The following is a 274737-nucleotide window of genomic DNA, read 5'->3' as shown; positions in this document are numbered from 1 at the left end:
TTCCATGGGGGAAGGGACATTGCTAAGAAGGGGACGCCGGACTTCCCAGCATTATTTAAGAAAAGATCAGAAATTAAATGTAAAAAAAAGTTTTTCAACTGCAACATCAAAACTTTAAACGAACAGAAAATATTACATATATGATTGGGTTCACCCCCTAGTCAATACCTCACTCTTTAACCCAGAGATTTATTAGTACTTTCATAAGAGCTATTTATTCTAATTAACGGCTTTTGTGATTAAGAGGTCATTTTTAAAGAATTGGAACAAAATTTGAACTTTCGCTTAAAGAGCAAGGTATTGACTAGGAGGCGAACCCCCTAATATACATATTAAAAATATATGAACATAGAAGTTCGTTACGTAAGTTAATTCGTAAGTTACGTATATTTATTACTAATAAAAACGTTCGTAAATAAAATGAAACAAGTTTCGAGAAAGCCATTTAACCAAATAAAAGTAAATTAATATGATGCACTTTCCTTGCCGCGTCTAGTTGGTGCGCGATATTGTCCTGCCTTTTCTCCAAGCCAGAAATGAAGTTTTCAGCCGATACGATGCAGTTTCTAAGGAACTCTGCTTGTTGGTGAGCTGTGAAGCACTCTTTCGCATTCTTCCAGTTCCTGAATGGTTTGGTGACTAGATTCCCCAAGCGCTTGTGGCAGCCTTGCCAGCTGTCTCTGACGAGAACAGAACGCAAAATCTGCAAAAAGCAGCGTCCTCAGACGGAGAGTAGGACAACCAACTGAAACGAGCGAGCCAAGTTAACTGAAACTTCAGCTTCTGTTTTTCGGATACTAGAAAAATGTAGGAGGTATCTGGAGTCCAAGGGCTCTTCAGCAAACGAAGTTTAGAATTTGCATCGAGACTGGATGATTTGTTGAAAAAACGACCGATGTCATTTGCAAACAACGACAGAAACTGGGTTGGTGCAGGTGCGTGTTGGGTCGTGGTTGGTTCCAGGGTCTGTTATTCAGAAGCTTCAACGATGGCTCCAGTGTCCTTTAGATCCACAGGTGTAGATGAATGCTCCGCAGACGTCCCGCTAACGCCACTGTCAGAAACATCCCTGGTCTGCTTGGGCGCGAAAAACGATGTCACACATCCTTTTCATGTTGAAAATTGCTCTTCTCTTATCCAAGTCCGAAATTGAACTGAACTGAACTGACAATCTTGCACTCTTGTAACATTTACTTGGAGCCCCCATTAATCCTAATTTACTATGCAAGGTCTGACCTTGCATAATGAGGCGAACATGGGGTTACCTAATTGTGTAAGCTGATCATAACCGTTTACCCACAAAATTGCAATAGGATTTTTGTATGCCACAAAATGCAAAGGGATAATAGCGCATATTAACCCTAATTTACTATGCAAGGCCAGGTGAACATGGGGTTACCTAATTGCGTAAGCTGATAAGCACCGTTTACCCACAAAATGCAATAGGATTTAGTGTGGGAGTATTTTTTTTCTGGTAAGGTTTTGTCTTTAAAGGCATTTTTTAGACTAATTTCTAACTCGGTCAAAAATTTCGGGGGGGGGGGGGGTTCAAACCGGGTAACCCCCACCCCTAAATACGGCCTTGGTTAAAATTCCTACCATTTTTCGACCCTCAGTCAAATCATGCCAAGAAATCCCTTTTCATTCCCCTGGGAATTTTTTTGCCACAAAAAATACCCCCCCCCTCCCAAAAACATGTATTTTTCCCAATAAAAAATACTATGGCCTATATGAACTATGGGCAAACTACATGACTTACAGCCCTGGCTTCAGGTACTGTTGGGGTCAATATCATCACCAAGTGCATAGTTAAAAGAGCTTTCAACTATATTGACTCAAAAAGATATCTCAATATTTTGACTGGACGCCTTCCGGGAAAAGAGGGTTCTGTGAGGGGAACTAGTTTCCTTTCAATTTTCAATCTTTTTGGTCACTTAAAAAGGGTACTAAAGCTTTTCAATTCCGATTTTTGGGGTTAATTTTACATACGGGGGTACATACGGGGGTAAAAAAATTACCCCCGTAATTACCCCCATATGTACATACGGGGGTAAAAAATGTTACTATTTGGATTAGTACAAAATAAAACCCTACACATAAGCACAATTTTTGTAGGGAGAAGGTATATTTGGAGAGGGGTAAACTTCAATATAATTTCAAAAGGCAAAATATATTAATGAACAAAACAAGGAGAAATGGAAAAATCTGAAGATTTCACGAAAGGGTTTTAACCATATAAAAGATACCAAACAATGATAAATATTATTCACATGATCATGATAGGCTACAACGGAAACAAAAACAATAACAACTCAAAACTCAGTATTTCAAGTTCCTTTAAACCCCTAAGGGTGCTCACATAAGTTTTCTCTGGGGGAGGGGCAGGCAGTAAACAAACTTCGAGGGGCCCAAGTTTGGCCCCTCATAAATAACATAAATATTTTCATAATATTTATTCTTTTATGAGATTGTAAATATTCTCAAAAAAGAAATATAACATATTTTCGCTATCATTAAAAGGACGCACCTTACAGGTATCCTCTGTCTTACAAAGTAGGAGAAGGGCATTGGGATTTAAAAGATAAAACTACTGTAGTTCAGGGCTTTTATATTTATTTTGGAATCGTTCTTCGGAATATTTATTCTATTTTTCGGTTCTTAAATCCTTCAGAACAAGTCAAATTCATGCAAAACATCTGACTGAATGCTTTAATTGACTTTTAATTTCGGAAAAAATTGTAAGCGTTGAGGACATTTAAATTTACAAGAGTCAGAGTATTTACTCATCTAAGATAGTTCACTCTTTTTTTTCTATTTTTTACAAACAAAGAAACTCGTTAATTAAATTATAAGTTAACGTTTTGAAAAAACAATGCATTCAATGAAACTTAAGCGCATTCAGGGGTTGGGCCTGTCACCCCGTGTCCACCCTCTTTATATTTGAGACCGTTAGTTGCGCGTATGCGGTTGCAATGAACACAATTTTCCCTAAAATAGCAGACTTCCTTTTTGTTATTCCAGGGCTTGTAAACACCAAGTTTTTCCCCCTGCTGACGTCTATGCTCAAACTTCTTTAACTTCGAATAAGATCTGATTTTGAAAATGCCTCTGTAGCTCAAGTAATTTATTTACCTTGATACACCTAATTTTAAGTATTTCCAAGAAAACAAACTATTCTTTTAGAAAAGCCCACAAAATGAGGGGGGATGACGGGAAATGTCCATGCGAAGGGATCTTCTGGTTACGATTTGAACAGAGACTTTGTAGAAAAATAGTTAAAAGATCTGACTTACAACTTAACTGTTCTGAATGAGCATGTTCCTTTTAGCTGAATATCTGTATCCCTGTGCGAAGTCACTTTCTGACTAGCTCTCATCCATTGTTGTTTTTTTTTTATACGGAGAATGTCTTTGTTTATGGTTTTCCTTCAACATATATTTAGTTTTTGTGAAAATATATTGAAAAAAAGTATTGACTATTTAAATGTTGATTATTATTCGCTATTATGGGTTAATATATCTCTAGGTTTTAGTATTATAATCTCATGTAGCTTGGACCTCCTGTGCGTCCTTTGTAAGTGATAATTTGTAAGTGATAGAATTGTAGAAAACTGGAGCTTTGATAATGTAAAATACCCCGACTTCCCATCCCTTTCACAAATAAAATCGATGTGGTCATGTAATCAGGGGACATTCAAACCTTAGGGAACATCACTCTGTGTAGTCAATATAGACATAACTCACCATTTCTGTCGCTTTTTCTTTTCCTAGGTATGGCTTGTCCAGCCCGAGCAAAAGAAGAACAGGGTTGTGGAGGAACCTAAAAAAAAACGAGTTGAAAAAACAGTGAAATAGAAAAATATTGAAATTTAAAAAAATGGGGAAAAAATCACTGAATGTTTTTTGATCACTTAGAAACTAAGCCTTTGAGCAAGTACAAAGCCTCCAGTAGGCTAGGATACAATACCCAGTGATATTTTGGCCTCAGATATGGATTACTCTATCCTCAGGTGTAATCTAAGAGTCAAAAAAGTAGCCCACATTCTTCCACAAAAGCTCTCCACTCCCTTTCTTGTGAATAATTTTTTTGAGGGTGATACCCAAGAGCCCTCAGGGGAGCCTCAAACTACTGTTGAAAGGACTGCTCAGGTTTGTAAATAGCTTAATGAAGTGGCGAAGAAACAATAGTAGGGGGAGGGGACGAAAATTAGTATTTAGTTATGCATTTTGTACTGTATATTTTTGATCACCGTGTTGTATTGCCTTGTTTGGTTTCTAATAAATTTGTTATTACACTTATTATTATTTTTGTGTCCATACTGTTCAAGCCATTCGGAAATCTTCAAGCGCATGTCTTATTTTCCTATTCTTCCAAACTTTTTTTAACTGTGAAAAAACACCCTGAGCCTTAGCTATTCCACTTTTAACATTTTCACTGCTCCCACCGTCTTTATTATTAATACTACCAAGATAAGTGAAGCTGTCCACCTGAACAATTTTTTCGTTACCTAACATCACTTTTTAATCTTCACTTATTCCTAGCCGTAGCGACTTAGTCTTCTTAACATTAATTTTCAAACCTATCTGAGGACACTAAACCCGCAAAACCTCTTAAAGCTTATTCATTTTGCTTGAAATTTGATCTAGTAGGGTTAAATTATCTGCGTAATCTAAGTCCAGGTAAGTCATTCCTCCTCATTTGATTCCGTATTCTCCGATTGCCTTTCCTGTGCTCCTTAAGACAAACTTCATAAAAATGATCAATATAAAGGGGGACTTATCTTCTTATTCTCCCAAACTTTTTTTATCCGTGAAAAAACACCCTGAGCCTTAGCTATTCCACTTTTAACATCTTTACTGCTCCCACCGTCTTTATTATTAATACTACCAAGGTAAGTGAAGCTGTCCGCCTGAACAATCTTTCCGTTACCTAACATCGCTTTTTCATCTTCACTTATTCCTAGCCGTAGCGACTTAGTCTTCTTAACATTAATTTCCAAACCTATCTGAGCACCCTAAACTTGAAAAGAACCCTTAAAGCTTAGAAATCGGATCTGTTGTAATAATAAAAAATCTTTGAATAAACTGCAATTATGAAAAGACATTGAATTATGGAAAGAGCAAAAAACTAGTAATTGCAACAATATTTTTTATATTTTAACAAGTGATTACAACAATCCAAAAACCTTTAAAAATACAGCCAAAAGTTTGAAGATTAGTAGAAATCGTTGTTAGAAATGAGACATCTTGTAATAATCAAATATCTTTAAATAGATTGCAGCATGAAAAGAAATTTAATTGAGAAGAGAATAAAAACAACCGATACTTGCAAAAGTATTTGTACATATTTTAACAAGGGATTGCAACAATTCAAAAATCCTAAGAAAAACAACCAAAAGTTTGAAGCTTAGTAGAAATCGTTGTTAGAAATTGGACTTGCTTTGATAATCAAATATCTTTTAAAATACCTAAGTATGAAAAGACAACAAATTGTCTACGGTAGAAGACAAGCAACAGTGAGAATCCATATAATGAACTCGTTTATAGAAGCCTACCGCGTGCACACAGATAACAAATATCTTTGAACAGACAGCTATATGAAAAGAAATTTAATTGCGCAAAGAGCAGAAAAACTGGTAATTGCAAAAATATTTGTATATATTTTAACAAGGGATTACTACTATTCAAAAAGCTTAAAAAAACCAAAAGTTTGAAGCTTAGTAAAAAATCGTTGTTAGAAATCGGACATTCATAAAAATAATGTTTCTCATTAATTCTATATTCAAGGCCAGTGTAAACTTTGGAAATAGGTTTTCTTGCTTAAAACCAATAATTAAGATTCTAAATATATGTCGGAGATTCGTATGTGTAATTCTTCCCATGGTTACTTGTACCCGGAATGAACCCATTATCTAAAATGCTAACGTTGCAGATTGTCAACAATCCACAACCCCACTTCTTAGAAATTCTCCTTATCAGTTCTGTCAAGTGGCCAGATGTGTATCCGAATGTGGGTACCAATTTGGATTAGTTAAGTCAGTTCAAATTCTGTATCTGTCCTCGTCATATGTACCTTCACTGTATTATATGTATAAATAAACGTTTTATACTCTAAACACAGACTATGTGATGGTTAGAGGTTCTAGACATCCTCCACCGGTAGAACCCAGATAATAGGCCAACGCTACCATAAGGCCCTAAAGAATAGAAGTCTCACTGTACAGAGAAATAGATTATTCACATAGAGGTGAACAAAGAAAATTTACAAAGTGGTGCAGCGGTTTTTGCCGGAGAGGATTGCAGTTAACATTTTCTTTTGAGGCCCGTCACCTACAAGATTGCAGTAAACATTTTTTTTTGAGGCCCGTCACCCACAGTGTCGTCGTTCCAGCTTCATTTCTAGGTTCCAGGTTCCAGTACAATTCAAGGTTCCAGCTTCAGTTTCAGGTTCCGGTTCAGTTTCAGGTTCCAGTTCAGTTCCAGGTGCCCGCTCCAATTTAAGGGTCCCGCTCCAGATTTCAGTTTTTTAAAAAAAAGAGTGAAGAATGTCGAAGGACAATTTACGAAAGTAAGTCATGCATTTTAAGTTCGCACGCGAGTAGAAAATCTGTTAGGAGTGTTGAATAACGATTTTTCCTTGTTTTTAGGGCGTTGACTTAATTAATTTGTTTTACTAATTTTTTTTTCTCGTTTAAAATGAGCGCAATTCCAATTTTAGATCTTTCAGATCCTGAATTTGACAAAGATGTTGCTTCATCCTTTTTCAAAGGAATAAGAAGTAAAGGTTTAAATATCTATTTGAATTTTGATTCTTCAAGTTGGGATTATAATCCCACTTCAATTGTGAAATTTTTGACTACTCTAGATAATTTAATAGCCAAAGATAATGCTACTGTAAGAAGTAATATAAATACTGGGGACAATTCTGAGGATGATATAACAGATAAACCTATTGAGGATAAGAGCAACAAGAATTTGAATTAAAGAGTAATAGGGTCAGTAATGGATCCCCTGGGAAATACTCCAGTTCTTGAAAATGCAAAATTTATAAAACCTTTTTTTTAGCCAATTGAGAAGGGTAAAACCACTACTAGGCTGGTTAAACTCGCAGGTAATAGATGCAACACCGCTTAGAGTAACAGGGACATTACTTAATTTTTTTTGAGGATAGGGAGTCTTCCAATGTTATGAATTCAGAGGAACTTGAAAAGGAAATGACGCAGGCATATTTACCAGGAAAGACAGCTGGAAAGAAATTCAAAGATTTAGCTGAATTGAGGCAATCATCCAATGAAACAGTGTATCAGTTATATAAGAGGGTGGAGATTGCCACAAAATCATATCGATCTGGGTATGGCGGATTAGTAGGTTTTTCTGATAGTATAGGCCTGGATTGTTTTATTGAAGGTTCGAGATTAAATATTAAGAGATATTTATTAGAACACCAAGATGATTATAAGTCCCTCTCTGAAGCGTATAAGATAGCGCAGCGTTTTGAAGTTATTGAAAAAGAAATTGGTGAAGAAAAGCAGGATTTTTTTCAGCAACCGTAGATGCTGAATTTCGTTGGACAGGACAGAATGAAGAACTCCGTCAGAACTGGCCTGACGTAAAACGTGACCAGGGGGATAGGTAGATTTTTTTTTAGTGCAGGATATAGGGATCATATTAGGAATTTAAGTTTAAATTTTAGGAAAAAAAAATTTATGACTGAGAAACTGAGAATTTTTTTTATAAGGCATTGATCTAGAAAGGTATATTATCAAGAGAGACGAGAAATTTATTATTAGGAACCGACGTAATGAGGCGTTGTGTCGAGAGAGATAAGGCTGGTGAAGGGGCGAACTATGGTTGACCGAGGGACCAGATAAACTGAGAATTTATTAGGAACCAACGTAATGAGGCGTTGTGTCGAGAGAGATGAGGCTGGTGAAGGGGCGGACGACGGTCGACCGACAAACCAGCGGTTAACAGATACGGAGGATACTGACAAAGGAAGGTCTGAGCGGTGAATGGGTTCAGCGGATCATGGGACAGGAAGGTCTGAGCTCCCATGGGCAAAGTGAGAGGTAGGCAGTGGATTACTGAACCTCAAAAACCCTGCAGGTTTCGTACCATGGAAAATAGTCGACAGGGCGGAAAAGAGTTCCGTGCCAGAAAGGAAAATAGTCGACAGGGCGGAAAAGAGTTCCGTGCCAGGACTCGACAGGGCGGGAAAGAGTTCCGTGCTAGAGAGGAAAATAGTCGACAGGGCGGAAAAAGAGTTCCGTGCCAGGAGTCGACAGGGCGGAAAAGAGTTCCGTGCCAGGGGGAGTGACAGATAATAGTTTTGTGTCTTGGCTGTTGAAAATTTTTGACGGTCTGTTTCTGAAGGTGTTCTTTATTTTTATCCGCTAGGAGGCGTTGGCAAGGACAAAGGGATCCCTAGAACAGCTAAAATAGTCTTGCCAAGTGTCCTAGTAGATTCGGCAATAAAACTGGCTCATGATCACTTACTCATTGGTGGTCACATGTCAATGGAGAAGACATTAGATCGAGTGAGCTATATCTTTGTATTTGATAGAATGAGTGCAAAAGTTCGAGAGTATTCCGAGGACTGTAATTTGTGCCTACGTAGGAATGAAATGCATCGGAAAGTGAAACCTAAGTTAGAAAAAAATGAAGAACCAAAAGAACCAGTCTGTATGTATTTTCGATAGACTCTGCTGGTCCCATGGGGGGCGCGTTATTTTGGGCTACTGAAAACGGACATTTTCATATGCTACTTGAAGTTGACCATTTTTAAAAATGTTTTGTCCTGAAAGCTGTTTTAAGGATAACAGCAGAAGCTATGTGCAATTTTCTTTGCGAGTCAGTGATAGCAAACTTTGGTCTTTTTGAAATTTTGATCACTGATTCCCATCAGTCTTTCTGTTCAAATCTCATTTCACAGGTGTGGGAAAAATTAAACTTCATTTTTAGTCAAGCTATAATCTTCAATTGAATGGGTTGTGTGAGAATCGTTTGAAGGTAACTAAATCCGAATTAAAAGGTTATTGTCAGGATCATCCCAATTCTTGGGACACTTATTTGCCTTTCGTTCAGAATGTATTAAATTCTACTATTTCTTCCACAACTAAATATTCACCCCATCACGTAATTTTTGGTAGGCAGCTTCTTTTATTTTTGGATATTCAACTATCATTGCCTTCAATTGACTATTTTGACAATTATGAGAATTATATGGTTAATTTAGTTAAGAATTTATTCACGATTTGCAGGATTTGTGATGAACAAATAGGAAAACAGAGAAAATCTCAAAGATTACAATATAATAAAAATGCTTTAGTACTACCAGTTTTTCGAGAAGGGGACTTAGTTTATGTCCAAGATAAAGCCTAAAATCCAAGGGAAATCAAGGGTTTAAAGCTTAAGTTTCGTGGACCATATATAATTTTAAAAGTTTTAAAAGATTCCCTATTCTTGGTACAAGAACTTTCAGGGACTTCTGTAAGAAGAACAGTAAACGGTCGTCTGATAAAGCCTGTAAAGGATTCAGAAACTTTCTTACGTTTAAATCCTATTTTTCAGGAGAAAATTGATATGATTAAATTCTTTTCTAGCAAACAACATGAGGTTCAAATGGAGCCTAGTCTAGTTAGTGTAGAAGTAGATAAAGGGGAAATAGAGGTTAAGTCAGGCTCGAGTGGAGAATCATGTAGTCTTAGGAGAAGCAATAGGAAAACAGGAAATAAACCTCCAGGTTATTATAGAGAGCATTGAAACAATTATAGAGATAAGTAAAGTAAGATGATTGTAGAGATTAGTATGTTATTGCAGTAAAAACGGTGTTGGGAATTGATCTTAAGTCAAAATGAGGATGTAGCTGGTTTTTTTTATGCTGATTAACTGGACAGGAGAAATGCTTTCTTTGAAATAGGAAAAATAGAAAGATAAAAATGACAAGCGAAAGATGTTTGACCAACCCTTTTCAAATAATGTATTTACTTCCTTTTGATATCTTATGGATAGTAAAATAACCGAATAATTTGGAAAAAAAAGAATTAAAGCTTTGGAAAAAGGAAAGTAAAATAAAATCTCATTGTGTTTCTGTCAAAGATTATCGTTTTTTGTTCAAGTGTTCTGTTCAAATTTAAATTCTTTTAAAAGATATTCTGACGATGTGCAAATTTTTATATTAGGTGTAGCTATGCGAATTTTATGCGAACTTAGCATGACAATACAAAGTGATATGGAAGTGCCAATTGGGAAAATATTTTCTTGTGTCTTGTTGATTCAGTTTTAGTGTCAGTATTTATTTTATGCTCTTGTTAAGTGTACCTTTGTTTGTACCTTTGTTTGAGGATATAAAATCGTTTTTTTTTGGAAAAAAAAAGATTTTGAAAACCCCGGGGAAAATCTGTAAACTTTGGAAATAGGTTTTTCTTGCTTAAAACCAATAATTAAGATTCTAAATATATGTTGGAGATTCGTATGTGTAATTCTTCCCATGGTCACTTGAAACCGGAATGAACCCATTATCTAAAATGCAAATTGTCAACAATCCACAACCCCACTTCTTAGAAATTCTCTTTATCAGATGTTTACAGTTCTGTCAAATGGCCAGATATGTATTCGAATGTGGGTACCAATTTGGATTAGTTAAGTCAGTTCGAATTCTGTATCTGTCCTCGTCATATGTACCTTCACTGTATTATATGTATAAATAAACGTTTTATACTCTAAACACAGACTATGTGATGGTTAGAGGTTCTAGACATCCTCCACCGGTAGAACCCAGATAATAGGCCAACGCTACCATAAGGCCCTAAAGAGAAGAAGTCTCACTGTACAGAGAAATAGACAATTCACAGAGAAGTGAACAAAGAAAGTTTACACCAGACTGATCAAAAGATGATACGAGAGAAGTTCGTTCGGAAATATGCGGTCAATTTCCTAACAAGAAAGTAAGAGAAGAGCTAAATACCATAGAGAACTTAGCACTGCTTACAGACTTGGCTATTTTTGATGTTACATATAGAAAATAATATAATAAAGAAAACTTACACATGCCGATTTTAAGTAAAGCGTCTTCTTATAAAAGGACTCTAACCAGCTATTACGTCAAATAGCTTCCTTACTTGGTCATGGTTAACTGTTATGGGAGCGAGAACCAGTAATCTACTGGAAGTCTGTTCATCTTAGAAGAAGTGAAATGATAAATCAAACGGCAAAGCAAATGAAATCAAAAGTTAAAGGCCCTAACCATAACGGCAAAAAACAAATGGTCGTAACAATTTTAATGTACTAGAACTTACAATGCTTGAAATTTAAAAAGTACAAACATTTACAAATAGGTTATTCTATGAGAATAGTTTTAAAAATCAATTTACCTTACAAATTTATATAAGCAATGTTATATGAAATAGTTGGTGGAAACAAACTGTAAGCAAGGAGCGAAGCAGCACAATAGGAACCAAAACTCTAAAAAGGAAATTTTGATAACGAAAGCATAGCAAAAGAATTGTTTTATTATGTTGATTCCAAATATATACCTTTTTCAAGTAACAAAAATTTTGGGGTCAACCTTTCCTCCCCCTATTTCCTCTAAGTCGTCCGATAATTTTGTTTAGATAACCATTTTGTTCAACAGAGTAGAAAACTTCAGTAATTTTAGAGTAGAAATCATTACGATCAATTTTACGATTTAAAAATTTTCAGAATACGCTTATACAAAGCGATGAAATAAGTTTGGATAGTGAGGCCAAGCTCACAAATCTGAACGACCCACAATTTCCAAACCTAATCAAAGAACATCAAGCCATCGCAGATTCCTATGCCCAAACACAACGAGACAGCTCTAACACGATGCGATTGTTAGAAATAAGTCGAGACGTTGGATGAAAATTATTGCATGATGAAAGCATTGACTAAATTAATTGTCACTGCAGATGGGGCTATCTCCCGTTTGAGGAACACACACTACCCAATGATACTATGAGAAGAGGATCTCCTGGCCATTAAAAATAAGAAAATATGCTGGGTATGTAAGGGTGAATTTGAAGAGGGGACTAAGGGGAAAGGGAATAGGGTAAAAGGACTAAGGGGGTGGTGGGAAGGGAAAATTCCATGACCATGATCACTTATGACAGGAAATATCGCCAGGGGGTAGTAATTTTCGTGGTGTAGCACACCAATCGTGCAATGTGAATGTAAGCCAACAGTTTTTTATACCGGTTTTCATTCACAATTCAAGTTACGATTTGAAATTTATTTTACCGGCTTTGGCACGTATGCACAGGGAGAGAGGGGTGCAGATGGTCCATGGGTAAATAACTCATTTACCTATAATATTATTCCCAAAGCTGCTGAGAAGCTATTGCTTTTAGAGTCCAAGTGGCAGGTAGTGAATAATGCATATACGTGTTGAAATAAAATCTGTTTTTCAGACTCATATAGTTTTTTCCCCAAGGCTCTGAGTCAACTAATTCAAGTGTAGAAAAGTGACAATTTTGATAGTTTTCCACTGCTCAAACAGCGCTTCCCCGACATTGAAATGTATGACTTACTGATTTATAAAGGCATATATGCATATGACTATTACAGTTCTGGCGCAAGGTTCAGTGAGGAGAAACTCCCTTCCATTCAAGCATTCTATAATTCACTTACCTATAGTGAATGCACTGTCGAGGACTATGAATTTTCCAAAAGGGTATGGGTTAAGGGTGGCTGTAAAAATGGTTGGGATTATTGTAGAATGTACTTTGCCAGTGATGTACTGAATCTATTAGACATTGTCTGCAAAAACACAGACCAAATTTATTCAGAATTCGGGCTAGGCATTGGCTATTACACCTCGTCATTGACTTAATTCTAAAAATCAGTAGGGAGGAAATAGGTTTGATCACCGATGTAGATCAACAACTATTTTTAGAAAGATCTATGAGGGGGGGGAATGTTTTTCACGGGGATTGCGTCTTAAAAACGGATCCAACTGGGCAGAACTCTGCTGATGGTTTAAAGTCCAATGCTCTATTTCTTGACATGAACACACTGTACCCCTCGGCGATGTCTCACTATATTTTACCGCGTGGCATTTACAAATGGCTTGAAAATCCTTGTGACATCCCCGACATTCACACTGTTGTGGAAAATGGTCCCCAAGAATGGTTTTTTTAAATTGACGGACACAAACCATTGGAACTTCACGACACGGTAAAAGATTTTGTTTTTCCGTGCGTGAATACGCCGGTGACCCTTGCGTCTTTGAACCCATGCAATCAGTCTTTGATCGAGGATATGGGCATGCATTGGACCCCCTCCTAGAGAAACTAATTGAAGATTGGGATCCTAAACAGAATGTTGTTGTTCATCATATCCTATTGCGGTGGATAGTGACCAATGGTTTCAGTGTCACAAAGATACATAGGGCCCTGCAATTTGATCCGAAACCCTACTTGAAAACGTTTATTGACACTTTTGTCAGTAAACGCTCACAGGCAAAAAGTAAAGTTCAAAAAGAAATGTATAAACTTATTTTAAATTCAGCTTTTGGAAAAATGTGTGAAAGACTACGAAACGGATCACGTTGTGACGTCGAAATTTGCCCAGGAGACATGTGCACAAATTTTCGCCGATCCCAACTTTAAAACATTCACGAGCATAGACCCAAATATGGATCTGCTACACAGAAAAAAGAGAAATGTAGTTCTGAATAAGATTATTGTTGGGGGAAGTTCAGTACTTGGAATTTCCAAGAAACTCATGTTGTCGTTCTTTTACAATGTGTGCAAGGAACAATGGCCAAGGGAGGGGGAGGTTCAAGTTTACTATGGGGAAACAGATTCTCTGTTGTTAAAAGTTAAAACCTGGGATTTATTGGATGATTTGGAAAATGGTGTACACTTTGGCCCGCGGATGGATTTCACGAATTGCAATGAGAGCATCTACCCCAAGTTGGTGAACCGCCAGGCCCCCAATCAACTATTAATGTTAAAGTCAGAGACGGGGCCAAAGAAGGCTGAAATCAAAGGGTGAAGAGTACATGACCCTCTCCAAGAAAGTACATGGTGCTAGATTTTTCTAAGGACTGTTCTGGAAACTGTAAGGAGAGCTGTTTCGATAGAGTGGATAATTCAGCCAGGAAAGCAATGTTTGACTCTTATTGGTAAGCTGGTGACAAACTGGTGCAACAGCAGTTTTTGCCTGGACTGATTAGAAAAGGTTAACCAAAGCGAAAAAGAAAAAGAGAGTGGACGATAACAATAGGGTAAGAAGTGCTTCCTACCAGTACACGCTCAAGAATATCACTGGAGAATTAGAAACTGTCTGTAAAACCTGTTTTATTGGGACATTCGACATAACAGATAGAGAACTGAGAGGAATAGTTTCAAAGATAACTGAGTTTGGTGTAATCCAGACACCAAATTCAACCCCCGAAAGACAAGTGCACAACAAGGGTCGAGAAACTGATATGGAGTTTATCAAAAAACACATAAACTCTTTCCAGGCCTTTGAGTCGCATTATTCAAGAGCCCATACCTCCACAGAGTATCTATCCTTGAATTTAAATATTGCAAAAATGTTCGACCTTTACAAGGCAAAGTGTGAAGAAGAGGGTAGAAAGAATGTATCGATCAGTCACAATAAGAAAGTTTTCTATGAAAACTTCAATCTCGGATTCAAACCTCCAGTCAATGATTCCTGTGGCCTCTGTGAAAGCTTGAAAATGAAAATTCAGGCAGATCCTGATCCTGGAAACCCTGCAATCATTCAAAAAGAGCACCATGACAATACCTTCAAACTAGCTTATGACAGAAAAAAGGAAGTCAAAGAAAAAGCACTAAAATCAGGAAGAACTTTGGAACTTTGGACGTTTGACATACAACAATGCCTTCCAACCCCATATGTTAAGGCCAAGATAGTATTCTATAAGAGTCAGCTCTGGAAGTATAACTTAACAGTGTATGTTTCAGGAGAAGGAGAGAAATCCCACAATTTTTTGTGGCATGAGGGACAGTCAAAAAAGGGAGCTAGCGAGGTTGCCTCCGCTTTATTTTTGTTGCTTGGTAAAATTCAGCCCAATCTCAAGCACATCGTGTTTTTTCTCTGGCACATGCAGTGGTCAGAATAGAAATTATATTGTTACTGGGATGCTATCTTACTTTATTTCCAAAGTTGCTGTTGGAGAGCTGGAAGTAATTGACCAGAAGTTTCTCGAACCAGGCCACACATATCTTGAATGTGATTCTGATCATGCAAGGATAGAGAAGGACAAGAAAACGACCAACATTCAAGTCAATGTGCCTACAGACTGGGCAAATGTCATCAGGACTGCCAGAGGCAAGATATCTATGAGTGCTCATCAAATGAAAAAGGATAAAATCTTAGATTTTGCTGAATTCTTTAAGAAAGTTCTTGTCAGAAGAAACATCGACGTTGACAAAAAAGAGTTCAAATGGAATGAAATCCATTGGTTCTGGTACACAAAGGAGTTAATAATAGTGCAGCTCAAAACTTCCCAAAAGAATGACGAGCCATTCCGAACCACGAATTTACGAAAAAGGGGTAGAGTTGCTTCTATCCCAGTTCTTTCCCCGAAATTTCCCAGTGGCCACACAATCAGCAAAGCCAAGTACGATGACCTCATCTTTCTTCTTCATTTCTTCCCAGAGGATCTCCACCGCTTGTTCAGGAATCTTCTGTATGACAATGCGCTTCGTGACTACATTCCAGACAAAGCTGAGCCTCCAGAAGAAGATTAATCATTCTTAAAGTGATTTTGATTAATTTTTTGTATTTAATTGATGCATTGTAAGCGAAGAAATAAAACTCTGAAAGGACTTGTGCCCTTCTTGCAAATTCAAAAAATTCGAATTTTTAAAATTGTCATTTTGCAAAAAAGTCATAAGTCCATTATCTTCTAAATAAAAAACAATTCAGCAATTTGAGCATTTCCATCGAATTCCGATCCAGAAATTAACTAGGAATCAGTCTCAAAAGTTTCAAGTTTTTTAAATTTTGATTTGTGTTTGTCAGTCATGATTCATTCCCCGAACGAGTAACACCTTAGGCGCTCCGTGCCTGCGGTAGTTTTGGCTGAAGAGTGAAATAGCTTGTGAGATTAATGTTTTGAATTGATGAAAGAAAATTTTTTGGTGTGTGATTATTGCTTTGAACTGAAGAATTGCATGGAGTAAAAGAGCATTGGATTTGAGTCATTATAAACAGAGCCTTTGATTACCGACGTTGGAAAAGGTGTTTGCCGTGCCAAACGGCTAAAAGCACTGCACGCTAGCAACATCGTGGATAAACAATCGTTTCCGGCTGAGGTAAGACTATTTGTCCATTTTTTTTAATTGCTGCTTATTCATGGGGCGAAATAAAAGAAACCGTAAAGAAGTCTCATTCGAAGAGGATCAAAATGATTATTCGTCATCTTCACCTAAGGAGGGAGAAACTTTGTCAATTTCGACGCTGGCTCGGAGCTTTTATGAAATTCTAACTATAGTGAAAGACAATGGAAAAAAGCTTGACGGTATCACGGACCAGTTCAAATCTCTGGAAACCCGGGTCAAATCGCTTGAGGAAGCGCTATCTGGCCAATCGCAGCAATTTTCGACGATCCAGACCCATGTGGCGGCTACTGAGAATCAAATAATAAATGTAAAATCACAGATTAGTGTTGTTACAGCTGAGTCAGTGTTTCTCCGTGAAGAAAACAATCAGTTGAAAAATCGGTTAATGCATTGCGAGTATAGAATGAATGAGAAAAATATAGTGGTTTGGAATGTACCTTGCAATGATAAAGAGGAAGCTAAAGCGATTTTCAAAACTGTTTGTGAATATGTACTTGGTGTAAACGAGACCCCATATTTTGATGTAACATAATTAAAAAAATAGCGTATATATTTTAATGTTACTGTTCGGTATAAAGAAGAAAAAATAACGATTCTGAAACAGAGTAAAAAACTTAAAGGAAAGACTGTTTGCGGTCATAAAGATATTTATCTTAGTGATGATGCTCCGACGGCAGTGAGAGATATTAGAAAACGGCTGATTGAAAAAAGATCAAAGCTTGCTGATTGTGGTATTCAAGCATGGGTAACAAAATCGGTTCCACCTCTCCTTTGTTTTCATCGGCCAAATGGCCTGCGTGTTTCTTTCTCCGTGAATGACGTGATTCCTGAATTGTCAGTGTCGATAAATCCTCGAGGTGGGCCTATGCAATGCTAGGCGGGTTGTCATATTTATATTCATATTAATTATTTTAGTTTAATATGGTTTTGAGTTATTATTTTGTTGTGCTTTTACTTCTTTGTTTTTTTTGTGATAGTATATTGGTATGAAGTAATGTTGTCTCATGTTTTTTTATCTCCTTTTTTTTTTAAAAAAGATGTTGTGGATGGAATAATGTAAAAAAAAACAAAATGAGAAAAAGTATTAATGGTGTATAATGTATAGCGCGGTGCGGAGCGTACCGGGTTGTGATTGGAGTTCTTATGGATTGGTCTTGGCTTTCAGTGATACTAGGCCTGGAAACAGTAGTAGTGTTTTTTGGTTTTTATGAAGATATTTATGTTTCTAAATTAAAAGTTCCGCAGATTAGTCGTACTGAGGGAAAACGACTTGGAATGGAGATTACTTTTTTTTGGTTTTGTTTTTTTAATTGTTATTTTTTATTATGGTTTGCTGGTCTTTTGGGGCATGGTGTGGTTTCTCTTAACGTGGGGTTAATATTTGATAATGGATAGAGATAATCGTGAAATTCCATCATCAAGGTTAAAAGAATTTGAGCGGAATTCTCTTTCATTTCAGTCAATTTTTCAAACTATTGTAGCTGGTGATGATGAAGATACTTCTAGTAATTTTGATATCCCAAAAAATCAATATATATTTATGAATGAGCTGGTAAGAAAAAATGTAAATACAAGTAGGATGTCGTTTTGGAATTGCCGGGGTTGGAGGACTGCGCAGGATGTGATTGAAACTTTTTTGTCGGATTCAGATACAGATATATTAGGCCTATGTGAAACTTTTTTAGATGATTTTTCAATTGAAAATATACATGTAAAAGATTACCAATTTTTTCACATCGGTCGGAAAAGACAAAAACAAGGGGGTCTAGGTGTTTTGATTAAAAATTGCATACCAGCACGTATAAGGATTGATTTTTTGCCAATGAATATTGAAATGATTTTTGAATCTTGTGTAGTTGAATGCTCTTTTCCAAATAATCGGAAGCTTTTAATTGCAGTTATTTACCGTACTCCGTCATCCAGCCAGATAGAATTTAAAAATCATTTTGAAAGTATGTTGGATAAATTAGCTAGTCTTAAAACTCCTTATTTAGTTATGGGTGATTTTAATATTGATTTAATGAAACTCCTATCTGCAGATCAGAATAGAATAGATAGAAATATTTTGCAGTTTTTGGAGGACCCACTATCTTATGGACTAAACCCCGTATGTTTTGTGCCCTGTAGAATAGCTGATACATCATTTTCACTAATTGATAATATTTTTTCACCTTATAGTGCTGTTAATACATTTATTATTCCTGATGATTCATCTGACCACTGTATAATTATGTCTGATTTTCTTATAAATTTTCCGCATAAAAAAAAAAAAATCAAACCAAGCGTAGAGATTTTTCACATAAAAATGTGTTAAGGTTAAAAGAAGGGCTTGGTGATGTTGATTGGAGTCCTGTAATTGATGAGAAGGATCCGAACCAATCATTAGATAAATTTTATTATATTATGAATGAATAGCTTGATCTTTTTTGCCCATATAGAAGCCCGAGAGGAAAGAAACTTACCCCAAAAAAACCTTGGATAAATGAATCACTTTTGAGATCTATTAATGAGAAAAATCGTTTATATAAAATTAGAATAAAATATCCCACGGAAATAAATATCATGCGTTTTAAAAATTATAAGAATATGCTGGTAAGGATCCTTAGAGTAAGTGAAAGACTTTATTATGAAAATTCTTTTCGAAATTCAGATTCCCCTAGAAAAACTTGGAGTTTGATTAAAGATAAAATTGGAAGAAATAAAAAGTTGTTACACCCTGAAGTGTTATTTGATATTAATGGTAAAGAATTTAGAGGACCACAAGCTGTTGCTCAGAAGTTTAGTGAATATTTTGCTAGTATTGGATCATCTGTTGTTTCAGGAGAAGTTGACCTTTCTTCCCCAAGGTCGCATAAAAAATATCTACCGCCCACTGAAGATACGAGCATATTTATGACCCCGGTTACTTTTGCAGAATTTCAAAAGGTCATTAAGAATTTAAAAAATGGTAATTCATTGGGATATGATGAACTTTCAACTAATTTGCTAAAAAATATTGCAGGTGAAATTTTTGAACCATTGCTTCATATTTTAAATTTATGTATTTTCTCAGGTACATTTCCTAAAAGATGGAAAATTGCACGTGTAATACCATTGCATAAAAAAGGAGATAAATCTGATACAAATAATTATCGTCCTATTGCAATTTTATCACCATTGTCTAAAGTATTGGAAAAAATTTTAAAAGGAAGGATTACTAATTATCTAGATAAAATAAATTTTTTTACCAAACATCAGTTTGGATTTAGGGCAGGCCATTTGACGGAACAAGCAGTTGCAGCTCTTGTATGAGAAATAAATGACTGCTTAGATAGTAATTATCATGTATCTACTGTTTTTTATGATGTTAAAAAAGCATTTGACACTTTAAACCATGAAATTCTTTTTGATAAAATGGAAAATTCCGGTATAAGAGGGAAAGGACTAGATATAATAAGATCATACCTTTATGGACGTAAAATCGTGGTAGATGCTGATGGACATTTGTCTAGTTTAAATGATCTTGAAGATATTGGTGTCCCACAAGGATCGGTATTAGGTCCGCTTTTATTTTTGATGTATATTAATGATCTCCCACGATGTTTGCAGGGAAATAATGGTCTTGCAATTTTATTTGCAGATGACACAGCTGTTTCTGTTAAAGCGAAGGATTCATCTACATTGATTCAAAATCTGTTTAACACTGTTAGTTCAGTTAATCGATGGTTTGTTTCTAATTATTTAGTACCGAATTTTAAGAAGACTGAATTTATGGTTTTTGGTCATTCAAAACGTGCTACTAAAAAATTTCATGTCAGGAGCTTCAAGTTGGTGAGCATAAAATACGTAGAGTTCAATCATATCGTTATTTAGGAGTTTTTATTGATCCCCTCTTGTCATTTCAAACTCATATTGATCATTTAAGGGTGAAACTTTCGCAAAATATTGGGTCTATGTATTGTTTGCAACATGTTTTTCCATTTTCAATTTTAAAAATAATTTATCATTCTTTGATTGCTCCTCATCTAAATTATTGCACAATTATTTATTTAAATACTTTTTGGACGCATATAAACCCCTACAGATCCTTCAAAATAAAGCAGTGAGAATACTTGGAAATTTTTTACATCGTCCATCAAAACTTAGAGATGCATCGGAAACTGAAACATTATTTCTTTTCTTGAATTTATTAGATCTGAAACATATAAGAGAACTTAATATATCAATATGGCATTTTAAAATACAAGATCCTAGTAGTTATTTTTATGAAAATTCTCTGTTGATTCTGCCCCCTCCTTCGGCTCTTAGGTGTTCTGAAACATATCAAATTCCCTTTGTTAATTGTGAAAGATCTAGATTTTCAATTAGATACCAAATACCATTTATTTCAAATAAATATAAGCTGAAAGATAGAATTCAAATTGAGTCATTTCGGCAAATATCAGTTCTAAGGAAGAAAATATTAAAATTATGTATTGACCTGTGATGGTGGAATAGAAATTTTATTATTATTATTATTTTTTTTTTGTTTATATTTGTTACCCATGTTGGGATAGCCTTCCATGCCCCACTTGTCCAGCGTTTGTTTTCTTTATGTTTGTTATGTTTTTTGTTTTTTCCTTAACCAGGTTTTTTTTCTTTCTCTCTTTTGTTATGATGAGGAAATGTTTTTTTTTTTTTTTTTTTTTTTTTTTTTTTTTTTATATTATTAATACCCAATTTTACGAGCTTTGCTCTCTGTTGGGGGTATATGTTTTTTTGTTATGTTGATTTATTCAAATAAAATCTTCTTCTTCTTCTTCTTCTTCGAATTTTTAAAATTGTCATTTTGCAAAAAAGTCATAAGTCCCTTATCTTCTAAATAAAAAACAATTCAGCAATTTGAGCATTTCCATCGAATTCCGATCCAGAAATTAACTAGGAATCAGTCTCAAAAGTTTCAAGTTTTTTAAATTTTGATTTGTGTTTAAATTTCATTGTTTTTACTCTCCTGTAAAATCGCAAAAAGTGGACTTGCGACCATTTCGCTTAACGCCACAGCATTGTCTGATTCTTGCTTTATAGACGAACATCCATCGCATTCTTTTTTTGACTTAATGTAGTTGGACTCGTGTTAACAGGATTCAACTAAAAATTCAGGCAAGCAAGGAATTTTGAAGTTAATAAAGAAATTCTAAAAATGAAATCAATTATCTACTTTCTGTAATGCTTAGAAGACAGAAAATGTCCACATACAATACATTTGAGAGTGGGAAACATCGAATAACAATGGAGCATGTTTTTTGCGAATTCCAGGGTCTTTCTTATCAAAGACTGAGGATTGTTTGGGATTGTTATAATTGAACTTATAGCATTATAAATATTCATAGATACAGTAGTCAAACACTTCGTGGTAACGAACTGTAAGTAAGGAGCGACCCGGCTCAATGGTAAGTGAAACTCTAAAAAACGGAATTTTGATACCAATAGATACATCAAAAGAATCACATTTTAATTCTGATTTCCAAAATATGAGTTTCATGAAGTTTAATTTTACCCATCAAAAGTTACGCGCCTGACAAAATGTGGCTGATTTTCGAAAAAAGGGGGAAAGACCCCCTAAAAGTTATGGAACCTTAATGAAAATCACACCATCATATGCAGCGTATCAGAAAACCCTACTGTAGAGGTTTCAAGCTCCTATCTACAAAAATGAAACCTGAAAGTTATGAACTTTACCCAATGTTAACAACATATAGTATTGGTTATTGGGACCCGGCTCAATGGTAACTGAAACTCTATAAAACGGTATTTTGATAAAAATAGATACATCAAAAGAATCAAATTTCAATTCTGATTTCAAATATAGAAGTTTCATCAAGTTTAATCTTACCTATCAAAAGTTACGTGCCTGAGAAAATTTGGCAGAATTCTGAAAAAAAGGAGGAAAGACCCCATAAAAGTTATAGAACCTTAATGAAAATCACACCATCATATTCAGCGTATCAGAGAACCCTACTGTAGAGGTTTCAAGCTCCTATCTACAAAAATGTAGAATTTTCCATTTTTTGCCAGAAGAAAGATCACGGATGCGTGTTTGTTTGTTTTTTCGTTTTTTTTTTTTTTTTTTTCAATTCTGATTTCAAATATAGAAGTTTCTTCAAGTTTAATCTTACCTATCAAAAGTTAAGCGCCTGAGAAAATTTGGCTGATTTTCGAAAAAAGGGGGAAAGACCCCCTACAAGATATAGACCTTCATGAAAATCACACCATCATATTCAGCGTATCAGAGAACCCTGCTGTAGAGGTTTCAAGCTCCTATCTACAAAAATGTGGAATTTTCCATTTTTTGCCAGAAGAAAGATCACGGATGCGTGTTTGTTTGTTTTTTTCGTTTTTTTTGTTTTTTTTTCTTTTTCCCAGGAGTGATTGTATTGACTCAGGGGCCCGAGAATATTATGGGAGGGCTCATTTGAACGAAAATTAAAAGTTTTAGTGCTCTTTTCAATTGACCAAAAAAATGGAGAGCAACTAGACACCCTCTCACGCTTATTTGTTCTCGAATTTACCTGATCAAATTTTTGAGACGACCATTTTGTTCAACATGGTCAAAAATATTATAACTATGTCTTTTAGGATGACTTAATCCCTCGAAGCCCCCAGGAGGAGGCTTGAAAGTTATGAACTTTACCAAATGTTAACATATGAGCCCTAAATGGAAGGTTCTACTTGGAAATATTTTGCTAGATTTAAGGTGCTTTTGCTGGTAAATTTACAACGACTTACATTTATTGATGACGACTTGGCATGGATTTGGACATTTCTATTTGGTTGACGGTTCGGGTATACTGTTTGGTCCCAGGTAGTTGGATAGATGGGTAAGGTAAAAGCCTCGTTCAAGTGTACATTTGTCACAATTGCTGGATTAGGACGACAGTTTTTTTTTTTTTTTTTTGCCAAGTAATTACCTCTTAAACATAATATAGTATTGGGACCCGGCACAATGGTAACCGAAACTCTAGAAAACGGTATTTTGATACAAATACCAAAAGAATTGGATACATCAAAAGAATTGGATTTTAATGCTGATTTCAAATATATAAGTTTCATCAAGTTTAATACTACCCATCAAAAGTTACGCGCCTGAGAAAATTTGGCTGATTTTCGAAAAAAGGGGGAAAGACCCCATAAAAATTATTGAACCTTAATGAAAATCACACCATCATATCCTGCGTATCAGAGAACCCTACTGTAGAGGTTTCAAGCTCCTATCTACAAAAATGTGGAATTTTGCATTTTTTGCCAGAAGAAAGATCACGGGTGCGTGTTTTTTTTTTTCCCCAGGGGTGATCGTATCGACCCAGTAGTCCTAGAATAGCTTGAGAGGGTTTATTCGAATGTAAATTAAAAGTTCCAGTGCCCTTTTTAAGTGACCAAAAAAAATGGAGGGCAACCAGGCCCCCTCCCTCGCTCATTGTTTTCCCAAAGTCACCTGATCAAAATTTTGAGAAAGCCATTTTGTTCAGCATGTTCGAAAATATTATAAGTATGTATTTTAGGATCACTTAATCCCCCGAAGTTCCCGGGAGAAGGTCTGAAAGTTATGAACTTTACCCAATGTTAACATATAGTATTGGTTATTGGGAAGTATACAGTACAGACGTTTTCAGGGGAGATTTTTCCTGGTAGAGAGGGGGGGGGGTCGGGCAGGGACGTACGTAGGGAGGGGGGCCTCCGGGACTGGGTCCCCCCGAAATCTCATGGTTTTTTTCATTTTCCAATAATTTTCTTATTTTTCTCACAGAATAATGGGTTTGAAGGATTTGCCCCCCCCCCGAAACAAATTGCCCCCCTCCCGAAACAAATTCCTGCATATGTGCCTGGGGTCGGGGGTTAAGTAGCAAGATCTTTCCATGGAGGAAGTTTTCATGGGGGAAGGAACATTGCTAAGAAGGGGACGCCGGACTTCCCAGCATTATTTAAGAAAAGATCAGAAATTAAATGTAAAAAAACAAGTTTTTCAACTGCAACATCAAAACTTTAAACGAACAGAAAATATTACATATATGATTGGGTTCACCCCCTAGTCAATATCTCACTCTTTAACCCAGAGATTTATTAGTACTTTCATAAGAGCTATTTATTCTAATTAACGGCTTCTGTGATTAAAAGGTCATTTTTAAAGAATTGGAACAAAATTCGAACTTTCGCTTAAAGAGCAAGGTATTGACTAGGGGGCGGACCCCCTAATATACGCATTAAAAATATATGAATATAGAAGTTCGTTACGTAAGTTAATTCGTACGTTACGTATATTTATTACTAATAAAAATGTTCGTAAATAAAATGAAACAAGTTTCGGGAAAGCCATTTAACCAAATAAAAGTAAATTAATACGAAAATTTTGTTTTAATTATTCATGTAAGGTGAGCCAAGATAAAAACCTGCATTTATGCAAAAACATTCAAAAATTAAATAAAAAAAACAAGTTTTTTTTAACTGAAAGTAAGGAGCGACATTAAAACTTAAAACGCACAGAAATTATTCCGTATATGAAAGGGACTGTCCCCTCCTCAACGCCTTGCTCTTTACACTAAAGTTTGACTTTCTCACAACTCTATTTTTTTAAACAATAAAAAACTTTAGCGTAAAGAGCCAGGCGTTGAGGAGGGACAGTCCCTTTCATATACGGAATAATATCTGTTCGTTTTAAGTTTTAATGTCGCTCCTTACTTTCAGTTAAAAAAAACTTGTTTTTTTATTTAATAAAAGACTGAAACATGGGGGGTCATTCTAGACTAGCTAAGTGAGGGGTCTCTGCCTGGCTATCTCTCATTGAATTTCAACCCAGCGAGGGTCTCTAAGTCATCTGTAATTGAATTTTACTTAGACTAAGTTTATATTTAACTTGGATAATTAATATGGAATGAAAATATTAAAAAACAGATAAAATATTTAACAAGACATTGAGCTTTGTAGAAACAGAAAACTTTGCACTATTGTTACCTGGTTAAGCAATTTTGCCGCCTAGGGTTTTGGACACGAATTACTGTATTGGATTTTTTTTTTCATTTTTTTTATTTACATCATGGTGTGTATATTTTTTATGTACGTGGTTAAACGCCGGCCACCCATACAACCATCGCTAATACAATGCAGCATATACGCCTCAATTATATATCATCAACTAAAATGGAAGTTCCACTCATGTTTTCCATATTTAAGGTGCAATTGTCCTTGGAAATCAGCATATCGTTTAATAGTGAAAATTTTAAAGACTAAAAATTTTGAAATTAACAAATTAGTATTACTTATTCATTTTCAGGGTTCAACGGGACAATACTGACGGAAACGTGATACTACCTTATAAATTTCACAGGTTTTATTTGTTAAAATCGTGGTTTCCACGTATGAAAAGGTTTCCGGGGTATCCGTGGTTTCCAGGTAGGATTTTCGGGGCCTGTGGATGTAAAATATCTTTGTTTTTATGTCATTGGTACTTTGAAGCGAGATCTTCTCCTTTTCTTCACTAAGAACAAATGATTTTTCTTTTTTCAACGAATATTTTGGGACGCAAAGTGTTAAACCAATGTTTATTTCATCACCCACTTACTGTATTTATAATGCCAGTTCTTACTAGCAAAAGTAGTTTAAGGACAACCAGCCTTCATCCCGTATTCTTATGTGCCCACCCACTGTAGCCCACCCTTTCCCACTTTTTACACCCCTCACCCTTCATGATAACGGATAATCATTTTAATATAGCTATTTGAATCTTCTTAGGGGCCGAGATTAAATAACAGCAAAAAATACCCTTAAAAGCAGGCACAAATATTTAAAAATACTTAGGCGGATGGTATTTCGAGGAGATCTCTACTCTTACTAATTGATTTATTCTTGAAAAACAAACATGATCTAGAATCTAAAAAAATTCTAACAAATACAATTTTTTTTTTTAATACTATATTATGGGGATCCGTCTTCTTCCTCATATACAGGGGAATTTCCGCTTCTTTTAAGTTTTGAAGTAGGCCTACCTAATTATCCGTTTTCCTTATACAGTAAAAAAAAAAAAAAAATTACGAAAATGACACTTTTTTTTATCAGGGGTTATCGTATCGAACTATCGGTCCTAAAAGATTTGAAAATGGTTATTTGAACGGAAATTAAAAGTTCTAGTGCCCTTTTTAACTAACCAAAGTACTAGAAGACAACTAGCCGCCCTTTCAAGCCTTTTTACCAACAGCCATAAGATTCAGCACAGTTGAAAGGTCCAAGAAACTGTTCCTTTGGGGATAACATGATCTTCCCCAGTCCCTGCGGAGGAGGCTGTAAGCTATGCAATTTCTCATTGTTTATATTTAGTATTTGTTTTTGAGAAATACTCAGAAAAATTTAGGGGGAGTCTTCTACGTGGAGAATATATGCTATAGGAAGGAACATTTCTGTGGGAATTTTACGCGGGAACAGGGCTAGAAGTTGTGCAGTTTGCCCATTGTTTACATCTAGTATTCATTATTTGGAAAAATACGAAACTTTTTGGAGAGAAAGCTTTCCTAGGGAGGATTTTTCAGAAGAAAGCCCTTCATGGAGGGGTGGGTAGAATTCTTAAATGATTTGAAAAATAATCAGAAGTTAGATAAAAAATCAAATTAATATAAGGACAATTTTCAAGGGGGAATTGTCCGTGAAAATTTCCAGCGAGGGGGAACAGTCCAGGGTCTATTTTCGATGGAGAGATTTTATGCAGAGGATTTTTTTCGTGTGAGAGGGGTTTTGCAGGACAAATTTTCCCGGGAAGGGGAGAAGCAGGTTTCCCTGTATGATTTGAAAAACGACCAGGAATTAAATAAAAAAAAAAATCTTTTCAACTAAGGGTAAGGATAAAAATTAAAACTTAAATCAACAGAGATAAATTCCAAATATAGGGGTCACCCTTTCTAAACCTTTGCTCTTTCCGCTAAAGTTTGGCTTTTTGGCCTAATTATTTAAGAACGGCTCCTGAAACACAAGGGTCGTTTATTTGGAACATGAAACTTTATTAAAGCACTAAAAATTGTATCATAATGAGTGAGGGGATAAGGAAGAGAGCCCCTCCCCTCATATTCGAATCAGTTTCTGTTAGTTCTAAGTTTAATGTTGCTCTTTACTTTCAATTTAAAAAAATCTAAATTTTAACGCAGGACTCTGTCCTTATCCTTGAGCAAGTCTTTATAACTTCACTTTTTAATAACTTCGTGTGTAAACCTAAGACTTACCCAATGACAATTAACTGAATGGGTTACCGATCTTTTTCAAACTTACATAAAAGTCAAAGTGAGTTACGTAAATGTAACTTTAGGGGAATCATAGTCTTTCTGGCTTTCCGTGTATAGGGGAGGTGTATAGAGCTTCTAAAGTCTTTTCATCAAGTACCCTCTCAGATAAGACTATCGGATCTCAACTAAAACGGTAAAAGCCGGAATAGTGTCATTATTGTGTTTTAGGATATATGCCTAACAGGGCGGAGAGTATCCAGGATTTTTTTCGGGGAGGGGAGTTAAAAAAATTCCGGGGAGGGTTTACAAAAAAACTTAAAAAAAAAGCATCAACAGTTAATTTATACTAATGTTTGTAACGTTTTTCGCGTGTCGGACAAACATTTAGGGGGGGGGGGGCCGTACCCTTAAACCCCCTCCTTGATATGTCCTTGATGCCTAATAAACCTTTCTGGGAGTGGGCTCATGAATTTTATCATCGCAATACCTACTAGAAATGTTTTTTTCTTATATTGATACAAACGATGGGAAGCAAGAGTAATCGTTTTAGTTGTGCATTTCGGGGTTTATTTGTTACAGCTAGCCTCTAGGAAAGGTGGTATGGGTAAACTTGACTGGGGTAAGAGAAGAGTAAACTTAATTATTTTTTTTTTATTGCAACCTTTCACGATGTTTGTGTCTCAGAAACCTAAAATCTAATTTAGTAAATAATTGATCTATTCTTTACCTTAATGTCCGCTTCACAAGCATTCGAATCAGACTGATACATTATAAGAATCAGTAAAGAAAAGTTCTTTCATTCAAGCCAGTGTGGTACTCTGCTCGGATTTTCAAAGATGCATCTGCTACATTCTTCAAAATAACATCTTTTATTTGATTTGTCTTAATATTTTATAATCCTTTGATTTTACCAAGGACTTGCCTGTGAATTTGTAGGATTCGAAACAATATTAAATAATTTTTTTTTTCAAATCAGAGACAGTGCTGCAGGGGTGCCTAGGTGAAAAGCCTTCATTGCGTCACTTATTCAATTTTTCCCTGACCCATTCGTAAGGAAGAAATAAATTTGAAAATTTTGGAGGGGGCATGTTCGATTGGAAATTTGATTGTTTTAGTGCCCTTCCAAGGATTCAAAAGTAATTGGAGGGCAACCAGCTTCCATTAGTGCAAATTGCAAACGGCAGCGCATTAGTACTGCTTAAGTAAATAAAGATATGGTTTCAATGTTCTATATTTTGTTTTCTCTAGGTTACTTCATATTGAAAAAGTTGTCGTTGAAAATTTTGATATGGCTCATTTGATAAGAAATTTAAAGCTCAAATGTCCTGGAGTCAAAAGTCATTGGAGGGCAGTCATTTCCCCTCTGTGGTCTTTTTCTTAAAACCATTCCTTCGTAACCCTTGAAAAACTCGATTGAAATTTTTATTTAGCCATTTATTCAAAATAGGCAAAAAAAACCAAGCAAACATGCCTCCGGGAATAAAACAATCCTTAAAGTCCCCGGTGTAAAGGCTGCAAATAATGCAAACTGCCAATTACTTATGCAAAAGTTTTATCATAGCCAGTGTCATAGCGCTGCCAAAGAAAACAGTGATCTCGCTGCAGTGTGTGATTTTTTTTCACTAGGGCACTTCGTTGGGATTACTTATTATAAGAAATCCAGAGAGTGCTTATTTAATCGGACATTGAAACTATTGAATGTTCTAGTGTCCTTTTTAAGATTCAAAAGAGACTGGAAGGCAACTAGCCTCCCCCCCTTAGTGTTGTTTTTAGATGTCTCTTCCCATCAGCCCCCCCAAAGACATGCAATCACAATTATAAGGTAAATATTTTGTTCAAAATAACAGAAAGGTTCAATAAATATGCCATTAAAAATTAAATGACCCTACCCCCCTCGATTACAATTTTGGAAACTACAGTGATGACAGTGTTCAAATATGGCCCTGAACTGAAACATGGGCACTCCGAAAAGCGGATGAAGATTTGCTGGACGTTTCCCAGAGAAATTGCCTACGGATTGTTCTGGGTATCCGGCTGACTGACCGTATTTCAAACAGTATGCTGCACGGAAAGTTTGGTTCAATCCCACTTTTTAGGGCTATAATGCGAGACAGGTTGAGATGGCTAGGGAACGTTCTGCAGATGAAGGATGACAGATTGCCGAATATTGTCCTTTCAGCCAACCGTCTAGGGCTAAACGAAAATCAGGTCGTCCGTGGCTGGGGTAGGAGGATGCCATAAAGAAAGATTTACAGGGAATGGTAACTTTCTGGGAGGATGTGAAGAGGGAAGCTTTGAATAGATTGGGATGAAGGAAAAGCATGCGTTGCTGTGTTGGCTTCAGGCGGCTTGGTGCTGCGCTGAGTTGTTAGTAGTAGTAGTAGTATTGACGACAGTGGTAAAATATGGTTCTGAAGTATAGGCGCTCCGATAAGTGGATGAAAATTTTCTAGATGCTTTCCAGAGAAATAGCCTACAAATTGTTCTGGGTACCCGGCTTACTGAACGCATTTCAAACAGTAGGCTGTACGGAAAGTGTGGTTCAATCCTGCTTTCTAGGGCTATAATGAGAGAAAAGTTGAGATGGCTAGGGCACGTTCTGCGGATGAAGGATGATGGATTGCCAAAGATTAGGCCCGTTTTTTAGCCCTAAGATCTTACATCTAAGATCTTACATCTTTCTGCAAAGATTATCGTTTTTTAACTCATCTTTGTTCTAAGATCATACAACTCACTGATGTTAGCAAAAAGTGTGAAGACTGCCACTGTTCTGTCATATAGAACAATGATGAGAGAACTTTGATGATCTACTAATCATTGTTCTCAGACCGCTGATCAGAGCAGAATGATGAAAGACGTTTGCACAAAAACGACCAAAGATGTAAGATCTTTGTTCAAAGATTAAATAAAAAAAACAAGTTTTTTAAACTGAAAGTAAGGAGCGACATTAAAACTTAAAACGAACAGAAATTATTCCGTATTTGAAAGGGGCTGTCCCCTCCTTAACGCCTCGCTCTTTACGCTAAAGTTTTTTATTGTTTAAGAAAAATAGAGTTGTGAGAAAGTCAAACTTTAGCGTAAAGAGCGAGGCGTTGAGGAGGGGACAGCCCCTTTCATATACAGAATAATTTCTGTTCGTTTTAAGTTTTGATGTCGCTCCTTACTTTCAGTTTAAAAAACTTGTTTTTTTTATTTAATTTCTGATCGTTTTTTAGTTAATGCAGCTTTTATTTTGGCTCACCGTCATTGAATAAGTAAACAAAATTTGCATACAAATTTTACTTTTCTTTTGCTAAATGGCTGTCTCTAAATTTATGTCTCTAAATCTCTAAAACCCTAGACATATCTAGGGTTTCTTATTCCTTCCCTTCCCCATTGATAAATACTGCATGTAAAAATGAGCAAACTCTATAATTTACATTTTTTTTTTTACCCTGGAGGCTGTGGGGCATGGCATACCTGAGTGCATAATTGTTAAACCTTTGACTATCTCGAATTTTTTTTCAATATTTCTATTAGTGTTTGGGACGGATATAAAAGGGCAAGGGGGTCGGTTGCCCTCCGACTATTCTTTAATATCCTCCTCAACATGTTCAAACTGGATATTGTTTTTTAAGGGTATTGGGTCAGCCCCCTCCCCATTCTCCAAGATAATGAAATCTTGCTCTAAATTGTTTATACATTATGTGCATTTCCTACTTGATTTCTTCCAGGGGCACATCCCTTACCCTTGGAAAAAGTTCGCATGGACGTTTTGGGAGTCACTGCTAAGAACATATACAATCCCGTGTTGCTAGAATATTTTTGCATTAATCTTTCCCATGGCGTCAGACTGTCTTTCAAAAGTTTTTTCTTTTTATTATGTTGTTCCAAAGCGTTGCCAAGATACGCTGATCTATTGCAAAGTTTATTCTCAACAAACAAGTAAGCCGCTATGTGGAAGTGTGAGAAGTTAGGAAAAATAAATAAATCGCTAGATTTTTTTACCTTTGGAGATATTGATGGAAATGGGAATAATTCATGTATTTTATGCACTGGCAATAACGACAAAGCTTGCATATATGTATGTATATCAAATTTTAATTATATCAGACTTTTATAAACATATTGGGCTAAACAAAACAGCGTAAACTGTTAAAATATAGACTGGAATAATATTCAATGGGTGAGAATTAAAGTCTTACTTGCAAGGCCAACAAGTTCATGCGGAGGAATATGGTCACGTATCAGGACCGAGTTCTCTTGATCTAGTGGGAGGAGGTAATGTCCGACTCGTGAAAACATAACAAAAATTCATACAAATTTATGATGCGTTTAAAAAAAATATATATACCCCCTCCCCCCAAAAATACTGGATGCATTCTTGCCTACAGGAGTCAGTACTAGGGCACATATTTTTCCTAGCTGACATCAATTACTTGCCAAGATGCTTATTGTTGGGCCCCTGGTCCTAATCACAGGCAGCGCAATCACGCTGTATAAGTAAAGAACGATGTTGGCACAATTTATTATTTTTTTTCCCATACCAGGGCACTTCGTATCGAAGGAGTTGTCGTAGAATCTTTGAAAAGGGCTCATTCGATTGGAAATTGGAATGGCTAGTGCCCTTTTTAATCGTCGAAAGTGATTGGAAGGTAGTTGGTTTCCAGATAGAAATCTATGGTTTTGAGGAGGTCACTCCCTCACAACCCTCAGGCCAAGGGTTTTAAGTTATGCCATGGGGACATATAAAAACGATGTTGGCACAATGAAATATTTATTATATTTTCCCTTTAGACCAGGGCACTTCGTATCGACGAAGTTGTCGTAAAAACTTCGAAAAGGGCTCATTCAATTGGAAATTGGAGTGGCCGGTGCCCTTTTTATAGTCGAAAGCGGCTGGAAGCCAACTAACACCCCTTCCACGCCCACCATTTCCCGAAACATACCCAATCAAAATTTTAAGATAGCAATTTGGTTCATCGTAGTTGATTTCCAGATAGAAATTATGTTTTTGAGGAGGACACTCCCCCAAAGCCATCAGGGCAAGGGTTGTAAGTTATGCCCTTGGGGCATATTAGGTTTTTACAGAAAGTGTTGTCGCAGAAACTTCAAAAAGGGCTCATTCGATTGGAAATTCAAAGATTTAGTGCCCTTTTTAATAGTCGAAAGCGATTTGAGGGCAATTAACCACCCTCTCACGCCCACCTTTTCCCCAAACACATCGAATCAAAATTTTAAGATCGCCATTTTGTTCAACGTAGTTTAAAATTCGGGAAAATAGATCTTTGAGGATGAACGCCCCCCCCACAGCCCTCAAGGCAAGGGGTGTAAGTTATGCCCCTTGGGCATATAAGGTTTTTATAGAACGCGTTGTCGTAGAAACTTCAAAAAGGGTTCATTCGCTTAGAAATTGAAATGGCTAGTGCCCTTTTTAGTAGTCAAAAGTGATTGGAAGGCAACTAAAACCCCTTCCACGCCCACCATTTCCCCAAACAAATCCAATAAAAATTTTGAGATGGCCATTTTGTTCCACGTAGTTGAAATTTCAGGAAATTATATCTTTGTACACTCCCCCCACAGTCTTCAGGGCAAGGTTTATAAGTTATGCCCTGGGGGCATATAAGTTTTTATTGAAATCTTTGTCGTAGAAACTACAAAAAGGGCTCATTCAGTTGGAAATTCAAAGGGCTGGTGCCCTTTTTAATAGTCTCAAAAGTGATTTGAGGGTAACTAACCTCCCTCTCACGCCCACCTTTTCCCCAAACACATCCAATCAAAATTTTTAGATAGACATTTTATTCAAAGTAGTTGGAAGTTTTGGAAATTAGGTCTTTAAGGATGACACCCCCTCCCCCCACCCCCCTCAGGGCAAGGATTATAAGTTATGCCCTGGGGGCATATAAGGGTTTTATAGAAAGCGATGTTATAGAAACTTCAAAAAGGGCTCATTCAATTAGAAATTGAAAGGGCTAGTGCCCTTTTAATAGTCGAAAGTGACTGAAGGGCAACTAGCCCCCTCTTACGCCCACCATTTCCCCAAACACATCCGATCCAAAGTATCCATTTTGTTCAACGTAGTCAAAAGTTCCGGAAATTAGGTCTTTTAGGATCATAACCCCATCAGAACCCTTAGTGCAAGGGTTGTAAGGTATGCCCTGGGGGACATATAAGGTTTATATACCTTATATGTCCCCTTCTCACGCCCACCATTTCCCCAAACACATCCAATCAAAATTTTCAGATAGCCATTTTGTTCAACGTAGCAGAAAGTTCTGGAAATTGTTTCTTTGAGGATGACCCCCCCGAGCCCTCAGGGCAAGGGTTGTAAGTTATGCCCTGGTGGCATATAAGGTTTTTATTTAAAGCGTTGTCGTAGAAACTTCAAAACGGCTCATTTGATTGGAATTTGAAAGGGCTAGTGCCTTTTTTAATAGTTGAAAGTAATTGAAGAGCGACTAACATGAAGCCGTCCTGGCTAAGTGGACGTACGCTGGGTTGAGAATTCTTTGTCCAAGGGGTACAGGTTCGATCCCAAACGTGGTCAGTTATTTGGTTTGTGACGCGGGTCATGGGCGCGACTTTGTAAGCTCAGCCAGAGCCAATCCAGCTCTAAACGGATTTCTGAATAAATCTTAGGAAGGTAAGCAAGAAGGGCCTGCGAGAGCACGGAATGGCTGGCCCCCAGCCTCCCTTTAAATTTCCTTGCGTAAGGGTCATGAAACGGAGATCAGCACCGCCGGTTTGGACCTTAAGGGTCTAGTGCCGTCATACTTACTTACTTACTTACTTACTCTCACGCCCATCATTTTCGCAAACACATCCAATCAAAATTTTGAGATAGCCATTTTGTTTAATGTAGTTGAAAGTTATGGAAATTAGGTCTTAGAGGATGGCAACCACCCTCACAGCCCTTAGGGTAGAGAGTAGGAACCCCTTATTGATTACAAGGGGGAGTGACGTCACAGCAACAAGCCCTTTGTTCTAGGCCAATCAAAGAGCTAGAAATATTAAGCTAAGTGACATCAGACCAGACTTCTAGGAATTATTAGCTTGAATTTACGTAATAGCCCCAAGAGTTCATAGCAACCGCAACTAATATAAGGAAGAATTGTCACTATAGTTGATATTAGTCTGAGAAAAGAATTCAAGGAGAGAGAACAGTTTGACTTTACTCATTTATTTATTTGTCAAGATATATATTTGCAATAATGAGTGGTATGTTTACACTATTAGAAGTTGATAGTGGAGTTGGTAGCAGCATCAGAAGCAATGATACAAGAGCACCAAACATTGCGGTAGAGATCACAAGAGGATCTTGACTTTTTTCAAGTGGGAAGAAGTGTATGCAAGATACGTGATATCTTTGAGAAAATTTAAATTGGAGGACCAATTATGCTTCGCTGCAAAAGTCGATATAGTACATATACATAGATTTCAAAGTGCCTTAAATGCAGTAGTGAAGTATATTGAGGACAATAAGTTATATCGGTAATTGTATATGTGTAATATATTAATTGTTGCAATTATGCTCACACCAACAATAAAATTGTTTCGAAATCAAAAATGTTCCATTTCTTTTTGTTAGATTTTTTTAAAGTAGGTTATCGAATATTCTTGAAGTAGAAAGAATCGTGGTTAGTCTAGAGTCAGCAGTGAGAGTGTTATAATTGAAAAATGAATGAATTTGAGAAAGAGAAAATTATATCGAATTTTGTGATTATGGAAAAATGTTTGATTTTAGATGACGATTTTCTCGAGTTATCTCTTCAACGGAAAATATTTTTTCAGGGAACACTTGACAATATAATGAAAATGATTCTCCACCGTTGGAGAAAAAACATGAAGTATTTTACGAGTAGATTTAAGGTGTTCATTTTTATGATGATATTCATCTTGCAATTATTTCAATAAAAACATTTTATTGCATTGCTTGCTATTTTTGAAATCAAGCTATGCAATTTCTGTTTGTTATAGTTTCAACTGTATAAGTTGTTTGTGCTTAATCTTTAATATAACAACGGAGAATAGCTTTCGTTGTACAAAAGAAGAGATAGAAATTACTTTTAGGAATTACTTGGACAGGAAAAAGTTAGAATTTCTAGGATGTGGTCGCTATAATGGACAAGTTCCAATTTTCAATATAGAGTCTCCATTAAGAGTTATAAACGTGTAAGAAAACAGTAACCAGAACGTCTTTCAGACCTCATCTTTGAGAGTTAGACAAGCGAAATATTGAACATTCAATTCTGACATTTTCTTGCTTAACATTATCAAATATGACAATTTAGAATGTTATCGTTTTAAAAGTTCCCCATGGTCTAAATGTTTCCTGATTATGACTTTTGTATTTACTAACCTTAGGCATTTCCACTTCAACTGTTCATGCAAACATCCAGCAATAAAATCAATATTAAAAGGAAAATTATCACCATTTTAAAAAATTTTGCACGTCGAAACCTCTATTTCCAAACACATTTTTTGACCGACTAATGTAAACGGGTAGAAAATGCGATACTGATTGAATATGTTCGTTAAACGTTGAATTGTTCCTTATTCATAATGCGCGAACTAGACACATAAATTAAGTTTTAGATGGATCTATGCCCTTCTTTTTCAAAATTAGCTGGTTGAAATATTAAACAATGTAGGCGACTTATGAAAACTTAAATTTTTTTCAGGGAGGTGGGGGATGATCCAAGGCTCATTGGTTAAATTATAATGCCCTTCTTTTTCAAAATTAGCTGGTGGAAATATTAAACAATGTAGGCGACTTATGAAAAATTTAATATTTTGTTTTAGGGAGGCGGGGGATGATCCAAGAGCTCATGGGGTACATTCTTATGCCAATCTTTTTCAAAATTAGCTGGTGGAAATATTAAACAGTGTAGGTGACTTATGAAAACTTTATTATTTGTTTAGGGAGATTAGGGATGGTCCAAGGGCTCATTGGGCACATTCTTAAGCCATTCTTATTCAAAATTAGCTGTGGAAATATTACACAATATAGGTGACTTACGAAAACTTTAATATTTTCTAGGGAGGAGGGGGATGCTCCAAGGGCTCATTGGGTAGATTTTTTTGCCCTTCTTTTTCAGAATTAGCCGGTGGAAATATTAAACAATATAGGCAACTTATGAAAACTTTAATATTTTTGTAGGGAGGAGGAAGATGATCCAAGGGCTCATTGGGTACATTCTTATGCCATTCTCTTTCAAAATTAGCTTGTGGAAATATTAAACAATGCAGGCGACTTATGAAAACTTTAATATTTCTTAGGAAGAAGGGGAATGATCCAAGGGCTCATTGGGTGCATTTTTATGTCTTTCTTTTTCAAAATTAACTGGTGGAAATATTAAACAATGTAGGTGACTTATGAGAACTTTTCGATATTTTCTTAGGGCGGAGGGGGATGATCCGAGGGCTCACTTGGTACATTCCTATGCTCTTCTTCTTAAAAATTAGCTGGTGGAAATATTAAACAATGTAGGCAACTTGAGAAAACTTTAATTTTTTTAGGGAGGTTGGGGATGATCCAAGAGCTCATTGGGTACTTTCTTGTGCCCTTCTTTCTCAAAATTAGCTGGTGGAAATATTAAACAATGTAGGTGACTTATGAAAATTTTAATATTTTTTTAAGCAGGCGGGGGATGATCCAAGAGGTCATGGGGTACATTCTTATGCCATTATTTTTCAAAATTAGCTGGTGGAAATATTAAACAATGTAGGCGACTTATGAAAACTTTACTATTTTTCTTAGGGTGGTGGGGGATGGTCCAAGGGCTCATTTTACACAATATAGAAATTTCATTCAAGAAATTATGAAAAATTGTAAGCAAGTAACAAACTCTTTCTTGAATTCACCTCTTGGATACACAATACAGAAATTTCACTTAAGAAATTTTGACAAATTGTAAGTAAGTAACAAAATGTTTCTTGAATTTACCTCTTGGATACAAAATACAGAAATTTCATTCAATAAATTATGAAAAATTGTAATTAAGTAACAAACTCTTTCTTGAATCCGCCTCTTGGATACACAAAACAGAAATTTCATTCAAGAAATTATGAAACATTGTAAGTAAGTAGCAACCTCTTTCTTCAATTCCTCTCTTGGATAAACAATACAGAAATTTCATTCCAGGAATTATGAAAAATTGTAAGTAAGTAAGAAACTCTTTCTTGATATCACCTATTTTATAAACAATTCAGAAATTTCATTCAAGAAATTATGAAAAATTGTAAGTAAGTAACAAATTCTCTCTTGAATTAACCTCATGGTTACACAATACACAAATTTCATTCAAAAAATTATAAAAAATTGTAAGTAAAAATCAAACTCTTTCTTGAATTCGCCTCTTGGATATACAATACAGAAATTTCTTTCAAGAAATTATGAAAAAATTGTAAGTAAGTAACAAACTCTTTTTTTAATTCACCTCTTGGATACACAATACATACATTTCATTCAATAAGTTATGAAAAATTGTAAGTAAGTAACAAAATCATTATTCAATTCACCTCATGGTTACACAATACAGATATTTCATTCAAAAAATTATGAAAAAATTGTAAGTAAATATCAAACTCCTTCTTGAATTCGCGTCTTGGATAATTTATTATCCAAGAGGATAATAATTTATTAAATGAAATTTCCTAATTTATTTCATATTTTGTTTTCAAAATTTTTCATAATTTATTAAATGAAATTTCCATATTGTGTATCCAAGAGGTGAATTCAAGAAATAGTTTGTTACTTACTTACAATTTTTTCATAATTTCTTGAATGAAATTGATGTATTGTGTATCCAAGAGGTGAATTCAAAAAACAGAGTTTGTTACTTACTTACAATTTTTTCATAATTTCTTGAATGAAATTTCTGTGTTGTTTATCCAAAAGGTGAATTCAAGAAAGAGTTTGTTACTTACTTACAATTTTTCATAATTTCTTGAATGAAATTTCTATATTGTGTATACACGAGGTTAATTCAAGAAAGAGTTTGTTACTTACTTACAATTTTTCATAATTTCTTGAATGAAATTTCTGTATGGTGTATGCAAGAGGTGAATTCAAGAAAGAGTTTGTTACTTACTTACACTTTTTCATAATTTCTTGAATGAAATTTCTGTATCGTGTATCAAAGAGGCGAATTCAAGAAAGAGTATGTTACTTACTTATAATTTTTCATAATTTCTTGAATGAAATTTCTGTATTGTGTATCCAAGAGGTGAATTCAAGAAAGAGTTTATTATTTACTTACAATTTTTCATAATTTCTTGAATGAAATTTCCATATTGTGTATCCAAGAGGTGAATTCAAGAATGAGTTTGTTACTTACTTAAAATTTTTTCATAATTTGTTGAATGAAATTTCTTTATTGTGTATTTAGGAGGTGAATTCAAGAAAGAGTTTGTTGCTTACTTACAATTTTTAATAATTTCTTGAATTAAATTTCCATATTGTGTATCCAAGAGGTGAATTCAAGAAAGAGTTTCATACTTGCTTACAATTTTTTTTATTATTTCTCAAATGAAATTTCTGTATTGTATATCCAAGAGGTGAATTCAAGAAAGAGTTTGTTACTTACTTACAATTTTCCATAATTTCTTGAATGAAATTTCCATATTGTGAATCCAAGAGGTGGCTTCAAGAAGAGATTTGTTACTTACTTACAATTTTTTCATAACTCATTGAATAAAATTTCCATATTGTGTATCCAAGAGGTGAATTCAAGAAAGAGTTTGTTACTTACTTACAATTTTTTCGTAATTTCTTGAATGAAATTTTAATATTGTGTATCCAGGAGTTGAATTCAAGAAAGAGTTTGTTTCTTACTTACAATTTTTTCATAATTTCTTGAATAAAATTTCTGCATTGTGTATACAAGAGGTGAATTCAAGAATGAGTTTGTTACTTACTTATAATTTTTCATAATTTCTCGAATGAAATGTCTGTAGTGTGTATCCAAGAGGTGAATTGAAAAAACACTTTATTACTTACTTACAATTTCTCATAATCTCTTGAACGAAGGGTCCGTATTGTGTATCCAATAGGTGAATTAAAGAAAGATTTTATTACTCACTTACTATTTTTTCATTATTTCTTGAATGAAATTCCTCTATTGTGTATCCAAGAGGTGAATTCAAAAAAAGAGTTTGTTACTTACTTAAAATTTTTTCATAATCCCATGAGTGAAATTTCTGTATTGTGTATCCAAGAGGTGAATTCAAGAAAGAGTTTGTTACTTACTTACGATTTTTCATAATTTCTTGAATGAAATTTCTGTATTGTGTATCCAAGAGGTGAATTCAAGAAAGAGTTTGTTACTTACTTGCAATTTCTCATAATTTTTTGAATAAATTTCTGTATTGTGTATCCAAGAGGTGAATTCAAGAAAGAGTTTGTTACTTACTTACAATTTCTCATAATTTTTTGAATAAATTCATAATTTCTTGAATGAAATTTCCATATAGTGTATCCAAAAGGTGAATTCAACAAAATGTTTATTACTTACTTACATTTTTTCATAATTTATTGAATGAAATTTCCATATTGTGTATCCAAGAGGTGAATTCAAGGAAGAGTTTGTTACTTAATTACAATTTTTCCATAATTTCGTGAATGAAATTTCTGTATTGTTTATTCAGGAGGTGAATTCAAGAAAGAGTTTGTTGCTTACTTAAAATTTTTCATAATTTCTTTAATGAAATTTGCATATTGTGTATCCAAGAGGTGTATTCAAGAAAGAGTTTGTTACTTACTCACAATTTTTTCATAATTTCTTGAATGAAATTTCTGTATTGTGTATACAAGAGGTGAATTCATGAATGAGTTTGTTACTTACTTACAATTTTTAATAATTTCTTGAATTAAATTTCCATATTGTGTATCCAAGAGGTGAATTCAAGAAAGAGTTTGTTACTTGCTTACAATTTTTTTTATTATTTCTCGAATGAAATATCTGTATTGTGTACCCAAGAGGTGAACTCAAGAAAGAGTTTGTTACTTACTTACAATTTTTTCATAATTTCTTGAATGAAATGTCTTTATTGTGTGTCCAAGAGATAAATTCAAGAAAGAGGTGAATTGAGACTTTATTAAAAATCCAATATTATTAATAAAATCCGATGTATTTTCAACGTGGATGTTCCTGTTTCTGAAAACTGGAAACTCTCACTGCCTGTGCGTCTTTTTCGTACAAGTTCTTTTGACCTATCTCATTTTCTAATATATTCACTATGAGGCTGTTAGTAGTAGTATCAATATTTCTGAATATTTCTTTTCTTACATCTCCAGCTTTTTAATTAATATTCTAAACGTTTGACGTTCTAGCATACCCTAAAAATAATGGAAGTATGTCAAAATAATGCATAAAATATTTTTATTGAAATATTGACATGTAGAATATAAACATAAAAATATGTTGCATACATTATTATAAATAATTAATTTCATTGAACAACTTTGGATATTTTAAAGCTGTTTCATAAAATACTTCATCATGTTCTCTCTTGATGATGCAGCTATTGTCTTCTCTTAGTTCGTAATCAGTAGAATAATAATTATTCTATTTTGTGTCATACTCTATTTTTACTGGGGTGTCACATAAATGTGACAAACCCCTATGCCTTCCCAAGGCCAGAACATAATTTGCACTTTACTCAAAAAATACAAATGAATGTGCATTGTCGGTTTAATATACATATACTGATATTTAGTAATCAAAATGTTAATATTATTTGATTTATTAAAGTTATAAAAGTAAAAACATTTGTATTTTTTTTCAGTAAAGTGCAAAATATGTTCTGGCCTTGAGAGGGCAGCTTGAGCCCGACTTATGTTAATTTCTGCTTGTTTTGAGTTTGACTCAGTTATTTATTGTATTTTCTGTTGGTTTTGGGTTTCATTTGTTTATCGATGCTGATTTGTGGTAGTTTCACGATTGGTAGATTATTTGATTTTATTTTCGCTCATTTATTGTTTAATGGAGTTCTTTACTTTTCTTCGAAAAACTTATTTTGTGGAAAAATTTTTTTAATTAATCATCAAATAAAGGTCCTTTCTGTAATTTTTTTCTAGACTCATTGCTGGACCTCTTACCCTAATTATTAGTTAAATGTCCTTTTTGTCCTTATTAATTCACTCTAAGCTCCGTTTTTTCTTTTTCTATTTTTTGTTCCATTATAATCTTTTACGTCTCAAAGGAAAAAGCCATTTAAAGGGACAAGTATAAAATTTTTAGACAGTTCGTGGTAATGAACTGTAAGTAAGAAACGATGCAGCTCAATAGTAACTGAAACTCTAAGAAACAAAGTTGTGATAATAATAGATACATCAAAAGAATCAAATTTTCAAGTTTATTCCAAATATGTAAAATTCATAATATTTAGTGTTACCCATCAAAAGTTACGAGCCTGGGAAAATTTGCCCAGTTTCTGAAAAGGAGGGGAAACAACCCCAAAAATCAAGTGAACTTAATGAAAATGACATCGTCAAATTCAGCATACCAGAGAACTCTAATGTAGAGGTTTCAAGCTCCTATGTACAGAAATGTGGAATTTTGCATTTTTTGCCGGAAGAAAGATCACGGATGCGTGTTTGTTTTGTTATTAATTAAAAAAAAACTTTCCGAAAAATAAGTTTTTCAAAGAAAAGTAAAGGCCATTTTAAACTTAAGCTCAGAAGATACAAATACCTGTTAAAATTCAAACTCAAAACGACCAGAAATTAGTATTAAAGAATAAATAAAACCCAAAACGAACAGAAATTAAATAAACAATCATAGCAAAAAACATACAACAAGTAATAACATAGATCTATAAATAAAGCTTAAAGCGAGTAATGCTTAGATTGAATATGAAAACCAAGCTTAAAACAAAAAAAAATATTTTTATATTGAAGTATAAATGAAACTTAAAACAAACAGAAATTAAATAAACAATCAATGCGAATAAACATACAATATATATTAATGTAAATGAATAAATATATCTTAAAACGTGTAAAACTTAAATTGAATACACAAATCAAGTTTGAATCGAATAAAATAACTACAAACAAGAGTTTGGGTATCGCCTCACTGCAGAAGCCTAAAACCTACTGCGTCATTGCCGCTTTACTGAAAACAATTCTTTGAAATATTTTCACTTTTGTAGCTTTAAGACATCAAAATTAATTAATATTTTAGGGAATAAATATCAGCATATGTATATTAAATTGACAATGCACATTTTTTTTCAGTAAACTCATTTGAGTTTTTTTCAGTAAAGTACAAATTATATTTATATTATATTTATATTAAATTATATTTATATTTATAAATCATAATTATTCCGAACACAGCAGCAACAGGGTTGTGTGAAATTGAATAAAGGACTGTTGGCCAATTCTGTGAGAAAGATTATTTATTTCTACCCAAATTTTGCCTTAATTGCTTATATTTGTACCTAGGTGTTATTTTAAGTGGATTCCCTTGGTGTGTCACTTTGTTTACCTGGATTTTGAAGTTAGAATTTTTTTTTTTTATTCTAATTCCCAAGGGACCTACCCTTTGTCTCAATTCATCTAAACAGCTGATCGAACAGCTGTGGCTGTTTGTAAATAAAGCCAAGCTTCTTCTTCTTCTTAATTTGCAGTCAGGAACGGAGCACAGTTGCCAAACGATAATTATTAAAAACGCCACAGATTACGTTGGCCTTCCATTTTCTGCGTACTTTTGGTGATGATTTGTTCTCCGTACTTTTGGTGATAATTTGTGCAGAAGGGAGCAATATCAAACAAACAAGAGGCCGAGTTGGTACCAGCGGGATTTAATCCTTAAACTGCTGTGACTAGGTGATTTGAGTATTGCACTTCCCACATTTTGTCTACCTCAAGAACTTTCAGGGCAAAAAGAACTTCAAATTAGAAAATATATTGGCTGAGAAGTGTATTTAGAAAGCATATTGGCATATTATTCGCCAGGACCACAGAATACGAAGGTGTGTAACTTGTAGAAATTACATCCTTTGTGTTGACCTTGGCGTCCTTGAGAGTGGATCAAGTGAAATCTTAGAATAGTTTTTTGGAAAAATAAATAGGACATAGACTATTTTATATACTTGTTGATCAGTTTTGACTATTCTTTTCATCGAATCCTGTGTAATTATCGAACTTAAGCTCGCGATAAAAGTGCCTACGTGACCGCCCGCCCACGTGCCTTTTTAATTTTTAACCCGGGCGCCAAGTTTTGATCGCTTGGCGTTGTACTGTGGTTTTGTTCTCAGCCGAGTTCTCAGCGAAGAAATAGAAGAAAATGCCGCCGAAAGTGTCAACAAACAAGAGAACCCGGGTAAGCCCAAAGAAAAATGAAGATGAGTGTGGTAGCTGTAGACGCGAACTTTATGGACAGTCCCAAGCTTTGTCTTGTGATGGTTGTGATAAGTGGCTGTGCATAGATTGCGTTGGAATCTCAAAATCAGAATACCAACTATTTTGCAAAATGACTGACAGCCTCACCTGTGAGTGGTTCTGTCCTGTGTGTAAGGTTACTGGGAATAGCAGCCTTGGCTCAAATGCTACACAAAAGCTTATCGAAGCTACCGTTTCAAAAGCTGTGACCTCTTCTCTGGATCAGTTTCAGCAAGATCTTAAACAAGAACTGGGGAACATTAACAGCAAAATCTCTAACTTAGAAAGTGAGATCGCAGGCAAGTGCACCCTAGCAGAAGTTGAATCCAAATTAGAAGATATAGTTACTAGCAGGCTGAACCGGTGTCAGAGCGATACTACCAAGAACTTTGAAAGTGATGTTAGACGGATCATCCGTGAGGACAGAGAGAGACAGAAAAGGCAGCTCAACATCGTAGTTTACGGAGTTCCTGAATCATGTGAAGAGGCAGCTGATATTCTGATGTTTATTCAGGATCATCTTGCCCAGTCATACAATCTGCCCTCTGTCAAAATTTTGAAGCCGCAGCGGCTCGGGAACAATCCACCGAAACCAGGTGACCGACCTAGACCTGTCCTCTTCCTCACTGATAACTACAAGATAAAAAAGGAGATTGTGACTAAGTCGAGGGAGCTGAAGGGTGCAGTGCAGTTTCACTTTGACCGCACAAAGGCGGAAAGGGAGAAACGAAAACAAATCCAAACTTCAAAAAACAGGGCAGCGACGGAGCACTAAAGTGCCCACTGCCTGCTGAGGATAGCCCATATGTAAATAGTTTCCACAGTTGTAGTAGTGTCGATGATAGTGATTAATTTAAGAATGGCAATAATAGTTGTGCTTTCCATTCATGCTCGAGCCCTAGCTCATCAGACATTAGTTTCAAGAGTTTGCCAAAAGTGATTCATTATAGTAACCCTCCACAGACTAGTCAAAAGAAATTATTGAAGCTTTTTTACACGAACATTGATACAGTGACAAATAAGCTTCCTGAACTAAAACTTACAACTACTGCTGAAGAATACGATGTGTTGTGTATCTGCGAGCTGACCCCCAAGAACTCTACTACCCCACTGGAAGATGATCATATCATGATCCCCGGATATCGCCTGTTCTCGAATCTCTCAACTCACCCCAGAAGAGGCGTTGCTGTTTATGTGAAGGATGTATTACAGGTCAGAGATTTGACTTTGAATCATGATTATTCCCCATGGGGTGAGAGTGTTTTTGTTAATATTGTTATTGGGGGGAACCCACTTCTAATAGGATGCGTTTATAGAAGCCCAAGCAGCCCAGATGCTGCTGCCTCGTATGGGGCTCTTACTCAATTAGCTGATCATGCATCTAAGCATTGTAACCAAGATTTTATTTTAATTGGAGATCTAAATATGCCTGATATTTTGTGGGTGGATGGAGCAGGTTACCATCAAAGTTCAACTGCAACTAACCCGTTTGTGGAATATTTAGGCAACAATAATCTGTACCAATTAATTGATCAGCCAACCCGTTACAAAAATAACCAGATACCATCTCTACTAGACTTGACAATCACTAACAACCCAGGACTGCTAGTGAATACTGATTACCTGCCCCCCATTGGCGCTAGCGATCACCTCTGTATTTCCCATGACTTGCTAATAAGTCAACCACCAAACAACTGCACCAAACGAACGTATACCGACTACAGCAGGGTCAGGGAAATACTACAGGCGGTTGCATGGGATCAAGTGACTAACAGTGATGATATAGAGCAAGCCTGGCTAAATTTCAAGAACGCCGTCCTCCATGTTGAGCAGCTTTGTACTTCAACGTCTTTTGTCAAGGCACCTAGAACACTGCCTCACATAGATCGACCCATTAAAAGAGCCATGAACAGGAAGAAAAAGGCACTTTCGAAGTACAAGAAGTGTGTATGCACACGACACTGGGAGCATTATGCCAGAGCCAGGAATAAGTTGAGACATCTAACTAGGTATTTTATGGCAGAATATGAGGAGAAGATAGCCTTTAGTATAAAGGAAAACCCTAAACGATTTTGGAGGTATGTGTCCAAGAAAGATAAGAACAGGCGATCAATACCATTCTTATTCAACGCTGAAGGGAAAAGGTTGGAAGACCCAGAAGCTATAGCAAACTTGCTTAACACTACATTCGCTTCGAACTTCTCCTCAGACTCATCAGCTGAACCCTCATGTCCTGACCCCAGACATATCGAACATCTTATGCCGAAACTCATCATCACGACTGAAGAGGTTAAGAAAAGACTATCAAAGCTGGACCCTAACAAAGCCAAAGGACCAGACGGCATCCATCCCAGGCTGCTCAAAGAAATCTCTGATATAGTCACCGAACCGCTCTGCTCCTTGTATAATCTGTCTTTGAAGACAAAGAAACTACCACCTGATTGGCGTACAGCAACAATAACTCCAATATTTAAGAAAGGTTCCAGAAGCCAGCCAGAGAACTACCGGCCCATAAGCCTTACCTCAGTCGTTGCTAAGCTGATTGAAGGAATTGTCAATGATGCCGTTATAGCTCACATGACAAGGAATGGTCTCCTTTACAGCGGCCAACATGGCTTTAGAAAAGGAATGTCCATTGAAACGAACCTGATCCAAGCTTATGAATCAATCACTGAGGTTATCGAATCGGGATCCCCTGTAGACGTGTTCCTACTGGACCAGGCAAAAGCCTTCGATAAAATGTCCCACCGGTACCTGATGATTAAACTGTCAGCATATCACATTGATGTAGACGTAGCCCAGTGGATCCATAGCTTTCTGTCTGATAGAATCCAGATTGCTGCAGTCTACGACCACAACGGAAACCTCGTGTACTCGGCACCAGTAAATGTCAGAAGTGGTGTGCCACAGGGAACTAAGTTGGGCCCGACTTTATTCAACCTCTACATTAACGATGCTCCTGAGGTTGTCCAGAATCTGCTGGAATTATATGCAGACGATTCCAAACTCTTTGGACCTGCCGCTTCTGACGAAGACTGCAATGCCCTGCAACAAGACTTAACAAACCTCTGCCAATGGGCCTCAACTTGGACACTAGAGTTTAACCCAAGCAAATGTAAAGTTTTACATCTTGGACTGAACAACCCTTGCCATAGCTACCATATGTTGGACTCTACTGGTGCTATAACACCCATCCAAAGCGCAGAGGAAGAACATGATCTCGGGGTAATCATAGATAATAAGCTGAAGTTCCATAGTCACTGCCGAACTCAAGCCGCAAAGGCAAACAAGATCCTAGGCCTAATCAAGCGATCAGTGACTAGTCGTCACCCCAGGGTCATTAAGAAGCTTTACACAGCCCTTGTCCGCCCTCATCTTGAGTTTGGGATGGCAGTTGCAAACCCCCACTTCAAATGCGATGCAGAGTTGCTTGAAAAAGTCCAGAGAAGAGCTACTAGGCTCCCATTTGCCAACCAACAAATCCCATATGAGCAACGCCTAGAAAAGCTTGATTTGCAAACTCTGACCTACCGTAGAAAAAGGAGGGACGTAATTTTGGCATATAAGTTGATGAATAGCAGTGTTATCAAGCCCATTCTCGAACAGGACCAGTCTAGCAGAGCGCGAGGTAACCCCATAAAACTCCGCCAAAGATTCAGCAGAAAGCGTGAGAAATACAACTTCTTCACCAATCGCGTTGTTCCGTTGTGGAATTCACTGAGCGATTCAACTGTTTCCGCAGCTTCAGTTAACAGCTTCAAGACTGGCGTTGACCATGACTGGAGGAACAAGCCATGGAGGACGCAGTGGGATGAGCCTGCATCCACCACTAGGGTCTATTAGTGTGTGATATTCAACTGTCCTGTATACGTGTAGGATGTGATGATCCACTAATGAATTGTGCAACGAACTCCTGTCAATACTACCTGGCGACATCTACAGGTTCCTGCAACCTTAGTCGCTAGAAGATGCGATTTAAGGTAATTTAAGGTATATTCTGGCTTTTAGAAAGCATAGGGGTTTTGAACCCTACTCACATTAATTTATGCTCGTTTTGAGTTTGACTCTAATATTTATTTTAATTTTTTTTCGTTTTGGGTTTCATTTATTTATTGATACTGATTTGGGGTATTTGTATGCTTGGTAGATTATATGATAGTCCGGACGCCAGGTGTTGAAAATGTGAACCATACCACGACGGAATGGGGCTGCTACGAGAATTAGCCTTCCTCCACCCCCTAAATTGACCATGCTGATTCAAAAATACCAATGGCACTTGCTTGCGAGTGGTGGAAAACTCCGAAACTTGACATTTTATTATATTTTGATGTTTCATGCAAGAAAATGCAGGTTCCACAAAGTTTGAGGAGCAGTTTTCCGCTCAAATAGAAATGCCTAAAAGCTATAGAATGTTTTCATAACAAACTAACACGATTAGTTACAAAAAATGACAGAGTTAAAAAAATGGCAAAACAATATGAGTCTTGAACAATCTTGGAAAGTATAAACAAAATCAAATTGAATATTAGATATATAATGGTATTAATTGTTGAAAGATCCATCACTTCAAGATTTTTTTTCACTGTAATTTTTATTTTCATTTTCAATGCTGTAGCAGCTGGAAAATAATAAATTTGTAATATACGAGTAAATCGTTTTCAGGGAAGCACCAATGACGCAGAAGGCTTTAGGTTTTTCAAACAGTTCGTGGTAACGAACTGTTAGTGAGGAGCGACCCGGCTCAATGGTAACCAAAAACTGTAGAAAACGGAATTTTGATACCAATAGATTCATCAAAAGAATCAGATTTTAATGCTGATTTCAAATATACAAGTTTCATTAAGTTTAGTCCTATGTATCAAAAGTTACGCGCCTGAGAAAATTTGCCTGATTTTCGAAAAAAGGGGGAAATACCCCCTAAAAGTTATAGAACCTTAATGAAAATCACACCATCATATTCAACGTATCAGAGAACCCTACTGCGGAGATTTCAAGCTCCTATCTACAAAAATGTGGAATTTCACATTTTTTGCCAGAAGAAAGATCACGGATGCGTGTATTATTTGTTGTTTTTTTCCCAGGGGTGATCGTATAGACGCAGTAGTCCTAGAATATCGTGGGAGGGCTCATTCGAACGGAAATTGAAAGTTCCGTGCCCTTTTTAAGTGACCAAAAAATGAAGGGCAACTGGGCCCCCTCCCACGCTCATTTTTTCCCAAAGTCACCCGATCAAAATTTTGAGATAGCCATTTTGTTCAACATGTTCGAAAATATAATAACTATGTCTTTTAGGATGACTTAATCCCCCAAAGTCCCCGGGAGGAGGGCTGAAAGTTATGAACTTTACCCAACGTTAACATATAGTATTGGTTATTGGGAAGTATACAGACGTTTTCAGAGGGGATTTTTTCTCGTAGTGGGGGGGGAGTGGGTCGGGGGATATGTGGGAGGATCTTACCATGAAGAAAGTTTTCTTGGGAGAAGGGACATTGCTATGAAGAGGGCGCCGGATTTCCCAGCATTATTTAAATAAAGATCAGAAATTATATATACAATAAAACAAGTTTTTTAACTGAAAGTAAGGAGCAAGATCAAAACTTAAAACGACAGAAAACATTACTTATATGGTTGGGTTCATCCCCTAGTCAATACCTCGCTCTTTAAGCCAAAGATTATTTAGTACTTTCATAAGAGCTATTTATTCTAATTAACGGCATTTGTGATTAAGGGGCTATTTTTAAAGTATTGGAACAAAATTCGAACTTTAGCTTAAAGAGCAAGGTATTGACTAGGGGGCGAACCCTCTAATATATGTAATAAAAATATAAGAATATAGAGGTTCGTTACGTAAACTAATACGTAAGTAAATCATATCTATTACTAATAAAAAGACTAGTATACGAAACTAAACAGGTTTCGAGAAAGCTATTCAACCAAATAGATGCGAAGCTATTATTCAATTTTTTTTTAATTATTCATTAATATTAATACAAAATAAAAACTTGCATTAATTCAAAACCGTTCAAAAATTAAATAAAAAAACAAGTTTTTTTAACTGAAAGTAAGGAACGACGTAAATACTTAAAACGAACAGAAATCATTCCGTATATGAAAGGGGCTGTCCCCTCCTCAGCGCCTCGCTCTTTACGATAAGGTTTTACTTTCTCACAACTCTCACATTTTCTTAAACAATGAAAAAATTTAGTGTAAAGAGCGAGGCGCTGAGGAGGGGACAGCCCCTTTCATATACGGAATAATTTCTGTTCGTTTTAAGTTTTAACGTCGTTCTTTACTTTCAGTTAAAAAAACTTGTTTTTATTTTATTTAATACAGTTACAGAAGGGGGCAGCATCCAAATTTTGCTTGTAGTGAAACTATATTTGTCTTGACCAATCTTTAAAAGAACTAATAAATTAAACTGAATATTTGATGCATAATGATATTAATTGCTGAAAGCTCATCAGTTCAAAATTTTACTGTAATTTTAATATTTATTTTTAGTATTAAGTACAAAAAAAAACATCTGTAATATAATTCGTTTTCAGTAAAGCGCCAATGACGCAGTAAGTTTTAGGCTTCTGCAGTGAGGCGATGCCCAAGCTCTTGTTTGTAGTTATTTTTATTCGATCCAAACTTGATTTGCATATTCAATTTAAGTTTCACTCGTTTTAAGATTTATTTATTCATTTACATTAATATATATTGTATGTTTGTTCGCATTGATTGTATATTTAATTGCTGTTCGTTTTAAGTTTCATTTATACTTTAATTGCAAAATATTTGTTTTTCGTTTTAAGTTTGATTTTCATATTCCATCTAAGTATTACTCGCTTTAAGATCTATTTATTCATTTATATTATTACTTGTTGTATGTTTTTTGCTATGATTGTTTATTTAATTTCTGTTCGTTTTGGGTTTCATTTATTCTTTAATAGTAATTTCTGGTCGTTTTGAGTTTGAATTTTAACAGGTATTTGTATCTCCTGAGCTTAAGTTTAAAATGGCCTTTACTTTTCTTTGAAAAACTTATTTTTCGGAATTTGTTTTTAATTAATTTTTGTTCGTTTTTGATTGCAAAAAGTTTCAAGTTTTTATGGCATGGGGGGTTGCTTACTGTCCGATTATTCTTGAATTTAAAGAACGGATCTAGAACTTTCAATTTAAATCGAATGAGGCTTTTTTCAAAGTCTATACGATTGACTCTTTGATAAAAACCTTATATATGAACAATAGACAGCTTGCATAACTTGTGAACAGCGATTAACAACAATGAATGGATTGAAAAAATAGCTCCAATAAGGGGGGTTTAGACCGTTTTACTTGCTGATACAAAGGGATCACGACTGTTTGGAATTGACCTTAATAGGAATTTGTGTGCCAAAGCAATTTTGCATCTATCACAGAGTATGTATTTTAACCTTATAATCGGATAATTATAATATATTTCCTATGTGTTCTTCCCATATAAAACCCCTTCCCATAAGTTATAAGCCCCCCTTAATAAGTTAGGCCCCAGGGCATAACTTACAACGCCTACCCCTGGGCCCTGGTGGGCTATGTCGACACCGGAATTTTTTGTTATCAGAACTTTGAACTATTCTAACAAAATATCTATCTCAAAATTTTTATCTGATACATTTAGGGCGGGGAGAAGGGAGAGGGGCTAGTTCCCCTTCAATCTCTTTTGACTCTTAAAAAGTGGACAAGAAATTTCAACTTTCAATCAAATGAGCCCTCTCTAAAGTTTATACGAGCATCCCTTCCATAAGAAATAATATGAAGGATTCAGAGAATCCTTAAGTTACAACCCTTGCCCTGAGGGCTTTGGGGGAGTTGTAATCCTCAAAGACCTAATTTCCAGAACTTAAAACTACGTTTAATAAAATGGCTGTCTAAAAATTTTGATTGGATGTGTTTGGGGAAAAGCTGGGCGTGAGAGGGGGGTTAGTTGCCTTCAAATCACTTTCGAGTATTACAAAGGGCACTAGCTCTCGGAATTTCCAATCAAATGAGCCTTTTTTGAATTTTCTACGACACCGCCTTCTATAAAAACCTTATATGCCGCCAGGGCATAACTTAAAACCCTTGCCCTGGGGGCTGTGGGGGAGTGTCCTCCTCAAAAATATATTTTCTATCTGGAAATCAACTTCGCTTATAAAAATGGCTATCTCAAAATTTTGATTGGATGTTTTTGGGGGAATGATGGACGTGAGGGGGGGCTAGTTGCCCTCCAATCACTTTCGACTATTAAAAGGGGCACTAGCCCTTTGAATTTCCAATTGAATGTGCGTGTTTTGAAGGTTCTACGACAACACCTTCTATAAAAACCTTATATGCCCCCAGGGCAGAACTTAAAACTCTTGCCCTGAGGGTTGGGGGGGGGGGAGTGTCCTCCTCCAAAACATATTTTCTATCTAGAAATAAACTACAGTGAACAAAATGGCTATCTCAAAAGTTTGATTGGATGTGTTTGGGGAAATAATGGGCGTGGGGGGGGATAGTTGCCCTCCAATCACTTTCGACCATTAAAAAGGGCACTAGCCCTTTGAATTTCAAATCGAATGAGCCTGTTTTTAAGTTTCTACGACAACAACTTCTATAAAACCTTTTATACCCACAGTGTATAACTGAAAACCCTTGCGTTGAGGGTTGTGGGTGAGTGTCCTCCTTAAAAACATTTTTTCTATCTGGAAATCAACTACGCTGAACAAAAATGGCTATCTCAAAATTTTGATTGGATGTGTTTGGAGGAATGATGGGCGTAGGGGGGGGGGGCGCTAGTTGCCCTTCGATCACATTTGACTATTAAAAAGGGCACTAGCCCTTTGAATTTCCAATTGAATGACCCTTTTTTGAAGTTTCTATGACAACGCCTTCTATAAAAACATTATATGCCCCCAGGGCATAACTTAAAACCCTTGCCTTGAGGGTTGTGGAGGATTGTCCTCCTCAAAATCATGTTTTCTATCTGAAAATCAACTACGCTGAACAAAATGAGTATCTCTAAATTTTGATTGGATGTGTTTGGGGGAATGAAGGGAGTGGGGGGGGGGGTTAGTTGCCCTCCAATCCCTTTCGACTATTAAAAAGGGTACTATCCCTTTGAATTTCCAATCGAATGAGCCTTTTTTGAAGTTTCTACGAAAACCCCTTCTATAAAAACCTTATATGCCCCCAGGAAATATCTTAAGACTTTTGCCCTGAAGGTTCTGGGGGAGTGTCCTCCTCAAAACCATATTTTCTATTTGAAAATCAACTACGCAGAACAAAACGGCTATCTCAAAATTTTGATTGGATGTGTTTGGGGGAATGATGGGCGTGGGGGGGGCTAGTTACCCCAACCCCAAAGGCCCCCGCGTCCCAACGCCCCCCCAGGCCCCCAAGGGCCCCCCGAGTCCCCAAAGACCTCCCCGGTTCCCAAAACGCCCCCAAAGCGCCCCGAGTCCTCAAATGACCCCAGGCCCCCCGGGGCCCCAAAGGGCTCCAAAGAACCCCCTCCTCCCCATTTTTTTAATACTTTTTTGTGCACTTGAGACACAGAAGGGCCCCACCACATTTCAAAATGCTTTATTATATCTTTTCTGAACAAATTCCTTTCTTAATACCCCACCTAAACCCATTTTAAAAGTTGAAGTACCCATCCTTTTCACCCACAACTTTACTTTACAGCTTTTTGCACACCCCAACACCAAGCAATACTTTTCAAAAGACTTTTCAGAACAAGTTTTCTACGTAATGTCCCACCTAAACACATTTTACAAGTTGAAGTACTCATCCTTTTCACCCACAACTTTACTTTACAGGTTTTTTAAATACCACAACACCAAGCAATACTTTTCAAAAGGCATTTCAGAACAAGTTCTTTTCTTAATGTTCCTCCTAAACCCATTTTACAAGTTGAAGTACCCATCCTTTTCACCCACAACTTTACTTTACAGCTTTTTTGAATACCACAACACCAAGCAATACTTTTCAAAGGACATTTCAGAACAATTTCTTTTCTTAATGTTCCACCTAAACCCATTTTACAAGTTGAAGTACCCATTCTTTTCACCCACAGCTTTAATTTACAGCTTTTTGAATACCACAACACCAAGCAATACTTTTCAAAAGACATTTCAGAACAAGTTCTTTTCTTAATGTCCCACCTAAACCCATTTTACAAGTTGAAGTACCCATCCTTTTCACCACAACTTTACTTTACAGCTTTTTGAATACCACTGCACCAAGTAATACTTTTCAAAAGACATTTCAGAACAAGTTCTTTTCTTAATATCTCACCTAAACCCATTTTACAAGTTGAACTACCCATTCTTTTCACCCACAACTTTACTTTACAACTTTTTGAATACCACAACACCAAGCAATAATTATCAAAGACATTTCAGAACAAGTTCTTTTCATAGTGTCCCTCCTAAGCCCATTTGACAAGTTTGAGTACCTATCCTTTTCACCCACAACTTTACTTTACAGCTTTTTGAATACCCCAACACCAAGCAATACTTTTCAAAAGACATTTCAGAACAAGTTCTTTTCTTAATATCTCACCTAAACCCATTTTACAAGTTGAACTACCCATTCTTTTCACCCACAAATTTACTTTACAACTTTTTGAATACCACAACACCAAGCAATAATTATCAAAGACATTTCAGAACAAGTTCTTTTCATAGTGTCCCTCCTAAGCCCATTTGACAAGTTTGAGTACCTATCCTTTTCACCCACAACTTTACTTTACAGCTTTTTGAATACCCCAACACCAAGCAATACTTTTCAAAAGACATTTAAGAACAATTTCTTTTTCTTAATGTCCTTCGTAAACTCATTTTACATGTTGAAGTACCCATCCTTTTCACCACAGCTTTACTTTACAGCTTTTTGAATACACCAACACCAAGCAATACTTTTCAAAGACATTTCAGAACAAGTTCTTTTCTTAATGTCCCACCTAAACCCATTTTAAAAGTTGAAGTACCCATCCTTTTCACCCACAACTTTACTTTACAGCTTTTTGCACACCCCAACACCAAGCAATACTTTTCAAAAGACTTTTCAGAACAAGTTTTTTACGTAATGTTCCTCCTAAACCCATTTTACAAGTTGAAGTACCCATCCTTTTCACCCCCAACTTTACTTTACAGCTTTTTGAATATCGCGACACCAAGCAATACTTTTCAAAAGGCATTTCAGAACAAGTTCTTTTCTTAATGTACCACCTAAACCCATTTTACAAGTTGAAGTACCAATCCTTTTCACCCACACCTTTACTTTACAGCTTTTTACATACCCCAAGACCAAGCAATACTTTCCAAAGACATTTCAGAACAAGTTCTTTTCTTAATGTCCCTCCTAAACACATTTTACAAGTTGAAGTACCCATCCTTTTCACCCACAACTTTACTTTACAGTTTTTTTGAATACCCCAACACCAAGCAATACTTTTCAAAAGACATTTCAGAAAAAGTTCTTTTTCTTAATGTCTCTCCTAAACCCATTTTACAAGTTGAAGTACCCATCCATTTCACCCACAACTTTACTTTACAGCTTTTTGAATACCACAAAACCAAGCAATACTTTTCAAAAGACATTTCAGAACAAGTTCTTTTCTTAATGTCCTTCCTAAAAGGTTTTTAAATTTGAAACTTTTATTTGAGTTTTTTTTATAGTTTTGTTGAAAATTGCTAAGGAACGAGGAAAAGAGGAATTTACACATCAGAAGTGTCTTAAAGACTTAGAAAAAAAACACAAATCCATTTGTGTTAAAAAGGCTTCCATAGGAATTTTTGGAATTCTAGGCAGTTACGGGCGTAAATTTAAAAAAAAATGAAGAAGAAAAACGATTTAGGCAAACAATCAGAAATGTTTCCCCTGGACGGAATGCTGTTTTCCTGTATTTTCTCCCTGAACTGATACGTTTTTTGTTTTATTATCAATTTTTTTCCAGGAGTGATGGTATTTATTTAGTTGTCACTTTGAAAAGGATTAATTTCTTAAAGTTATGAATTTTAAAGGTGTCAAATATACTGGCTTTTGGCATTCAAATTTGCATTATAAATATTGAGCTAAAAAATTTTATTTGGTTTTCTTAATCTGAATTTTAATGTTTAGTTAGAAGAAACTACTTCGGTAATGCAATACTTTTTATAAACACTGAGTTTAAAGGCATTAAATATTTTGGTGTTATATAACCAAGTTCAAAAATGTCGATATTGTTAAAAAAATATCAGTCCAACGCTTCGGCATTGCTCAACAGAACTTAATGCTGGGAGTTTGTATCTTAGTTTTTGTAAGTAGGCTCTTTCTTTCTATATTTTTTTGTAACTACTTACTTTTTTTCATTTTAAAATACTTTTACTTTAATGGACGTCTATTGCTTTAGAAAATTGTTTGCCTCTAATCTTCATTATATAAAGAAAAGAAAAAAATTTTTTCAACTGAAAGTAAGGAGCAACATTAAAACTAGTTTTTTTCAGCTTAGCGCAAGACAAAGAAAAGTGACAGAATATATGGGGAATATGCAATTTGGGCTATATATTTGCATATAAGTGGAGGGGGGGGGGTAAAATAGTTGTATACTACTTTACTATGGGGGTTGGAGGAGGGGTTACGTGGGAGGATCTTTCCTTGGGGGAAGAGACATTTATATGAAGAGGGCGCCGGATTTCCCAGCATTATTTAAAAAAAATCAGAAATTAAATAAAAAAACAAGTTTTTTCAACTGAAAGTAAGGAGTAACATTAAAATTTAAAACGAACAGAAATGATTACGTATATCAGGGGGTTCGTCCCCTAGTCAAACGCTTCGGCATTTCTCAACAGAACTTAATGCTGGGAGTATCTTAGTTTTTGTAAGTAGGCTATTGCTTTCTGTATTTTTTGTAACTACTTACTTTTTTTCATTTTTAAATACTTTTACTTTAGTCGACATCTATTGCCTTTAGAAAATTTTTTGACTCTAATCTTCATGATATAAAGAAAACAAAAAAATTTTTTCAACTGATAGTAAGGAGCAACATTAAAACTAGTTTTTTCAGGTTAGCACGAGACAAGACAAAGAAAAGTGACAGAATATATGGGAAATATGTTATTTGGGCTATATATTTGCATATAAGGGTAAAGTAGTTGGATACTACTTTACCCGGGGGGGGGGGGTTGGAGGAGGAGGTTACGTGAGGTGATCTTTCCTTGGGGAAAGGGATATTTCTATGAAGGGGAAGCCGGATTTCCCAGTATTATTTAAAAACGATCAGAAATTTAAAAAAAAACTAGTTTTATTCAACTTAAAGTAAGCAATAACATTAAAACTTATAACGAACAGAAATTATTACGTATATGAGGAGGTTCGTCCCCTAGTAAGTACCTCACTTTTTACGCTAATTTTTTTATTAGTACTTTCAAAAGAGCTATCTAGTCTAATTAAGCAGGCTTTGTGATTCATGGATTTGTGATTCGAACAAAATTTGAACTTAAGCGTAATATTTGAACCCATAATACACAAGTAACAAAACTCCTTCCCTCTACACAAATAAAAAAAAAACACAAATAAACCACAAAACTTTGGAAAGCCTTCTTTTCCACGGGGGCGGGGGATTTTCCGGGGGGTACAGTATTTGGACAGTTGAAATCAGAAAACAATTCTTTCTAGGTATATAGCCACTGAAAAATTACAGAAGAATAGCGAGGTATCTGGAAATTTCTTTAACTAAAAAAAAAAAAAAAAAAAAAACAGTGTAAAGTAAATGCAACGTTTTATTTGAGTGTTTTTTTCCAAGTATTTGTTTTTTCAATGACCATTTTTCCAAGTACTAAATACGATTATGGGTCAAAATCTATTGGCAGGCAGCCAATAATGGGACAACAAAAATTTTTTCCATGGTTTTTCCCTATTCTGCTTTTTTTCCTTGTGAACTATACAAGGGTCCAGTTGATCCTTCCTGGACCCTTGTGAACTATACATCCAAAATCGTCATTGCAACTTTCGACAACATATCCACTAATTGTTGAAATATTAAGAAATTCTTCCCTGCAATTGACTGTTAACTCTTTGCATAGCTCAGACACCAAAAACTTAATGTAGATCACATTTCACCAACTACTACTACTAACAACTCACTGCAGCACCAAGCCGCCTGAGGCCAACACGGCTACGCAATCTCCTCCTCCACCCCGATCTATTCAAAGATTCCCTTTTTAGACTCGCCCACGAAGTCCCATTTCCTTTAAATCTTTCTTTATGACGTCCTCCCACCCCAAATGGGGACGTCCTGCTTTCCGGTTAGCCATAGACAGTTGACCGAAAAGAACAATCTTCGGCAATCTGTCATCCTTCATGCGCAAAACGGGCCCAAGTTACCCCAACCTTTCTTTCATTATAGCCCTAAAGGGCGGTATTGAACCAAATTTTTCGTATAGCCTATTATTTGAAATATGGCCAGTCAGCCGGGAACCCACAACAATCCTTAAGCAATTTGTCTGGAAAACATCTAGCAAATCTTCATCCGCTTTTCGGAGCGTCCATGCTTCAGAGCCATATTTGACCACTGTTATCACTAATCTTGGTTTGCAGACTTATCTTCCTATTCTTCCAGACTTTTTTTAACTGTGAAAAAACACCCTGAGCCTTGGCTATTCTACTTTTAACATCTTCACTGCTCCCACCATCTTTACTAATAATACTGCCAAGGTAAGTGAAGGTATCTTAAATTCAACATAAAATTTTCCCAGACATTCTTAACAAAGCTACTGGAACCAGAAACTAATAATGTAATGTATTCCAGCTTAGTAATACAATTAAAAATACCTTGTAGGAGCTTTGATCGGAAACGCCTCCCCTATATTGACCCCTTCTCGTCATTTGTGTGGATCGATGGCACGACATCACAAATTGCCGTTAAGAGCCGGAGGCAAACATTTGGAATATTCTCTTATCTAATTTCTGTTCGTTATAACTTTTAACGCTGCTCATTACTTTCGTCCCAAGAAAAAACTTACCTCCCGACTAGAATTAGGTATCCCAGTGTCTTCAAAAGCACTACTATTCGGGGAAAAAAAAATCTGGGTACACAGCCAAATCCTACTTGTTCTTTTCAAGAGTTGTATCCATCTCAACCTCATATTGTAAAAGAATTTTTTCACTGCCCCGAATGCACTTGCTTTGAAAGGCTCCCGTGGTGTTCATTTCTTAGAACTCTAAATACTTTTCCATTGCGCTTAGAAATTTCTTGCTTTTTTTCCACACGTAGTAAAATTCTGACCGAAACTCCATGTACGTAACCTTGCCTCTGGCTTTAGATCTGTTAATATTATCTTGTCAGGCTTCAGTTGAATATTCCCAAACTACCGAACCATTAAACAGAAATAAATCAAATGCGAACACTAACAGATTTTGAAGGTGAGTTGCTAAGCTATTGGTCACGTCCCTTTAAACCTGGTTGAATTCAAACAACTGTGTTGAAATCCAAAATTACTAAAAATAAGAATTAAACGATAAAATGAAACGGCTCTTTGCTATTTACATGTCAATTCGGTTTTCGGTATCTACGACTGAAGGTAAATAATGCTGAAATCAACCATTTCTCAACTGAGAAGTCTGAAAATCCCAAAGCCTTTTCATTAGAAGGGAAGTACAACGTGGACTGTCCCTGACTGAATTGAGCGCCCAAGAACTGGATTAGGTCAAAATAAACGACTTAAATGACTTCACAAAAAGTAGGGCTAGATGTGAACGATCAGACAGAAACAAATCATACGCGACCATAAGCAGGTTTTTAAAGCACGAGTTACTACCATGTTAATTTAAACAACTCTGTTTAAAAACAAATTAAAAGAATTAAAATTAAACAATACAATAAAACCAACCTATTCTTTTTAAATACAAATTCAATTTTTGGTATCTATGTCTGAAGCTAAATCAAAATCAGCCATTCCTCTATCGCGAAGTTTGAAAATGCAAAAGTCTTTCTAGTAGAAGGAAGTACAACTTATACTGTCTCAGAATTGAGCACCTGGGACCTCATTGAGGTCAAAACAAACTACTTATGTGACTTTTCAAAAGTTAGGAGGATGAGTCACCCCTCCCCCCCCTCGTCAAGCCACCCCTGTTTGAACTTACGGATGAACCAATCCCTGGTTTAAATTAAATTTAAAAAAAAAATCAACTGACAGTAAGGAGTAACATTAAAACTTAAAACGAACAGAAATTACAGCGTATATGAGGGGGTTACCCTTTCGTCAGTACCTCGCTCTTTACGCTAAAGTTTGATTTTTTGTTTTGGCTATTTAAGAATGACAGTAGGAATGACCTGATGACTCCGAACCCATACCACTGCTGCCACCTACAATTGAGTCTAACGCTGACAGGATATAATTTATTCAAGGATTATCAATCGAGTCTAATGGGGTCAAGGTCGATTGATTTGTTGTTGTTCATCTTGGTGTAATGACTCCAGAGCGAAGTTTGCACATGCGCATTAACAGGAACAATGTATTGATCTAGGACAAGAGGGGGAAGTGGATTTCCGAGAAATTGATTTACATAATCGGTGTGGGGAATGTAGTGATCGAAGCTATTGGAATTAGAAATGACATCACTTGTTTCCTAAGAATTATACGGGACTCTAAAGAGATAGAAATTATATTTTTAAATATGGCTTCTCTGATCTTTAGTGTCAGAGATAAATTGATCCCAAAGAACCCCCCTCCCCATTTTTTTAAAACTTTTTTGTGCACTTGAGACACAGAAGGGCCCCACCACATTTCAAAAGGCTTTATTATATCTTTTCTGAACAAAGTCCTTTCTTAATACCCCACCTAAACCCATTTTACAAGTTGAAGCACCCATCTATTTCACCCACAACTTTACTTTACAGCTTTTTGAATACCACAACACCAAGCAATACTTCTCAAAAGACATTTCAGAACAGGTTCTTTTCTTAATGTCCCACCTAAACCCATTTTACAAGTTAAAGTACCCATCCTTTTCACCCACAACTTTACTTTACAGCTTTTTTGACTGCCACAACACCAAGCAATACTTTTTAAAAGACATTTCAGAACAAATTCTTTTCTTAATGTCCCACCTAAACCCATTTTACAAGTCGAAGTACCCATCCTTTTCACCCACAACTTTACTTTACAGCTTTTTGAATACCACAACACCAAGCAATACTTTTCAAAAGACATTTCAGAACAAGTTCTTTTCTTAATGTCCCACCTAAACCCATTTTACATGTTGAAGTACCCATCCTTTCCACCACAACTTTACTTTACAGCTTTTTGAATACCAGAGCACCAAGCAATACTTTTCAAAAGACATTCAGAACAAGTTCTTTTCTTAATGTCCCACCTTAAACCATTTTGCAAGTTGAACTACCCATCCTTTTCACCCAAAACTTTACTTTACGACTTTTTGAATACCACAACAACAATCAATACTTTTCAAAGACATTTCAGAACAAGTTTTTTTCTTAATGTCCCTCCTAAACCCATTTTAAAAGTTGAAGTACCCATCCTTTTCACCCGCAACTTTACTTTACAGCTTTTTGAATACCCCAACACCAAGCAATACTTTCCAAAAGACATTTCAGAACAAGTTATTTTTCTTAATGTCCCTCCTAAACTCATTTTACAAGTTGAAGTACCCATCCTTTTCAACCAAAACTTTACTTTACAGCTTTTTTGAATACCGCGACACCAAGCAATACTTTTCAAAAGACATTTTAGAACAAGTTCTTTTCTTAATGTCCCACCTAAACCCATTTTACAAGTTGAAGTACCCATCCTTTTCACCCACAATTTTACTTTACAGCTTTTTCAATACCTCAACACCAAGCAATACTTTTCAAAAGACATTTCAGAACAAGTTCTTTTCTTAATATCCCACCTAAACCCATTTGACAAGTTGAAGTACCCATCCTTTTCACCCACAACTTTACTTTACAGCTTTTTGAATATCACAACACCAAGCAATACTTCTCAAAAGAAATTTCAGAACAAGTTCTTTTCTTAATGTCCCACCTAAACCGATTTTACAAGTTGAAGTACCCACCCTTTTCAACCACAACTTTACTTTACAGCTTTTTGAATACCACAACACCAAGCAATACTTTTCAAAAGACATTTCAGAACAAGTTCTTTTCCTAGTGTCCCACCTAGACCCATTTTACAAGTTGAAGTACCCATCCTTTTCACCCACAGCTTTACTTTACAACTTTTAAATACCACAACACCAATCAATACTTTTCAAAGACATTTCAGAACAAGTTCTTTTCTTAATGTGCCTCCTAAACCCATTTTACAAGTTGAAGCACCCATCCTTTTCACTCACAACTTTACTTTACAGCTTTTTGAATACCCCAACACCAAGCAATACTTTTCAAAAGACATTTCAGAAAAACTTCTTCTTCTTAATGTCCCTCCTAAACTCATTTTACATGTTGAAGTACCCATCCTTTTCACCACAACTTTACTTTACAGCTTTTTGAATACCACAACACCAAGCAATACTTTTCAAAAGACATTTCAGAACAAGCTCATTTCTTAATGTCCCTCCTAAACCCATTTTACAAGTTTAAGTCCCAATCCTTGTCAAGCACAACTTTACTTTACAGCTATTTTTGAATACCACGACACCAAGAAATACTTTTCAAAAGACATTTCAGAACAAGCTCTTTTCTTAATGTCCCACCTAAACCTATTTTACAAGTTGAACTACCAATCCTTTTCACCCACAACATTACTTTACAGCTTTTTGCACACCCCAATACCATGCAATACTAATCAAAAGACATTTCAGAACAAGTTCTTTTCTTAATGTCCCACATAAACCCATTTTACAAGTTGAAGTACCCATCCTTTTCACCCACACCTTTACTTTACAGCTTTTTGAATACCCCAACACCAAGCAATACTTTTCAAAAGACATTTCAGAACAAGTTCTTTTCTTAATATCCCACCTAAACCCATTTGAAAAGTTGAAGTACCCATCCTTTTCACCCACAACTTCACTTTACAGCTTTTTGAATATCGCAACACCAAGCAATACTTTTCAAAAGAAATTTCAGAACAAGTTCTTTTCTTAATGTCCCACCTAAACCCATTTTACAAGTTGAACTACCCATCCTTTTCAACCGCAACTTTACTTTACAGCTTTTTTGAATACCACAACACCAAGAAATACTTTTCAAAAGACATTTCAGAACAAGTTCTTTTCTTAATGTCCCACCTAAACCCATTTTACCAGTTGAAGTACCCATCCTTTTCACCCAAAACATTACTTTACAGCGTTTTGCACACCCCAACACCATGCAATACTTTTCAAAAGACATTTCAGAACAAGCTCTTCTTTTAATGTACCACCTAAACCCATTTTACAAGTTGAAGTACCCATCCTTTTCACCCACAACTTTACTTTACAGCTTTTTGAATATCACAACACCAAGCAATACTTTTCAAAAGAAATTTCAGAACAAATTCTTTTCTTAATGTCCCACCTAAACCCATTTTACAAGTTGAACTACCCATCCTTTTCATCCACAAATTTAATTTACAGGTTTTGAATACCACAACACCAAGCAATACTTTTCAAAAGACATTTCAGAACAAGTTCTTTTCTTAATGTCCTTCCTAACCCCCCCCCAGAAAATACCCCCCCCCCCTGAAAATATCCCTCCACAGAAAATACCCTCTGCGGAAAATACCTCCCCGGAAAACACCCCCATGGAAAATACTCCCCCCCCCCCAAAAAAAAATATTCCGCGTGGAAAATGAGGCTTTCCAAATTTTAGAATTTTATTTCAGTTTTATTCTTTTTAATTTCCGTAGGGGGAAGGAATTTCGGTACTTTTGTATTATGCGCCACTCATTCAAGTTTACGCTGTGTAAAATTCGAGAACACACCAGTTTTTTTGTTAGTTTTTTTGTTACTTTAAAAATAAATTTGCGCTATAGATTTGCACATTAGGGGGAGGGTAGGGTAAGCATAACGGGTCAGCATACAAAATGTGTTTGGTACAATTAGTAGTAGGAGGGACCCTATTGATACTGGGCTGACATAATTTATTCATGTTTGTTGGTCTATTTGTTGATGGTTGGTTTTCTGTTTTTTGATAATTTGATGTTGTTTTCATAGTTCTGTTTGTTGTTGCTTGATTTTTTTGATGGTTCTGTTTGTTGATGGTTGTTTGATGTTGTTTGTTGGTCAATATATATGATATTGTTTCTTTGATGTAGACAGAAGTTCAACAACAATTGCTGGATAATCGAGCCTAACGGGACAGGATCAGGTGTCTCTTTCTAGGCCAATCATAGGAGTCGGAAACACTAACGGAACATGATCGCAGTGAATATAGGGAAAAATTTTTGCTATAGTAGTTATTAGTGGGAAAATAAGCGGGACAGTGTTATTTATCCACAACGTCTACAGTTAGCAGTGTGATAACATGAATGAACAAATTGAGTTAAAAATATCCTTTTACTGCTACTGTTCTATATGTAAAGGACATTATCTTGATTTTGATGATTCTCATGATCCTACTGCATGTTTAGACAGTGTAGACGCAGGGATAGACTAGGAAAATCTGGAGGAAATGAGGAGAAAAATCATAGATGATATTGAGAGAAATTTTTATCGATTGCAAGTAGGCTTACATAAAGCAAGGTTTGCTATGACAAAAGAGGAAGATTGAAAGACGAGACAGAGAAAAAAGGGCTTTCTTTACAGAGATACCTCAAAATATACCATAAAAGACAGTGATGAAAAGCCAAAGAAAAATGTGCATAGTGCAAGATATCAAACTGAATATTATAATGAATATGATCTAAGAGAAGAGAAAAGGTGGTCATTTAAGACACAACATAAGTGGTTATTCTATGGAATTGATTTTAAACATTGAAAATCGGGCTGGAAGAGCTCTCATACATCATTTTACGATAAATTTGAATCTTAATATGCTCGACGAGTTTTATATCGTAATCAGAAATTAAATTTGCTTGCACTATATTAATTTTCTTATACTCGATATACATAGAGTAAGGATACCACCAGAGACTTCTGTACATGAATAGTTCAGATTAATTAGATCACCCCTTAGAGTGCTATCAGTCCACAGCCAAGTTTTCTCTCAAAGATAAAAAAATAAATCATTCTTCTAATCTTTATTCATTTGACAGATCAATATTTATAACAGCTTTTAAGTATACACTCTCAGATTCAACTCCTTGGATATCATCATCTTTTATTATCATTATATTGCTAAGTAGGGACATGTCATCATATAACCGCTCATCATCTTCGACACAGAGTCGACCCGAAGGCCCAATCCTCACCAAATCATCTGAAGTATATGATAGCCCATCCTCAGCATAATGAACTTCCATGATACAATCTGTAGAATCGGCGCTAGCATGACAAAGAAGAAGCTCATCGCTTCCGGTGAGTTCCCACTCGGCCCATGCATTATCTCCATCATGCGCACAATGATCAAAAAAGCTCACTGGAATGGTTTGATCTTCTTGAATATACTCAGGGGTGTCCTATAAATGTAATAAACAGGATTACTTAATATTTTTCATTATATCCATCATTTTCATGTCTAAAATTCAACAATTAGCTGGATATGGTTTTTTTATGCATACGGGACGAGATTTAATCTCCTTGATAAAAGCCCGTAATAGATTTAATGTCTTTGGTAAAAACTTCTATGAAATTCAATGTCCTTGGTAAAACCTGTATGCGTTTTAACGTCCTTGGTAAAAGCCCGTACGTGATTTAATGTCCAATTTCAGAAAAAAGGGGGAGGGGCCACCACCGGGGGAGTATCAAATCCACCGTACGATTTATCTCATCCCTGTCGCAACCCAGGACACACTTTTCAGCAAAAATATTAAAACGTGCAAAGGGAAAAATTCTTGTTCCCATCCACCCCGGGCGATGTGGGGGAGTTTGATCAGTACACAATATGGGATGTAGACGATATAAAATATGGTTTTTAGCAATGGAGTATCCTAAAAAGTTGAAATTAATAGAGCCATTGATGTCAAGATGACCTTGTGAGTTGACCTAGCCTTACTATCCAATTGGGTTTGGTATAATACACCAATACCAATCGAGCAGTGTCGTCATTATAAAATATGTTCTAACATGAGGTGATTATAGGGTTGAAGCATCAAGGATCGCAACCATCAATGACTCTAATCACAATGGACCTCAACCTCCAGGGACCACCTCCCCCCCAACCCCATTGCGTAGCTAATCAAGGAACATCTAACATCTTATTCTGATTTTTGGAGTTTTCACAAGAAACTAGATCATCTTAGTAGCAAACGAAGCCATTTTTTCGTTTTATATACTTAAATTCAATGGAATATAATGCTGTTAAACGGTCAATTCACTAAAAAGGTTAATGTAAATAATGAGCTTTCAAAGCTAAAATCTTAGGTGTATTAAAGGTTTAAAATCACTTACCGACCAAATGTATATATGGCCAACACATTGTATTTTACTATGTTTATTTTTAATACAAGTAACACAACTTATGACAGAAACTTTTCTGATAATAATTTTAGCTATTAACTCTCTATTAACGTTTTCTATATAATTTTTAAAAATTATTTTCAAAAATAATAATATTAATAACATGTTTTTTTCACTATTTTCACATAATGGCTTATACAACTATCACTACACCTTTAGAGAGTGGGTATCATGGGGGTGTTATATCCATGTATCATTATCGGACTCATCGTTGCTCATCCACTTCCCATTAACGGGATGGTTAACGTTAATGGGATGGTTAAACGTTAATAACGTTAATGAATATGTAAACAATGGACAAAGTTCATAACTACCAAGCCCTTCCCCCGGGAACTTTGGGGGATTAAGTCATCCTTAAAGGCATATTTATTAAATTTTCGACTATGCTGAACAAAATTGATATCTCAAAATTTTGATTGGGTGACTTTGGGAAAAAGATGAGCGTGGGAGGGGGCCAAGTTGCCCTCCAATTTGTTTTGTCACTTAAAAAGGGCACTAGAACTTTTAGTTTCTGTTCAAATGAGCCCTCTCACGATGTTTTAGGACAACTTGATCAACACGATCACCCCTGAAAAAAAAACAAAAAACAAATAAACACGCATCAGTAATCCTTCTTCTGGCAATAAAAACAGAGTTTCACATATTACCAGATAGGAGCTTGAAACGTCTACAGTATGGTTCTCTAATACGCTGAATCTGATGGTATGATTTTCATTAAAGTTCCATGACTTTTTGGGGATGTTTCCCACTTTTTCGAAAATAAAGCAAATTTTCTCGCGTAACTTTTGATGGGTAAAAATAAACTTAATAAAACTTATATATTTGAAATCAGCATTAAATTCTGATTCTATTGATGTATCTGTGGGTATCAAAATTCCGGTTTTAGAGTTTCGGTTACTATTGAGCCGGGTCGCTCCTTATTGTTCGTTACCACGAACTGTTTGATAGGGGTTTTGAGCCTTACTTTGGTTAATTTCTGCCCGTTTTGAGGTTGAAAAGGAAGGAGGGCTGATTGCTCTCAAATCCCTTTTGGCTCTTAAAAAGGGTACTAAAACTTTGAATTTTAATTGAAACTCCCTCTACGTCTAGAGGGAGTTTTTCAATTTAATGCGCTAGCATTATAATGCAAATATTGTCTTTTCGTTAGTTCAACATCCCCCACAACAAGCGTTCTAATTTTTAATTTCACACACGAAACTGTTCCTAAGATATTGCTGATACGCCATTTTGACAACCTGCATGTGGATGGCAGGTTGCCATCCGTACAACATAAATCTTCGGAAATATTCTCTGAAAATTTCACCCTCATACCCTTAAGCATAGTTGTAATAGTAGTCATAGCAGTAGTATAACAACTCAAATTAATACAATTACCTATCACTATGATGGGGTCGTTATGCTCTTTTGATAATATATATATTCACACAAATCTTTAAATGCTCTTAACCTTACAAGTAGTTGCGATAGAAGCAGTAATTGGAGTGATAGTAATAGTACTAGTAGAACTAGTAAATGTTGCAGTAGCAGTAGTATTAACAGTAGTGTGTACTACTACTAATACTAATACTACTATTTGCACTACTGATCAAACTGAATTGTTTTGATCAATTGATTATTCCTTTTATGTATTCTCTGAGAGTTCTAACTAAATACACAAGTCAATTCTTAAGATATGCTGTTTTGACATTCTAAATACACATAGTGTCTTTTGTTAGTTCGAATTTGGCATTAATATTCTCTTGAGTTTTACCTTCGTGGACTTAGCCTTTAAAGTACTATTATCGTAGTAGTTTCGGTGGTAGTAAAAGTAGTTGCAGCGTTAGTGTTGTATTAGAAGTAGTAGTAGCAGCAGTAGCAGCAGTATTAATAGTGGTTTTAGCATGTACATTGTGCCTTTTAGTCAGTTGAACATCCCTTTCATAATGCCCCGAGTGTTTCATCTTGACACCTTAAGCTATTCCAGCAATATTGTTGATGTGCGTTTTTGACACCTTTTGACGCCCTTTTCACCTTAACACTCTAAGCCTTACAAGTTATTGCAATTCAGGTAGTCGTTGGAGTAGTTTGGGAGCAGTAGTAGCATACGGGAAAGGAGGAGTGCTACTAGTGTTAGTAGTGACATGCATATATTACCTTTTTATCAATTGATCTTACCCTTAAAATATTCTCTGAAAGTTTTAACTTAATACCCAAATCAATTCTTGAGGTATGCCTTTTTGACAATCTGTATGCGTATAGTGTGTTTTGATTTAATTCAAATTACCCCTCAATATTCAATCAAATTTTCACCTTCATACGTGTAGCCTTGATTGTACTAGTATCATAGCAGTAGTGGTAGTAGTAGGAACAGTAGTAGCAGTAATAGTGAATAAGTATTAGTAGAAACAGTAATAGCAGCAGTATTAATAGCAGTAGTAACATGTATATTTTTTCTTTTGGTCAACTGAACATCTGACTCATGATGCCCCCGAAGTTTTCTCTTGATATAACAAGTCGTTCCAAAAATATTGCTGATACGCCCGTATCAGCAATCTCCATACACATAGTATGTTTAGATTTAGTTCAACTTTCCCCTTAACTCGTCCTAGTAGTTTTAGTGATAGTAGTGGTAGTAGTAATAGTACTTGTGGTAGCAGTAGAAGCAGCAGTAGTTGTAGTACCAGTAGAAGTGCAAATATTGCCTTTTTGGGCAATTGATCATCTCCCTTATTATCATTTCCTGAAATTTCCAAATTAATATACTCAGTCATTCCAAAATTACGCTCTTTTGACAACCCATATACCATAAAAAGTTATGATTTACTTCAACACTCCCCTCAACATTCCCTGAAAGACTCATTTTAATGCCCTTCGTATTTTGGGAAAGTAGAAACCAAACATGCATACCTTTTCTCAACAACATATACTATATGTAAACAATGAACAAATTTTATAACTTGCAGTCCTTGCCCCAAGACCTCGGGGGTGGGGGGAGGACTGACATCCACAAACAAATAATTACTGAACCTCTCAACAAAGCTTAAAAAAATTTATGTCTCAAAACTTTGTTTGGATATTTGTTATGGAAAATGATGGGCGTTGGGGGGGGGGGCCTGTCATATCACTTTGATACTTAGAAAGGTCACCATAACTTCCAATTTAAAATCAAATGAGACCCATCTGAATTTAATACGACCAGCCATTTCGTAAAAAAACCTTATATGCCCCCAGGGCATAACTTAAAGCCCTTGCCCAAGGGCCCTGGGGGTTGTGCCAACCCTAGAAGCATTGTTATAGGCTCTTTGGACTATTTTACACAAAATTACCATCGCACAATTTCAATCAGATACCTCCATCACTGACTACCATCACTATTGACTCTTAAAAGAGAACTAGAGCTTCTGATTACCAATCCAATGAGTCCCCTCCAAAGCATATACGACCACCCTTTCTGTAATAACGTAGTTACGCCCCGGGGCATAACTTACAAACCCTGCCATGAGAGCTGGAGGTCGTCTTCCTCACAGACATAAATTCCGGACCCTTCAACAACAATGAACAAAACTGTTGTCTTCAAGTTTTGATTGGAGGTGTTAAGGGAAATGATGAGGTGGAGGGGGGGGGTCTGGTTTCTCTCAAATCACTTTGACTCTTAAAAAGGGCGCAATAACTTTCAATTTTAAATCAAATAAGGTCCATATGAAATGTATACGACGGCTCGTGCCATAAAAACCTTATTTGCCCTCATGGCATAACTTATAACAGCATCCCCAGGGCGCTGGGGGTTGTCTCAAACCTAGAGGTATTATTAAATGTTCTTTGGACTATTTTGAAAATTCGTTATCTCATAATTTGAACCAGATGCGTTTGGTGAAAAACGGAGTTGTCAGGGGGGGGTCTAAATGCCCTTCATCACATTTGACGCTAAATAGCAACTAGAACTTCCAATTTTCAACCAAATGAGCCTCTTCTAAAGTTAAACAACCATCCCTTCCGTAAAAACCTCTGATGCACCGCGGCGTAACTTACAACCCTCGCCCTCTGGTGGTTTGTATCAACCCCAAAAGCCTTGTTATATGATCTTTCGACTATTTTGAATAAAATGACTGTCTCAAAATTTTTATTCAATGTATTTAGGGAAAACACGACGCGTTGGGTGAAGGGTAGCTCCCCACTGATCACTTTGTCTCTTAAAAATGGCACTAGAAATTCAGATTACCAATCCATCTACTCCGAAGTATATATGACCACCCTTTCTGTAAGAATCTTGTATGTCCGCGGGTCATACCTTATAGCCCTTGCCCTAAGAGCTGTGGCGGATTAAAAAATTATTTTAGTAGAAGTAAAATAATGTGAAGACCACTCTTTGGCTGCTAATTTTAGTAAAATGTAGAGTGAAGGTGGTATTTAGATTTTTGTAATGTTTAAAAGTAGTTTTTTTTTAATGTTAGTGCCACTGAGAGGAGAGGAGGTGGGATTAAAAAAAAAAGAAAAAAAGAGATGTGGTGGTGGGGGTGTCATCCTCAAAGACATAATTTCCGGACCCTTTAACTATGAACAAAATTGCTATCTCTAAACTTTGATAAGATGTCTTTGGGGAAATGATGAGCGGAAAGGGGGCTGGTTGCTCTCGAATCCCTTTTGACTCTTTAAAAGGACACTATAGCTTCCATTTTTAAATCAATTGAGCCCCATATGAAGTTTATACAAACACCATTCTATAAAAACCTTATATTTCCCCAGGGCATGACTTAAAACCCCATGCCCAGGGCATTGGGGGTTGTGTCAACCCTAGAAATATCGATATACGTTCTTTGAACCATTTTGAGCCAAATCGCTATCTCACAATTTTAATCAGATTCGTTTGGTGAAGAGGGGTAGTTGGGGGGGGGGGGGCTAGCTGGCCTCCATTACTTTTGCCTCTTAAAAGGAAACTAGAACTTCCAATTTGCAACCAAATAAACTTCCTCTAAAGCTTAAAGAACCATCCCTTCAATAACAACCTTAAATTCCCCTGGGACATAACTTACAACCCTTACCCCCCGGTTCTGGGGGTTTATTTTATCCCCAAAAGCCTTGTTATATAGTATTTAGGCTATTTTGAATAAAACGGTTATCTCAAAATTTCTATTAGATGTATTCCGGGACAATAAGAAGTGTATGTGTGGGGGGGGGGGAGTAGCTGCCCTCCGAACATTTTTAATCTTAAAAAGGGCACTAAAAGTTTTCATTATCAATCTAATTATTGCTTTCCAATTTTTATGTGATCGAGATTTCTATAAAAAATCTTTTTTGCCACCAGGGCGTACCTTACAACCCTTGCCCTAAGGGCTGGGGGGAGGATTTTTCATCCTCAAAGACCCAATTTCCGGACCTTTCAACTACGTTAAACAAAATGACTATCTCAAAATGTCGATTGGAAGTGTTTGGGGAAATAAGGGACGTCGGGGGGGGGGGTGCATTTGCCCTCTGATCACTTTCGACTAATTAAAAGTTCACTAGTCCTCTCAATTTCCGATCGAATGAGCCCTTTTTGAAGTTACTATGACAACACTTTCTATAAAATACCTTATATGCCCCAAGGGTATAACTTACGACCTTTGCCCTAAGGGCGGTGGGGGGGGGTTCATTTATAAAGACATAGTTTCCAGACCTTTCAACTAAGCTGAACAAAATGGCTGTCTTAAAAGGTTAGTTGGGTGTCTTTGGGGAAATAATGAGCGTAGGAGGGGGGCGAGTTGTCCTCCAATTACTTTCAAATATTAAAAAAAGCAATAGCCCTTTTCAATTTCCATCCAAATGAGTCCTTTTTGGAGTTTCTATGGCAACTCCTTCGATACAAAGTGCCCTGGTCTAAGACAAACAAACAAAAAATAAATAAATAAATAAATAATACAATTTGCCATATATATTTAACTGTCAATTCGAAACCATTTGTTGTTGTTTTTTTCAGTAGGCATGGTTGTGTTGGTGATTTTTTTTTACTTTTTTTGATGTTATGAAAAATAGAAACCCATCTCGGAATGTTTTCAGTTAAGTGCAAAATATGACATGATATTCCTAGTGGGGAATATAGTGCACCCCCGAGAAAATTATTATTATAGGTGGAATATACTAAGGCAAGTTTTTGCTGATGTATTGCTTCCAATCCCTCCCCTAGAACCAAAAATATAAAGTCACAAGATTTAAACTTAATTTTTTGCTAAAAAAAAATCCATCGTTGGTCTACCTTATATACATGAAGATTTTATAATGCGATCTAATTTATTTCCTGGCTTTCCTATGGTAGTCATATCACAAAGCTGTAATCAGATTTACTTCAAAAGAGCAGAGGATCGGGCGTCGAATCCGCAGCATTAGTGAGAATCATTTTCCTCACCTACTATGGGAAAGTGAGGTTTTAAAACGTCAAAAAAGCCCTTTTGTGTCACTACTACTACTACTGCTAACAACTCACCGCAGCACCAAGCCGCCTGAGGCCACCACATCTACCTACGCTCCTCCTCCATCCCAATCTATTTAAAGCCTCCCTTTTTACACCCTCCCAGGAAGTTCCCATTTCCTTTAAATCTTTCTTTTTGACGTCCTCCCACCCCAAACAAGGACGATCTGCTCTCCGTTTAGCCCTAGACGGTTGGCCGAAAAGGACAATCTTCGGCAATATGTCATCCCTCATCCGCACAACATGCCCTAGCCACCTCAACCATTCTTTCATTATAGCCCTAGAGAGCTGTATTGAACCACATTTTACGTACAGCGTGTTGTTTTAAATACGGTCAGTCGGCCGGGTACCCAGAACAATCCGCATGCAATTTCTCTAGCAAATCTTCATCCCCTTTTTGGAGCGCCCATGCTTCAGAGTCATATTTGACCACTGTCATCACTGTAGCTTCTAATACTCTAATCTTGGTTTGAAGACTTATCTTCCTATTCTTCCAAACTTTTTTAACTGTGAAAAAACACCCTGAGTCTTGGCTATTCTACCTTTAACATCTTAACTGCTCCCACCATCCTTACTAATAATACTACCAAGGTAAGTGACGCTGCCCACCTGATCAATCTTTTCGTTACCCAACGTCACCTTTTCATCTTCACTTATTCCTAGCCTTAGTGACTTAGTCTTCTTAATATTGATTTTCAAACTTATTCTAGCACCCTGAACTCGCAAAATCTCTAAAAGTTCATTCATTTTGCTCACACTTTCAAGTAGGATGCTTAAATCATCAGCATAATCTAAGTCCAGGAGACTTGTATCTCCCCATTTGAGTCCGTGGTCTCCCATTGTCTTTCCTGTGCTCCTTAAGACAAAGTCCATCAAAATAATCCATATAAAGGGGGATAAAACACAGCCCTGCTTAACTCCTAATTTAATACTAAACCAGCTGCTAATCTCATTTCCTACCTTAACCGCAGCAGTGTTATTCTCGTACATAGCACTAATCACTTTAATGTAATTATCTGGTATACCATACAAGGATAAAACTTTTACTAAAGCCCTTCTATCAACAGAATTGAACGCTTGCTCATAATCTATACAACTGAGGAATAAAGGTGTTTGACAACTCAGGCACTTCTCAATTATTAGCCTAAGAGTGAAAATTTTGACGACACATCCTCTACCTTTTCTAGAGCCGCACTATTCTTCTCTTAAAATTTTGTCTACGGTATCTCTCAGCCTAAAAAGTATCATATTGCTGAGTAATTTGCTACCTACAGGGACCAGACTAATGCCTCGATAACTACCACACTCACTTTTATCACCTTTCTTATTCAGTGGTTTAATTAAGGTTTTCCTAAAATCGTTAGATACTTCCCCTTTTTCAAAAATTATATTCATAATCTTCAGTAACTTATTTCTAACCTCAGAGCCACTATATTTAAGAAACTCATTTACCACCCTATCAGCACCTGGAGCCTTATTGTTTTTTAATCCTTTCAGTACTATCTCTAATTCTTCCTTACAAAGCAAATCTTCCTTTACATCCAAGGTATCACAAACTTTTTTATTTTCCTCTTTATCTTTTCCCGCAACTCTATCTCGGTTCAGCAAATTCTCAAAATGTTCTGCCCATTTCTCATTAATTCTTTCCTTGTCTCTAATTGTGGCCCCGTTCCTATCTTTAACCGGGCCAAGTCCGGATTGAGTACTCCCTCTCAATTTATTAACATGCCTTTACAATATTTTACTATTATCCGTCTATCCGTCTAGCTGCATCTTCCAAATCCTCGGTAATTTTATCCATGACCTCCATTTCACACCTCCTTAGTTCATATTTTAATGCTTTTTTTCTTTATATTTCTTTTGTTTTCATATGATCTATCACTCAGATAATTCTTGTACATGTCCTTTCTCCTTTCTATTAAACCTAAATCTTTTTCACTAATATTTTTTGCTGCAGTCCTAACTTTCTTCCTAAGACACCTTCAGCAACTTCACAAATTATTTTTAAAAAATTATTCCAACCATCTCCCACATTATCAAATTTTAAACTCTGAAGTTTAGTATTCAACTGTTCCTGGAAAGTTTCTCTCAAATTCTCATCCCGGAGTCTACCAACATCATAACTTCCCGGGAGGTAGTTACCCTTCCGGAATTTAAGCTTTAAATTAACCCTAGACACTAATAGATGGTGATCTTTACTTTAACATCAATAACAGCACTCCTATATGCCCCAAATAATTTCTTAGACCATACTGCTTTTCCATTTACGAAAACTTAAGCAGTAAAACCGGGTTTTAATTTTTATAAAGCAGTGAATAAATACAATAAAATAAACACTTAATTAAACAAACACACTCCGAATATTTCAGCCCCAGGTCCGGCAGCCTATCTCAACGGAAGAAAGGGAGAAAATGAAACAAAAATGTTCTTTTTAAAAACTTAACTTACATCAAAATAAAACATACTAAACACACGAAGAGAAAGAAAAAAAAAATATAAACAAGTAGGAATCAAAACTCACATATTAAATAACACTTCCATGCACTGGCGTATAAACAATATCGAATGTCTATAATGATACCTCGTCTCCTCGCAGTATGTAAATAGAAATATATTAAATAACACTTCCATGCACTGGCGTATAAACAAAATCCAATGTCTATAATGAGAAATTCGTCTCCTAAAAGTATATAAATATAAATATATTGAATAACACTTCCATGCTCTGGCGTATAAACAAAATCCAAAGTCTATAATGATACACTCGTCTCCTCACAGTATATAAATGGAAATATATTAAATAACACTTCCATGCACTGACGTATAAACAAAATAGAATGTCTATAGTGATATACTCGTCTCCTCGCAGTATTTAGATAGAAACATATTTAATAACACTTCCATGCACTGGCGTAAAAACAAAATAGAATTTTTATAATGATACACTTGTCTCCTGACAGTATGTAAGGGGAAATGTATTGAATAATACTTCCTTGCACTGTCGTATAAACAAAATCCAAATTCTATAATGATACATTCGTCTCCTCACAGTATATAAATGGAAATATATTAAATAACACTTCCATGCACTGGCGTATAAATAAAATCGAATGTCTTAGATAATTTCGGAGACCACACTGCCTTTCCATGACGATAAATAAAAGTTCAAATAGGGATAAAATCCTTTTAATAGACAGTGATGATAGAAATTCACAAAAATACCAGATATTTCGGTCACATATACAGTGACCGTCATCAGTAGTAAAACTAAAATAAAACAATTTAAAACAAAAGTTTATATACTAAATCAAATAACACTACATATTGTTTTAATCTCTAATTCTTTTCAAAGCAAAGGCGGAAGCTATTCTCTTTGACCTTATTTGATTAGGTTCATTAGAGTTCAATGATATAACATTTGGACAAAGGTAAACTACATTGGGTGAATTGAACTTTACTCTGTCAGATTTTAATAAATTATCATAGATAGAGTCCAGCCCATATTCACCTGTATCACGATTCAAAGCAATATTCTTGAATAAGATTTTCTTTATTTCAAGAATTTCACGAAACTTTTGCTTTAAACCCCGATCCCTAGAAATCAAAGAGACATTCTCGAACAAAATAAAATGGTCTGGAAAATTAAAAATATGTTCTGAAAGGGCTGAAGTGAAATCTTCAGACTTAGAAACTTGCTTTAAAGCCGAAGAAATAGAATCTTTGTGTTGTAATAATCTCATTTCCAAACTCTGGTTAGTACGTCCCACATATGAGCTTCCGCAAGCACATGGGATCTGATAAACCCAACTTTGTTCCCCAATAAAGGTAGATCCTTCCCAGAATTTAGATAACTGCTCAAAGTATTATTACTATTTGAAGCTACCCTTGGACCATTGCTTTGTAAAATTCTTTTAAGTTTTTCACTTAGCCCGGGTACCTATGGTAAGGATCAAAAAAACTCCTTCTCCCGAGTTGTCTCCAAGACTTCCTTAGAAATCTCTAGAAACCTTTTTCTTCTTTTTGAAAAAGTCTGGTTAATTAACCATTCTGGATACATGTTACTTATTAGTATTTTTCTTAGAAAAGACAACTCCTCCTCAACAAATTTTGGAGAGCAAATACTAAAGATCCGATGAGTTAAAGAAATGATCGAACCAATTTTTACTTGGCGAGCGTGACCGGAACTATAAGACAAAAATCTATTGTTATTTGTCGGTTTTCTGTAAATTTTAAAATCCAGACTATTTTGATTTTTCAAAAGAAGAACATCAAGGAAAGGAAGTTTCCCATTCTCTTCAAATTCAACGGTAAACTTTAAATCGCCCCCCAAACAATTAATATGTTCCAAAAATCCTTTGAATTCATCCTCCCCATAATCCCATACTGAAATAGTGTCATCCATTTAACAGCACCAGAAAATTTGTTTAAAAAAATATGAATCTAACGCAATTGTTTCATTATTCTCCACACAGATATTAGCTAATAAAGGGGATAAAGGGGCCCCCATAGGTAAAACATTTATTTGTTCGAAATACCCCCCTCTAAATTGAAAAAAATAAGAGAACTTATTGCACAACCTTACTAAATTCATAATTACAGAAACTTCCAAATCTGTTTTGCCACTAATCAAATCCAAATTTCTTAAGAGCTTTCCTTCTAGAAGAGTTTCGGCTGCTTCTACATCAATATTTGTGTACATTGATACAATGTCGAAGCTTGAAAGCAAAGAATTCGAATAAATTTCTACTTTTTTCAGTTTTTAAACCAAATTCGAAGAATTCTTAATATACGAAATTTATGTAGACAAAAGTGGTTTACAGATTGACACTAACCATTTGCTCAAAACACTTGTTGGTGACCTTGTACTTGACACAATTGGTCGTAATGGTAGGTTAGGCTTATGAATTTTGGGAAGTCTATATAATTTAGGGCACAAGGAACTGCGTGGCAGGCATTTGTAATAGAGTTGAGGTGTAATTTTTCCTTCATCCTTTAAGCACTTCAATTCTTTCTTAAATTTTTTTGTAAAAGAGTCTGTTGGATTATACGATAGCTTCTTGTATGTTTTTTCATCCTCTAGTAAACTTTTTAATTTTGATTCGTAGTCCTCAGTATTCATCACAACTAAAGTGTTACTCTTATCTGCTTTTGTAATGGTAATTGAACTATCCTTTTTCAAGTTTTTAAGAATTCTTATGTCTTTGATGGTCGTACTCGGACAATTCGGTTTCAATACAAAATTAGACAGGGTTTTTTACGGTAGAATCTCTTACTAAGCTAACATCTTTTATTATATTTGCGTTTTTATGCAAAGACGTTTCTATTGAAGAGATAATGTCTTCCACGGGGACTTTATCCGGTTTAAAACAAAATTTCTGACCCTTTTCAAGCACTGATTGTTCTTGTATCGTTAAAGTTCTTGATGAAAAATTAACCACACCTGGTCCTAGAATTGACGAAGGTTTTACCGCATTATTTGTTAATAATTTCGAAAACTTTTTTAGCAATCTTTCTATGGAAAGGTAAAAGTCATGATTGAAGTGATTTTTCCTGTTTATTGAATGAAACAGAAGTTACTTAAACCACCCTTTTTTTTATATAAGATTTTCCAATGAATGTTTTTCTTTTAACGATAAAGTTCTTTTTGAACTCTTATACTTAATAGTATGCTTAAAAGTCTTGAAATGAAAGCGTTTTTCAAGATTTCCAGACCTGAAAGTGCCCAAATGTAAATGCAATCTAAGTAAAGGTGGTACAATTCTCATCTTCTTACATCGTAGAAGAAAATCCTGTTGGTTGATAATATTTGCATGCTTTTTCTGAGTGTTTATATATTTACCCACAAATTTGGTCAAATCATCCCCATAAATATGACGTAGATAATTTCGGAGACCACACTGCCTTTCCATGACGATAAATGAAAGTTCAAATAGGGATAAAATCCTTTTAATAGACAGTGATGATAGAAATTCACAAAAATACCAGATATTTCGGTCACATATACAGTGACCGTCATCAGTAGTAAAACTAAAATAAAACAATTTAAAACAAAAGTTTATATACTAAATCAAATAACACTACATATTGTTTGAATCTCTAATTCTTTTCAAAGCAAAGGCGGAAGCTATTCTCTTTGACCTTCTTGGATTCGGTTCATTAGCGTTCAATGATATAACATTTGGACAAAGGTCAACTACATTGGGTGAATTGAACTTTACTCTCTCAGATTTTAATAAATTATCATAGATAGAGTCCAGCCCATATTCACCTGTATCACGATTCAAAGCAATATTCCTGAATAAGATTTTCTTTATTTCAAGAATTTCACGAAAATTTTGCTTTAAACCCCGATCCCTAGAAATCAAAGAGACATTCTCGAACAAAATAAAATGGTCTGGAAAATTAAAAATATGTTCAGAAAGGGCTGAAGTGAAATCTTCAGACTTAGAAACTTGCTTTAAAGCCGAAGAAATAGAATCTTTGTGTTGTAATAATCTCATTTCCAAACTCTGGTTAGTACGTCCCACATATGAGCTTCCACAAGTACATGGGATCTGATAAACCCCACTTTGTTGCCCCAATGAAGGTAGATCCTTCCCAGAATTTAGAAAACTACCCAAAGTATTATTACTCTTTAAAGCTACCCTTAGACCATTGCTTTGTAAAATTCTTTTAAGTTTTTCACTTAACCCGGGTACATATGTTAAGGAACTAAAAACATCCTTTTCCCAAGTTGTCTCAAAGACTTCCTTAGAAATCTCTAGAAACCTTTTTCTTCTTTTTGAAAAAGTCTGGTTAATTAACCATTCTGGATACATGTTACTTATTAGTATTTTTCTTAGAAAAGACAACTCCTCAACAAATTTTGGAGAGCAAATACTAAAGATCCGATCAGTTAAAGAAATGATCAAACCAATTTTTACTTGGCGAGCGTGACCGGAACTATAAGACAAAAATCTATTGTTATTTGTCGGTTTTCTGTAAATTTTAAAATCCAGACTATTTTGATTTTTCAAAAGAAGAACATCAAGGAAAGGAAGTTTCCCATCCTCTTCCAATTCAACGGTAAACTTTAAATCCCCTCCCAAACAATTAAGATGCTCCAAAAATCCTTTTAATTCCTCCTCCCCATAATCCCATACTAAAATAATGACATCCATATACCAGCCCCAGAAAACGTGTTTTTAAAAATATGAATCTAACGCAATTTTTACAATATTATAAACAAAAATATTACCTAAGAAAGTGGATAAAGAGGCCCCCATAGGTAAACCATTTATTTGTTCGAAATACTTACCTCTGAATTGAAAAAAATAAGAGAACTTATTGCACAACCTTAATAAATTCATAATTACAGAAACTTCCAAATCTGTTTTGCCACTAATCAAATCCAAATTTCTTAAGATCTTTCCTTCTAGAAGAGTTTCGGCTGCTTCTACATCAGTATTTGTGTACATTGATACAATGTCAAAGCTTGAAAGCAAAAAACTCGAAGAAATTTATACTTTTTTCAGTTTTTCAACCAAATTCGAAGAATTCTTGATATATGAAATTTGTCTAGACAAGTGGTTTACAGATTGACACTAACCATTTGCTCAAAACACTGGTTGGCGACCGTGTATTTTACACAACTGGTCGTAATGGTAGGTTAGGCTCATGAATTTTGGGAAGTCCATATAATTCAGGGCACAAGGAACTGCGTGGCAGGCATTTGTAATAGAGTTGAGGTGTAATTTTTCCTTCATCCTTTAAGCACTTCAATTCTTTCTTAAACTTATTTGTAAAAGAGTCTGTAGGATTATACAATAGCTTCTTGTATGTTTTTTCATATTCTAGTAAAATTCTTAATTTTGATTCGTAGTCCTCAGTATTCATCACAACTAAAGTGTTAATCTTATCTGCTTTTGTAATGGTAATTTAACTATCCTTTTTCAAGTTTTTAAGAATTTTTATGTCTTTGATGGGTGCACTAGGAAAATTCGGTGTCAATAACAAATTATACAGGGTTTTTACGGTAGAAGCTCTTACTAAGCATACATTTTTTATTATGTTTTCGTTTTTATGAAAAGATGTTTCTATTGAAGAGATATTGTCTTCCACGGGGACTTTATCTGGTTTAAAACAAAATTTCGGACCTTTTTCAAGCACTGATTGTTCTTGTATCGTTAAAGTTCTTGATGAAAAATTAACCACACCTGGTCCTAGAATTGACGAAGGTGTTACCGCATTATTTGTTGATAATTTCGAAAACTTTTTTAGCAATCTTTCTCTGGAGAGGCGAAAGTCATGATTGAAGTGATTTTTTCCTGTTTGTTGAATAAAACAAAAGTCACTTACACTAACCTTTTTTGATATAAGATTTTTCAGGGAAAGTTTATCTCTCACTATTAAAGCTCTTTTTCGACTTTTATCCTTAATAATGTGATTTAAAGCCTTGAAATGTAAGCTTCGTTCAAACTTTTCTTCCTTGAAAGTGCCCAAATGTAAATTGAATTTTAGTTAAGGTGGTACAATTCTCATCTTCTTAAATCGTAGAAGAAAATCCTGTTGGTTGATAACATTTGCATGTTTTTTCTGAGTGTTTATATATTTATCCACAATTTTGGTAAAATCATCCCCATAAATATGACGTAGATAATTTCGGAGACCACACTGCCTTTCCATGACGATAAATAAAAGTTCAAATAGGGATAAAATCCTTTTAATAGACAGTGATGATAGAAATTCACAAAAATACCAGATATTTCGGTCACATATACAGTGACCGTCATCAGTAGTAAAACTAAAATAAAACAATTTAAAACAAAAGTTTATATACTAAATCAAATAACACTACATATTGTTTGAATCTCTAATTCTTTTCAAAGCAAAGGCGGAAGCTATTCTCTTTGACCTTCTTGGATTCGGTTCATTAGCGTTCAATGATATAACATTTGGACAAAGGTCAACTACATTGGGTGAATTGAACTTTACTCTCTCAGATTTTAATAAATTATCATAGATAGAGTCCAGCCCATATTCACCTGTATCTCGATTCAAAGCAATATTCTTGAATAAGATTTTCTTTATTTCAAGAATTTCACGAAAATTTTGCTTTAAACCCCGATCCCTAGAAATCAAAGAGACATTCTCGAACAAAATAAAATGGTCTGGAAAATTAAAAATATGTTCAGAAAGGGCTGAAGTGAAATCTTCAGACTTAGAAACTTGCTTTAAAGCCGAAGAAATAGAATCTTTGTGTTGTAATAATCTCATTTCCAAACTCTGGTTAGTACGTCCCACATATGAGCTTCCACAAGTACATGGGATCTGATAAACCCCACTTTGTTGCCCCAATGAAGGTAGATCCTTCCCAGAATGTAGAAAACTACCCAAAGTATTATTACTCTTTAAAGCTACCCTTAGACCAGTGCTTTGTAAAATTCTTTTAAGTTTTTCACTTAGCCCGGGTACATATGGTAAGGAACAAAAAACATCCCTCTCCCGAGTTGTCTCCAAGACTTCCTTAGAAATCTCTAGAAACCTTTTTCTTCTTTTTGAAAAAGTCTGGTTAATTAACCATTCTGGATACATGTTACTTATTAGTATTTTTCTTAGAAAAGACAACTCCTCCTCAACAAATTTTGGAGAGCAAATACTAAAGATCCGATCAGTTAAAGAAATGGTCAAACCAATTTTTACTTGGCGAGCGTGACCGGAATTATAAGACAAAAATCTATTGTTATTTGTCGGTTTTCTGTAAATTTTAAAATCCAGACTATTTTGATTTTTCAAAAGAAGAACATCAAGGAAAGGAAGTTTCCCATCCTCTTCCAATTCAACGGTAAACTTTAAATCCCCTCCCAAACAATTGAGATGTTCCAAAAATTCTTTTAATTCCTCCTCCCCATAATCCCATACTGAAATAATGTCATCCTTATACCGGCCCCAAAAATTATGTTTTAAAAAATATGAATCTAACGCAATTGTTTCAATATTCTCCACAAAAATATTAGCTAAAAAAGGGGATAAAGGGGCCCCCATAGGTAAACCATTTATTTTTTCGAAATACCCCCCTCTAAATTGAAAAAAATAAGAGAACTTATTGCACAACCTTACTAAATTCATAATTACAGAAACTTCCAAATCTGTTTTGCCACTACTCAAATCCAAATTTCTTAAGAGCTTTCCTTCTAGAAGAGTTTCGGCTACTTCTACATCAGTATTTGTGTACATTGATACAATGTCGAAGCTTGAAAGCAAAAAATTTGAAGAAATGTCTACTTTTTTCAGTTTTTCAACCAAATTAGAAGAATTCTTAATATACAAAATTTATCTAGACAAGTGGTTTATAGATTGACACTAACCACTTGCTCAAAACACTTGTTGGCGACCTTGTATTTTACACAACTGGTCGTAATGGTAGGTTAGGTTCATGAATCTATGGAAGTCCATATAATTTAGGGCACAAAGAACTGCGTGGTAGGCATTTGTAATAGAGTTGAGGTGTAATTTTTCCTTCATCATTTAAGCACTTCAATTTGTTCTTAAACTTATTTGTAAAAGAGTCTGTTGGATTATACGATAGCTTCTTGTATTTTTTTTCATCCTCTAGTAAACTTCTTAATTTTGATTCGTAGTCCTCAGTATTCATCACAACTAAAGTGTTACTCTTATCTGCTTTTGTAATGGTAATTGAACTATCCTTTTTCAAGTTTTTAAGAATTCTTATGTCTTTGATGGTCGTACTCGGACAATTCGGTTTCAATACAAAATTAGAAAGGGTTTTCACGGTAGAAGCTCTTACTAAGCTAACATCTTTTATTAGACTTGCGTTTTTATGCAAAGAGGTTTCTATTGAAGAGATAATTTCTTCCACGGGGACTTTATCCGGTTTAAAACAAACTTTCGGACCTTTTTCAAGCACTGATTGTTCTTGAAACGTTAAAGTTCTTGATGGAAAATTAACCACACCTGGTCCTAGAATTGACGAAGGTTTTACCGCATTATTTGTTGATAATTTCGAAAACTTTTTTAGCAATCTTTCTCTGGAGAGGCGAAAGTCATGATTGAAGTGATTTTTTCCTGTTTGTTGAATAAAACAAAAGTCACTTACACTTCCAGACCATTTTATTTTGTTCGAGAATGTCTCTTTGATTTCTAGGGATCGGGGTTTAAAGCAAAATTTTCGTGAAATTCTTGAAATAAAGAAAATCTTATTCAAGAATATTGCTTTGAATCGTGATACAGGTGAATATGGGCTGAACTCTATCTATGATAATTTATTAAAATCTGACAGAGTAAGGTTCGATTCACCCAATGTAGTTGACCTTTGTCCAAATGTTATATCATTGAACGCTAATGAACCGAATCCAAGAAGGTCAAAGAGGCTAGCTTCCGCCTTTGCTTTGAAAAGAATTAGAGATTTAAACAATATGTAGTGTTATTTTATTTAGTATATAAACTTTTTTTTTAAATTTTTTTATTTTAGTTTTACTACTGATGACGGTCACTGTATATGTGACCGAAATATCTGGTATTTTTGTGAATTTCTATCATCACTGTCTATTAAAAGGATTTTATCCCTATTTGAACTTTTATTTATCGTAATCGAATGTCTATAATGATACACTCGTCTCCTCACAGTATATAAATAGAAATATATTGAATAGCACTTCCATGCTCTGGCGTATAAACAAAATCGAATGTCTATAATGAAACACTCGTCTCCTCGCACTATGTAAATAGAACCATATGAAATAACACTTCCATGCTCTGGCGTATAAACAAAATCCAATGTCTATAATGGTACACTCGTCTCCTAAAAGTATATAAATGGAAATAAATTAAATAACACTTCCATGCACTGGGTTATAAACAAAATGAAATGTCTATAATGATACACTCGTCTCCTCACAGTATATAAATAGAAAAATATTGAAAAACACTTCATGCTCTAGCGTATAAACAAAATCGAATGTCTATAATGATACACTCGTCTCCTCGGAGTATGTAAATAGAAATATATTAAATAACACTTCCATGCACTGGCGTTTAAATAAAATCGAATGTATACAATGATATAATCGTTTCCTCAAACTATATAGATAGAAATATATTAAATAACACTTCCATGCACTGGCGTATAAACAAAACCGAATGTATATAAAGGTACACTCGTCTTCTCAGAGCATATAAATAAAAATATATTGAATAATATTTCCATGCTCTGGCGTATAATCAAAATCAAATGTCTATAATGATAAACTCGTCTCCTCGCACTATGTAATTAGAAATATATTAAATAACACTTCCATGCACTGGCGTATGAACAAAATCGAATGTCTATAATGGTACAGTCGTCTCCTCACAGTATATAAATAAAAATATATTAAATAACATTTACGTGCACTGGCGTATAAACAAAATCGAATGTCTGTAATGATAAACACGTCTCCTCGGAGTATCTAATTAGAAATATATTAAATAACACTTCCATGCACTGGCGTATAAACAAAATCGAATTTCTATAATGATATACTCGTCTCCTCACAGTATATAAATAGAAATATATTGAATAACATTTCCATGCTCTGGCGTATAAACAAAATCTAATGTCTATAATGATACACTCGTCTCCTCACAGTATATAAATGGAATAAATTAAATAACACTTCCATGCACTTGCCTATAAACAAAATCGAATGTCTATAATGAATACACTCGTCTCCTCACAGTATATAAATAGAAATATATTGAATAAGATTTCCATGCTCTGGCGTATAAACAGAATCGAATTTCTATAACGATACAATCGTCTCCTCACAATATATAAGTGGAAATATATTAAATACAACTTCTATGCACTGGCGTATAAACAAAATCGAATGTTTTTAATGAAACACTCGTCTCCTCACAGTATATAAATAGAGATATATTGAATAACACTTCCATGCTCTGGCGTATAAACAAAATCGAATGTCTATAATGATACACTCGTCTCCTCACAGTATATAAATGGAAATAAATTAAATAACACTTCCATGCATTGACCTATAAACAAAATTGAATGTCTATAATGAATAAACTCGTCTCCTTACAGTATATAAATAGAAATATATTGAATAACATTTCCATGCACTGGCGTATAAACAAAATCGAATGTCTGTAATGATACACTCGTCTCCTCACAGTATGTAAATAGAAATATATTAAATAACACTTCCACACACTGTCGTTTAAACAAAATCGAATGTCTATAATGAAAAACTCGTCTCTTCACAGTGTATAAATAGAAATATATTAAATAACATTTCCATGCTCTGGCGTATAAACAAAATCTAATGTCTATAATGATACACTCGTCTCCTCACAGTATATAAATGGAAATATATTAAATAAAACTTCCATGCAGTGGCCTATAAACAAAATCAAATTTCTATTATGAATAAAATCGTCTCCTCAAAGTATATAAATAGAAATATATTGAATAACATTTCCATGCTCTGGTGTATAAACAAAATCGAATGTCTATAATGATACACTCGTCTCCTCACAATGTATAAGGGGAAATATATTAAATAACACTTCCATGCACTGGCGTATAAACAAAATCGAATTTCTATAAGGATATACTCGTCTCCTCACAATGTATAAGTGGAAATATATTAAATAAAACTTCCATGCACTGGATTATAAACAAAATCGAATTTCTATAATGATACACTCGTCTCCTCACAATGTATAAGTGGAAATATATTAAATAACACTTCCATGCACTAGCGTATAAACAACATCTAATTTATATAAATATAGACTCATCTCCTCACAATGTATAAGTGGAAATATATTAAATAACACTACCATGCACTGGCGTATAAACAGAATCGAATTTCTATAACGATACAATCGTCTCCTCACAATATATAAGTGGTAATATATTAAATACCACTTCCATGCACTGGCGTATAAACAAAATCGAATGTCTATAATGATATACACGTCTCCTCACAGTATATAAATAGAAATATATTAAATAACACTTCCATGCACTGGCGTTTAAACAAAATCGCATTTCTATAATAATACACTCGTCTCCTCACAATGTATAAGTGGAAATATATTAAATAACACTTCCATGCACTGGCCTAAAAACAAAATCGAATTTCTATAATGATAGACTTGTCTCCTGACAGTATATAAATGGAAATATATTAAATAACACTTCCATGAACTGGCGTATAAACAAAATCAAACGTCTATAATGATACACTCATCTCCTCGCAGTATGTAAATTGAAATATATTAAATACACTTCCATGCACTCGCGTTTAAACAAAATCGAATGTCTATAATGATATACTCGTTTCCTCACACTGTATAAATGGAAATAAATTAAATAACACTTCCATGCACTGGCCTATAAACAAAATCGAATGTCTATAATGATACACTCGTCTCCTCAGAGTATATAAATAGAAATTAAATTGAATAACACTTCCATGCTCTGGCGTAGAAACAAAATCAAATGTCTTTTATGATACACTCGTCTCCTCACAGTATATAAATAGAAATATATTGAATAACACTTCCATGCTCTGGCGTATAAACAAAATCGAATTTCTATAATGAAATACTCGTCTCCTCAGAGTATATAAATGGAAATAAATTAAATAAGGCTTCCATGCACTGGCCTATAAACAAAATCGAATGTCTATAATGATACACTCGTCTCCTCACAGTATATAAATAGAAACATATTGAATAACACTTCCATGCTCTGGCGTATAAACAAAATCGAATGTCTATAACGATACACTCGTCTCCTTGCAGTATTTAAATAGAAATATATTAAATAACACTTCCATGCACTGGCGCATAAACAGAATCGAAGGTCTATAATGATACACTCGTCTCTTCACAGCATATAAATGGAAATATATTGAACAAACCTTCAATGCTCATGCGTATAAGCAAAATCAAATGTCTGTAATGATACACTCATCTCCTCACAGTATACAAATGGAAACATGTTAAATATTACTTCCATGCCCTGGCGTATAAACAAAACCGAATTTCTATAGTGATATAATCGTCTCCTTACAGTATATAAATGGAAATATATTAAATAATACTTCCATGCACTGGGCTATAAAAAAAATTGAATGTCTATAATGATACACTCATCTCCTCACAGTATATAAATAGAAATATATTGAATAACACTTCCATGCTCTGGCGTATAAACAAAATCGAATGTCTATAATGATACACTCGTCTCCTCGCAGTATGTAAATAGAAATATATTAAATAACACTTCCATGCACTCGCGTATGTACAAAATTGAATGTCTATAATGATACACTCGTTTCCTTACAATATATAAGTGGAAATATATTAAATAACACTTCCATGCACTGGCGTATAAACAAAATCAAATTTCTACAATGATACACTCGTCTCCTCACAATGTATACGTGGAAATATATTAAATAACACTTCTATGCACCGGCGTATAAACAAAATCAAATTTCTATAATGATACACTCGTCTCCTCACAATGTATAAGTGAAAATATATTAAATAACACTTCCATGCACTGGCGTATAAACAAAATCGAATGTCTATAATGATACACTCGTCTCCTCGCAGTAGGTAAATAAAAAAATATTAAATAAAACTTCCATGCACTGGCTTTTAAACAAAATCGAATCTCTATAATAAGACACTCGTCTCTTCAAAATAGATAAGGGGAAATATATTAACTAACATTTCCATGCACTGGCGTATTAACAAAATCAAATGTCTATAATAATTCACTCGTCTCCTACAATTTTATAAGTGGCAATATATTTAATAAAATTTCAATGCACTGTCGTATAAACAAAATCAAATGTCTATAATGACACTCTCGTCTCCTCACAGTTTGTAAATATAAATATAATGAATAACACTTCCACGCATTGGCGAATTAACAAAATCGCATTTCTATAATAATACCCACTTATCCTCACAATTTGTAAGTGGAAATAAATTAAATAACAATTCCTATCACTTGCTTATAAACAAAATTGAATGTTTATAATGATATACTCGTCTCCTCACACTGTATAAGTGGAAATATAACACTTCCATGCACTGGCGTATAAAGAAAATCGAATTTCTATAATGATACACTCGTCTCCTCACAATGTATAAGTGGAAATATATTAAATAACACTTCCATTCACTGGTTATAAGCAAAATGGAATGTCTGTAATGATGCACTCGTCTCCTCGCAGTATGTAAGTAGAAATATATTAAATAACACTTCCATGCACTGGCGTATAAACAAAATCGAATGTCTATAATGATACACTCGTCTCCTCACAATGTATAAGTTGAAATATAGTAAATAACACTTCCATGCACTGGTGTATAAACAAAATCGAATTTCTATAATGATACACTCGTTTCATCACAGTAAGTAATTAGAAATATATTAAATAACACTTCCATGCACTGGAGTTCAAACAAAATCGAATTTCTATAATGATATACTCGTCTCCTCACAATGTATAAGTGGAAATATATTAAATAACACTTCCATGCACTGGCGTTTAAACAAAATCGAATTTCTATAATGACAGACTCATCTCCTCACAGTATATAAATAGAAATATATTTAATAACACTTCTATGCTCTGGCGTATAAACAAAATCCAATGTCTATAATAAAACAGTCGTCTCCTCACAGTATATAAATGCAACTATGTTAAATAATACTTCCATGCAGTGCATTATAAACAAAATCAAATGTCGATAATGATACACTCATCTCCTCACAATATATAAATATAAATAGATTAAATAACACTTCCATGCACTGGCGTATAAACAAAATTGAATGTCTATAATGATAGACTCGTCTCCTTACAGTATATAAATGGAAATAAATTAAATAACACTTCCATGCCCTGGCCTATAAAAAAATTGAATGTCTATAATGTTACACTCGTCTCCTCACATTATGCAAATATAAATATGATAAATAACACTTCCATTCCCTGGCGTTTAAGTAAGATCAAATGTCTATAGTAATGTAATTGTCTCCTCACAGTATATAGATTGAAATAAGTTAATTAGACCTTCCGTGCTCTGGTGTATAAACAAAACCGGATGTATATAAAGGAACACTCGTCTTCTCACAGCATATAAATAGAAATTAAATTGAATAACACTTCCATGCTCTGGCGTAGAAACAAAATCAAATGTCTTTTATGATACACTCGTCTCCTCACAGTATATAAATAGAAATATATTGAATAACACTTCCATGCTCTGGCGTATAAACAAAATCGAATTTCTATAATGAAATACTCTTCTCCTCAGAGTATATAAATGGAAATAAATTAAATAACACTTCCATGCACTGGCCTATAAACAAAATCGAATGTCTATAAAGATACACTCGTCTCCTCACAGTATATAAATAGAAATATATTGAATAACACTTCCATGCTCTGGCGTATAAACAAAATCAAATGTTTATAATGATAACCTCGTCTCCTCGCACTATGTAATTAGACATATATTCAATAACATTTCCATGCACTGCCATATAAACAAAATCGAATTTCTGTAATGATATACTCGTCTCCTCAGAGTATATAAATAGAAATATATTGAATAACAATTCCATGCTCTAGCGTATAAAAAAAATCGAATGTCTATAATGATACACTCGTCTCCTCACAGTATGTAAATAGAAATATATTAAATAACACTTCCTTGCACTGGCGTATAAACAAAATCGAATTTCTATAATGACAGACTCATCTCCTCACAGTATATGAATAGAAATATATTGAATAACAATTCCATGCTCTGGCGTATAAACAAAATCCAATGTCTATAATGATACACTTGTCTCCTCACAGTATATAAATGGAATAAATTAAATAACACTTCCATGCACTTGCCTATAAACAAAATCGAATGTCTATAATGAATACACTCGTCTCCTCACAGTATATAAATAGAAATATATTGAATAACATTTCCATGCTCTGGCGTATAAACAAAATCGAATGTCTATAATGATACACTCGTCTCCTCACAATGTATGAGTGGAAATATATTAAATAACACTTCCATGCACTGGCGTATAAACAAAATCGAATTTCTATAATTATAAACTCGTCGCCTCACATTTTATAAGTGGAAAAATATTTAATAACACTTCCATGCACTGGTTTATAAACAAAATCGAATTTCTATAATGATACACTCGTCTCCTCACAATGTATAAGTGGAAATATATTAAATAATACTTCCATGCACTGGCATATAAACAAAAGTGAATGTCTATAAAGATACACTCATCTCCTCACAATGTATAAGTGGAAATATATTAAATAACACTTCCATTCACTAGCGTATAAACATAATCGAATTTCTATAACGATACAATCGTCTCCTCACAATATATAAGTGGAAATATATTAAATACCACATCTATGCACTGGCGTATAAACAAAATCGAATGTCTATAATGATACACTCGTCTCCTCACAGTATATAAATAGAAATATATTGAATAACATTTCCATGCTCTGGCGTATAAACAAAATCGAATGTCTATTATGATAAACTCGTCTACTCACAGTATATAAATGGAAATAAATTAAATAACACTTCCATGCATTGGCCTATAAACAAAATTGAATGTCTATAATGAATAAACTCGTCTCCTCACAGTATATAAATAGAAATATATTGAATAACATTTCCATTCTCTGGCGTATAAACAAAATCGAATGTCTATAATGATACACTCGTCTCCTCGCAGTATGTAAATAGAAATATATTAAATAACACTTCCTTGCACTGGCCTTTAAACAAAATCGAATGTCTATAATGATACACTCGTCTCCTCACAGTATATAAATAGAAATATATTGAATAACAATTCCATGCTCTGGCGTATAAACAAAATCCAATTTCTATAATGATACACTCGTCTCCTCAAAGTATATAAATGGAAATATATTAAACAACACTTCCATGCATTGGCCTATAAACAAAATCAAATGTCTATAATGAATAAAATCGTCTCCTCAAAGTATATAAATAGAAATATATTAAATAACATTTCCATGCACTGGCGTATAAACAAAATCGAATTTCTATAATGATACACTCGTCTCCTCACAATGTATAAGGGGAAATATATTAAATAACACTTCCATGCACTGGCGTATAAACAAAATAGAATTTCTATAATAAGACACTCGTCTCCTCACAATGTATAAGTAGAAATATATTTAATAACACTTCCATGCACTGGTTTATAAACAAAATCTAATGTCTATAATGATACACTCATCTCCTCACAATGTATAAGTGGAAATATATTAACTAATACTTCCATGCACTAGCGTATAAACAAAATCGCATTTCTATAATAATACACTCTTCTCCTCACAATGTGTAAGTGGAAATATATTAAATAACACTTCCACGCACTGGCGTATAAACAAAATCGAATTTCTATAATGATATACTCGTCTCCTCAAAATGTATAAGTGGAAATATATTAAATAAAACTTCCATGCACTGGCGTATAAACAAAATCGAATGTCTATAATGATACACACGTCTCCTCACAATTTATAAGTGGAAATATATTAAATAGCACTACCATGCACTGGCGTATAAACAGAATCGAATTTCTATAATGATACAATCGGTTCCTCACAATATATAAGTGGGAATATATTAAATACCACTTCCATGCACTGGCGTATAAACAAAATCGAATGTCTATAATGATAGACACGTCTCCTGACAGTAAGTAAATGGAAATATATTAAATAACACTTCCTTGCACTGGCGTATAAACAAAATCAAACGTCTATAATGATACACTCATCTCCTCGCAGTATGTAAATTGAAATATATTAAATACACTTCCATGCACTCGCGTTTAAACAAAATCGAATGTCTATAATGATATACTCGTCTCCTCACATTGTATAAATGGAAATAAATTAAATAACACTTCCATGCACTGGCCTATAAGCAAAATCGAATGTCTATAATGATACACTCGTCTCCTCAGAGAATATAGATAGAAATTAAATTGAATAACACTTCCATGCTCTGGCGTAGAAACAAAATCAAATGTCTTTTATGATACACTCGTCTCCTCGCAGTATATAAATAGAAACATATTAAATAACACTTCCATGCTCTGGCGTATAAACAAAATCCAATGTCTATAATGGAATACCCTTCTCCTAAAATTATATAAATGGAAATATATGAAATAACACTTCCATGCTCTGGCCTAGAAAAAACATTAGATTTATATAATGATACACTCTTCTCCTCAGAGTATATAAATATATACATATTAAAAAACCTTTCCATGCTCTGGCGCACAAACAAAATTGAATGTATGTAATGATAAACTCGTCTTCTCGCAGTATGTAAATAGAAATATATTAAATAACACTTGCATGCACTCGCGTATAAACAGAATCGAATGTCTATAATGATACACTCGTCTCCTCACAGTATATAAAAAGAAATATATTAAATAACACTTCCATGCACTGGCGTATAAACAAAATCGAATGTCTATAATGATACACTCGTCTCCTCGCAGTATGTAAATAGAAATATATTGAATAACACTTCCATGCTCTGGCGTATAAACAAAATCGAATGTCTATAATGATATACTCGTCTCCTCAGAGTATCTAAATTCAAATAAATTAAATAACACTTCTATGCACTGGCCTATAAACAAAATCGAATGTATATAATGACACACTCGTCTCCTCAGAGTATATAAATAGAAATATATTGAATAACACTTCCATGCTCTGGCGTATAAACAAAATCGAATGTCTGTAATGATACACTCGTCTTCTCACAGTATGTAAATAGAAATATATTAAATAACACTTCCATGCACTGGCGTATGTACAAAATTGAATGTCTATAATGATACACTCGTCTCCTCACAATATATAAGTGGAAATAAATTAAATAACACTTCCATGCACTGGCGTATAAACAAAATCAAATTTCTATAATGATACACTCGTCTCCTCACAATGTATAAGTGGAAATATATTAAATAAAACTTCCATGCACCGGCGTATAAACAAAATCAAATTTCTATAATGATACAAACGTCTCCTCACAATGTATAAGTGGAAATATATTAAATAACACTTCCATGCACAGGCGTATAAACAAAATCGAATGTCTATAATGATACACTCGTCTCCTCGCAGTATGTAAATAAAAAAATATTAAATAAAACTTCCATGCACTGGCTTATAAACAAAATCGAATTTCTATAATGATACACTCGTCTCCTCACAATATATAAGTGGAAATATATTAAATAACACTTCCTTGCACTGGCGTATAAACAAAATCGAATTTCTATAATGAAACTCTCGTCTCCTCACAGTTTGTAAATGGAAATATAATGAATAACACTTCCACGCAAAGGCGAATAAACAAGATTGAATGTATAGAATGATAGACTCATCTCCTACAATGTGTAACTGGATATATATTAACTAACAATTCCATTCAGTTTCTTATAAACAAAATTGAATTTCTGTATTGATATACTCGTCTCCTCACACTGTATAAGTGGAAATATAACACTTCCATGCACTGGCGTATAAAGAAAATCGAATTTCTATAATGATACACTCGTCTCCTCACAATGTATAAGTGGAAATATATTAAATAACATTTCCATGCTCTGGTTATAAACAAAATGAAATGTCTATAATGTTACACTCGTCTCCTCGCAGTATGTAATTAGAAATATATTAAATAAAACTTCCATGCACTGGCGTATAAACAAAATCGAATGTCTATAATGATACACTCGTCTCCTCACAATGTATGAGTTGAAATATATTAAATAACACTTCCATGCACTGGCGTATAAACAAAATCGAATTTCTATAATGATACACTCGTTTCATCACAGTAAGTAATTAGAAATATATTAAATAACACTTCCATGCACTGGAGTTCAAACAAAATCAAATTTCTATAATGATAGACTCGTCTCCTAACAGTTTGTAAATGGAAATATATTAAGTATCACTTTCATGCACTGGCGTTTAAACAAAATCGAATTTCTATAATGATACACTCGTCTCCTCACAGTATATAAATAGAAATATATTTAATAACACTTCCATGCTCTGGCGTATAAACAAAATGCAATGTCTATAATAAAACACTCGTCTCCTCACAGTATATAAATGGAAATATATTAAATAACGCTTCCATGCAGTGGCATATAAACAAAATCGAATGTCTATAAAGATACAACTCGTCTCCTCGCAGTATATAAATAGAAATATATTAAATAATACTTCCATGCACTGGCGTTTAAACAAAATTGAATGTATATAATGATATACTCGTCTCCTTACAGTATATAAATGGAAATAAATTAAATAACACTTCCATGCACTGGGCTATAAAAAAAATGAATGTATATAATGGTACACTCTTCTCCTCACAGTATATAATTAGAAATACATTGAATAAAAATTACATGCTCTGGCGTATAAACAAAATCGAATTTCTATAATGATACCCTCGTCTCCTCACAGTATATAAATAGACATATATTAAATAACACTTCCATACTTTGGCGTATAAACAAAATCGAATGTCTATAATGATACACTCGTCTCCTCAAAGTATATAAATAGAAATATATTGAATAACACTTCCATGCTCTGGCGTATAAACAAAATCGAATGTTTATAATGATACACTCGTCTCCTCACAGTATGTAAATAGAAATATATTAAATAACACTTCCTTGCACTGGGCTAGAAACAAAATCGAATGTATATAATTGCACATTCGTCTCCTCAGATTATATAAATATAAATATATCGAACAGCAATTACATGCACAGTCGTACAAACAAAATCCAATTTCTGTAATGATACCCTCTTCTCCTCGAAATATGTACATGGACATATGTTAAACAACACTTCCTTGCTCTGCCCTTTAAACCATATCAAATGTCTGTAATGTTACAATCGTCTCCTCACAGTACGTAAATAGAAACATATTAAATAAAACTTCCATGCACTGGCGTTTGAACAAAATTGAATTTCTATAATAATACACTCGTCCTCTCACAATGTATAAGTGGAAATAAATTAAATAACACTTCCTTGCACTGGCCTATAAAAAAATTGAATGTCTATAATGATAAACTCGTCTCCTCACAGTATATAAATAGAAATATATTAAATAACACTTCCTTGCACTGGCCTATAAACAAAATCGAATGTCTATAATGATACACTCGTCTCCTCACAGTATATAAATAGAAATATATTAAATAATACTTCCATGCTCTGGCGTAAAAACAAAATCGAATTTCTAAAATGATACACTCGTCTCCTCAAAGTATATACATTGAAATATATTGAACAACACTTCCATGCTCAGGCGTATAAACAAAATCGAATGTCTATAATGTTACACTCGTCTCCTCAGAGTATGCAAATAGAAATATATTAAATAACATTATATAACAGTATATAAATAGAAATATATCAAATAACACTTCCATGCTGTGGTGTATAAACAAAATCAAATGTCTATAATGATACACTCGTCTCCCCACAGTATATAAATAGAAATATATTGAATAACACTTCCATGCTCTGGCGTATAAACAAAATCGAATGTCTATAATGATACACTCGTCTCCTCACAGTATATAAATAGAAATATATTAAATAACACTTCCATGCACTGGCGTATAAACAAAATCGAATGTCTATAGTGATACACTCGTCTCCTCACAGTATATAAACGGAAATAAATTGAATAACACTTCCATGCTCTGGCCTATAAACAAAACTGAATGTATATAATGATACACTCGTCTCCTCAGAGTATATAAATAGAAATATATTGAATAGCACTTGTATGCTATGGTGTATAAACAAAATCCAATGTCGATAATAAAAAACTCTTCTTCTCACATAATGTAAATATAAATATATTAAATAACACTTCCATTGCACTGGCGTATAAACAAAATCGAATGTCTATAATGATACACTCGTCTCCTCACGGTATATAAAGAAAATATATTGAATAACACTTCCATGTTCTGGCGTATAAACAAAATCGAATGTCTATAATGATACACTCGTCTCCTTACAGTATATAAATGGAAATATATTAAATAACACTTCCATGCACTGGCGTATAAACAAAATCGAATTTCTATAATGATACACTCGTCTCCTCACAATAGATAAGTGGAAATACATTAAATAACACTTCCATGCACTGGGGCATAAAAAAATCAAATGTCTTTAATGATACACCCGTGTCTGCACAGTATATAAATGAAAATAAATTAAATAACACTTCCATGCACTGGCCTATAAACAAAACCGAATATCTATAATTACACACTCATCTCCTCACAGTATATAAATAGAAATATATTTAATAACACTTCCGTGCTCTGGGGTATAAATAAAATCGAATGTCTATAATGATACACTCGTCTCCTCGCAGTATGTAAACAGAAATATATTAAATAACACTTCCATGCACTGGCATATAAACAAAATCGAATTTCTATAATGACACTCTCGTCTCCTCACAATGTATAATTGGAAATATATTTACTAACACTTCCATGCACTGGCGTTTAAACAAAATCGAATGTGTATAATGATTCACTCGTCTCCTCACAATGTATAAATGTAAATATAATAAATAACACTTCCATGCACTGGCGTATCAACAAAATCGAATGTCTATAATGATGCACACGCTTCCTTACAGTATATAAATAGAAATATATTAAATAACACTTCCAAGCACTGGCGTATAAAGAAAATCGAATGTCTATAATGATACACTCGTCTCCTCACAATATATAAGTGGAAATATATTAAATAACACTTCCATGCACTGGCACATAAACAAAATCAAATTTCTATAATGATACACTCGTCTCCTCACAATGTATAAGTGAAAATATATTAAATAACACTTCCATGCACTGGCTTATAAACAAAATCGAATGTCTATAATGATACACTCGTCTCCTCGCATTATGTAAATAGAAATAAATTAAATAACACTTCCATGCTCTGACGTATAAACAAAATCTAATGTCTATAATGATACACTCGTCTCCTCACAGTATATAAATAGAAATATATTGAATAACACTTCCATACGTTGGCGTATAAAAAAAGTCGAATGTCTATAATGATACACTCGTCTCCTCACAGTATATAAATAGAAATATATTGAATAACACTTCCATGCTCTGGCGTATAAACAAAACCGAATGTCTATAATGATACACTCGTCTCCTCACAGTATATCATTAAGGTGCTGATTTCTACTGGGAGCAAGCAGAAGAGGGGAAGGAACTCCCCGCAAGCGCCGTACTGTACCCGCCTGTATATTCAGTTACTCAACAATTGCGGGGAAAAGGTGAGGGGGTACTTACACTTCCCTTGTTCCTGGGTGATTTCAGTAGGCGATCATTCAGCGCTCGACGTGTGAAGGTGTATTGTGTGCGAAAGAAAATAAAACGTTCAAGATTCTGGACTACTTTCAGCTCTCGAGCAGTGAAGTTCGTTGGTATGACACAAGAGACTATTTACGAATATATATACGCGCCTGTCCTGAATTTCGCTCAGACAAGTTTGCGATATGCCGATATTTCCCGTGATGCGGTGGTTGCTACGGGAAGTAAATTTTACGGAAAAGACATTCTGTACGCTGCGCATTGCAAACTGAACGATATTTTGCGGCAACTTGGAGATGAATATGTAATGAAGGACCGCCGAGCTGGTTTGCAGAGTGATGTTTTCATGGGTGATTTATACGATGCTATCAAGAATGCAGAAAACTCAGCCAATTTCACCTATAGATTTACTATCTGGAAAATTGGCGAAGTGCCTAGAATACCGCAAGATGTGCTGACTTCTCTTTCAATTAGAGTTAACGAGTGCACAGAGAAAATAGAGGGACTAATCGATCAGTGTAAGATCTACCTTCCGTCAGGCCCTACTGTCTGGCCCCCGCTACCGAAACCAGAAAGACTTGAGAATCCTGTAGTGATAGCGAATGTGCCGGCGGAAAGCCTTGAATCATGTGCCAAACAGAAGGAATTTATCGAAAAGAACGGTGGGAAAGGACATATTCGCCAGATCACTCAACGAAAAGGTGGGTTAGTTGCCTTTCTCGATACGGCGGATTCAGCTCAAATCCTCGCAGACATGTTGAAAGAAAATGTCCGTGATGTCAAGGTTTCTTACCGGAAACCAAAGTTTTTAGCGGTGGCAAGATTCGTTCCTCCGGCAACCACAGAGGAAGAAATTATTGCTGCGAACCCCGAAGTTACGGAAGTCCACCGGTTCGGCACCTCTGGCACAGTGAAACTTGTATTTAAAGACTCGTTCGCGCGAGATCAGACAATTAAACGCGGAATATTTGTAGACTACACCCACTTCCGGGTTGAGGCCTATAAAGAGCTCCCCAAGAGATGTTTTAACTGTCAATCTTTCGAGCACCTCTCTAGTGCCTGCAGCAACGCTCCGAAGTGCTCTAAGTGCGCCGGTGCCCACGTCGCATCACGGACGTCCCCATGCACGTCCACCACAGTTAAATGTGCTCTATGCCCAGAAGGCCACAACACCCACCCCTCATACAGCATGAGATGCCCACTAGTTAGAAATGCTATGAAAAAGCCTACTACAACGAAATGACTTCTCTCTCCATCGTCTGCCGAAATATCTATGGGCACAATTCAGTCAAACTAGACTACGTTAAAGAACTATGCCGTCAATTTAATGTTGTGTGCTTACAAGAACATTTACTCACCTCCGAAAATTTTGGTCTTTTCAAACAGTTGAATCAAAAAACTGTGTTCATGCATGAAGCAAAAAGGTCCTCAGTCCGTGGTCGACCTAGTGGGGGCACTGCTATCATAACGGACAGTTCGCTTGAATGTCAAAAGCTGGAATCGTGTGAGTTCTTCCTCGCTGTAGATTTTCCTGGCCCCGGAGGTTTTGTTCTGATCACGGTTTATCTACCAACAAACCTAAACACCCTCTCTTCCGAAAAACGGTTCTCCGAAGCTTGTGGCCGCCTCTCGCGCTTACTTATTAGGCTGGGCAATCGAAGAGTGCTAGTCTGCGGTGACTTTCAGTGCGACTTAACGAACCCATCAAATAAGCTCTCCGAAATCTTCTTCTCAGTAATCCCAGCTGGGTATGATCTCTGTGAAAAGACTGACGCATATACGTACATCCATAATTCCGGTTCAACGACAAACATTGACCATGTGCTATGTAACTTCTCTCTAGGTGCTCCAGTCACCGTGGACTCTGAGCACACAGTAAGTGATCACCTTGGCTTGTGCTTTAAGGATAACTTCTTCTCGTGTAGGCCGAATAAGCCCCAAATTTATGCTACCAAGACTGAGTGGAATAAAATAAACGCCGACCAGTATAAACAGACATGTGATGAGATTCTCGGAAAGATAAAAGTTCCCTTTCAGCTCTTGATGCATGGCTCGAGTGATTTGGTAGCACGAGACATTTATTGTACTGAGATTATACATGCAATGAAAACGGCTGAGCAGGCTTCTGTACCCACTCGCCGTTTTAAACCTTGAATCAGCAAGCCTGGCTGGAGTCGCTCTCCTAAAGTAAGGCAACCCAAAGCACGTGCAAAGTTTTGGCTGAGATTATGGCGCGATTGCGAGAGGCCTAGGTCAGGTGTAGTGTTTGAGCAGTTCCGCAACACGAAAAAAACTTATAATAAGTCTGTAAGTGATCTTAAAGCTGCCGAAGCCGAACTTGCTTCCCAAGAAGCAGCAAATAATCCTGTATATATGTGGAAGTCTTTTAGACAGTCTAAACCAGTGACAAACCCTGCTAGTAACATACCTGAGGAGCAGTGGGTAAAACATTATAGTGAAGTTTTTGGGATTAAACATGCCCAACTAACAACCGAAAGTGATAGTGAGCTCTCACGAGCTTTTGCGTCCCTCTTGAGCCAACGGAACTATTTTACCGTCTCAATAGGCGAAGTGCTCCAGGTTATTAAGCAGCTGAGAAAGGGCAAGGCTCCCGGGCACGACGGAATTGTGACTGAACACCTCCGCTGTGGCTCACCTCTGCTCATTGAGCACTTGACGCTGCTATATCAAATGTGCCTTGATTCTGGTGCAGTCCCTAGGTCGTTTGCCCTAGGGATTGTGTCTAACGTCTTGAAGAAGGGAAAAAATCGTAACCTCTGCTCTAGCTATAGGCCTATAAAAGTTTCTAGTACATTAAGCAAAGTGTTAGAGATACTTCTGTTACCTGAGCTGTTACGAAAGTGTAAAATTGACAATCGACAATTCGGGTTCCGTCGCCACCTCGGTTGTGCATTTGCACATCGCCTTCTTACGCGTATAGTATCGAAAGCTCAGAATCAATCACGGACTCTTTTAATTTGTGCAGTAGATGTGTCCGCGGCGTTCGATTCGGTAATTCATTCAAAGTTAATTTTGAACCTGCTGCACCAAGGTGTGAACCCACATGTAGCGGCCGTCCTATGGCACTGGTATTCGAGTAGCCTTATCCGTGTTAAGTTGAGTAGTGAACTCCTGTCGAAACCGATTAAGCTTCACCGGGGACTGCGTCAAGGGTCGGTTTTAAGCCCTGTACTCTTCAATTCACTAACCTCGTCGGTAACAAAAAAGATTAACGGTGGTTTTAACACTGAATGTATGGATGTGAGCCTACTGTGCTACGCAGACGACATATTACTGGTGAGCACATCGCTTTGTAACCTTCAAGCTAATATCGATCTCCTAAGTCGAGGTTATACTAATATTGGTCTGGTTATTAACCCTGCTAAAACAGAATTTCTTGTATTTGAACCCCCGCGTGCGCCGTCTGAAGTTGCCCGTCGCGAGGCTACCCGTGTTACCGTTGCAGGGCAAGTAGTACTTCCAAGCCGCAAGTTGAAGTACCTAGGTATCACTTATGGAAGCGACCTCAGAAGCTCGCGTGCTCTTTTTGTTGACCAGGTTCTGTCGGGTTTTCGGTCGGGGTATGCTAAACTTGCAGCCCTGAAGTTTAAATTTAATAAGCATATCCTTGCTAGGTTGTATCGTGCCGTCGCTCTTCCCTTTGCTCACTATATCTCACCCGTTTGGCATTGGCTATCGAATTCGGATATGTTGCGAATCCGTTCAGGCTTTTGCAAATATTTAAAGTTTCTGCTTGGTCTGCCACTTTACCTCCGTAACACTGGTCTGCTAGAAAAGTATCATATACCTGATCCTGTTGAGTTCATGCCGAATTTTGAAAAACAAGCTCTCGTGAAACACAGGGCACTATTATTTGATTTCCCAGCGACTTTCTTGCTTGATAGTTGAAGTGTGATTTGTTTGTATTTAGTAGATTATTATGTTCGGTTGATTTGTTTTCGTCTTTATTTTCTCTTTTCTTTTGTTTTGCTCCGCTTCTTCATGCTTCTTTTTTATAGCGGGTTTGTAATAAATTATTATTATTATTATAACACTTCCATGCTCTGGCGTATAAAAAAAATCGAATGTCTATAATGATAAACTCGTCTCCTCACAGTATATAAATAGAAATATATCAAATAACACTTCCATGCTCTGGCGTATAAACAAAATCCAATGTCTACAATGATACACTCGTCTCCTCACAGTATATAAATAGAAATATATTAAATAACACTTCCATGCTCTGGCGTATAAAAAAAATCGAATGTCTATAATGATACACTCGTCTCCTCACAGTATATAAATAGAAATATATCAAATATCACTTCCATGCTCTGGCGCATAAACAAAATCGAATGTCTATAATGATAAACTCGTCTCCTCACAGTATATAAATATAAAAATATTAAATACCACTTCTATGCACTGGCGTATAAACAAAATCGAATGTCTATAATGATACACTCGTCTCCTCACAGTATATAAATAGAAATATATCAAATATCACTTCCATGCTCTGGCGCATAAACAAAATCGAATGTCTATAATGATAAACTCGTCTCCTCACAGTATATAAATATAAAAATATTAAATACCACTTCTATGCACTGGCGTATAAACAAAATCGAATGTCTATAATGATACACTCGTCTCCTCGCAGTATATAAACGGAAATAAATTAAATAACACTTCCATGCTCTGACGTATAAACAAAATCGAATTTCTATAATGATAAACTCGTCTCCTCACAGTATATGAATAGAAATATATTGAATAGCACTTCTATGCTCTGGCGTATAAACAAAATCCAATGTCTATAATAAAACAGTCGTCTCCTCACAGTATATAAATGCAAATATATTAAATAATACTTCCATGCAGTGCCTTATAAACAAAATTGAATATCGATAATTACACACTCATCTCCTCACAGTATGTAAATAGAAATATATCAAATAACACTTCCATGCACTAGCGTTTAAACAAAATTGAATGTCTATAATGATATACTCGTCTCCTTACAGTATATAAATGGAAATAAATGAAATAACACTTCAATGCACTGGGCTATAAAAAAATTGAATGTATAAAATGAATCACTCTTCTCCTCACAGTATATAAATAGAGATACATTAAATAAAACTTACATGCTCTGCCGTGTAAAAAAAATCGAATGTCTATAATGATACACTCGTCTCCTCTCAGTATATAAATAGAAATATATTAAATAACACTTCCATGCTTTGGCGTATAAACAAAATCGAATGTCTATAATGATACACTCGTCTCCTCAAAGTATATAAATAGAAATATATTGAATAACACTTCCATGTTCTGGCGTATAAACAAAATCGAATGTTTTTAATGAAACACTCGTCTCCTCACAGTATATAAATGGAAATATATTGAATAATACTTCCATGCTCTGGCGTATAAACAAAATCGAATGTCTATAATTACACACTCATCTCCTCACAGTATATAAATAGAAATATATTGAATAACACTTCCATGCTCTGGGGTATAAATAAAATCGAATGTCTATAATGATACACTCGTCTCCTCACAGTATATAAATAGAAATATATTGAATAACACTTCCATTCTCTGGCGTATAAACAAAATCGAATGTCTGTAATGTTCCACTGGTCTTTTCGCAGTATGTAAATAGAAATATATTAAATAACACTTCCATGCACTGGCGTATAAACAAAATCGAATGTCTATAATGATACACTTGTCTCCTCACAATGTATAAGTGGAAATAAATTAAATAACATTTCCATGCACTGGCGTATAAACAAAATTGAATTTCTATAATGATACACTCGTCTCCTCACAGTATATAAATAGAAATATATTGAAAAACACTTCCATGCTCTGGCGTATAAACAAAATCGAATGTCTATAATGATACACTCGTCTCCTCACAGTATGTAAATAGAAATATATTAAATATCACTTGCATGCACTGGCCTATAAACAAAATTCAATGTCTATAATTATACATTCGTCTCCTCACAGTATTTAAATGGAAATATATTAAACAACACTTCCGTGCACAGGCTTACAAACAAAATCCAATGTCTATAATGATACCCTCGTCTCCTCGCAGTAGGTAAATATACATATATTAAATAACATTATATAACAGTATATAAATAGAAATATATCAAATAACACTTCCATGCTGTGGTGTATAAACAAAATCAAATGTCTATAATGATACACTCGTCTCCCCACAGTATATAAATAGAAATATATTGAATAACACTTCCATGCTCTGGTGTATAAACAAAATCGAATGTCTATAATGATACACTCGTCTCCTCACAGTATATAAATAGAAATATATTAAATAACACTTCCATGCACTGGCGTATAAACAAAATCGAATGTCTATAGTGATACACTCGTCTCATCGCAGTATATAAATGGAAATAAATTAAATAACACTTCCATGCACTGACGTATAAAAAAAACTGAATGTCTATAATGATACACTCGTCTCCTCAGAGTATATAACTAGAAATATATTCAATAACAATTCCATGCTCTGGCCTATAAAAAAAATCCAATTTCTATAATAATACACTCGTCTCCTCGAAGAATGTAAATAGAAATATATTAAATACCACTTCCATTGCACTGGCGTATAAACAAAATCGAATGTCTATAATGATACACTCGTCTCTTCACAGTATATAAAGGGAAATATATTAAATAACACTTCTATGCACTGGCGTATAAACAAAATCCAATGTCTATAATGATACACTCGTCTCCTTAGAATATATAAGTGGAAATATATTAAATAAAACTTCCATGCACTGGCGTATAAACAAAATCAAATGTCTATAATGAAACACTCGTCTTCTCGCAGTATGTAAACAGAAATATATTAAATAACACTTCCTTGCACTGTCGTATAAACAAAATTAAATTTCTATAATGATACACTCATCTCCTCACAATTTATAAGTGGAAATATATTAAATAACACTTCCTTGCACTGGCGTATAAACAAAATCGAATTTATATAATGATATACTCGTCTCCTCAAAATGTATAAGTGGAAATATATTAAATAACACTTCCATGCACTGGCTTATGAACAAAATCGAATTTCTATAATGATATACTCGCCTCTTCGCAGTATATAAATGGAAATATATTAAATAAAACTTCCAAGCACTGGCGTATGAAGAAAATCGAAAGTCTATAATGATACACTCGTCTCCTCATAATTGATAAGTGGAAATACATTAAATAACACTTCCATGCACTGGCGCATAAAAAAATCAAATTTCTATAATGATACACTCTTCTCCTCACAATGTTTTAGTGGAAATATATTAAATAACACTTCCATGCAATGGCTTATAAACAAAATCGAATGTCTATAATGATACACTCATCTCCTCGCATTATGTAAATAGAAATATATTAAATAACACTTCCATGATCTGACGTATAAACAAAATCGAATGTCTATAATGATACACTCGTCTCCTCACAGTATATAAATAGAAATATATTGAATAAAACTTCCATTCTCTGGCGTATAAACAAAATCCAATGTCTATAATGATATACTTGTCTCCTTACAGTATATAAATGGAAATATATTGAACAATACTTCCATGCACTGGATTATAAACAAAATCAAATTTCTATAATGTAACTCTCGTCTCCTCACAGTATGTAAATGTAAATATGTTAAATAACACTTCCATGCACTGGCGTATTAACAGAATCAAATTTTTATAATGATATAATCGTCTCCTCACAGTATATAGATGGAAATAAATTAAATAACACTTCCGTGCACTGGCCTATAAAAAAAACTGAATATATATAAATGCACACTCATTTCCTCAGAGTATATAAATAAAAATATATTAAATAACACTTCCATGCTCTGGGGTACAAATAAAATCGAATATCTATAATGATACACTCGTCTTCTCGCAGTATATAAACAGAAATATATTAAATAACACTTCCGTGCACTGGCGTATAAACAAAATCGAATGTCTATAATGATACACTCGTCTCCTCACAATGTATAAGTGGAAATATATTAAATAAACACTTCAATGCACTGGCGTATAAACAAAATCGAATTTCTATAATGATAAACTCGTCTCCTCACAATGTATAAGTGGAAATATATTAAATAACACTTCCTTGCACTGGCGTATAAACAAAATCGAATGTCTATAATGATACACTCGTCTCCTCGCTTTATGTAAATAGAAATATATTAAATAACACTTCCATGCACTGGCGTAAAAACAAAATCCAATGTCTATAATGATACACTCGTCTTCTAACAGTATATAAATGGAAATATATTAAATAAAACTTCCATGCACTGGCGTATAAACAAAATCAAATGTCTATAATGATACACTCGTCTCCTCACATTATGTAAACAGAAATATATTAAATAACACTTCCATGCACTGGCATATAAGCAAAATCGAATGTCTATAATAATATACTCGTCTCCTTACAGTATATAAATGGAAATAAATTAAATAACCCTTCCATGCTCTGGCGTATAAACAAAATCGAATGTCTGTAATGTTCCACTCGTCTCCTCGCAGTATGTAAATAGAAATATATTAAATAAAACTTCCATGCACTGGCGTATAAACAAAATCGAATGTCTATAATGATACACTCGTCTTCTCACAATGTTTAAGTGGAAATATATTAATAAACACTTCCATGCACTGGCGTATAAACAAAATCGAATTTCTATACTTATACACTCGTCTCCTCACAATGTATAAGTGGAAATATTTTAAATAACACTTCCATTCACTGGTGTATCAACAAAATCGAATGTCTATAATGATACACTCGTCTCCTAGCAGTATGTAAATAGAAATATATTAAATAAATCTTCCATGCACTGGCGTATAAACAAAATCGAATGTCTATAATGATACACTCGTCTCCTCACAATATATAATTGGAAATACATTAAATAACACTTCCATGCACTGGCGCATAAACAAAATAGAATTTCTATAATGATACACTCGTCTCCTCACAATATATAAGTGAAAATATATTAAATAACACTTCCATGCACTGGCGTATAAACGGAATCGAATGTCTATAATGATACACTCATCTTCTCGCAGTATGTAAATAGAAATATATTAAATAACACTTCTTTGCACTGGCGTTTAAACAAAATTGAATTTCTATAATGATACACTCGTCTCCTCACTATTTATAAGTGGAAATATATTAAATAACACTTCCATGCACTGGCGTATAAACCAAATCGAATTTCTATAATAATAAACTCGTCTCCTCACAATAGGTAAGTGTAAATATATTCAATAACACTTCCATGCACTGGCGCTTGAACAAAATAAAATGTCTATAATAATACACTCGTCTCCTCACATTTTATAAGTGGAAATATATTAAATAACACTTCCATGCACTGGCGTATAAACAAAATCGAATGTCTATAATGATACACTCGTCTCCTCGCATTATGTAAATAGAAATATATTGAATAACACTTCCATGATCTGACGTATAAACAAAATCGAATGTCTATAATGATAAACTCGTCTCCTCACAGTATATAAATAGAAATATATTGAATAACACTTCCATACGTTGGCGTATAAAAAAAGTCGAATGTCTATAATGATATACTCGTCTCCTCACAGTATATAGATGGAAATAAATTAAATAACACTTCCTTGCACTGGGCTATAAACAAAACCGAATGTCTATAATAATACACTCGTCTCCTCACAGTATATAAATAGAAATATATTGAATAACAATTCCATGCTCTGGCGTATAAATAAAATCGAATGTCTATAATGATACACTCGTCTCCTCGCAGAATATAAATAGAAATATATTAAATACCACTTCCATGCACTGGCGTATAAACAAAATCGAATGTCTATAATGATACACTCGTCTCCTCACAGTATATAAAGGGAAATGTGATGAATAACACTTCCATTCTCTGGCTTATAAACAAAATCCAATGTCTATAATGATACACTCGTCTCCTTAAAGTATATAAGTGTAAATATACTAAATAACCCTTCCTTGCACAGCCGTATAAACAAAATCAAATGTCGATAATGATGCAACTCATCTCCTTACATTATTTAAATAGAAATATATTAAATAAAACTTCCATGCACTGGCGTATTAGCAAGATCGAATGTCTATAATTATGTACTCGTCTCCTCACAGTATATAAATGGAAATAAATTAATTAACCCTTCCTTGCATTGGCCTATAAAAAGAATCGAATGTCTATAATGATACACTCGTCTCCTCGCAGTATATAAATAGAAATATATTGAATAACACTTCCATGCTCTGGCGTATAAACAAAATCGAATTTCTATAATGATACACTCGTCTCCTCACAATGTATAAGTGGAAATATATTAAATAAACACTTCCTTACACTGGCGTATAAACAAAATCGAATTTCTATAATGATAAACTCGTCTTCTCGCTGTATATAAACAGAAATATATTAAATAACATTTCCATGCACTGGCATACGAACAAAATTATATTTATATAATGATACACTCTTCTTATCAAAGTGTGTGAGGGTAAAAAAGTTTACTAACACTTCATTTCACTGGCGTTTACACAAGATCGAATGTCTATAATAATAAAATCATCTCCTCAAAATTTTTAAATGGAAAAATATTGAGTAGAACTTCCTTCCTCTGGCGTTAGAAAAATACTCAATTTTTATAATGATACACACGCTTACTTAAATTCTATAAATAAAAAGATAGTAAATAGAACTTCCAAGCTCTAGCGCAAAAACAAAATCGACTTTCGACACTGGTACAGTGGTATCTTCAAAGCATGTACATGCAAAAATGCTAAATAATCCTTCAATGATCAACAGTATAAGTAAAATCGAATTTCGACAATGTTACAACTCGTCTCCTCACATTATGCAAATATAAATATGTTAAATAACACTTCCATGCCCTCGCGTATAAGCAAAATCAAATTTCTATAATAATATAATCGCTTCCTTAGAGTGTGTAGATGGAAATATATTAATTAGCACTTCCGTGCACTGGCGTATAATAAAAACCGGATGTATATAAAGGTACACTCGTCTCCTCAGAGCATATAAATAGATATATATTGAATAACCCTTCCTTGCTCTGGCGAATAAACAAAATCGAATGTCTATAATGATACACTCGTCTTCTCGCAGTATGTAAATAGAAATATATTAAATAAAACTTCCATGCACTGGCGTATAAACAAAATCGAATGTCTATAATGATACACTCGTCTCCTCACAATTTATAAGTTGAAATATATTTAATAAACACTTCCATGCACTGGCGTATAAACAAAATAGAATATCTATAATGATATACTCATCTCCTTTCAGTGTTTGAATGGAAATATATTGAATAACACTTCATTGCTCTCGCTTCTAGATAAAACTAAATTTAAGAAGTGAAACAAATGCTTCACTAAATTATGTAAACGAAATGAAATTAAATAAATCTTACATGCACTGCTGTTTAAATCAAATCAAATTTATATAAGAATACATTTGTCTCATCACATTGGACAAGTGTAAATAAATTAAATAACACTTCCTTGCCGTTGGGCATAAACAAACTCAAATGTCTATATTAAGTCACTTGTCTACTCACAATGTATAAGTGGAAATATATTGAATAACATTTCAATCAACTGGCGTATAAACAAAACCGAACTTATATAATGATAGACTCGTCTTCTCGCAATGTATAAGTGGAAATATATTAAATAAACACTTCCATGCACTGGCGTATAAACAAAATCGAATGTCTATATTGATAAACTCATCTCCTTAAAATTTATAATTGGAAATATATTGAATAAAACTTCCATGCACTGACGTATAAACAAAATCAAATGTATATAATGATACACTTATCTCCTCACAGTATGTAAATAGAAATATATTAAATAACACTTCCATGCTCTGGCGCTTAAACAAGATCGAATTTCTATAATGATATACCCGTCTCCTAACACTGTATAAATGGAAATATGTTAAATAACACTTCCATGCACTGGCCTATAAACAAAATCAGATGTATATAAAGATACACTCGTTTTCTCAGAGTATATAAATAAATATATATTAAATAACATTTCCATGCTCTGGCGTACAAACAAAATTGAATATCTATATTTAAAAACTCGTCTCATCGCTGTATGTAAATAGAAATATATTCAATAAAACTTCCGTGCACTAGCATATAATCAAAATCAAATTTCTATAAGAATACTTTTGTCCCCTCGCAATTTATAATTGGAAATAAAATAAATAAACACTACAATGCACTGGCGTATAAACAAAATTAAATGTATATAATGATACACTCGTCTCCTCACAATGTATAAGTGGAAATATATTAAATAACACTTCCTTGCACTGGCGTATAAACAAAATCAAATGTCTATAATAATAAACTCGTCTCCTCACAATCTATAAGTGGAAATATATTAAATAAACACTTCCATGCACTGGCGTATAAACAAAATCGCATCTCTATAATAATACACTCGTATCCTCACATTGTATAAGTGGAAATATATGAAATAACAATTCCTTGCACTGGCGTTAGAACAAAATCTAATTTCTTTAATGATGCACACGCCTCCTAACATTATGTAAATGAAAAGATATTAAATAACACTTCCAAGCACTGGCGTTTAAACAAAATCGAATTTCTATAATTATACACTCGTCTCCTCATAATATATAAGTGGAAATATATTAAATAATACTTCCATGCACTGGCGCATAAACAAAATCGAATTTCTATATTGATACACTCGTCTCCTCACAATTTATAAGTGAAAATATATTAAATAACACTTTCATGCACTGGCGTATAAACAAAATCGAATGTCTATAATGATACACTCGTCTCCTCACAGTACGTAAATAGAAATATATTAAATAAAACTTCTTTGCACTGCCGATTAAACAAAATCGAATTTCTATAATGATACACTCGTCTCTTCACTATTTATAAGTGAAAATATATTAACTAACACTTCCTTGCACTGGTGTATAAACAAAATGGAATGTCAATAATGATAGACTCGTCTCCTTACAGTACGTAAATAGAAATAAATTAAATAACACTTCCATGCACTGGCGTATAAACAAAATTGAATTTCTATAATGATACACTCGTCTCTTACAATGTATAAGTGGAAATATATTAAATAACACTTCCATGCACTGGCGTATAAACAAAATCGAATTTCTATAATGATATACTCATCTCCTCACAATGTGTAAGTGGAAATATATTCAATAACACTTCGATGCACTGACGTATAAACAAAATAGAATTTCTATAATGATACAGTCGTCTCCTCACAGTATGTAAATAGAAATATATTAAATAACACTTTCATGCACTGGCGTTTAAACAAAATCGAATTTCTATAATAATACACTCTTCTCCTCACATTTTGCAAGTTGCAATATATTAACTAACACTTCCATTCACTGGCGTATAAACAAAATCGAATTTCTATAATGAGACACTCATCTCTTCACAATATATAAGGGGAAATATATTAAATAACACTTCCTTGCACTGGCGTATTAACAAAATCGAATTTCTATAATGATACACTCGTCTCCTCACATTTTATAAGTGAAAATATATTAAATAACACTTCCATGCACTGGCGTATAAAAAAATCGAATGTCTATAATGTTACACTCGTCTCCTCGCAGTATGTAAAGAGAAATATATTAAATAACACTTCTTTGCACTGGCTTTTAAACAAAATTGAATTTGTATAATGATACACTCGTCTCCTCACAATGTATAATGGGAAATATATTAAATAACACTTCCATGCACTGGCGTATGAACAAAATCGAATGTCTATAATGATACACTCGTCTCCTCGCAGTATTTAAATAGAATTAAATTAAATAACATTTCCATGCCCTGGTGTATAAACAAAATCGAATTTATATAATGATACACTCGTCTCCTCAAAATGTACAAGTTGATATACATCAAATAACACTTCCATGCACTGGCGTATAAACAAAATCGAATGTCTATAATGATACACTCGTCTCCTCACAGTTTATAAATGGAAATATATTAAATAACACTTCCATACAATGGCGTATAAACAAAATCGAATGTCTATAATGAAACAGTCGTCTCCTCACAATATGTAAATAGAAATATATTAAATAACACTTTCACGCACAGGCGTTTAAACAAAATCGAATTTCTATAATGATACACTCGTCTCTTCACAGTATGTAAATGGAAATATATTAAATAACACTTCCATGCGCTTGCGTATAAACAAAATCGAATTTCTATAATGATATAATCGTCTCTTCACAATGTATAAGTGGAAATAAAACAATTCCATGCACTGGCGTATAAACAAAATCGAATTTCTATAATGATATACTCGTCTCCTCACACTTTATAAGTGTAAATATATTAAACAACACTTCCATGCACAGTAGAATAAAAAAAATCGAATGTCTATAATGATGGAATCGTCTCCTCGCATTTTGTAAGTGGAAATATGTTAAATAGCACTTCCATGCACTTGCGTTCAAACCAAATCTAATGTCTATAATGATATACTCGTCTCCTCACAATGTACGCTGTTAAATATATTGAATAAAGCTTCAATCCACTGACGTATGAACAAAACCGAATTTATATAATGATATACACGTTTACCTACATTTCGTAAATGGAAATATAATAAATAAATCTTCCACGCATTGCCGAATAAACAAAATCAAATTTCTATAATGATACCCTCGTCTCCTCACAATTTATAAGTTAAAATATATTAACTAACACTTCCTAGCACTGGCGTATAAACAAAATCGAATTTCTATAATGATACACTCATCTCCTCACAATGTATAAGTGGAAATATATGAAATAAAACTTCCGTGCACTGGCGTATAAACAAAATAGAATGTCTATAATGATAAACTCGTCTCCTCGCAGTATGTAAATAGAAATATATTAAATAACACTTCCATGCACTGGCGTTTAAACACAATCGAATGTCTATAATGATATACTCGTCTCCTTACAGTATATAAATGGAAATAAATTAAATAACACTTCCATGCACTGGCCTATAAACAAAATAGAACGTCTATAATGATACACTCGTCTCCTCACAGTATACAAATATAAATATATTAAATAACACTTCCATGCACTGGCTTATAAACAAAATCGAATGTCTGTAATGATACACTCGTCTCCTCGCAGTATGTAAATAGAAATATATTAAATAAAACTTCCATGCACTGGCGTATTAACAAAATCAAATTTCTATAATGATACACACGTCTCCTCGCATTATGTAAATGGAAATATATTAAAAAACTTTTCCACGCTCCGGCGTATTAACAAAATTAAATGTCTATAATAATTACCTCGCCTCTTCAAAATGTGTAAGTTGAAATATTTTAAATAACACTTCCTTTCACTGGCGTATAAACAAAATCGAATGTCTATAATGATACACTCGTCTCCTTGCAGTACTTAGATAGAAATATATTAAATAACAATTCCATGCACTGGTGTATAAACAAAATCGAATGTCTATAATGATATACTCGCCTCCTAACACTGTGTAAATAGAAATATATTAAATAATACTTCCATGCACAGGGGTATAAACAAAACCGAATGTCTATAATGGTACACTCGTGTCCTCAGAGCATATAAATAGAAATATATTGAATAACAATTCCGTGCTCTGGCGTACAAACAAAATCGAATTTCTATAATGTTACACTCGTCTCCTCGCAGTATGTAAATAGAAATATATTCAATAACACTTCCATGCACTGGTGTATAAACAAAATTACATTTCTATAATAATACTCTCGTCTTCTCGCAATTTACAAGTATAAATATATTAAATAAACACTACAATGAACTGTCTTTTAAACAAAATCAAATTTCTATAATGATACACTCGTCTCCTCACAATATATAAGTGGAAATATATTAAATAACACTTCCATGCACTGGCGTATAAACAAAATCAAATTTCTATAAGAATAGACTCGTCTCCTCCCAATGTATAAGTTGAAATATATTAAATAACACTTCCTCTCTTTGGCGTTTACACACAATTATATTTATAGTATAATACATTCATCTATTTACAATGTACAAGGGGCAATAATTTCAATAAAGCTTCATTGCACTGGCTTAAAGACAGAATCGAATGTCATTAATGATGCATATGTCTCCTCACAGTATATAAATGGAAAGATATTAAATAAAACTTCCATGCACTGGCGTATAAACAAAATCGAATGTCTATAATGATACATTCGTCTCCTCACAATGTATAAGTGGAAATATATTAAATAACACTTCCATGCACTGGCGTATAAACAAAATCAAATTTCTATAATGATACACTCGTCTCTTCACAATGTATAAGTGGAAATATATTAAATAATACTTTCATGCACTGTCGTATAAACAAAATCGAATGTCTATAATGATAAACTCGTCTCCTCGCAGTATGTAAATAGAAATATAATAAATAACACTTCTTTGCACTGGCGATTAAACAAAATTGAATTTCTATAATGATACACTCGTCTCTTCACAATGTATAAGTGAAAATATATTAACTAAAACTTCCTTGCACTGGCTTATGAACAAAATCGAATGTCTATAATGATCCACTCGTTTCCTTGCATTACGTAAATAGAAATATATTAAATAAAACTTCCATGCACTGGTGTATAAACAAAATTGAATGTCTATAATGATACACTCGTCTCCTCACAATGTACAAGTGGAAATATATTAAATAACATTTCCATGCACTGGCGTATAAACAAAATCGAATTTCTATAATGATACATTCGTTTCCTCACAATGTATAAGTGGAAATATATTCAATAACACTTCGATACACTGGCGTATAAACAAAATCGAATGTCTATAATGAAACAGTCGTCTCCTCAAAGTATGTAAATAGAAATATATTAAATAACACTTTCACGCACTGACGTTTAAACAAAATCGCATTTATATAATGATAAACTCTTCTCCTCACAATGTATAAGTCGAAATATATTAACTAACACTTCCTTTCACTGGCATATAAACAAGATCGAATTTCTATACTGAGACACTCATCTCTTAAAAATGTATTAGGAGAAATATATTAAATAACACTTCCATGCACTGGCGCATAAACAAAATCGAATTTCTATATTGATACACTCGTCTCCTCACAATGTATAAGTGAAAATATATTAAATAACACTTCCATGCACTGGCGTATAAAAAAATCGAATGTCTATAATGATACACTCGTCTCCTCGCAGTATGTAAAGAGAAATATATTAAATAACACTTCTTTGCACTGGCTTTTAAACAAAATTGAATTTGTATAATGATATACTCGTCTCCTCACATTGTATAAGGGGAAATATATTAAATAAAACTGCCATGCTCTCGTTTCTAAGCAAAATTAAATGTCAGTAGTGATCTACTCGTCTCCCCACATTATGTAAATAGAATGAAATTAAATAGAACTTCCATGCACAGCTATTTAAACAAAATCGAAGTTCTATAATTATACACTTGTCTCCTCACAATTTACAAGTGGAAATATATCAAATAACACTTCCATGCACTGGCGTATAAACAAAATCGAATTTCTATAATGATACAATAGTCTCCTCACAATGTATAAGTGGAAATATATTAAATAACACTTCGATGCACTGGCGTATAAACAAAATCGAATGTCTATAATGAAACAGTCGTCTCCTCAAAGTATGTAAATAGAAATATATTAAATAACACTTCCATGCACTTGAGTTTAAACAAAATCGAATTTCTATAATGATACATTCGTCTCCTCACAATGTATAAGTGTAAATATATTAAATAACACTTCCATGCGCTGGCGTATAAACAAAATCGAATTTCTGTAATTATACACTCGTCTCTTCACAATGTATAAGTGGAAATAAAACAATTCCATGCACTGGCTTATAATCAAAATCGAATTTCTATAATGATATACTCATCTACTCACAATATATAAGTTGAAATAAATTGAATAACACTTCAATGCACTGAAGTATAAACAAAATCGAATTTCTATAATGATAGACTCGTCTACTCACAGTACTTAAATAGAAATATATTAAATAACATTTCCTCGCACTGGCGTTTAAACAAAATTGAATGTATGTAATAATTTACTCGTCTCTTCACACTTTGTAATGTGAAATAAATTAAATAACGCTTCAATGCTATGACGTATGAACAAAACTGAATTTCTGTAAAGATGTACACGTTTAGTTACAGTTCATAGATGGAAAAAAAAAAAATAAATATTCAACGCTTCGCCGTATAAACAAAATCGAATTTCTATAATGAATCACTCGTCTCCTCACAATGTATAAGTGGAAATATATTAAGTAACACTTCCATGCACTGGCGTATAAACAAAATCGAATTTCTATAATGATAGACTCATCTCCTCACAATGTATAAGTGGAAATATATTAAATAACACTTCCATGCACTGGCGTTTAAACAAAATCGAATTTCTATAATGATAAACTCGTCTCCTCGCAGTATATAAATAGAAATATATTGAATAATACTTCCATGCACTGGCGTTTAAACACAATCGAATGTCTATAATGATATACTCGTCTCCTTACAGTATATAAATGGAAATAAATTAAACAACACTTCCATGCACTGGCCTATAAACAAAATAGAACGTCTATAATGATACACTCGTCTCCTCACAGTATATAAATAGAAATATATTGAATAACACTTCCATGCTCTGGCGTATAAACAAAATCGAATGTCTGTAATGATACACTCGTCTCCTCGCAGTATGTAAATAGAAATATATTAAATAACACTTCCATGCACTGGCGTTTAAACAAAATCAAATGTCTATAATGACACAATCATCTCCTCACAGTATATGAATGGAAATATATTGAATAGCAAGTCCATGCTCTAGCGTATAAATAAAATGCAAATTCGACAATGATACAGTCGTCTCCTCAAAGTATATACATGCATATATGTTAAACAATCCTTCCATGCACAGCCTTATAAGAAAAATCGAATATCGATAATGATGCACTCATCTCCTCGCAGTATGTAAATAGAAATATATTAAATAAAACTTGAATGCACTGGCGTTTAAACAAGATCGAATGAATATAATGATACACTCGTCTCCTCAAAGTATATAAATGGAAATAAATTAAATAACACTTCCATGCACTGGCCTATAAACAAAATTGAATGTCTATAATGACTCACTCATCTCCTCACAGTATATAAATAGAAATATATTGAATAACACTTCCATGCTCTGCCGTGTAAACAAAATCAAATGTCTATAATGATACACTCGTATTCTCGCAGTATGTAAATAGAAATATATTAAATAACACTTCGATACACTGGTTTATAAACAAAATAGGATGTCTATAATGATACACTCATCTCCTCACAATGTATAAGTGGAAATATATTAAATAAACACTTCCATGCACTAGGGTATAATCAAAATTAAATATCTATAATGATACACTCGTCTCCTCACAATATATAAGTGGAAATATATTAAATAACACTTCCATGCACTGGCGTATAAACAAAATCGAATTTCTATAATAATACACTCGTCTCCTCACAATGTATAAGTGGAAATAAATTAAATAACATTGCCATGCACTGGCGTATAAGCAAAATCTAATGTCTATAATGATACACTCGTCTCCTCTCATTATTTAAATAGAAATATATTAAATAACACTTCCATGCACTGGCGTATAAACAAAATCGAATGTCTATAATGATACACTCGTCTCCTCACAGTATATAAAGGGAAATGTATTGAATAGCACTTCCATGCTCTGGCGTATAAACAAAATCCAATGTCTATAATGATACAGTCGTCTCCTCACAGTATATAAATGGAAATATATTAAATAATACTTCCATTCTCTGGCGTATAAACAAAATCCAATGTCTATAATGATACACTCGTCTCCTCACAATATATAAGTGGAAATATATTAAATAACACTTCCATGCACTGCCGCATAAACAAAATCGAATTTCTATAATGATACACTCGTCTCCTCACAATGTATAAGTGGAAATATATTAAATAAAACTTCCATGCACTGGCGTATAAACAAAATCGAATGTCTATAATGATACACTCGTCTCCTCGCAGTATGTAAATAGAAATATATTAAATAACTCTTCCATGCATTGGCGTTTAAACAAAATCGAATTTCTATAATGATTCACTCGTCTCCTCACAATGTATAAGTGGAAATATATTAAATAGTACTTCCATGCACTGGTGTATAAACAAAATGGAATTTCTATAATGATAGACTCGTCTCCTACCAATGTATAAGTAGAAATATATTAAATAACAATTTCTTGCTCTGCGCTATAAATAAAATCCAATTTCTATAATGAAACAATCGCCTCCTCGGACTGTGTAAATTGAGCTATATTGAATAGCACTTGTATGCTCAGGTGTCTAAACAAAACCGAATTTAGGTAATAAAACACTCGTCTCCTAGCAGTATGTAAATGGAACTATATTTAAAAACACTTCCATGCACTGGCGTATAAACAAAATCGAATGTCTGTAATGATACACTCGTCTCTTTGGAGTATGTAAATAGAAATATATTAAATAACACTTCCATGCACTGGCGTTTAAACAATATCGAATGTCTATAATGATATACTCGCCTCCTCAGAGTGTGTAAATTGAAATAAATTAAATAATACTTCCGTGCACTGGCCTATAAACAAAATCGAATGTCTATAATGGTACACTCGTCTCCTCACAGTATATAAATTTCCATTTATATACTGTGAGGAGACGAGTGTATCATTATAGACATTCAATTTTGTTTATACGCCAGTGCATGGAAGTATTATTTAATATTTTTCCATTTATAAATTGTGAGGAGACGAGTGTATCATTATAGATATTCGATTTTTTTTTATACGCCAGTGCATGGAAGTGTTATTTAATATATTTCCACTTATACATTTTGAGGAGACGAGTGCATCATTATAGAAATTCAATTTTTTTAAACGCCACTGCATGGAAAGGCTATTTAATATATTTCCACTTATACATTGTGAGGAGACGAGTCTATCATTATAGAAATTCGATTTTTTTATACACCAGTGCATGGAAGTGTTATTTAATATATTTCCACTTATACATTTTGAGGAAACGAGTGTATCATTATAGACATTCGATTTTGTTTAAACACCAGTGCATGGAAGTGTTATTTAATATGTGAGTTTTGATTCCTACTTGTTTATATTTCTTTTTCTTTGTTTTTACTTTCTCTTCGTGTGTTTAGTATGTTTTATTTTGATATTTAAAAGAACATTTAAAAGAATATTTTTAAAAAGAACATTTTTTGTTTTATTCTCTCACTTTTTTCCGTTGAGAAAGGCTCCTGGACGTGGGGCCCAAATATTTAGAGTGTGTTTTGTTTAATTAAGTGTTTATTTTATTTTGTTTATTAACTGCTTTATAAAAATTAAAACCCGTTTTTCTTGCTTAATTTTTCCTATATACCCTAGTATCTTGTATTGATTAACTAAAAAAACAAGTTTTTTTTAACTGAAAGTAAGGAGCAACATTAATTCTTAAAACGAATAGAAATAATTCCGTATATGAAAGGTGTTGTCCCCTCCTCAATGCCTCGCTCTTTACACTAAAGTTTTTTATTGTTTAAAAAAATAAAATTGTAAGACAGAGTCAAACTTTAGCGTAAAGAGTGAGGTGTTGAGGAGGGGACAACCCCTTTCATATACGGAATTATTTCTGTTCGTTTTAAGTTTTAATGTCGCTCCTTACTTTTCAGTTAAAAAAAACTTGTTTTTTTTAGTTAATTTCTGAGCGTTTTTGAATTAATGCAGCTTTGATTTTGGCTCACCGTACATTATAATCAAAACGAAATACGCATATTAATTTTCCTTTTTTTGCTAATTGGCTTTCTCGAAATTTTTGTTCTGACGTAACTTGCGAATTAATTTACGTAACGAATTTCTATATTCTTATTTTTTTTATTACGTATATTAGGGAGTTAGCTCCCTAGTCAATACCTCGCTCTTTATGCTAAAAATCGAATTTTGTTCAAATCACAAACCCCTGAATCACATAGGCCGGTTAATTAGAATAGATGGTTCTTTTGAATAACTAGAAAAACTTTAGCGTAAAGAGCGAGGTATTGACTAGGGGGCGACCCCCTCATATACGTAATAATTTCTGTTCGTTTTAAGTTTTAATATTACTTCTTACTTTCAGTTGAAAAAAAAACTTGTTTTTCTATTTAATTTCTGATCGCTTTTTCAATAATGCTGGTAAATCTGGCACCCCCTTCATAGAAATTTCCCTTCCCCCAAGGAAATATCCTCCATGGGAAGATCCTCCCCCTTAACCCCTACTCTGACCCCGACCCCCCACGAGAAAAAAATCCTCCTGAAAACGCCAGTATACTTCCCAATAACCAAAACTATATGTAAACAATGGGCAAAGTTTGTAACTTGCAGCCCTTCCCCCGGGAACAGTGAGGAATTAAGTCATCCTCAAAGACATATTAATCATATTTTTGAGTATGCTGAACAAAATGGCTGTCTCAAAATTTTAATTGGGTGACTTCGGGAAAAAAATGAGCGTGGGAGGAATCAAGTTGCCCTTCAATTTTTTTGGTCACTTAAAAAGGGCACTAGAACTTTTAATTTCAGTTTGAATGAGCCCTCTCACGATATTCTAGGACTACTGAATCGATACGATCACCCCTGGAGAAAAAATAAATAAATAAACACGCATCCGTGATCTTTCTTCTGGCAAAAAATGCAAAATTCCACGTTTTTGACAATATGAGCCTGAAACTTCTACTTTGAAATTTTTTGGTACGTAGAATCTGATGGTGTAATTTTCATTAAAATTCTATGACTTTTAGGAGTTGTTTCCATCTATTTCGAAAATAAGTCAAGTTTTCTCAGGCTCGTAACTTTTGATGTGTAAAATTAAACTTGATGAAACTTATATATTTGAAATCAGCATAAAAATTTGATTCTTCTGATGTATCTACTGGCATCAAAATTCCGTTTTTTAGAGTTTCGGTTACTATTGAGCCGAATCACGTCTTACTTACAGTTCGTTACCACGAACTGTTTGATCCTGCCAGTCTACGGTTTACTATAACATAATCAATAAGGTTTGCTGTCTTACCATCACATGAATACCATCTTAACTTATGAACCATTTTATGGCCAAATACCGTATTGGTTAAAACTGGATTGTTATACCTACAAAATTGCAAAAGTCTGTATCTATTACTGTTTTCTTCTCCTACACCAAATTTACCTAGGCTAGGATACCATCTATACATACCATCTCTATCATACCATCTCTAGGATACCATCCCTATTTCTACCAACCTGGGCGTTAAAATCTCGTAGTAAAAACATCATATTTCTACATGGGTCCCTCTCTATTTGCTCCGGTAACTGTAAGTATACTTTATACGAGTCACTAGTATCTCCGTCAGTCGGTTCTACAGGGGCATATTTTACTTTTTTGTGGTCGCTAATAAGGAAAAGTCAAAATAGTCTTATTTCCTTCCAGGTTGTCAATAAAGATGCAGCTATTTCCGCAAAGATACCTGGAACACCATCTGGCCTTGTGTGTTTTTCTGCTGGAGTTTCAAGATCTACCTTTGCCCCTTGTAAGTCCTTTATTCGTTAGTCTCATTGTCAAACGGTTCGTGGTATCAAACTGTAAGTAAGGAGAGACCCCGCTCAATAGTAACCGAATCTCTAAAAACGGAATTTCGATACCAATAGATGCATCAAAAGAATAAAATTTTTATGTTGATTTCAAATATATCAATTTCATCAAGTTTAGTCTTACCCATTAAAAGCTACGCGCCTGAGAAAGTTTGCTCTCTTTTCGAAAAAAGGGGGGAACAACCCCTAAAAGTCATAGAACTCTAACGAAAATCAAACCATCAGATTCAGCATTTCAGAGAACCCTTCAATAGAAATTTCAAGCTCCTATCTGCAAAAATGTGGAATTTTGTATTTTTGCCAGAAGAAAGATCATGGATGCGTGCTTATTTGTTGTTGTTTTTTCTTCCAAGGGGTGATCGTATCGACCCGATGGTCCTAGAATATCACGAGAGGGCCAATTCCGACGGAAATTAAAAGTTCTAAAGCTCTTTTTAAGTGACCAAAAATGGAGGTTAATTAGGCCCCCTCCCACACTCATTTTTTTCCCAAAGTCACCCGATCAAAATTTTGAGATAACCATTTTGTTCAACATAAACGAAAAATTTAAAAACAATGTCTTTGAAGATGACTTAATCCCCCGCAGTTCCCGCGGGAAGGGCTGCAACTTGTGAACTTTGCCCATTGTTTACAAATAGTATTGGTTATTGGAAGTATACATACGTTTTTAGAGGGATTTCTTCTGGTGGGGTGGGGAGGGGGGGAGTTCGGGGGGAGAAGGTTGCCGGGGAGTATCTTTCCATGGAGGAATTTTTCATGAGGGAAGGGAATTTTCCATGAAGGGGGCGTCATATTTCCCAGCATTATTTAAAAAACGATCAGAATCAGAAATTAAATAAAAAAACAAGCTTTTTCAACTGAAAGTAAGGAGCAACATTAAAACTTAAAACGAACAGAAATTATTCCGTATGTGAGAGGGGCTGTGCCCTCCTCAACGCCCCACTCTTTACGCTAAAGTTTGACTCTTTCTCACAACTCTACTTTTTAAAACAATCAAAAAATTTAGCGCAAAAAGTGGGGCGCTGAGGAGGGGACAGCCCTTTACATATACGGAATAATTTCTGTTTGTTTTAAATTTTAATGTTGCTCCTTACTTTCAGTTGAAAAAACTTATTTTTTTATATTTAATTTTACAAAAAGATCTGATCGTGAAATAAGCCTACTACCGTTCAACAGGCTGCTTGTGTAGTAATACATCAAAGTCATTGCTAGAAAAGACTGTTAGGCCTGTCGATAGCCTATCGAATATCTATTAATAGATAATAATTCAATTACAAATCATATAAAAGGGTCAAGATGGATTTCCTTGATCTACTAGATACTCTGCATAGTTCCTCTAAGGCTACTTCATATAGCTCCAGGGCTATGTAAAGCCCCGTTTCAATTAGTATTGGGCTGTGATTCCCAATGTGGGATGCAGGCCTCACTATTGGGACATGGCAATATTTTGGTGAGTCTTGGGCAGGCCGTGCACCCTTTGGCAGACTATAGTTTAGAGCCTTAATTAAAGAAAAAAAAAACACATTTTTCACGTGACTGATATCGCACTTATATACTTTTAAATAGCAAAAAAGATACATGATAGTATGACAATAATATCATGCATTTTATAAAAAGTGTTTTGCACAGACAATATTTTTCATTAGTGTAGAACATGTCCAGAGGACGCTCTCAAAAAAGATACCAAGTTAATGGCCTTTTAGTCTTCCTTCTGGTGAATACACGTACAATTTTGAATATAAAAATTTAAATATCAAGAGGGGGGGGGGTGTCATCAGCTTTTAGAAATGCCTCAGTCTGAAATCGGTTGGGAGCTACTGGTATAGTAGCATGTCTCAAAAGGCAAACAAAGAGTAATAAACGAAAAGTGGTATTAGTGCTAGATTAGAACAGTGTTCTAATTTTTATAATGTATTCTAGTATTGAAGAAGTCTGAATTGCTATTGGTTTAAATCAAACAGTTCGTGGTAACGAACTTCAAGTAAGGATCGATGCGGCTCGATAGTAACCGTAACTCTGAAAAAAGGAATTTTTATATCAATAGATATATCAAAAGAATTGACTTATTAGGCTAATTCAAAATTTATAAGACTCATTAAGTTTAGATTTACCCATCTAAGCCTACAAGCCTGAGAAATTTGCCTGATTTTCAAAAAAGGAGGAAACACCCAGTAAAAGTAAAGAAACATTAATGAAAATAACCCCATCAGATTCAGAGTATACAAGAACCCTATTGTAGAATTTTCAATCTCCAATCTGCAAAATGTGGAATTTTCTATTTTTTGCCTGAGGAAAGATCCTGGTTACGTGTTTATCTGTTTGTTTGTTTGTTTTCCCCAAGTGTGATCGCATCGAACCAATCGTCTTAAAATATCGCAAAAGGGCTCACTCGAACCTAAATTATGAAAGTTCTAGTGCTATTTTAAATGATCAAAAAGATTGGAAGGCAAATAGCCCCCTCCCACTTCCTTTTTTCCCTTAAAGTTGTCCGATCAAAATTTTCAGATAGTCGTTTTGTTCAGCATATTTGAAGAGTCCAGTAACTATGCCTTTAGGATAACATGACCCTTCACAGTCCTTAGGGTAAGATATGTAAGTCATGAAGCTTTCCCATTGTTTAAATATAGCATTTGTTATTGGGAAGTAAACAGACATTTTCGGTTGGTGAAGTCGCGGAGGTGAATTTGCTTCTGGGGGAGTTTCCACAGGGAAAATTTACGTGGAGAGAGAAGTTTCCGAAGGGTAAACTTTCCAGGGGAAATTTTACACTGTAGGTATTTGTCAGAATTCCTATATGAAATTTTTTTTATTTGTCTTAGTTTCTCTTTGCCGACTTAATCTTACATGCAGAGATGTTAAGGGAAGCTGTCTGGGTGGATTCTTACCGGACTGGAATTATCTAGTCTATCTTTCCGTAGGGGGGATGGAATTTTCTACGGGAAAATTCTTTACGGATGAGTTTCCTACGGGATGAATTCTCCAAAGGGAATTTTCAGCTAGAATGAAATTGCCTAGGGGAATTTTCCTGGTGGAGCAGGGCGTGTTTTACGTTGGAAGAAATTTCCATGGGTGGATCATTCGTGGAGGGAAGGAATATTGCATTGAGGAGGAGCCGGATTTCCCGGCATTATTTAAAAAGGATCAGAAATTTAAAAAAACAAGTTTTTTTTCAAATACAAGTTAGGAACAACATCAAGACTTAAACCAAACAGAACTTTATGCATATGTGATGGGGGCTTCTCCCCTTCTCAATTCCTCGTTCTTTAGGCTAAAATTTGACTTTTGGTTCAAATTATTTAAGAATGACTCCTGAAACACAAGGACCCTTTGATTGGAACAATAAACTTTTTTAAAAGTTCTAAAGAACTTGAATTTTTTGGATTCATTCCTGCGTGGATGTGGGGATTCCTTTAACTTGTACTTACTCCATTGCCAGCGTCGGGCAACTGGATCCAATGACTTTGGGACCAAATAAACTCAAACATTTTATAGAAGAAGTGTCCTTCCGCCTTTTAAGTTTAACCACCACAGTAATGAAAATTAATAGAAATATATATAATCATTTTTTTTTAAATATAAATCATTCTAGGCATAGTAGCAGTTGCTTGCAAAGATGTGTTATACTTGTACAAATTAATGAAGCCGTTCTTCAAATTTAAAATACCTGCCATTGAAATTCCTGAACACGAAGAAGAAATTCTAACGAAGGTAAGTGGAGCAATGTTAAAAGAAAGCTCCTTTTTAATTATTGTCTCAAAGACAAACTTCTTATACAAGGTGTTGAAATTCAGTTTAGAAATCAATTTACATGTTAATATAGTTGTAAGTTCCGTGGAAGTAGGCAAAGGTCCTCTTGCATCAATTTTGTTTGATGAAAATGGGTTAGTGGCAGATTTGAGCTTGTGCTAAACTTTTAGAATCCAGATGCGGCAAGGGGTTAATTATAAGTTAAAGGAGTCCCTAAATCCATGCACGAATGAATCCCAAAAATTCAAGAATCCATGCCCAGTGGAACCCCTGTACAAACTAAACAAATATATTTGATATTTGTTTAAGTAAGTACCTACTACTACTGCTACTACTACTACTACTACTACTATAACTACTACTACATACCTACGCACGCTCCTCCTCCATCCAAATCTATTCGAAACCTCCCTCTTTATACCCTCCCAAGAAACTCCTATTTTCCTTAAATATTTTCTTACGATATCCTCCCGCCCCAACCGGGGCGGGATATAGTTTTCTATTTTTCCTAGACGGTTGGACAACAAGGTTAGTCTTTGATAATACGTCATCCTTTGCCCGAAGAACATGTTCTAGACATCTCATCCTCGCTCTCATCATAGCCCTAGAAAACGGGGTTGAACCCCATTTTTCTTACAGCTTACTATTTGAGATACGTTCAGTCAGTGGGGTACCCAAAACAATCCGTCATCAATTTCTCAAAAAAAAAAACCTATATCAACTCCTCCTCCGTCAAGTACCCTGGACATCAAAAAAGAACATTTTCGCCCCCTGGAACCATCTATGTCTATTCATGCCTGAATACTAATATTTCTAAGTTACTTATTTTAGTTGTTTAAAAATTATCTAGTTTGAAGAACATCACTTAATTTTCGGCAGCGCTGCCACGTTGAATCGTAAGAATTAATAATAAAAACTAATTTATTGAATTTGACAACGCTTTGTGTCCGTAAAACTCAAACATTAAATAACTGTTGATTGCCAAAGATGCAATCCTTGCAAAGATACAAACTTTAAAAAGAAAGCTACACTTCCTTAGCTGTTTGGTGTCATACATTTTTGGTTTATATACTTTTTGCAGATTTTCACCTATGTTTCTTCTTTTTAAATTTTAAACCTGCTGCAGTTAAAACTGTAGTATTGCAAATGAAGGTTTTTTTTCATAAAATTGAATTCCCAGTTTTTCCTAGTTGTTAAATACAAGTAGGGCTGTGAAAATTTACTCTTGAACTATTTAAAAAATCAGACTTTGTTTTCAGGTTCCTCCTCGTTTTTAATACACACAAAAAAAAAACAACAAAAGAAATTTGTTGAGGGCATTCGTCCAATATCTCTGACTTCTATCTTTTCAAAATTATATGAAAGCTTTCTTGCTGACTGGCTCAGGGACCAAGTCCATCCCCTCGTTGATCCTAGGCAGTTTGGAAATCTTAAATGTACATCAACCTCACATTTCCTTATCCACCTCGCTGACTCCACGGGGAGACTACTTGAAAGACCGAACTTCTGGCTAAAGCTAATTTATGTTGACCTACAAAATGCTTTCGTTCAGGTTACCATAATATCGTTTTAGAGAAACTTATCGAAGAATTCAAAGTCGAAACACTTTTTAGTCAGGATCGTTGCCTCATTTCTTTCAAACAGATCACAGGCAGTCAAATATCAAAATTGGTATTCCAGCCACCCTCGCATTCACAATGGTATTCCCCAAGGTACTATTCTTGGCCCTCTCCTGTTTTCCGTCATGATCAACGGCCGTTCAATGAATTACCCTGACAGATGAAAATTTTTCAACGACCTAACAGTTGTAGAGACGTGTTATACAAATGTTTTACAGTAATCCAATGGGTATCCTCCATGACACTGCAGACGAGGCTTCTTCTCTTGATATGACGGCTAATTCTTGTAAATCCACCAGAGTATCTGTCATTTTCCTCAAGTCCCCTCCTCTTTTCCATCATCATGTTCCTCCTGGGATTTCGGCTACTTGCTTTAAACTCCTAGGTGTTACCATATCTTCTGATTTGAAGTGAGACACCCATGTAAATAACATCCTCCGTCAAGCAAACTTGTTACTTTCTCTTCTGAAACTTCTGAATAAACTTAGAATGAGTTATATATTTCTTCTATACGTCCTTTGTTCGAGTATTTTTGTACTGTCTGGCATGCAGGTCTCTCAATTGAAGCAACCAAAAAATTTGGAAATATTCAAAAAAGAGCCCTGAGGATTATGTATAAAGAAGGCAAGGCCCCATTTTCCTACCTCCTTAAAACTTCAAAACTTGATACCCTCGAGTCCAGAAGAAAAAATTTGTGCCTCCGTTTTGGAAAGTCAGCACAGATAAACACCCGTACTGAAAACCTCGTTCCTAGCCGCCACTCACCCATAAGAAATCGCCACCCCCATATAGTATGCCAACCCATCCCCATCCTTTCTCCCATACCCTTTTCTACCTTACGTTCTAAAAAACACTTTTATTCCTTTTATACAAATAAAATCAACCAAAATCATGTCACGTAAGTTTGCCAAAAAGTTAAATTATTTTGCAAGTATTATTTTTTAGTTTTTTAAAAGTTCATTATTTTACTTGTTCTTTTTTATCTTTTTATATTATGACCTATAAAATATTTTATATTTATGACCTATATTTATGATTTTTTGTATTTTGTATTTTCTGACTGTTACCTGTTGTGTTTTGTTGCAGTGGTAACTATATGTTTTTATTGTATTTTTTTTACTAAGAAATGTGAATTCGGCCCAGTAGGGTTTGTGATAGTCTTTTTTCCAATAAATATATATCTTATCTTCTTATCTATCTTAAATATTTCTGAAGAACATATAAAAACTTATAAATGTGTTTTGGATTTTTGACTGACATTAAAGTTTTTTGCATTTTTTTTCGGAGCATCAGAGATCCGACAAAAACGGTTTGATACAAAAGTTTTTCTGTTTATTTTTAAAAGTGAGACAGTTCAAATCTACTTTTCAAGAAATAATCAAGCATCTTGATAGTGAAATAAATAGAGTAAAATTTATCGAAACGATCGATAGAAAATTATGTTCTCAAAAACATAGGCTAAACACCCCACTTGACGAAATAAGTAATATAATGCCTTTTGAAATACCAATTCTCTTGTGATTATAGGCAAGGCAATCGAAGTCTAATGAAAAGGTTGAAGAGATGAGTAGACTTCTGCTAGATGGCATAAGTTTATCTCTTTTCGTTCAGTCCTTGAGTTTAGCAAACGAGGGTGATAGATACGCAATGATAACATCATATAAGTCTGCACCACAAGTAAGTATCCCTACTACATTTTAGCGATTAAATATGACGAAGGGCGAGAACATCGGTGTGATGAGCTGAAATCGAGACCGCTATTCGATATAATATCAATATCCGATAATTAATTTAGTATAAGCCTGTACTTTCATTTCATGTTATGCTAACTTCCCACTAACTGTGTAGGTATCTGCATTCTGGTGATTATACTTGGGGTTATGCATGTTTATAACAAGCCTTGTAAGTGTGTGTTTGTGAATTCAAATTTTTATTTTGTTTCATTTAAATTTAAGGGATATAATTTCAACGGCTTAAGACAAATGTTATCAGTTAGTTGTATACAGGCCTGGATTAATCAATGCCTGTTTAACTGAAATTGATTAGTCTGCGAATGGAACAATGTGTCATAATGCTGCGACGAGTTTCCAAACGGACGAAATACGAATGCAACCTCGGAATTTCCAGTTTAACCATGATAGCACCAAGCCACATGAGACCAACCCAGCAGTGTATGCTCCTCCTCCGCTTCAATTTATTCAAGGATCCACTCTTTACTTCCTCTCAAATATTTCCAATTTCCTTTAAAGCCTTCCTTATGAACTCTTCCCCACCCATTCAGGGACAACCTGCTTTTCGTTTGGCACTAGATGGATAGCCGAAAAAAATGATCTTTGGCAACCTGTTACCCTTCATCCACAAAACAATCCCTAGCCAGGTCATCCTTTCTCTCATTATAGCCCTAAAAAGTGGAATAGAACCACATGTTTCGCAAAGCCTGCTGTTTGATATACGATGTGTCAAACAGGTACCCAAAACTATTCATAGTTAATTACTCTAGAATACATCTATTAAGTCCTCCTCCGTTTTCTGAAGCGCCCACATTTTGGAACCATACTTAGCCCCTATCATCATCATAGCTTCTAATATTTTAGCCTTGGTTCGCAGAATCATCTTTCTATTCTTCAAAAGTTTTTTCAACTGTGAAAAGACACCCTGAGCCTTGGCGATTCTACTTTTATTAACTAAAAAAAAAACAAGTTTTTTTTAACTGAAAGTAACGAGCCACATTAAAAATTAAAACGAAAAGAAATTATTCCGTATATGAAAGGGGCTTTCCCCTCCTCAACGCCTCGCTCTTTGCGCTAAAGTTTGACTCTGTCTCACAACTTTATTTTTTAAAACAATGAAAATTTTAGCGTAAAGAGCGAGGTGTTGAAGAGGGGAAAGCCCCTTTCATATACGGAATAATTTCTGTTCGTTTTAAGTTTTAATGTCGCTCCTTACTTTCAGTTAAAAAAAAACTTGTTTTTTTTTAGTTGATTTCTGAACGTTTTTGAATTAATGCAGCTTTGATTTTGGCTCACCGTACATGGAATAATTAAAACGAAATTCGCATATTAATTTTCCCTTTTTTAGCTAATTGGCGTTCTCGAAATTTTTGTCTGACGTAACTTACGAATTAACTTACGTAACGAATTTCTATATTTGTATGTTTTTATTACGTATATTAGGAAGTTCACTCCCTAGTCAATACCTCGCTCTTTACACTAAAGTTCGAATTTTGTCCGAATCACAAGCCCCTGAATCACAAAGGCCGATTAATTAGAATAGATAGCTCTTTTGAAAATACTGAAAAAAACTGTAGCGTAAAGAGCGAGGTATTGACTAGAGGGCGAACCCCCTCATATACACAATAATTTCTGTTCGTTTTAAGTTTTAATGTTGCTTCTTACTTTCAGTTGAAAAAACCTTGTTTTTTATTTAATATCTGATCGTTTTTTCAATAATGCTAGGAAAACTGGCGCCCCCTTCATAGAAATGTCCCTTGCCCCAAGGAAATATCCTCCATGAAAAGATCCTCCCACGTAACCCCTACTCTAACCCCGACCCACCACTAGAAAAAAAATCCGCCTGAAAATGCCTGTATACTTGCCAATAACCAATGCTATATGTAAACAATGGGCAAAGTTTATAACTTGCAGCCCTTTCCTTGGGGACAGTGGGGGATTAAGTCATCCTCAAAGACATATTAATTAGATTTTCGACTATGCTGAACAAAATGGCTGTCTCAAAATTTTGATTGGGTGACTTCGGGAAAAAAATGAACATGGGAGGCGGTCAAGTTGCCCTCCAGTTTTTTTGGTCACTTAAAAAGGTCACTAGAACTTTTAATTTCCGTTCGAATGAGCCCTCTCACGATATTCTAGGACCGCAGGGTCAATACGATTACCCCTGGGAAAAATAAAAAAAAATAAACACGCATCCGTGATCTTTCTTCTGGCCAAAAATGGAAAATTCCACATTTTTGTAGATATGAGCTTGAACCCTCTGCAGTAGGGTTCTCTGATACGCTGAATATGATGGTGTGATTTTCATTAAGGTTCTATAATTTTTAGGGGGTCTAATCCCCTTTTTTCCAAAATAAGCCAAATTTTCTTAGGCGCGTAACCTTTAATAGGTAAGATTAAACTTGATGAAACTTATATATTTGAAATCAGAATTAAAATTTGATTCTTTTGATGTATCTATTGATATCAAAATTCCGTTTTTTAGAGTTTTAGTTACTATTGAGCTGGGTCGCTCCTTACTTACAGTTTGTTACCACAAACTGTTTGATATCTTCACTCCATCAAGCATTTTCAATAATAAAGCTACCCAGGTAAGTAGAGCTATGTGAAGTATGATACTGTCACCTAAGAAATTTAGCATTCCTTTTTGTTTTTGCATTCCCATCTTTTCTAGGATGTTTAGGCTCTTTTCAACATGAATATACCTTCTAAATAATGCTAGTTTTTAGTTCAAAAATTTTTGAGCTCTGATGTGTCCCTTTCGTTAATCTTATACTCGTTTTCAAAGTATTTTTGTCTACTGGCTATGGTTATCTCAAGGGTCCTCACTCCTCAAAGGATAATCACGCAGATTTGGCCCACGGTCCACAAAGATTCCAGGGAATTAGCTTGGGGGACTACCAGAAACTCGAAATGGTGTACTCTAGTACAAATTTGTATTTGGATTAAGAAAACTCTGTTTCTAGAAAAACATAAAGAAAGACTAATGGTAGTTTTTAGTATAAAAATTCTATGCTTTGCTACGTCAATTTTTTGTATACCAAGGGATATTTTTTCTAAAAGGCTATTCTTTCGTCACAGAGATTTGACCCTTAGTCCTCAAAGTTTCCATACGAACAGCGTGGGAAACTCTTAAAAATTGGAAATAACTTAAGCAGTGAGAAATGTCTACTACAGATAGAAAATTTATATTTTTCTAAATGTTTTGTTTTGTTTTCAAAAAAGAAATCGTAATAAAATGGACCAATGATGTCCGCGAAGCGCAAGTTCTTATCTCCTGATACTCTGCCTTTGGTCGGGAGTACTATGCATAGTTAAAGGCAAATCATCCAACGCTTCCCGTGTTCCCCCTATACTGCTCTTAGTATACTTTATACTGAGTATAAGTTGGGTATACTTTTGGCTTGTCTTGGAGGGAAAAACCCCGACCCACATCTTCAACCAAACAATAGCAACCAGTGGGACTTGAACCAGGAGCCCATTACTTGTGAATTGTGTGTACTAACCATCCGACCAGTACAGAAATTTCCCTATTAATGTAAACATAATTTCAGAATGATGCTAGTTTTAAGTTTTATAGATTATAAGCTAAGCTGTGTTCTTTTTTTCGTGTCCATATCTTAATATTTCAAATTTCTTGGCTGTATCTGCCCCAACGGTTGTTATTCCTCAAGAATTAAGGCTTTTGTGAGGCTGGTTTGACCCGGAGGCCCCAGAATTTTCAGATATGGCTGGGAAAAGAAACTTAAAACAACTTATTCTAATTGACATATCTATTAGAGTAAGAAAAGTTATTTCAAAATATTTAGTTTCTTTTCAACATCTCTGTCGTAAGTTCTCTCTGTCGCTTTTTAATTTAATATTTGTACTTTCATGTCTTGGCTATTTTAACGCCAACGGTCGCCATACTTCAAGAGATAAAGCATTGTGATGACTGTTTCAAACTACACTGTCGTGAGTTACAAGACACCACTGAAAATTGAACTGTAATCGGTTTACTCTAATAGAAATATCTTCTAGAGTAAGAAAAACTTATGTTTCTAAACAATCCAGTTTCTTTTATCATATATATAATTTGAAACTAATACTTGTTTTCAGTCTATGGAACTCAATGCTTCACTTTGTATTTTTTTTAATGCTCCTGTTTTAATATTTTAATTTTTTGGCTATACCAACAAGTGCCACTCCTCAAGGGATAAGAGACTGTGACAGGCTCGCTTAGGCCACAGTCCCCAAGTTTCCAGGAACGGCTGGAAACAGACACGGGAAATAGCTAATTCTAATAGATATACATGTTAGAACAAGGAACTTAAGTTTTTAAACTGTTTAGTTTCTTTTCAAAATAAGCATAATTTTGCATCAATACTAAATTTTCGGTCTCAAAGATTCAAAGTTGTGCTCTGTTGCTTTTTATGCTCATATTTTGAAGTTAATATGTCTTTTTAGGACACTATTACCACCTTAAGCACCTTGGCGAAAAACCGTCATCAGTCTAGCCTGGTGTTGACGACGCTAAGCCGACGAGTGATAATTGTTGACTGCGAAACTTTTAGCGTACTCTGTCAAGTAAGTCACTTTAAAGTCCTCAGAGTAAGCTAGTCCTTTGGCGGGGAGGAGGGTCTTATTTTTACGAACGATGCATTTGCCTTTGATATGATTGCTCTCTTGTACCTGGGAGTTTGCCAAACTTCTTGAGGATCTGTAAAATGTTTATTTTTGACTTTTAAGTTGTTTATTCTTTATGTTTACTTTTAGCAGACACTTTGAGCATTTTGAGTTATGTTTAAGTTGTATAATTAAGAAAATTTATAATAACTCTCTAGTTTCAGACAAGACGATGTATTTTTAGCATTAATCTTTATCCAACTCATTAATCAACTCCTAGCTGTGTTCCCTCGAAATGCTTAGGCCTTCTTTAAGGTGTAATGTACTGAAAATTTTGTTTTTACTCTTTTAATTTTGGTAGGACAATGTATTTCTTATATTAATATTTCTCCAATGAGTAAATTTCTTCCGCAAAAAGCTGAGGCCATTCTTAAGAAGGTAAATTATGGAAATACATGGGACAAGATATTATGCTCGCATTAATCTTTTTCGTAAGGTTAAATTTTATCCTAAATTTTTTCACTCGCAAAGCTATGGCCAAATTTAAACTGGATAATTATAAAAAGTGTCAAATACTCTGTTTTTTTAGATATGACAACGTGATTTTCATTTAAATCTTTTTGATAGCCCTTGTACTAATTTTTTCTCCCAAAAAGCTTCCGCCCTATTGAAGCTGTAGTACTATGAAAAACGTAAATATGCCCTTTCGTTTAAGGGCAAGAAGATGCATATTTCATGTTAATCTAATCCTAAATTTCTTCTGTGGAAAGCTGAGGGTGTTTTTAAGAAGAAAAATTCTGAAAATTATGAGCCAAGATATTATATCTTTCATACTAATGCCTTTCCAATGGTTAAATTATATTCTAAATTTCTACCCTTGTAAAGCTATGGCCATAATTAACCTTAAAATTATGAAAATGTACATGTGCTGTTTTCTAGGGGAAGAATTTTCCGTATTAATTTTTATTCAGTAGTTTAATTCGATCGTACATTTTATTTATTTTGCACTTACAATTGAAATAGAACATAAATATGGAATAACAGTCAAAGTTTCAATGATGATTTATTTGCCGATATCTTAATTCCATTTTATTTTAATTCCAAATGGAAATGTTTAGAAGAGTAAAAAATAGTCTATTTTACATCTGGTTTTCAGTTTGCTGTTCCCGTGGTTGTAAAGCACCTAGTTTGTCGTGGAGTGTATGAGAGTGACTATAAAATTGCTTTTTCTGGCAAACGAGGTCAGGTTTACACAACCCAGAATGAAGACATATATAATTCCGTTGCATACGTTCATGAAGAAATTAAAACTCTGGCTTATGTGGACAAGGTTTTAGTTGTTTCTTCAGGATTAGAAGTATCTGGATTTACAAGCAAGGTATTACTATTCAATTTGTAGAAATATAAAATATAAACATTTAATAGTTTTTTTTCACTTTAAAATATTTAACAAATAATGTATAGGCAGCCACCATGTCAAACTGCTGGTAAATTTAACTTTTGAGAAATTATTGTTTTTTTTGTTGAAATAAGTGGACAATCCGTGGTTTTTTTCCACGCTGAGGGTCTAAGGAAACTAATGCAACTTAAAAATGATTCCACCACTTTTTCCAAGTTACTTTTTCATCACCAAAAAAGTTTTTCAGGGAGTATAAAGTTGTGAAATCTTTTCAACGATAATTTCGACAGGACCTGTACCTGTCATCATCAGGTTAAAATTCAAGTCTCTATAGAGAGTTGAATCAAGACCTGACATTCATAGCTTAGGTAAGCTTATTACCATCTACCATTATCATGTATAAGAGTCACGTTGGCCTCAGAGAATATATCTCCAGTGGCTTCTCAGTATTTGACCTCATCTTGGTATTAATTTAAAAACAGAAGAAATTTTCTAAAGAAAATTAAAAAAGCAAATTAATTGAAGACGACAAAAAGTATTGCCAAATAATAATTCAAGCTTAAAACGAGCGAAAATCACTGTCAATAAATAATTGAATCCCAAAACAAACTGAAATTACGATTAATATTCAAGTTCAACTAAAAAAGAACAGAAATTACTACAAACAGGAGTATGGCTAACACCCCCTAAGCCTTCTAAGGGCCAGGCCATCATTTGTACTTTACTGAAAACAGTTTTTATTCCGAGCCATGTGTTTGTTTGTCATAACGTCAACAAAAAAAAAGAAGAAACCAACTATAATAACCAGCACTATTAAAAAGAACTAATTGTTGTGGATTGACAGTTTAAATTGTCATGATATTCATTCCTGAAAGTTTAAGCAATTTTGAATTTTTTGGCGTTGTTAAATAGGAAACTTTGTTAATTTTGAGCAGTGTGTTGGTTTGTCATAACTTCAGCCAAAATAAAACACTATAATAACAAGCACTACTAAAAAGAACTAGTTATTGTGGACAGACAGTTTAAATTATCATGATATTCATTCCTGAAAGTCTAAGCAATTTTGGATTTATTAGCATTGTTAAAGAGAAAACTTCGTTAATTTTGAGCCGTGTGTTTGTTTGTCATAACGACCGAAAAAAAAACACTATAATATCCAGCACGACTAAAAAGAACTTGTTGTGGACTGACTTATTGTGTACTGACAGTTTAAATTATCATGTTAATCATTCCTGAAAGTCTAAGCAATTCTGAATTTATTAGCGTTGTTAAAGACAAAACTTCGTTAATTTTGAGCCGTGGGCTTGTTTTCATAACGTCAGAAAAAAACCCACAAAAAAACACTATAATAACAAGAACTACTAAAAAGAACTAATTACTGTGAACTGACAGTTTAAATTATCATGATATTTATTCCTAAAAGTCTATGAAATTTTTGATTTATTAGCGTTGTTAAAGACAAAACTTCGTTAATTTTGAGCCGTGTGTTTTTTTCTCATAAAGTCAGCAAAAAAAAACACAATAATAACCAACACTACTAAAAAGAACTAATCACTGTGGACTGATAGTTTAAATTAAAATGATACTCATTCCTGAAAGTCTAAGCAATTTTGGATTTATTAGCGTTGTTAAAGAGAAAACCTCGTTAATTTTTAGCCGTGTGTTTTTTCATCATAATGTCAGCAAAAAAAACACCATAGGAACCAACACTACTAAAAAGAACTATTTATTGTAGACTGACAGTTTAAATTATCTTTATATTCATTCCTGAAAGTCTGAGAAATTTTGGATTTATTAGCGTTGCTAAAGAGAAAACTTTGTTAATTTTGAACCGTGCGTTTGTGTGTCATACCGTCAGCAAAAAAACAAAAAAAAAAACACTATAATAACCAGCACTACTAAAAAGAAAAAATTATTGTGGACTGACAATTTAAATTATCATGATATTGATTCCTGAATGTCTAAGCAATTTTGGATTTATTATCGTGGTTAAAGAGAAAACTTTATTAGTTTTGAGCCGTAGGTTTGTTTCTCATAACGTCAGCAAAAAAAAACACTATAATAACCAACACTGCTAAAAAGAACTAATTATTGTGGACTGACAGTTTAAATTATCATGATATTCATTCTTGAAAGTGAAAGCAACTTTGTATTTATTAGCGTTGTTAAAGAGAAAACTTCGTTAATTTTGAGCCGTATATTTTTTTGTCATAATGTCAGCAAAAAAACTACTATAATAACCAACACTACTAAAAATAACTAATTATTGTGGACTGACAGTTGAAATTATCATGATAATCATTCCTGAAAGTCAAAGCAATTTTGGATTTATTAGTGTTTTTAAAGAGAAAACTTCATTAATTTTGAGCCGTGTGTTTCTTTGACATAACGTTAGCAAATATAAGCTATAACAACCAACGCAACTAAAAAGAACTGTTTATTGTAGACTGACAGTTTAAATTTCTTTGATATTCATTCCTGAAAGTCTAAGCAATTTTGTATTTATTAGCGTTGTTAAAGATAAAACTTTGTTAATTTTGAGCCGTGTGTTTGTTTTTCATACCGTCAGAAAAAAAAAACAACTATAATCCATCTGTAAGAGGCTCTGGCCTACATTTTTGAATTATATTATTATTATTATTATTATAACCAAACACTACTAAAAAGAACTATTTATTGTAGACTGACAGTTTAAATTATCTTCATATTCATTCCTGAAAGTCTGAGAAATTTTGGATTTATTAGCGTTGCTAAAGAGAAAACTTTGTTAATTTTGAGCCGTGCGTTTGTGTGTCATACCGTCAGCAAAAAAACAAAAAAACAAAAAAAAACACTATAATAACCAGCACTACTAAAAAGAAAAAATTATTGTGGACTGACAATTTAAATTATCATGATATTGATTCCTGAATGTCTAAGCAATTTTGGATTTATTATCGTGGTTAAAGAGAAAACTTTATTAGTTTTGAGCCGTAGGTTTGTTTCTCATAACGTCAGCAAAAAAAACACTATAATAACCAACACTGCTAAAAAGAACTAATTATTGTGGACTGACAGTTTAAATTATCATGATATTCATTCTTGAAAGTGAAAGCAACTTTGTATTTATTAGCGTTGTTAAAGAGAAAACTTCGTTAATTTTGAGCCGTATATTTTTTTGTCATAATGTCAGCAAAAAAACTACTATAATAACCAACACTACTAAAAATAACTAATTATTGTGGACTGACAGTTGAAATTATCATGATAATCATTCCTGAAAGTCAAAGCAATTTTGGATTTATTAGTGTTTTTAAAGAGAAAACTTCATTAATTTTGAGCCGTGTGTTTCTTTGACATAACGTTAGCAAATATAAGCTATAACAACCAACGCAACTAAAAAGAACTGTTTATTGTAGACTGACAGTTTAAATTTCTTTGATATTCATTCCTGAAAGTCTAAGCAATTTTGGATTTATTAGCGTTTTTAAAGAGAAAACTTTGTTAATTTTGAGCCGTGTTTTTGTTTTTCATACCGTCAGCAAAAAAAAACAACTATAATCCATCTGTAAGAGGCTCTGGCCTACATTTTTGAATTATATTATTATTATTATTATTATAACCAACACTACTAAAAAAAACTAATTATTGTGGACTGACAGTTTAAATTTTAATGATATTCATTCCTGAAAGTCTAAGCAAGTTTTGGATTTATTAGCGTTGTTAAAGAGAAAACTTTGTTAATTTTGAGCCGTGTGTTTGTTTGTCAAAACGTCAGCGAAAAAAAAACACAATAATAACCAACACTACTAAAAAAAACTTATTATTTTGGACTGACAGTTTAAATTACAATGATATTCATTCCTAAAAGTCTAAGAAATTTTGTATTTATTAGCTTTGTTAAACTTCAGCAAAAAAAAAAAAATAAATAAAAACCAACACTACTGAAAAGAACTTATTATTGTGGACAGATAGTTTAAATTATCATGGTATTCATTCCTGAAAGTCTAAGCAGTTTTGGATTTATTAGCGTTGTTAAAGAGAAAACTTCGTTAATTTTGAGCCGTTTGTTTGTTTGTCATAACGTCAGCAAAAAAAACACTATAATAAACATCACTACTAAAAAGAACTGATTATTGTGGACTGACAGTTAAAATTATCATGATATTCGATCCTGAAAGCCTAAACAATTTTGGATTTATTACCGTTGTTAAAGAAAAAACTTCGTTAATTTTGAGCCGTTTGTTTGTTTATCATAACGTCAGCAAAAAAAAACACTATAATAACCAACACTACTAAAAAGAACTTATTATTGTGGACAGATAGTTTAAATTATCATGGTATTCATTCCTGAAAGTCTAAGCAGTTTTGGATTTATTAGCGTTGTTAAAGAGAAAACTTCGTTAATTTTGAGCCGTTTGTTTGTTTGTCATAAAGTCAGCAAAAAAAAAAACAATAATAAACATCACTACTAAAAAGAACTGATTATTGTGGACTGACAGTTTAAATTATCATGATATTCTATCCTGAAAGCCTAAGCAATTTTGGATTTATTACCGTTGTCAAAGAAATAACTTCGTTAATTTTGAGCCGTGTGTTTGTTTATCATAACGTCAGCAAAAAAAAAACTATAATAACCATCACTACTAAAAAGAACTGATTATTGTGGAATGACAGTTTAAATTATCATGATATTCGATCCTGAAAGCCTAAGCAATTTTGGATTTATTACCGTTGTCAAAGAAAAAACTTCGTTAATTTTGAGCCGTGTGTTTGTTTATCATAACGTCAGTGAAAAAAAACACTATAATAACCAACACTACTAAAAAGAACTAATTATTGTGGACTGAGAGTTTAAATTACCATGATATTAATTCCTGAAATTCTAAGCAATTTTGGATGTATTAGCGTTGTTAAAGAGAAAACTTCGTTAATTTTGAGCAGTGTGTTTGTTTCTCATAAGGTCAGCAAAAAAACACAATAATAACCAACACTACTAAAATGAACTAATCATTGTGGATTGATAGTTTAAATTAAAATGATACTCATTCCTGAAAGTCTAAGCAATTTTGTATTTTTTTTTTTTTTTTTTTTTTTAATTTTTCCCACCACCTCTCCTCTCGGTGACTTTCAAATTTTCTTGAAAAATATCTCAAAATTTATTTAATTTCACCTACTCCAATTTTTGATTTATTAGCGTTGTTAAAGAGGAAACTTCGTTAATTTTGAGCCGTGTGTTTTATTGTCATAATGTCAGCCAAAAAAATACCATATGAACCAACACTACTATAAAGAAAATTTTGAGCCGCATAATAACCGTATAATAGCCGTATAAAAACACTTTTCTAACCAACACTACTAAAAAGAACTATTTATTGTAGACTGACAGTTTAAATTATCTTGATATTCATTCCTGAAAGTATGATCAATTTTGGATTTATTAGCGTTGTTAAAGAGAAAACTTCGTTAATTTTGAGCCGTGTGTTTGTTTGTCATAGCGTTGTAAAAAAAAAAACACTATAATAACCAACACTACTAAAAAGAAGTAATTATTTTGGGGCTGACAGTTTAAATTATCATGGTATTCATTCCTGAAAGTCTAAGCAATTTCGGATTTATTAGCATTGTTAAAGAGAAAACTTCGTTAATTTTGAGCCGTGTGTTTTTTAGTCATAGCGTTATAAAAAAACACTACAATAACTAACACTACTAAAAAGAAGTAATTATTGTGGACTAACAGTTTAAATTATCATGATATTCATTCCTGAAAGTCTAGGTAATTTTGGATTTATTAGCGTTATTAAAGAGAAAACTTCGTTAATTTTGAGTCGTGTGTATTTCTGTCATAACGTCAGTGGAAAAAAAAAATACAATAAAAACCAACACTACTAAAAAAAAACTAATTATTGTGGACTGACAGTTTAAACTACCATGATGTTCATTCCTGAAAGTCTAAGCAATTTTGGATTTATTAGCCTTGTTAAAGAGAAAACTTCGTTAATTTTGAGCCGTGTGTTTGTATGTCATAGCGTTGTAAAAAAAAAAACACTATAATAACCAACACTACTAAAAAGAAGTAATTATTTTGGGGCTGACAGTTTAAATTATCATGGTATTCATTCCTGAAAGTCTAAGCAATTTCGGATTTATTAGCATTGTTAAAGAGAAAACTTCGTTAATTTTGAGCCGTGTGTTTTTTAGTCATAGCGTTATAAAAAAACACTATAATAACTAACACTACTAAAAAGAAGTAATTATTGTGGACTAACAGTTTAAATTATCATGATATTCATTCCTGAAAGTCTATGTAATTTTGGATTTATTAGCGTTATTAAAGAGAAAACTTCGTTAATTTTGAGTCGTGTGTATTTCTGTCATAACGTCAGTGGAAAAAAAAAATACAAAAACAACCAACACTACTAAAAAAAAACTAATTATTGTGGACTGACAGTTTAAACTACCATGATGTTCATTCCTGAAAGTCTAAGCAATTTTGGATTTATTAGCGTTGTTAAAGAGAAAACTTCGTTAATTTTGAGCCGTGTGTTTGTTTGTCAAAACGTCAGCTAAAAAAAAAAACAATAATAACCAACACTACTAAAAAAAACTAATTATTGTAGACTGACAGTTTAAATTGCCATGATTTTCATTCCTGAAAGTCTAAGCAATTTTGGATGTATTAGCCTTGTTAAAGAGAAAACTTCGTTAATTTTGAGCCGTGTGTTTGTATGTCATAACGTCAGCGAAAAAAAATACTATAATAACCAACACTACTAAAAAAAAAAATTATAGTGGACTGAAAGTTTAAATTATCATGACATTCAGTCCTGAAAGTCTGAGCAATTTTGGATATATTAGCGTTGTTAAAGGTCAGCAAAAAAAAAACAACACTGTAATAACCAACACTACTAAAAAAAACTTATTATTGTGGACAGATAGTTTAAATTATCATGGTATTCATTCCTGAAAGTCTAGGTAATTTCGGATTTATTAGCGTTGTTAAAGAGAAAACTTCGTTAATTGGAGTCGTGTGTATTTCTTTCATAACCTAATTGAAAAAAAAAACACAATAACAACCAACACTACTAAAAAAAAAACTAATTATTGTGGACTGACAGTTTAAACTACCATGATGTTCATTCCTTAAAGTCTAAGCAATTTTGTATTTATTAGCCTTTTTAAATATAAAACTTCGTTAATTTTGAGCCGTGTGTTTGTATGTCATAACGTCAGCTAAAAAAAACAACAATAATAACCAACACTACTAAAAAAAACTAATTATTGTAGACTGACAGTTTAAATTGCCATGATATTCATTCCTGAAAGTCTAAGCAATTTTGGATGTATTAGCGTTGTTAAAGGTCAGCAAAAAAAAAACACTATAATAACAAACACTACTAAAAAGAGCTAATTATTGTGGACTGACAGTTTAAATTATTTTGATATTCATTCCTGAAAGTCTAAGCAATTTTGGATTTATTAGCGTTGTTAAAGAGTAAAATTCGTTAATTTTGAAACGTATGTTTGTTTGGCATAACGTAAGAAAAAAAAACAAAAAAAAGACTATAATAACGAACAATAATAAAAAGAACTAATTATTGTGGACTGACAGTTTAAATTATCATTATATTCATTCATGAAAGTCTAAGCAAGTTTGGATTTATTAGGGTTGTTAAAGAAACAACTTCGTTAATTTTGAGCCGTGTGTTTGTTTGTCATAACGTCAGCAAAAAAAACACTATAATAACCAACACTACTAAAAAAAAAATTATAGTGGACTGACAGTTTAAATTATCATGACATTCATTCCTGAAAGTCTAAGCAATTTTGGATTTATTAGAGTTGTTAAAGAGACAACTTCGTTAATTTTGAGCAGTGTATTTGTTTTTCATAACGTCAGAAAAAAAAAAACACTATAATAACTAACACTACTAAAAAAAAAATTATAGTGGACTGACAGTTTAAATTTTCATGACTTTCATTCCTGAAAGTCTAAGCAATTTTTGATTTATTAGAGTTGTTAAAGAGAAAACTTCGTTAATTTTGAGTCGTGTGTTTGTTTGTCATAGCGTTGTAAAAAAAAAACACTATAATAATCAACACTACTAAAAAGAAGTAATTATTTTGGACTGACAGTTTAAATTATCATGATATTCATTCCTGAAAGTCTAAGAAATTTCGGATTTATTAGAGTTGTTAAAGAGAAAACTTCGTTAATTTTGAGCCGTGTGTTTGTTTGTCATAACGTCAGCAAAAAAAAACACTATAATAACCAACACTACTAAAAAAAAATAATTATAGTGGACTGACAGTTTAAATTATCATGACAATTATTCCTGAAAGTCTAAGTGATTTTGGATTTATTAGAGTTGTTAAAGAGACAACTTCGTTAATTTTGAGCAGTGTATTTGTTTGTCATAACGTCAGCAAAAAAAAAACACTATAATAACCAACACTATCGAAAAAAAATAATTATTTTGGACTGACAGTTTAAATTATCATGATATTTATTCCTGAAAGTCTAAGCAATTTTGGATTTATTAGCGTTGTTAAAGAGAAAACTTCGTTAATTTTGAGCCGTGTGTTTGTTTATCATAACGTCAGCCAAAAAAAACTATAATAACCAGCACTACTAAAATAACAAATTATTGTGGACTGACAATTTAAATTATCATGACATTCATTCCTGAAAGTCTAAGCAATTTTGGATTTATTAGCGTTGTTAAAGAGAAAACTTCGTTAATTTTGAGCCGTGTGTTTTTCTGTCATAACGTCAACGAAAAAAAAAAATACAATAACAACCAATACTACTAAAAAAAAACTAATTATTGTGGACTGAAAGTTTATACTACCATGATATTCATTCCTGAAAGTCTAAGCAATTTTGGATTTATTAGCGTTGTTAAAGAGAAAGCTTCGTTAATTTTGAGCCGTGTGTTTGTTTGTTATAACGTCAGCAAAAAAAAAACACCATATGAACCAACGCTACTAAAAAGAACTTTTTATTGTAGACTGACAGTTTAAATTATCTTCATATTCATTCCTGAAAGTCTGAGCAATTTTGGAATTATTAGCGTTGCTAAAGAGAAAATTTCGTTAATTTTGAGCCGTGTGTTTGTTTGTCATACCGTCAGCAAAAAAAAAAAAAAAAAAAAAAAAACACTATAATAACCAGCACTATTAAAAAGAACTAATTATTGTGGACTGACAGTTTACTTTATCATTTTATTAATTCCTGAAAGTCTAAGCAATTTTGGATTTATTAGCATCGTCAAAGAGAAAACTTCGTTAATTTTGAGCCTCGTGTTGTTTGTCATAACGTCAGCAAAAAAAAACACTATAATAACCAACACTACTAAAAAGAACTATTTATTGTAGATTGACAGTTTAAATTAGCTGTATATTCATTCCTGAAAGTCTAAGGAATATTTGGATTTATTAGCGTTGTTAAAGAGGAAAAGTTTAAAATATATTTTATTTTCTGTAAAATGCCCATAGCACCCCTTGTACATACGGGTGCAGCAGAATAATGCAGAACAAAAGAAATAATGTAAATCCACCTGCAAAAATCCCTTCCATCGAAAAGTTCCCTTATACCTCCCAATAACAAATACTGTGTGTAGACAATGGGCAAATCACAAATGGGTATGAAAGCTTCTCGGAAACTATGGAAGGGTCATGTCATTTCCAGAGGGATAGCTATTGAACCGTTCAACTATGCCTTACCAAATGGTTAGCTCAAAATTTAATCGGATGTACTTTAGGATAAAAAGGGCTTTGGAAGGGGAGCTAGTTCCCCTCTAATTTTTTTTTGTCTTCTAGGAAGGACACTAGAAATTTTTATTTCCGTTCGAAAGAGCCCTCTCCCGATTTTCTAGGACCGTTGGTTCAATGAAACCAACGCCGGGGACAAAAAAAAATAGAACCGAAAAAACAAACAAATAAACACCCATCTACGATGTTTGTTCTAGCAAAAATACAAAAATTCCACGCTTTTGCATATGGAAGCTTGAAAATTCTATGGTAGAGTTCTCTGATATGCTAAATCCGACGGTGCGATTTTCATTGAGATTCTTTTTAGTAGTTTTTCCTCCTTTCGAAAGCTCGTAGCTTTTATGCATAACATTCAACTTAATAAATTTAATATATTCGGAATCAGCATATGACGTCAATTGTTATGATATATTAATTGGGGTCAAAATTCCTTTTTTTAGAGTTTTGGTTACTTTTGAGCTTATTCGCTCCTTAATTACAGCTCGTTACCACAAACCGTTTGATTTTCAAGAGGGAAAAAAGAATTTTTTTGGTCTATCCAGGTAAACTTTTAATAACGTCTCCAAGTCATATAACATGAAAGAAACGAACAACAGGTCACAAGAACCTACACGCAAGCATTTGGAATATTCTTATTTTAAAATATAATTTTTAGAAAAAAAACTCATAATAGTACCTTTATAGACCAAGATGTTAATTATGTGCATTTTCCTATCTCCTGTTAATGCTGTTGCCATTACCAGTCTTCTCCATCTGGGAAATTCATTTGCGCATCGATGAGAAAAGAGTATGGAGATTTATAGATTAACAGATTCTACAGCTTCTGCTGGAAAGCTATTCCACACTAAAGAGCTAAAAAGATTCCAACACTAAAGCACTTTTCCAACACTGAAAAGATTTAAAGATTCTGCAGCTTCTTCTAGAAAGCTATTCCAACACTAAATAATCCTGTAAGGAAATCAGTGTTGGCAAGGTTATTGCAGAACGTATGAAATATTTTCACTTTATATTGTGATTTTATAGGGGAAAAGGCTCTGGACAGTGCCTTTATGGACGAAGATGTTAAGTATGTGCCCGTTCTACCCTCCGTCCTCTCTCTCCCCTGTTGTTGCTGTAGCCATTTTCAACAGTATACTCTTTTATCGGGATGGTGTACTTGTTGAAACCTTGCTATTGAGTGAAAAATCGAAATTACTTACCTCTACGAGACTTAATAATGGAGACTCTGCGTTAGCCATTGTTTCGTGTGGTAAGTCATGTTATATATCAGTAGGGAAACTGGTGGATGCTTGTTTGAAATTTTTGGGCCAACTACGTTCTGTTTTGAAATAGCGCATACCTTGTTGTTGAATTTTTGCACCAGCTTCCTCGACGCTGCTTAAAAGTTATTATCACACAAATTTGAATGCATCCAGGCAATATTTAGTAATTTATAAGGTTGCTACCGATGCTAAACCAGTATACTTTTCAAAAAAGTTCTGATCTTGGCAAGCACTTCTAAAAAAAGGCCATGATGGTAGATAACCTTAATTTTTATGTGTTTTTACAAGAGACTTAAAAATTCCAAGGACATCAAACTATAAACTTTTTTGCCCCCAGGACGCTAAGGTTATTCTTTTGCTTGTTTAAAAATTGTCTAATTTTTCGGGCAAAACTGCACTTTCGTCAGTAATACTACGTTCATCTCTGAAAATACATAAGAAAAAAAAATTAATTAAATATGTTAGTACTTTTTGTCCGTTAATTTTCTAACATTAGTAATGTGTTGATTTCCAAAGACAACTGCGCATTCAATAGAAAGCTACAACTTATTAAGCTGTTTAGGGCCACATGATTTTAGCTTAGTTTATTTTCCCCCAATTTTGCTTTTTTTTTCTCCATTTGTCATGCCCGCTACTACCAAAGACTACATAACTGCACATGGAGGTGCAGTCTTATGGAGACACATGGAGACACAGTCTTATTCGACTATTTCTTATGAAAAACTGAATTTCTAATTTTACCTCTGAGAAGTACATTGTTGTTTAAGTTTCCATTTAACCAATTCAAAGAATCCATGTTCATTTTCACTGTCTATGGCCTTGATTCCCAATGTGGGGTGCAGACCCCACCGGTGGGACATGGCAATATTTTGGTGGGTTACGGGTTGGATGTGCACCCTTTGGCTGACTATACTTTAAGGCTTTAATTTAAAAAAAAAAAAAAAAAAAAAAAAAAAAAAAAATCATGTGAATGGCCTCAGATTCATAGGTATTTAAAAAGCAAAAAAGATATATGACAGCACTGCAATAGCCCAATACTTTGTTTAAAAGGTGTATACGGACACTATTTTTCACTAGCATAAAATATGCCTAGAGAGCAATCCAAAAAGACCCCCAAGCTAATGGTGTTTTAAGCTTCCTTCAGATGAATGCATGTAAAATTTTGAATAAGAAAATTTAAATGTCACAAGGGGGGGGAATCTGGATTTTAGAAACGCCTAGATGGGGCAAGGCCCAAAATCGGTTGAGAACCACTGATTTATGGCATTTTAAGAGATGATATTCGTGAAAAATATTTATGTGCTATAAATACTGAAGAAACGAAGATAGCCGAACGCCATCTGGCTTTTATTTAAAAATCTTATTGATATATAGAATAAACACCACTATATCTCCGGTTTCAAAATTAATGTTTACTCGAGAACCACGTTTGTTTTGTCAATAGGGAAAAGCAAGGCGAAATTTAAAATGGTGCAACACCCTTGTGTTCCATCATCCATTCTCTTTTGTAGTACTAGCTTTGCATTAACAGTTTGAAATAATCTACTGAAAACTGGAAGTACTTTTATCATGATTAAATGCCCTGCAGAAAGTATTGTTTAAATTATTATTACTTCCTCATTATTTACCCCTTACTTATCTGTATTTATGTTTTAGAAAACAGAAGGGTCATATTCAATGTCAGGAAAGTTTGCGTTTTGTTTTATAATATTATTTGCACTATTGGTACTGGTGCATAATAACGACACTTCTATATACTAATGAGAGACGAAACCCGCCAGACGGGTTATTTTCAAGAAACTGCTATAGAGAAATGGAATGCAAAGCGTAGTTTTCATTGTGTTTACGATAATAACAGTTATTTTTGGGGTCTAGGGGGGGGGGGAAGGTACCAAGGTTAGGTATTTAATATATGCTATGATTTACCCAACACCTCCCCCCCAAATTCGTTTCTAAACTATTATATATATATATACATCCTATTTTATTTTATTTCATTGGCATTAACCAAAGTTGACTTCTTTAGAAGTGTCGTTATGATGCATGAGTGCCGCACTATTTGAACATTTCCAAAATGTTAACCCCCGCCCCCACTTGAGTTTAGCATAGACCTATCCCAGATGACACCAAAATAAAGAAAATTGGACGAACTTTAATGGAAGACCTAATTTTACCAGTTTGCAGTATCACACTATTAACGCCATCTATATCCTTATTATCCTTTAAGAATGAGAATCCTTCAAGAATATTGTTTCTTCAGTACTGCTTCAGTGCACTATTATAGTTCAAAACTGACAATTAAAAATAAGATAAAATAATGAGTAAATTTGTGAAGACAGTGAATACAACCTAAGCGAATATTTAGGCTGTAGAATCAACAGCCATCATCAGCACAATGTAATATCCAACAAAGAAAAACAATGTAACTTAGTCAAAAAGACACCGGTGGGAAATTTTGAAGCTAAAATCACATTAAAAATGAATTTTGAAGGATCTTAGTGGCCTTACCTTAGACAGTTTCAGTTAAAATTCTTAGCTCAAGTCAAAGTCTATCGATTGTGTAGTTGAAATATTCGGTTAAATTGTATTCACTTTGTTGTTCACTGTCGCCACAAATTTCATCGTTATCTTTTCTTATTTTGTGTGACTTGTGATAAATTGTTTTTTTATTTTATTCTTTTTTCTTTGTTTTATATTATACTATGCTGATGATAGCTTTTGATTGTACAGATGGAATATTCACTTAGGCTGTATTCACTGCATTATTCACTATCTTCACAAATTTCCTCGTTATCATCTTTTATATTGTGTAGCTTGTGATGAGATTCTCTTTGAAATTCTTTGTTTTATTCTTTTTTCTTCGTTTTTTCCTTTGTTCTTTTATTTTGTTTTTCTTTATTCTTACATTATTTATAGATATTTCCTATGATTTGTGTTATAATGCGCTGATGACGGCTGTGATGTTGATGACGGCTCAAATATTTTAAAAGAAGTACTAGAAAAGGTTATAGGCCGATACGATCGACAATCATCGAGATCTTTTTTCCCTTTTTTGGGTATAGGCGTAATCTGGCCCATACAAAAACTGCTGAGGGACAATACAAGAAGAAATAGACATTTGAAGAAGTAATGAAAGATGCTACAGCAAAAGACTACTACAATGCTCAAAGTGTTTATCTACCTGACATATCAGCTTAGGCTTCATTCACCTATGTAATTTACTGTCTTCGAAAATTCTAGATTTATCTTCTCTTATTTTGTATGATGGAAAGATAATATATTCTTCGTAATTGTAAACATAAAAGTAATTTATAAATTCTTAAAATTGAAAAAATAACTTCGTCTAGTTTCTTCATATTCGCTAAGTAAAAAGGACGTACGAAAGAAACAGGATGGCATTGGATTCAGGTTTCCTTTTTCTGTATATATATATATATATATATATATATATATATATATATATATATATATATATATATATATATATATATATATATATATATATATATATATATATATATATATATATATATATATATATATATATATATATATACGTTTTGTACTGAGCTTGTTTTCTGTAATCCTAAAAGCATAGGGAAACATAATTAGTTGGCTTATTTATACTATTTATATTAATATATATTAAATAGGCTGGGAAGTAATAATTTTTGTCCGTTTTAAGTTTCAACTTCGCTCTTGACTTCCCTCGGAAAAACTTAGTTTTTTTAAATTAATTACTCTCAAAGTAGAACTAAAGAAATACTGAATAGCTTCTCTTTTTCTATTCGAAGGCTATATGGAAAGAAAAAAAGAAAAGGAAAAAAATCTTGGGTTCCATCTGTTTTATCCCATATTATTTTATCTCTAAAAGCTTAGAAGTTTTTCGTGATTCATAAATGCATTATTTCCTCGTTTTCAAATTGCAAAAGTGTTTGAAAATTTTTTTTATTGAAGTTTAAAGTTTTATTGAGGTTTCGTTATTGAAATTGTTTGTTGAAATGTTTTGTTTTCTTACCATCATCAACTTAAGAAAAAGAACCTCCTTTCACGAACGACTTCTTCTTAATTTAAGCCAATTTAATCATATCAGTTCTACAAAAAACAAATATTTGTTTTGTAGATTGCAATATAAACAAAAATATTCCGTTTATAGATGGCAATATAAGTATCCAGATTCCGAGTAGAAATGTGACGTTCAGCTCCAAAGTAAATGATCTGTACGAAAGATTGGACAAAATAAATTCAGATGTGACAAAACAAATGGGAAACAATTACACAAATGTGACAAAACAGCCTACTCCTAAGAAAACAGATTCTTTTATTGATGCTGAAGCAAAGGTAAGAGGCTTGAAGTTAAAGACAAACAGTTTAAAGTGCTCCATTTGTAACTCCACACTTCCAGGTATATTATGCCTCAGGCCTGATTTTTCACGTATGTCCTTCCTTGCTGAAATTTTCTTTATAATATTTTACTCGTATGGGCTATTTTTGGTTTCCATTCTTTTTGAATATTCAAAATTTACTAGCATTGTTTGTTCATACAGCCAAAAAGGGGAGGGGTTGTAGGTTTTTTCCAATTGTTTTTGAGCTTGAAGGCATTATATGACATTTATTGTAAAATCTAATTTTATGCTGCATCTCCTCATGCACTGTAAGCTTTGTCGATTAATTTGTCTTTTTTCTCCTATCTTGTTTTTTTTTAGATGTTTAGAAGTTCCTTTTTTAAATTTGTTTTAAATTTATTAGTTTTGAAGTTTTTGTCACTTATGGAAGTGGTAGAAAACTGATTCTCCTGGATTGTATCGAATTATCTTTTTTTTCTTTTTTTTTTTACCTTGGATCTATGAAAAATTAAAAAAATCGAAAAACTTTTTATGTCGTTCTGCTCTCCTATAGAAATGGTTTTGTATAACAAAACGCTTTTTAAATTACGACGGCCGAGTGGTTTATGCTTAAATTTTATATAAAGGAGGTTTCAGCTTCTAGTTACTGGTGACAGATATCTTACATGACAGACATGAGACCCTTTGTATGCCCTTTGATCGAGACTCTAATTAATTGCAAGACCCAGAAACTCTTTTTGCCTCTTCATAGTCTCATCAAGGGTCCAAAAAGAGAAAGGTAAGAAGGTCCCTGAAATCATTCTAATTTACTACAAATGGAAAGGAATAAAGTGTTTCACACTGTTTTTTGTTTCCAGTGTTAATGTTCGACTCATCTCAAATTTTTTTTACTCTTTTAACTTCATTTACTCTCTTAATCTTAAAAGCTTTTGTGCATTTTGATAGGGATTTCGTTGATATTTTTTGTAATTCTAATATTTTTGAACCCCAATCCTTTTTATGCGTAATTAAGTATTTCATATAGTTAGTAGCCTAATTATTTTATTTGAATTTGATTTCATTAGTTGCATTGATGTTTGCCATCTATTTGTTTGTAAATAATAGACCGTGTCGCCTGCTTTTTTGCTACGGATCTTCTCAAGACTTCATCCTCATATCTTTGCTGATAAAGTGGTGAAATTCAACTTCAGCTGAAAATTTTAGACTAGAAGCTAGTATTGGGTGATATTCACGGTTTATTAATAATTCTAATCTGATGTTACAATGTTTCCAATATGATGAACCAGCATCTCTGAGCTATTTTTCTTCGAAAACTCAACCGTAAATATTGTTATTTGAAATATGGATAGGTTTAAAAAATAGATTATTATCTTGATGATTATTCGATTTGTTTTTTTTATGTTTAACTTTAGTTTCGTTTATTTATTCTGCTTGACTTTATTTTGTAAGCGTTTGTTTTGTTGAACTTTAATTTTGTCCAATATATTTGAGCATGCTACCTTCTTTTACGATTGATAGATAGCGTAATTTTTTGTGCCTCTCCCATACATATAACGCCTCTATGTCTGTGTGGATTATACTGGTCAAATTCAGCTTCATTTTCGAAGTTTAAAAACTGACGTCGGGTGATATTACATAATGTATCGATGTTTCTAATTCGATGCTTTGATGCTTTTAGTATTGTTAATTGATATATATGCACATATATTCTTCGCAAACCAGACCGAAACTATCGAAATTTTAATTATTGATATATCCCAAATATGTGATTGCTTCGATGGGCCCATTGAATATTCCCCACTACGAGGAGTGACACTAATAACTTAACAATCCTAGGATTCACTTACAAGAAATCCAAAACTTTGAAAACAATAATACCAAGATATTGAATGAATTGTACATACTTTTTGAGGGCCATGTTTGATGTACGTTTTATCCTCAAGACCCGAAGCTCTAAACTGAAATCGAAGATATTTGGGAATTCCCTTGAGTGGTATCCCTGCTCTATACTTCTAATATCCGATAGACCAAATGGAATCTAGTTTTCGGAATAATTGACAAAAGAGGGTAGAAAATTTTAAAGGGAAATTAAAAAGTTTGAAATCTGATGTCGAGCCTCTTAGGGTGTTATTTTGTGTTATGGCACACTCATTTCTTAATTTGTACTGGACCACCCTCTAGGACAACCTAGATTAAGGTTCTTGGACAGTCCAGAAGAGCATTTAAAATAGACAGTTTTTATTATGTGTGTTGCAAATATTTTGTTTGTTTTACTCATCGTCAAATAAAAAAAAAAGAAATAATAATAAAAAGAAGATCATTATAAAATTAGCCTAGAGATCCACTAAAAAGAGAAATCTGTTAAGAGCTAAACCTGCTAAGAGGATAAACCTTTATTTTGGCTATGAGATCATGTCACCCAATAATTGTCGTTCAACCCTGTAACCGTAGCTAATACTTTCTTCATGCTCTTTCAACTACTTTTGATTGACCACCTGAGTGTGAAACATTATCTCTTACTATACCACTTTGGATTCCAATCACACCTTGATCTTACCAACACCTTTTCTGTTACTAGAACCGACTGTATCCACTCTGATTGTTGAAATGGAACTTTCGTGGTTGCTGGTCATGATGTGCGTAACTCTTGATGCCTTTATGTGGTACAGCTCTCTCAGACGTGTATTCTCGTTTTAAGGTTCGACTAGTACTCTGTTCACCGTCTTTTTCTGACAGCCCTCAAGTGTACCACTTATCTACTATCCATGCAGCATCTCTTGATATTCCTTTTGGAATTTAGGAATGTACCCGTCAAGGTGCTGCTTCTTCTTCTTCACTGTATAACATTAGACTTCTTGATGCGCAATCTGCTGCTCTCTCAAACTCGAACCCATGATCCTTTCTTTGATTTTGTTTGTAACTGTAAAGTAGCATTATTTAGAGCTCAATTTTAAGCGCTACGATAGCTATCTACGTAAATAATTTCTTAGACCACACTGCTTTTCCATTAAAAACAAAAAAAATTTTTTAAACACGAAAAACGGGTTTTAATTTTCTAAAAAGCATTGAACTAAAAAAAAATTAATTATTAAAAAAAGATCCTAATTTTTCGGCCCAAAATCGGGTATCCTTTATAAACGGAAAAAAAAAAAAAATAAATAAAGAAAAAAAAAAAAAAATTAAATTACATTACAATAAAAAATAATAAAAACAAAAATAGAAAAAACAGCAAAAACGAAAGAAAAATATAAATAAATAAGAACAAAACTCACATATTAATTAAACACTTCCATGCACTGAATGTCTTTCAACTGGCCTCCTCTCATTATATAAATGGAAATATATTAAATAAACACTTCCATGTACTGAATGTCTATATTGATTCTACTCGCCTCCTCCCAGTATATAAATTGAAATCTATCAAAAATGAAGAATATATTTATACTTAGACCAAAATAATAAAAGGTCAACTAACCCCCCGGTCCATAACCCTTAATTAAATTTCACAAGTTCATCAACCATTTTATGAATTATAAATTGAATAGATTCGTTTTGTTGCAAGCTTAGCTGCAATTCGTTTACTTTTCTCATCATTTAACCCATTCTGACCTTTGTTCGCAAGGTCATCTTTCGTTTCAGAAATATTATTAAAATCAGTATTGGTTGAATATCTTGCCTGCATTTTAATTAAACTATTATAAATTGAATTGATCCCAAATTCCCCTTTATCTCTATTGATGCTAGTACCCCCATACATTATCTTTTTTATTTCTATAATTTCCCTGAAGCTTTGTAAAAGTCCTACAGACATATCTACTAATTTTGTTTGATCAAATAAAATACTGTGATGAGGAAAATTATAAAGATGTTCTGAAACCGCTGACTCAAACGTTTCTGGTGTTTTGTTTTGTTTTAGAGCGTAATCTATTGCATTCTTGTGTTGTTCTAGTCTATTTTCTACAGTTTGTCGCGTTCTACCCACATAAAATTTTCAACAAGAACATGGAATTTTGTATACTCACTTGTGCAAATTTCTCGTTATCTTGTCTTTTCCTTTATTTAACAACGAGATTATATTATGTCCTGATTTAAATGCTGTATTTATATTATGTTTTTTTAATTCTCTTCTTAATTTTTGTGATAAAATTGGTACAAAAGGCAAAGTTATGTAATTTGTTTCTTGATTTGACACATCTTCTTCTAATATTTTTGGCTCCGTCAACTTTTTTTTCATCTTTTCAATTATTTGAGAAATCATTTTTTCCGGATAGCCATTACCTATTAGAATATCCTTAATAAAGATTAGTTAATTTCTTATGTATCATGGTGATGCTAATTTTAATACACTATCCAATAAATAAATAACCACACCCATTTTTAATTTGATCTTGTGATTTGATTTGAAATACAAATAACTGTTGTTACTAGTCGGTTTACGGTAAATTGAAAATGCTAGTTCATTATTATTTATATGGATCAAAATATCTAGAAACGGTAACTTATTCTCTGTTTCCTTTTCAATTGTAAAAATTAACTCTCCTCCCAAATTATTTAAATGTTCCAAGAAACATTCAATTTCTGATTCACAGTAATTACAAATAATTAAAATATCATCCATATATCTGCCCCAAAATTTAGTTTTTAAAAAATATGTTTCTATAGCTAAATTTTCAACATACTCTACATAAATTGATTTATGTATATTTCTCTACATATTTTTGCTTTATTTATTTATTTTTTTTTTCCGTTGAGAAAGGCTCCCGGCTGTGGGGCCGAAATATTCGGAGCTTTTGTGCATAATTAATTGTTTTGTAGTTCACTGTTTGTTAGAAAATTAAAACCCGTTTTTAGTGTTTAAAATATTTTTTTTTGTGCTATCTACGTAAATATAAACGAATCCTCTGGTACTAAATTGTCACTAGTCTATAATTTAGACCTGACTTACTTGACTTAACGATCTTGCTAAGCAGGATCGGCAGCGTAGAGAGAATTAGTTGACAGTACCATTAGTGTTCTCCAAGGGGTCCCATCCCGGGCTAGTGATGGGGCCTCGTTTGGGTTGATATTGCGGCTGAAGAGTCGTAAGTTTATTATGTCAGCACACCTGGTGCGTGGTCTCCCTCTAGGACGTCGCCAGTCATTTTTCGAGGGGTTGAAATTCGTGATGATCCTTGCAAAGGTGCTTGGCGGGAGGTGGAGTAGGTGGCCGTACCACATCAGGGAATGGGCTTCTGCTCGATTAGAGAAATATGAGTTCCTCATTAGAGTCCATATGGGAGGTTTTTGCATCATTTCAATTCGAGTATTCGAGCTTGGACTAGAAATTGTTGCTGAAAACTTCGAAGCTGTATTCTTCAACAAGAAATAAACTCACTAGAAGAAATTCCTCTTGGGCTCGGCAGGATTACATCAGCTGATTATATAATTTACCATTGTCTCCTGCTGAGGTCCTTAACAAAGCAAGCATGACAATTCTTATTAGCTCATAATAAAAATCAGGTCAGTCTTTTTTATGTAACCTGTGCCAAAAACTGTCTACTTCAAGTCACCTTCTTCTTCTCAAAACTTCGCAACTTCACAACCATGACCATTCCGCAACCACAAACACCTTGCAGCCACATTATTAATATATAGCACCGTTTTGAAAGATTCGTACATCTTCGGATAAATAAAAGCTGTGATCAATCTTCTGCCGCTTCTCCAAATTTTTTGTTTTTCCCTTTGGACTTGCAATTCCTTTCTCATTGGAGAATTTCCCATTTCCAACTCCATTAATTCTATGTAAAAGCAAGTTAATGCATAATATTCGTTTAAAGTACTTTAATCATCCTTGATCCTCAATAGCCTACTGATTCAACAATTAGCCTATGCATTTGTTGTGTTTTTTATCGTGTTAAAAGTTTGATTAAATCCTGAATTCGATTCAATCCTGTGTCTTAGCAAAGTATTTGTTATGTTTTTAGCTGCTTTCTTTGAATTTAGTATATCTTATTTTGCCTTTTCCTCTTGTTTTACTCCCTCATATTCATTTTCTTATGACGAGTGTTTGAGTAAAAAATAATAATACTGTTTATTAATCGGAGGACTGTTTGTGTTGGAAAACCACTAATGAGTAGAATTGAAAGCTTTAGAACTGATAGTTTCAGATCAACTAACGTGTAGGCACGGCTAATATAATATTTAATTATTTAATAATTGTTTTAATTCAGTGGTACTTCCGCAGAATTTTCTTTTGGAGGAGAGAGTACAGCTTAAAAAAAAAGATCAGAAACAGGTAAGATGGAGAATAAAAAAAATGATGTCATAAGCATACTAAAGTCTCAGTAGGACCTGGATTTAAAGCACCTCCTCCTATATTTATGCTGTGGGCTATAGAATAAGAAAATTTTGCTTTAGCTTGTTGTACCCCCAAAAACAAAAAAATTTTCAAAAAAAAACATCGAATTATATTTTTTTTCAGAGGTCCATTTCAAATCAAGTTTTTCTTTAGTTCAAAAGTTTAAAAACTCATTTAAAATATTTGTTAAGTTTTAAGATGTTTGGTTGGGAGTATTCTGGTTGTCGGTTGGTCAACATTGTCCTGGAAAATGGAGTCATAATTCTACAGAGATAAATTGTAATGTTTTCTTAGGTATATCGGACAGAAGAGGGAAGCGTCGTTTCGATTCGTTTGTTTAACACTTCGTCAAATTCCACTATAGTTCAGGTATCCATCTTTCCAGACAATGATGTTAATGTTCACAACCTGATAAAAAAGGTAAGTAGACTTCTGGTGCCTCATTCACTCACTTTAAATAAACCCTTGTTTAGGAAAGCTCGAATTCCTTGTTTTTTTTTGTAGAATCTATAATGTAAGATAATACATTGATTGCTAGATTTAATACCAAGTTGAACTAGACAACCAGTCATCTATCTCCGCTTGGTAGAGTAAGCAGCTTGTGCCTTCGACCCTCACCTGGTACAATCATGACGTCATATCAAGCTGAGTTTTTTTTTAGTGAATTTGTTGTTGAATTCATATAGTTAACAATTATTCTAATGATTCCAAGACTGTTCTCGGAAATAATCCTGTTCATAGCCTGAAAGTGCCAAGGACCTCAAAATAAAAAACACTGTTTGCTCTCTGGACCTATCTTAGGTCTATCAATACCCAAAAACCGTAATTTTTCAATATCTATTTCGGTTTTAGGGTAGAATTCTATTTTTGTTAGTGCTGCTACGTTGAACCGCGAAAGTCCTTCATCAAAACCAATTAGCTTAATTTGACAACACTTTTCGTTCGCAAAGATTAAACATAAACAATCTGTTGATTACACATCAAAGAAAGCTGCACCTTCTTATGCTGTTTGGTATGTATTACTATTAAGACTATGTATGGACTATTAAGCTTTTTTTGATGATTTCGTATCTTACTTGACTTAAGGCTCCTGCCGAGAGTTCGGCGTAGAGAACGATGAGACCAGGTGCCTTCAGGGTGACCTATTGCTTGCGAGCCTCGCACTGTCTTCCACCGGGATGTGAGCTTGGGCGAGGAATTCATCAACTTTGTCTTTCCACCTAGTAGGGGGGCGTCATCTGGGTCGCTTCCATCCGTGTAGGTGGGGTCGAAGTCGGATGTGACTCGTGATGGGGCGAAGCGTGACATGTGAAGGAGGTGGCGGTACCACCGAACAGTACGCTGGGCGAGCTGCGTCATGTCATCCGTGTTTTTTTTTTTTTTTTTTTTTTTTTTTTTTTTTTTTTTGTGCTTGCTACTACCAGAAACCATATACTTACATATTAAGGTCTTTTTACTTCAAAATCAAATTTTTAATTTTTTCTTTTTTTTAAAAACATATGATTGTTTAAGTTTCCACTTAACCAATTTCGAAACCAGACTATTTTTACTGTGCATGGCACTCGAACAGCATAGCTGCTTTTTTAGTTAAGAAAGACACATGCTTGGTTTCGAATGTATTTTTGTGTGGTTTCAAAATGTGTAAAATTAAAAGTGTTAAACCCTGATAGGATCTGAATGCATGATATTATCACGCTATAACCATTCCTTGGCTGTTGTTTTTAAGATGTTTCTGCTTGATAATTGTTTACTTGTTTAATGATACTCTGTATCCGTGAGAACAGCTCTATAAACTGAAAAGACACTAGAATGTTTAATTAGAATAAAGAGTCGAATCATAAAAGCAGGATCTTGGATAAGAGGAAGATACTAAGGGAAAAGTTGCATAAATAGGATTTTTCTAGTCAAGCGGAGGGGGGGCATTTCTCTTGATGAAAATGACTTAAAGAGGTGCTTTATTGAAAAGAAAAGTTTATGGGGTTTAATTGAGAACTTGAATGGAGGGGGGAGCATCAATGGGAAATATCCAACTTAGGATTTTAAAATATTCCGAGGAACAAATTATCTCAAGGTCCCCCAACTATAAATTAAAGGCGTGATCTCAAACCTTTCCATGTGTTTTTTTTTGGGGGGGGGGGGAGGGAGGGGTAGACAGAGCTGATAAAGTTACCAAACTTAGAATTAAATGGGGTGATATTCTGTTTCCTCAGTTATGTTCCCTCCTAACAGAAAATTCAAATAACGTTCCTGAATCTTCGCCTCTTTCGATTTTTGCAACAATCAAATATGGTCTTCAATGGAAAAATATGGCAAGACAATTGGCGATAAAATCCTTACCAGTAGATTTAGATTAACCTTCCGTTTTAGTACTTTGACTTTTATTTTCCTTCAGATATTCAGTGGGGTGGGTTTGGAGCTGGGTGATATTTACAAAGTATCGGGTATTGAGTTTTCAAAGGTAAGGATATCTGAACGTTGTCTATGAAACCTGAACGTTGTCTAGGATACCTGAAGGTCTATGTTGAAGTGTCTTTGTTGTGAATTTTTTAGTTTAATGATTGACTGATTGATTGAACGTTTTGGGGCAAGTTGAAGTAGAAATTGTAACCAATAAATATTAAATGCTTCCACAACTGAATGCAAATAGAAGTTTTCTAAGGTTCTCGGGTCTTTAAAGCACTTTATGGCACTTAGCCGTGTTTTAAGGGCACTTAGAACATAAGCAAATGTCAGTTTTCTGTTCATATACACGTAAAACTAAAAAAACATTACGCGTAAAAAACGTTACCAGAAAGCATTGATGCAATTATTTATTGCCCAACTCTAGGAGTATACTAATCATCTTTCAATAACGACTCCCAGCGCACTGCGAATCTCAAACTTGCATCGTAAATGCCCCTTCTTGGCTGAAATGCCAGGACCACATCCCTTGATGTTGCTTGAATGGTTGTATCTCTACAGAAGAAATATTAAAGTGATGCTCCCGATTAATTAGTATTCACAATGTGTAGGGCGAGCTCCGGACCCATCTGAAAGAACGTAAGCTTGCTCGCCACAACTTCTACTTCTACTTGCTCGCCACAACTTGCTCGCCTTGCGACAACAATTGTGGGTATCCGATTAGAAGATAAGGTTTAAGGTTAATTAAATCTTGCCAATAATTAGCATATTTTCTGTTGTCTGGCGTTCTGACTTTTTTCCTTATATCCAGTCTATTATATTAGCCTAAATTTTATTATACGGTAGTAATAAAGCTAAGAAAAAGACAAAAAATAGATCTGGATGATTTTAAATAAACACGAAAGTTACTTTTTATGAAATAATGATCAAAATTACCAGTATGAAAGAGCAGAAACTACCCCATCTGACGAATAAATACCACCGCTATCACTCCCAGCTTTCAGGGTGTAATTAGCCTATGTTTGAAACCCAACAAGTCTTTATACTTAAAACAATTATGTCGCTTGCAAATGAGGAAAACGAATAAAAAAAAGAACAGAAAAAAAAACAGTAAATGACGCATATAACTCCTCTCGACTTAAATTAAATTAAAAATACAAGTTTTTTCAACTGGAAAGTAAAGAGCAAAATTAAAACTTAAAACGAACAGAAACTATAACGTATATGAAGGGGGTCACCCCCTCGGCAATACCTCGCTCTTTACGCTAAAACTCAAATTTTGTCCCAATTTCTTAAGAATGACTCCTAAATCACAAAGGCCGTTTAATTAGAATAACTAGCTTTTTTAAAAGTACTAAAAAAACTTTAGCGTAATGAGCGAGGTATTGACGAGGGGGCGACCCCCCTCATACACGCAATATTTCTGTTTGCTTCAAGTTTTAATGTTGCTCCTTACTTTCAGTTGAAAAAACTTGTTTTTTATTTAATTTCTGATCGTGTTTTAAATAATACTAGAACATCCGGCTCCCTCTCCATGGAAAATTTTCTTCCCCCGTGAAAAATTCTTCTATTGAAAGATCCTACAACGTAACCCTCCTACCGCCCCCCACCAGAAAAATCCCCCTTGAAAACGTCTGTATACTTCCCAATAACCAATATTATTTGTAAACAATGGGCAAAGTCCATAACTTGCAACCCTTCCCCCGGGGACTGCAGTGCGTTAAGTCATCCTCAGAGATATAGTTATTAGATTTTTCGACTATGTTACAAAATGTCTATCTGAAAATTTTGATCGGATGACTTCAGGGAAATGTTTGTGTGGGAGGGAGGCTAGCTGCTCTCCAATATTTTTGTTCATTTAAAAAGGATACCAGAGCTTTTGATTTCCGATCAAATGGGCCCTCTTCCGATCTTCTACGATCACTGGTTGGATATGATCACCCCTGGGGAAAAAGCACCCCCTGGTCTACCCCGTGGGGAGATGGCATTAAATTTGATGAATTTTGCATATTTTGAATAAGCATCAAAACTCGATTGTTTTGATGCATCTATTGTTATCAAGACTCTGTTTCTTGGATTTTTGGTTACTATTGAGCCGCAACGCTCCTTACTTACAGTTCGTTACCACGAACTGTTTGATATAAAATTATAATACTCTTTGCTTTGAAGGCACGAAATGCAAAATATTTGTGTCTATGACATAATGTTTTTCCTATTTTTCAAGTCTGTATTTTAATGAATTGGACTAGGAACGCCCCCTCATTAAACAAACATTATTTTTCTTTTATTTTATTTTTTTGCAGGAAGTGATGGTACCGTCTGGGAAGATCAAGTTGTTAACCTTTGAGTTTAAGGAAATTAACCCCCCTGAAAAACAGGCAGTCATAGCAGTTTTTACTACCGATAATAATGATTTTTCGCTTCATTTGCATAAGATGATATCAACCAAATTAATGCCGTTTTGAGTGTGGTAGCCTTGCAAAATAAATTGATGATTTCTGCAAACCTTGAGTTTGGTACATTTATACTAAGGTTGCAAGCAAAAAGAGGGAAGATCCGGAGGCCGGGTGTAGTTGCTTGAGATGTGGGGAAAATGATTATGGGTTGGGCCATTTCCTCCTTTGGTGTAAGTAGCTATCTCATTTAAGGGGATCAATTATCCAGGATGTGAAAGATAGGCTTCTTCGTCTGTTAATGAGGTCTAGGACTCCCCGTTATATTGTGGCAGTAGGAAATTTTGTATTGATGGGAAGGATGTCAAATGAAGTGTAATTTTTCTTTAGTATGTTTTTTTGCATATGGCTTTAGTTGGCTTTTAAATACAGATTATTATTATTATTATATTATAAGGTTCAGATGAGGTTCCATGCATGTGGGCAGGCGTTTATTCCCAAAGGGGGGAATGGTCGAAATTTGAATAGGCCCTGATGATAAAAACAGGTAAAGCGTATAAAAAGCTTGGAATTATAGGGGGAAATCGTATAGATTTGGGGAGAGGGAGGCGAAATACCAAAATGGTTTCTGAGTTTAAAAATCTTGAGTTTCAAATAAAACTAATTGATCAAATTTCAACTTAAAGTTGGTTTATATAATTCTCTTCTTCTTTTCTTTACCATCGTTACTTTTGCACGATTTATATAATTATTAATAACCGATTGTATGTTTTCTTTTTTTTATGAAATCGATCTCTCTTAAATATAATTTTTCTTTTCAATATCTACCATAAAACGTAAAATCAAAGAAATAAGATAGGTTATACTATTTCTATGTTAAAAAGTTTACTTAAATTTCGTTTTTTTTGTGACGTATTTTGTATTAGTCAATCACATTAATTTCGGTTAAAATGTTGGGTTACTATAAGTCTCTTCTTCTTTTTTACCATCGTTGCTTCTACACGATTTATATAATTATTAATAACCGATTTTATATTTTCTTTTTTTATGAAATCGATCTCTCTTAAATATAATTTTTCTTTTTAATATCTACCATAAAATGAAAATTCAAAGAAAAAAGATAGGTTATATTATTTCTATTATAAAAAGTTTACTTAAACTTCGTTGTTTTTTTGTGACGTATTTTGTATTAGTCAATCACATTAATTTCGGTTAAAATGTTGGGTTACTATAAGTCTCTTCTTCTTTTCTTTACCATCGTTGCTTCTATACGATTTATATAATTATTAATAACGATTGTATGTTTTGTTTTTTTTATGAAATCGATCTCTCATAAATATAATTTTTCTTTTCAATATCTACCATAAAATGAAAAATCAAAGAAAAAAGATAGGTTATATTATTTCTATTATAAAAAGTTTACTTAAACTTCGTTGTTTTTTTGTGACGTATTTTGTATTAGTCAATCACATTAATTTCGGTTAAAATGTTGGGTTACTATAAGTCTCGTCTTCTTTTCTTTACCATCGTTGCTTCTACACGATTTATATAAATATTAATAACCGATTGTATGTTTTCTTTGTTTTATGAAATCGATCTCTCTTAAATATAATTTTTCTTTTCAATATCTACCATAAAATGAAAAATCAAAGAAAAAAGATAGGTTATATTATTTCTATTATAAAATGTTTACTTAAATGTCGTTGTTTTATGTGACGTACTTTGTATTAGTCAATCACATTAATTTGGGTTAAAATGTTGGGTTACTATAAGTTTCTTCTTCTTTTCTTAACCATCGTTGCTAACTAAACGGTTTATATAATTATTAATAACCGATAGTATGTTTTTTTTTTTTAAGAAATCGATCTCTCTTAAATATAATGTTTCTTTTCAATATCTACCATAAAATGTAAAATCAAAGAAAAAAGATAGGTTATATTATTTCGGTACTTGGGCTTTATATGGGCATTTATAAAAAGTCAAGTTTAGTTAATGCTAATGAAATAAAATAAAATAGGATGAATATACATTAGTTTATAAACAAATTTGGGCTATATATTTGCACATTAGGGGTGGGGTGGGGGAAGTTGGTGTAAAGCATTGCATATATTAAATACCTAACCTAACCTAGGTACCTCCCTCCCTAAACCCCCAAAACCAACAGTTTAAATATCAATAATATTTACATCAATAATGTTTTTCTTTGTACTTTTATTATCCAAAACATGACTGATGCGGCGAAACGTATATGAACCATTACATTTGTTCCAAGTGAATCTCTGTTGCTCAGTGATAAAACTTAAAGTGGTAAAGTTTCAACGATAAACTGATAAAATATCTTGTAATTATTGACTATGGGGACTAAAGGGAGAGATGGGCTGCAAAAACTAGTCTGCTGGTTAAAGGACTCCCTCCAACTGTTCCTTGAGTTTTGAGAGTAAAAAAAGTCAGATGAGGCCAATTCTGGAATACAACGTGGATAAACTACTGAAAGTACTGCTACTATTACTAACATCTCACCACAGCACTCACAGCTGCCTGAGGCCAAGACAGTTACGCAAGCTCCTCCTCCATCCCAACCTATTCAAAGCCTCCCTCTTTACAATTCCCAGGCTTCCGACTTCAACCACGGGTTACCTGCTTTCCGTTTAGCACTAGACGGTTGGCCGAAAAGGACAATCTTAGGCAATTTGTCATCCTTCATCCGCAAAACGTGCCCTAGCCATCTCAATCTTTCTCTCACCAGAGTTCAACCTGTTAACACCTATTTGGTTTATGCCTTTCTGCATTAAACTCAGTTAATTCAGTGACATAATTGATTAACTGTAACCTTACTTCCGGATTTTGCCACCAGCCATCAGGTGAATTGAACTTTTTAACCCTTTACATTAACCAAATAAAGGACAACCAATTCAGTGACAAAGTTGACTAACTGTGACCTAACTTCCGGATTTTGTCACCAGCCATCAGGTGAATTGAATTTTTTAACCCTTTATATTAATCAACCAAATGACTAAAGGACAACCAAAGGACTTTAAGAGAGTGTGTCCTGAGTGTAGATTAAGGGCAACAATCAATTGCCTGGTATGTAGTACTTGCAACTCTTCCATTCATGAGCAATGTGCAGGGATAGAACTTTCCCAGTGGAATAAGAACTGGTTATGTTTGGATTATTCCTCGAAACAAAACATCACCAAAAACCAAGAATATACCACCCCTAATTCTTCGAAAGCTAATGATACCCCACAACTCTGATTGTCAGGAATAAATTCTTCAAAAGCTAGCGGTACCCCACGACGGCGATTGTCAGATATAAATTCTTCCTTAAAAGAAATTTTAGATGATATCAGGTCGTCCCCCCTTGCCCCGACTTGCCAAAGGGATGGTAAAGCTTTCATTGCAGCCCAAAGCGAGTGTCAGACTACTCTCCTACCAGTATTAACCAGTGTTGCCAGTTGCCAGACTGATTTTCTGCTAGAAACTAAAGATGCCAGTACCCAGACGGATTTTGAATATAATTGTGAGTCTTCTAATGATGCCTCCTGCCAGACTGAAAATTTTCCTTGTGGCAATTGTGATTCCAGCCTTCTATGTGACCCTTCCCTCCCCTCCCTTTTAGTGCTAAAAAAAAAATCGAGTTCGTTACCAACGAAATTTCTACTTTCATTGATCTTAGGGGGAATATAATTAATAACACAATTAAGTGTTTGAATACGAATAAAAAAAAAAAACGCCAATTTGAAACCAACTGCAATTCAATCCACAAGCAACAACTCCCAACACATGAATATTAATGAAGCAATTGTCAACGTAAATATGAATTTAATCGTTCACCTAGTTCCAGAGGTCAGTGACAGCTTAAATGAGAACCCAATCAATATTCCAGATCCAGAGGTCAGTAACAATTTAAGTGTGAATTCAGCCAGTATTCCAGTTCCAGGGGTCAGTGACAACTTGAGTATTATTAGTAAATCGGTTCCTGAGGGCAAATCAGGGAAGAATTCTATTGCCTGCCGTTTTCACTTGGCCCAACAAGTGTATAAAAAAGAATGATTGTACCTTTGTTCACCCCTCTATGTCTTTTTTAACTACTGGTCACTGTAACGACAATTATTGGTCCCTTTCCCATTCCAAACCCTGCCATAAATTTCAAAGTGGCCTTTGTTTCGAGACTAAGTGCATGTTATTACATTTGAAAAACAAGGATTATCGTGCTATAGCCAGGCACAGTAAAATTTTTAATAGTAAAATAGTTATAAGTTCTCAATCAACCCAAAAGCGGAGCCCCCTTCATTCAATTAATAAAATTAGCTCACCAGCGCATACTCTTCCTCTTTTATCCCAAATCCACCCTGCTCACTCAAAAAACTTCCACCTTTACTAGCCAGAAAAAAAACTCCATGGTCCCAGCAAAATCACTTCCCTTTTAACCCTCCAGTTAACCCCTCCCAAGTTGAACCCCCTGAAAATACCACCGTCTTCTTCCCCTCCCATATTTTCCCGCCGCCGACCCATGCGTTTAATCCCTCATACTCACCCTACCAGGGTGAATCATATCTGAAACCTTTTGCGTTTAATAATTGTCTTGTAGTAAATCCTAATCGTTCGCACTTCCCGACAACTGAAAACATGTTGCACCTTCCTCATCTTGCTTCGGCTGTATCCTCGCCCTTCCCTCCACCTCCAAATCCCCAAGGTAAATCCTTCTCTTACCCTACTTCTCCGCAGCATCATAATATCAAATTGAAACTCCGCCCAGGAAATTCTCAAAAACACAAAATATCCCTGTCGAAATTCCCCAATTGGTTTGTTTTTCCCAAACTGTCAGTTACTAATGCCGAAAGCCTTAATTTTGAAAAGCTTACTGAACTCGAGGTGCTTTCAGAATCAAATCTAATCGATATTATAGCTATTACGGAAGTACAGTCCCACGACCCAGGGTCTCTGGGCCTGACAAATTATTCAGAGTTTATTAAACTCCGTCCTTTAGACCACCCACTTGGAAAAAAAGGTGGCGGTGTTTTGTTCTTTACTAAAAGTAACCTTTACCCAAAGGTTATTTGAGTCCCTAGTTTATCCGAGTACGATGAAATCCTCTGGCTAAGTATTAGACCAAAAGTTCTCCCTTGTCCATTTAATATTATTGCAATAGCTGTTTTCTATTACTCCCCAAATAAAAATATCGAGTCAAAACGTAAATTCATACAGCAGTTGCAGACATGTGTTGTTTTTGTTATTTCTAAATACCCGACTGCTGGTCTTTTTTTAGTGGGCTATGAAAACGACCTTAAATTGGTTTCTTTTTGCTCCTCACTTAAAGTTACGCAGATTGTTAAAATACCAACGACTCGGGGAAATACCTCTCTTGATGTTATTTTAACTAATATGTATAATTTTTACAACCCTCCCTCAGCTCTGCTTCCACTAGGTGGGAGTTATCATCTTTCGATTCTTTTATCCCCCTCCTCAAATTTTATTCATTCTTTCTCAATAACTTATGGCAGTTATCACCCTTTTCAAAATTCTGGTCTTCTTTCTTTTGGTATGTGGCTGAATACTGAAGATTGGTACGATGTTTATAGTTGAAAAAATATTGATGAGAAAATGGCTTTGTTCCACAAAAAGCTAATTGACAAATATCAAATTTGCTTCCCGAAAAAAAAAATTAAAAATTCCTCCAGTGACAAACCCTTTATTAACCAAACTATAAAAACACTAATTGGAACCAAATTGAAGCTTTTCAAAAATGGTAAACCAGATGAAGCCAATAAACTAAGAAAATCAATTAAAAGAAAAATTTGCAAATTGGCACGATCGTACTACAAAAATAAGGTCGAAGTATTGTTTACTAATAAACCAAAAAACTGGTATTCTGAGGTTAAAAAGCTGTGTGGCAGGAGGCTTGAACAGCGTAACTTCAATCTACCCGAGTCCTCTGATATTACTGCCAAAAAACTCAATAAATTCCTCGCTTCCATTGTCCAGAGTCTTCCACCACTGTCTGACAAATTACCATCAGTAGCCCTTTCCCCTTCTTTTCACACTGTTTCCCCGTCTGAGATAGAAATAAGAATTCGAAAACTAAGAAAGACAAGTATGTGTCCTTTGGATATCCCCTTTTCTCTTATTAGCGCCTTCGGTGATCTCCTTTCTAAACCCTTGTCTTTCCTGTTAAACGAGATTACCGAGTCTGGGCAAATTCCTACAACTTGGAAACAGGGTTTCATAACCACTTTTGAAAAAGACAAACGGAAAGCCTGGTTTTGAAGGCGTCCGGCCTATTACTCTTACTCCTATTTTCTCGAAACTTTATGAAGGATTACTTGCAGATTGGCCAAAGGAAAAAATCCTACCTCTTACTGACTTGAAACAATTTGGGAACCTAAAATCCACCTCTGCTTCCCATTACCTCGTTTCTCTTATTGGTCACATCGGGAAAATCCTTGAAAAGCCTAATTCCTGGATAAATTTAATTTCCATCGACCTTCAGAAAGAATTCGACCTTGTTAACCACAATATTTTAATTGAGAAACTTGTCAACGAGTTGAATATTGATCCCTTACTGGTGAAATTCGTTGCCTCCTTCTTAACAAATAGATCGCAAGTTGTCAAATACCAAAATCATTATTCAAATCCTCTCCCTGTCCACAATGGCATACCCCAAGGTACTCTCCTAGGTCCCCTCCTTTTTTCAGTAATGATCAACAGCCTCGCAAAGGAATTTCCTGACCGATGGAAATTTGTTGATGACCTAACGGTTGTTGAAACTTGCTTCAGAAATTTAATAAGTGACCCTATTAGTGTCCTCAATGAAAGTGGAGATTATGCCTCAGACCTAGGAATAGCAGTAAACCTTTCTAAGTCCATGATAATGCCGATTTGTTTTCTCTAATCCTTACCCTATTTTCTTAATCCTATCCCTCCGGAAATTTCTGTATCCTCCTTTAGACTACTTGGCGTCAGAATTTTTTCAAATTTAAAGTGGGATATCCACTTTAAAGACATCGTCCATAGAGCTAATGTGTCTATCACCCTTCTTAAGCTCCTAAATACATTTAGCGTCCCCCTTTCCCAATCCTTACGGGCTCAAGGGTCTTTTGTCTACTCTTACTTCGAATATATCTGTACCGCTGGGCCCCATGCTATCTCTCGCTAAGAATTGGAAAAGAATGACTCACTTCAAAAAAGGGCTGTTGGACTACTTTTCAAAGAAGGAAAGGTGCATTATTTCCTGCTTCTAAAAAAAGCTAGTCTGAAAGCCTTGGAGAAAAGGAGAGTTTTTTTGTGCCTCCGTTTTACAAAAAAATGCCATAACAAACCATCAGACGGCAAATATTTTCCCCAAACGTCACTCCCCATACAGAATACAGCTGCCTCAAGCTGTTTCAGAGCCCATCCCTGCTTTTCCCCCCATTCGCCGCATTATTTCCAGATACGAAGAAACTTTTATCCCCTTCATTACAGAGAAAATGAATAAAATGTCTCAATAGTTTCTTTTTTTCCCTCTGTTTTGTTTATTAGCTGATGGTACTGCCCAGGTTCTTGCGCTGTGTTTCTTGCCCCCCCTTTCTTGACCCGTTTTTATTGTTTTTAACTCTTTTATTGATTTACTGTAGTTTCATTGCTGACACTTTCTTAGTATCCCTTTTAATTTAAATGCATTTATGTCTCGCTCTAAGTTTAGTTTGACCAGTTTTTATTGCATTTATGTCTCGGTCTAAGTTTAGTTTGACCAATTTTTTTTTTTTAATTTTTTAATTGATTTTTTACAGTTTTAATTATTGACTTTTAAATGATGTTCATTATGGTTTTCTCTATTTCGTTGTTTTTCTTTTCATTTTTAGTGTAGCCATTTATTTGTTGTCGACTCCAAAGTCCAAATTCGGCCCTTTGTGGGCTTGTGATAGCGATTTTTTTGAAATAAATATCTTATCTCTTATCTCTTATCTCATTATAGCCCTAGAAAGCGGAAGTGGACCACAGTTTTCGTACAGCCTATCTTTTGAAATACCGTCAATCAGTCAGGTACCCAGGACCATCCATAGGCAATTTCTCTGGAAAACACCTAGATAATCTTCCTCCGTTTTTTGGAGCGCACATGCTTCAGAGCCATTTGACCACTGTCATCACTGTAGCTTCCAATATTCTAATCTTGGTTTTCATACTTCTCACACTACTACTTACACTACTGATCCCCCCCCCCAAAAAAAAAAATTGTCTGTAAGTTTATCGTCTTAAAACTATTCCGAAATCCTAGTTTGGCAAGAGAAAATAAATTGAACTAAGTGAGCAACTCTGCTTAGTAGCCCAGTAAAAATAGCTAAAAAAAAGGCCCAACCTCAAACAAATTGCAACAAAATGATTTTTACACCAAAAAATGCAGAATAATCAGAGAATAACATACTAAAAGCCCACCAAAATCCACCCATGGGAAAATCCGTGGCAGGGGAAAAAGGGGGGAACCAGGGGAAATTTCGCAAAAATCCAGAAGTGTTCGGATTGATCTAAGTCAAGATAATGTCCGATGTAGTTTTTAAAGTAGAAGCAAAACCTTGCATCAGAATCAAGATTGCTCTATCCTCTGAACATTTATGAGTGCGGCCAGGGGGGAAGAAGGGGAGATAATGGTTTTTCAGGTCAGTTCGATTGTAAAATACGACAGTACTGTTAACCGGATCTAAACCTGGAATCAACAAGTTAGCCTTCGGCATGACATCTAGTGACGAGTTCTCTGGACTGACATCTAGTGTCTCTTCAGTGACTGAATTATCCAAAATGTAACGCGCTGAATACTCAAAATAGGTAAGTTTTCTTGTGAATATTTGGTAATTTTTCTTCTGAATCTTCAGGAACGTTAGTTATCTCTTGTTTACCTTGTACCATTGAAAATTCTTTCGCTTTAAGAGACTACTATACTCAGTTTCGTGACATTTTATCTCTATTTTTACCAACGCCATCTTGCGGCTTCTGGAACCGAATCTTAATGATTGAAATGATCAATCCGTGGAAACTGTGTTAGTTACCTCACTGACAACAGTTAACCATGTTCGTTCAATTTGTGCTTCAATTTCAGTTTTCTACAAGAAGAGGACAAATCTCGTGAATTTCTTTGCTCCGTATCTCCCTGATTATCCAACTAAAAAGTTTCACAAACAGGGAGTGCTGACAACATCTTATCAGTCGTGTAAAGTGTTCAGTTTTGTGCTTGCGTCGGGGATTGGTTCGTTTAATTGGTTTTACCGTTTCTTGTCATATTTACACTAGTTGATATGATTATCTACTGTATATCTTTTTTTATTCACTGATGATTATTTGGGTTACTTTTTTTTACAAGTTGCGGCTTGATGCAATGATGTTCATATTATTTATGTTTGTTCAGTATTTAGGAGCCAAAAAAAAGAAACATGTCGCGTACCTACTGAGCAGTGTATAATTGTGTTTTTCTTTCTCGTTTTGTGCAATTTCCTCTAGGAGCTGATTTAGATCTTAGCTTCAGCGTTCGTCACTACAAACCACATGTATAACTGCTAAGTTTATGTGTATTGCTTTTTTTTGCTTACTGCTCCGTCTTTTCCTTTTTTGTATGACGGGTTTTCCAATAAATAATAATAATAATAATAATAAAGGAGATTCGCGGCTTCAGTCGTCTTCCAACATCAAGTTCTCTGTTATTGAATTAAGCTCTCTGTTATTCTAATATTATTCTAATATTCTAATTAAGTTATATTCTAATATTATATTCTAATATTCTATTATTATATTCCAATTATATTAATATTCTAATTATATAAATATTCTAATTATAATAATTATATAATATTCTAATATTATATTCTAATTATATTCTAATATTCTAATATAAATATTAATATTCTAATTAAGTTATTCATCAAGTTCTCTGTCTTCAGAGTGAAGGAGATGATAACAGTCTCTCTACGCTTGGAAGCAAAGGTGCCGTCACAATTCATACTGCCAGTAAAGAAAGAGGTGATTCTGTCAAAGTTAACCCCGGTGACAAGGTTCATTCTCACTACCGAAGAGACTTCACTAACCAGAGAAGAATTTCTAGTCTTAAACGTTGCGATGAAAGTGATTCAGCAAGTAATCAAGAAATTAACAGTAGATCCTTACGTTCTGCAAGTTCTTTATTCGCATTTGACAAAGACTGTCTGTTTTGTGCGACCCCTGTCATTGCTGATCCACGTCATCCAGGCTATTCCCCATCCCAGACTGTTAGAACAGAAACATTTCAAGCCAGTGTTAGACTTCTGTGCTCACAAAGACAAGAAGAATGGTCGACCAGCATTTTGGGAAGGTTAAATGCAGCTACTGCTGATCTCCACGCAGCTGATGCTATCTATCACACAGTTTGATCAGTGAACTTCCGGACTGGAAAAAACTTGCCTCAGCGCTATTCGAAATTAAGTGGTGAACCTGAATTAAAGAAGTGTAAAAATAGCAGACCTTCCGACAAGGTTCGAAATGAAGCGTTTTACAAAGCTGCGAACTTTTTTGTCGGTCTGGACGATGTACAGGTTACACTGACCGATATTTCGAAAAAAATGGAGGAGTTTTTAGCCGAAACGGATCTGAATCTATACAGCAACGTTTACCTGAAAAAAGTGCTAGTTGATTACTTCGGCGAGAAAGTGATCTTTTCTGATGTTCCTGGGAAGCAAAATATAGTGACACTTAGGGAGACGGCTACAAGCATTCTCCGGGATTATTAGCAATTGCCAAAAGACGTAAATCTGGAGAAAGAAAAAGTCGAGATTGCGAAAGCTTTTGCAAGAATAGTGGAGAGCGAAATAAAGACTGTGATATCTTCCAAAGAAGAATCTGACCAAATACGCACCTTAGTTTCGGCAGAGGACAATCTCGATTTCCTTGTTCCATCCCTGAGGCTAAGACAGTTACGAACGCTCCTCCTCCATCCCAACCTATTCAAAGCCTCCCTCTACGGCTTTTCCTGTCGATTTTGATCAAACACAACAACGCCAAACTTGTAGTCAGTGCAATAGGGCAGGCAATAATGCAAAACACCAGACCTCGAAGCATTATTGCACCAATGCAACTGGGGTTGGGTGAGTCTATGCATCTTCGGTTCGGTTCACGCGACGTTGTCGACACACTAAGTAGCCTAGGCTTTTGTGTTGGCTATGCATAAACCCTCCGATTTGAAGGATATGCGGCAAGGGCTGAAATCCACGACCAAGAACTCAACATACCAACAGGCATTCTTGTCCAGTACATTGCAGACAATTACGGTCATAACGCTAATACTCTGGAAGCGCGCGGTACTTCACATGGTATTGCTATTCTTGAGGTTAAGTCACCAGGCGGCAAAGAAGAGTAACGCGTGTTTCCCAGAAAAGATTTTGACTTGAAAGAAACTATACAAAAAGCTGCTATACCGATCTACCCTTACGTGAAGCATACTGCCTTTACAAATCAGCTCACTTACGTAGAGTTGGTACTTCCAGTTTTCAGAGACAATGGCAGACATCTTGACATCATGTGGGTAAATTCTCAGCTAGCTCTGCGAGGTTTTTCATTCGGCTGGTCAGGTGCAATGCAGTCAGCTCATGCTGGATAAACCCAGAAGCGTTCATCGATAGTTTTCCAGCCTATGATTGATTTAAACCCAACCGATCTCACGTCCATCAACACAACGTTGATGTTTATTGCAGAGAAGGCAAAGAAACTGAACCAGATTCCTGTCGTAACCTTCGACTAACCACTGTATTGGAAAGCGAGAATGATGGTTGAATCGTCGCCTTTCAGTAGCCCCTTGAAAGAGATTGTAGCAATGCTTGGGTCCTATCATGGAAGAATGAGTTTTCTTGGGTATGTGGGCCATTTTATGGAAGAAGCAGGCTTGGTTGAAGTCCTTGAACAGATCTACGCACCGAACACTGTAAAACACATCATCTCTGGCAAAGCAGTTTCTAGAGCAATGAGGGCACATTCTCTTCATGACTTAGCTCTGCATATCTTAATTTTTGCCTGTGCTTTCGAAGATACTGCCGACGGTATACGAAGTGAACCCGCACCCCAAATGGTGAGCGCAGCCAGTATCTATACAGAGTTGACATCCGAAAATATTTCTACTGAAGACCTTTCTACGTCTCCAGCGGTGGTTTCACTTTTAGAAGAAATTGAGCAGGCAAAGAAGGAGCTAGTTAGCGAATCTAGGACTGCGAAACTGTGGCTTGAACAGTATTCTGAAATGAATAAAATTCTTTGGATGTCAGTTCGCGCTGAACGGACTGGAGATTTCGACCTGTATCTTCAGAGCTGATTTAGCATGCTTCCTTATTTCGCGGCATGTGGTCGAACTGCATATGCTAAATCAGCCCGTCTTCATTTACAAACCCTGGTCGGTTTGAAAGAATCGCAGCCAGAATTATATGAGAATTTCCAAACTGGTCACTTTTTCTGTTAACAGAACCGAACATTCGTGGTCAGGACTGGCAGCAGACCTTGTTATAGCACAAGTCTTCATGAAAACTCTGAAGACCGCTGGCGGTCTCACTAGAGGGAGAGGTATGAATGAAGCGCAGCGGTCGATCTGGACACTATCTATGCCAGTGCAAGGTCAAATGAATGCAATCATGCAAGACCTAACCGGATCTGTTAACCACACAAGCGACCAACACGTTGAGACATCGGGGTCCAGGATATTGAGAGACAGCGAAGATTTGCAAAAGTTGCTCAAGTTCCTTGAGCCTTTGCAGCCGTTCAACAGGGGGTCAGGAGCTTATGAATATTGTTACCGGAGTGAATGCTTCACCAGAGGTCAACGTCGACGAAGCAAAAGACGTTGGGTTGCACATACTGCAAGTGATGGTTGGAAAGCCAGTAGAGACTTTTGTACTCAAAAGGAAAGATAAAGTCGTAACTATGGCTGAAAATTCGGCTCCGAAGCTTGATGGTGAGCCGGTCGAGATTGACCAAACTTTATTGTTCCAGCGACTAGTGGCTGTAGCCACTGCCGACGGTCAGGATTTGTCGGATACTCTTGGTTATGAACTTTGCTCTTTTCCTCCTGCGCTTTTCGGGTCATACCAACTACTACGCACAGCTGACAAGGGTTCCCTCTCAAATGCCCTCTGGAAAATGATCGAAGGCTCTTCTGCGAATCTGTCAACGAGCTGTAATATGTTGTAGATGGAGGATGGCTCCTACATAAATTGCCTTGGACAACCGGCGCTACTTTTGGACAAATATGTCTGGCTTACGGTAACTATGTCAAAGCTCATTTTGGAAAAGCTACGGTTGTGTTCGACGGATACGAAGATTCACCGTCAACAAAACACCAGACTCACTTGAAAAGATCGAAAGGCATAAGATCTCCTGATATCGACTTTACTGGGACAAAAACGGTAACCCTCAAAAAAAACTTTTTCCTGAACAACCTGAAGAACAAGGGAAAATTCATCCTCCTGCTTGGTGGCGTGCTAAGCTCGTCAGGATGTCGCGTGGTGTATGCTTCAGGTGATTCAGATTTCACGATTGCGACAGCCGCAGTGACAAGTTGTTCTGAGGTAGAAACCTGTCTTGTTGGCAATGACACAGACCTGCTCGTCTTGCTTCTTCACCATTGCTAGCCAGGAAGTTACCCACTTTTCTTTCGAGCGGAGACCAAGCCGGGAACATCCAAACTCTACAACATAAGAGAACTAAAAAGCAAGCTTGGGAAAGTCGCAGAGGTCATGCTGCCCATCCATGCTTTCCTGGGATGCGATACGACCTCTAGCTTCTACGGCGTAGGAAAGCCAGTGTCACTTTTATTGGCTAAGATTAACGAAGAATTCCAAAAAAATGCGGCGGGTTTTTTGCCGGAAGAACTGAGAAAAGCATCAGATCATCAGTGCAGGCGAAAAGCTCACACTGCTTGTTTATTGGGCTAAAGCTGATACCAACCATCAGGATTTGCGTCAAACCATGTTTGTCACGAAACTGGCTTTTTCGACCTCGTTCGCCCGCCCAGAAAGATTGTCTCCGACATTGTCAGCTGCGAAGTTTCACTTCTTCAGAGTTTTCGTACAGGTCATGGAATGGATGGGTTGCTCAGCTGATCTGGACCCATGTAACTGGGGTTGGCAGCTAGACAGAACCAAATACGTACCTGTAACGATGGACTCGAAGCCAGCACCCGAAGCACTACTGAGAATGGTACGATGTGCTTGCAAGTCAGGTTGTGAAACAAAGCGTTGCAGTTGCAAAAGAAACGGACTTCACTGCACAAAAGCATGTGCCGAGTGTCATGGTACCGACTGCCAAAATTCAGAAAGCATTAACCTTGATGATGATTTTAACAACTAAGTTCCTGTTTTAAGTTTTTATTATTTGATTTGTTTTAAGTCTGTGATTTGCCGAAGTACAATCAATCTGTACCAATTTTATACACCGTAAGGATTCTTAACATGCTGTGATCGAATCCTTGTTGAAATGGGCTCTGCAGCCAAAACAAAAAAGAAAGAGAATTTAATTTCCCTACTTTTCACCCTCTGCCAATTTTATCCGATGAGGGAAAACTAGTATTCTGAAGGAAGATTTGGATTCTGCGTCTCAAATAATATCAGAAATAGTCTTTAAACCGATAAAATCGAGCGAATCTGAGCGTTACTCATTTTCCCCTGTTTCCCCCGCTAGCCCTATCAGATACCCCCGGTGGTATGATATAATAATTCTGGTGCAGAATTCAAGTTCTTCGACTTGAATTACGCAGGACTCGGTATTTACAGTGCTAAAATCAGAGGTCCTGGCATTTTTTCAGAATTTTCCCTCTTTCCCCTCTTTTTTCCCCTGTCAAACTTTTTCCCATCGGTGGATTTTGGTGGGCTTTTAGTATGTTATTCTCCTGATTTTTTTGCATTTTTTGGTGCAAAAATCATTTTTGTTGCAATTTGTTTGACCTCAAACGCTATTTTTACTGGGCTATAGCTTGGAGTTTGAGTTGCGAATTTAAAAATCTGTATAAGCTGTTAGCTCAAGTAAAAGGCTAGTTCCATAAAGCCCTTATTAATCGATGTATAAGTCATGAATAAGTCATGTAGAACTGAATAAGTCAAGTCGTTCTTTCTCCTTTTCTAAAGTAATCTCTTTTTTTCTGTTTTGTTATTGTAATCAGCGTATTCGTTTTTCCTTTATTTTTGTTGAAACATTGCATTGAAACAGTATTATAAGTAATTTTTACTGTGGGTCTTTGTTACATTTATCTCGACGTTATCGTAGCAGGAAAATCTTTGTCTTTTCCCAACTTTTGGCAATGGAGTTATTTATATTATTATTTTGTTTGACGAATAAGCTGTCCTAAGTATTTTTTTTAACCTCAGGTCCTTACAACAGTATTATCGGGCTAATCGCATTGTCATTATCTTTGTTTTAGGGATTTTCTTTTTCCTTAGTTTTCTTTTTGCCACTTTTTGCCGCTGGTCACTTTTTGCCACTTTTTGCAATTTTGTTTGCTAGTATTTTTGCTTCTTTTATTTCCTTTAAGTTTTTTTTTTATTACTATTTATCACAATTCATATAGTGGGTTAAAAAATAAGATATTATTATTAGTGTTGCTATTTTTTACTTCTGCTTAACATTAAGCCAAAGATAAAATTACTACTTGTCAAAATGACACAAAAGGTACATTGGGTTTTTGCCTTAATTTTCGAGTTTGCTTAATAACCTAGCCCTAACTATTTAGAATCAATAAAAATAGTTTAAAAACAGAATAATATACTTGCTTTGAAAAGCTATAAGGTTGGATTGAAATAAGCTTCGACTTTTCGTTGATGTCCAAAACTGTATAAATTAAAAGAGGTTACAAACAACAAAAACAAGAAGAACACTAGGGAATTCTTTTCATAAGACAGTGAAGATAATTTGAATGACCTGTACAAAATATTTCGACCCTATATCCGAGGGCCGTATTCAGCAAGACAAAAATATATAAAAGAAAAAAGACTCACAGCGACATGCGACCAATAAAACTAAAAAGCAAAGTTTTTCAACACAATCCCAGCATCCTTACTTCAGCGAAGTTCAAAATTTGGTACAGGCCATTCCAATTATCTTCACTGTCTTATGAAAAGAATTCCTTATTGTTCTTCTTGTTTTTATTGTTTGTGATGGAAAGGCAGTGTGGTCTTCGTCGCCATTTTAAGAGAGGTTCCTTCTTCTAAGTTTTATAATAACGGGTAACGCAACTTTGACCGAGGTGCTGGATAAGATAGAAAAGGAAACTTTATTTGACGCTTATATGCAAATCATTTTGCAGTAGGCTACATGCTATAAAAGCCACAAATGGCTTGTTGGCAGGGGACAGTCTTCTCGATTCGGTAGTAACAAAGAGCATGGGTAACTTGTAAGAGTGGGAACTGGTATTAGTGTCGACCCAAAAAAAAAAAAAAAAAAAAAAAAAAAAAAAAAAAAAAAAATCAACGCGATCTAGCGGTTGGTGACACATCATTTTTTGTCTGTAACAATAAAAAATATTAATTTAACTAAAGTAATTGGTAAGACTCGGGTGTTGATAAGTGTCTGATCTGAGCTCCTCACAGAAACACGATTACAAAGCTGGAAAAATGCCAAGTGCCGACAAACGCTAGATGGCATTGATGTTTTTTCGTCAATACTACAGCCAGTTCCCATTTTTATAAATTACACATATTCTTTGCCTAGCAGTAATAATAGCGCTAGTAGTGGAGCTGGTAGTCTTTAACTCCTACTAAATTCATGTTAAAGGACTAAAAGTGTCCTCACTTTTCAATATCCCATACTCTGCGACATTTTGTTCATCGATTATACCAATCTGCCATGTGACCAATCATACAAATATAATTAATATTCATCTTTCTTAAATAGTAAAAATCATTGTCGGGTTAGTTATCTGAAAATGCATTCTTTTAAAGCTCGTCACATAGTCATTGCTTGGTTTGTTTTGATTTTCTTTGTTTGCTCGGTTTATTTTTGTCTTTCATTTTTACTCTGCGATTTTTTTTCTACAGTTTTGATATAAAAAAGATAAAGATCCTGCAGAACCTTTAATGGTGTATAGGGTGGTGGCAATTATCGATGTTTCAGTTTTCGGGTCTTTTATCCAGGGACAGGCAGCAAGCCTTTTGCCCAGCCTTGTGGCTGCTGTAATCCAGCCTTGGGTCCCGTATTGCCAAGTGGAGACCAATCCACTATGCTGTCATAGACTCAATGCACTATAATGGGTAAAAATAAATCGTTATCATTACAATTTATTCAGGGAAGTAATTGCAATTCGATAGTACTTTATAATCACTGACTATTGTACTCACACTGACTATTGTGAGTAGTGTAATAATTGAGACGTTTCAGAAACAGTATATGTTTAAACCAGACTTTATTAGTGTAAGTTTGGATTGCATGTTGGAAATTAATGTTTTCAAAATTGTCTGTTTAGCCATTAAAAAAAAAAAAAGATATAACGAATGGAAAACAATTGGTTGTTACTTATGAAAAATAAGGTACCTTAGCGTGAGCTTTAACAATTAAGTGTTAGCTGAAGAGTCGTATATTTGCCTCACTTGAGGTTGTTTTGTAGAAAAGCATTACAGAATGCTTAATTTCAAGTTTTTTTTTCTTTTTGTTTTACGGCTCCATGTTTTATGGCTATTCAAAAATAATCATTTAAGATCTATTGCTACATACGGCTAACATAGTAAGCTGTTTGTGATACTAAGCGACCACGTCTTCCTCTCCTTAGAAATAATAACAACAATATTATAAGCTGTGATTGGGTGATCAGGGTGTAGCGGCTTATTAAATCAAATACAAAAAGTGTAAATTAAAGTTAAAAAAATATTTGATTAATGTTAGTTGTTACGATTGATTGAAGAGTTGTCATAAGAAATCAATCAGCGAGAAAATTTCTGCGAACACGAGAAGAGGATGAAACATTGATTCTAAGATAAGTACAATATTTACTATAGTCTAAACTGTAGACCTAAATAGATGATGACAGCTTCCCTCTTATAAAGGATATTTCAAGTTCTTTTTAAGTTTTAGCGTAACTCTTCACTTGTTTTCAGTTCCAGTTTGATTTTGAAATAATGTTCTAGGCAATCACAGATCTTTGGGGGCTTTTGCCGCTTTCAACCTTCGTTCTTTGCACATATAAAAGGGCTTCGAAACTAGTTTCACCCATGACGAACTGCACCCCAAACTTGTATCTCCCTACGTCTGAGTTGCCAAAAAGATTTTACAGGACAGGACATTCGTATGTTAACGGATATATATATATATATATATATATATATATATATATATATATATATATATATATATATATATATATATATATATATATATATATATATATATATATATATTTTTTATATATATATATATATATATATATATATATATATATATATATATATATATATATATATATATATATATATATATATATATATATATATATATATATATATATATATATATATATATATATATATATATATATATACATATATACATATCCAGCCTTAACTAATACAAAATAAGAACCTTAGATATCACGTGTATTTTGTAAATCCAATGTCAAGGTTTTTTTGGCCTTTCAACACCCGGTTAAAAAAGTTAATTGCATAATAATATATTTTGGCGTCATATTGGGTGGCTTTTTATGTATTCAGCATAGATGAGTGTGATTCACAAAGATTAGAACTGATCATTATAAATAGCTCACGTATTTCATATCCTTTACGATGTGTGAATGCCTCAATTAAGGCTATTAAGTAATTACTCGTTATTTACTCACAGTTACTGCTAATTATATTTAAATTATGTTATTTATGGTAATGCAAACACAAATTTTACTGGCCAACACAAAATACAATCTTTGAATTATGCGAGAGAAATTATAGTAAGTTGTACATCCTTTTCAAATCAATTTATGTTATATAATTTCTATATTCTTTCCAAAGGTTTAAAAAAGATAAAAGATGTTAAAAAAAGTAATCTACCATCAACGAATGCCCTTTTTTTTAGTGCGAGAGAGAGGGAGGGAGAGAGAGAGAGAGAGAAAGAGAGAAAAGAGACAGAGAGAAAGAAAGAGAGAGATTGATTTCTTTAAAAAACGCATAATAAACAAAAAATCATTGTTACCTCCCCTAAAAAGCAAAACTTGTCCAAGGGAGAGGTAAAGAAAACAAATCATTAAAATTAAAAGTACACATGGCCACTGACACCAGTAGTATGGGGTCAATCTATTCAACAAGACCCATACAAGATTTCCATAGGATTTCTTCGTGACCCCTTGGTTTCTATTGGACCCCTGTGTTCCCATGACACCAGGTGCTATTAATTTTCTAAAAAACGCAGGTGTTACATCAATGTTTACATTTGGAAGACACGCCTCCGGAATACAACCAGTCCCTGTTGCAGATGCTACTTAACTCATTGGGGGTTACCAAGAGACCTAGGTACTAAGGAATGTTTACATTCGGTTGCTATGTAATAGAGGATGGCGCAACCTTGTGTGAGTCAACGGGCGTTACATCATAGGGAATTTTAACCTGCGTAATTGGAGTTTGGACTCATGCGTGACTTAGTGGATTTATCGGTAATAATTTAATGACAGCGCACATATGGGTCCTACATAATGGCAGCGCACATATTACATAATGACAGTGCGCACGAGGGTCTTACGTAATGAAAGTGCCAAGCAGAGGAATTTTATTAAAACATTTTAAGATTTTTTCAAGACATTTTTCTTTAAGAGGATTCAAAATTTTTTTTCAAGGCGTTTTTTTTTTCTTTATTTTTTTCGTAATGAGGAATGTTTATGGATGATACTTTACCGCGCGAACCGTTTCTTCAGAGTACATGAGGGAATCCCCCGCTTTTAATTGAGGAGATATATGTATGGTGTTACATAATAATCTTGAGACTTTACTTCTCTTTCAGTGCATTTTTCCTGAAAACATCATTATATTCTAATGATTTTTGTCTTCATTAGGGCTCGAAAGACCAGTTTCCATCCAATAGAGCTGTGCCTTAATCGACTCGTCCGTAAAGCCTTTTCTAGTATTCTGTTCTGGCTAATACGCTTTAGAAATGGCTAATTGTATGCGACGAGAATTCCCCTTTTTCGTACAAGCTAGAATGATGATAGAATGTTTCCTACGGGCACAATAATTGACTCGCAGAGGTGGAAAACCGATTACTAGAAATGAGTTATCACCTGGTCATTTATAAATAAATACGAGAGGGCACTACAAGATGCATAAATTGCGTAAACGACTAGTTATTGAAGATTTGTCCTAAACAGTAAATCTAAAAAACACAGACCTTTGTAAGTAAAATTTCTATTAATTAAAAAATATTTAAAACATTATTAAAAAACAGAAAAAGTTATTAAAAATACGACAAACAAAAAACAAAACGTGAAAAAAGCTTATAAAGAATAAAAGATAAGCAAAAAGAACCATGTATTAAAGAAAAATACATCCTAACAATAATTTCCAGAGAGACAGTATGGAAATTAGAGGCAAATTTAGGCTATATTGAGGTATTTCTGAATATATTAATGAAAATACCGCATTTTCCTTGAGCTAAGCCTATGGATATTCACCCACAATGACAATATGCGCATTCGAATAATATTTTCTCATCACCCCCAAGACATTTTCAGATATTTTTTGTTAAAAATTAAACATTAAGTCCATTGCTTCAAGTTTTCACAAGCCAGGCCAATCACGATGCTCCACAAAACACATCTCGCCACCACGGCATTATGCGCCTGCCCCTCTGTCATCCACATGGCACCACCATTCTCATCACCCTCTAAGACATTTTGATCCTTTTCACTCCGAAAATTAGCTTATGAATCTAAATTAAACACTGTTTCTTTATTTGAACAGCGGGACTCCGCACTTCATTGCTAGAATGTGATATTCCAAGTGATTCACACCACAGTGCCACACTACTACTGCTTTGCGACAACCTCTGACATCGCCTCATCAGCCCAAGAAATTTTTAGACATTTCTTGTTAAAAATAACACATTCAATCCAGTGTTTCAAGTTCTTGGAAGCAGAGCCTATCACGATGCTCCACAAAACACATCATACCACCATGAAATTACGACCCCCAAGACTTTTTCAGAAATTTCTTGTTAAAAAATATGCATTCAATCCGGTGACTGAAGTTTTCACAAACATAGCCTATCACGATGCTCCTCAAAACACATCACATCACCAGGGTATTACGCACCTGACCCTCTGTCATCCACGTGACCCTCCCCCCCTCATAACTCCCGAGGACATTTCAAACCTTTCCCTCCGAAAATAAACCCGTGAATCATAGGCAGCGCAATAGCGCTGCCTAAGTAAAGAACGATGTTGGCACAATGTATTTTTTATTTTTTTTCTTGGTCTTAGACTAGGGTACTTCGTATCGAAGGAGTTGTCGCAGCAACTTCGAAAAGGGCTCATTCGATTGGAAATTTGAGTGGCGAGTGCCCTTTTTAATAGTCTAAAGTGATTGGAAAGCAATAAACATCCCTTCCACGCCCACCATTTCGTTCCCATTTTGTTACGCAAAGTTGATTTCCAGATAGAGATTATGTTTTTGAGGAGGACTTTCCCCCACAGCTCTCAGGGCAAGGGTTGTAAGTTGTGCCCTGGGGGCAAATAAGATTTTATTGAAAGCGTTGTCGTAGAAACTCCAAAAAAAGCTCATTCAATTGGAAATTTTTAATAGTCGAAAGTGATTGGACGGTAACTAACCCCCCTCTCACGCCCACATTTTCCAAACACATCCAATCAAAATTTTGAGATAGCCATCTTCTTTAACATAGTTGAAAATTCTGGAAATTAGGTCTTTGAGGATGACATAACCCTCCCCCCCACAGCCCTCAGGGCAAAGGTTATTAATTATGCCATCCGGGCATATAAGGTTTTCATAGAAAGGCAACACGTTGTCTTAGAAACTTCAAAAGGGGTTTATTCGATTGGAAATTGATATGGCTACTGCCCTTTTTAATAGTCGAAAGTAATTGGAAGGCAACTAACGCCCACCATTTCTTCAAACACATACAATCAAAATTTTGAGATAGCAATTTTTTTGAACGTAGTTGAAAGTTCGAGAAATCAGGTCTTTGAGGATGATAAACCCCTTAGAGCCCTGCGGGCAAGGGTTATAAGTTATCCTCTGGGGGCATATAAGATTTTTATTGAAAGTTTTGTCGCAGAAACTTGAAAAAGGGCGCATTCAATTGGAAGTTCAAAGAGCTAATGCCCTTTTTAATAGTCTAAAATCATTGGAGGGCAAATAACCCCCCTCTCACGCCCACCTTTTCCCTAAAAACGTATCATCAAAATTTTTAGATAACCATTTTGTTCAACGTAGTTGAAAGTTTTGGAAATTCGGTTTTCTAAGGATGACCCCCCCCCACAGCCTTCAGGGCATAGGTTGTACGTTATGCCCTGGGGGCATATAAGGTTTTTATAGAAAGCGTTGTCGTAGATACTTGAAAAGGGCTCATTCCATTGTAAATTGAAATGGCTAGTGGCATTTTGAATAGTCAAAAGTAATTGGAGGGCAACTAACCCCCCTCTCAAGCCCATCATTTTCCCAAACAAATACAATCAAAATTTTGAGATAGCCATTTTTTTCAATGTTGTTGAAAGTTCTGGAAATTATGTCTTTAAGGATGACAACCCTTCACAGCCCTCAGGACAAGGGCTGCAAGCTATGCCCTGGGGGCATGTGAGGTTTTATAGAAAACGTTGTCGCAAAACTTCAAAAAGGGCTCACTCGATTGTAAATTCGAAGGTATATTGCCCTTTTTAATAGTTGAAAGAAATTGGAGGGCAACTGACCCCCCTCTCAATCCCACCATTTCCCCAAACACATCCAATCAAAATTTTGAGATATTCATTTTGTTCAACGTAGTTAAAAGCTCTGTAAATTACGTCTTTTAAGATGACAACCTTTCAGGGTCCTCAGGGCAAGGGTTGTAAGTTATATCCTGGGGGCATATAAGGCTTTTATACAAAATGTTGTCGTAGGAACTTCAAAAGGGCTCATTTGATTGGAAATTGAAAAGGCTAGTGCCCTTTTTAATAGTGGAAAGTGAATGGAGATCAACAAACCCCCCTCTCACGCCCACCAATTCCCAAAACACATTCTTTTAAAATTTTCAGATAGCCAGTTTATTCAACTTAGTTGAAAGTTCTGGAAATTATGATTTTGAGGATGACAAACCCCCCAAACGCCTTAGGGCAAGTTCTGTGAGTTAGGCCCAGGGGGTATATAAGGTTTTTATAGAAAGCGTTTTCGTATAGTCTTCAAAAAGGGCTCATTCGATTGGGAATTGAAAGGACTAGAGCGCTTTTTAATACTCGAAAGTGATTGGAGGGCAACTAGCCCCCCTCGCAAGCTCACCATTTCCCCAAAAACATCCGATCAAAATTTTGAGATAGCCATTTTGTTGCAACATAGATGAAACTTCTTTGAATTAGGTCTTTGAGGATGACACTCCCCTCAGAGCCCTTAGGGCTAAGGTTGTAAGTTATACCCTGGGGGTATATAAGGTTTTTCTTATAGAAAATGTTGTCGCAGAAACTTCAAAAAAAGGCTCACTCCATTGGAACTTGAAAGGGCTAGTGCCGTTTTTAAAAGGCTAGTCGAAATTGATTGGACGGCAACCGACCTCCCTCTTACGGCAGCCATTTCCCCAAACACATCCAAACAAAATTTTGACAACGCAATTTTTTTCAACGTAGTTTAAAGTTCTGGATATTATGCCTTTGAGGATGATCAACCCCCCCTCCCCCTCACACCCCTCAGGGCCAGGGTTTTAAGTTGTGCCGTGGGGCAATAGCAGGTTTTTATAGAGCGTTGTAATAGAAAATTCTAAGGGCTAGTGCCCTTTTTAATAGTCAAAAGTGATTGGAGGAAAACTAACACCCCTCCCACGCCCACCATTTCCCCAAAAACATCCAATACAAATTTTGAGATGACCATTTTGTTCAACGTAGTTGAAAAGTCCGGAAAGTATGTCTTTTAGGATGACACTCCCCCACAGCCCTCAGCGCAAAGGGTTGTGAGTTATTCCATAGGGGCATATAAGGTTCTATAGAAAGCATTGTCATAGAAACTTCAAAAAGACTCATTCCACAGGAAATTAAAAGCACTAGTGCCCTATTTAATAGTCAAAACTGATTGGAGGGCACCTAACGCCCCTCTCAAGCTTACCATTTCCCTAAACACATGCAATAAAAATTTTGAGATAGAATTTTTGTTCAACGTAGTTGAAAGCTGGAAATTAGGTCGCGAGAGCCCCCCCTGCCCATCATTTCCCCAAAGATATAGCAATTTTTTTGAAAGTGGTTAAAGGGTCCAGAAATTATATTTTTGAGTAGATTATTGTTTTTTGCGTTATTTTTTTATTAAATCTCGCCATATTGCCACGCTATTACTACTCCGTGGCACCCTTTAAAATCGCTTCATCACCCCCAAAGACACTCTCAGACATTTTTTGTTGAAAATGGCGCAATCGATCCGTTGACTCAAGTTTTCGCAAGCCAAGTCTATTACCATGCTCCTCAAAACACACCCCACCACCATGCTATTACGTGCCTGCCCCTCTTTCATCCACGTGGCACCCCCACCCGTTCATCACCCACTGGGACATTTTCAACCTTTTCACTCCGAAAATAAGCTTGTGAATCTAAAAATTATTCATTCGATCCAGTGACTCAAGTTTTTGCAAGCCAAGCCCATTACAATGCTCCTCAAAACACATCCCACCACCAAAGTATCACGCACCTGCCCCTCTGTCATCCATGGTCTCCACTCATCATCTCTTAGGACATTTTCAACATCTCAATTTGAAAATAACCTTGTGAATCTAAATTAAATACTGTTTTTTTATTTGAACAGTGGTATTCGGCATTTCATTCCTAGAGCGTGATACTTCATGCAATTCAAGCCACAGTGCCTGACTATTACACACTCTGACTTCGCTTCATCAAACCCCAAGACATTTTCAGACATTTCTTGTTAAAAATTACGCATTCAATCCGGTGACTTAAGTTTTTGCAGGCTAAGCCTATTATGATGCTCCTCAAAACACATCCCACCACTACGGGATTACGCGCCTACTCCTCTGTTATCCACGTGTCCCCTTCATCACCCCCTAGGACATTTTTAAAATTTACTTCGAAAATAACCTTGTGAATCTATATTAAACACAGGTTTTTTTAATTTGTGCAGCGGGATTTGACATTTCATTGCTAGAGCGTGATACTCCATAAGATTCACGCCACAGTGCCACACTATCACTGCTCTCAGGCACCATCGGATATCGCCTCATCAGCCGCCAAGAAAGTTTTAGACATTTCTTGTTAAAAGTTACACATTCAATCCGGTGACTCAAGTTTTAGCAAGCCAAGCCTATCACGATGCTCCTCAAAACATATTACACCACCAACAGATTACTTGCCTGTCCCCTCTATCATCTATTTTCCCCATGAACACACTGCCTTTTCTATGACGAAATCAATAAGAATTCCAAATAGGGATAGGTCCTTTTATTAGACAGTGAAAAGAAAAATATAAAACAAAGACTCTAAATATTTCGATAACACAGTCGGTCATCATCATCAGTAGAGTTACTAACATGTGAAAATTAAAACAAACTACTTTTATACTAAACAAAATAATCACATCCGGGTCAAAGCAAGTTACTGGTCCATTGACTTAAAAAGTTCACTAACTGTTCTTGAATTTTGTATACTGCGTTGAGTAAAGGCGGTACAATTTTCTTTGAAATTGCAGGTCAAAGCAGGTTACTGGTCCATTGACTTAGAAAGTTCACGAACTGTTCTTGAATCTTGTAATACTGCGTTGAATATTCTTCTAATTAGAAATGAAATAATGTTGAATTCACAGGTGCTAAATTTATCCTTTTATTCTTCTAATAGCAAATGAAATGTTGCTGGTTCTGAAGTTGGTCTGTCATCCCCATATATACGACGTTACTATTTTCTCAATGATCACACTGCCTTTTCTATGACGAAATCAATAAGAATTTCAAATAGGGATATTTTGAGGCTTTGCTTTATATTTTAGTTTCACTGTCTAACAAAAGGACCTATCCCTATTTGGAATTCTTTAATTTTCATATGTTAGTAACTCTACTGATGATGGTGACCGACTGTGTCATCGAAATATTTAGAGTCTTTCTTTTATATTTTCCTTTCACTGTCTAATAAAAGGACCTATCCCTATTTGGAATTCTTATTGATTTCCCTCTATCATCATCGTAGCATCCCCCCTCATCGCTCCCTGGGACATTTTAAACCTTATCACCCCGAAAATAATCTTTTGAACCTATATTAAACACAGTTTCTGTTTACTTGAACAGCGGAAACTTGCCATTTTATGGCACTCAATGGTTATATTGTGGAACCCTCTGGTGTGCATTATCACGCCTATAGCATTTTCAACCATTTTTCTAGTAAAATATCCATTTACACTAGACTCGATCATTTAAACTTAATGAAAAAATGTCAACAACGTCTCTTTTAATGACCCCTGCCATTTGAGACCAGAGTGGCAAGTACTATCACTAAGATCCCCTCACGTGCACATCCTAAGATATCATAAATTATTATTACGAAATACAAAATTATCTATCAAAATACAAAATACTTCTTAAAAAGCAAAAATTAATTCACATAAAACAAAAGCACATCCTAAGAAATCAAAATTGCTCTTAAAAAATACAAAACATTTCATACAAAACAAAAATAATTCCTAAAAAAACGAAATACATCCTACACAACCACAAACGGTTCTTACAAAATTCAAGACACATCCTAGAAATCAGAGATTGTTCTTACTAAATTCAAGACACTTCTTACGAAACAAAAAATACTTCTTACAAAACAAAAATACATCCTAAGAAACGACGAAGTCTTCTTCCGAATCCAAAATAATTCTTACAAAGTGAAAATACATCGTAAGGAATCATAAATTCTTCTTACAACATAGAAAATACTTCTCACCAAACAAAAAAAAACTTACAAAACAAAAATAAATCCTAAAAAATCACAAACAGTTCTTAAAAAATACAAAATACATCCTAAGAAATGAGAGATTGTCCTTACAAATTATTCACACAAAGCAAAAATACAGCCTAAGAAACCTCAAACTTTTCTGAAATAATACAAAATATGTCTTAAGAAAAAAATTCTTACAAAACAAAAATACAGCTCAAAAGAAATAAAAAAATAATAAATTCGTCTGAAGAAGCAAAACTAATTCTTACAAAACGAAAATACATCCTAAACAATCGCAAGCGGTTCTTAAAAAAATGCAAAATACATCTTAAATATCAGAGATTGTTCTTACGAAATAAAAAATAATTGTTGCAAAACGAAACGTACTTCCTACAAAGCAAAAAATAATTCTTACAAAACAAAAATACTTTCTAAAAATAAGAGATTTTTCTGAAAAAATAAAAAAAACTTGTTGTAAAGCAAAACATACTTCTTAAAAACAAAAAATAATTCTTACAAAACAAAGTACATCCTAAGAAATCGCAAACTCTTCTTACAAAATAAGAAATATTTCTTACAAAATAAAAAATATTTCTTACAAAGAAAATCACAAATGGTTCTTACAAAATAAAAAATACTTCTTACAAAACGAAAAAATAATTTTCAATTAAAACTGCATCCCAAGATATCACAAATTCTTCTCACGTAACAAAATAATTCCTACAAAACGAAAATACATCCTAAAAAATTACAAATGGTTCTTAAAAAAATACAAAATACATCCTAAGAAATCAGAGAATGTTCTTACAAAACACAAAGTACTTGTTACAAAACAAAAATACTTCTTACAAGGAAAAAAATAATTCTTACAAAACAAAAATACATCATACGAAATAACAAATTTTTCTTACATCATACAAAATACTTCTTACGAAACAAAAATACCCCTTGCAAAACAAAAAGTACATCGTAAAAAATCAAAGATTCGTCTTACAAAATACTTGCTACAAAAAAAAAATACTTCTTACAAAGTAAAAAATATAATTCTTACAAAAAAATTAAAAAATCCAAAATACTTCTTATAAAACATAAAAATAATTCTTACAAAACAAAATACAGCCTGAGAAATCAAAAATTCTTTTTAGATCATACAAATTCTTTTTACACTATACAAAGTACTTCTTACGAAACAAAAAACTCCTACAAAACAGAAAATAATCCCAAAAGATCAAAAATTCTTCTTATAAAATACGAAAAACTTCTTAAAAAACGAAAAATAATTCATACAAAACGAAAATAGATCCTAAGAAATAACAAATTCTTCTTACGGAGTAAAAATACTTCTTACAACATACAAAAAAAAGAGAAATCACAAATTCCTCTTACATCATGTAAAATACTTTTTACGAAACAAAAACTTCCTAATAAAATACATCTCAAAAGATCACAAATCCTTCTTACAAAATACAAAATACTTATTACAAAACAAAAAATAATTCTGACAAAACAAAAATACATCCTAAGAAATCATAAATTCCTCTTACGAAGCAAAATAATTCTTACAAAAAGAAAATACTTCCTAAACAATGACAAACGCTTATTATCAAATACAAAATACATCCTAAGAAATCAGAGATTGTTCTTACAAAACACAAAGTACTTGTTACAAAACAAAAATACTTCTTACAAAGCAAAAAATAATTCTTACAAAACAAAAATACATCATACGAAATAACAAATTTTTCTTACATCATACAAAATACTTCTTACGAAAAAAATACCTCTTACAAAACAAAAAATACAGCCTAAGAAATAAGAGATTCCTCTTACAAAATATAAAATACTTACAAAAAAAAAAAATTCTTACAAAGCAAAAAAATTATTCTTTCGGAACGCGAATACATCATAGGAAACTACAAATTCTAATCACAAAATACAAAACACATGTTATAAAACAAAAAATATATCTTAATGGCAAAATATAATTCTTACAAAACAAAAATATATCCTAGACAATCACAAACTCTTATCACAAAATACAAAATGCTTGTTATAAAACAAAAAATATTTCTTACAAAAAAGAACGATTCTCATAAAAAATTTTCAAGGCCAGACACCCATGATTGTGAATTAAAATTCAACTGTTGCCATCCATTCCAGAATCGTTATAAATGGCAGCATAACTGGATAGGTTAATTAACATTAAGTTAGCTACTTTTAAGCTAGGTTTGGTTAGGTTAGCGTGGCCAAGCTAACCTAACCTCAACGAACCTAACCTACAAGTAGCTGACTTATTTTCAACCTTTCCCTCCGAAATGAATCTAAATCAAACATATTTTTTTAAATTTGAACAGCAGGACTTGGGATTTGATTTCTAGAGCGTGATACTCCATACAATTCAAGCCACAGTGCACAGTATTACTGCTCTGCGGCGTCCCCTGACATCGCTTCATCAACCCCCAAGACATTTTCAGAAAAGGCTTGTGATTTAATCCAGTGACTCAAGTTTTCACAAGCCAAGCCGATCACGATGCCCCTCAAAACACATCAGTACACCATGGCATTACTCACCTGCCCCCTCTGTCATCCACAGGCACCCCACCCCCTTATCACTCCCTGGGACATTTTCAACCTTTTCACTCCGAAAATAAGCTTTTTAATCTAAATAAAATACGTTTTTTGTATTTGAATAGCAGGACTCGTCACTTCACTGCTAGAAAGTGATTCTCCGAGCAATCCACGCCCCAGTGCTACACTATTTATGCTCTGCGGTACCCTCTGACATCGCCTTATCACCCCCAAGACGTTTTTAGACATTTCATTTTAAACATTACGCATTCAATCCAGTGATTCAAGTTTTCAAAAGCCAGGCCTATTACGATGCTCCACAAAACACATCGCTTCACCATGGCATTAAGCGCCTGCTCCCTGCCATTCACTCATTACCCCCTAGAACATTTTAATCCTTTTCCCTCCGAAAATTACCTTGTGAATCTAAATTAAGCACTGTTTTTTTATTTGAACAGTGGAACTCGGCATTTCATTGCTAGAGCGTGATACTTCATGCAATTCACGCCACAATGCCACGCTATTACACACTGACTTCGCTTCGTCAACCCCCAAGATGTTTTAAGATATTTTTTGTTAAAATTAAAGAATTTAATCCGGTGACTCAAGTTTTGCAAGCCAAGTTTATTACGAAGATAATTTCTTAAACCACATTGGCCTGACATCACATAAAGAAAGAAAAACGAGCAAAAATGGAAACGTTTTTTCAGTATCTTCATTTGGCCTATAAAAACCCCATTTTTGCTCGTTTTTCTTTCTTTAAGTTTATTACGATGCTCCTCAAAATACACCCCACCACCACGGTCATATGTGCCTGCCCCTCTGTCATCCACGTTCTCCCCCTCTTCACCCCTAGGGCATTTTCAACATTTCCCTCGGAAAATAACCCTGTGAATCTAAATTAAACAGAGTTTTTTTTTATTTGAACAGCGGGACATGGCATTTCATTGCTAGAGCGTGATACTCCATGTAATTCAAGCCACAGTGCCACACTATTACTGCTCTGAGGCATCCTCTGACATCGCCTCATCAACCCCAAAGCACTTTTAGATATTTCTTGTTAAAAATTACAAATTCTATCCGATGACTCAAGTTTTTGCAAGCGAAGCCTATCACGATGCTCCTCAAAATATAAGAGACCACCACGGAATTACGTGCCTGCCCCCTCTGTCATCCAAGTGGAATCCCCCTCATCGCTCCCTGGGACATTTTCAATCTTTTTACTCTAAAAATAACCTTGTGAATCTAAATTAAACACAGTTTTTTTTACTTGAACAGAGGAAACTTGTCATTTTATGGTTAGATTGCAACGTTCCTTGCAATCTAATTACTAGAATCGTTCCTAGAATCAATTACTTGTCTGTGGCACTTAATGGCTACCCTATGGCACCCTCTGGTGTAAACTATTATACCTAAAATATTTTCAACCATTTTCCTACTAAAATATCCATTTACACTACAATTGATCGTTTAAACTTAATACAAAACTCTCAACAACATCTTTTCTGATGACTCTTGTCAATTGAGACCAGCGTGGGACAATGTACTATTCCTAAGACCCCCTCCGGTGCAAATTCTAAGAAATCACAAATTCTTATCACAAAATACAAAATATTTCTTACAAAGCAAAAAATAAATTGTCACAAAACAAAAATACATCGTAAGAAGTCAAAAATTGTTCTTAGAAAATACAAAATACTTCATACAAAACAAAAATAATTGCTTAAAAAACGGAAATACATCCTAAACAATCTCAAACGGTTCTTACAAAATACAAAATAAAATCCTACATACCAGAGATTGTTCTTACAAAATACAAAATAATTCTAAAAAAAACAAAAAATTATTCATACAAAACAAAAATACATCCTAAGAAATGACAAAATCTTCTTACAAAGAAAAAATAATTCTTATAAAGTGAAAAATCCTAAGAAATCACAAATCCTTCTTACATCATAAAAAATACTTCTTACCAAACAAAAAAATCTAAAAAAACAAAAATACATCCTAAACAATGTAAAATGGTTCTTAAAAAACACAAAATAAAGCCTAAAAAATGAGAGATTGTTCTTATTAAATACAAATACTTAATACAAAACAAAAAACAATTCTTACAAAGCAAAAAATAATTCCTAAAAAGCAAAAATACCTCCTTAGAAAGTACATATTCTTCTTACATCATAGAAAATACTTCTTACCAGACAAAGAAGAACTTAGAAAACGAAAATTAATCCTAAAAAGTCAAAAACGGTTCTTGAAAAATACAAAATACATCCTAAAAAATGAGAGATTGTTCAAAAAATACAAATATGTTGTTATTAAAATACAAATAATTAATACAAAACCATAAATGCTTCTTACAAAGAAAAAATAAATAAATACAAAACAAAAATACATTCTAAGAAATCACAAATTCTTCTTAAATCATACAAAATACTTCTTACAAAACAAAAAGTTTTTACAAAACAAAAATACTTCCCAAAAGACATAATAAATCGTAAATTCGTCTTACGAACAAAAAACAATTCTTACAAAGAGATAGTACATCTTAAACAACCGCAAGCGGTTCTTACAAAATATATCTTAAAAATCAGGTATTGTTACTACAAAATACAAAATACTTGCTTCTTACAAAGCAAAAAATAATTCTTACAACACTAAAAACACATCCTAAGAATCAGAGAATGTTCGAAAAAAAAACACTTGTTACAAAACAAAACGTACTTCTTACGAAACAAAAATTATTCTTACAAAACAAAAATATATTCTAAGAGATCACAAATTCGTCTTACATCATACAAAATACTTCTTACGAAACAAAAGATATCATAAAAAGCTATTATTCAGCCCAAAGATCACAAATTTTTCTTTTCAAAGAATACAAAATACTTTTTACAAAACGAAAAATAACAAAATAAAAATACACCCTAAGAAATAAAAATTCTTCTCACGAAACAAAATAATTCCTACAAAATGAGAATACATCCTAAAGAATCACAAACAGATCTTACAAAATACAAAATTCATTTTAAGAAATCAGAGATTGTTCTTGCAAAATACAAAATACTTGTTACAAAACAAAAAATACGTCTTACATAGCAAAAAATTATTCTTAAAAAACAAAATATGTTCTAAAAAATCACAAATTCTTCTTACGAAGTGAAAATACTTCTTACAATACGAAAATACATCCTAAACAATGACAAACGCTTCTTACAAAGTACAAAAAACTAAGAAATCAGATATTCTTCTTACGTAATGCAAAATACTTTTTACGAAACAAAAAATTCGTACAAAACCAAAAATACATCCTAAAAGATCCCAATTTTTTCCTACAAAATACAAAATACTTCTTACGGAAAAAATAATCATTACAAAATAAAAAGTGTGATTTCCTAAGAAATCACAAATTCATCTTACCAAAGCAAATAATTCCTACAAAACAAAAAACGTCCTTAACAATAACAAATGGTTTTTTCAAGATGCAAAATAAATCCTAGAAAATCGGAGACGGTTCTTGCGAATACAAAATACTTGTTAAAAAACAGAAAATACTTCATATAAAGCAAAAAATAATTCTTACGAAACAAAATACATCCTAAGAAATCACACATTCTTCTTACATCTTTCAAAATACTTCTTACGAAATAAAAACAACTACAAAACAAAATATACATCCCAAAAGACCACAAATTCTTCTTACAAAATATAAAATATTTTTTACAAAACAAAAATAATTCTCACAAAACAAAGGAAAACCTCCTAAGAATCATAATTTCCTCTTACAAAGCAAAATAATTCTTACAACATAAAAATACATCCTACAAAATGACAAAACCTTCTGACAAAATATATTATAAGAAATCAGAGAAGGTTCTTACAAGACAAAAATACATCATAAGACATTAGAAATTCTTATTACTAAATATAAAACACTTCTTACGAAAAAAAAGATAATTCTTACAAAACTAAAATGCACCCTAACAATCACAGACTTTTCTTACAAAATACAAAATAATTGTTAAAAAACAAAAATACTTCTTACAAAACAAAATAAATTCTTACAACCTACAACCCAACTACAACCCAACTGTTGCCGTTCATCACAGTATAGTTGTAGATGGCAGCATAACTGGATAGGTTAGGTTAAATTAAGTAAACTAATTTTAAGCTAGATTCATTTAGGTTAGGTTAGCGTGGCCATGCTAACCTAACCTGAACGAACCTGACTTACAAGTAGTTAACTTAATGTAACATAATCCATCCAGTTACCTGCCATATTTAACTATAGTGGAATGGATGGCAACAGTTGGGTTGTAATTCACGCTCATTTGTCTCTGTTCTTGAAAAAGTTTTGTAAGAATTGATTTTTTTTGTAAGAAGTATTTTATGTTTTGTAACCAGTATTTTGTATTTTGTAAGAAGTGTTTGTGATTGTGTAGAATTTATTTTCGTTTTTTAAGAATTAACTTTTCTTTCGTAAGAAGTATTTTGTATTTAGTAATAAGACTTTTTCATTTCTTATGATGTATTTTGTTTTGTAAGAATTATTTTTTGATTTTTTTTGTGTTTTGTATGAAGTATTTTGTATTTTGTAAGAAGAATCTCTTATTTTTAGGATGTGTTTTTGTTTTACTGTAAGAATTTTTTTTTGTTTCGTCAGAAGTATTTTGAAGGATGTAATAAGAATTTGTGATTTCTTAGGATATATTTTTGTTTTTGTAGAAATTATTTTATGCCTTTAAGAAGTATTTCTTTGTTTTATAGCATATATTTTGCATTTTGTAATAAGAATTTGTCATTTCTTAGGATGTATTTTTGTTTTGTGAGAATAAAATTTTTTGCTCTCTAAGAAGTATTTTTTTGTGGCAAGTATTTTTTATTTTGTAAGAAAAATCTCTGATTTCCTAGGATAGACTTTCTGTTTTATAAGAGTTAATTTTTGTTTCGTAAGAAGCATTTTGAAAGATGTAAGAAAAATTTGTGATTTTGTATGATGTATTTTGGTTCTATAAGAATCATTTTTTGCTTTGTAAGAAGTATTTTTTGTTTTGCAGCAAGTACTTTGTATTTTTAAGAACATTCTCTGATTTTTAAGGATTTATTTTGTATTTTGTTAGAAGCGTTTGTCATTGTTAAGGATTTATTTTCGTTTCGTAAGAAATATTTTGCTTCGTAAGAACAATTAATGATTTCTTAGAATGTATTTTTGTTTTGTAAGAATTATTTTTGTTTTATAAGACGTATTTTGTAACAAGAACTTGCGATATTTTGGGATGTATTTTTTGTTTTGTAGGATTTTTTTGTTTCGTAAGAGTATTTTGTATGACGTAAGAAGAATTTGCATTTCTTAGGATGTATTTTGTTCTGTAAGAATTATTTTGCTTTTAAAGAAGTATTTTTTGTTTTGTAACAAGCATTTTGTGTTTGCAAGAACAGTTTCTGGTTTTCTAGGATGTATTTTGTATCTCGTAAGAACCGTTTGTTGTTGTTTAGGATGTGTTTCTGTTTTATAGGAATTATTTTGTTTCGTAAGAAGAATTCTTGATCTCTTAGGATATATTCTTTTTTGTAAGAATTAGTATTCTGTTGTGAAAGAAGTATTTTGTATTTTGTAAGAAGAATTTCGGATCTTTTGAGATGTATGTTTTTGTTCTGTAGGATGTTTTTGCTCCGTAAGAAGTATTTGTAGGATGTAAGAAGAATTTGTGATTTTCGTTTTGTAATAATTATTTTTGCTTCGTAAGAAGAATTTGCGATTTCCTATGATATATTTTTTTTTTATGGATTATGTTTTTGTTTTGTAAGAAGTATTTTGTGTTTTGTAAGAAGAATTTATGATGTTTTGGGATGTATTCCCGTTTTTGTAGGAATTTAGGAGTTTTTTGTTTCGTTAGAAGTATTTCGTATGATGTAAGAAGAATTTGTATGATATAAGAAAAATTTGTGACTTCTTAGGATGTATTTTGTTTTGTAAGATTTATTTTTTCTTTGTAATAAGTATTTTTTCTTTTGTAACAAATAATTTGTATTTTGCCAGAACAATCTCTGATTTTCTAGAAGTTAATTTGTTTTTTTAAGAACCATTTGTGATTGTTTAGGATATATTTTCGTTTTGTAGGACTTACTTCGTTGTCTGAGCAGAATTTGTGATTTCTTAGGATGTACTTTTGTTTTGTAAGAATTATGTTTTGTTTTGTAAGAGGTATTTTGTAATTTGTAAAAAATTGAGAGTATTTTGTAAGAATTTGAAAAATTTGTGATCTTTTGGGATGAATTTTTTGTTTTTTTAAGTTTTTTTAGTAAGAAGTATTTTGTATGGTTTAAGACGAACTTATGACTCCTTAGAATGTATTTTGTTTTGTAATAATTATGTTTTGCTTTGTAAGAAGTGTTTTTGCTTTCTAAGAAGTTTTGTTTTGTAACAAGTAATTTATATTTTGCAAGAAAAATTTCCTATTTTTAGGATGTATTTTGCATTTTATAAGAACCGTATGTGATCTTTTAGGATATATTTTTGTTTTATAGGAATCATTTTTGTTTTTTAAGAAGTATTTTGTATGATGTAAGAAGAATTTGCAATTTCTTAGGATGTATTTTTCGTTTGTAACAATTATGTTTGCTTTGTAAGAAGTACGTTATTTTTGTGACAAGTATTTTTTATTTTTCAAAACAATCTCTGATTGTAAGTTTGGTTTTGTAACAAATATTTTATATTTCGCAAGAGCAATCTCTAATTTCTAGGATGTATTTTGAATTTTGCAAGAACCACTTAAGATTGTTTAGGATGTATTTTCGTTTTGAAAGAATTATTTTTTGCTTGGTAAGACGAATTTATGATTCCTTAGGATGTATTTTTTTGTAAGAAATGTTTTTTGTTTTGTAAGAAATATTTTTGTATTTTGTGTTTATTTTTGTTTTGTAAATTTTTTTTTGTGTTTCTTAAGACGTATTTACTATCATGTAAGAATAATTTTTCACTTCTTATGAATTAATTTTTGGTTTGTAAAATTTATTTTTTGTTTTGTAACAAGCATTCTGTATTTCGTTAGAACAATTTCTCATTTTTTCGAATGTATTCTGTATTTTCTAAGAACTGTTTGTGATTTTTTAGGATGTATTTTCGTTTTGTAAGATTCTTTGTTTGGTAAGAATTATTTTGTAGATGCAAGAAGAATTTGTGATCTCTTAGTATATATTTTCACTTTGTAAGAAATATTTTTGTTTCGTAAGAAAATTTTGTTATTTATTAGGAAGTATTTTTGTTTTGTAAGAGTTATTTTTTGTTTTGTAAGAAGTACTTTGTATTTTTTTAGATCAATCTCTAATTTCTAGGATGTATTTTGTAAGAATTGTTTTTGTTTTGTAAGAAGTATTTTGTATTTTTTAAGAAGAATTTGTGATTTCTTAGGATGTATTTTTGTTTTGTAATAATTATTTTTTGCTTTGTTAGAAGTACGTTGTTTTGTAACAAATATTTTGTAAGAACAATCTCTGATTTCTTAGGATGTATTTTATTTTGTAATAATTAATTTTTGCTTTGTAAGAAGTACGTTTTGTTTTGTAACAAATATTTTGTAAGAACAATCTCTGATTTCTTAGGATGTATTTTGTAATTTGTAAGAACCGCATATGATTTTTTAGGATGTATTTTCGTTTAGTAAGAAATATGTTATGCTTCGCAAGACGAATTTATGATTTCTTAGGATGTATTTTTTTAAGAACTATTTTTGTTTTGTAAGAAATAATTTGTATTTTGTAAGAAGAAATTGTGATCTTTTGGGGTTTATTTTTGTTTCGTAAGAATTTTTTGTTTCGTAAGGCGTATTTTGTATGATGTAAGAAGAATTTGTGATTTCTTAGGATCTAGTTTTGTTTTGTATGAACCAATTTTTGCTTTTTAAGAAGTATTTTTTCTTTGTAACAAGTATTTCGTATTTTTTTAGAACAATTTCTATTTTTTAGGATTTATTTTGTGTTTTTTAAGAACTGTTTGTGATTGGTTAGGATGTATTTTCGTTTTGTAAGATTTTTTTTTGTTTGGTGAGAAGTATTTTGTAGATGTAAGAAGAGTTTATGATTTCATAGGATGTATTTTCGCTTTTTAAGAATTATCTTTGCTTCGTAAGAAAACTTTCATTTCTTAGGATGTGTTTTTGTTTTGTAAGAATAATTTTTGTTTTTTAAGAAGTATTTTGTATTTTGTTAGAACAATCTCTGATTTCTAGGTTGTATTTTGTAAGAGCCATTTGTGATTCTGTAGGATGTATTTCTCTTTTTTTTACCAATTATTATTGTTTTGTATGAAGTATTTTGTATTTTGTAAGAACCGTTTTTTATTTCTTAGGATGTATTTTTGTTTTCGTGAGAGTTATTTTTTGCTTTGTAGAAAGTTTTTGGTATTTTGTTAGATGATTTTGTATTTTGTAATAATAATTTTTGATTTCTTAGGATGCGCACTGGAGGGGGTTATAGGGGTGGTACATTGTACCACGTTGGTCTCAATGGGCATGAGTCATCAGAAGGGACGTTCTTGAGTTTTTTCATTAAGTTTAAACGATTGATTCTAGTGTAAATGGATATTTTAGCAGGAAAATAGTTGAAAATACCTTAGTTGTGTCATAATGCACACCAGAGGTGTCACATGTTAGCCGTTGAGTGTCACAGATCTGTAATTGGTACGGACTGTTGCAATCTAACAATAAAATGACAAGTTTCCGCAGTTGAAGTAAAAAAACTGTGTTTAATTTAGATTCACAAGCCTATTCTAGGATTAAATATCCTAACATATACATCTCAAAGGGTGTTGATGGGGGAGGGGTTTTGGTGCCACGTGGATGACAGAGGGGCAGACTCGTATGCTGTGGTGGTGTGATGTGTTTTGAGGAGCATCGCGATAGCCTTGGCTTGCAAAAACTTTAGTCACCGGATTTAATGCGTAATTTGTTACAAGAAATATCTGAAAATGTCTTGGGGGTTGATGCGGCGTTGTCAGAGGGTGCCTAAGAGCAGTAATATTGAGGCACTGCGGCGTGATTTGCATGGAGTATCACGCCCTAGCAATGAAATGCCGAGTCCCCCTGTTCAAATAAAAAACAATGTTTAATTTAGATTCACAAGCTTATTTTCAGAGGGAAAATGTTGAAAATGTCTTAGGGGGTGATGAGGGTGGGGTGCTACGTGGATGGCAGGGGGTAATGCGCGGAATGCCATGGTGGTGGGATGAGTTTTGTGGTGTATCTTGATAGGCTTGGCTTGCGAAAACTTGAATCACTGGATTCAGTATATAATTTTAACAAGAAGGGTCTGAAAATGTCTTGGGGCTGATGGGAAAATATTATGCAAAAGCGCATATTGTCATGATGGGTGAATATTCATAGGCTTAGCTTAAAGAAAAAGTGATATTTTCGTAAATAGCTCTCAGAAACACCTCAATATGACCTAATTTTGTCTCTAATATCAACCCTGGCCCCTGGAAATGATTCCTAGGATGTATTTTTCTTTATAATACATGGTACTTTTTGCTTATATTTTATTCTTTATAAGCTTTTTTTGCGTTTTTTTTTGTCTGTGTTTTTAACTGCTTTTCTGTTTTTTAATAATGTTGTAAATTTGTTTAGATCGTTAGAATTTTTATCGTTTACACAATTTAAGTATCTTGTAGTCCCATTTCGCCTTTATTACTAAATATCCAGGTGATAACTCAATTCTATTATTCGATTTTCCACCTCTGTGTGTCAATTATTGTACCCGTAGGAAAAAGGCTATCCTCATTCTAGCATACACGAAAAAGTAGAATTCTCCTCGCATCCAATATGCTATTTCTAGAATATATTTGCAAGAACAAAATATTCCATGGACGAGTTGGCTAAGGCACAGTTCTATTGGATTAAAATTCGTCTTTCGAGTCCTAATGAAGACAAAAATCACTAGAATATAATGATCCTTTGAGAAAAATGCACTGATAGAAAAATAAATTTTTTCAAGTATTATGTAACAACCTACGTATGTGTCCTCCTCAATTAAAAGTGGGGTATTCCCTCATAAACTCTGATGATACAGTTCCCGTGGGAATGCATCATCCATAAACATTCCTCATTACGTAAAAACTAAAGAAAAAAAGCCGTGAAAAAAACGTCTTGAAACCTCTTAAAGATAAACATCTTAATAAACGTCTTGAAATGTCTTAATAAAATTCCTCTGCTTGGTACTGTCATCACGTAAGACCCATGTTTGCGATGTCATTATTTAACATGTGCGCTGCCATAACGTAACACCCATGTGTGCGTTGCCATTAAGTTATTTCTGATAAATCCACTAAGTCACGCATGAGTTCCAACTCCAATTATATAGGTTAAAATTCCCTTGACTAACACAAAGTTGCGTCATTCTCAATTACATAGAAACCGAATGTAAACATTCCCTAACACCTACATCTTTTAGTTTCCCCCTCTGCGTTAACTAACACCTGGAACAGGGACCGGTTGTATTCGGGAGGCGTGTCTTCCCAATGGAAACATTGATGTAACACCTGCGTCTCTTACAAAACTAATAATACCTGGGTGTCATGGTCTCGTTGAATAGATCGACCACTACCGCTAATACTATCACACTAAACAATATATACATAAAAAAAACATCATTACTTTACTTTTCCTATATCATATACATATCATACGTATCATCATAATTCCCACAATAAATTAATCAAAACTCATGTTCCACAAAAAGCAGTTCCTTAATCGTTCTTCTAGTTATATGGGGGTTTGAAACTAGAATGATTAGATGAAACTAATAAATGAAAATATTCATAAATACATCTAAGTTCTATTTCAATTTTGTCTGACGAAAAAATCATAGATTTATACCAGCTTTGAACCTTAGAAGGAGTGGCGGTGGTAAAGGAGGCTGGTTCAAACGTGATGTAGTGTCGTCTAGGGCATATGTAGCAGTAATACAGCGATCTCTATTCTCTTTCACATCCAATTTCTTATTTGATTTTCTTTCCGGCAAAAAGTATCACGGTTATTTGGACATTTTTAAATTGAACCAGGGATCGTAAACAAATGCATTTCAAAATATTGCATAATTTCCAAAACATTGCATAATTTCCATCAGAATCTCGCCCCTTTTTGGGGAGTTTCATTCCCATAAAATATGCAAAACTTCATAGGCTAATAGATTTTAATTAGTAACTTTAAAATTAACACATTTTACATATTAAAAATCAACGTAAGTAATAGATTTCATTGTTTCATATATTATAATCAAGACTTCGGGGGTGTTTCCTCCTTTATTTTGTATATGACCAATTTTTTTTATGACCATATATATATATATATATATATATATATATATATATATATATATATATATATATATATATATATATATATATATATATATATATATATATATATATATATATATATATATATATATATATATATATATATGTTTATATTTATAGCTATTTTGTTCATATCTTTATATATGCCACAATACGACCGCTGACGATGACCATCAGCTTTAACTTCATTCCATCAGAGTGAAAATGGTGGCGGATGATCAATATCAAGTAGTATACATAATAGCAGAAATTAATGATGATCATGATTCAATACACAGTAGTTATTTTACTTTAAGATGTATGTAAATTCGGCTATGAATTGAATACTGGAATGACTTGGTGCAATTGAGCAAATGAAAAATGATTCAAAGATATTCGAATGAACAAAATAGAACGATTAGTATTCTTGAAGTCACTTTCGAAGCTAATGTTGGGAATAATGGTACACTTTTGGGTAACATACAATTTCAGAAAGTTATAATTCTAATGAAGACTAATTTATAAATTATTCAAATGATAAACTGTTAGACTGTGCGTGCTATTTTTATTTTTTCATTATCTATATTATTTACTGATATTATTTATCTATTTTAATATTAATTTTAAATACTTATTAGACTGTCTGTGCAATAGTTTAAATTAGCAGGGGTGGGAGGGGTAGGTTGTCTTATGGTTTTCTAGATATTGCTTGAAGACATTTAATAGGCGCTGCTGAAAAAGAAATTCAGTGCTTCTATATCCAAAAGTACCAAAAGTAAAGGGATTTTTATTTCTTCTTCCGTCCAGAAAAATATGTGTTTAGACTAAAGCTGAAAGCAGGGGTTAGACATGGCATTATCTTAGGTTCTATTATCACAATATAATTTTCTTTGAAAAGCTTCCGTTTTGGAAGGCCCTTTTTTGTTTAATTTCTTATAAAAATGGCTTTATGTGACATAATTTGAATATCCGCACTTCTGTCATTCTAAAATGCTGAATTAAAAAAAAATTAACTGCACCTAACGAAACCGAAAAAAGACTGTTTCTGATGAAATGTCAGAAGAGGGTAGGCGTCATAACATCTAACCGTCAGGAGCACTAATGTTAGGAGCACTACGAGATCCGTCATAATATCGACAAAAAAAAACGTCAGAACCACTCACTAACTGCTATGCCTTACCCTCATCCCCCTGATGTGCAAATATATAGCCGAAATTTGTTTCTAAATTATTATATACTTATTACTATTATATAAACTTGTAAATTTTTTTAGATGCTATGACGGTTAGTGGTTCTGACGGATTTTCCTTTAAGATGTTATGACGTTTAGTGCCTGTGGCGGTAAGTCGAAATGGTAGCACTCTGTCAGAAGATTGGACTCACACCTTCTCTTTCTATGCCTAATCCCTCTACGCACCCATAAACACGCACAAACACCCACACGTATCCACACGGCGGATCCAAAAGCATAACCATTCAATTGGTCATAAATTCACTTAGTTGTTCTTTGACATCCTCGGACAAACTTGGAATGTTTTTCTAGCAAAACAAAAATAGTTTTGTTTTGTCTTTAAAAAAAACCTTAGGTGGATATTATTTGGCGGTCTCTAAAAATCATTCTTTATTACGGAAATCCTTGAGGGTTTTAGGAATCATCTCCTCACCCACACCGTTAATTTTCTATAATATATGCTACACAATGCTGTGTACTACTTTGTATTGCTGTATAAGACAACCGTTGACATGTCAATTTCTAGTTTCGTAGGATCCGCCTTATACATGTTTCCAGCACTGAAAGAACATGCTGATTTCAAGTTTTCAATAATATTTTGAAATTTCCTGAAGCAAAGTAAAAAGCTGTCTGATGAGAAAATAAACAGACACAAATCCAAGGTCTGTCGGATATTGTCCTTTTATCCGATATTATAGAATATATACCACCAAATCAGTCAAAGCTGTTTGATCTGTTAACGGTCCTATTGTATTCAATGGATAAAAAATAAAATAAATAGAATTGATCAAATTATGATCAGTTTTCAAAATCCATAGAGACGCGAAATACAAACGGTGTTACGCAGGCAAAACAGTAATAGAATTGCTTTGTCATTTTATATTGATTTTTCCATTTTTTTTCTTGAGATTCACTTGCTATGACACAATATCCTTTTTTCAAGAATTTACATTTTTTTTTCCGTGCGCTCGATAACTTATCCCTTGGAGATTAAACTATGTAGCCAAAAAAAAAAAAAAAAAAAAAATAATATCCTGTGTCTGATTGATGCGAACAAACAAATTTTAATATGGTATTAATAAGGAAAAACACCCAAAATTGGCTCACTTATTGAGTATTGCTCTTTATTTTGTTGTTCAAATTTGAATGAAAAATTAATTAAGATGCCTCAACATGTTCTAATAAGATAACGTCACTACGAAAAGGCGCTCCATGAAACCATGCAAGTAGCCGGGTGAGCCCACTCCAGAATTCTAGATTTTCCTGAATTTCTTGGCAGAGCTTATTCAAATTGTCAAATAGAATATTTTTCTGCTATCGAGCCCCCCCCCCAAAAAAAATATATTTATATAAGCCTGTACAAGACGACTTAATGCATGAGTAGAAGAGACATTATCGTAAGAGGTGTCAATGTTTTGATAATATAGTTCTCTATGTTAAAAGGTCCTAATTGTTTTGTGGAACTGATACAGTCGTGTGGGTATTTTGGAAATTAAAAACCACACTGATTTGTCTTGAAAGGTTACTACATAAGTAGAGATGCCTTATTGAGCCCCATGTGGCACCCCTGCTGCCACCTACAACTTTTTTTAACACCATATATTGGCACGAGAACCACGTGGTTTATGGTTTTTGTCAATGAGAATTTGAAAAACAGGAATTTTGTCACATTTATGTATGTTTTCTTGGATGGTTATGTGTGTTGGTCGATTTATTTGATGTTTTTCATGGATGTTTAATGGTTTTTGTCAGTAAGAATTTGAAAAACAGGAACTTTGTCACATTTATGGATGTCAACAGCAATTCATGTCTGTTTTATGGTTTTCTCACTTGTTGTTCGATTTATTTGATGTTTTTCATGTCTATTTTATGGATGATACAGAAATAGTATTTGTTGTTGTTGCCTAAGCCAAATGTTATGACATTCCAGGAAACAGTAAGATCATATGTGTCTTTCTCAGACAATCATCGTGTTGGGTACATCCCCCTTCTCAACCAATCAGAGATGTGCTTACATATAATTTCCCCGTTACATAACAATTCACCATTGAGATTTCGTATATAACGGACATGCAATGTGATTAAATTATCAGAAAGTATTTTGACACCGTGTAAGCAACTAAAATGTATATTATTTATGAACTTGAAGCCTTGGCAGCCACAATTAGCAATGTAAGTTATGTTTTCATTTTTTTATTTTCAAAATAAAATTTTTTTCCGTGGTCACCCTGTACCATCGTCGGGTAAACCCCCCCCCCCTATACAAACGTCCCTATATGATGTTTATACTCGATAAAAAGTGTAAAATACACTCGATTTTCGTTATGTAAACCCTATCCTTCCTCCCCCCTCTGTTTACGACCTTAATTCTGATTTTGATAAATTCCGTATCTTATCTAAAAGCAACTATCAACATTCTGTCATTCCCTTAATATAATCTCCGATATGGCTCGACTTACAGATTTCTCACAAGGATTTAATTATCTGATAATTACTGACACCCCTTTAAAGTACATCCGGCTTTGATAAATATACAAGAATTTGGATAGCGGCTTAACCAAAGGGTTTCTCTGAGAAAGTTAGTTTTGCGTGAAAAGAGACATTATTTTTAATTAACCGTGTGTGATTACAGGCTTTGCGTAATTCGATGTGGTATGGGATCAAGGAAATGAGCTATTTCAAAAATTAATGCCTAAAAAGATATTAAGGACAGTGGTGAAAGGGGGGGGGGGGTTTGACAATGCCTCATTTAAAACACCTCCATGGTACGGTGAAAAAAAACTTTTTATTAGCGTGAAAAGTAAGGGGCGTGGGTTTAAGAAAAAGATACATTGCTTTATTATGCGTAAATTGAATAGCATTTTTACCATATCTTCCGGAGGGGGGAGGGGATATTTTTCCATGTCTTTTCTCAGGGATATTTTCCGTGGGGGTTATTTTCCTCGGGGTGTTTTTTTCTGGAGGTGTGATAAATATACAAACTAGGCCGGCTTTTGAACGGCTCAGTGAGTCGTAATTCTCAGATTCAAAAGGACGCGATATCTTTCGATGGGGGGGAGGGGATATTTTTCCATATCTTTTCTCAGGGGTATTTTCCGTGGGGGTTATTTTCCGTGGGCTGTTTTTTTCTGGGGGTGTTATAAATATAAAAACTCCGCCGTCTTTTGAAATGCTTAGTTAGTCGTAATTCAAAGATTCAACAGGTTGTGATATCTTTGGGGGGGGGGAGGTGATATTTTTACATTTCGTTTCTCCCGGGTTTTGTCCGTGGGGGCTAGTGTCAGTGGGCTGTTTTTTTGGGGTTGTGACAAATATATAAACTAGGCCGGCTTTTGAAGGGCTTAGTGAGTCGTAATGCTCAGATTCAAAAAAGGATGCAATTAGTATATTTAACGAAATTTTTTACGTTGTGATTTCTTAGTGATAAATGCCTTTTACAGACAAAATTATGGTTAATAACTTTCTTTCTGTAAAAAAGGGGGCAAATTATTTAGATACTAATTTTTTCTCTTCTTTTTAAGGCAAATTGTGAAGAATGCGTGCCCCCTTCTTCCAAGAAAGCGAGGGTTAATAATGCGGGCCATGCGAAGGCTACTGTCCGGCAATATGGTAGCTGGCCGAAGCCTCCAAAACAAGTGCACTCATCTGTAGAAGAATGTAACGCCGCCGGTCCATCCACCTTCCATCATACGTTGCCTGGGCCTTCAAGAGCTGCCCCACTTATGCAAGGTCAGGAAGTGGCCCTCCAGCATGCACTACCTGGTCCTTCGGATGCCCAAGTGCAGCCGGGATATAAACCTGTAAGCATTTTTTCCTACCTTTCTATTTCTTCCAATTTTTAGTCCTTTTCAATCCCAATATAAACTTATCTCTGTGATATATTAACCCCTCACTCCCCCCCCCCAACCATTGTTTTAAATTTATCTCCCTCGGAGATATCTAAATGTAATTTTTTACAATGAAACCACTCTTTTCTCTGCTCCCCCCTCCCTCGGAGATATCTAAATGTAATTTTCTGCAAAGAAACCGCTCTTTTCTAATCTTTGCTATCGCTTCGATATCTCATAAGCGAATATTTTTAGGTAATTTCTATTAATGCTCACCATTTGAAACTCAAAATCCCCATATTTTTCACAATTGATTATCATATAGTTTCAAGAGAAGGAACTGAGTGAGATTATTCACATTTATCTATTTGTCACATATGAATCCCGTAATTTGCGCAAGGATATTTTAAAATAACTTTCAATCTTACAAAGTCTTGCCAATATTTTAGTGATGAAGAGACATTCCTGAATAAGAATTAACGGTTCTAGAATTTAATTGTACTGTTTCCCAGAGAATACGCTTGGAAACAGAGCAGACACGAGATTAAAAATAATCTAGGCTCATTTGGAGTCATAGACAACCTGTCCGGAGAGTAGGCTAAACGACTTATGTCACCTAACAATCCGGTTTTTTGGGACTTTCTGTAAATACCCAGAGCCCGGACTGCGCCGGTGGGTCGGGGGAGTGGTGTGGGGGCAAGGGTAGGTGCGCGCGGGGGGGATACGCCACGGGTTAGGGAAGAACCGGGGGGGGATGCGCCACGGGTCAGGGAAGCGCCACAGGGATGCGCTGGGGCTCCGAAAAGCGCCATGGATGGTCTGAGAAGCGCTTTGGGGCATGGTTAGGGGGGGGGCGCTGGGGGGAGCGCCGAAAAAATTTTTTTTTAACACTTTGAAAATAAACGACCAAATTGTCGCCTTCCATGACATATCTTAAGTTGGAACTTTCAGTTGAATTAACGAATTATTATTAAGCAATAATAATCCAAATTTTAACTGTAGGGATGATTTGAACACTTTGAAAATAAACTATTTTTTCATTTACAGGTTGCCCTTGTTCCATACTCGCCATCTCCCCCCTGCTCGTCAATTGGAAAAGAAGAGGAAACACACATGGAGCCCCCCAACAATTCTCTATGGGATGATTTACATCAAATTCCTGATAATATTGACGACTTTTTAGGTGATTTTTTAATTTTTTATTATCGCGCTGTTGCGCTGTTATACTTGAGTCAATACATTTTGAAATTTTTCGACTATTTGCCCCGGTATTTAACAGGGACCCCTCAACCCGCTTATCGCATAACGACTCCACTTCAAACAACTGAAGTGGAGCATTCGCCTGTTATTGTTGAACAACTTGGGGGAGGGGGTACTATACAGGCGGGAGAGGAGGGTACAACTCTCCCAGACTTTCAGCTAACCAACAGAATTTTGAATAATATAGTTTTTTCACTGCAGCGCTTGGTGATCCCTTTATTACACAAATGGCGGGAAACTTTGTTTATGACCCCGTAGAGATTGTACATGCCTATGTAGAAAAAATTCGTGCACTTCTGGAGAATCAAATTCAATTGTGGGGTAGGGATTCAATTAAGGTTTCCATTGTTTTAAAGGTTTTTTATTTCAATGAGGGAAAAAGTAAGGTTTACTATCATTTTATACATTCCGAGATGCGTTTGGTTTATTCAAATTTAGAAAATTTTGAGGGAGTTTTCATAGATTGGGTGGATCAAATTATAACGCATCTCGAGAACTTTAACGAAAATGGGAGTGGCTCAGTAGTTCTTTTTGTTGAAAATTTAAGCGTAAATATATGCAAATTTAAGAAAGATTTTATTTTAAGAGGGGGGGCTAGTTCTGAAAGGGATACTATTTTAAATTATAATCCAGATCTAGTAGGTTGTCGTGGTGTCCAGCGGATTTGTTTTAAACAGGTCATATGTGTTTCAGATATGCATTCCTCATCTCAGCATTCGAGCCTCTAGCTCGGGACGCTACTAAGACGAATTTAGATCACTGGGCTATATAAGGGAAGGAGGGGTCCAGTTTTCCCATTGTAGAGTGGGCTAATGCCCACTTAAATATCGGCGTTACTGTGGTACAGTATGAAACTGAATTCGAAGATGAGGTTCGTTTAAAAAATAAGGGGGTGGTCTTTCCCGCAAGGGGCTCGTCAGTTGATTTGGTTAAATACTGGGCTTGGGTGCTATATACACCACCTAGTCAACCGAATGCAATCGGGCAATTTAACCCAATCACTGAAATTAGTAGATATCTGAGGAGTGGTAAGACTAGGGGGGAATATTTCTAATGTCCAACATGCCTATCTCGATTCCTTAGTGATATGAAACGACGGGATCACACGAAGCATTGTAGCCAACATGGCTATCGAACAGTGGAAACGGTTTCAGGGGATAAGGCCATTTTACGCTTCAAAAATTTTCAAAATACCCTTCTCCAGTGCAGCAAAATATGTTTAGATTGTGAGGATAAGCTGGTGGAGGTGAATGATCCCCAATTTCCAAACCGAGTCAAAGAACATCGGGCTATTGCAGTGTCCTACGCCCACGCGCAAAGAGATAGTTCTAACACCATGCGGTTGTTAGAAATAGTTGAAACATTGGATGAGGGGGAGTGCATGGACAAGGCATTGACTAAACTGATTGGCACGGCTAATGGTGCTATTTCTCGTTTGAGAAATACCCATTATCCAATGGTGTTGTCTGCAGCGGAGCGTAGTACGATTAAAAATAAAACCCTCGGGGGGGGTGGTACGGGGGAGTTTGCAGAGGTGAATACGGGGACTAACGGAACACGGGGGGGGAGGGGGAAAGTTAGAGATCATAATCACTTGTGGCAGGAAAGATCCTCGGGGGGTAGTAATTTTAGAGGGGTTGCGCATCAATCGTGTAATTTAAATGTTAGCCAGCAGTTTTTTATCCCTGTTTTTATTCATAATTCCAATTATGACTTAAAATTTATTTTACCGGCACTGGCACGTATGCAGAGGGAGGGAGGGGGAGTAGATTGTCCATGGGTAAATAGTTCATTTACCTACAACTTTATTACAAAATCAGCCGAGAAGTTATTGCTTCTTGAGCTGAAATGGCAGGTAGCGGATAATGGGCATATGTGCTGGAATAAAATCAAGTTTTTAGATTCCTTTATTTTTTTCCCCAAGGCATTGAGTCAATTGATTCAAGCGCAAAAAAGCGACAATTTTGATAGCTTTCCCTTGCTTAAACAGCACTTTCCAGACAGTGAAATGTATGACCTGTTGACCTGCAAAGGTATATACGCATACGATTATTACTGTTCTGGCGCACGCTTAAGTGAGGAGAAACTACCTCCAATTGAAGCTTTTTAAAATTCACTGACCAACAGTGAATGCACAGCCGAAGAGTATGAGTTTGCCAAGAAGGTGTGGTCCAAGGGGGATTGTAAAAATGGGTGGGATTATTGTAGACTGTACTTGGCCAGTGATGTTTTAACTCTGTTGGATATAATCTGTAAGAACAAAGACCAAATCTATTCAGGGTTCGGGTTAGATATAGGATATTATTTTTCTAAACCCCATTTAATGATGGATTTAATTTTAAAAATTAGTAGGGAGGAAATAGGCCTAATCACCGACGTAGATCAGCACCTTTTTGTAGAGCGTTCAATGCGGGGAGGGTATGTTTTTCATGGGGACCGTGTCTTATCAACCGATCCGAGGGGACAAAACAGCACCGGTGTAAAGTCAAATGCAGTGTTCTTGGACATGAAATGATTATAACCTACAGCAATGTCAAACTACTTTTCGCCATGTGGGAACTATCAATGGCTTGAGAATCCTTGTGAAGTCGCCGACATTACAACCGTCGAGGATAACCGGCCACAAGGATGGCTCTTTGAAATTGACGGTCACATTCCGCTGGCGCTTCACGACTCAGTCAAAGATTTTGTCTTTCCCTGTATCAATCGACCGGTGAGCAGGGACTCTCTGAGCCCCTACAATCGTTAATTGGTTGAGGATATGGGGATGCACTGGACACCCTCTAAACAGAAACTGATTGCTGATTTGGACCCTAATGATATTATCATTGTTCACTATGTGCTTTTGCACTGGATGGTGAGAATTGGTTTCAAGATCACTAAAATACACAAGATCCTGCAGTTCAATCAGCGACCCTATTTGAAAAAGTTTATCAACACCTTTGTCGATAAACGCTCTAAGGCAAAATCAAAGGTGGAGAAGGAAATGTATAAGCTCATCCTAAATTCAGCGTTTGGAAAAATGTGTGAAAGCGTTCGTAATAGATCTCGCTGCAACGTCGTGACTGACCCTCTAGAGTGTGCACGAATTATTGCCGACCCCAATTTTACATCGTTCACGAGCATAGAGACTGGCATGGTTCTTCTACACAGGCGAAAGCGAAATGTGGTACTGAACAAGAATATCGCAGGCGGCAGTTCAGTACTAGAAATTTCAAAAAGCTCATGTTGTCGTTTTTTTACAATGTGTGCAAGGTGCAATGGCCACGGGAGGGGAGGTTCAAGTTTACTATGGTGATACAGATTCTCTGCTGTTAAAGGTAAATGGGACTGAAGATTTATTGGGTGATTTAGAAAAGGGGGAACACATCAGCTCGCGAATGGATTCCACCAACTGGAATCCATCTCTCTACCCCGAGTTGGTGAAACGTCAAGCCCCCAACCAACTATTAAAATTAAAATCAGAGACAGGGAGTGATTTAATATCCAGGGGGGTGTTCCCGGGTCCCAAAGTCTATTGCGTGGAAACTCATAGTGGGGACGAAAAGAAGGCGTGTAAAGGGGTGCCTACACATTTTGTAAAGAGCAATTTCAACATGAGTGTGTACAGAGACTGTGTAGAAAGTAGCCTAGTGCCGAGAGCACAAGTGCTTGCAATTCGCTCTCTACAGTATAGAAATTATACTGTGAGGGTGGAAAAGAATGCAATGTCGTGTATATCCGACAAGGTCTATGTGCTCGAGAATGGTGTGAGTGTTCTACCCCACGGCCACTACCGTATTTCAGACCGAGTTGAATGCATTGACTATCGCAATCAACTTGGTCTGGATAAATTAACCTAACCTGAACTAACCACTAACCACCACCACTCAGCCTGTACATAAATTAACTAAGCTGACCCAATCTAACCACCTTAACTCAACCTCATCTAACCCAAGCACTAACTCAACCTCAACTAACCCATAGCAGTGACGACAACTATTCTTTTTCCCCCGCCGCTCCCGGGGGGAGGGGGGGTCCCTCCCCGCGGCCGCCCAGGGGGGGTGGGGGGGGGTCCCGCCCGCGGCCGGCCGGCCTTCGCCCCCGCGGTCCCCAGGGGGAGGGGGGAACCCACCGTTAAATTCATAATGTTCAACGGTGCTACTAGCAATTTCCATGTGTGTGTATTTTCTGTTGTACAAAAAGTGTTATTGTATAGAAAAGTGTTTAAGTTGACAAAAAGTGTTGTACAGAAAAGTGTTGTACAAAGATGTTGCACAGAAAAGCGTTGTACAAAAAAAAAAGTGCTGTAGATGGACAAAAGTCTTTAAAGACAAAAAGTGTTTTTTATTGTACATAAAGTGTTGTACAGAAAAGTGTTTTTAAAGACAATATGTGCTTATTTATAAAGTGTTATCATTGCCCTGTGTTCATGTTGAACAAATAGAGTTTTCATTTTGACCACCATGAAATTTTGTCAATTGTTCTTGTTGAACAAGTGTTATTATTTTTATCGTTGTTCATGTTGACTGCAAATATTTGTTTTCATGCAGTGTCGAAATAAATGCTGCCATGAAATATTGTTTTTTGTTGTTCTTGAATAGATAGATCTATGGGAAAATTATTACTACTTATTCATTGATCACAAATGATTTACAGTTAGGTGCAGTCCAACTGTTGTCCCCAACAGCAGCATTTATTAATTTAAAGAATCAGTTCGATCGAGTTTTGGTTGGCCGTTCCTGTCGGTGAAAACAACACTGTTAGTTGAAATTATTCACCATTGTGAGCTATTCTTTTTGGTAAAAACGAAAAAAATCTAATATTTATCTAGTATTTGGCAAGAGTCCTATGATAAAATAAAAGCTATTGACACAACCATACCAATACAATTCATACGAGGACTTGATGTTTTCAATAGTATTGAATTGAACTCGTGGTTGATTATCGATGATTTGGCTGAATCCATTGAACAGTTCTCGCAGGAAATGCTACAATTGTTCACTGTTCGCTCCCACCATGAACACATTTCCGTTACTCTAGTTCTACACAATCTGTTTCATCAGAGCAAATGTATGCGAGCCCTTGCTTTGAATTGCACCGTCTATATTATCTATCGAGTCGTTAGTGATTCTAACACGCGCATAACTCTCAATAAGCCGATATAACCCGGCGCCCCTAAATTTCTATTGTCAGCGTACACTCAGGCGACTAGCAAGCCCTACGGTTACATTTTGCTGGATCTTAATCAGAGCACGCCTGAGGATCTACGTGTGGTCACCGACATTTTCAATAATGAAATTACAGTATATCTTCCGGTGAACAGTAGAAAAGGCTATTAGTCGCCATTATGACACTGAAGAAACTACACGAACAACGGCATCTGTTTTCCGTTTTAAGCACTTAAAAACCATTGCTTAGGAAGACTATACTCAAAAATGGGATGGACAATTATTTCAATAATCTAATATTTGAAATATTTTTAGATTTAACTGAGGACAATTTTCAACTGAACTGCCATATGTTTTTATAAAACATAAAAAGAAACATCGTTCCACCTTACACGTCTGGTCTTTAACAAACACGGGAAAAAATTTTAAAATAAAACGGCTCCTTCAGGCGGGCGGTAGCTTTTTCACACTTTTACTACCGATAATTGCAGGACTTGTAAACAGTTTTCTCTAGAGAATGGCAAAACCCTATAAATTGACACCATTTGAACTTGTCCTCTCGCCCATCGAATATTTTGAAGAAAATCTAAGCAAATTCATTAACGATGAGAATATTGCCGATGACAAAAAACTGCTTTTACTTCAAGATGCATTGCGACGTGTGGACAAACATAAACCTTATCGTGAGAGACCCACTGTCGTTACTGATCCCCCTAAACAGGAAACACCCCCAGAGTCTGCAGCAGCATCAAAGGATAAGAAATTGAATTCAAGTGTATTGAAAATTGGAAATCTTGTGCCAGTGTCCTTTCGTAAACAGAGTAAAAGAGTATTATCTTATCTCGTGTTGGAAACTGGCGGTCAAGTTCAAGTCGACGGCACAGGGAAACAAATTACAATTCAGAGAATAAGTTTTAATCTACTTGATTTAATCTGTGATATGGTAACGAATCGTAAAGGACTTTTATCATTTGACAATAATATATACACCTTTCTGTGTGTATCAAACTTTCCCAAAAGTCTTATAGGCAATAAGCAAATTCTAAAGAAACTAAATGAACATAGCCCTCCTCCTTCAACACCATTTAAAAAAGAAGAAGATTCAATATTTGAAGATACTAGCAGCATCACTAATTTTACAACACTTTTGACTTCTAGTCAAAAGCGAAGACGAATTGATTCGCCCGCCAGTGTGCAAAAAGGGAGTGGACATTACACTACGTGTTTACGTTCGAAATGGATGAAGTTTTGAAAGGTGTTTATGAAAATATTGGTGAAGTGGGAAGTTTAAGTTCTCCCAAAACTCTTTCCAACGCTGTCTCCGGCACCACCACACTGAAAAATGCAAAAAAGTATCTAGGAAATGAAGCGAGTTACACACTGCATCTAAATCACAGGCTTCGCAGTAAACAATATCGACAAACTAAAGCGTTTTTCCCTCTGCATATAATGCAAACGGATCTTTTAACTTTAGACGCAGTTCAACAACGTCACAATTTACCTTACAAATATATTCTAGTGGCAATCAGTATCTTTAGCCGCTATTCTTATGCCATTCCACTACGATCAAAGAGAGGTATTGAAGTTGCTCGGGCCATTGAAATTATTCTCGAACAGGATTCATATAAAAAAATTCAATCGGATCGTGGCAGCGAATTTGTTAATCCCCATGTGCAAAAGGTTCTTTTGAAATATAATACAACACTTTATCATAGTCACAGCCCGATAAAGGCTGCATTGGCTGAACGATTAATAAGAACGATTCGTATATTAATTTCAATAAATTACAATTTTAAAAATACACTGTCTTTAAGTAATTATTTTTATAAAATATTGTTTTTTTATAAACATCGACACCATCGATCTTTGTCCAACTCTACATCATCAAATGTTTCCTACCCTGAAATTACTGTTGATATTCTTCTAAACAAATATTCAAATACCCAACCGAAGAAAAAGAAGAAGAAATTCAATGTTGGTGATACTGTTCGAATTAATAGAACCACCAATATTTTTTAAAAGGGGAATTTTTTATGGAGCACTGAAATTTTTAAAGTTTCCAAAATCATATACACCATACCCATAACTTATCGACTGCGAGACACCAAAGATGATGAGATTCTCGGCTGTTTTTATGAATATGAACTGAACAAAGTTAGAAACACTAGTGAAATTTATCAAATTGACAAGATATTAAAGAGTCGTATACGCCATGGCAAGAAACAGTTGCTTGTTCGCTGGCTAGGATACAACTCAGATTTTGATTTTCGGGTCAGTGTTGAAGATATTGACAAGGTCCAATGATTTCTATATGACTTTCATGTCCAATGTTTCTGATCCTCTCTACAATGATCTGAATAGAACAAGTGATTTTTGGACGAAACTCTCCCCCACCATCAATTTCGACGGAAAGTATGAAGTGGCTCTTGTCGACTGTATTCTCAAAAATACCTATGACATCCTGAAAGGATCGTAAATATGAAATAAAAATTAGACCCTATGATTGGCCGCCACCGCCAGGTGATCAAGAACAAATTCAAAAAATCAATTGGATGGATTATCCATATATTGAATTACCCTACGATGAACTTACCTGTATGAATGATTTATGTCGTTCTATTAATAAAAGAATTTCTGCTCGTAAAAAAGGAGCTTTTCATTTCGACTATTCAAAGAAGGAGGGCAAGATCTACATTAGTTCACCTATTGCCAGTGAAAAGGTTATTCTTAATGATACTCTAAGGGATGTTCTTGGTTTTAAGCTCAATATAATCAATGGTAAAAGCGCAGAAAACACTAATTTCATCTTTGCTGACTACCCGCCTGCCTTCTCCACAGACACTTGTATATTTCTCTATGCCTCATTTGTGGAAACATCACGGGTTGGTAATTCAAATGTTCCCCTGCTACGAGTTCTTGAACGAAAAACCAATCAAGAACATATTCACCACTACAATATAAAGCATCTTCAGTATATTCCCGTAAACACTTCCTATTTGGAACTCTGTCAGTTAACACTAAGAACAGAATTGGGTGATCCAATAGCAATTTCAAAAGGTTTGGCTGTGATTACATTCCATTTTCGACCCATCGTTCAACAGCAAGATGTCTAATAAAAAAGTGGTATTCACTTGTCCTGATATTGACTGCTATGTTAACACTCTTGGCCCAAGACAAGAGGGCAATGGAATGGACTATTACAAGGGTCACTCGTCAGTGTAAGGCTACGGTCTTGGCAGCTGGTTTGCTAAGCTGTTTTGCTCTTCACTACCACTGGCTAGAAAATATCTTATACCGGCCGCGACAGATTTTGCATCCTCTACACTATACGATTGGGGCTCTGGCAAGGATTTTAAAAAAGTGCTACGGAAAATCTTAGGTCCAGTGCACGAACCCTTGGTGAGAAATTAAAACAGAATGGTAAAGGTTTAAAAAGGTCAAGAAACAACGCATCACTCATCAGTCTCTATTCAGGATGGAAACTTAAGACATCCCTTTTGTCAAAGAAAAGAAGTAAAAAGCCGCCACGTAGTGTAAACAGAAGCCCCAGGAAGGAAATTGTCAGATCGAAACTAGATTTCTTCACCTAAGATGTCCTACCTATCACATAAAGATTCCCAACCTTCAATCACCGCCTCATTGAATCTATTCAATGCCGAAAATGTTGATGTGAGTGCCAAGCATGGATTTTATCCATAGCAACCCCTCTCCGATAATATCCACTTTCAAATTTATTCCATTGAAGACTACTTTATGGACATGTCTTCAACATTTATAGATTTGCAAATGAAAGTCCGGAAATCCAATAATGCAATGCCAATTCGGGCTGATGGAATATCCTATGAAAATTGTATATTACATAATTTATTTCGTCAAATTAGTGTCTACATCAATGGCACGCTGGTGAGCACAAGCAACAATCTCTCAAATTATACAAGCTATATGCAATTCATGTTGATGACACCCAAGTCATAAAAGGAATTGAGAGGCCCCTCCAATGGATATGAATATATTACTAATACTGATAGTACAGATGAGCTTAAAAATGCTACAACTAGTGAATTACATCTAGTTGGAAAAATATATCATGAAATATTTAATATACCCCAATGGCTGCCGGCCAATATTAAAGTGGATATAAAATTGACGCTTGCACCCTCCAATTTCATATTGAGAAAAGAACTTGCTGGTAATCCCAATGTAATTCTCTCCCTCACCTCAGCAATACTTCATATACGCAAACAACAGGTTATGAGATCTGTTGCTTTGGCCGTGGAAAAACTGAGAGCCAATGGCAACAATATTAAACTACTTGTTCCTCATACAATCACCAATCAGCGTCATATTGCAATGGGCTCACGCACCTTCACCGATTCATCCTTTATCAATGGCGAAATTCCCTCGAAATTGGCTTTGGCCTTTGTAAAAAGCACCAGTGCAATAGGATCATGGACTGAATGCCCACATAAATTCGAGATGTTTGGACTTTCATCTCTTGTGTGCAAAGTAAACGGTATCCCACTCTAAAATCTATCTTTTGAGAAATTCTATAGAACATTGTACGAGTTGACCATGCAAACCCTAGATCATGACTCTCAACTATTTGAAAATGGTATAACCGAAGAAATGTTTGCTAAAACACATGGTATCATTGTACTGGATTTGTCGGGTACACATGATATGAGTATAGTACGTACGGGGATTGTGCGTTTAGAGTGTACATTTACCGACCCATTGGCTGAGAGTATTGCACTAATCTCACTAAATCAATATGAAACCTATTGGTAAATCACTCCCGAAGGCAGTGTTCTACTAGACTTGGCACCATGAACACCAGTCAAATAATCAATCTATTTAATATGGACCCCTACATGTCCCAGTACAAATCATATTGTCTGCCATTTGACTATCTTGGAAAAATTCAAAGTTTCAACAATATCTTGATTATTGTTAATAGCAGCCCATCGACTGTGCTGACGGGTCATTGGATGTGCATCTTTCAAAAAATGAAGACGATTGAATTTTTTGATCCTCTTGGTCTACTTTATACATTCTACACACCTCACATCAGCAACTATATTGAGAGCAGTGTGTAAACTATTATTCAAAATCGAAAGAGGGTGCAGGATCTAACAACTAAAAGCTGAGGCTTCCATGCGATACTATATTTGGTGTTCCGATGTCGTGGCTATACTTACAAGCAGTTTCTCCACATTTATAGTGACGATCTACGTCTGAATGACTTTCTAGTTGAAATTATCCTCTCAGACCTATACAGTATTGATGTTTGTGCCATAATAGTAAAGTGCTTAAAAATGTTTGTGAAATTGTTAATTAATAAAATGTATATATATACAACAATGTCTTTCAATAATCACTTAAGATTTCTTCATCTTCGATGTATTGGCAAGTGTCGTGAACCACTAATGCCGATAAATCATTTGGAATCGCTCTATATTGATCTTGATTGACTGCAAAGTCAGGGTCATATTTTCTACAGTACAATGTAACTCCACTCTTGTCATATCTCTTTGTATAGTGAATTATACTATTTGCATTCATATTATGAAATTCAAGAGTTTTAATCTGTCTATTTGAAGCAATATCACATACAGTGTTTTCAAGTGGTGAATCACATTCCATCACAGCCAAATAAAAATCACTTGACTTATAGTCGTAGTAGGCATTGTCATCACATCGATGACGTAGAAACCAGATTGTCTTGTTACCCCAACAGTTGAATCGTAGACCAGATTCCTCTTCCCAGAATAATTTAAATCCGTGACGATACCAATCTCATAGAAATAAACTAAAATCACGTTTGGGATTCTTTCCAATCATAGCGGGGTAAGTATTCTCCCACTGATCACATTTATCATAGTGACAATTGGAGCACAGGTGCCCTCTAGGATGTGAGTCACACACCTCCTCAAGACATGAAGTACATCCTTTAATTTGTACTGCATAGCCTCTATGTAATTTACAAGGATTACATAATTTACACTTTTCACTATAGTCATAAATAATTGTACAATTCTCACATCGATTCCAACTGCCAAGAGTGTACATGCACAATAGACATATATGTACCATTTTCCGGTTTCCAATGTCAATTCACTCACAGCTAACACGAAACTGATCCTCCCCGCTCGGTAAATTCAATGAGATAGAACTGGTGGAGAGAGGAGTAACTCTGTAACGTTACCTCTTTTGAATGATGGGGGGAGCCATCTACATTGAATTCATTGGCAATGTCTTCAAAAGTATATCCAAACTATGATTCTGTCTTGTTCCAATTGATATATCAATGAAATGGGTATAAATATTTGAGTCACATTTTGAAATTTTCATACAATAGTCCAATTTAGGAGAATCACTCCTCAGTATATTGTTAAGAATTACCTGACAAGAGAATATCCTGCGTGTAAGAGATAACCCGAGACAAATATCATCAAAAATCAAATGTTTTTACATAAACTCTAGATTTTATCTAAGTCCCTCTTTCTCAAATTTATTCATTTTTCAATCCTTTCACTCCGACTGCTGACTCTAGACTGAGCCTGATTCGTCAGTCGAGACCAGAAAAGAAAAGGGAACAATTCCGATTTCGAAACAGTTTTATTGAATAATTAGAACAACAACATCAATAATACAGAGCATGTACATTAACGATACTGTTTATTGTCTTCAATATGTTTCGCCAATGCACTTAAAGCACATTGAAGTCTATTCACATGTGCTATATCAACTTTTGCGGTGAAACATAATTGATCTTCCCTTTTAAATCTGTTCAAGGACATCACATATCTTGCATATACTGCATCCCTTTCCAGACAAAGCCGCGATCCTTTCGTAATTTCCACTGCAATGTTTTGTGCTCTTGTACTATTATCATCAACTCCACTATAAACTTCTAATAGAGTAAACATTCCACTAATCATCAACACACAAATATATGTCCAAATGAGTAAAGTCAAAACTGTTCTTCTTCTCACTCCTTTGAATTCTATTCACAGACTAATAAACTATAGCAAAAAACCCGTTCCTTATATTCCCACCGCCGCTAATATGTAACCAGCCCTCTGATTGGTTGAGAAGGAGGATGTATCTAACTCGCTGATTGACTGAGAAGGAAACACGTGATCTAACTGTTTCCGGGAAAGTCATAACATTTGGCTCGAACAACAACAACAAATACTATTTCTGGATCATCCACAAAACAGACATGAAAAACATCAAATAAATCGAACAACAAGTGATAAAACCATAAAACAGACATGAATTGCTGTTGACATCCATAAATGTGACAAAGTTCCTGTTTTTCAAATTCTCACTGACAAAAACCATTAAACATCGATGAAAAACATCAAATAAATCGACCAACACACATAACCATCCAAGAAAACATACATAAATGTGACAAAATTCCTGTTTTTCAAATTCTCATTGACAAAAACCATAAACCACGTGGTTCTCGTGCCAATATATGGTGTTAAAAAAAGTTGTAGGTGGCAGCAGGGGTGCCACATGGGGCTCAATAAGGCATCTCTACTTACATAGTCCCTAAATGACAGTTTAGTTGCTCTTAACTGCTTGACGATTATCAAACTTTACAATTATCAGACCCTCTTCCGCCTAGCCTAGAATCTACAGAAAATATATTGCCGACGGCTGAGACCTAGCAACTGGAATGGGAACACGGTACTGCTACAGCACCGCTGCGGGATGAGTGGAGAGGCTTGGTTGGCACCTTGTACGCTACCAATTGCTTTGGAGGAAGAAAGGTCTAAGGCTCCCCTATTAGGCCAAAAATACACGAAAGAAATTATCTTTGCAAAACGTCCGATGTATGTTTCAATATTCCTGTATGGTTTCATACCCAAGGCAAAAGGGCATACCTTGAAACCCTCATTTTTGCTCCAATTGAAAATATTTCCAATAAGTGTCTACTTGGATCTTAAATGTATATCTTTATCTAATATTCGTATCCACCTTGTGACAACGTAGCGTTTGAAGCCATGTCTCCTGGTTATAGGATTCCTGATTCAACTCCACGTGTTACAGGGGAAGTTTCCAAATTGAAATTCAATAAATAGGGTGTTAATTTTTCCCGACGCAGGGACCTTAGTAGTCAGGAAGCGTCGTTAATCCGATTACTTACTTAATATTCGTTTTCAATCAATCAATTTATTAATGCTAAAAGTAAGGTCTCAATCCAGAGTAAGGTCTTTGAGTTTTTTTCTTTAAGGTCTCATATGGTCAAAATTATGCATCGTTTCTTATCCGCTAAAATTCTTCACAAATGTTGCTTTTATGAAGATGTTGGTGATAGTATTTATATATTTTTCTCAGAATCGCAAACCCTGTTACGATAAATTAAAACATTTTAGAAATAAATCCATGTGGTCGTAAGTCTCATATGGTCAAAAATATACATTGTTTCTTATCCGCTAAAACGCTTCACAAATGTTGCTTTTATGAAGATGTTAGTAATAGTATCTATATTTTTTTCAGAATCGCAAACCCTGTTACGATAAATTAAAACATTTTAGAAATAAACCAATATGGTTGTAAAAATTGCCATATGCAGCCGATTCAGGAATGGTATTTACAATTTGCTTTAGTATGAATAGTAAAATGTTATTTTCATAACAAATTTTTAGGAATTTTTTGAAAGAGCCTGAAACCCTTCAAAAATGACGTCACAGCAAAACTGCGTCATTTTCGAGGGATTTTTAGCTCTATTTAAACATCTTCAATTTATTTTCAAATAATTACCATTCCTGAATTAGCTGCAAATGACAATTTTTTCTCTCTAGACATTTTTTTAAACATTTTTCTAAGTTTTTGGTTATTATAGATTGTTTTCAGCTTTTTTAACCCTTTAAGGGCCCAAATGTAATTTTTCCAAGAAGGCATTATTGAATTAAGAACGAACATAAAAAAGGCATCAAGTGATATATTCACTTTCATCCTAGCAAAATTATATTGCAAACTACAAATTTACCACTATGATGCTTTCTTTATATTTACCCTACCCCCCTCTTTCTCCTAGAATACCGTGAATAGTTTTGCCTTAATCCACTTTGATTCAGGTTTTAGTATTGCTGTCCAAATCTTTTTGAGTTAAACATCGAAGCGGAATTAAATTTTAAAACTATTATCTATCATATACAAACTTTAAATTAATGAAATACTTACACAATTTGAAAATGAAAGTTTTCCTTAGCTTTCATATCAAAGAATCTTGTTACTTGAAATAACACATCATTGCGTTAATGTATGATAATTTGTATTTGAAAAAAATGGTCAGTCAGGTAGTTGGCTCTACAGTCAACCGAAGATTATTGGCACTATTTTCGTACCGACCACAGTCCTTCTTGTAATTCATGTTTTTTTTGCCGGAACTGAAAGTAGTAAACAACACTTTTTCTCCAATCCACACCTTAGAAGTTTTGGTTTCACCTTTAGTAGCCTACTTTGACAATATCAAGTTATACCAGAATACCAGCATTGGCGTAGACTATAGAAAAAAAAATCATGGAAGCGGGCAAACTCATTTTCTAATAGTTAGACTAAAGTCTGTTTATCTGGGGAAAATAGGGGGTAAAATTCAGTGGTGTAGATTCGTAAAAGGGTAAGGGGGAAGGGGTTAGGAATTTTTTAAGCGAAAATACAAAAATAGTATTCTCAAAATCTAGAGGGAGGGGGGAGGATTTTTTAATGAAAAATACCAAAAATGGTATTTTTCAAAATCTCCTGTTGTTTGGCATCCCTTAGAAGTTGCAGTTTCACCATTCAGGTTAGTTGCTTACCCTGACAATATCTAGTTATACGAGAATATCTACATTGGCGTAGCCTTTGTATGGGTCTATATATATATATATATATATATATATATATATATATATATATATATATATATATATATATATATATATATATATATATATATATATATATATATATATTTATATATATATTTATATATATATATATATATATATATATATATATATATATATATATATATATATATATATATATATATATATATATATATATATATATATATATATATATATATATATATATATATATATATATATATATATATATATATATTCTAGGAAGCGGGAAATTCATTTTCTTATAGCCAGACTAAAGTCTGTTTATCTGGGAAAAAAAGAAGGTAGAATTTAGTGGTGTCAATTCGTAAAAGGGTAAGGGGGAAGGATGTTTTTTTAGTGAAGATACAAAAAAAGTGTTCCCAGAATATAGGGGGACGGGGGTATATTTTTAATGAAAAATACCAGAAATAGTATTTTTCAAAATCTCCCCTTGTTTGGTATCCCTGGTAGAATTAAGATAAATCGATTAGCAGGCAATTCGTATTGTATGGACAACAAGGCGTATAGCACAACTTTTTTTTTATATAGTTCTAATCATAGTGTAATGAGGGGCACCAATTATGGGGGGGGGGGGGGTAGATTTCAAGGAACAACTTTTGAAGGCGTATTCAGTTGAAAAAAAAATACTCTTCCCTTAAATTTCAAAAATTTCTTTGTGTATCTTCATTTTTTTTTAATCGAAAGCAATCCTTGCCGTCCCCTGCATTTTTGTAAATTGACGCCCCGAAATACAATAATACAAATTGTTTTATGCTTAAGACTGTTGGGAAGGGTAAATGAAAGTAGTGTTGGGCAATAATCATTGTCGATAGTGATATATCGATATATCTGAGCAAATATCGATATCGAGTATCGAAACGCAAATATCGATATCGATATTTGAAAATTTTGACTATTTTCTGCTTTAAAGAAATAATTAGTTTTGTTTTTATTCAATAAAGGAGGTATTTGTTATTTGGAAGAAAATTCTTATTTTTTGTGGAGGAGGGATTTTCCACGGGAAGAATTTTCCATGAACAGGAAAGTTTCCGGGGATGAACTTACAAGGGGAAACTTTATATGGGAAAATTTTCCTGGACTCCTCTATGAAATTTATCTTACTTTCTCTTCCTGATTCAATTTTACATCTCCAGAGAATGATTTACATCTTCAGAGATGTTCCAGAGAAGTTGTCCGCGGGAAATTTTCCGAAAAGTTAAAATTATCTGGGGTATTTTTTTGTGGGAGGAATATTCCACAGGAGAAATTTTCTATGGGGGAATTTTCCGTGGGAGAAATTGTTCATGGCAGAATTTTCTGCGAGAGAAACTTTCCATTGGAAGGATAGAATATCCAGAAAATATTTCCCACTCAGGGGTTTTTCCGGGATGATTCGAAAATAGATAATAAATTAAATGAAAAAGATTCTTTTTTCAAATGAAAGTAGGCTAAAGAGAATTTTCTTGGCGAAACTATCGAAAAGAAAATTTATGAGCGGAAGTTTCAGCAGGGATAGATTTATCGCGGGGGGAGACTTTACGCAGGCTGAATTTTCCATAGAAAAATTTTTGTGGGGGTGGGTTTTCCAAGGAGGAGAGAGGTAGATTTCCCGGCATAATTGGAAAACGATCAGAAATAAAAAAAAAATCAACTGAAACTAGGGAATAGTATTTGAACTTAAAGTGAAAAGAAATCATACCACATATGAGGGAAGATACCCCATCCTCAATGCCTCACTCTATGCACGAAAGTTTTACTTTTTGTCCAGATCCTTAAGAACAACTCCTGAAACACAAGTGTTAGAATAAGAAGCTTTTTAAAACACTAAAAAAATATATATGAGGGGCATCCCTCTCACATATGCAATAATTTCTCTTCGTTTTAAGTTTCAATGCTGATCCTTACTTTCATTAAAACGAAAACTTATTTTTATTTTGAAACTGAAAGGTGGAAGCAATTCTCATGGGAAAATACCGACATGCTGCTGATTTTCAAATAGCCAAAAGTAGCCAGTAGGTTATCTTTCTTTATTCTGGGCCCAAGCAATGTCAAATCTGGATTTCTATAATATTAATTTATGCAATCGAAGTTTGTTTCTATTATTCGGTTTTATATTCCTCGAAGTTTAACAAAAAATGTGCAAAATATGCTTTAATCAGAATTCTTTTTATTAAACGTTTGCAAAGCCATGAGTTAATCTGAACAAATAACTCATCAGACATAATCGATATATCGATTATGGTATATCGAAAGTAAAAATATCGATATATTGTTTAATCAAGTTATCGCCAAACACTAAATGAAAGTCTGAATACCAAATCTGTTCTAGAGGGGGTGAAACGGGATTTTGAGGAAGGAAAATGCCTCCCTGATCCCCAACAATCTACGCTCCTGAATGACATTTGTCAAATCAGAATGGCTAGAAGTACTGTTGCTTAGATGTCTAAAGAGAAATAGTATACATAAACATAATTTTACGTGAGAGGCTAGGTATGCCATGTTCTCTGTTTAATTAATAAATTAATGAAATACTAAATGTGGCGAGGGGTTGCATCCTTACACAATTATGCACACCATGTTGCGTATGCAACAAATATTGAAAGTGTGCAACGTGTGGCGTGAAGTTTAACATACACTTTACAAATCGGCACAATGCGGTGGAAGTACTATTCTTGGCAGAAGGGGTGACACCCTGAAACGTATACCAGCTGGTGTAGCGTGGGTGACCCTCGACATATACCAAAGAAGGGGATACCTTGAAAATACATTTAAAATAATTTTTTTAGTTGTTCGCTCATCTCTCATTCCCCCAAGGGATACTTCCCCCCCCCATTCTCACTGAGAAAAAGTCAAGCAATTTCTGCTAATTTTTATGAAGTAAAATTAAAGTAAAGAGCATCTAAACCATAGGCAGCCCACTAGCGCTGCCTAAGTAAAAAGCGAAGTTCTATGACTTATTTTTTTTCTTTTCACCAAGCCACTTAGTATGGAAGGAATTGTCGCAAAAACTTTGGTGGGTACTCATTAAATGTAAATTGTAAGTCCCATGCCTGAGAAAAAAATGATAGGAGGGCAGCCCCATGCCCCTTTTTGCTGTCCTTCCATCAAAGATATAAAATCAAAATTTTGAGCCATTTTGTTCAACACAGTCGGAAAATCAAATATCTATGCCTCTGGGGCTAGTTCCCACAGCCCTTGGGGCAAACGCAGTAGGTTATATAATTTGTCCGTTGTTTGCATACAAGATTTGAAATTGGGGAAAAGGATCATGTTTGATCCTGGGTCTCCAAAAAGAAAATGGTATGAAAGTGAAGCTTATAGGGAATATCTTGGGGTGTGTTGTACTAAATCAAAACACATTATGTGCATGTAAGTTGTCAAATGATCGTCTTTAGCATATCCAAGGAGCAGCTGAGAGTATTAAGTTGAAACTCCCAGGGTATGCGGAGGGGGATGTTGAACTAATCAAAAGGTAATATTTGCCTACTACTACTACTATGATTACTGCAACATGTTAGGCTAATGGTATTAAGGTGAAACTTTCAGGGAATGTTTAAATGAAGTTTCAACTAAATCAGAACACACTAAATGCATGCAGGTTATCAGAAAGGGATGTAAGCAATATCCCAGGAATGGTCCTTGAGTTGGGTGCTAAGTTGAAACTTCCAGGGAATGTTTAGGGGGATGCTGAACTAATCAAAAGGTACTATGTGCTTGCTACTACTACTACTACTACTACTGCTGCTACATCTACTACTACTACTGCTACTACTACTACTAATACTAGAATAGAATATGATTTATTGGCTTTTGGCTAAAATAGCACGTCAGAATTACAATAACAAAACAGATGTTAAGGGATACATATAAAACAAAATGTTGAATCAACAATAAAAAAGAGGTTATGGGATTAACGTAAAAAAAACTTATACAAGTGATTAAAATGGAAAAGGGGATAGGAAACAAAAGATTTTTTGTGCCTCGTGGCGGTCGTTTGGTAATACAGGTTAAGTTAAGTCTTTGCAGCTCAACAGCCATTGACTCTTGTATTAGGAAGGGTTGGGGAAAATGTAGTATAGGTCATCGCCAGAATAATTTTTATTGCTCTTTTTTGAATACTTTCAATTTTAGAACATTGGTCTTTGGTCAACCCCGGGTGCCAGACAGGGCAAGCATATTCCAGACAGGGTCTTATATAATAACAATAAATTATTTTAAGGTTTGGATCGATATGGAGAACCGTCTGAGAAGGGAGAAAGATTTAAGGAGAAAACTACCAGACTTAAATAAGTGGAGAATGTGGGAGTTCCGTTTAAGGTCGTTGTCCAACTGCACACCAAGCAGTTTAACCGTATTTAAATTTGGTATGCAAAGGTAGTTATTGATATGGGGTATATTAAAAAAAAAGAAAACAGCATGAAACTGCTTTTGGGTATGCTTAAATTGAGTTTATCATTGTCAAGATCATTCTTTAAATTGTTAATGAGTGAATCGAGTGTAACATTCAAAGTATTAGATTTTTGAGGAAGGTTCAGTAATGTCAAATCATCCGCAAAGTTATAAGAGTTTCCAAAACATGGTAAAATATTATTAAAAACAATTAAAAGTGCTAAAAGACCTAACTTAGTCCCTTGAGGTGCTCCACAGAAAATCGAGGAAACACCTGATAAATCCCCGTTAGGGAGGACTACACAATGCTCACGGTCAGACAATAAGCTAGCTAACATACGTAAAACAAAATCTCTTGCACCTAAAGCCCTTGCATTATCTATAACTGTCTGATGATCCAAATTGTCGAAGGCTTTGTTAATATCAGCGAAAACAGCCTCAATGAAGGAACTATTCAACTCAAGATGTTTGAAAAAAGTGTCAAGTACATAAATTAAGCAATGCGTGGTGCTATGATTCGGCTTAAAACCAAACTGATTTGGGTTGATTTTATCATGAATATCGTCAAAAAGGAAATGGTAAATAAAACTTTCAAAGATTTTACAGAAAATTAGGGTTTTTGATATTGGTCTTAAGTCAGAGGGAACTCCTGGGGTCTTATAATAGCGCGTTTAAAACACACTCGAAAAATACCATCTACAAAACATTGGTTAAAAATAGCAGTTAGAGGTACACTTAAATACTGGGCACCTTCCACAATCAATTTGGTAGGGATATCACCTGGGTATACTGACTTACTTGTGTCAAGAGTTTCGAGTTTAAGTTGAGTCTGACTAATTCCAATCACAGGAATGTCACTCACTGCACTGTTGGCCGGGATATTCTGGAGTGGCAGGTGAATTTTACTGATTGAAGCAAAATGATCATTTATGACATCCGCACCCACTGGGTCACTATTACTGTCCAGTAAGAAAAACTTCGAAGAGACCTTTCCCATGAGATCTTGGACACTTTTGTGGAATTTCTTAGGGTCCGAATACAATAAAATATTGAGCAAGTGCGCACCATGCTCCTTTATGGCTTTACAGATTTTGATATCAATAACGTTTCAAAGTTTTTAAGATTCTTGGAAATATCCTTCCTTAAAGAGTTTATCACGTTCATTTATTATGCACAATTTTTTTTTTATTTATCCACGGTTCGCAGTTAGATTTGCGAGTAACATTTTTCACTGGAAAGGTGTCACAATATAACTGGAAAAGTTCCACTGAACACTTAGAAGCCATTTCATTACCATTGGTAAGACAGGATATTGGCCCAAGATTTGGAACTAAGTTTTAATTTGAAATAGGTGAGCTTCTCGTCAGTAATGGGTCTATAAGAATAACTGATCAATTGCTTAGGGGGAAAGGAAGATAAAGGGGTCCAAAAGATGCATAGATGGTCACTTTCCCCTAATGGAGCGGCTATTTTGGGGACACAGTAGTAATCTTCAATGTTGGTAAAAATTAAGTCTAGGGTTTTATCACCGCATGTAGGCGACTTGACCACTTGATCAAGGCTAAGAGCAGAACTAAGCCACTTTTTGTCTTGCTCATTAAAATCACTACATAATGTAATTACAGCATAAGGATGCTTGCAGCGAATTCTGTCAGTATAAAGTTGCAGATACGCCGTTAGATCCTTCTTAAATCCACTACAAGGAGGGTAATAAATAATACAAAAAATCATGCAAGATACTTCTTTTGGGAGGTTTTTGGATCTGGCCCCTAGCCATAGAACTTCAGTTTTGGATTTTTTCCATTTTACACAAAATTAAATAATCCTTTTTGGATGGTTACACCGACAAAAAAAACCACTCCTCCACCATGAGATAGAGAGATACCATCTTTGTCTATCCTGGGCTTAAAATGGGAGTCATAATTTGGAATGGAGCAAAGTCTTCAGTTGCAGACCATGTTTCGGCAAGACAAGCAATATCAATCTGGTTTTTGTGAAGACTAATTTGAAGTTCATCCATTTTATTTACCAGTGACCTTATATTCGCTAGAAGGATTCTGGGAAATGTGTAGGAGCAATCTGGGGAGGAGCAATGTATCATACCAGGGTTTCTTGATTTGCCATTGGACACTTGTTGCAAGTTCTTGGGTTCATTTGATACAAATCTGGGACTGAGGAGATGGACTGATTTAGCAATTGAAATGAGAGGGAGCTGGAACGTAACATGGAGGTCTTCTGAATGGGTTTGTTCGGTGCCGTTGATAATTTGGATTCATGTTGCTTTTGAGGGCTAGTGGGAACAGTGGGCTGGTGTGGCGAACTTTGTTTTTTGTCTGATCAATATTCATAGTGACAATACACGGGAGAGAGTTTGACAGTTGATGATAACTCTTTCTGGTATTATTAAAAAGTTTTTTGAATGCGTCAAAGCCATGATTCAAATGAATCCGGTCACAACCAAAACAACGACCACTTCCAAACTTAAAACAAACTTTCTGGTTTAATCTTTGGCAGTCAGAGACCTTACACTCACCCCCAACATTAAAACTCTTGCAAACATGCAGATATTTACATTTTTTGCTTTTTTTTGTAAATATCATTCCAGGCAAATTTGCATACACCCTTATGTGTAGTCAGTTCATGACCGCTTATCTTAAATTGACTTGACCTTTTGTTCGCAAAAGTAGTAGTTCTAGTTCTAGTAATAGTATTAGTAGCAGTAGTAGCAGCAGTAGTAGTAGAAGTAGTAGTAATAGTAGTAATAATAGTAGTAATAATATTAGTAGGTAGTATTAGTAGTAGTAGTAGTAATAACAGTAGCAGCAGCAGTAGTATTATTAATAGTAGTAATTGCACCCTAAGCTGGTCCTGAGGTGTTTCTGAAATATCCTAATTGTGGGAAGGGCTACCATCTCCTCATAAGCGACTCTTTAAATCAAAATTGAATATTTGCACAGCGATTCCTGGTTCAAATTATTTTCTCAAACCAAATTCGGTTCTCGAGCTACTTAGAACTCTTTATTATTTTTATTATTTTTTAAAATTCAATTATACCCTTTCACATTCGTAGACAGTACCAGGGGACCGAGCTTTGCTCTGTGAAAAGAGAGACATTTTTTAATCTCTTTTTGGCAAATAACTTTAACTTGTCTTATTTTATTCCCTGTAGAAAGTAAAAATATTAAGGCATTGGACGTGTGGGTATTTGTGACGTAATCCATAAGAATTTTTTCCCCAAAATTAAGGCCATAAGCAAATTTTTTAAAAGCTATGACCTACCTAGGTCATTTTTATCACACCAGAAATTGAGAGTATGTCAATTTTCAGGAAAAATTATAGTGTCGTGTTCGAAAAAAATACAGATAAATAAACAAATACACATATGTACAATTAGCGTTCTTTTATTGAGATTAGATAGTTACTGGCAGTCTTCAATACTGATAATCTTTAATCTGAAAGCCTATAATTAGGACAATCTTCCGTGGGTGAAATCTTCCATATGTAATCTTTCTTGGTACAATCATCCAGATGCACTTTCCGGTTCCAATTGGATGTCGGTGGAGTTTCTGTGGGTGTCACTATCCTGGCGAAACCCAAATTTCATTCTCCTGTGTGTGCAATTATATAGTTATCGAAATTTGTAAATAAAACAGATTTTTAAACTCGGCCTCAAGGCTAATACAGAATAGAAATTTCTCATGGATAGACCGGAAATTAAAAAAAAAATCTAGGACAGTAAAATTACCAAAAATTGCTATTATTTATGGAAATTACTTCAAAACAAAATTTGCCATTTAAGAAATTGGCTAGAAATAAAAGAAAAAAAAATACAAAATCAATCTGTAGTATATTTTTTTATTTCGTGTAAAATTTTTGTGGTGTAACAAAACACTTTGAGAATCACCGACGCCGCTTTTTTTTTTATAAAAATGGAAATATAGTAATTCTAAAATAACCTAATTCTTATTTTAAAGCCTAATAAAGTAAAATTTAGGAATTAAACCTGACGATGACCTTCAATAATAAACAGCAAAGACCAGAATGACTCTAAAATTTAATATAAAATGTTAGAAAAATGTCAAATAGAGTATTTATATTTATATAAATTATAAAGATAGTAAGATTTTACAAAATGGAAATTATCCAGTTTCTGCTGAATTTCTGTTAAAAATTGGATTTTTACCTCTACTGTCATTACCTTCTTCTCCAAATGCCAGCGAGAATACCAATCTTTTTTATTAGAATGTTGGTCGGTAATAACAATTGGAGAATTTGTACAAGTTTTCTAGCCTGGCTGGTTGAATAAATGGGAATATCTTGTAGATTTTGATACGTAAATTATTTTTCAATTCTCTGCGCTCATTTAGTATGTAATGCGATGTAACTGTGATTATTGAATTCTATGGGAAGTATCGAAACAAAATTTTGAGTTCTGACTCGTGACAGAAAGGCAAGAAAATTAATTTTCGGATGGGATCGAAATTAGCTCCAAATTAACGTATGGTTTTATCTCTATGTAACGGAGTGGTGCAGATTAGGGAGTTGCCCAGTGAGGCCAAAAGCCCAATGTATACAGATTGGTTTTACGAATTTTTTTTTATTTGTGTTTTAAAATAAAGAGATTAAACAGCCCAATGGCCATTGAAGTCCCCATAAAGGATTTAAAATGTTGCCTTATTTAACAAATAAGCCCAATTGTGAAGAATAAATATCTTATTTATCAATATTGCATCATAAGGAAACCTTTCCTCAAACTGCACAGAAAATTCAGGATGACAAACGATAAGCTCTGCAAAAGCAGAAATAAAAGTTTCCGGAATATTCGAAATTTGAGAGCCTTAAATCCGTACGGTACTAGTAAGAAAACTTTTTCTTGCTAGTGGATTAGCCCCAAGGGTATGGTTTTGGCAGCTATTACTGGCTTCAACCCACAAAATACCCTGCGGTGCCCATGGTCAAATAAAAAGTAGAATGACCAGGGGCTGAAGGGTGACTTAAATTAAAAAAAAACCTGGTTTGAAAACGCCCTGTAAGAAATTTAAGTCTATAAAAGAGCAAGAAGTCATATTCACCAGATTGGCTCGTCTGTTCACTCAAATACAGGATAATTTTGTTCGTTTTAATCTATAATTTTAGTCTTTACTATCTTTCGAAAGTCATTTTTTTATTTAATTTTACTCAAAGTTTGCAATTTCAACTACATGAGCCTTAGTGTTTTTTGCAGTCCATAAATAAAACGGCGTGATTTTTTCTGGATTTCATTGGCTAAAATTTTCTTGAAACCGGCAATAATTTTTGTATCAATATTTGTCTGTAAATAATGTTTTCTGATTTTTAACTGTGAAATTTCCAAGAAAACCACAAGTTTTTTCGACAAATCGTAAGGAATGTAAGAACTTTCTCTGTAAGAAATTTTAAACTAGTAAAAGAACAAAAAGCTGCATTCATCTGATAGGGTCTTCAGTTTGAAAATTCACACCCGTTAAGGGAGGAAAAAGTTTTCGGACAGAATATTCAATCAAAAGTAAGGAGCGACCCGGCTCAATAGTAACCAAAACTCTAAAAAACGGATTTTGATACTAGTAGATACATCAAAAGAATCGAATTTTTATGCTGATTTCAAATATATGAGTTTTATCAAGTTTAGTTTAGTCCATCAAAAGTTACAAGCCTGAAACAATTGGTCTTATTTTCGAAAAAAGGAGGAAACATCCCCTAAAAGTCATAGAATCTGAATGAAAATCAGACCATCATATTCAGCGTATCAGAAAACCCTACTATAGAGGTTTCAAGGTCCTATCTGCAAAATGTGGAATTTTGTATTTTTGTCATAAGAAAGATAACGGATGCGTGTTTATTTGTTTGTTTGTGATTTTTTTTGTTTTTTTTTTCAGGAATGATCGTATCGATTTTTTTAGTACTTTTTAGTACTTTCAAAAGAGCTATTTATTCTAATTAAGCAGCCTTTGTGAATCAGGGGTCATTCTTAAAGAATTGGAACAAAATTTAAACTTTAGCGTAAAGAGTGAGGTATTGACTAGGAGGCGAACCCCTTCAAATACTTAATAATTTCTGTTCGTTTTAAGTTTTTGTGTTGCTCCTTATTTCAGTTGAAAAAACTTGATTTTTTTTATTTAATTACAAATAAACTAACTGTTTCTATGTGCTACAAACGTGTGGGAAAACCAATTTCAGATGGAAAGTAGCTCTGGAATTTACAATATTTTCCTTAAAATGGGTACAAGCATAAAATGGTCACCTTTATGTCCCTATTCCCCACCCTTCCTCGTAATCCATGGATTTCAAAAATGTTTACTAGTTTATTATATTTTCTGAAAATTTTGTCGATTCCTCTTTTCTTTCTCGATTTTAACTGATATTTTAAATTTCAATTTTTTCATTATTGCACATAGGTTTAATCCTCAAGGACAGTACCAGAGCCTTTTCAAAGGCGGAGAAGAGGGCGTAATCACTGAAAATTACATTTTTAGGTAATTACTTATCGATTTGTAGTGGGAAACACCCTTCAGACCCATTTCAGGGGTATTGAGGTTTCAAAGCGAAATATCTTTTTGTTATAGTTTCATCACTTATAGTCCCTGATGTTTAGTGTTTCATATAATATACCAGATTTTTTTTTGTCTTCAAAGAAGCTAAAAAACTGACATTTTAATGGCCTTCAAATAAAATAAATAAAAGTCAAAAAATAATAATAATGCAATCATGGAATTTAGTGTATCACTTGACAAAAAACAACGATTTATTAAGATAAATGTTTTTCAGCATCTCAAGAGCAGTAGAGTTTAAAATTTGCTGTGTAATTTCTTTTTGAAAAAATAAATTCTTTACAAAAACTATAATACAAAACGGTGCAATAATTTCAAACTATGTTTTTATTTATTCTATTCAATTCCTTTTCATGTTCTATAATTCTGATGGTTTTAAGTGACACGTCAATTTGGTTCTTGTTTTTAACAAGGGCTTATCCCTTCTTCTTTAGGTCATACTCACTTCGTTAGTACCATTTGTTTTAAACAGTTGTGTTAATTACGATAGGGATAGGGGATGGTTTTTCCCTAAATTCTGTTGCCTCTCCCTACATACTGATTTTTTTTTTTTGGGGGGGGGGGGGGTGGGGTATTTTCATATCAAGTTTAAGAAAAGGACAAACCTGACTCCCCTTGATTATAAAAATATACATTTCGCTCCCTAAAATTTGTGAATTGATACGATTGGTTTTGCTATGCACAACACACCTTTACTACGTTGAGCCTGTTGCACCACCCATGATACTTTGTGTGCCACACATTGCACACTCCTCCCATGCGTGGTGAATGTCATTTGGTGTACACGATTTTGAAAGCCTGGAAACCCTTAATTCTTATAGTACCCTGATCCAATATTTGATGGCAATCGAAGATAGAAATACAATAAAATAAAAACTACATTAGACAGCGAAACATTAACATTAGTAATTCAAGGCCACATAAAATGACAAAATATGAAAATCGCGGAATTTTTTACAAGATGCCGGAACCAAAAAATCCAGCATATGAATGTTTATAATGTGCAACGGCATATTTTTTTAAAAGAAAATAAATTAAAATAAAAACAATTGCAAATTTGTCCTCCCTTTTTGCTTAATTAGCAAAAATATACCCCGGTGCACTCTTTGCTTTTTAATTTTCTTTACTTATGTGACGGAAAGGCAATATGGTCTTACTTTAATCGTAAGGTAGATTACCTTCCCCCGCCGATGTGTCAAGATTTTGTAGCTTTTTAAATTACATTTACATTTATATAAATTACATATAAATTACACATATAATTTTTATAAATTACATTTTTCTGAAATCCATTTTTTCAGGTAAATTGTTGAATTTGCAGTTGGCTTTCGCGTTATTGTCCCCCCCATCCTACACATTTCCCCATAAATGGATTCTTATGTATATGCCTAGTCTTAGTTTTCACATGATCTTCATCTTGTGTTTTTAGGATAAAGCGTTGATAAATTCAGGGATAGACCGTTTTCTTCGGGTTAAGGTGGTCCTCTCGAGTTAAGGTTAGGGGAAAAATGAACCGGCCACGGAGAAAAAGGAAACCCTTCTACTCCTACATGCACACAGGAATTTATTTCGGAGAAGAGGGAGATAATGCCTCAGGAAGGGGCCTGAATTCGAAGATCCCAAAAACTGACAATTAATCAGGAAATTAAAGTATTGCACAAAACACAAATAAGAGATATGAGAACTACAGGAAATGTTTGCGAATATACAGAAAACTTTGGTATCTGGGGAAGTACGAGCCTAAAGAATTTGTAATTTATTGAAAACTAAATCTATCCTGAGCAGTGTGATTTTGCTTTTCAATATATCGACGAGAAATAAAAATAAAGCACTTTAATAGTTAAGATGTCTGGAAAGAATTAGTGAAAATAAACTGAATATTTAATATATAATGATATTAATTCCTGGAAACTAAGCAATTCAAGAATCAAGATATTATTTGAGTGTAGTTTTATTTTTCAATCTTGAAAAGAAAATATTTGGAATAGAATTTTTTCTCAGTAAAAGACAAATTACACAGTAGGCTTTAGACCAGGGTGGCCAACCCAAATTATCTTACGGGCCACTTTGGAAATGCATCATAACTTCGCGGGCCGCATATAAAATTATATATACCCATATTAGATTCAAACCTATTATAGATATTTTTTGGAGCGACTAGTTGAAAAATAATGAATTTTCATTATTATTTTTAGGCCTACTTTTATTTTTACATATAAACATAGATGATATAATAACAATAATGATACTTAATGCAAATTGTAAAAAATATTTAATACTAAAAAAAGATAACGAAATAAAAAAATCAAATAATAGAAAAATATTTATTTCACTAGTGCGATATTTGTTTCTTGCATTTTTTTACTTAACTTTTGCAAGTCAATCTCAATTTGGGTATCTGTACATCTTAATTAGTGTTGAAGGTTAGCGCCCGTTATGTCTTTTGTGTTTGATCAATTTCATTTATAAAAAAAAATCTGTGCCAAATTTCTGTAATTTGATCATTTTTCTTTTGTGAAATAAATGTTTAAACAAAATCTATTTTTGATTCTGAATTTTCAAACATGCGTTTTAATTCATTATTGCACTGCATGTCAATCAGATCCTTTTGGAGATATTTTAGGACAGACTCAATTTCAACATGAAAAGGAGATGAATATATTTCAAAAATTTTGGTGTATTTTTTCCAACTCTAAATTATTGAATCGGCTTTCAAATGCATCTGCAAGTTTTCTTGTTTTTTTTGCATATTTGATATAATTGTAAAATTTTGATTTCCTAGATTCTTTCAACAATGGAAAGGGGTGAGCATTATTAATTTTCCATAGTGGTTCAAATAACAACAATTTCTTCTGAAATGCTCTGATGTGATTAAATGCATCGACTTTAAGCTTATCTTTTACTTGCAATGATACATTTAATTCATTGACTTTGTTGACATCCACTAAAAAGGATAAGTCCAATAACCACTCATCATTTCTTAATTCTGGCAAGGACCTTTGTTTGTCATTCATAAACAAATCTATTTCTTCTCGTAACTGATAAAATCGCTGTAAATATCTTCCACGGCTTAACCATTTGACTCGACTGAAGCAGGGTTGCCACCAGCTCAAGAAAAAAATCCATGGTAAGCGTAAGAAAAAAAATATCCATGGCTTGTCCATGGCAGGTTGTCTATCCCCAGGGTTGTCACCAGCCAAAGAAAATAATCGATGGCAAGCCCTGTTGCTAAAAGTGCGAAAAAATTTGTCGCTAGCGACGCTTCGAGTCGCTCACAGGTACGGCTTTTCGATAACATAGATCTTCGTTCATATAGCTGAGACACGGAACTGTAGGGTTTGCATTTTTTTTCATGTGATAGTTCGTCGAATGCGCTGGAATATTTTAGTGTATCTCGCAAACCAACAAAATGTAGAATATTCCGTCATTAGGGAGAAACCGTGAGTAAATGCAAAAGAAACCGTGAGATCGCATATCTGTGTGAACCAAGAGTAAAGCTACGTTCTGACCAGAAGTAAATAACCATAAAAGAAGTAGGAAACTGCCGTAAACGCAATTCTGGTCTCAAATCAGGCTAGACCCTCGCGTCCGTTTTCATCCGGCTGATTTCTTCGTACGAAACGATAGGCGATTCCACCGGAAGGAAACGTTTGCATGAAGAAATGTGGGGGGGTCTAGCCTGATTAGATCCGGTCGACTTTCCTTTATTCCGACTTTTCTTGACTTTCGACTTTATTTACTTTTGGTTCTGACAGAGCGGGATTCCGATTCGCACATCGACTTGACTGTTTTGCAACATGGAGATGAATGGCGTTCTGTCGCTAGGTGACGGGAATCGAAAACTGTTGTGATTTCCCTTTCTGTTGATAGAAGTACTGTGGTGCACAAGAATGAAAAGCTGACTGACCTTGTGCCTTTAACAGAACTTAATCATGCACGTCATTTGGAAAATACAAAAAATATATATATATATATATATATATATATATATATATATATATATATATATATATATATATATATATATATATATATATATCTCAGTCAGAATGGTTTATTGGGGAACTTCAAATAATAATAAAGACGAAGGTTTGCATAGCATAAACTCTGACACGAACCTTGTAAATCCATATCATAATTTTGGGACACCGATTTATCTTTGGGAGGAAATTTGGCAGAACATAGAGTCAAGATTTTCCATGAATTTATTAAGAAACTTGACTCCATTTTTGAAGCACTAACGAACCGGCCGTCAGCTGCAGAATTAGCGCAGCTATCGGCAAATTCTCTCTAAAGCTTAACCGGACGACTACAACTAAAAGTATCTGGATCAACTAGCTGTCTAAGCTATAGAGTGTACTATCACAGTGTGGCTTCTAGGATGTTTCAGTCTGTGTCACAAGTAAGGAAAGGAGAGTGTTAGACGTGGTGATTCGAGCTTCTAGTTCAGCTGTTTGCATGAGTCCATGGTTCTATTGTAACTCACCCTCCAACTGCTGCCCACAATGACCTCCATAAGCCGTTGAAGAAGACTATCGGCAGAATGGTCAAAATATCCACGCTTCGAAAGATATCAGTCCCCAACTCTCCAAAACTTTAGTTACTCGCTAAATTTCAATATGAACCAAGAAACTCCATATTACATGTAAAATTTGTCTTCACATGTGAAAATATTGCAAAGTACAATTTCTGTTTGATGCTGAGATTTCAGCAGATTACGAAAGCCGACAACTTAAAAAAATAATATTTCAAGTAAGAGTATAAAGAAAAAACGAAAACAAAAGAAAATGACGCGAACATGGGCATTAAAGTACGAAAAGTATTTCGTTTTGAGTTTACGGCGAATTTTATAAGCACTAATGACAGAAAAAACGTCTCTGGGATTTTTGGGGTTGAGGGAATTTTGATTTTTATTTTAGACTCCATAAGAATCTTAAGTGTCAAGCGGACTCGAAAAATTTTTGTATCACTTTGCTCGAAAATTCGTTTCTAAACTTAACTGAAAGACACTGAGTCTTAAAGAGGGTTCTCACATGGAATGTGACTCAAACTTGAACTCCTCAACCGCGAAACCTCGAGGCCGATTCGTTTTCCAAGACTCACGACAAAAAACATTTAAGGTTCACCACGAACACATAAGGAAGGATTGTTTCTGTGAACACATAAGGAAGGATTGATTGTTAACTAGGACAATTTTGCATATTATGAAGTAAGAATTGTTTTCGGTACTTGTGCATTTTATGGTACACAACACTATATACTGTAAAAGGAACTACTAATGGAAACCCGTCAAACGGGTATTTCCAAGAGATAAATGGAAAGCAAAGCGTGGTTTGTATTTGCGTTTACAATATTTAAACTGTTGTTTATTGGGGTTTATGGGGGGGGGGGGGTACCTAGGTGAGGTTACGTATTTATTATATGCTATGCTTTACCCCCCCCCCCCCCTAATGTGAAAATATTTAGCCCAAATTTGTTTCTAAACTATTACCTATTCATCCTATTTTATTATATTTCATTAGCCTTAATCAAACTTGACTTCTTTCGTGTGTACCATATAATGCACAAGTACCTTGTTTTCTTAACATGTCTCCTTATGACCAGGACTTGTCCTAAATTTACACCAAATACATAATTGAAATCTCACTCCAGCTCTCAAGCTGTTTCCTGTTTTCTCTAAGTTGGCTCAAAGCACCTCTTCTCTATAATAAACCTAGAAAAAGCTGAATCCAGAGAACGACACTCAACCAGCATAGCCCTCATGTGCAGCCTCCTTGCCTTAGTGGGGGCAAAAACAGGGGCATATTATTGTTTCTGGGCATAATTAAAACTGGTCAAAACAAATTTCATGCCATAAGTTTTGAATTTCCGACACTTCTTCAGCATGTCAGCTGGAGCGCCACCTGTGGCCACAGAAGAAAGAGCAGTGGGACAGCTGGTCCGCTAACCCATTTTGGCTCGCCGTAAAGATTTGTTTTCTGAGCGACACCAATTCCGTACCATGTGAAAAAAATCCATGTTTTCTTGAAAAATCTGTTTTTATTTAAAAGTCCATGGAAATTCATGGCGTTTTCACAATCCATGGCAGGGGTTGAAAAATCCATGTTTTCATTGGATAAATCCATGGTGATGGCAACCCTGGACTGCAGTACACAGAATCTCATTTTCTTTCAGAAAATCCTTAAATTGTCGATGTACAAGTGCATGTGATCGAATGTAATTCACTGTTTTTATAACTCTACTTGCATAACATGGTACATCGATAATAATTGGGCTATAAAATTTAATAATATAATACTTGGGCTATATACATCGATAAACAATATTGTTAAGAATGAAACATCTACTCTGTAATCTTCCAAGATGTGCCCGCATCATGAGGGTGCAGAATATGAAAGTGTGATGAATCTCGCGGGCCGCAGGTTGGCAGTAGGAAGGGTCAGGAGGTCCGAACGGAAGTCCATATATTGGCATAGAATCCAGACGAGAGTTTACAACATTTCCAGATAAGAGTGAGTCAAACGGGACATGTGACATCATTGGATAAGGAAAAGATGACAGCTGTCAATCACCGGTTGGAATAATGTGATAACAAGGTGACATCATCAGATAAGGAAATTTCACTTTCTAAACCTGTTTGATGGTTCTGTTCTGTTTGTTGGTCAACTTGTTTGATATTTCTAAGCCTATTACTCCGAATAGAAGTTTACATCATTGCCAGATAAGAAAGGTACTATTTAGTATTTTGAAAGTACCTTTTTCTAGACCTGTTAGATGTTGTTTCATAGTTCTGTTTGTTGATGGTTATATGATTTGATGGTTATATGGTTTGATGTTTTTTCATAGTTCTGTTTGTTGGTCAACTTGTTTGATGTTTCTAAGCCTATTACCCCGAACAGAAGTTTACATCATTGCCAGATAAGAAAGGTACTATTTAGTACTTTAAAAGTACCTCTTTCTAGACCTGTTTTTGGTTATATGATTTGATGGTTATATGATGTTGTTTCTTAGTTATGTTTATTGTTCAACTTGTTTGATGTTTCTAAGCCTATTACTCCGAAGCTAAGTTTACATTATTGTCAGATAAGAGCGTCTATGGTTATGAGTGTTGTTTCATGGTTCTGTTTGTTGGTGGTTATATGGTTTGTTGGTTATATGATTTGATATTGTTTCATAGTTCTGTTCGTTAGTCAACTTGTTTGATCTTTCTATGCCTAATGGATACAGACCAGAAGTTTACATCATTGCTGGATAAGTGTCTAACGGGATAGGATCACGTGTTTCTTTCTAGGCCAATCAGGGAGTCGGAAACACTAACAGAACAAGATCGCTGTGAATATAGGGAAGGATTTTTGCTATAGTATTTATTAGTGTGAAAATTAACGGGGCAATGTTATTAATTCACAAAGTCTAGAATTAGCAGTGTGATTATATGAAATAAAAAATTGAGTTAGAAATATCCTTTTATTGTGACTGTTCTATATGTAAAGAACATACAAAATTCCACATTTTTGTACAGAAATACCAAAAGCATAGGTTAGGTTCGCTTACATGCACGCACGTAAGCTAACCTAACCTAACCTATGGTTTTGGTAATCCTGTGCAAAAATGTGGAATTTTGTATTTGATGTTTCATTTGTGTACTGTCATCTATATCTATTGCCCCTCCTCAGCACCTAGCTCTTTACGCTAAAGTTCAAATTTTGCCCCAATTCTTTAAGAACGACACCTGAAACACAATGGTCGTTATAGAATCGACCTAGTGGTCTTAGAATATCATAAGAGGGATTCATTCGAAACATAGTAATTTTTGCCAGAAGAAGGATTATGCCTGATTAGAGCTTTTTTATTAATCATCTTAACAGTCCTGTATATTATGACTTTGGAGGTTCTGGGTGTCTTTGGCAATTTAACGGTGAAGATCTCTTAGTAAATGAGAAATCAGAAGGACAATTGAAAATAAAAAAAGAGCTAAGATTGTATTTTAGAATGGAGCACATGTAAGCTAACCTAACCTAACCTGTGGTTTTGGTATTTCCATGCAAAAATGTGGAATTTTGTATTTGATGTTTCAATTGTGCACAGTCATCTATATCTATTGTCCCCTCCTCAACACCTAGCTCTTTACGCTAAAGTTCGAATTCTGTCTAAATTCTTTAAGAACGACTCCTGAAAAACAAGGGTCGTTATAGAATCGACCTAGGGGTCCTAAAATATTGTAAGAGGGTTCATTCGAAACATTGTATTTTTTTTGTCAGAAGAAGGATTATGCCTGATTAGAGCTTTTTTATTAATCCTTCCCAATTCTTTAAGAACGACTCTTGAAACACAAGTGTCGTTATAGAATCGACCCAGTGGTCCTATAATATCATAAGAGGGTTCATTCGAACCATTGTATTTTTTCCCAGAAGAAGGATTATGCCTGATTAGAGCTTTTTTATCAATCTGTCCCAATTCTTTAAGAAAGACTCCTGAAACACAAGTGTCGTTATAGAATCGACCCAGTGGTCCTAGACTATCGTTAGAGGGTTCATTCGAAACATTGTATTTTTTTCCGGAAGAAGGATTTTGCCTAATTAGAGTCTTTTTTATTAATCATCTTAACATTCTTTATATTATGACTTCGGAGGTTCTGGGTATCTTTGGCAATTTAACGGTGAAGATCTCTTAGTAAATGAGAAATCTGAAGACAATTCAAAATAGAAAGAGTTAAGATTGTATTTAAGAAGGGAGCATTTATGGTTCTTAAGAACAGATTTTGGTAATTGACTAATTCAAAAACAAATCTTTAAAGTGAAAAGAGCTAAACTTTAATTTACATAGGGGATATACAAGGTCCTTATGAGGTTCCGATCACTTTGGTTAATCTAGTGAATAACAGATTTGGGTAACTGACAAATTCAAAATCTAATCTCGAAACAATAGGGGCAAATAGTCAACTTAAAAAGGGAGGTTCTTTAGTAATCTATCGAAGAGAGGTTCTTGGTAAATGACTAAATAATAAAATACAGTTTTTTTAAAAAATTTAATTCCTGTCCGTTTTTAGATAGTGCCGGGAGATCTGGCTCCTTCTCCTCGGAAAAAATACAGAAAAAAATCGGTAAAATTTCCCCCTGAAAATTTCACCCCTGAAAACCTCCTTCCTCATGTAAAATTAATCCCCGTACAAAATCCTTCCATTCTGTCAAAAATGCAAAATTCCACATTTTTGCTGATATGAGCTTGAAACCTCTATAGTTAGGTTCACTGATATGCCGAATCCAATGGTATGATTTTTATTAAAATCCTCCGACCTCAATGGTGTCTTTCCCCTTTTTTTCGAAAATCAGACAAACTTTCTCCGGCTCGTAGCTTTGGATGGATAAAACTAAGCTGCGCTGGGAATTTAAAGATAATATTTTATCTGATTAATATAACGGTTTCATCCTGACAATTTCTGTATGAAAGTGATGGAAGACATTTGCTTGTTTTTCAATTTATTTATTAACGTAGGTTAATCAAGTTGTTGAACCGTTACTTACATTTGCGATATAAGTCCCTATGTTTGTTGTTTATTAAAGCAGTCGGTATTGAACTAAAGATTCGTTAATCAGAGAATATCAATGAGTAGCTCAAACATTGTAAGACTTTTTTGTTTAATACTATCTCAATAATGAAATTCATGTTTGATTTAGAGTTCCACCAGTTTGTTAAATATGGGGCATTTTCTTGAGAAAATACACAAAATTAAATTTTTTTTTAATTTTCATGGAGCTTTCAACTATGCCGATATATATATATATATATATATATATATATATATATATATATATATATATATATATATATATATATATATATATATATATATATATATATATATATATATATATATATATATATATATATATATATATATATATATATATATATATATATATATATATATATATATATATATATATATATATATATATAGCGAACTGTAAGTAAGGAGTGACCTGTGTAGATCAATTTTTTGGCATAATTTTACTAAACTTAGAAAATCTTTAAATGAAATGAAAGACTTCCATTTTGGAATTTTGGCTAAATTTAGCCCAGATTTGAAAAACAACACCCTCATTTTACTGAAATTTGTCTCTGGTATTGTAAAGGAATCATATTATTAGCTACTTTATGCTCCATGTCGGTCAATTTTAAAAAACTTTTAATTTTATTATTATTATTCAAGCGCAAATTTTCAGTAAACTTAGTTCTAATGTTATATTTGATAGTATGGCAGAAATTTTTTCGTTTCCACAAAGGATATTTTTTACTAAAAGTAAAGAGCTGCTACATTAAATCAACAATGAGCAGAAAAATCGTCCATGCCTTTCCAAGGTAAGGTATAAATTTGCAGTTTACTGAATATTAAAACAAAGTACAAATACGGTTAGTCTCTAAAAGTATATAAAGTTTGCGTCCTAAGACAAAATCCCAGTTTTTCAAAGAAATTTAAAGAACTCCATTAAAGCGCAAATTTTTTTAAACTTAGTTCTAATGGTATGTTTATTAGTATGACAAAAACTTTTTTTCCCACAATGGATATATTTCTACTAAAAGTAAAGAGAGATGTGTTTTCGTTTCCACAAAGGATATTTTTTACTAAAAGTAAAGAGCCGCTACATTAAATCAACAATGAGCAGAAAAATCGTCCATGCCTTTCCAAGGTAAGGTATAAATTTGCAGTTTACTGAATATTGAAACAAAGTAAAAATACGGTTAGTCTCTAAAAGTATATAAAGTTTACGTTCTAAGACAAAATCCCAGTTTTTCAAAGAAATTTAAAGAACTCCATTAAAGCAAAAAGACCAATAAAATAAAATTGAATAATCTATAGATCGTAAAACGTCTTCAAATCAGCACTGATAAAATAAATTGGACCCAAAACGAACTTAAAATACAATAGATGACTGAGTCAAACTAAAAAAAAGCAGAAATTAACAAGAGTAGTGCTTGAAAGCTCTATGCCTTTCCAAGGTAAAGCATAAATTTCTATTTTACTGGATATTAAAACAAAGTAAAAATTTGGTTAGCCCCTAAAACTGTACATGTTTTGCATCCTAAGACAATTCCTAGTTTTCAAAGAAATGTAAAGAAAGTAGGGAGCTATCATGAGTTACGGGGGGAGTGACGTCACAGTCAGTTTACTGATCGAGTCTAATGGGGTCAATGACCCCTTTTTTTAAGGTCGATTTATTTGTTGTTTTTAGGTGTAATGACTCCGGGACGAAGTTTGCACATGTGAATTAACGGGAAAGAGATGTATTGATCGACTCGAAGGGGAAGTGGATTTCTGAGAAATTGATTACATAATTGACTAGGACAAGAGGGAAAGTAGACTTCTGGGAAATTGGTTTACATAATCGGCGGTGAATGTATTGATCGAGTCTAACGGGAACAGGATCACGTGTCTCTTTCTAAGCCAATCAGGGAGTCGGAAATATTAGCGGGAGAGGATTGCAGAGAATATAAGGAAAGAATTTTTTCTATAGTTTTTATTAGTGTGTGAATAGAATTCAAAGGAGTGAGAACAGTTTGACTTTACTCATTAGGATATATTTGTAATGATGATGAGTGGAATGTTTACACTATTAGAAGTTGATAGTGGAGTGGGTAACAATGATACAAGAGCCCCAAACATTGCGGTGGAAATCACGAGAGGATCACGGCTTTGTCTGGAAGGGGATGAAGTATATGCACGATATGTGATATCCTTGAGCAAATTTAAAATGGAGGATCGATTAAGCTTCGCTGCAAAAGTTGATATAGCGCATGTGAATAGACTTCAATGTGCTTTAAGCGCATTAGTGAAGCATATCGAAGACAATAAACTATAACGCTAAGTGTACATGTCTAGTATTATTGTTGTAATTATCCAATAAAATTGTTTCGAAATCAAAAATGTTCCCTTTCTTTTGTTAGAATATTAGGCTAACGAATCATGATTAGTCTAGAGTCAGCAGTCACAGTGATAGGATTGAAAAATGAATAAATCTGAGAAAGATAGAATTAGATCGAATCTAGTGTTTATGGAAAAACATTTAATTTTGAATGATGATTTTCTCAAGTTATCCCTTCAACGAAATATATTCTTTCGGGGAACACTTGACAATATAATGAAAACTGATTCTCCCCCATTGGACTATTGTATGAAGCTTTGTCAATGTGACTCAAATGCTTATACTAAATTTATTGATATATTAATTGAAAAGCAGAATAATATCGTGGATATGCTTTTGAAAACATTGCCGTAAATTCATTGTCGATGGCTCCTCCTTGAAAAGGGGTGGAGTCACAGAGTTACTCCTCTCCCATTCCTCCCTCTGAATTTTTAAGATGAGGATGATCAATTTCATTCTAGCTGTGAAAGAGTGGACAGCAAAAACCGAAAATGTTCTATACATGTCCACTATGCATGTACACTTTTGGCAGTTGAACATCCTGTGAAAATTGTACAATTATTGATGACTATAATGAAAAGTTCAAATTATGCAATCCTTGTAAATTATATAGACGATATGCTGTACAAATTAAACGATGTAATTCATTTCTTGAAGTGATTTGTTATCCTCGACCATAAGGGTCTCTATGCTCCAGTCTACCTTTTCACAAGTTTGATCTATGGGCGAATAATTATGCCGGTGTGACTAGAAGAACTCTCAAACGTAACTTTACTTTATTTCTACGAGATTGGTATTGTCTCATAGAGTGGATTTAAATTATTTTAGAAGAAAAAATAAGGTCTACGATTCAACTGTTGGGGTAACAAGACAATTAGGTTTCTACGTCATCGTTGTGACGACACTGCCTATTATGACTATAAACCAAGTGATTTTTATTTGGCAGTTACCGAATCTGATTCACCATTTGAAAACACTGTATGCGATATTGCTTCAAATAGACAGATTGAAACTCGTGAATTTCAAAATATGAATACAAATAGTATCATTGACTATACCAAGAGATATGACAAGAGTGAACTTACATTATACTGTAGAAAATATGACCCTGACTTTGCAGCCAATGAGGATCAATATACAGTGAATCCAAATGATTTAGCAGCATTATTGGTTCACGACAGTTGCCTATACACAGAAGAAGAAATCTAAAGTGAAGAATAAAGACATTGTTGCATATACATTTTTCTTTTATTAATAAACAAATTCACATACATTTTTTAATGACATTACTCGTAGGGCACCGAAATCAATATTATATAGGTCTGAGAGGATGTTTTCCACCATAAAGTCGTTCAGACGTGGATTGTCTACATAAATGTGGAGAAACTGCTTGTAAGTATAGCCGCGACATCGGAACATAAAATATAGCAGTGCATGAAAGCGACAGCTTTTAGTCGTTAGATCTTGCACTCTCTTCCGGTTTTGAATAATAGCTTTCCCACTGCTTTCAAGATAGTTGCTGATGTTTGGAGTATAGAATGCATAAGGTAGGCCAAGAGGATCAAAAAATGCAATCGTCTTCATTATTTGAAAGATGCACAACCAATGACCTGTCTGCACAGTCGACGGACTGCTATTAACAATAATTAGGTTATTGTTGGCACTTTGAATTTTTCCAAGAAAATACGAGGGCAGACGATAGGATTTGTATTTGGACATGTAGGGGTCCATATTAATTACATTGATTATTTGAATGGTGTTCATGGTGCCAAGTCTAGTAGAACACTGCCTTCGGGAGTGATTTTCCAATAGGTTTCATATTGATTTAGCGAGATTAGTGCAATACTCTCAGCTAACAGATCGGCAAATGTACACTCTAAACGTACACTCCCGGTACGTACTATACTCATATCCTGCGTGCCAGACAAATCCAATACAGGGATACCATGTGTTTTAGCAAACATTTCTTCGGTTATACCATTTTCAAATAGTTGTGAATCATGATCTAGGTTTTGCATGGTGAACTCATACAATGTTCTATAAGATTTATCAAAATATAGATTATAGAATGGGATTCCATTTACTTTGCAGACAAGAGATGAAAGCCCAAATATTTCAAATTTATTTGGGCATCCAGTCCACGATCCTATTGCACTAGCGCTTTTTACAAATGCCAAGGCCAATTTTGACGGAATTTCGCCATTGATAAAGGATGAGTCGGTGAAGGTGCGTGACCCCACGGCAATATGACGCTGATTGGTGATTGTATGAGGAACAAGTAGTTTAATATTATTTCCACTTGCTCTCAGTTTTTCCACTGCCAAAGCAACAGAACTCATAACCTGCTGTTTGCGTACATGTAGTATTACCGAGGTGAGAGAGAGAGAGTTACATCTGGGTTGGCAGCAAGTTCTTTTCTGAATATGAAATTTGATGGTCCAATCGTCAATTTTATATCCACTTTAATATTGGGTGGTAGCCATTGGGGTATATTATATATTTCATGATATATTTTTCCAACTAGATGTAATTCCATAGTTGTAGCATTTTTAAGTGCATCTGTACTATCAACATTAGTAATATATTCATAGCCATTGGAAGTACCTCTCAATTCCTTGTATGACTTGGGTGTTATCAGCATGAATTGCATATAGCTTGTAAATTTGAGAGATTGTTGCTTGTGCTCACCAGCGTGCTTGTGATGTAGACACTGATTTGACGAAAAAAATTATGTAATATACAATTTTCATAGGATATTCCATCGGCAAGAATTGGCAATGTATTATCGGATTTCCGGACTTTCATTTGTAAACCTATAAATGTCGACGACAAGTCCGTAGAGTAGTCTTCATTGGAATAAATTTGAAAGTGGATATTATCAGAGAGGGGTTGTTGTGGATAAATTGTTTATAGTATCCATGATTTACACTCACATCAACATTTTCTGCATTGAATAGATTCAATGAGGAGGTGATTGAAGGTTGGGAATCCTTATGCGGTAGGTAGGACATCTTAGGAAAAGATATCTAGTTTTGATCTAACAATTCTTTTTCCTGGGGCTTCTTCTTCTACTGTTTACAGTACGTGTCAGCTTTTTCCTTTTTCTCTTTGACAAGGGTGATGTCTTTCGTTTCTGACCTGAGTAGAGACTGATGAACGATGCATTGTTTCTCGACCTTTTTAAACCTTTTCCATTTTGTTTTAATCCCTCACCAAGGGTTCGCGCACTGGACCTAAGATTTTCAGAAGCACTTTTTTTAAAATCCTTGCCATTCCCCCAATCGTATAGTGTAGAGGATGCAAAATCTGTCGCAGCCCGGTACAAAATATTTTCTAGCCAGAGGTAGTGCACAGTGAAACAGCTTAGCAAACCAACTACCGAGACTGTACCCAGACATTGATGAGAGACCTATGTAATAATTAATACCAGTGCCTTGTTGTCTTGGATCAAGAGTTTTAACACATCAGTGAATATCAGGACAAACAAATATGTTTTTTCTATTAGCCATTTTGTTGTTGTTGTTGCTGAATGGGTAAAAATTATATGTAATCACGGCCAAACCTTTTGATATTGCTAGAGGATCACCTAATTCTGTTCTTAGTGTTAACTGACAGAGTTCCAAATAGGAACTGTTTACGGGAATATACTGAAGATGCTTTATATTGTAGTGGTGAATATGATCTTGATTGGTTTTTCGTTCAAGAACACGTAGGAGGGGAACATTGCTATTGCTAACCCGGGATGTTTCCACAAATGAGGCGTACAGAAATATACTAGTATCCGTGGAGATGGTAGGTGGGTAGTCAGCAAAAGTAAAATTAGTGCTCTAGACCGTTTTACCGTTAATTATATTGAGGTTGACAACATGAAAATCCTTTAGATTACGATTTAGAATAACCTTTTCATCGTCATTGTCGGAGCTAATGTAGATTTTAGCCTCTACTTATGACTAGTTAAAGAGAAAGGCTCCATTTTGTACGAGTGGAAGTTCATTTATTGACAGAACAACATAAATAATTCATACAGGTGAGTTCTTTATAGGGTAATTCAATATATGGATAATCCATCCAATTGATCTTTTGAATTTGTTCTTGATCACCTGTAGGTGGTGGCGGCCAATGATAGGGTCTAATTTTTATTTCATATTTGCGATCCTTCCTCAGGATGTCATATGTATTTTTGAGAATACAGTCGACAAGAGCAACTTCATATGCGCCGTCGAATTTGATGGTGGGGGAGAGTTTCGTCCAAAAATCACTTGTTCTATTCAATTCCTTGTAGAGAGGATCAGAAACACTGGACATGAAAGTCACATAAAAATCATTGGGCATTGTCAATATCTTCGAGACTGACCCAAGAATCAAAATCAGAGTTGTATCCTAGCCAGCGAACAAGCAACTGTCTCTTGCCCCTACGAGTACGACTCTTTAATATCTTTTAGATTTGATAGATATTACTAGTGTTTCTAACTTTTTGCAGTTCATATTCATAAAAACCGCCGAGAATATCATCATCTTTGGTGTCTCGCAGTCGATATGTCGTCGGTGTAGTGTCTAGGATTTTTGACACTTTAAATAGTTCAGTGCTCCATAAATAATTCCCCTTTTCAAAAATATTGGTGGTTCTATTAATTCAAACAGTATCACCAACATTAAATTTCTTCTTTTTTTTCTCATTGCCATTGGAATATTGCTTTAGAAAAGCATCAAATGTATTTTTACTGCAATGAACTTCCCGAGAGCTTGAGTTGGACAATGATCGATGGGGTCGATGGTTATATATTTCCATGATTATTTTTTATCTAAATCATGAATAAAAGTAGCAGTATTTTTTAGTGTACAATATCTTGAAATTAATAGATGAATCGTTCTTATCAATCGTTCAGCCAATGCAGCCTTTATCGGACTGTGACCATGATAGAGTGTTGTGCTATATTTCAATAAAACCTTTTGCACATGAGGATTAACAAATTCGCTACCGTGATCCGATTTAATTTTCTATTGCAATTCTGTTCAAGAATACTTTCTAAAGCATGAAAAACTTACACCTCTCTTTGATTGCAATGGAATGGCATAGGCATATCGACTAAAGACAATGATTGCCGCTAAAATATATTTTTAGGATGCATTGTGACGCCGTGGAATCGTATCTAAAGTTAAAAGATCAGTTTGCACTATATGCAGAGGGAAAAAGGCCTAAGTTTATCGATATTGTTTACTATGAATCCTGTGATTCCGATGCAGTGTGTAACTCGGTTCATTTTCTAGATACTCTTTTGCTTTTCTTAATGTGCTGCCATGTATGTTAGAGGCAACTTTAAAAAGCATTGTGGAAGAAGTTAGACTTCCCGCTTCACCAATATATTCATAGACATGCTTCAGAACTTCAACCATTTTGAACGCAAACACGTAGTGTAATGTCCACTACCCTTTTGCAAACTGGAGGGTGAATCAATCCGTCTTCGCTTTTGACTAGCAGCCACAGGTGTTATAAAATCATTGCTGCTGGTGCTGCTAGTATTTTCAAATATTGAATCTTCTTCTTTTTTAAATGGTGGTGTTGTTGTTGTTGGAGGACTATATTCTTTTAGTTACTTTAGAATTTGCTTATTGCCAATAAGACTTTTGGGAAAGTTTGATGCATTTAGAAAGGTGTATAGATGAGTGTCGAATGATAATAGCCCTTTACGATTCGTCACCATATCACAAATTAAATCAACTGTATTACAACTTTTTCCCTGAATTTTAATTCGTTTCCCTGTGCTATCAACTTGAACTAGATCACCAGTTTCCAACATGAGATAAAATAATACTCTTTGACTCTGTTCTCGATTGGTCACTGGCAATAGGTTTCCAATTGATGTCACTATGGAATTCAATTCTTTCTCATTTGATTGCACTGCAGAATCTTGAGGAGATGTTTCCTATTTAGAGGGATCTGTGATGGTGACGGCAGGTCTCTCACGATAAGGTCTATGTTTGTCCATACGTCACGATGCATCTTGAAGTAAAACTAGCTTTTTATCATCGGCAATATTTTCATCATTAGTGAATTTGCTTAGATTGTCTTCAAAATGGTCCAAGGTCGAGAGGACAAGTTCAAATGGCGTCAATTTTTAGGGTTTAGTCATTCTCTAGAGAAAACTGTTTACAAGTCCTGCGATTATTGGAAGTAAAAGTGTAAAAAAGCTACCGCCCGCTTGAAGGAGAGGTTTTCTTTTAAAAAATTTTCCTTTGTTTTTGAAAGCCAAGGCACTTACACTGAACGCTGTTGCTTTGTCTGTTGTCTAAAACCTTCTGTCAACTGTATTTGGCCCTTAGTTAAAGTTAAACAAAGTTCAGATATTAGATTAATGAAATCAATGTCAAAACCATGTTTTATTATAGCCTTCCTGAGTGGAGGTTTTGAAGGATCTAAGACGGAAAATAAATGCCGTTGTTCGTGTAGTTTCTTCAGTGTCATGATTGCAACTAATAGCTTTTGCTACTGTTCACCAGAAGATATACAGTAATTTCTTTGTCGAAAATATCTGTGACTACGCGTAGATCGTCGGGTGTACTCTGATTAAGATCTAGCAAAATGTAGCCGTAGGGCTTATTTGTTGCCTGAGTGTCCGCTGACAGCTGAAATTTGGGAGCGCCGGGATATATTTGCTTATTGAGAGTTATTAGCGAGCTAGAATCACGAACAACTCGATAGATAATATAGATGGTGCAATTCAAAACAAGGGTTCTCATGCATTTGCTCTGATGAAACAGATTGTGTAGAACTAGGGTTATGGAAATGTTTTCATGATGAGAGCGAACGGTAAACAGCTTTAGCATATCCTGTGAGAACTGTTAAATGGATTCAGCCAAATCATCAATAATCAGCCACGAGTTTGGTTCAATACTATTGAAAACATCAAGTTCCCGTATGAATTGTATTGGTATAGATGTGGCAATAGATGTGGCCAAACACTATAGCAATAATAAATTTTCTTTGGATTTTCCCAAAACATATTATTACATTTTTGAATTATTTTAGCTAAGAGTTTCATTTCCCCCGACATTGACGGGCCTCACAAAAACGACTTGAATGTTGTTTAAAATTCATACATGCTGCTGCTGACAACAGTTAGGCTACAACTAACTGTAACCCATACATGTCCAATGAATAAGTAATAGTTTTCCCATTGATCTATCTATTCAAGAACAACAAAAATAATATTTCATTCATTTATTCGACATAAGAACACTTATTCAACAAGAACAACACTATTTACACAATAACCTTTATTAACATAAAAACACTTTTCTGTTCAAGAAGAAGAAGATCATTTATTAACAACATAACTTTTTTTTTCATTTTTTTTTGTTCAAGAAGAACAATATTATTATCAAAAACAACTTTTTGTTCAACAAGAACAGCGACACTTTTTGTCCAGCAATAACACTATTTGTACACACACATTTTTGTAGAATAGCACTATTTGTACAACACTTGAAAAAACACGAACTCGAACAATAGCATAGTTGAACACTATGAATTTACACCCCCCACCTTCCGGGGGCCGCGGGCCGAAGGCCGGCCACGGGCGGGACCCCCCACCCACTGGGAGCCGCGGGCCGAAGGCCGGCCGCGGGCGGGACCCCCCCCCCCCTGGGATTGAAACTGTTTACAATAGTCGTCGTCACTGCAGGTTAGAGCATTTAATTTATAAAAGGTTAGGTTGGGTTAGGTTGGGTTAAGTTAATTTATGAAAGGTTAGGTTTAGGTTAGGTTAATTTATCCAAACAAAGTTGATTGCAATACTCTACACATTCAACCCGGTTTGAAATTCTATAGTGGCCATGGGGGAGTACATTTACACCTTTCTCGAGCACAAAGACTTTGTCGGATGTACATGACATTGCTTTCTTTTCCACTCTAACAGTATAATTTTTATACTGTAGAGAGCGAATTGCAAGCACTTGTGCTCTAGGCACTAGGTTACTCTCTACACAGTGTCTGTAGACACTCATGTTGAAATTTTGCTTTACAAAATGTTTAGACGTCCTTACATACTTGCTTATCATACCTGTTATGAATTTCCACGTAATAAACGTTGGGACCCAGGAACATCGCATTGAAAATCAAATCACTCTCCGTCTCTGATTTTAACATCAGCAATTGATTTGGAGCTTGACATTTCACCAATTCGGGGTAGAGGGATGGATTCCAGTTTGTGAAATCCATCCGCGAGCTGATGTGTTCCCCATTTTCTAAATCCCCCAATAAATCCCCGGTTTTTACTTTTAACAGCAGAGAATCTGTATCCCCATAGTAAATTTGAACCTCCCCCTCCCTTGGCGATTGTACCTTGCACACATTGTAAAAAAACGATAACATGCACTTTTTGGAAATTTCAAGTAGTGAACTACCTCCTGCTATATTCTTGTTCAGTACCAAATTTCTCTTTTTCCTGTGTAGAAGAACCATACTTGTCTCTATGCTCGTGAACGATATAAAATTGGGGTATGCAATAATTCGTGAACACTCTTGAGGGTCAGTCACGACGTCACAACGAGATCTGTCCCGTACGCTTTCACACATTTTTCTAAAGGCAGAATTTAGAATGAGCTTGTACATTAACCCTTCGGGGAGCCACGGGCCGAAGGCCAGCCGCAGGCGGGACCTCCCAACCCCCGGGAACCGCGGCCCGAAGGACGGTCGCGGGCGGCCATTCTTGAGTACAAAGACTTTGTCGGATATACATGACATTGCATTCTTTTCCACTCTAACAGTATAATTTTTATACTCTAGAGAGCGAATTGCAAGCACTTGTGCTCTCGGCACTAGTATACTCTCTACACAGTCTCTGTACACACTCAGGTTGAAATTCTTCCACAAAATATGATTAGGCACCCCTTTACACGCCTGCTTTACATCCTTGATATGAGTTTCAACGCAATAAACTTTAGGACCCGGGAACCCCCTTGGATATCAAATCAGTCCCCGTCTCTGATTTTAACATGAGTAGTTGGTTGGGGGCCTGACGTTTCACCAACTCGGGGTAGAAGGACAGATTACAGTTAGTGAAATCCATCCGCGAGCTGATGTGTTCCCCATTTTCTAAATCTCCCAATAAATCCACGGTTTTTAATTTTAACAGCAGAGAATCTGTATCCCCATAGTAAACTTGAACCTCCCCCTCCCTTGGCCATTGTACCTTGCACACATTGTAAAAAAACGACAACATGAGCTTTTTAGAAATTTCAAGTACTGAACTACCTCCTGCTATATTCTTGTTCAGTACCACATTTCTCTTTTTCCTGTGTAGAAGAACCATGCTTGTCCCTATGCTCGTGAACGATTTAAAATTGGGGTCAGCAATAATTCGTGCACACTCTTGAGGGTCAGTCATGACGTCACAACGAGATCTGTTCCGTACGCTTTCACACATTTTGCCAGGGGCTGAATTTAAAATTAGCTTGTACATTTCCTTCTCTACTTTAGTGTTTGCCCGAGAGCGTTTATCAACAAAGGTGTCGATAAACGTCTTTAAGTAGGGTTTTTGATTGAATTGCTGGACCCCATATATTTTGGTGATCTTGAAACTATTGTTCACCATCCAGTGCAAAAGCACATAATGAACAACGATATTCTCTTTAGGGTCCAGATCTGCAATCAGTTTCTGCTTAGAAGGGGTCCAGTGCATCCCCATTTCCTCGATCAATAATGGATTGTAGGGACTCAGTGAGTCCCTGGTCACTGGTCGATTGATAAAGGGGAAAACAAAATCTCTGACTGAATCATGAAGCGCCTATGGAATGGGACCATAAATTTCAAAGAACCATCCTTGTGGCCCATTGTCCTCGACGGTTTTAATGTCGGGGAACTCACAAGGATTCTCAAGCCATTTATAGTTCCCACACGGCAAAGAGTAGTGAGACATTGCCGAGGGGTACAATGAGTTCATGTCCAAGAAAACTGCATTTGACTTTGCACCGGTGCTGTTTTGTCCGCTTGGATCTGTTGTCAAAATCTCCATGAAAAACATACCCATCCCTCATTGATCTTTCTACAAAAAGGTGTTGATCTACATCAGCTATCAAGCCTATTTCCTCCCTACTAATTTTTTAAGTCAAGTCCATCACCAAATGTGGCGTGGAAAAAAAAATATCCTATAAATAGTCCAAACTCTGAATATATTTGATCTGTGTTCTTGCAGACAATATCTAACAGAGTTAAAACGTCACTGGCCAAGTACAGTGTACAATAATCCCACCCATTTTTACAATTCCCCTTAGCCCAGACCCTCTGGGCAAATCGTATTCGTATTCGTAATTCGTATTCAAACTGTGCATTCACTGTTGGTGAATGAATTATAGAAAGCTTCAATTGGAGGTAGTTTCTCCTCGCTTAAGCGAGCGCCAGAACAGTAATAGTCGTATGCATATACACCTTTACAGGTCAATAGGTCATACATTTCACTGTCTGGAAAGTGCTGTTTAAGCAAAGGAAAATTATCAAATTGTCACTTTTCTGCACTTGAATCAATTGACTCAATGCCTTAGGGAAAAAACTAAAAGAATATAAAAACCTGATTTTATTCAGGCACGTATGTCCGTTATTCACTACCTGCCATTTCAACTCGAGAAGCACCAACTTCTCAGCTGATTTGGGGATGATGTTATAGGTTAATGAATTATTTACCCATGGACTATCTATTCCCCCTCCCTCACTGTGCATACGTGCCAATGCCGGTAAAATATATTTTAAATCATAATTTGAATTATGAATGAAAACCGGAACAAAAAACTGCTGGCTAACGTTTATGTTACGCGATTGATGTGCTACCCCTCTAAAATTACAACCCCCAGAGGATATTTCCTGCCACAAGTGGTCGTGGTCTCTGACTTTCCCCTTCCCCCGATTTTCCCTCTAGTCCCTTTCCCCTTATCCCCCTCTTCAAGCTCCCCCTTACAAACCCAGCATATTTTTTGATTTTTAATAGCGAGACGATCCTCTTCAGACAATAACATTGGGTAATGGGTATTTCTCAAACGAGAAATAGCGCCATTAGCAGTGCCAATTAATTTGGTCAGTGCCTTGACCATGCACTCTCCCTCATCCAATGTTTCTACTATTTCTAACAGCTGCATAGTGTTAGAACTGTCTCTTTGCGCTTGGGCGTAGGAAACTGCAATAGCTTGATGTTCTTTGATTCGATTTGGAAATCGATGATCGTTTACTTCCACTAGCTTCGCTTCACAATCCAAAGAGAGTTTATTGCTTTGGAGGAGGGTATTTTGTAAAATTTTCAAGCGTAAAATGACCTTATCCCCCGAAATCGTATCCACTGACTGATAGTCATGCCGTCTACAATGCTTCATATGATTTTGTAACTTTAATTCTGTCCAAAATCGAGACAGAAATCTCGGACAGTAGAAACGTACCCCCCTAGTCTTTCCCTCCCGCAGAACTCTACTGTAATTAGGTTGAAATGGCCGATTGCATTGGGTTCACTAGGTGTTGTGTACAACAACCAAACCCAGTGCTTCACCAATTCAATCGACGGGCCCCTTACTGGGATCACCACCTCCTCCTTTTTAGAACGAACCCCATCCTCAAATTCTGTTTCATATTGAACCATAGTAATGCCGATATTTAAATGGGCATTAGCCCTTTCAGAAATATCAATGGACCTGAGCGTTACTGGATATTTTCCCTCTAAAGAAGTGAAATATACAATGGGAAAATCGGACCCCTCCTTCCCATGCACAGCCCAGTATTCTAAATTTCTCTTTGTAGCGTCATCTTTCAAAGGTCGTAAATCTGAGATGAGGAAAGCGTACTTGAAACATTTGTGGCCTGTTTCGAAACAGATTCGCTGAACGCCTTGACATCCTTCTAAATCAGGATTATATTGTAAAACTATACCCTCATCCCTTTACCCCCCTCTTAAAATAAAATCTTTTTTAAATTTACGAATATTAACGCTTAAATTTTCAACAAAAAGAACCACAGACCCATTACCATTTTCCCCATAATTTTCGAGATGGGTAATAACGTGGTCTATCCAATCCATAAAAACACCCTCAAAATTTTCTAAATGCAGATAGACCACTTGCATCTCAGTATGTATATAATGATGATAAACCTTGCTTTTTCCCTCATTTAAATAGAATACCCTTAAGACAACTGAAACCTTAATTGAATCCCTACCCCTCCCCCACAGCTGAATCTGGTTTTCTAATAGTGCACGAATTCTATCTACATATTCATGTACAATTTCTATTGGGTCAAACACAAAATCACCCCCCATAACTGATTTAAAAGGGTCACCAAAAGTTGCAGTGTAGACAACTATCGTATTTAAAATTGAGTTTGAGAGCTGAAAGTCAGGAAATGATATCAATTGGATATTACCCTCCCCCGCCCCCCTTGTATATTATAAACACCCCCTCCCCCACATTGTTCAATAATAGGGTTGTTCGAAGCCACTTCATTAGTTTGAAGTGGAAGTATGTAATCAGTGGGAGGAGGGTTCCCTGTTAACTCCCGGGTAAAATCCTCTAAAAGCTGTAAGGTGTTTGTACTCAAGTCCTCCTGCTCAACTGCGCTATAATCAACATTAAAAAATCGCTTAAAAATTCGTCAATATTATCTGGTATTTCCAGTGAATTACCACTCCATGGTGAATTGTTGGAGAGCTCCAGAGGCGCGTCTTCTCCTTCTCCATCTGATGATGATGATGGCGAATATGGTACCAATACAACCTATAAAAGAAAATAGCTTATTTTCAAAGTGTCTAAATCATCCCTATTTTTTACATTTGATTATTATTTAAAATGCGATTAGTAGCATATGGTTTAATCTATATATATATTCTGAAAGTTCCAACTTAATACAATATAAGAGATGACATAGAAGGTTTTTATTTTGTTCGAAAAAATCCTCAAAAAATTTCATATTAAAGCTCTTTATCTGAGTTGAAAAAACTGGGGCCTTAACTTGGTAACCTATCCCTTTCAGGCCATATACAACTCTTTCCGATAGAAATTTTTTTTTATAATATTTGTAGAAACAAGATTAAGCATTCGTTAATAAAGCAGTTTATAACGCAACGATTTTGCTATTTACTATGCAAAATTATGACCTGAATATAGTGCCTTTTTTGGCTTTGCTATGAGAATTCATCTGGCTGAATGTATGCAATAATTGACCTGATTCAAAAGGGAGAACGTTATATTTCCTTTAGGATAAAAATTATCTCTGATACGCTTTTACTGTGTTGAAAAATAACGAAAAGAAAGGCCTAACACACTTTTACTGTGTTGAAAAATGATGAAAAGAAAGGCCTAAAAGAGATGAAAGAAATAGGTGGATATTTTTCTATAACCAAATAGAAAGTAGATGTAAAAAAGTTTACATTTCCATATTCCGGCTGTAGTATAGTATGCTTTCATTTTGTTCAAACAGCCCCTCAAAAAATGTAATATTAATAATCTATCTACTCTGAAAAACGGTACATTCTCTAACATTCAAATTGACTTGGGAGAAAATTCATTAGCGGAAATAATATTTAAAAACTTAAATTATGATTTGCAGCTTGCTTGTGAAAGGTTGAATGAGGCTCATTCTCGCATTGTATAGTCAGCGTCTGTCTTGAAGGCCCAAGCACTGCAGATTGGACGGAAGGCCCCTTAACTAGAGTGGGAATTGAAGGGTGCGCATTTTTGGGTTGCAATAAGACCACAGAAGGCCCCACACCATAACTGGGGTTCGAGGGGACAGCATCTTGTCCGTGTAGGGTGGGGATAGTCACATTCTCGCCTTGTTCATGGAGTGCAGATGGACCTGGTAAAGCATGAGGGGGGATAGATGGGGCGGTGGTGTCCGTTTCTTGTATAGATGTGGTGGCGGCGGCGATGACACAGGCTTGTACAGCGGGGTTCAACATATTATGAGAAACCGCTCATTCTCTTTTCGTTTTTATGCCAGACTGCATAGAGGCTTGCACTGCTGGGGCTGCCTCACCCTCTCTTACTCTATTTGATGGAGGAGGTGCGCATTCTTCAAAATTCTCCTTAAAAAGAATAAAAAAGTTAGTATGGAATAATGATCCCCTTTTTACAGAAGAAAAATTAGTACCCCCGCTCTTAACCAGAATTTATTGTTAGAAAGCATTTATCTCCCTTTTCAGTAAAGCAAAAAGTGAAATTTTACGAGAAACATACTATGCTTAGAAATCAAACGTTTTATTACACAACTTGTGAAAAATAACCCATGACAAACAGTAGTCTATATCCTTAGGATAGAAATCAATATTTCTATTTTTACCATTTAGAAAAAAATTTAAATTTTCCAGTCAATAGGCTTAAAAATAGATAAAAAAAAGCTCGTTAACACACACCTTATAGACATAATATTTGCGATAATAGGTAAAATTTCTATTCAATTTACGCATATGACCCTCCTGGGAATATAAAAGAAACTTTATCGAAAGCTAGAAAAAAATTAAAAACATGCCTAGAGACGCAACGTATATATTTACACATTATTCCTCTGTGGTCAAAGGTTTATATAATTTAAAAGGGCCTGTACTTCAGTAAATCTTCTCATTGCAGCTATGTATCTTTTTCTTAAACCCCCCCCCCTTCCTTTTCACGCGAAGAAACAGTTTGTTTTCACCTTACAACGAAGCTGTTATAAGCGAGGCATTGCCTCCTCCCCGCCTCCCTCCTTTTACATAATGTCCTAAAAATATTTGTTAGGCCTTAATTTTGGAAATAACTCGTTTCCCTCTTCCTTTTACATAATTTTCATGTCCTAAATATCTATATTAATTTTGCAGACAATTTGTTCCCATCTTTTAGAAAACATAGAATTAGGCAAGGCATTGAAACCACACAAGTTTAATTTACAGTAATCTCTTTCCACGCGAAGACTGTCTATGAAGCTCCCCTCTTGTAAGAGGATTAAAGCCTTAATCACACACGGTTTTGTCTTGACCGAGAGCACATTCTATTTTGATGATTTTAAATGCATGATGGGAAAATGGCATTTTTTTAGTAAAAGAATTATTTCTAATGAATGAATTAAAGTCGTAAACAGGTGGGGGAATGAAGGATGGGGTTTACGTAATGGAAAAAGAGCGTATTTTACGCTTTCTATCGAGTATAAACACCATATAGTGGAGTTTGTATTGAGGGGGGGGGTATACCCTGAATTTGAATCTAATGGAGGGAGACTATTTATAATGATTTTGTTTGGAAATACACTAAGAAAATCTACTTAACAGGACACACATTATAACTCGATGTAGACCAGAGTTTCCAAATCAATAATATCAGATGTATTCTCCATGGTGTCTTAAAACTTTATGATAGTTAAATCATAACGCAAGTGCTTTATATACAAAATCTCAAGGGCAAATTCTGATGTAATGGGACACCTTAAGTAACTTCCCTGATTGGCTTAGAAAAAGAAACGTGATCTTGTTCCCATTAGACTTAATCAATACATTCCCAGCTGATTATGTAATCAATTTCCCAATTATCTACGTCCCATCGTTTCCTAGCAAATTATGTAATCAATTTCTCTGAAACCCCGATCCCCTTCGCTTCGATCATTAAATAGCTTCCCGTTCATTTGCATATTCAAAATTTAAACTGGAGTAATTAAACCGAGAAAAAACAAATAACTCGACCTTGGAAAAGGGGGCATTGACCCCATTAGACTCGACCAATAAACTGACTGTGACGTCACTCCCCCCGTAACTCATGATAGCTTCCTACTAAAGAACTCCATTAAACCAAAAAAGAGCAATAAAATAAAACCAAATGATCTATAAATCGTAAAACCTCCACTAATCAGCATTGATAAATAAATTGAACCCAAAACGAACAGAAAATAAAATAGATAACCGAGTCAAACTCAAAACAAGCGGAAATTAACATGTATAGTGCTCGAAAGCTCTATGCCTTTGCAAGTTAAAGTATAAATTTGCTGTTTACTGAATATTAAAACAAGGTAAAAATACGGATAGCCTCTAAAACTAGAATTCTATATGAAATCTTGAAGAAATGCTTTATGCCCTCCCGCCCAACCCCCCCTCCCCGCGCGCGCAACCTAAAAAATGAAAAAAACTCAACTTTATTAGAAAAATATGTAAAAACTAACCTTAAAAAACATACGAAATGACTGAACTTCTGCTCGTTTTAAAATAACTCCAGGATACCTGGCTCCACCTCCAAACATCTGAATCTGTGACATTTCTGTGAAGAACTAAATATCTAAAGATGAAATATGTCTATTTCTGCTCGAAAACTCTCTCAGGGGAGGCTAAATGATGAATGAGGCACTGATTTTCCTAGATCCCTCTCCCTCATGATTTTAATAATAATTGTTTTTGAGATTTATCTTTGTTATTTTCAGTGAAAAAAAATAGCGCCTTCTAGATTCTGAGTAACTCATTGCCTCCCCCCCTATTTTCCAAGTGGTGGTGGCACACTGACGGCTTTGTGACACTTTGGTGGTGGTCAATCGGAGCTCTCGTTGACGGTGTTCGGTTGATGTGCCGTCATTTTCATTAATGTCACTTAATTTTCAGGGTTGTCTCCCCTCTTTTTTCAGAAATTGGTCATTAAATCACCTACAGGGTTTTACCAAGGACATTAAATCTCATATAGGCTTTTACCAAGGATGTTAAAACTCATACATGTTTTTACCAAGAACATTAAATTTCATAAAGGTTTTTACCAAGGCCATTAAATCTCGTACAGGCTTTTACAAAGGACATTAAATCTCCTCCCGCATGTGAATAATCCATAACCACCTAATTGTTGAATTTTAGACATGAAAATTATTGGATATATTGAAAAATATTAAGCAATCCTGTTTATTACAGAAACCCCTGGGTATATACAAGAAGGCCAAACCATTCAGGTGAGCTTTTTTTAATCGTAGCGCTCATGATGGAGATAATGTATGGGTCGAGTGGGAGCTCACCGGAAGCGAGGTGCTTCTTCTTTGTAATGGTTGATGCATTGGTTAATCTAGTACCGGGTTCTCCATACCCGGGCACTTCGTATCGAAGGAGTTGTCGTAGAAACTTCGAATAGGGCTCATTCGATTGTAAATTGGAGTGGCTAGTGCCCTTTTTAATAATCGAAACTGATTGGAGGGCAACTAGCCCCCCCCCCCCACCACGCCCATCATTCCCCCAGGCAAATCCAATCAAAAGTTTGAGATATCCATTTTGTTCATCGTAGTTGATTTCCAAACAGAAAATATGTTTTTGAGGAGGACACTCCCCACAACCCTAAGGGCAAGGGTTTTAAGTTATGCCCTGGGGGCATATAAGATTTTTATAGAAGGCGTTGTCGTAGAAACTTCAAAACAGGCTCAATCGATTGGAAATTCAAAGGGCTACTACCCTTTTTAATAGTCAAAAATCATTGGATGGCAACTAGCCCCCCCACCACGCCCATCATTCCTCCCAACACATCCAATCAAAATTTTGAGATAGCCATTTTGTTCAACATAGTTGATTTCCAGATAGCAAATATGTTTTTGAGGAGGAAACCCCCCACGAACCTCGGGGCAAGGGTTTTAAGTTATGCCCTGAGGGCATATAAGAAAGATGTTGGCAAAATGTACTATTTATTTATTTTTTTTTTCTTTAGAGCTGGGCACTTCATATAGAAGAGGTTGTCGTAGAAACTTCAAAAGGGGCTCATTCGATTGGAAATTGAGAGTTCTAGTGCCGTTTTTGATAGTTGAAATTGATAGCCATTTTGTTCAGCGTAGTTGATTTCCAGATAGAAAATATATTTTTGAGGAGGACACTCCCTCACAACCTTCTGGGCAAGGGTTTTAAGTTATGCCCTGAGGGCATATCAGAACAATGTTGGCACAATGTACCATGTATTATTTTTTTTTCTTTAGAGCAGGCCACTTCATATGGAAGGGGTCGTCGTAGAGACTTCAAAAGGGGATCATTCAATTGGAAATCGAGAGTTCTAGGGCCCTTTTAATAATCGAAAGTGATTGGAGGGAAACTAGCCCCCTCCCACGCCCATCATCCCCCCAACACATCCAATCAAAATTTTGATATAGCCATTTTGTTCAGCGTTGTTGATTTCCAGATAGAAAATGTGTTTTTGAGGAGGACACTCCCCCACAATCCTCGGGGCAAGGGTTTTAAGTTATGCCCTGGGGGCATAAAAGGTTTTTATAGAAGGCGTTGTCGTAGAAACTTCAAAAAAGGCTCATTCAATTGGAAATTCAAAGGGCTAGTGCTCTTTTAATAGTCGAAAGTGCTTGGAGGGCAACTAGCCCCCCCCCCCACTCCGATCATTTTCCAAAACACTTCCGTTCAAAATCTTGAGACAGCCTTTTTGTTCAGCATAGTTGATTTCCAGATAGAAAATATGTTTTTGAGGAAGACACTCCCCAACAATGCTTGGGGCAAGGGTTTTAAGTTATGCCCTGGGGGCATATAAGGTTTTTATAGAAGGTGTTGTCGTTGAACCTTCAAAACAGGCTCATTCGATTGGAAAATCGAAGGGCTAGTACCCTTTTTAATAGTCCAAAGTGATTAGAGGGCAGCTAGTCCCCCCACGCCCATCATTCCGCCAAACACTTCCAATCAAAATTTGAAATAGCCATTTTGTTCAGCGTAGTTGATTTCCAGATAGAAAATATGTTGTTGAGGAGGACACTCCCCCAAAACCCTCAGGGCAAGGGTTTTAAGTTATGCCCTGGGACATATAAGGTTTTTATAGTCGGCGTTGTCGTAAAAACTTCCAAACAGGCTCAGTTTATTGGAAATTCACAGGGCTACTACTCTTTTTACTAGTCAAAAGTGATTGGAGGGAAACTAGCCCCCGCCTCCCACGCCCCTCATTCTCCCAAACACATTCAATCAAAATTTTTAGATAGCCATTTTGTTCAGCGGAGTTGATTTCCAGATAGAAAATATCTTTTGGAGGAGGACACTCCCCACAACCCTCGGGACAAGGGTTTTAAGTTATGCCCTGAGGGCATATAAGAACAATGTTGGCACAATGTATCATTTTTTTTCCCTTTAGAGCAGGGCACTGCATATAGAAGGGTTCGTCTGATAGGCTTCAAAAGGGGCTCATTCGATTGGAAATTGAGAGTTCTAGGGCCATTTTTAATAGTCGAAATTGATTGGAGGGCAACTATCCCCCCCACACCCATCATTCCCCCCAAACACATCCAATCAAAATTTTGAGATAGCCATTTTGTACAGCGTAATTTATTTCCAGATAGAAAATGTGTTTTTGGGGAGGACACTCCCCCCCAACCGTCGGGGTAAGGGTTTTAAGTTATGCCCTGGGGGCATATATGTTGTTTTATAGAAGGCGTTGTCGTAGAAACTTCAAAATAGGCTCATTTGATTGAAAATACGAAGGGCTAGTACCCTTTTTGATAGTCAAAAGTGATTGGAGGGCAACTAGCCCCCCCCCCACCCCCATCATTCCTCAAAACACATCAAATCAAAATTTAGAGGTAGGTATTTTGTTCAGCGTACTTGATTTCCAGATAGAAAATATGTTTTTGAGAAGGACACTCCCCCACAACCTTCAGGGCAAGGGTTTTAAGTTATACCCTGGGGGCCTATAAGGTTTTTCTATAGGAGGCGTTGTCGTAGAAACTTCAAAACAGGCTCATTCGATTGGAAATTCAAAGGGCTAGTGCCTTTTTAATAGTCGAAAGTGGTTGGAGGGCAAATAGCCCCCCCCACGCCCATCATTCCCCCAAACACATCCAATCAAACTTTTGAGACAGCCATTTTGTTCAGCATAGTTGATTTCCAGATAGAAGATATGTTTTTGAGGAGGATACTCCCCCTCAACGCTCGGGGCAAGGGTTTTAAGCTATGCCCTGAGGGCATATAAGAACGATGTTGGCACAATGTACTATTTATTATTCATATGGAAGGGGTTGTCGTAGACACTTCAAAAGGGGCTCATTCAATTGGAAATTGAGACTTCTAGTGCCCTTTTTGATAGTTGAAAGTGATTGGAGGGTAACTAGCCACCCCCTCCCCCATGCCCATTATACCCCCAAATGCATTTAATCAAAATTTTGAGATAGCCATTTTGTTCAGCGTAGTTGATTTCCAGATAGAAAATATATTTTTGAGGAGGACACTCCCCCACAACCCTCAGGGTAAGGGTTTTAATTTATGCCCTGGGGGTATTTAAGGTTTTTATGGAAGGTGTTGTCGTAGAAACTTCAAAACAGGCTCATTCGATTGGAAATTCGAAAGGCTAGTACACTTTTTACTAGTCGAAAGTTATTGGAGGGCACCTAGCCCCCCCCCCCCCTGCCCCACGCTGATCATTCCTCCAAACACGTCCAATCAAAATTTTGAGATAGCCATTTTGTTCAGCGTAGTTGATTTCCTGATAGAAAATATGTTTTTGAGGAGGACACTCCCCCACAACCCTCTGGGCAAGGGTTTTAAGTTATGCCCTGGGGGTATATAAGGTTTTTATAGAAGGCGTTGTCGTAGAAACTTCAAAAAAGGCTCTTCCGAATGTAAATTCGTCGAACTTGTGTCCTATTTTATAATCGAAAGTGATGGGATGAAAACTTGCCCCCCCACGCCCATCATTCCCCCAAACACATGTAATCACAAGTTTGGGGTGGCCATTTTGTTCAGCATAATTATTTTACACATAGAAAGTATGTTTTTGAGGAGGACATTCCCCCACAACCCTCAGGGCAAGGGTTTTAATTTATGACCTGGGAGCATATAAGGTTCTTATAGAAAGTGTTGTCGTATAAACTTCAAAAAAGTCTCATTCGATTGGAAATTCAAACGTCTAGTTCCCTTTTTAATAGTCGAAACCGATTGGAGGGCAACTAGCCCCCCCCCCCCACGTCGATCATTTCCCCAAACACATCCAATCAAAATTTTGAAATAGCCATTTTGTTTTTACTTTTATAACTTTAATAAATCAAATAATATTAACATTTTGATTACTAAATATCAGTATATGTATATTAAACTGACAATGCACTTTCTTGGGAAGCACTGTTCATGCCTTGGGAAGGCATAGGGGTTTTGCGCCCAACTTATGTTAATTTCTGCTCGTTTTGAGTTTGACTCGGTTAATTATTGTAATTTCTGTTCGTTTTGGGTTTAATTTATTCATCGATGCTGATTTGTGGTATTTTCACGCTTGGTAGATTATTTGATTTTATTTTTGCTCATTTTTTGTTTAATGGAGTTCTTTACTTTTCTTTGAAAATCTTATTTTGTGGAAAAAGTTTTTTAAATTAATATTGCAGATATACCCTTTTGATGAACCTGGATGCACATAGTGTCTTTTGGCTTTGTGTAACATCCTCCTCAGCATTCTCTAAAGTTTTGCCAATGCACTTAGGGTTTTCTGGCACACTTCAGACCAAATTTTTCCAATGATAGATCCTGCATCTAAACATTGCATAATTTACAACGTTCTCTCCATGGGGCTGTGAGTGGCATGACATTTCTGGTGGTATGGCAATTAGACCTTTTCACTAATTTAAACGAAGTTATTATTTTATAATTTTGACCAGTGTTAAGGTGGTCTAAAATGACAAGAGGGGCCATTTTCCCTCCAAGCAACCTTGAGCTATTCTTGAACTGTTTTTCCTACAGCTGTTCTTGAGATGTTGCTGATACATCATTTTAGAAATAAATATGCAGATAGTGCGTTTTGATTTTGTTCAAAATCCCCTTTTTTTCTTTTTTTTTAAATCCCACGCCCTCTCCTCTCGGTGAAATAATAATCTTTTTCACTTAATTTCAAACTTTAATTTCACCTAAACTACTTTAAAAACAACTTTTATTTTTTGAATTTTGGATTTTGGGTAGCCAAATATAATTGACGAAGACAAGGTATACTACAAAAAAAAAATCAAAACCGCAAAAAAAGTACCATTCCCAGTTTAGCAGGGTGCCCTTCTGCCATAGGACACTCCTTTCACCGTGTAAATACATTAATAATACACAAATATTTTTTATAAAACCGAGTTCTCAATCAACTATACATTATCCTCCATCCTCCCAACCTTCCCTCAACCCGAAAACAAACCTAGGAGGAGTAGAAAGCTGTGCCCTTACAATATCTTTAGGCATGCCATTCTTATCCTCCTTTAATAACACACAAATAAACTACTAAAATATTTTAATACCCATTTGGCTACTCAAAAATCAAACATAAACCAATAAAAAATAAATTAAAATCATTTATATTAATACTAACATCATTTCCTCAATTTTTTTTTAATGCAATTTAAAACATTTTTACAATATAACATTTAAATAAAAATTTTCAAATTTAAAACTCGATTTTACACATTCATTCCACATATACTCTCTCCCTCCATACTCGACTCCGTCTCAAGTCATCCACATAACTTTTTTGACCTGCTTCTGACGTTTCCGCATTTTCCACACATGCATGCTAACACTTGTTACTAACAAACACAGCGCGTAATTCCTTTGCTTACATTTACCACAAAAGGACAGCTTTAGAGCTTTCTTCTTTACTTCTACAGACGTTGTTTTTATTCCTTCATCTTCTATTATTTCCAATAATCTTTTGGGTAATCAACCGTTCGAGAGGCATTGAATCAATTCGTGCAATAGTCCGTCAAGCACTTCGTCTCCAAACATCGAACAAGAAGGCGTTTGAGTTTTCAATATGCGACTAACTCTATCACTAAAGGGTAATATTCCCCTAAAAATTCCCTGAAAGTAGTCACAAATAGATGAAGGAGCAGTTGCAAGCAGTCGCAGTCACCGTTGCAAGTTGTTGCAGTCACAGTCGCAGTCAAAACCAGTCGTATTTGCAGTCGCAGTAGTAGTAGTAGTAGTGGCCCTGAAAGTTTCCAGCTAATAGTCTTACCCGCTCCTAATATATTGCAGATAAGTCTTTTTGAAATCTTGGACGCCGATAGTTTTTTTTGTTATTTAGCTCAACATATCCCTCAACGTTCCTCGATATTTTACTTCAGGACCCTTAGCCTTTTCGGACACACCGAGGATCCTACATTTCCCCCTTTCCCAATGATAAACACTGTGTGTAAAAACTGAACAAATTGCGTAATTTACATCCCTTGTCCAGGAAGCTGTGGGGGTATCGCACCCCCAGAGGCATAGCTATTAATCGTTGTGACTATTTTGAATAAAATGGCTTTTTAAGGTTTCTATCAGTGCTAAGGCCAGGGGGGTATCTAAAAGGGGGAGAGGGCTGGTTGCCCTCTATTTATTTTACAAAAAAACATTCCCTTAAAAAATTTTTATGATTTATGGAAATTAACACATGTTTTCAAAAGGCGAACAATAACATATTTGCATATAAAATAAATGGCTCCCCCTAAAAGCAAACCCATTCTTTTATCGGAGAGACAAAAAATATATTCAAATATAACATTAAAAAACAAACGTAAATTGAACTTTAAAACACAAGGAAAGAGCGAGGTTAAAATTTCAAAGCAGCTGCAATCACCCTTATCAGGAAGAAGATAAAGTCCCCCTTAATCCCCATTTGTAATGTTCAAGCGGTTGTTTCTGCCTTAATGAAGGTTATACAGTACGACAAATTGTCAATTTGTGACTACAAACATTTTATTGATTTTCAAAACTCAGATTATTTTGTAAAGTTCACTACAAAAATGTCGAAAAAAAATACTGTTATCAGCTTAACATTAGCGGCTACTTGAACCTCTAAAAATGGAAGTTTACATGTCAATAGCTCCGTCTCGTTTGGGACAATTTTTACTCGTTTTAAGTTTTGACATTGCTCTCTACCTGTGGTCGGAGGAAACTACAATTCCTCAAGAAAAACCTGGAATTACGACTTACAATTTCGACTGGGTAAAATAAAGTCAATTTGTTAAATACGGCTTACAATTGCCGTAATCTTTGCCCCACGAAATTAGTCCTTATCAATAAAACTTAAATACATAAATTGCTGAGTTCTTTTTTTTAGGCTGTATCAAAGGTCCCTAAGCTGACATTTACCAGATAAACCATTTTGGGTCTTTTAGAGTCAAGCTTGAAAGTTTTATTGGTAAAATAGCTGTGAATTATGATAACAATAAATCCCCTAAAATCGACTTTCACCATGATTGTCAAGGTCATCCGATCATTGTAAACCTGTAATTTTTACTCCGGGTTACTCTTCTAAAGTGACGAAATGGAATGCAATCAATTTCGCTAGTGCTGTCTCATTGATTGTGTTCTAGGTATTTCTAGTGCGGTCATTTTCGTATCAGTTCTAGAAACATTTACCCAACAATGATTGGACCCAGGGAATTCAGGGCTTTCCAGCCGAAGATTGGGGTTACAATCATGGAAAATAGAGCAACTTAAATAAAAGTCCTCCATGCGGGATAAAATCTTCCGACCACCTATCGCGCCTATAGGGAGAGCCAAGAGGAGACACTCATAAATAGGCTGGCTTTACATATTGGTGTAGGCTCTCATTTGATATGGAATGTTTAGAAGGGGAAATCCAGCTTAGTACAGGGCCTAAAGTAGGGTTCTAACCAAAGGCAAACGCATGACTAGGATCACAAGAAAGAGTTTCTAATGTTAAATATCTTTAAAAAATCGGTTCTTTCCCATTATATGGACACCTATAAAAAGTCAAGTTTGGTTAGTGCTAATGAAATAAAACAAAATATGATGAATTTATAATAGTTTATAAACAAATTTGGGCTATATATTTGCACATTAGGGGGGGGGTGTAAAGCATTGCATATATTAAATACGTAGCCTAACCTTACCTAGGTACCCTTTTATCCCCCTAAACCCCAAAAAACAACAGTTTAAATATTGTAAATTCAATCAGAAACCACAGTCTTCGATCAATTTAGATAACAATTATCCGCTTTACGAGTCTCCAGCACTGCATTCATTCAACTGTCTATAGCCGGGGTGTCCGCATAATGGGAAAGTACAAAAAAATCTATGCAAGTGCTTAATAAAGTACACCACTAGCATCGCAGCAAAACAATCGTGGTTCAAGGCCGGATCGAGTAGGTATGGGGCCCGATTGGAACTTATTTTGCAGGGGCCCCTCTATATATTAAATTTTCAAGTAAAATTCAAACTATTGTTGTTTGCAATTCTCCTGCTGATTATCTTTTAACTGTATATTTCTTTGTTCTCGTGATCATATATCTTCTAACCACACATTTCTCTGTTCTTCATTTTCGTTTTGATTCGTTCTGATCCTCATTGTCGCATGTCTTGTAACCGCATATTTTTTGTTCTTCACTTTTGTTTTTGAGTCGTTGTGATCCTTTCTGCAACTTATCATTTAACTGCACATTTCTATGTTCTTCAATTTTGTGTTGACTTGTTATAATTCTCGGTTTCACTAATAATATAACTACATTTGTCTTTGATCTTTATTTTCCTTTATCAATGCTTCAGACATTTTTTTCAATGCCTTTTGTCTTAGCTGCTTGGATTGGTCTTGTCACTTTTGATGGTCTAGGTTGTTCATTATAACCCGTCGCAAATTTACATTTCTCAAGTAGCCTATTTCTCTTAATCCTGTCTCATTTAATGGTCCAGTTTTTTTTTTCATTTTGAGCTTACTGTTTTGTCTTCTTTTGCACTGATTTTGTGCTTAAATTAATTTACGTTTGTGTCCCCTAGATATTATGAAACTACTAAAATGCCTTTCAAATTTACATCACCGAATATGGACGCGCAAATTTACATATTTCTAAATTTTTGTTCCGCAAATGCTTCTAAAACGGTTTTAAAATGTGTTTTCCTTATGTCTTCACTTTCAATCAACATAATTGCTAAACTATTTAGCATAGCATATTTATTGTTGATATCAAATTTTTTTTTTTGTGGTTTTAGTCTGGAAAATGATCTCTCCAAAAGCAACGGCTACTGGAATTGTTAAGAAAATTTTACAATTTCAAAAAAATCAACTGTTCATTTTGATAGCGGCTCGGGACCCTTTAAAACGCGGGGTCCGATAGGGCCCAATCGTTCCAATCACCATTTTTCCATCCCTGTCGTGGTCCATTATAAATGTGTAGGGAGTGATTGCACAAGATTCAAAGAAGCTTAGGCCTAGAAAAGGATTGGGAATATCTGACCCAAAGCTTCCTTGGGCATTCATAATAAGTCAGACTATATAGAATGGCTTAGGTGGAAAACTGGTAAGTATCTGTGGGAATAATAAAGCCGACACTCATTAAGCTTATAGACAAATAAGATATTTCACTTTGACAATTAGCCGACAGACCCGACAGTAAACGAAACCACTTTACTTGCGGAAAGACTAGAATTTACTAGAAATGTTAAACCTTAAACAATAAAAAACTAAAGGATTTCGTACACTATCTTATAAGCCTAATAAAAATGATATTGACTTTATTTGAAGTTATTGTTCACATACAAATGGAGTAGATCTACATTTGTAAAAACCATTTAAGCTTTCATAATCAAGCCCTTTATGGTAATGAGTTAAACATGGTAAGGAAGCGCAATTAAGGAGTGACGCGGCTCAATAGTAGCCAGAATTCTAAAAAAACAGAATTTTGATAACGATATATATATCAAAAGAATTTAATTAAGTTTAATGTTACCCATCAGAAGTTTTAAGCCTGAGAAAATTTGCCCAATTTTCAAAAAAGGAGGAAACAGCCCCAACAGTCTAATAATCTCATTGAAAATCATACCACTAGATTCAGCATATCAGAGAGCCCAGCTGTAGAGGTTTCAATCATCTATATACAAAAATGTGGAATTTTGTGTTTTTTAGGAAGAAAGCCTACGGATTTGTGTTTCTTAATTTATTTTTTTTTTTTATTTGAATGAATGGTTTTTATTTCCCATCATAAATAACACAAGGTTACACAACGGAGTAATGAAAAAAAGAAAAAAAAAAGAGAAAAAGAAAACACAATAAGAGAAACAACAAGACTTCAATAACAATCTATATACAACATACTAAACTCGTAATCAAACTAGCCTACGATAGCTCGGTACATATCATAATCAGGATTGAGCGAACGCCGAAATCGGACGATTCGCTCAGTAGCTGCAGTAGTCGGGTCCGCAACGCTGTAATTTTTCGAAACTCTTGAATTTCTCTCTGAGAAATTTTATCTGAATTTTATCTGATTCGGTGAAAAGAGACCAAAACGGCGAGAGTGACAGAACATGCGGGATAACGAACACGGAATAAAGCCTTCCGAGTATATGGCGGTTATACATACGTTTGCAGGGTAGGAGTAGTCCGTATGCTTTGCGTGCCTTTTCTGGAAAATGCTCAACCAGTGCTTCACGAGTAAACCGCAGATCTGAAGCGATCGGCAGTCCAAGCTAAGTTAGAGATGGCTTTGAGCTCACCGCAGTATCGCCTAGGTGCACGCTAATCGGGGTCAAATCTTTCGCGTTGCGATGAAAAATAACTACTTCACTTTTGGCAGCATTAAAAGCTAGCCCAATCTTAGCATATTCATCACTCAATATATTGTAGTTATCCTCAATGCTTGAAACAGACCTACTTGTGTTAAGTATATCATCAGCGTAATTGATGATCGACACCTCTGTACCTAGATATATGCAG

General features: G+C 34.8%; 2 protein-coding genes across 2 annotated transcripts in view; one reads left to right on the top strand and one right to left on the bottom strand.

Moving 5' to 3' along the window:
- The first annotated feature begins 31486 nt into the window (after positions 1-31486).
- BBS1 (Bardet-Biedl syndrome 1) lies at positions 31487-162133 on the top strand. Its single transcript, XM_089087266.1, has 10 exons — positions 31487-31615; positions 122206-122305; positions 125956-126074; positions 129260-129409; positions 133909-134028; positions 135224-135445; positions 146243-146468; positions 150638-150822; positions 157459-157584; positions 161868-162133. The coding sequence occupies exons 1-10, from the start codon at positions 31487-31489 to the stop codon at positions 162027-162029; spliced, it is 1539 nt and encodes a 512-aa protein (XP_088943392.1). The 3' UTR covers positions 162030-162133.
- Positions 162134-261077: 98944 nt separating this feature from the next.
- Positions 261078-274737, bottom strand: part of LOC148953637 (uncharacterized) — a 14079-nt gene continuing 419 nt past the window's right edge. Inside the window, exons 1-2 of the mRNA XM_089087264.1 lie at positions 274518-274737; positions 261078-261188 (exon numbers count right to left, since the gene is read on the bottom strand). The exon at positions 274518-274737 is cut by the window's right edge and continues 419 nt beyond it. Coding sequence (XP_088943390.1) covers positions 261078-261188; positions 274518-274737 — 331 coding nt within the window. The remainder of the gene's footprint in view (positions 261189-274517) is intronic.

Source organism: Artemia sp. Qi Xiang Cuo, chromosome 3 (genome assembly GCF_049724085.1).
Source record: "Artemia sp. Qi Xiang Cuo chromosome 3, ASM4972408v1, whole genome shotgun sequence".
NCBI lineage: Eukaryota > Metazoa > Arthropoda > Branchiopoda > Anostraca > Artemiidae > Artemia > Artemia sp. Qi Xiang Cuo.
The sequence above is the reverse complement of the archived record's forward strand: the minus strand, read 5'-3'. Positions and strand labels throughout refer to the sequence as shown.

What these genes read in the sequence shown, in the direction of transcription:
- BBS1 (XM_089087266.1), top strand. Translation starts at nt 31,487, where the DNA reads ATGTGGAAGTGTGAGAAGTTAGGAAAAATAAATAAATCGCTAGATTTT. An exon ending in CATATAAGTCTGCACCACAA is followed by an intron (nt 129,410 to 133,908) that starts GTAAGTATCCCT and finishes ATGTCTTTTTAG; the next exon opens with GACACTATTACCACCTTAAG. An exon ending in CTTTTAGCGTACTCTGTCAA is followed by an intron (nt 134,029 to 135,223) that starts GTAAGTCACTTT and finishes TCTGGTTTTCAG; the next exon opens with TTTGCTGTTCCCGTGGTTGT.